At 40.0% G+C, this 288,358-nt stretch overlaps 4 protein-coding genes across 5 annotated transcripts; 1 reads left to right on the top strand and 3 right to left on the bottom strand.

The window, feature by feature from the left end:
* Nucleotides 1-69,868: 69,868 nt before the first annotated feature.
* igsf11 (immunoglobulin superfamily member 11) lies at nucleotides 69,869-240,239 on the bottom strand. Of its 2 annotated transcripts, none has more exons than XM_061720228.1 (8): nucleotides 239,683-240,239; nucleotides 194,784-194,813; nucleotides 94,354-94,517; nucleotides 81,138-81,345; nucleotides 78,741-78,947; nucleotides 76,431-76,553; nucleotides 73,783-73,930; nucleotides 69,869-71,837 (listed from the first exon to the last, which is right to left on the bottom strand). In XM_061720228.1, the coding sequence occupies exons 1-8, from the start codon at nucleotides 239,741-239,743 to the stop codon at nucleotides 71,219-71,221; spliced, it is 1,560 nt and encodes a 519-aa protein (XP_061576212.1). In that variant the 5' UTR covers nucleotides 239,744-240,239; the 3' UTR covers nucleotides 69,869-71,218. The 2 variants fall into 2 exon arrangements, with proteins under 2 accessions (XP_061576212.1, XP_061576213.1); XM_061720229.1 differs by having other exon boundaries at nucleotides 78,792-78,947.
* Nucleotides 240,240-256,162: 15,923 nt separating this feature from the next.
* On the bottom strand, nucleotides 256,163-258,247 carry si:ch1073-340i21.1 (uncharacterized). Its single transcript, XM_061720226.1, has 4 exons — nucleotides 258,137-258,247; nucleotides 257,858-257,940; nucleotides 257,370-257,570; nucleotides 256,163-256,518 (listed from the first exon to the last, which is right to left on the bottom strand). Exons 1-4 carry the CDS (start codon nucleotides 258,156-258,158, stop codon nucleotides 256,513-256,515), a joined length of 312 nt encoding a protein of 103 aa, XP_061576210.1. The 5' UTR covers nucleotides 258,159-258,247; the 3' UTR covers nucleotides 256,163-256,512.
* Nucleotides 258,248-259,387: 1,140 nt separating this feature from the next.
* LOC133442495 (cylicin-2) lies at nucleotides 259,388-273,395 on the bottom strand. The gene is made up of 23 exons (XM_061720504.1): nucleotides 273,363-273,395; nucleotides 272,668-272,763; nucleotides 272,362-272,457; nucleotides 268,656-268,743; nucleotides 267,467-267,519; nucleotides 266,981-267,067; nucleotides 263,748-263,796; nucleotides 263,583-263,611; nucleotides 263,443-263,494; nucleotides 263,251-263,366; nucleotides 263,050-263,139; nucleotides 262,864-262,968; nucleotides 262,132-262,221; nucleotides 261,965-262,045; nucleotides 261,805-261,876; nucleotides 261,633-261,692; nucleotides 261,427-261,477; nucleotides 261,296-261,349; nucleotides 260,944-261,054; nucleotides 260,352-260,417; nucleotides 260,201-260,257; nucleotides 260,075-260,119; nucleotides 259,388-259,943 (listed from the first exon to the last, which is right to left on the bottom strand). Exons 1-23 carry the CDS (start codon nucleotides 273,393-273,395, stop codon nucleotides 259,614-259,616), a joined length of 1,911 nt encoding a protein of 636 aa, XP_061576488.1. The 3' UTR covers nucleotides 259,388-259,613.
* Nucleotides 273,396-276,521: 3,126 nt separating this feature from the next.
* Nucleotides 276,522-287,484, top strand: tp53i13 (tumor protein p53 inducible protein 13). The gene is made up of 9 exons (XM_061720503.1): nucleotides 276,522-276,947; nucleotides 277,023-277,100; nucleotides 277,988-278,023; nucleotides 278,642-278,700; nucleotides 278,851-278,929; nucleotides 282,375-282,503; nucleotides 284,454-284,645; nucleotides 284,753-285,851; nucleotides 286,688-287,484. Exons 1-9 carry the CDS (start codon nucleotides 276,846-276,848, stop codon nucleotides 286,792-286,794), a joined length of 1,881 nt encoding a protein of 626 aa, XP_061576487.1. The 5' UTR covers nucleotides 276,522-276,845; the 3' UTR covers nucleotides 286,795-287,484.
* The last annotated feature ends 874 nt before the right edge of the window (nucleotides 287,485-288,358 follow it).

Here is a 288,358-nt window from a genome sequence, read left to right as displayed (position 1 = left end):
TGTATACGCATATACACACACACACATACATATGAAAAAGAAAAAAATACATTACAAGATATGGTGTAAGCTCAGAGTATCTGAGTATTTAAAGGAAGTTTTTCCAATAATATTGTTGTTAAAGTTAAAGACAGTTTTGTATGAATATAACACAAATGTCAAAATAAAGTGGCAGCACTGACCAACATTGGCTCGACCAGCTTCATCGATTCATCTCTTTGTTTTTCTATAGTCTTCAAGGTGTGTTTCTTTAAACTTGTTACATAAAGTAGAGCCAAATGAAAACACAAAAGTTTAACTCCCTAGCCCCAGTCATGTCGTCAGGTTGTTACACCCCTGTAGTGCCTTTTCTCCATCCCCTGCTGTGTGAATGACACAGGAAATAAAACAGTGCAACATTTCGTTTTGTGGATGTAGCTCTTTGGGACGTAGCAACAGAGGTGTAATGGGAGGGAAATTAGACCTGTGTGACAGGCATTGCAGGGGTGCCATGTTGGCAGCAAACTCCATGCAGATAATGAAATCAGGCTGTCACAGAAAAATGTGGGAAAATGTGAGTCTTAGAGCCTGCTGTTCGGGCGTAAAAAAAAACAAAAAAAACAATGACAAGATAACAAAATTCCCCGGATTGTCAACCGCAGAGACAAGGTGGACAGAAAAGCCTTTGAATTTTGCTTGGAGCAATAGGTACTACAACTACTTTTTATTAGAATTCTCTCTGCACTGTCTGAGTAAAGCAGTCCGTGACCAAATAAGAGTTGTATAACAAGTGTAACCTTGTTGAAGTACTTCCATTAAAATTTGAACGTGATTGGCCAGAGATCCATGCTAAGCTGTATAGCAAGTGAGCTTGTAGCACGATGACAGATTTTATCAAAAAGGAGGCGGAGAATAATAAGTGGAGAATCAGGAAGATTTGAGGTTACCATTCGCTCAGGAGTTGCGGTACAAAACGTCCACACCAGCGGAAAAGCATGATGTTTCTGCTTCTCCACATTAACCACACCCAAGTAAGATTTCTGACCAATCACAGCAGTGTTTGAACACCACATGGGAAAAAGGTTCTGCTGTGATAGACAGTCAAAAACAAACTGCGAGAAATCCCAAACCAGGGCTACAAGGAAGAAAGGGATCGTGGTTTTGTCTCGCAGCCCAGATAAATTGTGACTGTGTCTGAAGTGAAGGAAGGAAGGATTTACAGTGTTTTTTTATGAAGGCGATGGATTCTGTCTCTTTGCCCAGTCTCTTTATCTTTTAGCTCTCCAAACAAGCAGAGCAGTGTGTAACACTGTCTTTGGTGTAGCTTATATGGACTTTTTTTGAAGTGGCATTTTTTTAATGAACTCAGAGAAAAGACAAACAGCATCGGGAACAACAGTAAAACAGATTCCATTAATTTATACTATTCATCATTAACTGCACAGTGCAGCACAAGTCAATTACTTGCATAATGCCTGTGAGCTTCTGATTTTTAACTTTGTATTGTAGTTGGTAGTCAGTGGATGCATGTGAGCACAAGCGCCATATATTGCTACTGGATAAGTAAGGTTTATACTTCATTTTTATGAAAAAAAATAAAAAAGATGAATTCAAAAGAATTCAGTAAAGATGTCAAACTTTACTATCCTCAAGTCTTGATTAGGTTCACCGTGTTAACTATTTGTCGAGTTTAACACCACCTCATCAAGTAAGGACAGAATAATGTCTGTTGTGACTTTCTGGAAAGGTGAGAGTGAAGAAAAAAAGAAAAAAATCTGAAAGAGAATAAAGAAAAGAGAAATGGGAAATAATATTTTCTTTCTTTTTTAATCAAGTCCTAATCCTTTCTTTGTAATTTATTTCTTTTCTCATCTCTGATTGTTACTCCTTTTCCATTTTGCCTGTGACGGTTTAAAAATTAAAATGCGAGGGCAAGCTCCTGGCCTTGAAGCTACAATTTCCAAGTTTCCAATCTGTGTGGCTGACCACTGGACCATGACTAACACTCAATTAACCCATGAAAAGCTTTAAATCCCTGTAAACATGAAGCTCCCCCTTCCCCTGATATAAGCTTGGAAGCAGGGACAACTGGACACAAAACAGTCTTATGCATATAAAGTCTGATACTTGTACTGGAGGCAGAGGTTCCATATTTATGTGCATTCTCAGTATAATGAAGCCGGGGTGCGCTCAGGAGAGAAAACTTCCATTAAAACATCTGTCAGCGTCACAATTAGCATCTGCATCCTGTTGTCCATGTTACAAACTTCTTGCCAGAGGAACGAAATGGTAATAGAAGAATAGACTTTATAAAATGTGTTTTAAATTATGACTCAAAGGCATTATTAACAATAATAATAATAATAATACATTTTAATTGATTGGTGCCTTCCTCACCCAAGGTGACCTTACAAAGTTAAAACATTAAAATAGGTAAGACAAGACAACAATAAAACACATTAGGAACAGTTGCTTCGGCACATAACAACAAGTCAGGGTCATGGAGAAAAGGCCAGCTCCAAAATGTGAGTTTTGAGTTCAGATTTGAAGGATGTAATTGAGGTAATGTTTTGCAGCTCAAGTGGGAGTGCGTTCCAGAGTTGGGGAGCGAATCGACTGAACGCTCGGCTTCCCCTGGTGCCGAGATGGGCGGAGGGAATAGTAAGGTGTACGGAGGAGGAAGACCAGAGAGTGTGGGAGGGAATGGCAATGTGGAGCAAATCAGACAGGTAGGGACGGGCCACGTTATGAATACATTTGGAACTGAGAAGCAATATCTTGAAGGTGATCTATTGTTTTATTGTGACGTTGTTGTAGCACAGGGTTAATATGTTTGTTGTGCAACTCGGGTAGCTTGGCTGTCCAGTTATCGAAGGCTATTAATGAATATTATTAATAATTATTCATAATTAATAAAGTTGACTATTTATCAAATTGTATTATCAAAATGATAATAATTCTCGTAGGGGCACCACCCCCGATGCCTTACTCCGGGGGAAATTGATAACTAAACAGCAGAAAATCAGTCTCATATGATTTGAATTATCCTGCATAACAGCAGATCCTACTACCATTTACAGGATAACAGTTGAAGGCGTGATATCCGAACACTAGGCTCTGCTTAAACAAATCAATTTGTGACCAAATCTTGCATGAAATAACAACAACCACTCATTAAAAATCAATCAGGATTTATTTACATACAGGTGTCAAAAGATGATAAACGCAACACCCCAAATAAACCTGATGGCAGAACTTAAGTATTATAAAACAATTAATTAACTAGAAAAACAACAATCAATAAAAATGAAATGAAAGTTAAATGCATGGAATGAAAAAAAGAAATCAAAGCAATAATAAAAATGATATCACGAACATGTACGGTTTAAAATATTGCAGTGTTTAAAGGAGCCGGGCTCCTGTGGTATTTTAAAGATGGCGGAACTGTAACCACGCCACGTGCAATTAGAACGGATGGTGATCCCGGTGTTTAAACCGTGATCAACTGGCGAAACGGCGCTTTAAAACATGAATGACTAGCAGAAAGTGGTGACTACAAATTAATGACAACAGTCATGATGATAATGTAATCTCAGCTCTGAACACAGATTTAGCTCTGAAAACGTTCTTAAGTTACTGATAAACAGAGGTCACGACTTCACACAGCTCTGAACCGTTCTTAGTCCTACTGATCTGCCGTTCACGGGCTCACGTTTCCTCTGGGATCCGGATCGGGTGCCTGCGGGTTTTGTCGACTGGGCCGTCCCTTCCCCTGAAACGGATTAGACAGCGGCGGGGCCGCCTCGTGCCGGGCCGTGGTTCCGGACCAAAACGGAGGCTCACACGCATTCCTAGGCGCGGCGGGGGACCGGTCTCTCCTGCCGTGCTTCCCTGGTCGGCGACCGGCGCGCGGCCGTCCGGGCCCCGGGAGAGCTCACGCCGGGCGAGACGCCGGCCGTCCGTCCCGATCCCTGCGCGGTCAGCAGACAGGGGCTCGGAGCGGGGAGGGGGGGGCTTCAGTCTGAGCGTTCAGTCGCAGCTGTGTCCCGATCTGGTTGCTGGGAGCGCGTGGGCGTCGGAAGCTTGGATCTGTGAAACTTAAGTGGACAGAGTTTAGTGGAAGCCGGAGCCTTCCCCGGGACCGCGGCTTCAACGGCCGGACCCCGCAGGGCCCGGTCCGGTGCGGGCCTCCTGCCTCCCCCCAGCCCGGGGGGAGAGAGAGATGGGATCTTTGGCCCGGAGCCAAAAAGATCCAGCTGTTCCAGGACGAGATGTTGTTGGAAGAGAGAGGAAAAGGGAGCAGCTGCAGAGTTTTGATCCTACGCGCGCTGCGGTGACGTCATCGGTGCCTCGTTTGTGATTGGATGCGCGCCGCTTGTAGGCGCCGCCCCCCCCCCCCCCACGCAAGGCATGCTGGGGGATTGTAGTTCATGGAGGCCTGGCTTTTTGGGCTCCGCTGCGTCCGGCCCAGGTGTCGTAAATCCCCAAGGAAGTCTGTTCCCTTGCAGAAACTTTCCTTGCTTGCTTTGATCTGTTTTGACCCCCCCCCCTCTAGGGGTCATAAACTTACTATCTCGGGCCAGGCAGTGGGGGTCGTAAACGGACTATCAGGAAGAAAGGCCAAACTCTGGCTTTACTGGTCTTCATAATCACAAAATGTTCATACATTTATAAGTCCAGAGTTCACATGGGCATATGGGCGACCCCAACATGTTCAAAGGAAGAGGTACGAGTTATAAGCAGCAGAAGAGTTCTGAAGGAGCTGTAGTTTCTAGACTGACTTATGCAAAGTCAATTTGAGAGGTGACTAGGCTGTGGGTGAGGACAGCGGCAGCATGCAGAGTGAGAGAGGAACGCAGCCGATTATTGTTTTGCTAATGAAAATAGGCAGCGCCGGTAACGTTGCTGACGTGAGCATAGAATGAAAACTGCTGTCAAGGATGACAATATGCAAATAGATCATCCTTTTTCTCACAAAACTGTTCACAATGAATAATTTCATTTGTTTTTGTGACAAAGATATTTTGACTGCTTCCACAAAATAAAAAACAAACTGAATGTGTTTTTAATCCCTGCCATTCAAATCTGCAAGAAATGTCACCTGTACTTTAATTTGGTTGAAGTCTACTGTCATTTGCATAGAGCCATCACACAAAGATATGCTGTGAGTAAATTAGCTTTATTTTCACATGATAGCCTGTGAAATGAGTAGAGAAAAGAGAGAACAATGTCAGACACGGTAAGCTGACCACAGCTCCCGGTCAGTAACTTGGACAGAGGCAGTGCAACCCCACTGCTGAAAACACACAGCTCTGATGTCAGAACTGGACGGGCAGGTGGTTGCACAGGTGGGCTGACACAGAAACATCTTCCATTTTCTGTTCTGCCATGGGTGCAGACCGTGAAGCTCGTTCAGGCAACAAATCTGTCTCGTGAACCGTCTCGGATCTGGCTGAGTCTCAAATTGGCTTGGGTATAGGATTAAAAGTGGTGCTCCTTCATGGAGAAGGGCTTGGGGAGTATGGAGACAATGTTTTTGACCAGCCTAGTGATGAGAGAGGCCTCATTCAGCAACGGTAGGAGCAGGAAGGGTTAAGACTGGAGCACTGAGCAGCAGGGAGCAACAGTGTCTGGACAACCCTGCAGTAATGTGTACAACCTGACGAGCAGCTCCTCTACTGGAGCAAATCACTCCTTATGGGGGAAAAAGTTTACTTGCGTTTGAGTACCGTATTTTCCGGACTATAACTAGCGTTTTTTTTCATAGTTTGGCCGGGGGTGCGACTTATACTCTGGAGCAATTTATGTGTGAAATTATTAACACATTATTACCGATACATCATTTCACATGTTATTTTTACACTAAACCGCCAGAGGGAGAACTGCAACTGACGATGAGTCTGACGTAGCAACGTAGCGATGTAGAAGAGGAAGCATCTTCTACCTCCGGAGTTAGGAGTTGTTTAAAAGTGGCACAGAGGATGAAGATTACATTGAATTTTAGTCATTTGGAGTGACACGGATGGTTTGGTAAACTTCTTAGCATGTTATTTATGCTATAGTTATCTCCTAAATAACTCTTAATATGTTATGTTAACATACCAGGCACGTTCTCAGTTGTGTCATGTAACGTAAGCATACCGTACAATTATTCAGTCTGTTGTTGCTCCCTCAATTCTATTTTGAAATTTGAAATAAATTGCCTTTCAATTCAGTTCATGGTGTTGGATTTTATAAAATACATTTCCCCCAAAGATGCAACTTATACTCCGGTGCGACTTATATATGTTGTTTCTTTCTTTATTATGCATTTTTTGGCTGGTGCGACTTGTACTCCAGAGAGAATTATAGTCCGGAAAATACGGTAAAAATGAAAAAGAAAAAGAAAATCTCAACATTGAAGAAAATTGACCAAATAATATTTAGTCAGAAACAAATTATGAGAATCATGAGAAAATAGCTAGATAATGAAGGCAGAGATGATCATTCAAATGAATATTCAGAGACAAAGCCCTTATGTAACGTATAATGATTAAGTGGTGTTGTAGCACAACCACATCATATTATTAAGGCCAAAAACCGCAGGAAAACTAGATGTTGATGACTTTAGATTGACCGGCTACGTCACATCCAGCGCTGCCAGAGATGTGGAAATGCGCAAAAAGCATTTCCACTTTTGTGTTGAACTGGATTATGGAATCGCATTGACATTATGAGTCCACTCAGGTCAGACCGGTACTGCATCTGAGCAGTTTGGGTTTAGCCGTCTTACGCAGCTGCAAGCGTGTTATTTTGTTTAAAGAACCCCCAGCTCTGTTCTGTAAAGCTGCTTTCCTGCACTCCTGCATTGAAACTTTAAATGTACGTTTTGACTCCTTTGCATGCAAAAGATAAATAAATAATTCACTAAGTTGAGCCATATTGCCAAGTCTTTAGAGTGCTACTATATTATTTCAGTTGTACTCAGATACTGCAGTCACTGCAGTAGTGGTTGACATGTGTTTCTACAGATGTACAGATGTACGAGATCCGTTCTTCACAACAATAGGCTTTTCTTTTTAAGTATTGAATTAAATGTTGTCATCACCAATCATTAGCCGTCTTTGATGTTGTCCACTGTATAAAATCTGCAGTCCTGCTGTGTTACTGCAGTGTATTGTGAGGGATGATAATCAGGCTCCTCTCTGTGTGACTAAAAACTCACACATATCTAATAAGGTAGTCTGTGATTGGTTAGGGGTTCACAGTTAGATTGCTGAGGGACCAATTATTCCTCTCACTGTGACAGATGTACACCAACGTTTCAGCAGCCTGGAGCCTCACACACACACACACACACGCACACGCACACACACACACACAACTGACTATAACACATGCTGTAGACATTTGTTCCTGCTCTAAGGTAATAAATAAAAGCTAGTCTGTAGAATGAAAGAGTAAGTAAACCCTTCAATTATCTGTCCTCATGTGTATATATAGAGATAGAAAAACTCAAGGTTGAAATAATCCAAATTGCAGTTTGGCAACATTAAGTTATGTGATTTACAAGACTATTTTTGAGATGAACTTCATATCAGCTGTAAAGCATGGGGGTGGGAATGTCATAGTTTGTGTTTCCTGTGCTGATTCATGGACTGGCTTTCTTTCCTTCATTTATTTTCATTATTTATTGTAACCAGGGGCTAAATTGGGATGGACCATGGAGGGGGTGAAATTACTGTCAAAACAATTGAGTTACAGAAATCTGAAAAAGTTGGAAGTTGAAAGTTCTGGTCGTACAAAAACATTTGAATAGTGGGACCAGTTAAAAGCACAGAGAAATGGCCTTGTTTTGCCTTTTCATAAATAGACTACAGGCTTCACAAATAACAAACTTTTAGATATTATAAATTTGAGATATTTTTTACTATCTAAGAGTTAATGTAGTTCAAGTTTGAGCAGTCTAAGTAAGGTGGTTTTTGACCTGAGCCTGGTCTAAGGCTTCATTCCTCTAAAAAGCAGAGGGATGGTGGTGCAATCTCATTCAGAAACTAAAGATTCAAAGAAAGTCATTAACGATCTGATGCAATTACTTGTTTAAACACCTCTTTTCAACAAAATTACATTCCTTGCCATTATCTTATCAAAGAAAAAAAATCATTGGAACACTAGAATATTTATCGGACTTCTGACCAGAGCTGATATAGTTCTTAGTATCTGGTAATTCACCACAGGAAAGAATAAAGGAGTTTCATTTTCTTATTTGTTTTAATTCTTCAGACCTGAAAACCAGACAGACTATTGCTTTGTAATTGTCTCACGAAGCAGTCCCAGCCACTGTGCTACTGTGGGGCTCAGCTCCGGACAGATCCGGCCCAATGCAACTCTGATTATACACAAATGAGTTCTTGGAACCATCGCCAAGAGCAACCAGGCAAAGCTAAAGACCAACCAGGAAAAAGAACCTTTGAAAATGACGGTCCTCCTCATGTAACCACACCAGTGACTTGTGAGCGGTTTGACCAAATTACCATAACATACCATACCGTACCCACTTTACCGTATATATATAAAACAACCACCAACACACAACTCGCATGAGACATAAGGCTTACGACAGTTTGAAAGAATGATGTCTGACAAATATTTTCTTTCAGTATAGATCAAGCTCAGATAGACTCAGTTCAAAGCTGCCGAACAAGACGAGAGTGACAGCTGCTCACATGTACGGACTATTCCTCCTCGCCGGCCCAGCCTCGGCCAGGAGTTAAAATAGCAGCAATCCCATGGTAGGAGTTCAGTAAAAACGCTGAACTCGCCAACACACAACTAGGGGTGGGCAAAAATATTGATATGGCTATATATTGCGATACTTTTCCAGCCGATTCAATATCGATATTCAAAATTTGAATATCGATTTTATTTTTTTTATTTTTTATTTTTTTATCCCCGATTTTCTTCCCATTATATCACCCAGTACTCCTGCCTAAGTGACAGTCCTGGGCATTGCCACTCTCTACCAACCCTGGGAGGGCCCTGCACTGAGCTCCGGTTTTATTTCACGTTTTATTTCATTTTATAATTTATTTTTTATATAACACAATTGCCTGTCCTTAAAAAATGAAAAATAATGGACAGAGGTTTATTTATTTATGGATTTATATCTATACTGACTGATCACTGTGCCTGTCCTTGGTTTTAGTACCCATCTTTCTTGTGTTTATTATCATTTGCCACATAATTAAAGCAACCTCATACTAAATTTAATGTTAATTTCATATGATGTAAATAATATGAAAAACATATACAAATAAGTTGTAACTTTAGCTTGTATAGTTATAATAAAACATTGTTTTGACTCAGTTTGTCCCATGAATTGTCACTATAATCTGATGAATGTGCAACTCGGATTTTAAGATCCATCACTATCATCTGATGTACATATATACAAATTGGTTTTTAAGATGTGTAATGCATTTTAAAATTTTTCGGTGAACTATGTAGAATATAATAATCGGGATATCGCATAATCGGGATATCGCAATGTGTATCGTATCGTGGCTCAAGTATCGTGATGCGTATCGTATCGTGAGGTCCTTCCCAATACCCAACCCTACACACAACCATGTCTCATTCACACAGACAAAGTCCAATCCCTGGGACATGAAGACATTCTTGAGAATGAGAGCTTCGTTGATTGAAATGATGCGTGATAACGGGGGCTTTCTTTGACACGGTGCGGTATGTCAACTTTATCTTTTAGGTACGGTTTCAAAGAGATTTGAGTGTCTTCCTGTTCAATTATGATTAAAAAAAAGAGCATACATCAGACAACTAATAAATGCAGAGGTTACTAAAGGTGATACTTCAGTCTGTTAAGTCTTAGGTTTTCTTGATAAACAAGTGGAGCCTTCAGCAGTAAATATAAAGGAAAATATCTAGAAATACTCCAGGGAAACTAGCTCAAACTAACAAGAAACAAGATGGCATTAGTCAGAGGGCAATTATTTTGTTGCTTATCAGACAGCAACACTTCACCTGCACATAAGCCCTGTTCTGAAGCACAATAAAAGCAAGAATCTCAAGAAAAGAGAAGATAAATGTGATGGAAGGAAGCAGCCAGCTTTACGCAGCAGGAGGAAGCTGCTCTGAAGCCAATGACACATGACCTTTATTGTTTGCTTTCCCGAGGAGGATCATTAAAGTTTGAACTTATCTGTTTGACCGCACTAATAAGGCCAACACGGAGCCCAAGATGAAAGCAATGTATTTTCTGAATATAAATCATTAATTCTTCTTCAGTATTGTGTATTTACAATTCCACAACCCTTCTGATTTATTGAAAAAAACAAAGGTTTTCATCCCTGGCAAATTTGAGTTTGTGCTGGAACTGCTGTCAAACTGTCTGTCAAGTGTAAGGACTAATGAAAAAGTAGTGCCTTAGAATGCACTGAGGAGCAGTCATCAATCAGAAACTGCTACTCACGATGACAAACTGTCTTCCTGGTGTATTCACTCGAGCCCCACGGTGTCCATACATGGAAAAAAAATGTTTCACTCGACTGACTTACAACACATTAGTAAGTTTCTCGTTCTCCATGTGCCAAAAGGTGTATTGGCAGCACGAGGAGGAAGATTACAATACTTGGTTTTATTGTTTTTGGCTGACGGGCAGAATACAATTAACTTTTAGACATACATATTTAGGTTTTCTTGATGAAACATTAGTGACCGCACTTTATTTAAAAATAGATGTGTGTATATCAAGAGATATTTGTTTACATTCTGATAATTGGATACTAGGGGTGTAACGGTACACAAAAATCTCGGTTCGGTACGTACCTCGGTTTGGAGGTCACGGTTCGGTTCATTTTCGGTACAGTAAGAAAACAAAATGCAAAATATAAACGTGCTAGTTGTTTATTACACACACACAAAATAACATTGGCTCTACGTGTGCCGGCGCTAGGACCCCGAGGACGCATGGTGTGTCGTCGGGCTGTGTTTTCCTTCATGCTTCCCTGCAGCGTCACATGCAAACACAAACACACGTACCTGGCAGAAAGATTTCTTTATATAATGTTGTCAGTCGCCCGTGATATTTTTTCTTTTTTTGGCCGGCGCCATAGTTGGCTGGCTACAAACTCTATACATCCCATAATGTATAATAATATGCCCGCGCTCTCAGCAGCGGTACTCGCATCGTTAAGGCTGATTTATGGTTCCGCGTTACACCAACGCAGATCCTACGGCGTAGGGTACGCAGCAAGCGGCCGTACGGTGCACGTCGCTGCGTACCCTACGGCGTAGGTTCTACGTCGATTTAACACCGAACCATAATTCAGGCTTTACTAGGCAACGAAGCAGGTTGACTCCCGTTGCAGAACAGCGCTGCAGAGGCGCTCATAAACGTAAATGATGCCAGGCCTAAACAATGGTAGGGGAAACACTGGACTTGTCACAATTATGTGCTTAGCTCTTTAGTTCTTCATTAGTTAGTGCTTTTTTCTTTAATCTTAATACTTTCTCGCGCCTCCGTTCCGAACCGAACACGCTATACCGAACGGTTCAATACAAATACATGTACCGTTACACCCCTATTGGATACAAGATGATGCTGCTACGGCATTTCCTTGACAACTGAGAGAACCGAAGGGACTGAAGAGTGATGCCGTGGTGGCTGTGTTTCCGCTGGACGGGTAAACGTCCATTACTTCTTCACATATTACACATAGCTCGGGTGACAAACATGAGGAAGATCCTCTTCATCCATGGCTTGCAGTTTGCCTTTCTTTCTACACTGTACATTAAAGGGGACCTATTATGAAAAACACGTTTTCTCTTGCTTAAACATATATAAAGTGGTCTCCCCTCAGCCTGCCAACTCAGAGAAGGAGGAAAGCAACCAAATTCTGCAGTGTCTGTGCAGCCGCCCGGATGAGCCGTCCAGTGTGATGTGGCTTCTACGAGCCGTTCAGATTCTGCTTCCGTCGTTACGTAACGACGAGCGCGATTTACATAGGTTGGCCTCCGATGCGTGAAACAACGCCCACAACTAACTCCGCCGGCCGGAGCTTCCGCCATTTTTTGTAGCGGTGTAGCGCGTCATTCAGGCAGCCAATCAGCACAGTGCCTCATTATCATAGCCCCGCCCACTCAGAATCCTGCATAGATAATGAGGTTAGAGAATGGGAAGATAAAGACATGGCTCAGAGGCTGAATTTCTAATTTATTTAACAAAAACAATCAAAAGCTTGTTTTTAAGACATTCAAGGCCTGTTTAAAATAGGTATTAGATGCCATAATAGGTCCCCTTTAAGGTGGGCAAAATCATGATGATATCCATAATTTACAGCCACGTAGTTGGTGAACTTTCACGTGGTTGTGTGGTTCTGGAAGAAAAGGCTGAGCATTTCCTTAATCTCACTCTTGCAGAACCCACTCCAGCTCAACTCCACTTCAATTTACTGCGCTACATTAAAACAGAAACAATCGTTTCTTGGCCGTGTTGCTGTTCGCTGCTGTTCACATTTCCAAGCTTTGGTCAGAGGGAATAAAACCATCTAGAAACTGATTCGGACAAGTGCCAAATCATATTCAAGTTTGTCAAAATAGACCAAAATATTTTATAAATGCCAAAGATGTGAGAAACCAGGTCACATTCAAATAAGTAAATTAGGTGGTTAGAGTGGCTGCCAACCAGAGGACCGTTAATCAAACTCAACTTCTGCTGACAGTGTTCAGAGCCAGAGCTGTCATGCCGTGTTGTCTCAGTCTGGAACTGTCTGCAACATCCAAACTCAGATATTCTGCTGGAACAGTGATCTGCAGCCTCCACAACAAGGCCAACGCTGGAGACATGAGTTCATTGTTGAGGTAAGGAGGAGAGTACCAATGCTTGATCCAGAAAACATCCACCGTCGGAGAATCACAACCCTATATACACTATATTTGTGAAAGTGAAAGTGATTCATCATTATTATTATTATCATTCCTACATTCATTCATTATTAATATCCACGTATTTATTATTCAGGGCTATGTATATTTAATTTTTTTTTTTTATTGTTCCTTTTTTTTCTCTGAGGGATTATTATTAGTAAGATGATATTTATTGCTGTTGTTTGTAATTCAGAACATGCTGACATCTGCTGCTTCTCTTTTACATTGACTCTTTACGCTGCTGGGATACAGGGTGGCAAATATAATGTTACACAAGACTTTCATCGCTTTGCCTTGAAAGTATCAAGTAGTGATGCACCGAAATGAAAAGTTGTGGCCGAAACCGAAACCGAAAATAATAATAAACACTTGGCCGAATACCGAACATGGTTCTTCAGCAGTTTTTCATTTATTTTGCCAATTTTTTCACCATTGCATAAATTAAATACATTTGATTTAGGCATGCTTTTCAAAGAAAAAAATATTTTACAAAATTACAAGGTAGAAAATATTTATTGAACATAAAAAAATGAAATGTTTTAAATTTCCCAGCATTATGTTGTTTTGGTTCCACCTCCTGGTGAATGTTAGGTAAAATTTTTATGGGGTTAGTTTTTGGTTGGCCAACGATTTATTACGGGAGCGGCCAGTCTATTAGGTAAAATTCTTATGGGGTTAGTTTTTGGTTGGCCAACGATTTATGTAGTGCGCAACGTTACGGGACGGAGCGGCCAGTCTATTTCCTTATTTTACAACGCCGTTATTAATTGTTCGTTTTTTTCCCCCACTTATTCCACTGAACACCAAAAGTGTTTTTTTGCCATTTTCGGCCGAACAATTTCGGTTACCGAACAATCGGTGCATCACTAGTATCAAGCTGTCCCAAAGTGAAGAAAGACAGAAATCCTGTCCCAGGTAAAATGGAAAAATATTACATAAATGAACCGTCCGTAGTTGTCAACAAGACAAGGTCACGTCATGAACTTAGCTGTTTACTTTTTTATTTACCTCTTAATTCCTGCACGGTTTCAGATTTGGGATTTGAGCTGGAAACAGACGACTCCTCCAGAGAGCAGGTGGAGTATTCAGACTCCTTTGCTGATGTTGATGATTGCAGCAGATATAATGGGACAGAATGGGAGAATGGAGAAAAAGTCAAATGAGCCGAAGCAAATGTGACTGTTGAACTGTGGCTCTGCATGTGTAAAAGGTGGTACTAATACAGCTCAGAGAGGGAAGGTCACAGATCTGCAGGTCTGCTCTAATGAGCTCATTTCTTTCTAATCAAGGCTTCGGGGTGGCTTCACACCTCAAACCACATTCACAGATTACAGCACCCATGTCACACTGCCTGTGGATCTCATTTTACAAGGCGTTTTATAAGAGATCAATGTGAACTTAATCCAGCAGCAGAATGTGAATGTACATGTGTGAGGTTATTCCCTGCTTCACATCAGGACAAAGAAGACAGAACTATTCAGACACAATTTCATCCATCCAACTCAAGTGACCTAAGCGTGCTGTTCCTTCAACAAAGGATAGATGCGAACCCAATACCAAACCAACTGAGACCTAGGCTGGATCCCACGGGAGACTTATCTTTGGAGAGGAAGCAGAAAGCAGACTCACCACTGACACAGTCATGTTGCAACCCGTGTTGTTGGATTTCTGACTGTTTCCACTTCTCAGAAATCCAGTTACATCTCATAAACAACAGTAACCTCAAGTCCGTGCTTTTCTCTCATCTCTTATTGACTTCATTCAACTTGCATGCAATTGGAATGAATGAGTGGATGAATATATAAAAGGCCTTTATCCAATCAGAACAAAGCAAAGTGTGTATGTTTTGTGGTGCTGGCTTGGTATTGCTTACGTCTCATGTGGTAGCAGCCTCTTGCTTCGTAGCGGCTGGATAAGTGAAAAATCACATTATTGTTTTTTTGTTATGTGTTTATTTGATTGTTTGATGTTGGAATTGTGGTTTGTTTTGATGGAAATTATATTTATTGGCTTAAATCTATTTGCTGTGCCGTACTTTTATATTTCTCATGCTTTGTATAATGGCTTGAATTTATTCAATATCATCTGGCACCAAGCACACTGGTTTCATCTACGTAAAGCCCGGCTTTTAATTTTCTTAGATAGATTTTCTGACTGGATTGTAGTGATTAAAACTGCCAGTCATTAAAACCCATGTCACCCTGAGACCTGCAGTTTCACCTTTGACTCTCAGCAATCACAAGATTTACATTCAGTCCAAATAAATGACTTCCTGAGTGTAGAGAATTAACCAAGCTTAATAAAACGTCCTGGGGTATTTTGGACTCCAGTATGTATCAAGAACAATTTCATTGAGGATTTTACATTGATCAGAGGGATGCATTATAAATAATGAATCACTGCTAAAAAATTAAAAAAAAACATAATTATCAACTGTACTGTTGAATAATCATTGGACAGATTAATTATTTAATGCAATGCAAATGGCATTTACAGACACGGCCTGCCTTTAGTTATATATGAGAGTCACGTGTTTGATGACTGATGTGCATGCAACTGTCATTTTTTTGTGCAATTATCATAATTATTATTGCATCACATTAAATTACAGTATGTATTCAAGTGCACGTAATGCCACTATTACTATTCACATGGGAACTGCAGCAGAGTATGCTTGAAGCTAGCAGCTTGTTTATACCGTCACAATAGCTAGCTGATATTATAGTATGATAGGCCTGATTCTTTACTTCCTACATGTAGCTCAGACAGCAATGAAGCAAATAAAGCAGATTTTATTTGAGTTGGAGCAGATAAATGTTGAGCATCAGTAGCTGATGTAACTTAAGGAAATACTTTTTTATTCTTTGGTGAGTCTGTAGATGTGATCAGCCTCTCTCAGCTCAGTGAAATCAAAACATTTGTTAAGTCAGAGAATGAAAAAGAACATCAATACACTGATTTTCTCACAATTTCTCTCTTCCCCTGAAGATAGTCTGCTTTCACACTCCACACAAGTCATTTTAACCCTCACAACCAGCATGACAGGATCATTTGTGGGCCACAGTGCAGAACAGAGACAAGTCGAGCCTTCACTGATGATATTCTTCATAGAAAACAAATGACTGCCTTCATTAAATGGGAGAATAATTCAGGATCTCTTTCTCTGTGTCTCGTTCCATGCCTCTCTGAGGGACTGTCCTTGAACATTTTCAGACTATCTCAAACTTCTTCAGTTATTATGTATGCTCAGTGATGTAATTCTAATAATATGTGTTATAACTTCCCAGCAGGGAAGGAACACACAGCATATTCAACCCTTTGGTACAATTAGAAGCTATAAATTATCTGTTACAAGATAAAGGCTCAAGAAAAAATACATCTCCGAATATGAGAACAGAACAGAGAATCAACGCCTAACCCCAGCCGATGAGACAGCGAGCAATGAAGTGAGGTAATTGTAAGGCATAGAAAACTCACGAAGGAAGGGGGAGATGGCCATCCACGTATTCCTGTCTCCAGGTCATCAAAGCGCCACATACAAACACATTGACACCTACAAGCAAACCTGAATAAATGATGCTAAAATGCATTTTTGAGTACGTGGAGAAAAGGCACACAAGCACAGGAGGAGCATGCAAACAGAAAAGACCCCGCTCAAGTTTGAACTAGGAACCTTCTTGATGTTAGGCAACAGTATTACCCACAAAGCCACTGGGCTGGCTGGGAGAGAAGACGAAAAAAGTTGAAAAGATTGGCATTGAAGAAAAAGCAGCAGCATCTCAAAAAAATTAAGTAAAAATAAATAAAATCACACAGGAAGCTCGCACCATTTGTTGCATTTCAAGGTTTGCCCGTGGTTTTGTATAATGTTCCATGTCACTTCACTTGTGCTTTGTCAATTTACAGACCAGAAAAAACTCAAGGTTTCCCATTTCAGAAAGTGAGGTAACTTATAATCGGAGTCAGTTGCCATGGTAACTTAGTCTGTGAAACTACGATGGCCGAGAACAAGCTTTGTTCCGTAAACACTTCAGAGAGTTTTTCTCCGTCACCTCTCCTTCAAACTGCTGAAATGGGTTTTAATTTCATCAGTAAATTGATCTGAACTCAGTTCAGAAATGTTTGAACGACGACATGTCCTTCTACTCTTGAAGACGCTGGACTGGTTAGAGTGGAGCTGCATTTGTGTCCGGAAAGAATCTAACAGCTCCAAATAGACTGTTGGCACAATCCAATTATTTCTATGTTAGAATTGTTTTTGTTTTTCTTCACAGTTGCAGAAAGACATGACCCTATCAGCACAAAAACCGCACATCGTGGTCACACCCGCACTCCAAATAATCTGTTTTGTTCAGTTTCATCGCTCTCTTGTTAATTAATTTGGGGATTCTGAGAATATCAGCACGGGGTTGTTATGAAGAGGCGTGAGATCAGTGTCCCTGGCTCTCATGAGTTCAGAGATCTTGTTTACAAACGGATTTATTTAATACACACAAAGCCCTGCAATGTTACAACAGGTCCTGGAAGCAGATCTAGTGATTCATAAAAGAAATGAAGAGTTTCGCGGCAATCATGTGTTATTTAGACGCTGGATCGTCTGTGTCCGGCCGTGCCCTCATGCGCTACCGTTATATGGAGAAGCGGCTCGCAAAAAACTCCTAATATCTTCCGAAGGACTCCAAATGACACCAAACACCTCTGGGTGAGTAAACAACCATAAAAAATGCCAGAAATAAGGTCCAGGTTGTAAAAAACCGAACTTTCCCTTTAAGAGAAATGAAAGACTTTATACTGTCGTTCAAGTTATTCAGTTTATCAATCCCTTTTTTGTTTGTAGCAAACAAAAACCACTTACAATTCAAATAATACCTCTACAGTATTAACTTGTATGGTTGGCAAAAATACAACAGTGATCAAAATACATCATAATTGGAATACTTCAGCAAAATACTGAATAAACTTGTCACAAATAAATGTCTATATTCCCTTAGTTGTCATTCTTTTGATTTCCTGAATGTTAACCCGGAGTCTGCGATAACTATGGAGGTAGATTTGTGTCTTAATTATTCAATGCTGGTGACCATAACTTGCTTGTCATAAAGACGTTGTTGGTGTAGACACTTGTCACTCAAACATGTCTGTCAATGGGCTGACCAATGGGGAAGCATCCGCCCACTGCGGGATGTTTGTGTCAAAATGATTCAATAAAAAAAAAAGACTGTTCAAATGCAATTCTTTGGGTCTCAAATATTTTTTTGCATTCACACTTTTTTTCTTTGATTGAAAAAGTTTTTTTATTGAAGTGATTTTTTTTTTATTGAAAATGTTTTTTTCTTTTTGAAGCAACTTCTTTTTTGATTAAATGATAGACACAAATGTCCTACCCATAATATGGCCCAAACACAAAAAAACACTACTTCAATCAAAAAAGTTGCTTCAAACAAAAAAACGTCACTTCACTTCAAAGAAAACATTTCCAATCAAAGGAAAACAGTGTTCAAATGCATTTTTTTGAGTCTCAAATATTGTTTTGCATTCAAACACTTTTTCTTTGATTTAAATTTTTTTTTGATTGAAGTGATTTTTTTTTTAATTGAAAATATATTTTTTGATTGAAGCAATCTTTTTTTTTATTAAATAATTAAGACACAAATCTACCTGCATAGATAACCCGCTGCAGTTTAGCTGACGGATCAACCCTACCAGTCCTGCAGCACAGCTGCTCCGCCAGCAGAGGGCGCTGTTGTCCCCGGGACACTTCACGGACCCTGAGCGACTGAGCTCGCCGTCACGTGGTCCAACGATATCAGCTCAGTCCCGGTCCAAACCATGGTCCAAACCTCCAAACCCTAATGGCCTAACATAACAACCGAATCATGTGCATAAACAAATCAAATAATACATCCGGTAGCTTCAACAAACAAGAAAAGTCTCTTTACTCAGTGTAAGATGGCGCATTCGCCATCATGGCAGGCTGATAAATTATGCCGCGTTCCATTTGTCCTCGGAAGTCGGAATTTCCCAGTTCCCAGTCGCAATTTTCAACTGGAACGCCCCTCGAAGTGGGATTTCCTACTGGGAAAGTGGGAGAAGCTTCACCACCCCCGAGTTACCATTCCAAGATGGCTGCCATTCCCAGTTCCTAGTTCCGATTTCTCAGGTAAATGGAACGCGGCATTAGTACCACAGGGCGTTGAACTACACACACCCGTGTTTCACTGAAGCACCAAATCTACCGTTTATGTCCACCATTTAAATATAAAACAACATCAATGACTGATGCATTATTAGAAAACATTCCTTGCATGAAATAAAATACTTTTTTTTTTTTTACTCACCTAGTCCCGTTCAGCAACGTCAAGTAACGGACAGGTTGGAAGAATAAATGTAAGTTAATCAGAGTAATACATTGCTTTATATAGACTTCTTACTCCCCCCTCCTCCCAGTTTTCTCAGTTTTAAGCATCTGCAAAAACCTCTGCGTACCTCCTTTGTTCAGAGCAGGAAAAACAAAACAATAAAGGCTGATTTATGGTTCCGCGTTACAGCAACGCAGAAACTACGCTGTAGGTTACGTGATGGTGCGCGTCGCCGCGTGCCTACGCCATAGGCTACGCCGTACCCTACGGCGTAGGCTCTGCGTTGCTGTAACGCGGACCATAAATCAGCCTAACACGACCCGTGTCTGTGGTTTGTCACCTGGCTCACGCTGCAACGTGACTCTCCAAAATAAGAGTCTAGACAAATGTTTAGCCATTCTTACACAAAATTAAAAGTTACACATGAATTTAGAAGTCTTTTTAACCTTTTAACATGTTTTTGAACCCAAATTAAATATTATACCATGAAATATAGCATACAATTTTAATGTTTTTTTAACCATGTTGATGTATTTATCATCTATTCATCATTTATGTATTTCTTCATGGCTATTTCTTTATTTAATGAGGGTTTGTAAACCAGGGTTAAACATATTCCTTTCAAAAATTATTGAATGAGTTCTCTTTTGCTGGTCTAAAATGTCAATGAATTGATTGCCAACCAGCAGCCTGTTATGTTCAACTTACCTGTCCTAGTTATTTTTTGGCTTAGGCCATTTACACCCGGGTGCAAGTACTGCTGCGTAGGCTATTTACACCCTGCTACCAATATCAATGTATGCTATTTGCACCCATGTATTATTAGGAAAAAAAATGTAAAAAAATGATTTATATAAAAAAATAATTCCATCAGCTCAACAGTGATTGACAGGTATTCACACCACTTTTGATAAACTTCATTTAATCTCTTCAAAATATCTTACAATGACATAAAAGCAAAAATTGTTCATACAAAAGTGTGAGAGCAGACGTTTGCCTGGCTCTATTGTTTGACATGGTTCCAACTTTAGAGTGCTGCACATGCGCATGGGCAGGTGAAGAAGCGCCTTCTGTTGCAGACACGTTGGTGTGTCACTACCCGACGTGAGTCGCTACCCAATTTGAGTCACACATGCGCAGTCGCGTCCAACAACAGGGAATGTTATGCTATATAAGGGTATTGATGCAAAAAATCTTTATATTATTTTTAGCAAAAAATATTTATATTATTTTTAGCAAGCATAGCTAAGCATGATAGCCAAATTACCTTTCAAGATGTAATTACTCATAGAACGAGTAATCTTCCGTTTGTCAGCTTTTCCCAAACTGGGATGGAACTTTCCGGATTCCATGTAGGCATGGAGATGATGGAAAACATTAAAGTCGCTCATTTTAATCAATAATCGGGTAATAACAACACTACTTCTCCACTGAAATGCACATGCTGGACGCGACTGCGCATGCGTGACTCAAATCGGGTAGCGGACTCACATCAGGTAGTGACATGGTGCACATACGCATGGCCAACGCATTTGTTTTCATATGTCAACAGGGTGTGAATAGCTCAGCTGGTGGGGGCCTGCTATTTGTACCCTGGTGCAAATAGTCACTCCGTTATTTTTTTCAACGGCAGATCTTGTCACTTGTAAATAAAATAACAGTTATCGAATAACTAAATTACACATTCACTCAAAGTGACCCATTCGAACTATACTTCACTGCTACAGATGTCTCACTTTTCTAAAGACAGATGCTCCAGATGTAAGAAGTCTAATCCTACAAAGAAAAGAAAAAGGGAGGAGGATCTCTGGTTGACGTTACCATGGTGAATCACACTATTGGAGCTCCATTACTAATAGCTTTTTATAGTCGTACACTCGCTTCAGAGTAAACATAATTGGAGTTGTTTGAATTACCTTTAAACCCCCATTTGAAACTGGGTTTTTAATCTCAGAGTTTGTCAGCTCTTATGTTAGCAACACAGAGCTGACTAAACCACCCCCCTGAAATAAGTGTTCTGCTTGTTGCTGTTGAGTTTGTAAATCCCTGTGACTGATAATTTTCACAGTATGAACATCCCATCAATTTCACGACTTGTTTACAAGATTGCAGGTCTTATAGTCAAAACAACACAGCAGTTTGCAGACAGAAAGAAAATAGTATATAGTCTGACGACACCCTTAGAGAGGGGCCTGCTGATTGTGATGCAGCATCTGCATAGCATACTGAAGGGTTTAAGGTAATGACTGTCAGCTTGAAATCTAAATGTCGCATCTACTGTATGAGATGATGCCATCAAATTTAGGGATTTACTTTTCAATGAAACATTATAGTACGTTAAATCTTAACTACATTTGAATTTAAGCTCTACAAAGCTCCCTTGCCAGCAACGTAAGTGCTTTGTAGTCTTTGTAAACCCGATTTTGTCTCTGGGGACATTAGATGCACGAATGTAATGGAGTATTATCTAGTCCCGTGACTAATTTAATTCAACTGTCTTATCCACATTAATCAGAACGAGACCAGCTATTATAAAAATGTTTGCCAAACAGTTGCTGTAGAAATCATTCACACTCAATTTGTTTATAAAAATCCACTTCCAGCTGAAGTCCTTCAAGATATCAAATTCAAATCCAATAAACCACAACCTTTAGCAGACATTTTCTCTAAACCCTCTCAGTTTTTAGAAAATTGCATCAGTTTCTCACAGCTTAAAGTAGTAAAAGTGTCCCCGAGGACCAGGCCTGGGAAACACTGCTCTTACATAACTTAAAACCTAAAATCTTTTGCTTCCCTCCGCCTCCTTTCATCTCGCCTCATCTCAAGACTGTGCAGTTATCATGTTCTTTGTTTTCGTCTCCCTTAATGCAGCACAAGCTAAGCACTCTCCAGTTAAAAGTTACATTGATTATTTTAATTCTGCATTTTACCTGTTTCATCTCTTAAACCAACCAAATCCTTATTAAAAGTCAACCCAGTGAGTCTGTTGGCCATTGTTTCACCCTTGAAGGCTCAGAAAGGAAACTATGAAAGGGCAACAAACAATTTGGGGTCATAATACAGCAATACAATGTCTCATATCTGTCATATCTCTGAAGTATATTCAGAGAAGTACTTTCGTATAAATGAGCCAGCCCTGAATGCCTCCCACTAAACCAAAAGTAATTAAAAAAATCATTGTAAAAAACGCAGATCTCCACTTGTACATTTAGCCATTTCTTTGTGTCTTTTTTGCTTTATATTTTTCTTCTTTAAAGTTCAGAGCAGAAGAATTTAACTTCCCTGGGAGCGCTCTGAGTCCAAGGAAAACTCAGTTCTCTTGAGTTTTCAGGAAATGGACATTTTACATTTCTGCCCATTTAATGAGAACAATGTTTTTTTGGACCATTTTACATAATACAGTCCTTTTATATCCCTCTTTGAGCTGTAAAAGGGCAGCCAATCTCACAAAGCCCCACGGAAGCCATTTTCATCCACAGAAGACGGCACCTGAACCGCTTCACAACACTTTCTTAATGGGTTCATCAGTGAAGGAATGCAATAGTTCTTAAAAACACAGAAATATCTGCAGTCAGACATGCTTTGTGCTTCAAGGAGTGTTTGTCTTTCGGTGATGTATAAGTGTTTTCCCTTGTTACAAAAGGATTTAGGAGATACGGGCATTCTCAACGCGTGAGACCGACCTTGAATCTAAAAATATAGACATAAAGCCTGGGGGTTCACGTTTGACTGAATTCTAAATGATTTTGACACCAATAAATTGAGCCACCGCAATTAGCTCCATGCGGTGTGCCTGACTGCTACTGCTACTGCTACTGCAACTCATTCTAAAAGTGGGGTAAACTACAATAACCAGATATCTGTTGTTTTGCATGCATGTTACTCTCATGCGTAGTCGTTTGTATATATTTGCGTCCCTGTAATAGACTGGCAGTTGTCCAGATAGGCTCCGGCAGACCCCCGTGACCCTGCAAAGGTTTAAACGGTAGAAAACGGATGGATGGATGTTACTCAATCTTGTATGGCGTCGTAGCGTCTCCCTCTGCGCTCAGGAGTTTACATGAACTTCTGGTGGGTCAAAACCATCACAGAGATTTACAATGACAGCTTGAAGTCACTGCTCTCAGACAGAAAAAGGTTGGCTTTTTAAGAGAGCAGCTGATTACAGACTCTTTTTTTAATGCAGTTATTAGTTCTAGTCATGTAGATGACTGTGCCACGGTCACAGCCATCCCATCATTTTCCCTCAGGATCCAATGACCCTCTGACATCCAGTCTAGTGATGACAGATAATTCAGAAATATTCATGTTCTCTGAAGTCTCAGCTTAGCCTGAGCTACGTTTACTCTCTTAAAACTCTATAAAAGCACCGACTGTCTCAGGAGACAGTGAAAAGGTCATTACACCCATAAACTCCCACTGATGTACTTTATGTATAAGCCCTTAACGATTATTACATAATTGCCTAATCATAGATACATTAAATGAGCTTGCCTAAGTATTTTTGTATTTTTTGTTTATCTTTTGAAGGAAACTGATAAAAATGTAAATTTCCATTCGCTATTAATCTATTATATTTTAATGTTCCAGCCAGGGTTTTAATGGCACCAACTGTTTATCTTCAGACACATAAGTTTGACAAACTGCAGCTCAACTGGCTGCCATCAGCGGTATTATCTGGCTACGTTACACAGTTCCAAAATCATTCAGATTTTGTAAAAGATTTGATATAACGTTTCACATTTAACACTATTGTCTTGCATCAGACTTTCCTGTGAATGTGAAAGTCCTCTGAAACAGCACATGTTCATCAGATACTATTAGGCAGAAACATCATATTTATCTGACCGTACTGAAGTGAGAGTTGTCACGTCAGAACAGAAGCGACCATACCTATGCTGTTGGTGATGCTCCCCCCACTAACCACCAAAATTAAGGGTTTCCACCACACAGAAAAAAAACTGAATTAAATTATTAATTGAAAAGGTATGTGTCTGAGTGGAAAATACAAGTTTTACAGGTACTTTTTAATTACGTTCAACTGCCATAGTCACACAAATCACTGTTGGCGCCCAAGCTAGGTTAAGACTTAGCTGTCACACATCCAGTTAAGACTGGATGTGTGACACAATATCTGCATTAAAAGGCATGAACTCACTACCTATCGAGAGTTGTCAAGCAATTCAGACTTATGACCTTCAATTGTCAAAATAGCGTTGGCTTTCAAACTCCAGCATCATATTGAGCCTTGGTCACACAACAATTAACTATGAAGTGTCAGTAATAAAGCAATAAAACTGTGGCTGACCCCAAAATAAACACTGCAGCCACTGTTAGTTTGTTTCTTGGTCTTTTTGAGAACTGGAAAAGTCTTGTAGCGCCCTCACAACCCAACACACATTTCTTCCAAGACATTATGCGGACCAAAAAAAAAAATGTTTGTACACAGCAGAAGCTGATACCTTGGTCCGTGGTTGAAAACTTCTAATATGAATGCAGTGCCACTACATTTATATGTCAACACTGTACTGGCTATATTGCTGTTTCCCACCTGCTGGGCTGGTAACATCAAGATGCATAGCCAGAAGACGTACTTCTCACGAACGTGCACAGCCCTTTGAGACTACTGTAGAACGTGTTCCACAAGTATGTTTAGAGTTATTATCCATCTGCACTGTGATGCACAGTCTTATTAGATTTGTTGCATCTGGAGACTTAAAAGTTGCATCCTATACACTTCAGCATTCACCTTTCTACTTCTGTCAGCAGTCACATCATCAAATGTGCCGTAACACTGCCTCCAGCATGTCTGACACCATTACGTGCTCAAGTTGCATAAATTCCCTGCCTTTACATTTATAAAATTCAGAGGTACTTGTACTAATGAGACCAGCGAAGACATGGAAAAACATATTGCACATCAGACATGAATCTTAAAAAGCAGCACATTCCAAAACTATGTCCTTTTTTTTAGATGTTTAACAAATAATCCAATTCTGACTGACCCCTCCCCCCCAAAAAAGAATGATTTTTTTTAATTATATATAAAATTATAAAAAATGTATAAAATTACATATATTCATAGACACAAAGCATATACTGTATATATACTGGTATATATATATATATATATATATATATATATATATATATATATATATATATATATATATATATATATATATATATATATATATATGAATAAATTAATAAAATAATTAATCTAATAATCTCTTTTTTAATTGCACCTAAAAATTACTGCGAAAAGCCCAAAACTTGAGGTCTTTTCCTTTAAATTCATTACATTATTGTGGCAGATCGAAAGATTGATATATAACAACAAAAAAACAGCTTTATAAAGTAATTTATTTTTTTAACATTCTTGAACAGATTTACATCAACTTGGAGAGAACATTCCCCAGCCTCTCGGTCGCAGACGTGCGCATGCGTGCGCTGCTCTCCTCCAGTCTAGTTTGGGGGAGAGCGTTGCTGTGGTAACATTGTTGCTGTGGTAACATCGTTGCTGTGGCAACATCGTTGCTGCTAACGTTAGCTGTGGCTACACTCGTGACTGGGTGCTTTGTGTTTTTGTGGCTAAACTTCAGCTGCTTCGGTGGTGAGCAAAGTCCTTTCCACAAAGAACATATGACTCTACCTTTATCATTGGTGCGGTCGGGGCGTTTTAGAAATGTAAATTCCCCGTTCACTGGACCGACAACTTTCACATACTCCTACATTTCACCTCTCTTCTCCTCTACCACCCCCCACCTTTCCAGCTACAAATGGAGCCTAGCAACGGAGCTAACCACGCCCACACACAGTAACAGCCAATCAGTGTCCACTTCCAGGTGTGACAGACCATTGTTTTCCATCCACAACTCAAGCACAACAAGCCCACTGCATAAACAGATTTCACAATAAAGGCAACTCGCAAACAGAAAAAGAAAAGTTAGAGATTAAAAAATAGATTAAGCGATTAAAAAACATAACGCACTAAATAGGCCTGTTATTAATTAATCGCAATTAACACGCTAATTTGACACCCCTAATATACGGTAATCCCCTATTATATATATGTATGTATGTATGTATGTATGTATGTATGTATGTATGTATGTATGTATGTATGTATGTATGTATGTATGTATGTATGTATGTATGTATGTATGTATGTATGTATGTATGTATGTATGTATGTATGTATGTATGTATGTATGTATGTATGTATGTATGCATGTATGTATGCATGTATGTATATATAATAAAACAATAACATTCCACCAATCTTTTCATCTTATAATATTAAATATGAATACATTTTAGATTCATGCAACTTTTGAAAACCTTCTTCCCCTTATTATTCACTCCATAGCAGAAAATACTCCAGTCCCAAATGACAGTGTTTACTTGCAGAAATGATTTTAATGTTATCAGTTTTCCACACTGCCAAGTATAATTAGAATGACTGGTTTATAGACCAGAGGGATTTCACATTTCACTATTTACAGTTAATCAAATGATTTTTGTCCGATTTTGTATTTTACACACACTCACGTGAGACTCAGTGCAGTCTTGAAACTACAAAGCCCCCCAAAACCCCATTCAACAAATTCTAATTGAACCGTTGCTGGAAAGGTGGGGCAAAGGTTCAGGGAGCGGTGTCAGGTGACCCTGAATGACTGAATGATGGAGGTCATCATTCATCAGTCTGTCTTGGCTCCGCATCTCCTCTCTTTCCTATTTCCTGCAACATAGTGATGGCGGAGGCAGAAGGAGGAATTTCAATTCTAAATGGAGGTGAAAGAGTTTTTTGGAGAGACGAGATGTCACCTAAAAACCAGATCTGTCAGAGCAATCTAGGTTTATGTCCTTTTCCTTTGACGATACCAATGTAGCACACGGAAAGTCTTGCAAATTAAAAGCCATCAATATTCAAGCAGTTAATGAAAAATATTTAATCCAAAATAATCATGCAACTTTTTTTTTTCACTTATAACTATTGTTGGTTCAAATTGAGCTGAACTCACAAAACTACTGGATCACTCACATACAGATTAACATCCTTTGTTATTCGTTTGAATGGGAAAGTGTGTCCAAAGCTCTGACTGACTGGAAGTGTATATATATATATATATATATATATATATATATATATATATATATATATATATATATATATATATATATATATATATACATACACGCACACAGTAATAAGTCAATAATATAAGTCAGGAGTACATCCAAGTGGTTTATTGCAAAAAGGACAAATGTTCACATTGAAATGTTACAAGCAAATTACTTTTGCTTTTTAACAAAGCATGAACAAAAAGATTATTCTAAAATAAAAAATGAGGATTACAATACCAAAAGCAATAACTTGATTGGAAGTTCCAGGGAAGTCTTTACCAAAATATTGATAACCCATAGCCTATAGGCATGTAAAGGGCTATGATCCGTCTTTAAAATCAATTAACTTTCACTGACCAACTGATGATGCAGCTGCTGCCGTCAAGCATTTATGCTTAATTTACAAGTATAACTCTTCAGTCCTGACAAACGCTTCTGAAATGTGCACAAACTCCATGAAACGCAAGTCAAGTTGGCACTGGGAGACCTACCTGGTGTCTTTAAGGTCGTGCAAAGAGCTTTAAGACAGTATGAGTACGATGCACGGCAATGGTGCTGCTCTTCTTTTTTTCATGTGATAATATAGAAAAAACAGAGCAAAGTAGATGTCAGAAACAACAAAGTAGATGTCAGAAACAACATCAACATGAACAAAACATTTAACTTTCAAAGTGAAAAGTCTGTGTTTATACAGTATACAGTATTAACACTGAGCACTTTGAGCGATCAACACTAATTACAGTATTACCAAGTTGAAAAGCAAACTATTAAAATATATCTGCTCTGAGAAGACATATCACAATACCCTTTTAATACAGCAAGCTCTACACAAGCAGATATGAAGACAACACGTGGGCGAGAAAGAAAATAATCAAATCAAGACCTACAAAGTAGTCGTGAGGTGCAGACAGAAAACTTTTCATCATCAAAAAGCAAGTGGTTGCATTTAAAGCCATACTGAAAATATTCATAATTATCTTGAGTGTTTTTGTGAAACTCTGTTCAATGAAGTGAAACAATGCGCATTTTATGAAAAGCAGTAAAGTGTGTGCCAACTTGCAGAACAACTGATGGTCTCGGGAACGCATCGCCTACTGCTTTTATCTAATATTACTTGATGAAACAAAAGCAGGTGGGTATTTTGACTGCACTGATTTAATTTTAATCTTTTCCTAAATGTGGCTCTCCCTTCTTCTCTCTGTCTGCCCCAAATGTGGAACATCACACCACTCATGCTGCTAGCCAGCACCGGAGTAATATTGAAGTGAATTCAATATGCTCAGCCAGAGCGCCCACTCCTCTAGGTAATGGGATCCACTGGGAGACAAAAGAAGCTAATTGATTCAACTCCCAATTCCCTGAGAGGAGCTAAATCTGTTCTGTGAGAGGAGTCTTAGCTGAAGTGGGAAGAATCTATGATGTAAAGGAAGGAAGACAAGCTCAGTCTAGACAAGACAGACTGATTTAGAGAGGTAGTAAATTCTTTTCTAAGTTTCCTATTCAATTCCTATTACACATTTTACATAAATCCCATGGCAGCAGATAAAATAAGGACATGCTATTAGTACACTTCCAATGGTTTTATGGTACATTTCTGTACCCATTCCATTTTGGCCTGTATGGTGTTGGTCGTGTTCGCCCTTGTTCTTTCTTCCCTCCCCCTCTCCCTCTCCACTATCTTCTCCCTTCACCTGCTGGCGTGGTGCTGCTGCTACGGGACTGCACAGGCGGTGGTCTGTTGGGTCAGTTGTTCTTTGCAGCGTTGGTGCCGTGGACTGGAGCGCAGCAGTCTGTGGAGGCCAGGGATGGGGCCGCCTATGCCGTCGTAGGCCCTTGGGTTCTGGCGGGAGCCTCCTATCGATGGGGGTGCGAGTCCCCTTGTGGGGGTTGTGGCCCCGGGGCTACAGGTGCTTCTTGGCTGGGCTCCCTTTTGTGGTGAGGTTGCATGCCCATGGGGTATCCAGGACACATTTACATATGATATGGCACGAAAATCAATACTCAATGTCCTTGGTCCTTTGGACAAAAGACAAAGAAATATAGGCAAAAAGACGACAACGAAGCAATCAACAAATACTCCAGTTTAGTACACTTATGAAACACTTGTAAGCATAAATGCAATTAAAGCAAAAGAGGTAGTCCAATTTGCAAGTTGGAGCGAGGTGTTAAAAATGTCCTTTAGCACCTCAGTCAGCTGGTGAGCCTAGACCTTCAGTACCTGCCCAGGGATGATGTCTGGGCCTGCAGCTTTGCAGGATTCATCTTCTACAGGGTCTTTCTCATGTTTGCTGCGTTCATTCTGAAGGGTGTGTCATCAGGCAATAGTGAGAGTCTGGTGTTGGGGGAGATGTTGTTGGGGTCCTCAAAGTGGGCGTAGAACTGGTTCAGGGCATCTGGCAGGGAAGGATCTTTGGGCATTGTGCATCCCTGGTTCTGTAGTTCGTAATGCACTTAATGTCTTTCCACATGCTCCAAGGGTCATTTGAGGTAAAGTGACCCTGGATCCTTTGTGCAAAGGAGGCTTTAGCTCTGCTGATTGCAGCGGCTAGCTTTCTCCTCGCTGCCCTGAGTGCTGATACTTCCCCTACATTAAAAAACAGCATCCCTGGCTCTCAGAAGGGCTCTCAGTCTCACCTCCGCATTCATCCAGGGCTTCTGGTTCGGGAAGACAGTGATCATTTTGGTGTTTATATAATAAGTGCTCGGGAGTCATGTTCTGGGTCTCAGGAAAGCTTCTAGAGACAACTTGTATTGTAATAGATGCTATATAAATAAAACTGAATTGAACTGAATTGTTGGAGACATCATCAGTACATTTCTAGCTGAAGCCCAGGACAGATTAGGTATATTCCTCCAAGTCCACCTCTCCCTCCTGTGTGGCTGCGTTGTTGAACATCTGCCAGTTTGTGCATTGATAGCAGTCCTGGAGCACAGAGGCTGCATTACTGGGCCAGAGTGACAGACAGACTGTGGACTGGGACCCTTTCTCCAGAGCGTGATAGGCTTGTGCAGAAGAATGGAGATGTGCTCAATAAGATTGCTTGTTTGAACAATGAATGTTCTTAAATATGTCCTGGGCATCTTTGGATTAGAAATAAAGAAAATGACCACATTAAATAAAGAAATATGTTAAAATAGACGAAAAATATTCAGTTCAGTTAAAACAGTGAAAAACCACAATGCATAGAAATATTACTTCCTTGTTCAAAAGAAGGAACAGGGACACTGTGGGTTTTTTTTTTGCTTTGCTTTTTAAAAATGCATGAAGCAAGACAGAGAACAACATTTAGTACTAGCAAGAATTTAAAACTGCTTTCACCCCTGAAAATAACACCTTATGTTAACTAAATTATCTTAAGCAACCTACTGTGATGAAATGATGAATAAGCTGTGATAAATCTCTCCCGTTTCTCCTCTCTCTGCTGATTTCCTTCCCACATTTGCATTTTCTGATTTATGTCTGTCTTTGGCTCTCCTTCTTATTAAGTGTACTCACAGTGCAAATGATGGAACCATATATAATTTTTTGTCTGACTGTTTGTTTTTCTTGTGCAGGTGCCTCTGGATTTAATTATAGGGGATGATTTTTTAATTAATAGCTTGGGTTGCGTTACCAGGTGTCATTTTGGTATGAATTTTGCACGTTCAGAAATGATGTGGGTAGCCCCGATGAACTTGTCGGGGTAGAGCACATAAACATAGTGGAGGAAGAAATGGCGATGCGGGTGTGAGACGGTAAAAAAAAGGCCAGTTGCAGCTGTGTCACGGTCAGTGCATGAGCGTTGGCAACGCTGTGGTAGCCAAATAAGAAAAATAATCTGGACCGCTCTGATTCCTAAACCCTGGATATGGCCCTGCATGTCTTTGTCATCATTTTCATGTCTTTACACACCATGTTTTCAACAGGATAATGGTCTGGACTACTGGCAGGTCAGTTCAGCACCTAGCCTAACTTTTGTAATGATCGGTGTTTGCAGCTGAGAAAGACATCGTATGTATGGGATTATGTTGCTCTGAAACCTGTACACACCTTTCAACACTGACGTTTACTCTCCAGATGTGGAAACTGCCCATTCCATTGCATCAGACATCCGGGCTCTTGAACGAAGTGAATTTCTGTTCCACATCAGGTAAAACTATATAAAGCAATAATCTTTAGTGTAATTAGTGGCATGGAGTGTGCTGGCCGCCAATCAAAAGCCAATGATTAGCTGTCATCACCTTTGCTTTGAGCGAAAAGTGTATTGACATGTGAGCACAGCGTTGAGCTGTGAATGAAGACCTAACAGAGCAGAGTCCTTCATATTTGAAAGAGAAGATGTCTTGTGTTGCTGTTAATTGTACCAAGAAACTGCATTAACATCCTGTGGGTTTTCCTGTAAGGGTCCCAGCTGGTATTATAAAGCTTGTATCCATCTGTATAGTCTTTCTCCTCTTTAGCTCAGGGGACATGGCTTCCTTGGTTTTCCAAAAGAATTTCAAATTTTACTCTGTCTGACCACACAACCATTTTCAGTTTGCATCAATCCATTTTTTCTGGATCATGTTAGCCCATGGCTTCTTCTTTGTATGATAGAGATTGAAGCTGCATCTTTTGATGGTATTATGTCGTTTTAGATTTATAGTTTTAATCATTTTACATCAGGGAACATAAATGTTAATAGTGCATGCAGTTTCCTGACAGATTGGTACTTCTGAAAGACTCTTGTAATACCCATGTCACTGACTTGTTACCTCTTAACCTTAGTAGTAACAAGATGTTCCTCTGTGTATAGTTTTTTTTTTTTTGGTTTTGTTCTTTTAGAGAGAACTTTTGAAAAGTGCTGCTGCCATCACATTCAAAATTACCTCATATTTTTTTCTTAAGGTGCTACATTTTCCCATTTTAAATATCCCATATTTAATTCATAATAATGTAAATAAAATATGGGCTTATGAGACTTGCAGTGTAGAGCATTATAAAGTAGAAATCTGTTTTAATTTACATTTTACACATTATCATCTTGTTCCAAACATCCAAACATGAGCCTGCATTTAAATAGCTTTACCTGTTCTGGCTTGTTGACAATCTGTCTTTGTATACCTATATTTTAATGTCCTGTTATGTTTTTTCATTTTTTTTTTTAATTAAATAAATTAAAAAAGAAGAAAAGGCCCATCGGAGGACATGGTGGTGCTGGTGGGGGCTGATGCATAACCTTTGGTCTGGTCTCCTTTGTTAGCTAAAATGGTTGTGTGGTTTTTTTTAAAACAGAGAAGTCAGTAAAACTACTGTAGATGGGGCTGGTGTTTTGGTTTATCTGACCAAACTGATGTCACGACCTGACTAAAATGCACGGACCAAAGCAGAAGTTAGTTCCAGCCTATCACTGAAGTAAGGGAACAGGGCAGTGCATCATCACAGCCTGGCTGCCAACACCCCCAACTGTTTTATTCTGCTCTGCTCTCAACTTTGGAGAGCTTTGCTGAGCCAGCCACTGGGTGCGCTCTTACCTTTGCTCAGCACCTGCAATATAACACGTCAAATTCACATTTCAGGCACGTGGGAGCCACAGATTCAGTCACTGAGACGAGCCGACTCCAGCATTAACATGTGTCAATGCTGCACACATCCAGTCTCAATGACTCCAAAATGCCCTACACCACTTTTACTAAGTCTCTTTGTGTATGTCTACGTATAGGTATGTGTGTGAGTATAATTACAGTATATTATAATAATAATAATAATAATAATAATAATAATAATAATAATAATAATAATAATAATAATAATAATAATAATGTTATTTAGCAGTGTGAGTACAGTGTGTGAGTATTTATAAATACGGGTAAAATGATTAGTGAATGGGGGTAGGATTAAATAAGTTTACACTTCTTCCTACTCCTTTTTGCACTTGTAAATTAAGATATCAAGTGTTAAAATATGAAATTCTTTGTTTTGTTGTTTTGTTTTCTTATCTTCTCTTGAGTTGTTGTTTTTTACATGTACAAAATAAATCAAATCAAATCAAATCTTGTATGCTTCATTGGAAAGATGAATAAATAGATAGATAAATTAAATGAATAAATAAACACGTGTGGCATTATTATCTTGCCTTGAAATCCAAAGAGGACAGCGATGCAGGGCATCCACGCTAGATACATCCAGAAGTAGTGCATCTTCTGATCCTCAGCGCTCCTCCAGAACAAACTTGCTGTCTCGCCGAGGTCTGGTGTCCGCGGGAGGAAATCTTTTCCTTGGGGATAATGAGCTCTCAGGAAAACAATGTTCAAAGGGCAAGAGCTCAGCAGCAGCAGCGGGAGCAGAAGCGGCTCAAGCTGGAGGAACCAAGGGGAGCCGGACTCGCTGCTGCGGCTGTGTGGGCGGATGCCCTGGTCTCTGCTGCCATCTAGCGGTGGCAGGGGGAAGTAACGAGTAACGAGCTGCTGCTCGTTAGTGGAGGAGCTCAACAAGTTGCCAGTAAAATGTATGAATTTATCAGATCCCCATTAGCTGATGCAGTACATCAGCTACTCTTCCTGGGGTCCACACATAACAAACAGACATAACAATATACATTTACAAGTACAGAAACAATATGATCCATACTGATATTCAGGGGCGTCAATTGGGTATGCCAAGGTATGCCAGCCGCCACACCTTGGCTTCAAGGGAAAATGTAAATGTTTGTTTTTTAAATACATTTATGGAATTACTCTGTCTATTTGAATTGATTATTCTATTACTTAATACATATAAAATAACTACAAATGCAAATCAGAACAACATGATCGATTTGACTAGTTATTATACACTGCAAAAACTCAAAATCTTAACAAGAATATTTGTCTTATTTCTAGTTAAAATGTCTAATTTTTTGTCAGAAAAATCTCATAACATTTAAGACAAGACTCAAAAACTCAAAAAACAACAATTTTCATCTGTTTCAAGTAGATTTTCACTTAAAATAAGTAGAACACTTTTTTTGCTTGTAATGAGAAGATAAATCTTGTCCCACTGGCAGATTTTTCTACTTATTTCAATTGAAAATGTACTTGAAACAGGTGCAAATGGTCAAATAACTTATTTTTCTGGCGATGACTCTTGTTTTAAGTGTAATGAGACTAAAAATGACTAAAAATTTGACATTTTAACTAGAAATAAGACAAATATTCCTGGTAAGATTTTAAGTTTTTGCAGTGTGAGCGAGACTGCATTTGAAAAAGTTCCAGTTTTCTTGACCACACAGATACGCTCCATAGCAGACTTCTGTGATGAGTATTTGCTGGACGTGTTGATTGATACTCTAGTTAAGTTCTGTGACTCGTAACCTTGCCATACCTTAGCTTCCACTGAATTGACGCCGCTGCTGATATTCCCTGCTTAAGTACACTTAACAGTCAAATAAAACAACCTTAACAGTAATAGTAATAATGCAAGATAACCTCAATAACAAAATGAGATTAAAAAGTAATAATGATAATAAAATATAAAATAAACGTGTGATAGTATCCTATGTGTATGTCTACATGCAAAACCTTTATGACAGACATTGCTGAGTTTCTGTAGGTAAAACATCACGGGCAGAAGGCGTGAATAGGTCAGTGTTGTACGTGACCATGAACGTGTTCAGTGTTGGGGTAGTTACTGAAAAAAAGTAATCCATTACATATTACTAGTTACTTTTAAAAAAAGTAATCCCTTACACTACTTAGTTACTGGTTGCTGAAAGTAACTAGTTACATTACTAGTTACATTACTTTTGGATTACTCGGCAATATCACCTGAGCTGCACCATAACTCGATTGCCAATGAACAACATATACAGGACTGTCTCAGAAAATTAGAATATTGTGATTTTCTGTAATGCAATTAAAAAAACAAAAATGTCATACATTCTGGATTCATTACAAATCAACTGAAATATTGCAAGCCTTTTATTATTTTAATATTGCTGATCATGGTTTACAACTTAAGAAAACTAAAATATCCTATCTAAAAAAAATAGAATATTCTGGGAATCTTAATCTTAAACTGTAAGCCAAAATCAGCAATATTAAAATAATAAAAAGCTTGCAATATTTCAGTTGATTTGTAATGAATCCAGAATTTATGACATTTTTGTTTTTTTCAATTGCATAACAGAAAATAAAGAACTTTATCACAATATTCTAATTTTCTGAGACAGTCCTGTAGTTGGAACTTCAGATCAGCACCAGAAGTCCCGTAAAATCCCGTAAAATCACGTAAAATCACGTTAAAGGGTGATTTATGGTTCTGCGTTACACCAACGCAGAACTTACGGCGTAGGTTATGCGGCAACGCGCCCCGTACGGTGTGTGTCGCCACTGCGTCGATTTAACGCGGAACCATAAATCAGCCTCAAGTCAGACAAGTGTTGCAGCGCAACGCGTGAAGACCGTGAAGACCTAATAGATCCATGGTGAAGACGCATGAAAGGCAAGTTTGATTTTCTTTTCTGTTCTCCCGTTCTACATGTAGTTGAAAAGCTTAAAGTAACTAAAGTAACGTATTTTTTCTTGTCTTAGAGTAACTATAACGGGATTACCCAAATTACAACTGTAACACGTTACATTTGCGTTACTGGCGAATATAATCTCGTTACAACACTGAACGTGTTGCATGAACAGCTTCCATGAACAAAACCGTGTGACTCTTCAGGACTTTAGGAAATCCAAAGACATTTGAATTTGGGGTCAATTTAATGGAAAATTCCAACTTTTCAGATTTGCTGAATTACAATGTGTGTTGTTCTGGTCACAAACCTTTTCAATGTGACCTTTGATTTTCCTGTAGGATAGTGTGGCTGTCAATGTCAGTGACAGGATGGGGACCTGAAGTATTTGCGCAACAAACAACTGCATATATTATGTGGATCTCTAAAGAATAACACAGGTGGACGTATTGCCTCAGACACATTATGACTGCTAAACCATTTCTACCGCAAAAGACATTGCTTTTCCAGGAATACAGTATTTGATAGTGTCAAACATCTACATTTAAATAGTTTTTAGATGGCTGAGATCTGTAGTCATGAATCATTGAAGGCAGATGAGTGTTTTTCAGCTGAGGGAAAGTACAAGAGGTCTGCTCTGAAAGAGACATGCTGTATTACTCTCTTTATGTCAAAATTTGACACAGTTTTCTGAGCCATTAAAGAAAAAAACTGACATGCTTTGGTCAAAATAGTGCAGAGATAGAGCAAAGATAGAGCACAGCAGGCACCGATTTAGCTGTGTCTTAACGCCACACGATGAGCCACACGGATCCTCTCCACCTCCCACCTCCATGTGTGCCTCTTTTGAAAATGATGCTACGGCTTTGCTCTACCAACTTCCAGACGTCAGGGGAAGGTAGGTGGAGGTAAAGATGAGGGGCTGGGTGGATGTACCCTGGTGCTGGGGATGTCCCAGAAGCCTGAACTATAAGTCTCACTGAATGAGAGTCTCTCTGACAGGGACCCCAATTACTAGTCACTTCAAGAAGGATTTCTTTTCATATCATGCCCCCTTTAATAACTGCTAAGATGCATCCAATTAGTTGCCTTGCTTTGAGGCTGATGAATGATTTTTAAATATCATTTTAAACTGTGTATTTTCATCAGAGCTTTTTGCACCAGCCCTGAAAAAGGTTGAAAACATGCCATTGTTTCAGACGAAAGGCAGTCCATCAAACAACGCACTGACTTTTCAAGTGTTCAAACAAAAATATGAAAATAACTGTGGAATAGCAGATAACAACCAAACTGGAGAGGAGACGGATCAAAATGTGGAGGAAAGACATCAATGAGAATATTACAATCTCACAAGCCGGTGATGTGAGATGGAGCCGTGAAGTCAGACTGCATGTTTTCATGTTTTATTCGTGACACTGAAACTTTTTTTCTTTGCATTTTGTGTACGTTTGCGGGTGTGTGTTCTGTACTATTGTGTACATGTATTATATAGATGCAGTCTAGCCTAGCAAAGGTCTCATGTACAATTTAATCGCTTACTTTTCACTTCTTCATTAAAATAAAAACTTGACTGTTAACAAGTGGATTCAAGACAGTTGTTGAACTTACCAGGAGTGGTTGCTCCTGCATAATCCCCCCAAGGTCTGACCATGCAGACTATTGTAACCGGAATACAGATAATTCAATAAGATTCCAAAATACTTAAATGAACCCCAAAGGGCAGATAACTGTTGCAGCAGGCATGATTTGAGTCTGATTTAAGTCTTTTCAGAGGTTTGTTGTAGCCGTGTGTCGCTGTGGGCAGGAAGGATCTCCTGCAGCAGTCTGTGTTGCAGCAGATCTGAAGGAGCCTCTGGCTGCTGAATCACTGAGTTGTGAAGAGGATGCTCAGGGTTGTCCATAACCTTCTCCTGTGTTATATCATTGCTCAATCAGCTCCAGAAGCTCCAGGAGAGTCCCCAGACCAGAGCCAGCCTTTTTTATCACTCTGTTCAGTTCCTTACTCTGATGCTGCCCCCTGATCAGCTCGGGCTGAGGTGAAAGAGGTGCTGCAGAATCCCACGTAGCTGGTCTGAACAAGCTCTCAGGACTCTGGACCTGCAGCCTTGTTCCTGTTCAGGCTCTCCGGCAAAGATCCTCTATACACAAGATAGCGCATTGCCGTTACTGCCAATGGTATGGAATGGTATACACTTCCGGTCTCCTAAGTGGGCGTGGCCGCCCCGCTCCCCACATCGTTCAGGAACATACAACACTAGATACAGTACAACTTTCTTCCAAAAATTCTTAAATAATAAAAATAACAGTATTATTAAGCAAAGAAGCAAGTTTTATTTTAGTTTTCAATTTCATTTTATCCAATGGGAAAACGATGAGAGCCAAATCTCGCGAGAGTGTGTTGCTCAGACAGAGACAGGCCTCAAACAAAGTTCATTTCCTCCTAATCTGTCGGTCTAAAAATTGCCATTTTGGTGTCAGAATGTTCAGAAGGTTTGTGGCTTTTGAAAAATGGGTCCCATATTTACTTAGGTTACTATGGGGCGAAGGAATTGGTAATAATCTGTGCTCACGTTCACTTTTCCCATAGGACTCAATAGACTCAGGACCTACTTCCGGTCTCATAAAGGGGCGTGGCAGTCACGTGACACAGATACAAGAACTCGAACCTTAGTGGGCTGTCTCGGTTTATAGAACGTCTCTGCCTCCGGTTACATCTTCACCTGACAGCTAGAGACAGACAGGGGGGACAGGGAGGGGGGGGCTCTACAATAACAGTGGTGAACTCTCTCAGTAAATAAGAAGGATGGAAACTCGCAGCTAAGAGTTCAATATCCGGGCTGCAGAAACAATGTTTCACCGTAGCCTGTCCTGGATTACACCATCTGTTGTTGACAAGCCCTGCAGTCCCGACGCCCTTGCTTTCTCCCTCTTCACGTCTCTGTCTGCCTGTGACGTCTAAACTGGGCAAAGAGAAAACACACGATACTGCATTGTTGAAACATCCAGATTTGACCTTGTCAGCGCTTCAAGCGCGTCCGTTTTATTTGCAAGAGACCAGACGTTACTGATGACCACATTTGGACACGCTGGTTTAAACGTCCTCTTTTTCTCTCTCTGCGTTGCTCCTTCTCTCCAAACACAATGTCTCCTCTTCAACCTATGAGGGATTACGGCTCTCAGTCTGGGCACACATTTGGATTCTTGACATTTCAATCAGCTTATGCTTGTGAACAACTTGCCCGTTGCTATGGTTACTCATCATAACAGGTGGTGAAAAGATGTAGCGAATGAAATCCCTCAAGTAGCACAGCATCCAAACTGGAGTGAAAAATGATTCAAGAACTAATGGTATCCATGAAGACACTACTTTGGAAAAGTGAGCTGAATATAAATGCAGAAAAACCTTGATGAGCAGAACGTTTTTTGTTTGGTTGGTTTTTTTTTTTTTAAGAATGAATTTGAATTTCTTCTCAGCAATGTAACAGCCTGATGAATTCCTTCAGGAGATGACTGCTTCAATTAATTACTGCTAAACGTGGATCTCCAACCTACTATTATAGTATAACCCACAATCCATTTTTTTGTTTTAGCAAACAGCCCAGCAACATTCTCAAACAAACAAAATCATAAAACATTTGTTTTCTCATTCAAATTCATTCAGTTTAATATTCCAGAATATGTATTTTTTAATTTAAAAAAATCTAATCTGTCCGTCCGTCCATCCATCCATCCATCCATCCATCCATCCATCCATCCATCCATCCATCCATCCATCCATCCATCCATCCATCCATCCATCCATCCATCCATCCATCCATCCATCCATCCATCCATCCATCCATCCATCCATCCATCTATCCATCTATCCATCTATCTATCTATCTATATATCTATCTATGACACATCGGTGTATGAAATTGCCTCGTGTTCTTCTCCTACAAGACTTAAGAAAGTTTTTTTCTTTTCCTTTCTGTCATCCCAAATAAAGAAAATGATCATTTCCAAAAAGGTTAATAGAGCTCAGCTCCACTGAGATGAATTGATCTAATTCTGGATCATGTATCAGGAAATCAAAGTCATTTTGCAGAAGAACATTAGAGACAGTGCGCTGATCTGAAATGCTGTAGACCCTCATTAAACATCACCATCCTTTAGTGACTGCATGCTCTGCTGCACACCTGGACCACTTTCCCCAGAGAGCTGAGCACAGAACTCACCTCGCAGGTAAGACATGACTACTCCATTCACACTAATATCTTTTGAAATCAATTTCATCTTTTCATCTGTTCTTTTTTCCCCTTTTAGTCATTCCCATCAGCAGCATATTCAACCAAGCCCCCAGGATATGCCTTTTTATTTGAAATGAAATGTGACTTCCAAGAGCAATGGGATTTCAGCCGAGACAAATTACAGCCATTTGGATGCCTTTTTTTGCCATTTCCCTCCTTTTCCCTCTGCTTTTACCAGACACCGCTTTTACTAGACTCAGCTTTTACCCTACACTCTCGCACTCATCAAAAGCCGCCTTTATTCCATGAAGAAAAACCCCCCAAACAAAACATAAAATGGGTGCTGCAGATGCTGAAGCTGATTCCGAAAATCTGTAGCGAGACCTCTTCAAAGCTTCCCAGCTTTGAAGAGCTCAGTTTTTGCCTCAGCTGCACCAAGGATGTGTATGTCCAGAGTGGAAAATTCAGCACAACAATTAAAGTGAATAGAGTCATTAAAATAACGCAGTACATGATCACGAAAGGATGGGTGAAACCTTTCAGTTATTAACCATGCTCAACGTTAAAAACAGCTGCAGTTGCCACATCACTGTTGATAATCGGCTCGCTTTGCTGCTTCAACTACTGAACTGACACACCTAAGTATTCTTCAGCTTACAGTCCAGCAGCATACGGGGGGAGCCAACATCCTGCATCATATCAAACTCTGGCTGAACTCTTAACCAAAGTCCTTCCATTTAATTGCTGTCTGAATTTCAACCACATCTAGGGTTGCCACCCGTCCCGTAAAATACGGAATTATCCTTTATTTGAGAAAAAAATGTTGCGTCCTCCGGTATTGAACTAATACGGGACGCGATTTGTCCCGTATTTTCATTAAAACCCCATACACACGTCTGTCACACACACATCAACACTAAATTTAACAGTAATTAACAAAATAAAATACAGATTAGAGAATATTTTATGAAATCAATAAACATTTCCATCATCAAAATTATAACAAATAAAGGTTTAACATATCTTGCTTTGCATGTAATAAGACTAGGTAATATATTAGTTTCACCTTTTAAGTAGAATTATTGAAATAAATTAACTTTTACACCATATTCTAGTTGAATTATTGAAATAAATTAACTTTTACACCATATTCTAGTTGAATTATTGAAATAAGTTAACTTTTACACCATATTCTAGTTGAATTATTGAATTAAATTAACTTTTACACCATATTCTAGTTGAATTATTGAAATAAATTAACTTTTACACCATATTCTAGTTGAATTATTGAAATAAATGAACTTTTACACCATATTCTAGTTGAATTATTGAAATAAGTTAACTTTTACACCATATTCTAGTTGAATTATTGAAATAAATTAACTTTTACACCATATTCTAGTTGAATTATTGAAATAAATTAACTTTTACACCATATTCTAGTTGAATTATTGAAATAAATTAACTTTTACACCATATTCTAGTTGAATTATTGAAATAAATTAACTTTTACACCATATTCTAGTTGAATTATTGAAATAAATTAACTTTTACACCATATTCTAGTTGAATTATTTAAATAAATTAACTTTTAAACCATATTCTACTTGAATTATTGAAATAAATTAACTTTTACACCATATTCTTCACCTGTAGGATATATTATACATCTGGGTTGATGTGGACATACGTAGCATAGGAGGCTATTTCAGTTGCTAGTATGGTTGGCTGTCTCTACAGTCATGATGAAAGTTCAATGCTATTAAAGCACTTTAAACTTTAAATCAAAGCATTTTGTTTTTTCATATAAAATAAACACATTTTTATTCAGTTTAGAGGTTTTGGGGCTTTTTTTTTTGGCTTCTGCGCTGCTGAAATCAGGGTGTCCCTTATTTCTATTTCTGAAAGGTGGCAACCCTAACCACATCCTTAGTCAAGAAGCTGGACTGTTTTTTGTCAGGCCTGCCCGAACAGCTGATTGGTGCCAACTACACCCACTGAAATTAGGCTCATAGTCTCAAAAGAAAGGAAGGGCAAAGTAAAGCCGATGCAGACTGTGCTCACTCAGGCAACACCCACAAAGCCGCTTGCAGGGTTGAGAACCGTTGCATTAATGTCACAACAACGCCTGCAAAATACCCCTCCTCCCTCCGCTTCAGCCTCTGGCTCTCACTCATAATTGTCTTGTTGTATTTACTCACCAAAATGGTTCATTCCAGAGAGCTCCCCGTTTCTCCTCATTACCTGATTGACTGTGTCACATACCATCTGCCAGTATGGCTACTCAGCCATTTCGTTTTTTAAACGATTCTGTCCTCAAATCCCTGAGAGGCTTTTGTGACACCTTGATTGTCTGCCTGCGCCGGGCGGTCTACTCTGCTTTTTGCTCATTTGACTTCTCCTCCCCCGGGTTCTTCCTTTGAGCTGCATGAAGCAGAGATCAGCTCAGAGTGGCTTTGTGGGATTGTGCTGAAAGAAAGAGGTAATCAATATGATATTAAAAGATTGGTAGGGATCAGGGGGGTCAAAACATCCAACTATCTTGTCTTTTTTGCAATGTCTTTACAGTCAAGAGCATGCTTACTAAGAGCGTCCTGGTGCTTTTTGACAACTGAATACTCGGAATTTATTTATATTCTGCAACCATCCTTTTAAATAAATGATCAAATTTTAGGTTTGTGACTTGTTTTGTCTATGAATGAAACAACAGATAGAAAAAAAGGGAGAAAGATTGTTTTCTTGACACCTGAAAAATTATTATTCTGACATAGGAACCAAAAAAAGATCCCGTTGAAGCATCTTCAGTCGACCATAATTCCTATGGAGAAAAGAAAAAAACAGCAGTAGAACTGTCTCTAGGATACGACGGAGTATTAGGGCCAAACAAAAAAAGGAAATTACGAGAATAAAGTCATAATGTAATGAGAATAAAGTCGTAAAATTACGAGAATAAAGTCATAATAAGACGAGAATAAAGTCGTAAAATTACGAGAATAAAGTCATAATATTACGAGAATAAAGTCGTAATATATTATAAATATATAAATATAACTTCACAAGATGCTCAATATTCCTCATTTTAACACAGGGAGAAGAAGCTCTTCCTGTTAGAGTTCTCATAAATTATATTCTCATAATATTACGACTTTATTCTCGCAACATTACGACTTTATTCTCGTAATTTTACGACTTTATTCTCGTAATTTTACGACTTTATTCTCGCAACATTACGACTTTATTCTCATAATATTACGACTTTATTCTATTACGACTTTATTCTCGCAACATTACGACTTTATTCTCGTAATTTTACGACTTTATTCTCATTATATTATGACTTTTTATCTCGTAATTTCCAATTTTTTTTGTCTTAGTTTGGCCCTAATACTCCGTCGTACTAGGAGGTAGGAGAACAATGGGGAAGTTCCTGCAGTTCAGAAATGCCCCAGGAGGACACTTGGGAGAAAATAAATATGTTTTGAAATACACTTTGGTAAATAAGAGTCACAATAAATCACGAATGAAAGAAGTAATTCATATTTTTTTATTACAGGTATGTGTTATTCTCTGTTTTCTCAGTCTTGTCCTTATCCAGCTCATATTGTGGAAGAAAAAAAGTGCATTTAAAACATTAAAGGCTGCTCATCTCATCTCTTGTTGGACCAACATAGCAGAGCTGAGCAGAGCGGAGGTGCAGCCCTCTTCCCACACCCAGGAATCTGATTATGTGGCAGGTGGCAAGGCCTTGACACAGGACTTAAATTTGATTTCCTCGTGCCAGTGCAATAACCTCTCTGATGCAGACTGCCTCTATTTCCCTCTCTCTCCCTCTCTTTTCTTTTGAACAGAGAAGTAATATAGAGTGAATGCGACTCCCAACGTGGAAGAAAAAAGGGAGCATGCTGGTGGAGACAATTGTCCCCCATTTCACTTCAAATGTCTCCCTGAAAGTGATGGATTGGCGGGATCTGACTGTACCAGGAGGGGATTTTCACTCACTCACCTCACAGAGGTACAAAGCGTGCTCGCAGGAATCATGTGTCGGAAACAATTTCCATTCTGACTTTTGAGAGAACAGATGTTTATGTGAAGCGTCAGGGAAGATCAGGCAATCTCTGTCTCAAATATCTGCTGTAGTAAGGTTTTAGATATATTTAAATAACTGAAATGAAAAACGTCTAAACTATTACGTCTTGACATCTCTGACAAAGCTGTAATGTGAATCTACTAATTCAATCTAGTAGACTAATTAAATAAAGCTTATGGTTATAGATAGTAATGATATATATTTATAATTAACCATTAACCATTTATTAAAGATGGAAAGGTCCCAGTAGCCAGTTTTAAACTGATGTCCAGTCAGTGACATTTGTTTCCATGAGGTCCTCTGGAGTCTTTGAGAGCTGGGTGACTTTGTGATGAATGGCCTTCAGCTCCTCAGCGACTCTGAGACGTGGAACATGACGCCCCCGACGCTCTGGAGACCTCCCAGTCAGAGGTTTCCCCGGCCAGGCAGAGAGCAGGGTCTCAAATCTGCCTTCAGTCCTGCTGCACAATTATTTATCGCTTCATTCCACATCTCAGACCAACACCTCCTGAATTCAACAAGGAAAATTGCTTTGTGATAGCAACTCGAATCATAAAAAGTATGCAACAAATAGTGATTATTCAGACTGAAATAAAGATTAAAGATGCTCGAACCGGTGGACTTAAAGATGAAAATGAATTCAAGTTGAATATGTAAAGCAGAAAATTAAGATTAAAATACATTACTGAGAGTGGAAACTAAAACATCGCGTGTAACAGAAAGAGACCTTCTATCTTTTTTATCTTTTATAATTGAAACTTTCTGGAAAGATATTTTATACGTTATTGATGTTGTAACAAACCCGTCACTGTGATGGACTGATGAACCATCTAGAGTTCAGTAAACCTCAGTAATCCTTAACATGACTGCTCAGATGTAGAAAATGAATGGAGAGATAGTTCATTTACACTTAACTGGAATCATTTTAATTGGTTTAATGTCTCTTTGTTTAGTTCTTTTGTTATTTGTTTTTTTTTTTCCACAGTGGGAACATAAGGGGCCAATTGAACTGTCACTCAGTGGAGATTTAAGGGTAAATCCACAAAAGGATTGCGCAGCTTTTGCGGCCGCTAAACCGGTGCAGATGACACAAAAAGAGAGCGTCTAATTCACAAAGCACCCGCAAAGGGCGAATAGCACCACAAACTGCGCTGCCAAGCAAATAGTAGCATTGTGCGCCTGTGCCATTTGCATGCATGCAAATTAGGTAATATTCATACATTCATACATGTAAGGGACTCAGAAAATGTGTTTTAATATAAAACAGTTGCCCCCCCCCCCATTTTTGTTTTTCGGTTGTTTTGTTGAGAGCTGAACTGGCTGGACGGACTCGCATACAGCGGGAAGTTACCCTTCCAAGTCAGTAGATGGCGCTCGAGCGCTTCTGTGGGTCATACCGAGAGAAGAATTCCACAAGCCAATGGAGCGCCAGAAATAAAATGGCGTTGGCTTTGTGAAGACGTTAACCAGCCCCCCAGTCTCGCGCTCAGAAGGTGTGCCGATTTTTTCCGGTGGCCAGCCGCGGTACTGCAACAAAAATCCCATGGGGCCATGGGGGTGACGTCACGGCCATGTCGGTGCCATTGATGTGCCCCAGAGCATCATGGGAGGTGACTCAACTGCGCATCCTCTATGGGCCCGTGTACCAGGAAGTAAACCAGGAAGTCAGAATTATTTTCGGCACATGCGCTGGCTGAGCAGAATGCATTGAAATGAATGGGCGGCCATTTTTGGTACTGTATCCAGTTATATAATAGATCCATGACGTTAACCCGTCGTTTCTCTCATTATTAATCCACAGGTACGTAAAGTTACAGTTTAGTTGGTTATCTTTCACATTGAATGGTTTACCATTTGGAAACGTGAGCTTATATTGTTTAAATGTGAGCTTATATTCTTTAAATGTGAGTTTATATTGAAACGTGAGCTTATATTGTTTAAATGTGAGCTTATATTGTTTAAATGTGAGTTTATATTCTTTAAATGTGAGTTTATATTCTTTAAATGTGAGTTTATATTGTGTAAATGTGAGTTTATATTGTTTAAATGTGAGTTTATATTGTTTAAATATGTGTTTTAGTCATGGGACAAAGCCAGTTTATTACTTTTTGTGAATTATTTATTTTATTTTGCACATTTTCATTTAATTTACTTTTGATGAACATTATTTACTGATTGAATAACAGAAATAAAATGGCGTTGGCTTTGTGAAGACGTTAACCCGTCGTTTCTCTCATTATTAATCCACAGTGATCTCCATCCTGTGAATTACATGAACCGGTCCAGATACCCCTAGATCTGGAGCCGGTTACATTATCATGTATTCAAACTGGTAATTAAAGGGTTAAAATTCTGAAAATAATTCCACATTTGATAGCTTTAAGAAAGGCTGAAGTGGCTTGAGAGATTAATGAAGGAAAAATATGTATGTACTGTATGATGATTTTAGCAGCTTTATTTGCAGGTGCATTTTTGGCTAGATGGTCCCCAGTTGTTAGTAAATGAGAGATCTAAACAAAATGTTTTATGTATGCATATTATTTTCTTCATTTGGTGCCATTTTAGTTGTAAAGAAAATACAAAAACCTTCCAACTAGAAAGGTTTTGAGATAGGCAAGCGGATTGATGAATACCCTTTTCAAGATAAAATTATCAATAAATTATCATTAAAAACAGCAATAAACCTTGGACCCTCAAAAACTAATTCAAAGAAATACTTACTGTATTTAAATGCCACATTTCAAGCTAAATTAGAAGTTTACAAGGATGTTTTTGAAGTGCTCCATTTTGTCTCCCGTGTTTTTACGGACCTCGTCCTTCATTCTACTCCACGTCCACTACTCCAAATGCTGCTGCACATTTTTATAGTACACCAAACTGGAACACTTCACTGGCCTTATGCTCGATACTCCACCTTTGGTGGAGACTTACTACTCTTTAACTCTCTCATTTAAGCTACAAAACATATTAAAGATATGGAAAAAAGAGCCCCAAAACATAAGGGTCTGTATATGGCACCCACCATATCTGGGTTATATATAATGACACAGCACAGCTCTGCAGTGAATTAAGCCGTGACCTTTCATAAACAGTTTCTCTAACCTAGCAAGGAAAAATAATCTATGAAATATTCATCTTAAGTCCTTGTAGAGCGACTTTGTCCTGCTGAGGATCACAGAGCTGGGGCGGGTGCTTGTTGCTGATAGCTCTGGGGAGGGTTTTATCGTGAGCAGGTTAACAGCCCATCACAGCTCCAAAGTAGTAATAACATGGAAACAGCATGAAACACACACACACACACACACACACACACACACACACACACCCACACACACACACACACACACACAGACACACACACACACACACACACACACAGACAGATGCATGTGTTTGGTCAGATGTGGGAAATGAGAACACTTAGAGAGCCAACTATGGCTCATACGTTCATACTAATGGTTCTGTAAAATCCTGATCTTAATAAACAGTTGATTAGAAACGTAACAGAAAGCAGCGTTTGTCCCCTTTATGCCAGTGTCCTCGTCCTGTCCCCCAAAAGAAAAGAAGAGCTTTTCAGAAGTCGTAGCCATCCCAGACTAACTCTACCAGAAAATTAAATGTCAGGGCTCATAAATTTACCGCTTTAAAGTCTGTCCTTTGAGTGCATCTGAACATAATTTACACCTTCCTCAGCCAATATTGTATACGGGTATCATGTCGGATACACAATCTCTCGCACTGGCTCGGCTGTTTGTACTCCCGACTCTTGAGAAGTTTTTTTTCCTCTTAATCTACTTTCACCAAATAAAGTTCAAGGGTTCGTTGGACTCTTGATCAAAGTCTAAATTGTTTTTTGAAGGCATTCTTCTCCTCTAAACTCCAAACCTGTCCATCACCGAGCTGAATCTGTCTTGATCGCCTCTTGCCTCTCTTTCCCATTCTCCAGCGATTCTCCTGAGATGGACCGCTCTGACCTCAGACTCAGAGGGTTAACAACATCTATTGAACTTCTGCAATGAGACCACCCAACAAAACTGTGGTCAAACAAACAGCTGCTTTATTTTAGTTTTTTTTTTCTTCTCTGTTGCCTTTTGCCCTCCTATGTTTCATCACATTAATGCACGATTAGTTCTGTGTTTACAATTTAATTATTTTACTTTGTGCTTTGATAATGTGTCTGGCATGGATATTTATATTTACTCCTTCTTTCCCATTTAATTTGATTAACACTTGAATACTAAGTGTTGTGAAAAATCACCAGAACAATATGGTTTTAGTGCTTAAAAGTGAATATGACGTCTATTTCAGTGTGTACATGGGCATTCAAGAGCGGCCTTGTGAGTAACAAGAAGAATTGTGCATTAAAATGAAGATCTTTGCTGGGATTAAAAAGCATAAAATAAAAGAAAAGGAAGGTTGCCAATGCCAGGGCTCCAACATTGAGCCAAACTCCAGGATTCAATCTTAAAATGTACAAATTTACAGCAGAAATACAGCATGTTTACAGACTTTTTTACAGACCAAAGATAGACTTGGTCTTTAAAGCTACATTTGTATTCATGAGAATTGTACAGGGGGTGGATTTTCATGGACCTAGATAGAATAAGGCCACAAATAAAAGGTTTTTGCAACGTGTCTGATGGCCAGCTGTCATCACTCTCAGTATGGACTGAGGTGGGCGTGTGCCACCTGACTGCTAGGTTTGTTCCTTCTTTTTTTTTTTTTTCAATATCTTTTTATTTCACAAAAGAAAGGCAATCATAAACATCCTAAATAACAGTAGGTCTTACAATTTTCTTTTGTGCACACAAGCCAAATCTCACCTACAACCCACCCCTCCCCACCACCCCCCCAAAAAAACACAAAAACATACACACAAAATAAAAAAAAAAAAAAAGTAACAGTAGGGGCATCAAAACTCAAATACCTACAGATACATAGGTTACATAAAGTAAATGACAACAATAAAACAGCAATCAGCGTACGATGAAGTTTACAATGAATGAAGCTCTAAGCCAGAAAATAATGGGAACCAAAATTCTTGAAAAAGATGGCCACGGTTATATTTTTCCAATGTTAGCTTTTCTAATGGTAGAAATGCTGTGATTTGGTCAATGAAAGTCTTAAAAGATGGAGGGGAATCGTTCTTCCAAAATAAAAGTATACATTTCTTTGCAAAGTAAGTTATCAAAATTAATATCCTGCATTTTTTGTTATGTAGTTGTAAATTATATGTGTCATTTAATAAATATAAACTGCTGCTTAAATCAAATGTTTTGTCCAGGATTATTTGTGTTAGGGAGTGGATTGATTTCCAATAATTTTTTAAGCGGTCACATTCCCAGAACATATTCATGAATGTCCCCTCCATCTTTTTACATCTTGGACACTTTGATGAAATATCCTTTGATATTTTATGCATTTTTATTGGAGTTAAGTAGAATTTGTGGATGAATTTAAAGTTAGCTTCCTTAATTTTATTGCTTGTAAATGGGAAATGTACTCTTTCACAGATATTTAGCCAGGCTTTTTGTTGTAAGGTTTGTTCCTTCTGCTCATTTTCCCGTTTTTGAAATAATCTGGGTTTGGTAGATCAGCTCCTTCAGTCATTTCATCCCCAACAGGTCTAAATGAAAAAGACTTTTAAAGACTTTAAAATCAGGGAGTGACATCACACAGGGTTTCCAGATGCATTCTTTGCTCAACTTGATGAATGCTTTGATTTCACCCAACAAGGGGTATCTTGTTAATCTCATATTGTTTTTTCTTATTGAAATGTATGTGATATTTATTGGGTTGCTATTCTGAAGTTTGTATTGAAGCTGTGACATACTGACACTGACACAAGAGCAGGAGCTCAGGAATATCATAGAGTGTTTCATGAACAACACATACGGAGACAATCATTTGGAAGGAGCCTTGTTCTGTTAGGAAAAGGATTCAGGCTCAGAAAGTAAAAGGCTCTGAGTGACAGTGTTCAACCACACATTTGGGCACCTTTCAGCCCTCTGTCACATCAATGTCGCTTCCCTCGCTTTCCCCAGGTCTGTGCATTCACATTAACCTCCACAAATGAACCGGACCACAAATTCAGGATCCTTTTGGACTCAATGAATGTTAACAACTTGTTTTCTCTAGTTTATTGTTAAAAGTTAATGATAAGTCTGTCTAGTTTATGGGATGTTGTTGCGCTGCATTATTAGGGTCCTGCATTTGATGCAGTAAAGACAAGGAATTCTGGGCAATATCCCGACTCTCTTGTTTATGTCTTTTCATACTTGAAACCTAATAGTTCCCCCAGCAACTGGAGGGTCCAATCCTTTTTGTTAAATTGGTTTTCCCACAAAGAAGTGCAAAGTTTCACCACTATCTCATGGATGCAATTTAAAAATCGAATTATCTCAACCAATGAGAGGGGGAAAAGGAGCCAAAGAGTATATGTCAATCATTTGGTCACTTCTGCTGAAAATGTTGGCAGTTGTAAACAAGTAAAGGGGAATCATTTCAGAGTTGAAGGGGGGATTTTAGAGATATGAGCTGTCCACCAAGTTTCACTGATGTACAGTGTCATTATTATCCTGATCGAGCATCTTGATAGAATATGCTGTGTGGACTGATAGATACTACAACCAACTTTATTGCTGCAAAGAATAAATATGAATAAAAACTGTGGAGAATTTCTAGAAAACAAGGCTACTGCAGCTGATAAGCAGAAGGCGGTCAGGGATGATTTCACTGGTAGAGGCAGGAAGGGATTCAACTAATTAGCTGCAGATGAAAAGGAGCTTGACTTCTTCTGCAGGATAATCCTCCTTAACACATCCCCCAAAACCACCTAGAGACTACCTTAAGAGGTATAAGCTGCAGGCTTTGTCAAAGTCCTCACCGTTCCTTGACTCAGGCATCAGAAAAAACCTTTGGACAAACCTCAGGAGAGCATCACACACAAGACAGTCAAAGAATTTGAAAAAAGAATAAAAAGCTTTTTGGCAGCAATTTTCAAACACTGGCCTTGGATCTGGCCAGATATTGTGGCAAATCACCGACTGTGACAGCAGTCCACACAGTAACTCCTGATCCTACTTCTTTGTTTTAAATTTAAGTTATGCAAGGGCTTTGCATAAAATGAAAAGAAATGTTTAATCTTCTACATTATGTCTTTTGGAAATCAGGCCGTCTCTACCTTTTCTTGATATTCACAGTGATGGAAAAGTCACAGTAGATGATTTCTGTACTGAATAAGTTTCTTCAGCATTTTGTGGTTATAATTAATCATGGCAGCATTCTAATACTAATTCAGTAATTCTCTATTGCTCTCAGCCTTGGCAGTCATGTTCTGACTTCCAAAATAAATGAAACAGGCGGAAAAACAAACTGCAGTCATGTGCAAAATTTGGTACATCTTCTTTTAATCATTTTTTTTTGTTTGTGTCCTTGTATGTGTAAAAAAAGATTATAATAATCAATTGATTTTAATATAAGGCAAATATATTCTCAGATGAACACTTTTTTTAACATGACATTATTTATTGGATAAATAATTAAGCCAAAAGAATTGGTCAATAGTAAGTACACCCATGTTTCAACTGCTAATTGAACCACCTTCATCATGAAAATGCGTACATGACATAATTAGTCTTTCCCCTTTGAAAGACTAATTATGACCCTCCAGAATACCCCTCAGAATACATTTAAATACAATACAATAGTTTTCTGGACTACCATAAGAAAACCCACAGGAAGAGCAGGCAAACTCCACACAGAAAGGCCCCTGTTTGAATTTGAACAAAGAACCTTATTCCTGTGAAGCCGTGGTGCGAGCCACCCAGCCACCCCCGGGGTCAAGTCGTACATTTGAAACAAAAATGTAAAAAAAAAAGAAAAACGTATGAAGAGGGAAGGTAATTTAAAGAGAGAAGACATGAAAACCTCTCACACATCGCTACAATAGTTATATCTACTGTTTTGAAGTTAAATGCAGAGGCAATTATGTATATACATTTAAGTGCCCTTTGACACTAATCATGATGCCGATGTAGCCTGGGATCAATCAATCAATCAATTCAGTTTATTTGGGAAGGGACAGTGTACATTCATATACATTTAGAATTAAAAATGCAAATGCACCCAATTTTAGCTACAGAGCTAGTTTCCATTGGCAGTCCCCCGGCTAAAAATATAAAATAAAGACTAGTTAAACAACAACTTAGAACAAATACAAATAAAGCGTGCAAAAAGTTTCTGTTCTTGTTATGGATGAAAAACAAACTGACAAATCCTCTGCTTGTATAGAGTTCTGCACACCTGCAGTCGCTCAACCAATACCATCAATCAATTCTTACCGCTATCGTTACACACACACACACACACACACACACACACACACACACACACACACACACACACACACACACACACACACACACACACACACACACACACACACACACACACACACACACACACACACACACACACACACACAACCAAAAGTTAATACAGTTGAATTAAAGTGTCCAATAATCAGAAGCTGCTACCTACTGGACACACTGCTGCACAACAAGTATGCAGTGTAACTTTTACGTGGGGGTTTTATGGTAACTGCAGAGAAAAAGTTGGCCCAACTTGTATTTACAGTTTTTGCCCGTTGCTTGAACACATTTTGCAAAATTTAGCTCATTGTGCCAAAACTCTACACACAAGTAAGCATGACACAACACTGGGAAATATACCATTCACATCTGTGTCAAATTGAAACTCTACTATCACTGCCTAAACTCTGCTATCAAAACCTAAAAATACTTGGTCAAAATGTAACTCTGATGACAAAATGACACACACTTGTATCATATGCATACACTTTCAGATCAGGGAGAACACACTGGTCTACTTTATATAAAACACTGCAGTCTTTGATTTTGTTTTTTTATTTTTGTTTATTCAGCAGGCACATTTTCAAGCAACCAAAAAAACCAAACCAAATAGGCCTACTCAATGTTGTACATAGTAACGTGAACTAAAAAAAATAAATAGAAAAAACACTATACTGTAAACACATAATTGTGCATACTGCACGTTGGCTCATGTTGTGTGCTGTTGTGTGAACAGGCGTTAGCATCTTCCCCCAGAAGGTTTTCTAGTCATTCTAGAGAAATACAACCACAAATTGTCATCAGTTTGATTCTTTTTCTTACAGTACATCACTGTATATACTGTATCATCCACTGTACTGAACTCTGCAATACCCTGTACATGTGATGTGGTAATGTGATATACTGTAGAGTGCTGTAAATACCATCTGAGTAAAAGGTAGAGAGGGGAAGACATACCTGTTTTCCAGTCTGAATGTTCTTATAGTATTATAGATGCCACTGTGTGAGGTGCGGGTGGACTCTCTGCCCAGCTTCTCTCATTGTCAGGCCATGATCTACAACATGATCCACCAAACTTGCTCTTATATCGTCAGATATGGAGGTCCGTGCATTGCCTCTTCGACCTTGTCCTTGCCCTCCTTGTCGTCCTCTTCCTCGTCCTCTTGCTCCCCCTCTGCCTCTTGCTATCCCTCCTTCCATGCTTGCAAAATTCTTGAAATGGCAAAACTGAGGCCTTTTTGAGCTGGCTGATTGGTGTTACATTTAGCAAGCTAGTGCCTTCAGGTGTGTATTTGAATGGTTGCAATTAACCGATGTGTTTTGTATTTTGGAAACATGTGTTTTCCAAATGGCACCCTGAGATTTCATTTGTGAACGAAGTGTCTTATGTATGAAATAGAGTCTAGTATGCAGGACCAAGTGTGTTGCATAAAGGAATAAGTGTGTTGCAGAATTGCAACTAGAGTGTAAAGCAGCGCTTTGGTTTAAGGTATGGGTACATGTGTTTGAGGTATGGTAACAAAAGTTTCAAGTTGTGTTACTTTAGTTTAAGCATGGGTCTATAGTGTTCAAGCAACGGGCAAAAACTGTAATAAAGAAACTGAGAAATCCTTGCTATTTTATCTGCCTCCAGCGGACGTGGATGTGATCTTTAAATGTACGCATGCAAACTCAGATACTTGAGACAGAAAAGCTTAGCAGTGCATCTTTTTACAACTTTTTGTCCAAGTCCACATCCAAGTGGGGAGAAGGCTGCACGAGTCTTCTTTTTTTCACAATTCTGTACACAATGTAAATAGATTAAATTACATTTTATTATATGCATTTTTTATACAATTCACCTTTGGTTTGGAGCAAATAGCGCCAGTGGAAAACACAAACCACAGAGAAAGCAAATCACAGCTGTTCGAGTGTTTGCTTTTAGACAATTTGATTCAAGTGTGTCCAACTTTTAACTGCTGCTCTTCCTGATGCTGGTGGTTTTTCTTAATTTTGCGAAGGCGCAGATGTGCTGGAGTGATGTTTTGTTTTTAATTGCCTCCACGCTGAAGGTGCAGCTGGTCTCGTCTGTTCTGGTACTGGGAACTTTGTTGGTTTGGACAATTGTCCTTTGATGGTTATGTCTTCTGGTGAAAGATGTCCAGGGCTTTCTGCAGTGACTTAAGACTTTGAAATATGTCTGCCAAGTTTATACTGGCGGAGATGCGCTGGTGTGATGGATTTTTTGAACTGCCTCCACAGGGGCTGGACTACTCCCAGCTCCTGTTTTACATCTTCTAGCTCCTTGATGCTTGATACGTATGCTTCGACAAACCCAGAAACGGATTTATGTAAATCCTCAACAGTTCTATTACGCTGGTTCAGCTCCTCTTCAGAGGCGAGAAGAAGCATATGTTCATCTTTCAAAACCTTCTTCGCCTTGTTGAGTGTCTCCTTTTTTTAAGATCCTTTCTCTCTCAGCTGCAAGTCTCTTCTCTTGTTCCTGAGAGAGAATGATATCATTTAGCTGCAGCTGCTTTCTCAAATCTTCAACCTCATGTCTCAGGTAGACCCTGTCATTCTCTGCGGTTTCCTTCTCCCTTTCTTCAGAGAGAAAGCTATTACTTTTCAGCAGCTTGTCTCTGAAATCAAACTTCTTCTCTTGAAAAGCTGAAGTTGTCCAGTTTTACAGAGAGATAAAGCTTTTCTTATTCTGCAGGTTGCCTCTCCAATAGACCTTCTCTCCGTGATACATCCGTCTTGGCCTCTTTCATAGTCCTGGTACCTGGAATTCCTCTCGCTGTGCTCAATAAGTCTTCTAGTGTGTTTATTCTTTCTGGACGGGCCCTGTAGGCATAAGAGTGTTGGGGGCAATTGTACTTCCTCTGAATGTACCCCGAGCAGGGTTTGTCCTCTCCTTGAGACGTGTTCTGGACGAGGAGCTGTATGGGCAGCAGAGGCCAGGGCTCCATCATTTTCAAAGTAAACTTTTTCTGAGCTGGGTCTTTCAGGCCCCGTTTACACATAGCCGGGTATTTACAAAAACGGATATTTCCCCCTCTACGTTTTGAAAAATTCCATCGTTTACACAAGATCGTTTTCAAAATCTCTTCATTTACACGAACCCGCATACATACGCTGTTAAGGGGTGCTATGAGCAGCCAAACCTGCAGGGGGCAGTGTAACGAGAAGCATAAAGTCATGCTAGCCAATCAGAATCCTGGAAAAAAACGTCAACAAATGACACGTGTGAAGCCTGATTTATGGTTCTGCCTTAAATCGACGGCGTAGCCTACGGTGTAGGGTACGCGTCCGCCGCGTACCCTACGCCGTAGGCTCTGCGTTGGTGTAACGCGGAACCATAAATCAGCTTTGACTGCCAGTTACTTCCAAGACGGAACGAGAGTCTTTCGTTTGGAGTGACAGAAAAGTGGAGTTACTTTTAAGTGTGACTTTAGAATATGAAACAGGTAAAATACAAGAAAATATTGACGGTGGCAAAACAAATTGTAAACACAGGTGTCAAGGCTGAAATATGCTTCTGCGTCAAACCAACGCAGAGCACACGCCGCAGCCGTGGCGCCGTGCTGAACCCTTCGGACCTCTCCGTCACTCCATTTGGTCGCGGTGCAGTACCTCCCGCGGCCACTAGTTAGCGATCTTTTTCTGAATGGTTTATCCGACTTTTTCCGGTCACAGTAAATCAAAGAAATAAGGACAACTATTGTGCAAAAAACCAAAACAAAAAAAATCACATATAAACGAAGAAAAGAGCCCTGGAAGTTCACTACTGCTTCAAACCGGAAACCGGAAATGCTTCGCTTTCAAACGAACCAATCACAGCCCTCTCTGTTTGCGTGTGGTCTGCGTCTCCTCGACGCGTAGTTACAATTTTCAGGAGGTGCACGTCATTGACGGCGCAGGTGACGGCGTGTCCTCTGCGTCAATCCAAACCACACGCCGTAGGCACGGCGCCATTTTGACGCAGAAGCATAACTCAGCCTTCACTCATGACGCTGGTGACATTTCTGTCTCATAATGTGACGTTCTGAAGCCTAAATGTCCGTTTCCCTCCGTTTACAAGCAAACGTGATAACAGAGTTTTTGAAAATCTCCACTTTGGCCGGAGTTTTCAGAAATCATCGTTTTTGGAGACTTTAAGCTTCGTTTTCGTGTAAACGAACGGCCAAAACGCATGAAAACGCCACAGTTTTTGCTACGTGTAAACGGGGCATCAGTTTCTCCATCCATGGAGATGTTGCCAGTACTTTCTTGGTTGGTGCCGCCATTAGCTTGGTGAGGGCAGACAACGATCCCGTCAGACTCGTTTTTCGTCTGCTTCAATCATGTCACTCCACAGAGGTTTTCCTGGAGAAGTTTCACTTGGACTCATGGTGGTTGTTATATCGGTACTTGTTGCAGAAAATGTTCAAACTCTGTGTTTCTGGCAATGTGCAAAAAGTTTCTATACGCTAGATGCTCTTGAGCTGTGTACCGCAGGAACTCTCAAACATCTGCTGTACAGGAGCTGGGCAAGTTATAAGATAGAGCGGATGGATGTCCCGTCCCTTATGACGGATTATTTTATGACATCACAGAAAACTGGAGTAAGGTGGACTGTATGGATGTCTTCCTGTCTTCTAAATCAGCATTCGGTTTGTACTGTTTTCAATCTTCAGACTTTCTTAATGTTTGTTATCTGCATGCACCAAATAGGTTTCATATGTGTTGAAATGACAAAGACTGAGACTGTGCTGGGACACTTTTATGCAGAATGTCATGTCATAAATGACTTTTTCTCTCAATTATCAGTACCAAAGTCATTATTTGCCATCACAATAATCCTTGTAACTGTAAATGAACATTCTAATCGCCACCATTTCCTAAAACAAAATCTGCTGGTTTGAAAGCTTCTTAGGATTTTTATAGCCTCAACTTCACCACACAAATGAACCCTTTAACATTTCTGGACCACTTTAAGTTGATGTCTCATGTCATTGTCCTGTTGGAGCATCTAAAGCTGCCTCTGGCCTCATGTTTCCTTCAGCAGTGATTTCTACCACAAAGTCATGCGCGTTTTACTGATATATTGATTCACACAGGACGGAATCAGATGATTGGTTGTCAGTATATAATAAGAAATGTTATAGATTAGCTTATTAATGAGCATTTTTACTTATTTTAAATGTCAGCTTTTGCATTCGACACCACACCTTTTAGTGCCACACCTGTTCCAGGTTTCTATACAATCACCTACACTTACCTTTGAGACGGATGTGACTCTATAGTTATTTCTTCCTGATTACCAGTTGATTGTTATTGATTACCCCTCACGTCAGTGGTTAGACCATGCTTTCATGCAGTCTAGCATCTCTTCCACGCCTCATTTCAGCACTTAGATTAATTTCACATATAACCTGAAGATATTTACTCGACTACTTTAGATGCCTTTGATTCAGATGTTTGTTCTGCAGAATAAACGTTCCTTTCATTTTTCATTTCATTTTGATTTGGGAAACAAACACCAGGCTATATAGCTTTGAGATATGGAGGGAGAGGAGTGCTACAGTCCAGCAGCACAGGTAGAGCAGGTGCTGTTGACTGGAGAAACTGATTCATTTACCTTGTGTATAAATAAGACTGTTGATTTTGTAAAGAAGCCTGTGTTACTGTATTCACAGAGAGCAGTGCTTAATTAAATGATGAACACTTTAACACGTTTCCCTGCTGGCAGTGACTTTCACCTAGATCACTGCGTCCTGATTAACTGTGTCAGGATTTTGCAGGCATGCCAAACAGAAGAGGCATATGAGAGGACTATTTTAGCGCAGTGGGTCTTTGTTGAACTTGTATGGAAGCAAAACCAAAGCATGCTTAGTCTTCCCCACAGACAGCACAGAGGGGTCTGAAGACACGCTGTTTCTGAATCACTGTGTTGTGAAGAGGATGCTCAGGGTGGTCCATAATCTTCATTTTATGAAGTCTCCTCCTTCGCACATTGGGCTCCAGGAGTGTCCAACAGATGACTGCAGATGTGATTGCACTCTCCACAAGTCTGCTCTGTCCTTTTCTGTCCTTTCTAACAGCATCAGTGTCCAGGTGAACACCAAGATATTTATACTCCTCCACCACCTCCACTTCTTGTCCTATGATGGAAAAACTATATGACTTTAATCCCGGCTCTCCTACGATCCACATTACTTGTTTACATTTAAGATCCATCTTATTTGCAAGAGACCGAATGTTACTGATGATCACATTTGGAAGCATTGGTTTAGGTAAGGCTCGTCAAGGCAAGTTTATTTGTAGCGTAATTCAACCAAGGTGGTTCGAAGTACTTTACAGAGACATTTAAACATCACATAGGATAAATAAAAAGCATGGTTTCAAATTTAAACAAAAGAAAGAAAATAACAGGTAAAAATAGAAGTAAAAATATTATCCAATATATTAAAGTAAAACAGTGCAGATTTGGATCTTTATTCAAATGCAGCTGAGAACAGGCTTGTCTTCAACCTGGATGTAGATAAGCTGAGTGGTTTAGACCTCCTCTATCTCTCTCGCCACTTTGCTGCTACTCTAACAACCCGTCCAAATAACAAATCTCAGAAAGACAACATAATAACTTGGAATTGGAAGGAAAATTGACATTAAATTGGTGGTGCACGTTGGGGTGAAGAGAGGGTATGGGTGAATGATCATGATGACGCAGGCTGTGTTTAGTCTGTGGTTTCAAAAATACAGGTTACCAACAACAAAACTACAAATAAGTATAAGATAAGGGACCTAATCTATACCTGTGGTTGGTAAAGATTTGTTTTTTTCTCATCTGGGAAATTACATAATGTGTTAAAGCAATAAAGAAAAAGAAACAAGTCTAGGTGACTTTCAAAGTGTAGGATATTCTGTTTGGCTAACATGGATGCAAAAGGCAGAATTTTGTGTTGCAGACAAGTTGGGATGGGAATCGAGAACCAGTTTTCAAAGAGAACCAGCTTTCAAATACCATTTTTGCACCAAACCGGTTCCAGGGCTGGTTCTGGGGCAGTGCTGGTTCACAAATTGTTCAACTTGCGAACCAGCTGAAAACCAGTTTGTTTTTTCATAGCTCGGGTGCTAAGGGGAGCCACGTCATTACGTTACTGTAAACGTCAGTTACGTCGCTGAAAACGTCAGTTACATCGCTGCGTTTGCGTTGGCGCCAAAGTTGAAGCAACAGCAATGTATTTGCTCTAATATGGACTTGGTCCGCGTTGCACCCTCCGTGGAACATATCGCTAAAAGACAGGTTGTCTCCTCCACAGACCGCTGCTGCTTTGCTGTATCCATATTAATTTGTCCCTTATTAGAAAATGTCGCCGTCTTGCTATTGCCATTGGTCTTAACAACTCCGCCCCCTCTCTTACGTAAGCGGTTCTTTCCTCTAGTGCAGCAAAGAGTTGGTGCTGCCTTGGAACCAGCTTTTCTGGCTTTTCAGAAAGCCCAGTTCCAAACTCAGCACTGGCCCAGAACCAGCCCTGGAACCGGTTTGGTGGAAAAGGGTTAAAAGAGAACCAGCTCCCAGTAGTTCAAATCGTGAAAATGTTAACCTGCCTCCCTAACGATTCCGTTTATAGGTTCTGCCAACGTCTGACACATCTGGTGATGACGTCATGTAGCTACATGCTTTGTATTTTGGCTCAGAATGTTTCCAACATGTTTCCAACATTCCAACATAAAGGTTGACTGTATATACCAATGGACGAAGCATTCAGTCACGTGACCCATTGGTTTCTAAGGACTGGTTTTGAAGCCTGTTGTCCTTCGTACAGAGTGCAGTCATGTCACTCAGCAAGCCCTCAGAACATCAATCATAGTTAGCTTTGCTCCCAGCTCCTTCAGCCGAACCCTGCTGAAATATCTGCAGAGCTGTCGTCAGACTTTTACATAGATAGACTGTTTAATATATTGACTCAATGATGAAACCAAAAATGACCGTCCCGCTTATCCAAAGCTGGGTTTGTATAAATGGATAGTTGCTCAGCGAAGCGGGGTCGACAATTACAGATAACGGAGATGGTTGGTGCTTGGTTGCAACAGGTTCAGAGCTTTGATCACAGCAAAGGGGGAAATACCTCCAACACCTGATTTTCCACATAAAAACTGTTCAAGTCCAAAAGTTGATCATTGCGATCATTGTATTTATGTCACAATGTCCCCCCCCCCCCCCCCCCCCCACACACACACACACACGCAAGCACACAAGTTTATGGCTGAGCACTGAGGATCCAGGTGAGGAAACGGTATCAGGGAGAACATCCGCGCCAGGAGGTCTCATAGCCCGCAGCTACATGGGGGGGGTTCCTCCACAGAGACGGATAGAGGAGTCCACACCACAGCGGTGAAGCCGTGGTGCAGAGCTCCACAACCATCCAGGCCAGAACCACCCCCAGGACGACCCCCCTGCAGGCCAGAGTCACTCCCAGCATGGAGGCTCCCCATGAGGAAACACTGGAGCTAAAAGCTGCAAGAAAGCAGGATAAAATAGGCTATGAGGTTAAAATACACACTAAAAGAGTTTAAAAGTATAACATAAAATCCTAAAAGTAGGTCTAGAAAGCAAGACCTGCTAAAACAAGCATGAGAACAACATAAAACCATAGGACCATAAGACCTGGGTTAAAACAACAAGAACAGCTAGTTTAAAACAAGGGCATACAAGAAAGAATAAAAGGAGTCAGCTAAAAGCCCATTTAAAAAGGTGAGTCTTGAGCCTGCTTTTAAAAGCATCAACAGTCTCTGCGGCACTGAGGTTCTCCGGCAGGCTGTTCCACAGACGTGGTGGGCCGTTGTGATGAAATGATGCCTCACTGTGGGAAGCAGATCAGATCAGGTTCCTATTTTTCAGCTTAAGCCCGTTTTGATTTAGTTGAAGTTGAGTGCAAAATATTGGTGCTTACAATTAAAATATTAATGCAACCAAAGTCATTAATAGCCTACTATATTTTTACTGTATATAAGTGGATGAGAATCAATAAGAGAATCGATAAGGAGCTAAATCGGTAAGCAATATAATGGAATGGGTATGGGTAAATTCTTAGCCATTCCCATCTCTACAGAGAAGTAATGTAAAGGGGAACACGTCTGAACTCTGAAAATTACAATAAAAGGGTCCATATTTATCTGTAGCTCTAAAACCTTCATCATTGAGGAGAGTCCAAAAAGTGTGAGGTTTAAGCCAAGAATAAAACAGATTGCAAGAGGTGGTACAGTATGACATCTGTCGCAGTGTCCATTATGTTGGGATACATTTTTGATACCAGGGACTTTGAGAAATGAACTCTGTTTAGTATCTTAAACTATACGAGGTGCAATCTGGTACAGGGTACCTGAATGTCCACTAAGGACAACTTTTTTAAAACATTTGTCTTTCAGCTCAAATCCAACCCCAGAAACCTTATCTGTTCAGCACAGCAAAGACACGAAGACATTTATTGAAGTGCTGCATTCACAGCCTCACCGTGGTGTATAACAGAAACGTAGCTTCAGTTGAAGTAGCGGCACGTCACCTCAGAGCTGTGAATTAATACCTAACGGAGAATAAACATTCTTATGTGAAAGATAATCTGGCTTGTTGTGCTGAGGACAAGAGGTCCTCTTTGTTTTGCAAGATAAACAATGTATAGTCTATTGTTTATGCTGGTGGTGTTCACTCTGTGTCTTCCAGCTCTGCGGATGCCATTGTTAGCACGTCTGTCTGAGATTGCTGGTGGGTGTTCGGGTATTAGTGGCTTCGGTGCTAGCAGTAGTTTCAAAAAGAGAGTTTAGTGGATCAGGTCGGTCTGACCTGCAAAAAGAGCTGACTAGCAAAGCAGGGGGGCAGCTGATGAGACCAGCTAACTCATTATGTCCTTACATACTAGCTTCTATTTGCAGAACACCTTTTCCGGAAGGTGTGAAAATCTGATACCTTCTTCTTTCCACCTCCCGGGGCAGACAAAAAGACGTGAAAAAGGAGAGACCACTTGTGTATGTAAGGACCTTCCCCCTATTCTGTTACCAAGTGAGAAGTGTGAGGATTTCCAATAACTTGATTGGCTCTGATTGGCTCAGCTGTATGACAACTCTGATCACTTTATAGGCGTGTTGTTTATAGTGAGAAACAGAAAATGAAATCTTTTTAGTTTTTGAGGAGGAGCTGAAAATAGGCGCTACGTTATGGTCCGATTTTAGGCACTGGGTCCAGAACTGTGGTCCTCAGGTCCCGGGCTTCACAGGGAGACCCCGGCCCTGTGCAGTTATGGCCACAATTCATCTGGTCCTGCTAGGTAGTGCAGTCATGCAGCTCAGACGAGATACTCCTACTCCTGTTGAAAACATCTGAAGCTGACCTGACTGTCCAGTCTCTCCTGTCCAGTTCGGCCCTTAAAGCCTGGATGAACCTAACTGAAGATTACACAGACTCTCTACTCAAGAGTAGGACTCTGATTTACAGTGACTTCTGCTCGATGTGCTCAGGTGTTCTGGGCTGATGAAGTTTAGAAGTTGCTTTCTGTACCATTGAACGTTTTGCTCTCGTTGACCTCTGGAATGACGATAATGAGTTTTAAGGGTTTATGGATCTTTTTCAATGATATGTAAGAGATGTTGTGTCAAAGCTCTTTTTGAGGAGTAGTCCTGTTGCTGAGAGTTCATGCAAGTTTATACTTTAATATTTACCAATAAGCTGAAACATTGAAATCAGCACTAGACAAAGTAACACTGCTCATTTTGTTTCAGTGTTCTGGGAAAAGCTTGGCATTCACATGATATCGTGCACAATACCACCTCTATCTTACCGTAGCAGTCTCTTTCAGCAGAAAGGAAGATGGTCCTGTAAAAAAAAGAAAAGACACAAAGAGCCTGTGGTGTTCACCTGGCTTCCAGCAGCCCAGATATCACTCATCTGTGGAGAGTCAGCGAATCGGCAGAGATCCCAATCCATGACCCACGAGCTACGAAGATTTACTGGAAACAGACGCTCCACTGCACCCTTAGATGCTCTCTGTTCATGTTCTAACCGTTCAGAGCTTTTCTGGTGGCATGAGGAGGACTAGTATAATATAAAAAAGGTCATAGTAATGTCAGTGATGTCTGGTGTATCATCTTTCTTTTTGTTGTAACGGGACAAATCCACACAAACACATACTTAATTACATTTCTGCTTAAATTTAATTTAGATTTTTTCCAATTTGTGAAAACACATACGAAATCCAGATTTCAAAGAGGGGGTACTGACATGACTGATGTAAAAATGAGGGTGTAAATGTTCAGTATGCCTGTAGGAATCTGCTCGTTGAAGCGTAACACTTATCAGCAGCACGCAGCGAGGACCATCCGGTCAGATGAGGGGGGTTTACAAGGAAAACACTTGAGTGACTTTAATATCATAGATGGGGTGGTTTTTTTCTTTCTTTCTGTTGGTAGGAAAAAAATAGAATCTCACATGAAGTGAAATATGTTTAATAAATGCAAGAGAATGAGGAGTGAGATGATGTTAAATAATTGATGAAACACAGCTGTGGTGCAGGGAAGAAGAACGAAAAAAGGGAATAAAACAGGGAGGATTTCTTTGATTCATCATAATTCAGATCTCAGAGAGAATATAACCCCTGCTCTCCCAATCATATGAGTTCATGCACACGCACACGCACACGCACACACGTTCACGTTTAAACTCACAGTGAACCTGAAAAGAAGAACAAAGAAAAACCGAGGGGATTTTAAATTAGATTAGTTCAAATACTGTCATTAAGACTGCAGATGATTCTTTGTGTTTGTTTTTTTTTCTATTTAACTGCATTCCAACAAAACAATCCATTTCAGACAGATATAATTTGACTTCAAAATGAATGGTTCAGAATTTCCCATCTTGAATGGATATAAGATGTGAGAATGAATTGGCCATGACATTTCTGAAGGTAGAGGCTCAAAGCATGTACAAATGCTGCCCCCTAGTGGTGATGCAAAGCACTTCAGTTCCACGTTGATACACTTCAGATACTTCAAATTACTTTTCAATATTACACAAAATGCTGAGCTGGTAACAATGATCATGACTGTCTATAAATCAGCTCCATTCACACTGGAAGCATGAAAAAACCCTAACTTTTAGCAGTCATCCATACACAGGAGCAGGTAAGAGTTCTGTATGAGGGCTGGATGTTTAGTAGATGGCCATGTCACAGTGGTTGGATTACATCATTTGTCTTGGAAATATAAATCCCAAATGCTGGGGGAAACTACGAAGCTTGCATGTTTTTCATTCAGTTATTCTGCACAGCTGCCTCTCTTTGTGGTTTTCTTAAGAGCGCCAAGTGGCGCCAAGAGCTCCGTGTAGGAGCCAGAATACATTTACGACAAAGATGAGAAACGTTTGGCTCCTCCTAAAGCCAATATCTGCAGCAGCATGCATGAAATAATTTCAATCTTTATGCAGAATGCGCAGCTGTCAGGCATTTTTAAAATAATAGTGGAGCATTACAGTTTCCCAATGATGATGATCTTTTTCGAAAGCTTATTTCCCCACTGACATTATTGCTTTCCTCTTAAAAGGCAGCAAGCATAACGATATCGCGCACACAGAAAAACACACAACAAATGAGTATGATGCCAACAGGAATGTATTAACAATATTTATTCACTACAAGTCCAGTGTTATTTTTCTTATTTCCACCAAATGGTAAGAACAAGATATTTTGTTTCTTTGCATTTGACTTTTTTACATATTTACAGCTTGGTTTTTACTATTGGCAATATCTCCCATTTGTCTATATACACAACCCATACACCACCTGACACGCCACAGGCCAAGCTGCTGGCCGGTTCATCTGAAGCCTCAGTAGACTCCTACTGATTGTGCTCTTGTTCCTCCGTTTCTCTGCGAACAGAGGGCAGACTCAGAGCAAAATAATCTCAGTTTAGCTTTTCTAACCTGACATCCTATCTGGGCAAAAAAAAAAAAAAACAACGCAAAAACCACCAGAGGCCTCGGGAGAAATAGCGCCTTTTAAATGCTGTAGGCCAGTGTTGAGGTCTGGGACACTGAGCGAGATGGAGAGTGAAGCCTGAGCAGACAGAAGCTTTTCCTCTAAACGGCTGTCAGAACCAAAAGGAAGGGATGTGACTACTTATCTTTTGACGTCTTTCGGGCTCTCTGCACTTGTGAAGTGATATCTGCCAGCGTGGCAGCTCTCCATCACAGAGCACAGCGTGGAGAAAGAAGACATGTTCATCACAGCAGCGAACAGGTGCGTTGCTGCAGGCAGTCCTCGGTAGAACAGTTGGATGAACAAACATGACTGCGTGTCACCTGGCTAGGGCAAGACTGTTGGTAAATAATTACTGCAATGGAGTAATGGTTACATACAATAACAAACATTGTGGCATAAGTCCTTTAAACATGACTTTAAAAGAAAAAAATCATGTTTCATGTTTGAAGATCTGTGCAAACTGTAGGATTACGTAATGAAAAATTAACTGGGCCTGAAAACAACAGTGTTTACTGATATCCATCGGGGTTATACTTCAGATTCAGTGCAAAACTCTAAATTAGCTGTGACATTTGTATAAGATAATGTTAAATCTGTGGTTGAATGAATTATCTGTTTATTAATGTTAAACGCTTGAAGTTAACGTGCACTTTAGGCGAAATGCTGATAGCAACATTTTGTAATGACAGTCAACTGAATATAAGATCAACTGAATAATCCTCAGAACCTTCAGTGCTGGAAGTGTAATGATACTGCAAATAAAAGAAAGTTCAATTTACTTTACTTTCATTTAACTGCAGATAGTATGAACCTAAGATATTTAATCTGTTAATATGAATCCATTCCTGCATTTTAGCCTTCTAATAATTTTCTAAACATGTTAGGCCAATTCAATTTCACAACCCTGTACTGCTGTCAATCCTTCTTACGACACTTAACGTTTTCTGGCTTTGAGAATAAGCAGTGGAACGTTTCAGCTCTTATTTTCCAATTTTTCCTACAAACAAGTTTCAAGACACACACAGGAGTTGTCTGGCGGGGACAGTTCAACACCTTTACCTTTAACTTCCTCAGCTATACCTTTGCAATGTGTGAAGAATGTATTTTCTTGCTGAAAAAAAAAACAAATGTCCACTGAAAAGAAGTCATACACATGTTCCATCATGAACCTGCTCTGGTCTGGTTCAGGTTGCAGAGTCAGCGGACTAAGCGGAGGCCCAGACGCTCCTCTCCCCCTCCACCTCTTCCAGGATACTCCCAGTCCAGCTGAGAGAAATACTCCAACTGGGCATCCTCCTACTCTGATTGGATGGATGGGAAATTTAAAGGGGACCTATTATGGCATCTAATACCTATTTTAAACAGGCCTTGAATGTCTTAAAAACAAGCTTTTGATTGTTTTTGCTAAAGAAATGAGAAATTCAGCGTCTGAGCCATGTCTTTATCTTTACCGTTTCTAACCTCCGTCTCTATGTTAGATTCTGAGTGGGCGGGGCTATGATAATGAGGCACTGTGCTGATTGGCTGGCTGAATAATGCGAAACACTGCTATGAAAAAATGGCGGAAGCTCCGGCTGGCGGAGTTACACCGTGTCATAACTGCATGCGATGCGAGCGAGCGTCAGCGACAGAATCAATTCCATTTCTTTATTTTCTATTGGACTGTCCTAACTGGCCACAGCGACACGGCGCGCCGTTTTGAGCTGAAAATTTGTTGGACGCCCTGCTTCTATTTTCTTCCTGTCGCTCGCGTTGAAAGCCGGTTCAAAGCGCTGTAGGAAACAGTCATGGATGAGGAACGGCTGTTAGTTGAAATGAGGAGTTATCTCTATGATACATCCTCATTTCCAAACAAAAACCTCAATAAAGTGGCAGCTGGCTGGAGGGAGATGGACAGAAAGCGTCCGATGTCACGCAGTGCGACGCGATAGTCGGACGCTCGCATGCAGTTACACGGTTTTATAGTTGTGGGCGTGGTTTGCATTTTGGTTACGTAATGAAAATCAGCAGACGGCTTGTAGAAGTCACATGACACTGGACGGCTCATCCAGGCGGCTGTACAGACACTGCAGAATTTGGTTGCTTTCCTCCTTCTCTGAGTTGGCAGGCTGAGGGGAGACCACTTTATATATGTTAAAGCAAGAAAAAACGTGTTTTTCATAATAGGTCCCCTTTAAATGTACTGAAGTTTGCCAAGGGTAATACTGGTCCAGGTGGTCGTTTCTGTCTTTGTTCTGGAGCACGTTGTCCTCGGTTCTTCCTCAAAGAATCAAACATTACTTATCATTTAATATAAGTGGAAACAAAATCTAAGTTGATACAAATATATCAGGTTTCATACTTTCTGCAATTAGAGCTTGGGGGGGGGGGGGGGTCTTGGGAGCGTTCAGAACAGGGTCTGTTTTTCAAGTGGGGGAACTGAAGGGAGGGGGCTCTCTGTGTTTTATTTCAAATGCAAATGCGATATTATCCAGAAATCCCTTATCCTGCCTTTAACCAAAGGTTCGAAAAATTGTCAAAACTACTGGGTTGTTGTTTCAATGATTCTCTGTTTCATGCCCACTTTTTCTAATCAGTCGGGGTTGTTATTTAGAGTTGACTCTCTTTTTGTTAGGTTTAGTATTACATCAGTTTGAGTTCAAAGTAGGAAGTCTCACTAACACATTTTCAGTACATACACCAACAACAAAATGAATGTAAACAGTTTTCAATGTGCATGTAACAGAAATGATTGCTGTCTCATATTGTCTCATAGCTAAGAAAACATGTAAGAATTTATTGTGCATTTAGGCACAAAAACAAATGAATTTTTTTTTTAAGTTAGGAACACTAACAGTCAAGACTGTTCTTCCACTGGTGAGAGTTGGTTAAAATATAAATACAGTGGGTCAGACAAAGTTGTACAACATACAGCTTAGGTGTCAGTTATTGATAGTAAAACATATGGCCATCAATGTAAAACCACATTGTATTTACATCAGACATTTTAATTAATGACGATACTCAGTAGAAATGAAAATATTACCTATTAAACCCATTTTGTTGTCTAATGTGACACAAAGAGCTGTTAAAATTTAAGACACAATTTGTAAAATGTGTTATCGGACATGTTATTTCCTTTGATTCACAAACTAGCCTACTGTTACAATATGTACAGTATAAAACAGTAGGTGTTAGCTTTTGTAGAGGGAAAAATATATAATTCTGTGTTTTTATAAAGCATTTATGAAATAAGACATCTTCTTATCTTCATCTTCTCAAAGCAGCACTAATGTGACATGAGCCAGATAGAAAGAAACACAGAGAGCAGAGACAGTAAAGACAAGATCCATCAGTACAGTAGGTTCAAATTTAGGTCCGGGAGGTGGACAGTAGCTGTTCTGTTTGAGGGTTGTTGTTTTTTTGTCTTTGCAAATACAGCATTTGCACCATCTTAATATCACTTTATGTAGTAACATTATTTCTGACCACATGGGAGCATTTGGTTCTGCTGTGTTGGCAAAAGAGCCACGAGTCACGTTTCCATTAAAAAAGACATTCTGTAATGGAAACAACATTAATTTGAAAACCTCCCAAATATCGAATAAACCTTGTTACACTTCCAGGAGGTGGCTTTTAAGGGGATTCGATTATCCACTTATTTGCAAAAACGTAATGGAAACGCTTTTCATGAATTACATGAGGGCTTTGACTGATCATCTGCTTCCTTCATCATTTGACAGCGGAAACAACAATCGGAAACATTTATCAAGGACTAAATATTTTTAAGTCAATTTTCTTCAATGTGGAGTCTCACAGGATGAGATACGGAGAGTTACGAGACTTTCAATACTGTACAAATGAGTGGGAAAGGGCCAGAATGTGTTGTAATACCGATTTGTCCCACTAGAGGTGCACTTTGTTGTGTTTTCTTCAAACGCCGACCATTTAACTTCCAGGTTGAGTAGCTAGTCATTATCACTTCCTCGTCCATAATCTGTTGCTGTATGAATAGAGGGAAGTGCAATAATGAGTATGCTGCTATATGTGTAGAGGGATGTGCAATAATGATTATGCTGCTGTATGTGTAGAGGGATGTGCAATAATGATTATGCTGCTATACTGTATGTGTAGAGGGAAGTGCAATAATGCTGCTGTAGCAAGGTATTTTTTTTGTGTAGAGGTGTTTTTTTCAGGACATTGGGAGGGGGCATGCAAAGAGCGGGGGGATATGACGATGTGTTTTTGCTTATTGTGATTTTATATGTTTTTTGTTATATATGTGGTGCCTGGAGTCTCTAGTTTGTCCAAGACAAATTTCTCTCAAGAGAGACAATAAAGATTATCCTTATCCTTATTAATCGTCATACTACCACGCTTAGCGAAGCAACCACCCGTGTGTATTAACCCTGCCTTGGTCAAAAGCAACGGTCATTTTTGATTTTGCAGTCTAGTCAACATGTTAAATGGTATATCGTGCTGTTTACTTCTGACGGCAGCTCTGTAGGTGTTTTGGCAGGGATTCGGTTAAAGGAGCTGGGAGCAAAGCTAACTTTGATTGACGTACGGTGGACACGTTCCCATCAGCTTCTCGAGTAACACGGCTGGGCCCAGTACAAAGAAAAACTGCTCTTCATAAACCAGTGGGTCATGTGACCTAATGGTTCGTCCATTGTTTATTGTTTTAGTCCAAGGGCTGACACATTAACCTTCTTGTGATATCCGGCCCCCATGTGGTCAGAACTGGTATTGCTACACAGAGTGGCTTCAAACTCGCAGTGTTTTGTATTTTAAAGGTGTAATTGTTTGATTTATGTTTTCTTTTTGAACCATGTGATTAGTAAGACTTTTGCCAAATAAGACAGTAGCTTTGATATCAGTTTGCTTTGAAAAGTGCAAAAACATAAACAAAATGCTTGCATTCAGTTAAGCATATTAAGCAATGTAAAGCACCCAATAACCCCCTCCCACTCTGAGCTTCTAAGGCCATTTGAACCGTTGTCCTTTCATTCTTGCACTTTCATGCGTTTGGTTACTGCAAGCCCACATTTCAACATTCACTTTTTCATTACATAAGCCTTCTTGTTTTTGTTTACCATTGCTGTCAATCCAAAACAGAAAAATACTGAGAAGAAATCATTAGAAGTAAATCCGACTTCTTTTGTTATCCTGAATTAAAGGACACATGCATTAATGTGGGAAAGCACGCTTGCTTCTGTCTGACCATGCAAATGGACACGCCGAGATGACAATACTTGCTTTGAGTCCAGAGAAAAAAAAGGAGAAAAAAAAAACAGTCTCTCTTTCACACACGCACACACACTCACACACACATACACACACAAACAATCATCGCAAAGATCCAGCCCTGAATAAAATCAGCAATTTTGAGCGGTGCAACTCCAAGTATTTGGAAACTTGTTCCCACTGCATCCACCCGAATAAAATCCATCAGTAAAGGGATACCATGTAGCTCCTGTCTTTAGAAATCAGCATCCTGTCCATCAAGGAATTGGCATTAAATGAACTCTGCACTGTAAAATCCCAGTATGTTTTAAGATAAAAAGGTAGAAACATGGAGAAAGACACAACTGTAAAGGGCAACGGGCTGCTTCGGCCCATATGCAGTATGTTTTCAATATTGGATTTCAAACTTCAAAACCAAACACTCATTTAGTCTTGTTATCAAAGCGGTTGATTCGTCAAATCAGATCTCAAACCAGCGAGCCTGCTCTGCTCTGTGCCGGCACCATGACGGGCACCGCCCCCATCCGCTCCAGCGTCGCCTGGCTCACGGCGTACGAGTGTGTGTGTTGCCCGTGCGCCGACGTCACCACTGGCTTGAGGCTCACAGAGCCGTTGCTGCGCACCATGGCGGGAGGGGAGGGGGCAGAGTTTGTGGTGACTACCAGAGTCTTGGGCGGTGGGAGCGTGTGGCTGCCGTTGGCAAACGCTGTGGCCGTTATGGGCGGCGCATGTCGGGGCAGCGGGGTGGAGCCTGGCGCTGTGACCGCCGGGCCGTGGCTATGCGGAGCGTTCTGGGTTTGTCCGTGACCATGAGCTCCGTGCGCTCCGTGCGCTCCATGCGCTCCGTGCGCTCCGTGTGCTCCGTGCGCTCCGTGTGCTCCATGTGGGGCAGTCGCAGCGGAGAAGGTCTGGCGAGTGTCTCCGTTGTAGCGCGTGTAGGAGTTGGTGTCATAGTTGGTCTTGGGGTTGTGCCAGTAGCGACTGTTGTAAGTGTTGGTGGAGGTCAGCGTGTCATTCTCCGAAGATGAGGCATCTGCATGGAAAGCCTTCACTGATGATGACCTCTTTGGAGGAAGGTCATCCTCTCTGTTGGAAAGAGAAGTCAAAGGGAGTCACTTTAGTTAAAAGCTAACCCTAACCCACTTTTTTGCCTTCATTCCGACTCCTACGCTCCAAACCCTATAAATAGCTGGACCAGACTTACCCAGACAAATTTAAAGTGGACATGTTATAAAATGAAAATAAATCACATTTTTTGAAGTTGAGAGAATATATTTGGTTTTCTGAAGTGATTAAACATCAAAAGCTCACTTTGGTTGGTGCCCCCTTGGTTTTTAAAATATGTCACTCAGCAATCTGTTCAGATTTGGAGGGTACTGTGACACCACTGACCCTGGTCAGAAAAGATATATCCAGCTTCTCCAAATGTATGTCCAACACACTTTGCTGCATTTACTGCATCTCAGAAGTGGGAAGCACCAAGCTGTGACACTTATTTCAATAGATGCTCACTGGAGAGGGGTGGAGTCTAGTTAGCTTGGTGACTACCCCCCTAAAAGCAGCCATTATGAGAACTGTAGGGGAGTGGTTGAAAAGAACAACTCTGCTACTGAATTCATATAAATATGAAATGAAGCAAAATGTGAGCAAAGTATGTTGAACATATTCCATAAATAGCCCAGATAGCAAAAGATGTTAAATCAATGTTGAATTATTGTCAAAAAGGTTGATTTTTGGTTAAGGTCGACGATTGATGGTGGATCAACCATCGATCAATCAACCAATTCTAATGCCAACGTGTAATCAATGTGGAATCAACATACTCGGTCGCCGACTAGGCTTCAACATGGATTAGATGTTTCTGCCTAACCATATGTCAACGTTGATTTTCTCAGTTATACAATTGTGTCAACTTGTGGAATAAAGACCTAACAACATATGTCCTTTTATCAATAAGCGGGTATGTAAGATTAATATTTTCTAGACCTCATCAGATGGTTTGAATGCACAGCAAAAAAATAAATCTGAGCTAATAGGAGGTTTGAAGCCAGTATGTCCATCTTTGAGCATTTAGCATAAATATACAGTAATAACTCAATCTCCTCTGTTATGTTCTGCTGAGAGTATAAATCATGATTCTTTCTTCATCTTATACACAGATTTTTCTGTACTGTAACTGACTGCAATCATTTTAAATTACTCAATTCAATATTTTACTGTTTACAACAATGTAATTATGCTTCCTAGAAACACAAGATATATACATTTTGGATCAATTTCAGTAAACTTGAAGTATGCTGACATGACCTAAGATATGATTTATCTTAGCTGAGTGCTCCAAACTTTAAATCTACTTGCCGTGGAGTGCAGGCTTTGTTATGGCGCTCAAAATACACTTTATATTCCCCTACATGACCACGAAGGCACGACTAAATCCTGATGATATTTAAAATACTGCAGGGATAACACATATCATCCCTTTACTGTATGAAATAATACAAATGGAGTTGTCTGAGTAAACAACAGCTGACTGCCACAGATACACTAAACTAAGTACTTTAACTTTCATGAAGAAACGGCTGCTTTATTTCTAAGAAAAAAACATAAAACACTTCCAGCTTGTTGGCAAAATCTATATTTTTTGCAGTTTGTAGATAAGCAGGAAGCCTCAACCTATTTAAGATGACAGAACAACACCTTTTCTGGTGAAATGACAAAAAGAGAAGCACATCTCTGACATAATGACACTAACATGAGTAAAAGAGGATCCTGGTAAATGAAGAACTTATAGGGTCGTCAACATAATTCACATGGCCCAGCTTTCACCACTTCCTGCAAGCTTTAACTGTTCAACACACACAGTTCAGTGATATAAAATCTGATTAAAGAAAAAAATGCATTTTCTGAAAATCTGTGAATATTTAAGCAGATGATTATAAATAGATGATCAAAATATGAATAAATGACAAGTTAGAAGCTTGCTACTAACCTACCACCATTCACATTGTGTCCCAAGATAATGAAGACCAACCTGATCTCGTTGGGGATCTCCTCCTCCTCGTACTTGTTCTTGTTCTTCCAGTAGAAAAGTGTGACCACCACCAACAGGGCACAGATAATGACGGCCAGGACTCCCGTAGCGATGGTCCCTGCGATCAGACCCACACTCTGAGGCTGAGCTGCACGGAGCACAAACAGGAGAGTTTGACACATCAGCCAAATAGCAAGACAATCTTTAGATATCTGGGATCCGAAGCCAAAACTAGAAGTGCTGCAGAAAAGATATAAATGCAACTCCAAATCAGAGACAAACGCAGATTAAAAGAAAAATACAAGTGGACATTAGATATAGCAGTGGATTTGTGGATACATTTAGGCTTTCATTTCTTTGTGGACGGCATGAACCCAAAATATTTTGTGTTTCATTTGTTAATATACATTCATTTTTGTTCTTCAGGCTAGTGACTCAGTCCAAAACTAGTTAGTACATAGGCTGTTCATGAATACCACTTACAGTATAACTTATGTTATAAGTTATATAAGCTCATCCTATGTAATTTTGTGCTTGTGTTGTCCTCTCAGATGTAAGTCGCTTGGGATAAAAGTGTCTGCTAAATGACAGTGATAACCCTGTCCAGAGTTGGTGTTGACATCTTTGGGCTTGGAGGCTTTTTTTTTCTTCTTTTGAAAACAGCTGTGTGCGCCAGACCAAAGACAAAGATGGACCGTCTGGACTTATCAGCAATGAGGTTCAAAGCCAGCCTCTGTGGTTGTATGTGAATAAATCAGAGTCCTTGACAAGGAGCTTTTACACTTCCATTGTGACGGCATTAATGCAGAAAAGTAGGTTTGAGACCAGTTCAGAGCATTCAAGGCATCTGGACAAGCCTGGCCTGCCTGTTGTCCTGAACCATCACCAGCACAGAATGTGTGAAGAATTTTAAGAATAAAAAAAAAGAGACAATGATGACTTTGTACTGATGCTCGTCTGAAGACGTGTTTGCAGGAAGACTGGGACAAGATAACAACTCAAATGCTTCAAAGCACGGTGTCCTCAATGCTAGAATGTATTTTAAGTGTAAGGAGGAATAGTAAGGTTACAAAGTCATAAAAACTTTACTGTTTCAACCTTTTTGAACTGCGTTGCCAGTCTGAAATGCAAAGATGGAAGCATATAAACAGATAAAATGAAGTTGACAAAGAAAAAAAAGAAAAATCTCGGCTTCACACTGTCTGCACGGATGCTATAAATAATGATGTGACTTCAGTCACGGATTCAAAATCATGCACACTTTATTCTGTTTAGATGTTGTTGCACATAGAACAGAGCGGTGAGTCAGCCTGTCCAAGAGCTAGGAAATGTTAAAAACTTAATGATAAAGTAATATGATTTATCATGTCAGAGGATTACTCAAAACAGATGAATTCACTCCAAAAAATGGATTCAAGATTAGTTCAGAACAACAAACAGCAGAGAAGTAGGGCACCTGGTCCAGCGACCAGTTCACGCCCATGTGCAGGAGCAAAACAAACTAATACACGAGCTGCAAAAATTAAAATGTTGTCACTTTTAACAGAAGAATTTCCCGCCAAAATGCATGTACTGTACGTTTGAGGGAAATGAGGAAGTTCTTCCACAGGCAGACACTTCTTCTTAACCCAAGATTGTGACATGATGGTAAATGCATGAAACATGTATTTAAAAAAAAGCTCTAGAGGCCTATATGTGCTGTGAATTGTTTGCTTTTTTCTTTCCAATGCTTTTCAGATCACAGAAAGACAGAACAGCTGCCTGCAGGTCCCAGTTTTCAAAGATTGAAAACAAAGACGTGTCTGACAGACGTTCATATTTCTGTTACTGAGGGATCCTGTGGCTTGCTGTAAAATGCCAAAAAAGCAAGTTACAGTCATTCCTGTCAAGCTTCCCGAACTGTCTGACCCAGTGTGACCCAAGTCAACCCATGTGTCTTCTACTTGTCGTCAGATGTGACGAGTGCTGCTCTCTGCACGATGTTCAGGTCTTTTTCTCTGCGTGGTTGCACTGGTATCGCCTAAGACTATTTCTGACAAGTGTCACTCCGGATGACATCCGACTCGATCCCCACACGCCTGTCTGGGTTTTAGTGTTGGGATGACGCTGCTCTCGCATCCACGTACACAAGCACAGCTGTGTCAGCAGCTGGGTTCGACAGTTTTGGTGCAACACATGAAGTGATATTTTGAAATGTAGCATCAATGAAATGACGGAGTTTCCTTATCCTGGAAAAAGGTTTTCACATTAAGTCTTTCCATATTGATGTATGAAACAAACTGTTGAAAGACAATCTGAGAGGTCATTGTCTGTCTTTCAAGAGAGAGAGCAGTGATTTACAAACTTTCAGATGACTTAGACAACCATTATTGACTTCATGTAAAAACTCTTCTTTTGTGCCCGCTGGATAGCGTTCAGTGGAGACAATGCCTGCGGAACAACAAGACATTTTCTGCTAAATATAAATGTTTCTAACTGCCAGTAAAAACCTGTTCATGTGTGCAAAAAACCCCAACATTGTTTACAATATAAGGAGATTCATTGTTGAATCGATGTATACTCATCAGTCACAGTAATATGAGTCTAGGGTTTCAGGTTGATGGAAACGCAGCTCGAGTCCTTGCTGCAGAGTGTTTCAATTTACTTACGTGGTACAACCTGCACGTTGAGTACACATGTGCTTTTGCCAATGGCGTTGCTGGAAGTGCACTGGTAGCGTCCTGAGGTGCTGGTGCTGATATTTCTCAGAGTGACAGTGCCCTGCATCTGGTCTGGAGCACACAAACATACACCCCACGTGATTCAAGTGAAATAAACTCATTTCAATAGAATCAATACTGAAGCAGACAATTATATATACACAGCTAAGTGTATTATATTCTATTTTGTGTAAAGAGTACTATATTATTATCTCTCATCCATCCATCATAAGGGTGGGGTGCAACCTGTACATGTCGCCAGTCCATCACAGAGCCACACAGAGGCAAACGATCATTCACACTCACAACTAACATGCATGTTTTTGGACTCTGGGATGAAGCTGTAAAAAACTACTTGCAAGCACAGGGAGAGCATGCAAAATGCCTTAATCATAGGTCATATCAACAGAAATACAGGACAAAACTTGTAATGCACATGCAAACTTTAGAAATCCTCTACTGAACACCAATAGAGGGTGCTGTGTGACAGCTAACAGAAGACTTAAAGGGTGCTGATCAGTAAAATAAAAAAAAGGATGAATGGGTTGAGTTGTGACATTGAAATCATATTTTTGTACACTACTGGAGGTAGGTAGTTCAGATATATCTTCTCCGCTCGGTAATGACATGGCAGATGTAATTTTGCAACACTCCGATTGAAATGCAGGATCACATTACTTCAAGGATCAAATGCAAACAGCAGCTGAACACCAACAATATATTATATAGATTAAAACAACAACAAACAATTTATAGAGGGTGAAATCAATGTAAACTGCTTATAATATATTTCATTGTTGGTTTATTTGTTACATGCGCATACGACAATATTTTATTTTAACATTTTTGTTGCGCTTACTGTCTACTGTTTGTTTTATTTCAATGACACTTCAGTTTTAGCGAGACACACTTTGGACTCTTTGAAGCTCCTTAGCTGTTATCATTTCAAAGAACTGGTTACCAAATATGCAAATCAGTACCCAACAAAAGCTAATAATTCACATGTATTCAACAAAGCACGATCCACCTTTGTAGCCAGATTTGCAAGTCTAATTTACTTCTGTACGTCAAATTTCCATTTATTTCTTTGAGGGCGCTTCAATTTACTTTGCTTCATAGCTGTAGGAAAAATATACAAGTTGTCGGGTAATAGTGACTTGCTGTTTGCAGTTGATGTGATTGCTCCACAAAAGCCTTCTGCCGACCAGTAGTGTACAGAGTGGTGATGGAGATTACTTCACTGTGCAGTGGACACGGCTGGGAAAGAAAGGTCAGTCCACTAGACTGGGTGCTTTTCTGATGCTGAAAACCAAACACACCTTTAAATACACCTAGTTTTTTTTCTGGGATGACAAGCGAACACAAATTGTGTTCTTATTAGGTGGGTTTCCATCAGGGTACAACCTAAGAGGCTGATATTTTAGCGGGGGCGGACGTCCACCATGGACATCGTGTCTCCATTACAGTGAGGAACCCCAGTAGGATCTAGAAACTACCACTTGGTGGTGATAATGCACCACTTTTACTGTTGGCCTTCCGCTAATAAGTATGATAAAAAGGAAAGAAAAGAAAAAAAAGAGGACCAAAAAAATCAAATATGGATAAGGAGTTTAACAGATGGAAGAAAATGGTTCCTATTTTTCTTTGCTGTGTTGCACAGACAAGGACAATATTGATGAATGAAACTTGAGGTGGCTTTAAGAAGGCTCAACATCATCTCCTGCCCACAGAGTACCAAATCAGTAGCACAGGTCTTCAGGGCTGACACCTAAACCTGGGGAGTGCCTGGTTTTCACTCTTGCACAATTTGATTACTGAGTTGTTCTTGGTAATGGAGACCTCAAAAAACTGAAATAGAAACCCCCAAAGTGATTACAACTGTTCAACTTCTCACAGGATAAAATTAAGATTTGGAAATTTGGTATTCAGCATGAGGAAATAATGAAGAATTAAAACTACACAAAGACCACGTCTTTTCTTACTGACAAACATGAACTCGTTCATTCCATCCATCCATCCATCCATCCATCCATCCATCCATCCATCCATCCATCCATCCATCCATCCATCCATCCATCCATCCATCCATCCATCCATCCATCCATCCATCCATCCATCCATCCATCCATCCATCCATCCATCCATCCATCCATCCTCCGTCACTAGGATCAGTGGAGGGAAACCTTCGGGTCTGGCACATGGTGGGTGGCGGTGATGGAGGAACTGGGGTCTGAGCGCTGCTCTGAGTGTGAGATTTACCAGCAAAGGTGGGGCAAAAGGGAACTCCGACGGCCAGCTTGTTTGTTATACCTTGCATGGCGTTGTGCGGCAGCCTGGGCAGCGCGTCCAGCTTCTCCCAGGAGTAGGACGGCGTGGGAATACCTTCCTCCGAGCTGCAGAACAGCATGATGTCGCTGCCGACATCCAGCGTGCCCTGGATGCGACATGCCGGCACCGAGGGGGGCACTGGCAGATGGGAAGAGTGGGTGGTGTCGCGTTAACCACTTCATGAAGCAAAAAGTAATGTTTACCTCATTTGCAGCGACAATTACATGAAGAGCTGAAATATCTTTATAAAGAACACAAGCAGGTTGATGCTGGTTTGAGAACTGGCTGTTCTCATACACCTCAGTCGGGACAGTGTGTAAAATGGAAATAAAAATGGGATGCATGGATATGCAGATATTAAAAATCCACATTTTATTCACAATGGAACATAGATAACATCAAATATTTAAAGTGAGGAGATGTACCATTTTAAGAAAAACAAAGTAAAACATGAACTTGATTGCAGCAAAAACGTTTCAAAGACATTGGACACAGCAATGTTTATCAAAGTGTGTATCTTTTAACAGCAGTGCATGTGCCAGTGGAAACTCAAGAAAGCAGCAGCTGGAGTTTTGGGAGAGGAAGGTTGCCCCATTCCTGCCTGATAGAGGATCAAGCTTCTCTACAAACCTTTTTGTCTTTTTTTTTGTTTCATGACGTTTCCAGTTGGTGAAGGGCCTGGACTGCAGGCGGTTTAGTACATGGACTCTCCCACTGCTAAGCAATTTATTTCTATTGGATATAGTATTCTGTAAAGATATTATCTGGATGGGAAATTATGTTGTTGTAAACCCTGTATATACTTTTCAGCATTGATGTTTTCCTTTCCAAATGTGGTTGCATTCCATAGACACTAATGAATTCCTATACCGTCAGAGAATTAGAGTCATTTAACTTCTCTTTTCCACAGTGAACAGTGTTCTCAGTGAACGGTGATTTCAGGGAGTGCTCCTGAGTCTTTTTTCATGACAGAAAATCACCCAGTATTGATTTTTGACCTGACCTTGGGCTTAGAGATTTCTTCAGATCTTCTGCGTGTTCTGATGACTATTATGATGATGAGTTATTAAAAGCAGTCACAACTTCACACTTAGGAACATTATTCTGAAACTGTTTCACAATCTATAGATGCAGTATTTCACAGACTGACTCATCTTCTGAAACACTGACTGTCTAAGATCCTCTTTTGATCACTGACCTGCTGCTAATGAGCCTAATTAGTAGTGAGATGTTCGTCCAGGTTTTTCTATTTCCAGCCTTTTGTTTCCCATATCCAAACGTTTTTTGAGCTCTATTACTGCCATCGCTTTCAAATATAATATTTTCAGAAACGTCACTTTCCGTTTACAACATCTTATCAGGGGAAGGTCGATCCACTTTTCAGTAAAAAATATTTGGGAGAAGGAATTAGGCACAACCTTACAACAAAAAGCCTGGCTAAATATCTGTGAAAGAGTACATTTCCCATTTACAAGCAATAAAATTAAGGAAGCTAACTTTAAATTCATCCACAAATTCTACTTAACTCCAATAAAAATGCATAAAATATCAAAGGATATTTCATCAAAGTGTCCAAGATGTAAAAAGATGGAGGGGACATTCATGCATATGTTCTGGGAATGTGACCGCTTACAAAATTATTGGAAATCAATTCACTCCCTAACACAACTAATCCTAGACAAAACATTTGATTTAAGCAGCAGTTTATATTTATTAAATGACACATATAATTTACAACTACATAACAAAAAATGCAGGATATGAATTTTGATAACTTACTTTGCAAAAAAATGTATACTTTTATTTTGGAAGAACGATTCCCCTCCATCTTTTAAGACTTTCATTGACCAAATCACAGCATTTCTACCATTAGAAAAGCTAACATTGGAAAAATATAACCGTGGCCATCTTTTTCAAGAATTTTGGTTCCCATTATTTTCTGGCTTAGAGCTTCATTCATTGTAAACTTCATCGTACGCTGATTGCTGTTTTATTGTTGTCATTTACTTTATGTAACCTATGTATCTGTAGGTATTTGAGTTTTGATGCCCCTACTGGTACTTTTTTTTTTTTTTTACAGTTTATTTATTTTTTATTTATTTTGTGTGTATGTTTTTGTGTTTTTTTGGGAAAAAAAAAAAGAAAACAAAAAAAAAAGAAACGTCACTTTCCACATGTAATACGTTTTCTGTACTCCATTGGAAAACAAAAAAATGGGTAATAACGAGATCAGCAAATCAGTTAACTCTTATTTTCTATTCACTGTTTACAGTGTCCCTACATGTTTGTGGATGTTGTGGTATTTTGCGGTGATGTGAGGTTACTCACCCAAGACCGTGAGCCCAATGACACCAATGTTCCGCCCCCCTCTGTCCGGGAAGTTGTTGACCAGGCACTGGTACGTCCCAGTGTCGGACAACTGGGTGTTGTTGATAAAGATGGAGGCACTTGTGCTTGGCATGGTGGCCACGAAGCCCACACGACCATGGAGTTGGTTGGTGAAGCTGAACACCTGGCCACCTTGGTAAATTATCACCTGGGTTGCGACGGCACAAGAAGTGAATGAAAGACAGACAGAATAGGCGAGAGATTTTTGTTTTGTTTTAAAGTACAGAGTGAAAGCAGCAAAGTAAACAGGACAGGGCGGAAAGAAGAGAGAAACATTGGTATAAATGTCAGAGAAAAATGAATAAAAGTTGAAATTGAAGAAATTCAATAATTCATCCATTTTTGCCCAGAAAAAAAAAGTATCCAGAAATTGATGAACAAATGTTAGTTCCATATTAGTTCAAGAAGATTTGCTATTTGGTTTGTTGGTAATTTCTTTGCTGGTCTATTACAGCTTTCTTTCACTAGAGGGAGACCCACTTCTACTGCAAGGGGAAAATAGGAAAGGGGAAGTCTAACTAATGGAGTGAAATGATTTGTATTACCCAAAAAGAAAGAAAGAAAGAAACAAACAAACAGACAGACAAACTAAAAAACGAGTGGTCTTTCCTTAGTTGAGTAGGGTGATTTTTGGGGAAAGGGTACACAAAGTAAAGTAAAAGTATGCACTTTTGGTGGTACTGTAAGGCTCTTACGATAAAAGCATCCACTAAATGGAATGCATAATTGAAAACATTTCCACTTGGAAATATATAAACTACAAATCTGATGAGTTCAAGAGCAGGAAAGCAGGCGGTCGTCTCGAAGGGGATCAAATCCGGCGAGAAATCAAAGCAAATCCTAATCCTTTCCTACTACATCGGTGACCTTTATGAATAATCACAGCCCCGGCACACTGGAGGGGATAAAGTCACACCTTCAGGTAAATTTGTTCCAGGCCCAAATGAAAGAGCAGCGGAGGATCGGCTTGTTTAAAAACCTTCAAGGTTTGAGACGGGGCTGAACGGTTTGTTTGTGAGGCTGGGCCACATGCAAAACAGCTCTCACCCCTCAGCTGGGCCCACACAAAAGACCAAGGACCCACGCAGACACATGTCATGTGCACACTGCTGCACACAGCGACTCGCACAAAGGCGAGGCCTAGCATGGAGGGGAATCAGAGGGGCTTTTCACGTCGCTGAAAAGAGTCCTCATTGAACTGTTCAAAGACTCAGGCGGGGAAACAACCAGCACCAGTGTGTTCTTGTGTGCTTGTATATGTGTCTGAATATGTGTGTGTGTGTGTGTTAGGGTTGGAGTGACGGTTCTGATGAAAGTACAGAAGTGTGTATGCGAACGTGTCCTCAACCAACTGCCTAACGGTTGTAAATTGCACGGCTGCAATTTCCTGAGTGCAGTACGCTCGCTTTGTCCTCTTATGTGCAGATGAATAGACATTTCCTCAGCTGTGATGAGAGTCTGCAACTGCATCCTTTCTGCATGTGTGTCCCAGTATAGATTCATTTACTAACAAGGAGCACATCCCTTTTGAGATGTGTGAGAGTCAATGTGTGTGTGATAGATCCGCCATGGTAACTGCTCCTCCGTCTAATAATTGCATGGTGTCACTCGGTCCACTCCTTCCCCTTCATACCTTTGTGGAGGCCTGTTTCTTTGTTCCCCTCCATAACAGACGGCACCTGTTGCGACTCGGCTCTCTCGCAACATAATCTACTTGCTCGCTGAAACTGATCCAATCAATCGACCTCGCATGCAACATTCTGAGCTGAGGATTGGGCTCCACAGACACCATGTTCCACCCAGTCCCCTACCTTTTTTCCCACCACCTCCTGCATAGATCCATCCATATCTAAGCGTATGTATAAGCCACTTCATCCGCTCGCGTGACCCGGTTGGCTTTGTGGCCATGCCCAGGCAGAAAAGAGGCCATGGCTGGGGATCAGATGGCAGACGGCCCTAAGAACTCTAGCTGGACTAGCTGGACGCCCCACTGTTGGCCCAGCGGTAAACCTCTGCTTCATCCTTTCTCTCCTAAAATCCTACACGCAGAACAGATACAGAACAAGCGTCTACACAGTGACCCACATCCAGAGTTTTTGCCTTGCTCTACGATCTACGATGTACAAGTCAGTTTCTCTCCATCACTGTACCAGTTCTCTTATCGTATCCTGCGTCTAGTTCAGCCCGATAGGAACCCTTTGGCAGTAGACATGAGGGATACTGCCATCTTCATGGCTAAGCCCAAATAAATCTTTAACCCCTCCCCATAGCTCTCTTCAATTTACTGACTGAATACTGTCTCGTTCTATCCTTTGAGACATGTCTGAACAATATAGACCCATGTTTATCACTGCACCTCCGCTTTTACAGTTTATCCTGCTACAAACATGTGCTCTTTACAATATTGCCAACCACTTTACAAATAACTAATTAAATGTTGAGACTGCTCAGCCCGTTGTGTTTTCCTCTGTGGTGCATTCAAGGACATTAACAATGCACTCATTTGAAATCCGTGTTTGAATTTAGGTTTCCCTAATTAAAGTATTGGTCACATCGATATTTTTATCTAACAAAGGCGCAGATGGTTAATTTCAGGGACACCGTGCTTTGCGGAAAAATAAGATCAAATGAACACAGTAACAGCTCTGATCCATAATAGAAAAACATGCATTTTATTTGAATGCATAAGGAAGAACAGAAGAAGCCTTGAAAGGGGAAAGACGAGGAAAAAGTCCAGTTTTAGGAGAAATAAAACATAAGGACAAAGTTGGAGATGATTAAAGCATACTTTTAAGCAATAGTGCAGCTGCCCTTAATTAGGTAACACATGCTGGTTTAAGATGATTCTTGACTTACTATGGCTAAGTACTGTGCTAACGGTGCTAATCAGAGTTACATGTGACCTCTGAGGTGAAGCAGACACTTCAAGACAGACGGAGCAGTTGATAAAGTGGGAATGATCAGATTTTTCTCTTTCCGTAAAGCAGATGTGATGTGATGAACTTCTGCTTAGATTTTTCAGGTGATTCACTCGACTATACTTGGAACTTAAGCTGCGTAAAATCAAAGCTACTTTTGATCTTAAACCCTTTTCTTTAATTGGTACAATCCCACCAAATGAGCAAGTGATCTGGGGCTGGAGTAGTTTCAGTCTGGAGAACTAATCAGAGCTGTTAAACTGGGGGTTGTGGGCTCCAGTCCTCATGAAAAGCAGGATTTTGCCGGCTAAACTGACCATAAGAAATACTCTTGATACCCCGGCGGTTAAAATCCATACAAGCTGTTGCTGACCTGGCTCAGCAATATCCCTGCTGCGGCCCACCAGATGAAAAAATATTTCATCTGTGCTCATAAGTATGAAGTATCAGATTATTGAGGGAGTGTGTCAAAGCTCAGCATGTGAGTCATGGCAGCATGAAATCACAACCTGCCAGTCTTTTAACCGGGAGAACAGGGAGTCTCAGATAAACAACATGCCACGTTTGACTGAAAGAGTTCTGCATTTTTTCTGATGTAAACAGAAAAGAATGTTGATATTTTGAGAGTAAATGAATGCAGCATGTATTTGAGCCCCCCTAGCAGAGCGAGATCAATCTGATCATCTAAAATACCACGACAGATGCTCTTAGTTGCAGATTAACACACTTTCTCCACAACAGATTCAATATGACCTCAAATTCAACAAAGGTTAATTTTATGCATTTCTTACTACACTATATGCTTTTACTGTACACACATGTGAAAATGGCATTTTAAACATATGGAAATTAAGCATCAGGGCTAAAAAAATACAGGTTGTAGAGCAGGGGTGTCAAACTCATTTCACATCGGGGGCCACATACGGCCTCGGTAGATGTCAAGTGGGCCGGACCATTAAAATTATACCATACATGCTATATTATACCATGTATGGAAGTCACACTCAAAATATCATGTCTTTCCTTTGTTTTAGTTTAAAAAAGCGCAAGAACATTAGGAAAATGTGGAAATTCAATGAACATTCCTTTTACAAAACATTTCATGGAACACCTCATATTTCCTTATACAATTGTGCAATTTACTTTTATCATTCACATATATGCATTGCAACTGATCCCACTGATTGTGCAAAGGCACAAAACTTTAACAATTAATTGGTATTGAAAAATATAGTAATGCACTTTAAGATTAAATGAGATTTATAAAGAAGCAGATGGCGCATTGATACCACTGTTGTCTTCTACTCTGATCAAAACAGTGCGCCCCCTAGCGGATAATACATGAATTGCATCTTATTAAAAATTTGAATTCCATGTCTTTTATGCATTTTTTCACTTTTAAATGATCCGCGGGCCTGATCGAACCTCCTTGGGGGCCGGTTCCGGCCCGCGGGCCGTATGTTTGACACCCCTGTTGTAGAGTAACATTTGCTTCCATCAAGACAATGATTTTACAGTGGGGGTCTTGCATCTTTCAGCAAGACAATAGTTGAATGTGAAATGAAGAATATTTTCAAATACAAAAGAGAACCAAGGACGGTTGATCAGCTTGGATTCTACATCTGACAAAAATGAATACATCATTCTCCTACTAAAGGTCCAGCTACTGGTCTCCTCAGCTCCCAGATATACATGCACTGTTGCTGAAGGATGAGGGGATGCTGCAAACTGCTAAACGTCACCCGGACACAACGTTCTTGAGACATCAAAATGACCTTATATCTCCTTAAGTCCAGTCTGAGGAACATTCTCAGTCCAAGCTCAGTGACCTGTTGCCAATTACCCTAATTAGTCACATGATGTCTCTTTTTTCTACCATTTCATCCTCTAACCTTTTAATGCTCATGTTTGATCTTTTCTTGAATTGGGGTTAAATAAAAGACTGAATAATCATCTCCTTTTTTCCCTGGGAGAAAGTAGTTTAAAAAAGGACAAAACTTTCATCAGCACCTGAATGAAATTGAACATTTCTTCACAGCTTTCTGAAAACTTGATGACAGAGAAAAACAAATTCAATATCTGGTAATGTAGTTAAATCTGTTGGCTCTCTACACTAAATGCAAGGACATACACTTTAGATATATAAACTATTTTGATGATTGCAACTACAAAATGGGCTGCCGGAATTACTTTCACATGTGGTGGGAATGAATGAATGGATGAATGAATGAATGAATGAATTGTATTTTTGTGTCATGTCCGAAGACTCATCCCTTTACGGGATTATAAGACACCAGAAACAGAAAATCATCAAATACACAATATCACACACACTTAATTGGGAGCTGCACAATGTACACCGGAAAAAATAAATAAAAATAAATAAATCAATCAAAAACCAGAATGTATATTCTTACATATATGTTACTTTTCTTCGCCTATCCCACGCTTTCTCCAAATAGTCAGCAAGTGCAAATATTTTATGATCAAAAATCCATTTGAGTCTCTCAAATGGGAGTGGAGAGGAAACCTTGAGCTTTGATTGATGATTTATATCCAACAAACTGTTTAAAGAGCTCTAGCACACAAAGGTCTCATCTGAAGGTGCATATATGAGTTTGTGCGTGTGTGTCTATCTGGATTATGTCACATCTAGTGGGCTGGAAGAATGAGATCTGGACATTTGAACACAACAAAAGCATTATGGAGAGATTACTTTTAGAAATACATGAACACCCACGAACATCCAAACACAGGTACACACTGCTGAGCTTCACGCCAACATGCTGTAATCTCAACTACAGCGCTGAATCAGAGGAAACACAACCAAAGCAAATCTGAAATTTACACAGATATTTGGGGTTCGATGTTAATGGTTTCAACACTTCATAACTCAAATTAAAATATTCTTTACTGATTTTGAATGTGGTTTTAGCCGTGTGGGTTCAGCTTCATAAAAAGCTGTTGTAGACAGCTAGTTTTCAGAAAGTAACACTAGATGGAGAGGAGCTGTGACAATGGGCAGATCTCTGAACTGGTATAGATTGGTTACAAGGACCTGGTCCTATTTCAGAGATGTATAATTTGTCCAAGAAAGAGACCACTTAGAAGTGATAACGAGTTAAAATGAACATAATGAACAACGAAATAATGAGAACAAAGAGCCAGCAGCCCCAAAACTAAACAAAACCATTTGTTCAAAAATGCAAAAAAGAACCGATAAAAACATCAACAATTAAAGACAAACATTAAATTCATGACAAATAAAAGGGAGTAACAACAAACAAAACATTTGAGACAACAGACTTAATCCAACTCTTAAAACAGCATCACCGTGGTCACTGTGCTGAGGCTCCAAAGAGTTTACAGACAAAAACAGTAGAGCACACAGTCTGCAGCTTTCGCCATCTTTAAGCACTTTTAGATTGGATCCCGCCAATATTGCTGGATGACGAACACGTGTTTAACACGCGTTGGGTAATGTAAACACAAGGTGTGTTATTTGTCACCTCGTGCCTGAAGGCGAGTCAGGAGGTGTTATCTGCGTAACATAACGTACGCTGGGTGGGCGTGTGGAATGACGCATTCCTACGGGTTTTGCTTCTTGCAAAGCCCCTGTTTGTCATTTTTGTGACCAGTTTTTCGAATAATGGCTCATCCTTTGTGGTTCCGGACATATGAATGTTTATGGCGTCCTCGGCTTCTCGGCTGAGCAGCTTGCGTATTTTATAACATAATAAGAATACTCAATTTTAAAAAAAAACCTCCGCTGGTGGGTTGTACCAGAGACGTTCTATAAACGAGACAGCCCACTAAAGTTCGGTTTCCTGTATCTGTGTCACGTGACTGCCACGCCCCTTTAGGAGACCGGAAGTAGGTCCTGAGTCTATTGAGTCCTATGGGAAAAGTGAACGTGAGCACAGATTATTACCAATTCCTTCGCCCTATAGTAACCTAAGTAAATATGGGACCCATTTTTCAAAAGCCACAAACCTTCTGAACATTCTGACACCAAAATGGAAATTTTCAGACCGACAGATTAGGAGAAAATGAACTTTGTTTGAGACCTGTCTCTGTCTGAGCAACACACTCTCGCGAGATTTGGCTCTCATAGTTTTCCCATAGGATAAAATGAAGTTTAAAACTAAAATAAAACTTGCTTCTTTGCTTAATAATACTGTTATTCTTATTATTTAAGTATTTTTGGAATAAAGTTGTACTGTATCTAGTGTTGTATGTTCCAAAACGATGTGGGGAGAAGGGCGGCCACGCCCACTTAGGAGACCGGCAGTATACCATTTCAAACCATTACCAGTAACGGTAATGCGCTATCTTGTGTATAGAGGATCTTTGGCTCAGGTCAGGTGATCAACAAATCCCTCCCACGACCACCCTGCCTTAGTTCTGTTTACATTATTAGTTATTCGCAGGGCAGCTCAACAATGCGTTGGTCAATGTAAAAAGGACAGTTAAACGTGAGGGATCCACCGATGTAAAAGGGGGATTTTGATTGTCGATTCTGTTTATGGTGCTGTTGATTACAGGTGGAATTGGCCAAAATCAGTGTTGGCAGGTAGGACCTTTTAAATAAAATTGGATTTTGACCATGCTGATGTCCTTCTGTGTGCGCCTATGACTTGTGGAAATTTAAAAATATCAAAACTGTTTTCCAGCAAGAGCTACAGATGGTACCTCCTTAAGTAGACAGTTTCCTTTGCTTTAAAAAAAAAAAAAAAAAAAATCATGTTCCTTTTACAAATCTCTTGGTTTTCCTTACACTAATTACTTCAGAGACCTAGAATCTATACACACAGGAAAAGTGCGTGACTATCTCATAGACAGTCATTAAGTCTTGTACTTTGAAATGTGGAGTGAACCGTGGTGGCTAAAGGCTGTTAACCATAAGGTGAGGCCTTACACAACATGGCGTAACAGCATTAAAGAAACATATGATGGGATTAATAACAGAAAACAAACAGCCACATTTGCACTGCAGAGAGCCTGTCGCTCTCCTGCTTTTACCTTTTACTGTAACAATGCAGCATTTCTGAGCTCGGCTTTCATATCTGAGCACGGAGAGATGTAAGTGGCCAGCGTGAGCTCGCTAAAGTGCTAATGCAGGCTGTGCAAGTGTTCTGTTCAGTAATTGTTAATGGCTTTCAGCATCAACTATAATCACTTATGACACTCTATCCTCGAAAATGACCTGTACTTGTTCTGCCGCCCCTCACGGCACTTTGTTTCATCGTAGTCTTTTCAAACGACTCGCCCGTTCCATATACACAACCTGGTGGCAGATCTGCAGTTTGCACTTTATTTGTTTTGTTTCGCGTGCATCGATTTAGCTGTTATTCTTTAAGAGTTGTGTGGCTGCAGGAGTTACGCTTAGTTCTTAAGTATATATAGATTTATGTATGAGCTTACCACATATTTTAGGTCTCGACATCATTTGCTGACGTGCATTCATTCGTTAGAGTATATGCTTTTGTGTTCACTGTTCTTTTTAGCTCCTTTTATGTGTACGTATAAGCCTTGATCCACAGGTGTGCACACGAGGGCACGACTGTGCAAAGGGTGCATTTTTATATATATTAGGGGTGTAACGATACACTAATCTCACGATACGGTACAATACACGATATTGAGGTCACGATAACGATACGATACGATATTATAGCAGTATTTTTTAACAACCTTGATAGAGGAACATATGACTGGAAAAAATTGTCTTTTATTTGAAAGACACATAATACAAAACAATGCTGTGCGTTTGCCCTATTGTTTCAGTTTGTAATTAAAACTGTTTAAGTTTTAAAGAGAAAGCCAGGCCAACCATTTTCCACAAACTGAACTAAAAGTAAATCTCAGGTTTGCATTATGATCTTCAGTTTCATACAAGTAACTGAATAGTTTCTCTCATGTATGATTTGACTTTTTTCTTTTCCAGAAATGTAACAACTAAAATTGAATAAATAAATACAAGTAAATAAATACATACAATTTTACATCATAAAAAAGATTGATTAATGCTCACCTTATAAGTGTAAGAGGAGATTTATTTTTGTTAAGAAGGTTATTTTGGTAATTCAGGGTTCATTATTTTATAAATATATTCTTTATATTCTGTAAATCAGGAACTATAATTACACTAGTCAGTTTATCTGTAGTTGTTACTATGTTTTAGATTGGGCGGAGTGATACAGCACTAGGTGTTGTGTTGATGTTCTGAAATCCTACGCTGTTGAGCGGACATTGAAGTACACGCAAACTCACGCAGAAGTTGTCCCCGTGTTTATCCTACTCACGACCCCAAAAAGGTTTAATTTAATAAGGTAAGGCTTAACTCTACACCAGACTTAAATAAGTAAAGGTTCAGAGCTCAAAACAGGACCGCAAAACGGGACTACTTTCTTCTGAGCGGAGGAAGATTTTGGTCCGCGCGGTCGCGGCTGCAGCCGCGGTCGCGGTCGGATGCGCGTTACTAGTCAACACAATAGATTAATATTAATAACCCAATATCGCGATACAGGTTGTCACCTCCACGACACGTATCGTGACGTTTTTGTACCGCGAAATTTCGTGGCACGATATATTGTTACACCCCTAATATATAGAAAGATGCATTTGGTGTATTTACACTTTCACTGTGCACTATGCATGTAAGCAGGAACTCCATGAACATGGAGCGCGAGCCCTGCATGTATGTGAATCTGCTATGCTTTTGGACCAGCAGTCTGTTCAAGGCCGGTTTGTGTGCCTGTTTTTGTGTACGCCATTATTTTCGTGTGTGTGGCGAGAACAGCTGCCACGCAGAGCCTGTCGTGGGCTTGAGTTAATTAGTGCAGAAGATGATTGTGTTATTTGGACGGCCGACCAGCACTGGGGTTCAAAGTGAAGGGAGGCAGGTGAGCTTGTACGGCCTGCAGCTGCATGTTAAACAACTCACACGGAATAACAGAAGGCCCGCAAGGGGGAGGAGAAACGAGTAAAAGTGGGGAAGGCAAGGTGAGAAAAGTGTAAGAGTGGAGGCTTATCAGGAGGGGAGTAACTAAACTAATGATTGAACATCGGTTAAGTTCATTATCTTTATTCATTTAACTACTGCTTAGGACTCAAAACAAACACACCTCAACACACGGAGCATTAAGATGGTTTTGTCTGAACAACTGATGCATTGTTTTCAAGGGAGAACACTGTCACATGACATAGCTGTCCTGCAGGCCACACAAACGTATTATGTGACCCCATTATTTGGACTACGAGCACAGATTTAAGTTTGCTACTACAACAGTGCTTTAAAGTTTTTTTCTATTTCAGCATAAATATGGCCAAAAACCTTCTCTGAAACCTACACTCTTTAAAATTAAAAATAAGGCAAATATATTACTTATGTTCATCTATTTATTGGAAAAAAATGACGATGATCCACCATATAGCAAACGTCTGTGCTTAGCAGCTGCTGCAACTCTGTTGTGCAGCAATAAGAGCAGCTTAACATTTGTAGTAACTGTTTATTAGTCTCCACACAGAACAGCTTCAGCTCTGGCATGTTGGTGGGTTTCCTCACACGAGCTGCTAACGTCACGTCCCTCCATCAGTTGCGTGTCAGGACTCTGACTTGGTTATACAAGAACCTTACTCTTCTTTAACCAGCATTTCGTAGAGTGACAGTGATTAGGTTTGTCTTCTGCAGGGTCTACTTTTTTCAGATTCAGTTAAAAAAAGAAGCCATTGTGGTTTTTTACACGGTGTGGTACAGAATATATAGTAGGTTTTTCAGTGGAGGTCATGCAACTTATTCTACCTGACGGAGAGAATAATGATATTGTCATTGAAATCACTGTTTTTAACTGATGCTTTCGCCAAATCATGAAGTTCACAATTATGTATGTAGCTGTAAACAGATTATTTTGGAGTATTTTGCTACTCCATGAGGAAACAGTGCACGTGTGACAACATCTGGAAGAGCCCCATAAATAACAGTGCTATGCATATAGACCAGAAGAAGTGCTGGTCTTGTAACAGTTCAGCATTTTTTTTATCAGCATCAAATAGTAAATAATAAATTGGAGTTTGATTTTCTAATCAATAATGTAGCATCTTAGACTAAAGATGTTGTTTCTTCTCTATTAATAATGTTATTGTATGGATCTAAGTGTGTTGGTGTTGGTATGTGTGTGTTGTGGTGGTCAAAGTTGGGAGGTTCTGTAAAAATAATTTAAAAAAAGAGCAAAGCTCCCAGCAGCTGCTGTGTCAATGTAAACAGAAGCTCAAAAATCTGTGGTCAGTCCAGGACGTAGCAGCTTTTCAATGATGATCAATCAGTAAAATATTTCCCCTAAAGGTTAAAGTGATTACTAGCAATACTGGAAAAATAAATGGCTATGATTAGCCATGCTGTTTGGCTTGGTTATAGCGAACTGCAAACGGTTCACGTTGGGGAGTCATGGTCGTCTCCTCCAGCCCTGCCACGTTCACCATCGACGGAGCATCATGCTGCAGTCTCTTCCTGAATTAGTGGGTAAATCCTGTTTTTCATCAAATACTCCTGGGGAGTCTGATCTTGAATTTGAATTTCTGTTTATGTTTTAGATCATATTTACGTGTATACGGACTATTTTACAACTTTCAAGCACTGCTGTACATCTATTTACCTCTATGAGAACCCCTACGATGCACATCACTAATTCTAAAGGTGCTGTCAGATGCACCGAAAAGAGAAATGCGGTTTCCGTTTATGCTCAGATTATATTTTTCTTTTTAACTTTACATATGTGGAATGTATATCTTTTTTGCAGAAATGTGTGGTTCCGGTTTGATTTGTTATGCCTGTCCAACCTGTGTTACTGACCCTGTGGTAGATTTGTGTGATTCTCTTTGCGCTGTATCTGAGCACACCTTGAAACAGATGGAGTTTCATGTACCTGCTTCGACTGTATCGGTGGAAGGGAAGCCGCGTGACCGTCCACGTGGTCCAAACGTGGAATTATTGCATTAGAAAACAAGTTAGGAGCATCTCAGAAGTATCTTTTCACAGCTGCGGCACTCATGTGCACCAGTTTACCTTCCACACATCTACAGTGGTGTACGACCGCTGGCAAAAACATGGGACTACCACTCACGGCAGATGTTCAGTCAGCTGTTTTATTTTGAAGGAGAAAAAAAATTGCAGATGTGGCAGAAAAATATTTCTTTGAACAGCTGAACATTTTGGATTTGTAAAACACACCATTAATAAAACTGTTGTGATTAATACCTTTTTAACGAAATAATTATGGACTCATTCAATCATGAGTAAAGTTGTTATTGTTATTTGCATTTTTAAAACAAGTCTAAATGTACAAATTAGTCTGCAGTCAGAAGATTGAGCTTGAGCGCTTAAAACAAGCTATTTCACATGGATGATTGTCATTTAAAATAAAGGAAACGATCATAAAACTCCATTAAGAGTCTAAAACGTGACGCAAGTACAAACAAAATATGGCTGTAGCGGTGAAACACACTGTGAAGACATAAAGGTGTCAGCACCTTGAAAATGCTTCAGCCAATCGAATGACATAAAAGTCAGTGTTTTTGAGTGAACTGAAAGAAATCGGCTAAAGAACGTCGGACAGAAACTGAGTGATGAATTGTGAATCTTCATTGGGCTGGTTGAGGATGTGTGGGTTCAGTAACACGCATAGAAATTGGCTGCCTGAAGAAAACCAGCACATTTCCACAGCTACACATGAAGCTGAACGTCAGATGAAGGACCAGGGGAGTTGGCAGGTATTACCTACGGTCAGTCCATCGGTGTACATTGACATTTTTGCATTATTTTCTTACTGTAGTCTCTTTCCTGGTTTAGTCAGCTGCTATCAATATTGTTTTTCGTTAGTGAAATCCACGTGTCAAAGAGCAAGGCCTGAATGGTCCCTTGCTAAATGAAACAGTTTTGTGTCATATCTGCCGTTTTGTGTTCTGTTTTTTTTCTTTCTTTTCTTAACAAATTGAGAAAGCTGAATGAACATCCTTCAAGAGTAGAGTTGTTTTCTTTTTGTAATTACACTCATGACAATCAATAAATACATGCATTTCTATTATGGAAAAAGGATTGAACAACTCCATCCAAAGTATCAAGACTATGTTTTCTAACATCCCTTTGATTCTGGGCTATAAAGATAAAAAAAAAAAAAAAGAAAAAGAGAAAGGTGACTTTTTATCCCCACTTTCAGAGAATGCGTGCGACTGATTGGTACCTGTTCTGGCCGGTTTGCGTTGGACAGCGGTATCACCATCCAGATGATGTTGAGGTTGTTGAGGGCAGCGCTGGTGGTGAAGGAGCAGGGAAGGACGGCCGCTTGGCCCCGGGCCACCTGGATGCTGGTCTGGGACACCGTCACGTCCAGCGCCCGTACGTACACTGCAGAAGGAAGAAAGGCAGTGATCAGTGTTCTGTTTTGCAAAAAGAAAGAAGGAATAAAATAGACAGTTTTAAGCAGAAATCCTGAACAGATGTGTGCTGAGATTGGCACATCCTGGCAGAAAAGCCACATTTTCCGGGTGTTTCTGTTGGCTTTTTGATCACCTCTTGTTCACGCTGAACCCAAACCTCCACTTTGTACTTTGTGCACACCAATCCATTCTCTACACCCGCTTCACCCCCTTCAGGGTGGTGGGTGGCGAGAACCTCCACCAGCTCCCGTAGGGGGACGAGGGGACCAACAGCCGGGCAGATATGCGCATACATATTTTAAAAAGCAAAAAATCCAGTTTAATGTCAGTGCATATCTTTCCTTAGCTGTCGTTTAATCTTTACAGCACAACAAACACCATGTCTGAAAACTAAGCTCCTTCCTTTGAAATGACGAGCAGCTAAACAGACATCAAGACCACACTTCCGAGTATCACATGAAATATGTAACAGTTAAATGGGGAAACGTGATAGGCTGCCTCCTAAGTTATTCATGTTATTCATCTCTTGAAAAAACTCGATATTCTTAGCAAATGAACATGACAAGTGGGGATGTTTTTTTCTAAATCCTGTGGGCATACAGCTCACCAAACATGATGAGAACTAGCCTTCTTGAGCAAAAAGAGTTGTGTCCCCTCACACTGAGAAACTCGGGAGCTGCCATCCTCATCTGGACTCGGTGGTCAGCCGCAGCTGACGCCGGGAGACAAATATGTGCATGCTGCATCTATTTCCAGACCAGCTAAAGACATTAGGACCTAAATCAAGTTAGATCACCCCCGCAAGCATGTATCCATGTCTAAAAACCCCAATGGGAAGTAATCTTATCTAAACACGGTGAGGAGGATGATGCACTGATTTAATTATGGATAATTGATCATGTCCTGTGAATTGTCCCTGTTACTGATAATGTAAGATGATGATCCTGCAATAAGTTGATAGTGGAAACCACCAGGATTTCATAGTTTGTGGTCAGGATTCATGCTTGATATAATGGAATTTAAAAGCGCCCAGGATTCGAGACACATATTAGATAAATTAAGGTTTTAAATGTCATTGTAATATTCTAAATCACTTTCCCCCCCCTTTATGCTGGCAGATACTGCAGGCCCTGCAGACTCACTGATTGGCCAATAGGAGAGAGGCAGCACTGCTGCTCTGCTCAGTTTTGGTTCATATGGGACATACTCACATACTCAAAAAGATTTCCTATAAATTATGCAGGAAATTTCACTTAGGGGAATCATCTTTTCCTGTAATGTCAATATGTATCATTTACAGCAGCGTGCTTCTTCTCCATAACTCCCTTCCTTAAATAATAACAATGTTCATTCGGCAGTGCCGGGTCTGCAGTGCCTATGTCACCTCACAGCTAATGACCCCCTCTCCCCCCAGCCATTCATCCATCCATTCATCCATCCATTCATCCATCCATCCATCCATTCATCCATCCATCCATCCATCCACCCGCCTCTTATGAAATCTACATTGTGAGACTGTCATTATGAATACAATAAATGACAAAAGTCTTAGGTCACTCCTCTAATCTGATCTTCTGTCCTCTGTGTACACACTGTTCACTTCCTGCAGTCAATCCCTGTTCTTATGGGAGATTAACAGTAATGAAAAAGTAGTTTCTAGAAAGCGTTACGACCTCAAAACACTGCGTTTGCAGCATCACTGAGACTGGTTCTCAGTGGTGACGTGCTACAGGTGTCAGGTGTAGTCAGGTAGTGGACTCCTGTAAGAGGGGAAGGATCGCCGGGAAATGAAAGGTACAGAAATAAGAAAGAATAGAAATAAAAAAAAGACTAAGAAAAAGGAAGAGAGAGGTAAGGGAAGAGGGAAAGAAGAGTTTTACCCCTGTTGGGAGGGATGGATTTATGTAAGAAGAAGAAAGTACAGAAAGATTAAAGGGGCTGAAGGAAGGAGCGGAAGAAGAAAAGAAATAGGGAGGAGAGGAAGGAAAGAAAGAAAGGGGAAGGTAAAGTAAGGGAGGGGGGATGAAAGAAACTGAAAGAAAGAAGGAAAAAGGAAAAAGCAAAAAAGCATGAAGGGAGATAAAAGAAAAACATGAAAGGAAAGAGAGAAAAGGGAAGGGAAGATGAAAATGAAGGAAAGAGGTAAGAAAGTAAAGAGAAAATAAAGAAGGATGAAAGGAAACAAAAGTAGAAAAAGGAAAGGACGAAAGGATCAATGGAGGGAAGGAAAGATGGCATGAAAAAAGGGAGGGAGGAAAAAGGAAAAGAGGAAAGAAAGAAGGAAAGGAAGGAAGGAAAAAGAAAAAGGAGGAAGTGCTTAAGGAATGAATGAAAAACGGAAGGATGGGAGAAAGAAGAATGGAAGGCGGGAAAAGAAAAAGGGAGGGAGTAAGAATGAAGGGAAAGAAAGAGAGATCCTAGAGGAATGAAGATGGGATCCTCTCATCATCTCTAAGCCTCCTCTAAGGCTGCAGTCTCCCAAGCTACAACAGCTGGAGGGCTCATTTCAAACCGCTGGATTAGAGAACCTCTGTGCTCCCAGCCGTAAGCTCCCGCTACCAAGCACAACACACACACACACACACACACACACACACACACACACACACACACACACACACATTTACCATACACTGAACTAGGGATGGGCGGTATGGACTAAAAAATGTATCACGATAATTTCTGGCTTTTATCCCGATAACGATAAAAATGACGATAAGAATGACTCTCAGATCCGCCACTTTCTTTCTTTCTTTCTTTCTTTCTTTCTTTCTTTCTTTCTTTCTTTCTTTCTTTCTTTCTTTCTTTCTTTCTTTCTTTCTTTCTTTCTTTCTTTCTTTCTTTCCTTCCTTCCTTCCTTCCTTCCTTCCTTCCTTCCTTCCTTCCTTCCTTCCTTCCTTCCTTCTTTCCTCCTGCTCTCTCCTTCCTTCTTCCCGTCATCTTTTCTCCCTTCCTTCCTTCCTTCCTTCCTTCCTTCCTTCCTTCCTTCCTTCCTTCCTTCCTTCCTTCCTTCCTTCCTTCCTCCTGCTCTCTCCTTCCTTCTTCCCGTCATCTTTTCTCCCTTCCTTCCTTCCTTCCTTCCTTCCTTCCTTCCTTCCTTCCTTCCTTCCTTCCTTCCTTCCTTCCTTCCTTCCTTCCTTCCTTCCTTCCTTCCTTCCTCCTGCTCTCTCCTTCCTTCTTCCCGTCATCTTTTCTCCCTTCCTTCCTTCCTTCCTTCCTTCCTTCCTTCCTTCCTTCCTTCCTTCCTTCCTTCCTTCCTTCCTTCCTTCCTTCCTTCCTTCCTTCCTTCCTCCTGCTCTCTCCTTCCTTCTTCCCGTCATCTTTTCTCCCTTCCTTCCTTCCTTCCTTCCTTCCTTCCTTCCTTCCTTCCTTCCTTCCTTCCTTCCTTCCTTCCTTCCTTCCTCCTGCTCTCTCCTTCCTTCTTCCCGTCATCTTTTCTCCCTTCCTTCCTTCCTTCCTTCCTTCCTTCCTTCCTTCCTTCCTTCCTTCCTTCCTTCCTTCCTTCCTTCCTTCCTTCCTTCCTTCCTTCCTCCTGCTCTCTCCTTCCTTCTTCCCGTCATCTTTTCTCCCTTCCTTCCTTCCTTCCTTCCTTCCTTCCTTCCTTCCTTCCTTCCTTCCTTCCTTCCTTCCTTCCTTCCTTCCTTCCTTCCTTCCTCCTGCTCTCTCCTTCCTTCTTCCCGTCATCTTTCCTTCCTTCCTTCCTTCCTTCCTTCCTTCCTTCCTTCCTTCCTTCCTTCCTTCCTTCCTTCCTTCCTTCCTTCCTTCCTTCCTTCCTTCTTTCCTCCTGCTCTCTCCTTCCTTCTTCCCGTCATCTTTTCTCCCTTCCTTCCTTCCTTCCTTCCTTCCTTCCTTCCTTCCTTCCTTCCTTCCTTCCTTCCTTCCTTCCTTCCTTCCTTCCTCCTGCTCTCTCCTTCCTTCTTCCCGTCATCTTTTCTCCCTTCCTTCCTTCCTTCCTTCCTTCCTTCCTTCCTTCCTTCCTTCCTTCCTTCCTTCCTCCTGCTCTCTCCTTCCTTCTTCCCGTCATCTTTTCTCCCTTCCTTCCTTCCTTCCTTCCTTCCTTCCTTCCTTCCTTCCTTCCTTCCTTCCTTCCTTCCTTCCTTCCTTCCTTCCTTCCTTCCTTCCTTCCTTCCTTCCTCCTGCTCTCTCCTTCCTTCTTCCCGTCATCTTTTCTCCCTTCCTTCCTTCCTTCCTTCCTTCCTTCCTTCCTTCCTTCCTTCCTTCCTTCCTTCCTTCCTTCCTTCCTTCCTTCCTCCTGCTCTCTCCTTCCTTCTTCCCGTCATCTTTTCTCCCTTCCTTCCTTCCTTCCTTCCTTCCTTCCTTCCTTCCTTCCTTCCTTCCTTCCTTCCTTCCTTCCTTCCTTCCTTCCTCCTGCTCTCTCCTTCCTTCTTCCCGTCATCTTTTCTCCCTTCCTTCCTTCCTTCCTTCCTTCCTTCCTTCCTTCCTTCCTTCCTTCCTTCCTTCCTTCCTTCCTTCCTTCCTCCTGCTCTCTCCTTCCTTCTTCCCGTCATCTTTCCTTCCTTCCTTCCTTCCTTCCTTCCTTCCTTCCTTCCTTCCTTCCTTCCTTCCTTCCTTCCTTCTTTCCTCCTGCTCTCTCCTTCCTTCTTCCCGTCATCTTTTCTCCCTTCCTTCCTTCCTTCCTTCCTTCCTTCCTTCCTTCCTTCCTTCCTTCCTTCCTTCCTTCCTTCCTTCCTTCCTTCCTTCCTCCTGCTCTCTCCTTCCTTCTTCCCGTCATCTTTTCTCCCTTCCTTCCTTCCTTCCTTCCTTCCTTCCTTCCTTCCTTCCTTCCTTCCTTCCTTCCTTCCTTCCTTCCTTCCTTCCTTCCTTCCTCCTGCTCTCTCCTTCCTTCTTCCCGTCATCTTTTCTCCCTTCCTTCCTTCCTTCCTTCCTTCCTTCCTTCCTTCCTTCCTTCCTTCCTTCCTTCCTTCCTTCCTCCTGCTCTCTCCTTCCTTCTTCCCGTCATCTTTCCTTCCTTCCTTCCTTCCTTCCTTCCTTCCTTCCTTCCTTCCTTCCTTCCTTCCTTCCTTCCTTCCTTCCTTCCTTCTTTCCTCCTGCTCTCTCCTTCCTTCTTCCCGTCATCTTTTCTCCCTTCCTTCCTTCCTTCCTTCCTTCCTTCCTTCCTTCCTTCCTTCCTTCCTTCCTTCCTTCCTTCCTTCCTTCCTTCCTTCCTTCCTTCCTTCCTTCCTTCCTCCTGCTCTCTCCTTCCTTCTTCCCGTCATCTTTTCTCCCTTCCTTCCTTCCTTCCTTCCTTCCTTCCTTCCTTCCTTCCTTCCTTCCTTCCTTCCTTCCTTCCTCCTGCTCTCTCCTTCCTTCTTCCCGTCATCTTTTCTCCCTTCCTTCCTTCCTTCCTTCCTTCCTTCCTTCCTTCCTTCCTTCCTTCCTTCCTTCCTTCCTTCCTTCCTTCCTTCCTTCCTTCCTCCTGCTCTCTCCTTCCTTCTTCCCGTCATCTTTTCTCCCTTCCTTCCTTCCTTCCTTCCTTCCTTCCTTCCTTCCTTCCTTCCTTCCTTCCTTCCTTCCTTCCTTCCTTCCTTCCTTCCTCCTGCTCTCTCCTTCCTTCTTCCCGTCATCTTTTCTCCCTTCCTTCCTTCCTTCCTTCCTTCCTTCCTTCCTTCCTTCCTTCCTTCCTTCCTTCCTTCCTTCCTTCCTTCCTTCCTTCCTCCTGCTCTCTCCTTCCTTCTTCCCGTCATCTTTCCTTCCTTCCTTCCTTCCTTCCTTCCTTCCTTCCTTCCTTCCTTCCTTCCTTCCTTCCTTCCTTCCTTCCTTCCTTCTTTCCTCCTGCTCTCTCCTTCCTTCTTCCCGTCATCTTTTCTCCCTTCCTTCCTTCCTTCCTTCCTTCCTTCCTTCCTTCCTTCCTTCCTTCCTTCCTTCCTTCCTTCCTTCCTCCTGCTCTCTCCTTCCTTCTTCCCGTCATCTTTTCTCCCTTCCTTCCTTCCTTCCTTCCTTCCTTCCTTCCTTCCTTCCTTCCTTCCTTCCTTCCTTCCTTCCTTCTTCCCGTCATCTTTTCTCCCTTCCTTCCTTCCTTCCTTCCTTCCTTCCTTCCTTCCTTCCTTCCTTCCTTCCTTCCTTCCTTCCTTCCTTCCTTCCTTCCTTCCTTCCTTCCTTCCTTCCTTCCTTCCTTCCTTCCTCCTGCTCTCTCCTTCCTTCTTCCCGTCATCTTTCCTTCCTTCCTTCCTTCCTTCCTTCCTTCCTTCCTTCCTTCCTTCCTTCCTTCCTTCCTTCCTTCCTTCCTTCCTTCCTTCCTTCCTTCCTTCCTTCCTTCCTTCCTTCCTTCCTTCCTTCCTTCCTTCCTTCCAAAAATCAGCTTTACACAAAAACGTCATCAAGGGGAATTTATCATTTTTACCGTGAGATGACAAATTCTTATCGTGAGGAATTTTTTTGACGGTTTATCGTGAACAGTAAAATATCACCCATTCCTACACTGAACACACTATACGTATACACACTTCTCATCATGCCATCTCCACTCAGACACACACATGTGCAGCACTCTGGCGCACATGTAGCCTCGTCGGTGCATGTCAGCGGTGACATGTACGGTGGCCCTTCGGGGACACGTCTAAAGAGACGGGAGCACTGCCTCATTATTGCAGACACTTCTGCCAAAGTTCCACGCCGGCCACTCAGGAGAACGTCTGGTGGACAGCTGCTCCTCACAAATACGCCCTCTAAGAGGTTTGACAGGCAGCGGGTGACAGGGAGACGGTCTCTGTCAAATGAAAACGAACAGTAACAACAAACTGAATGGTGCAGTAACTTCACACACTGAAAGGAGGCCACAAAGTAGGGCTGTTCGATTAATCAATTTTAAATCGTAATCGCGATTATGTAATTAGAACGATGTTAAAACGTGAAAATCGTAAAATCGATTTTTCACTTTTTATTTATTTTTTTTACACCTTGTCTGCACACATATTAATGATTGATACCATATTAATGATTGGTGGAAATACCTCTCAATACCTGCGACAAGTGCCCCATGGGAGAGGCTCTTTAGTGTAGGAGGGGGCGTTGTAACATGCCACCGGGCATCCCTCAAGCCAGATGCGGTACACCGGCTCGTGTTCCTTGCAAAAAACTTGCAAATGTGAATAGCAAATGTAATGACTGACATTACACACCTCTACCTCCTTCATGGGTTGCATTATTATTTAGCATGCAAAGACCCAGTTTAGTTTAATTAGAAAATGTCTTGTTTTATATAATTGGAAATATAACTTACTGTATGTTTGCAAGTGCTGATTTTTTTTGTCAGAGATAAAACTTTATATTTTATTATATTTTTTTAAACTTTTTTTTAAAGTTTTTTAAATGAGTTTTGCACTTTATTAATTCATTTTTGGTTTAATAAGAGCAAAGTTTGCACTTAAAGCCCAATGGGGCAAATGTTCAATAAAAAAAAACCAGCATATTTGAAATCATTTCTTTGCCTTTTGTCAATTCACAAAATAATCGTAATCGTAATCGAAAATCGGATTTTGAGAGAAAAAAATCGAGATTTTATTTTTGGGCAAAATCGAACAGCCCTACCACAAAGCTGTTTATATCATATTTGTCATTGTTTTTAATCATCTGAGTTCAACAACAATCTGATGTGATGAACTTGACGGTAAAACAGCAGTGGGGATTCCACAATTTCCTTTTCTATTATTCATACAAGAGGCTGGGTTTTTACAGCCTTTGTCGTGTCCTCAGACTAATGTGCATTCAAGTACTGAGTTGTTAATCTGAATAGTTCTGCCGTCCAAAGCAGAGCTTACACCGTCTATATTCTATCAGCAAACATCTTCACTCTCACATGTCGCCTCAAACTGCCCCCAGGATTCGCTCAGCTGGACCCGTTTAGGACTAACTGACACAAGAAAAGTCAGGCACTGACCATCCACCGTATCTGCAGCGGCTGGTACACACGCAGAGCCGCACGGCAGACCGCTGTGGACTCTTACATCTTTCATATCCTCTTCTGAATAATTCATTCAAGTCGTCTTGATTCAGTTTTGTCAGCTGCCCTCTGACTAGAATGACATTATAGTCAATGAAAATACTGCATGTCAACTACGGCTTTTCTTTAAATATAAAGTAGATCAGCATGTGGAATATGTGCTAAGTCAGAGAAGGTTTGATGTTTAATAAGATTTAAGTGGAATGCATTCACAATGCGAGGCAGGGAGCTAAACGGATGAAGATGCACAGGAACAGGCGCAGGTAAACGGGGAGCACAGAGAGAAAGGTGGAGGGAAAATAAATTAGGAGAAAGAATAAGAGACGGAAAAGAGAGGTGTGAAAAGTGGAAGGGCGGGAGAAAGCGGAGACGGTGCTGCTGTTTCCAGAGAGGCCTAATTGATCGAGTCACCCGAGGCGGCGCTTGAGGAGCGAAGAGGAGAACCACCACAACAACTTGGCTAAAACAGCTATTCCTCAACTTTCAGTATCCAAGTGTCAAAACTGCTGTTGATTAATGCATGAGGAAACCATCCACCTCAGAGAGCAGTGTGTGTGTGTGTGTGTGTGTGTGTGTGTGTGTGTGTGTGTGTGTGTGTGTGTGTGTGTGTGTGTGTGTGTGTGTGTGTGTGTGTGCTCGCTCTGTCAGTTGAGCTAAGGTGATTGGAGAACAAATGCAGGGTGAATTTAGCACTTCCGCTCCCTCTCATTCACACACAAATACACACACGCACTCACTCACACACACACACACACACACACACACACACACACACACACACACACTGCTCTGCAAGTCATTTGCATTCTGTGTTTTTATTCATGTGGCTCTTTTATTCATAAGCTTTACTTTTATTTCTGTTTCAAACAGATGCCCCTGATGCTGTGATGTGATGAGCCTCTGGCACAGCTTCACCGTGTGGGCTGGGACACACACACACACACACACACACACACACACACACACACACACACACACACACACACACACACACACACACACACACGCACACACACACACACACACACTTACAGTGGAGTGATTGATGATGGTGTGAAGAAAAATGACTGAAAAAACACAATTTAATACACATGTAAAAGCGAAAAAGAAGCAGCACTTTATGTCTAAATTGTTCATCTTGGACCTCAGGTTTCAATCCAATCACCCCAACTTTGAGGGTATTTAAACTTCACAGTGTCAATAACGGTCACAATTCAAAACCCGTAACAGAAAAAGCACTGAGCATAAAGCCATGCAGGTCCGTCTCCCGGCTCGGTCTGAACGGATGGCACATCTGACGACATTTTATGTTCCATCTGCATCTTTGGACAGAAACTGCTATTTTGATCGTTCCAGTTCTGTAACGTCCAGATAAATAAATGGATAAATACATTTCGACGGAGCCGTAAACAGATCTACATGCATTCATGTGCACTGACACCTGTGCCCTCGCACAAGCGGCGCTTTGTGTGCCGTTCCATGGTGAAGACCCGGGGGCTTTGGGATGAGTTCTGTGCGTGTAGGAAGCGGACCTCGCGCCGTTGCGGCTGCCCGCCGGGCACCAGGGCCGACCGACGAGCCAGCAAAGACATTCCTGTGAAACTCAGGTGGTGTAACTGTGTACCCAGCTGCTCTACGAATCAGGTACTGGGCTCAAAGCGCTGCCGGGGTACACATGTACTCTCACAGAACCGACCGACAAATGTTTCAGCAGAGCTGTCTCATTGGTGCCTTTTGCTTTAACGCTTTGTTGACTGATGTCGGAGATGTCACTGAGAGCTGGAGTTAGCTGAGTTTGTCAAAACAGATGGTTTTGATTAACTTTTGTCATGCCAGGAGCCATCTAAAAGTCCTGAAACCACTTTTTCATTTATTTGTTGAATGCATTTATTCAAGGAATAAGAAAATTGTCTTGTCACATCTGTGTCTTGTGACTCACTTACTTACTTACTTACTTGTGTCTTAATCGGAATTTATGATTTAGACACCCTCCTTTATCCTAATGAACATTAAATTACATTTTGTTCATTTTGCAAATGTGCAATTCTAAATGTATAAAACCTCAATACTAGGGCTGGGTGATATATCGAGATTTTAATATATATCAATATATTTTTCAAACGCGATATGGTACGAGACAATATCGTTTATATCGATTTAAAAAAAAAAAAATGTTTTTTTTTTATTTTGATATAGCTTATTTTGTGACAAATTGACTTGAATGTTTTATTTGAGATTGTCACAAATGTTTTGTTATTTGCACAACTGTCAACCTCAGTGGAAAAGTCTGCCTGTTACTGTCTACATTGTATTAATTGTACAGTGTATTTTAATTTAATTGTTATGCAGGAAAGGGATATTTGTTTTATTTTATTCAAGAAGCATTTTTATTCTATATATGCAGGCAGTTTATTTTTATTTCATTTGTTTTATACATTTTGATATTGTGCAGATCTCTGTTAACAAAGGAACCTGTGTGACATTTGGCACGAGGCTTTGTATTAAAACTGATTGTTTTTTTAAGGGTTTGCCTCAGAAAAAAATGAAGCTAACAGAGATGCTATGCTATAATGCTTTGGGGGAAACCCCAATTAAGGCACAGAAAAAATATCGAGATATATATCGAGTATCGCCATTCAGCTAGAAAATATCGAGATATGACTTTTGGTCCATATCGCCCAGCCCTACTCAATACAGTAAAGCCCTTACACATCACCCGTGATAGTTAATGTCATTTGTGGGGATGTGTTGATGCCATAAAAGTTATATTCCCTAGCCAAGGCTCACAGATGATGTTACACCACAAAGTAAACAAACTGAACATTTACAATGCACTCGTATAGGAATGATCCAGAGGGGCCGTGTTACAAAAGGTCAATATTGTACAAAAATGTAAACGTTGAACCCGTCTGAAGTGTCCGGAGCACACAAGCCTCTGATTCCAGCACAATACCACTGACTAAAGCCGACGTTAGGCTTGTTTTGCTGCTACTAATTTAAACATTTCAGAAATCATTTAGAACTGCTAAATTGAAGTGAATGCAATAAATATAACCTTTCCTTTCCTTTCCCGCTCTCTTCAGCCGGTCCAACAAATGAAAGCCCAGTGAAGCACTTTAAAACCTCTTGCTCATCCTCATCCTCATCCCCTGCCCCACCCTTCCCATCTGACCTATTAGCCAGAAAAACCAACCCATGAACAGCGTCCAGTCACTAGCCTACATAGCTTAATACTCTTCTCTTAACAGGACTGTGTCTCAGTAGCACAGATTATTGTGCAGCCTAATGCACTGCTACCATAAACACGTCACACAAGCATCAACATGTAGCATTGATCACACCAAGTGCCCTGAACCGTGTTCTGCACATTTCACAATCTGGATTCTGTACCATTCATATCCCAGTGAAATGGAGTATATGAGATAATTTAGAGTGACAAAAGTGAAGAGAATATATTTCTGTTAACGCCAGAACTGTCTTAATTAACCTGCTCCAATCACAACACATGGTCGAAAGATCACCTGTCTAGAGCAACAAGCTTTGAAAGGGGAAACTTTTCGCCAACATCGCGGTGGCTGATCAACCAGAGCTCGTGTGTGCTTATTTGTGCGCTCCGATTGAGCAGAAGGTTAAAGTAGGCCACCGCCCTCGTGCACAGATAAGCCCGGGCACTGGAAGACGACTGCTAAAGCAGCACACAGATGGCTCTGCACATGCATCCCTGGACGTGGCCACAGACAAATGAACCAAAACGTCAAGTGCCAACTTCAACGGGGTCCGCCGACAACAAACATACAACTTTAATCTGAAATATTCCTCACACTCTCGCCTGCCGCTTCTGGGAAAACAAATCACGGTTATGTAAATTGCAAGCGCGAGCACATATGTATGTTGTCTTAAATGACAGCTGAGGAACCAGACCTGGATTCCCCCCCGCATAGAGCAAGTTGTTTCCTGTCAGCCGCCAGCCACTTCCCACCTTTTATACCATCTCCGTGTGCAGTAAGTGCGTTAGCGTGGCAAACCTGTCACTGTGTCTGCATGTAAATCTAATATCCTGGCAGGTGTGCCAATCTGCCAGTAAGGTGATACGAATGGCAAGCGGCTTCTGTTACGCATATTTTTTTATTTGGCGGCCGTCATCCTCGAGTTCCTTTCAACTAGTTTTCCAGGCTGTGGAAAAAATATCATTTTATGAGGTGGTAAGTCCATGATTTATTTCTTGTGCCCAGGTGTAGATTGTGTAGAGATAAGAGCAACAAAAGCCCCTGGAGGAGCTTAAATTTACTTGGATAAATGACATTATTTAGATAGATTCCACACAATTACACTGAAGAATGTGTTCAAGGGGGGGTGTTCAACCCCTTCATAGTTCTTTTTTCAAATGAAACGCTAAACCTGGTGTGCTGTAGACAGGTAGGATAGCATGCCTTCCTTCCCGCCTGTCAGGTAAGGCCAGAGTCCCGTCTGCACAACACAGGTTAAGACAGCCGTCTGAGCTTCTCCATCATCCAACTCGAGCCAACACTGGGATAACACTGGTGAACTATTCCTGGAAGTAGCATTTAGCCCGAGGTAACCCCGTCTGATGCTGCGCAGCTACAGTATTAATTGGCTTGCAGGCAGAAATTACTCCTTCTCTAACTTCTCCAGCTCTCCTTTGTTCTTCCCTTTGTTGCCTTTCCCACTAATTCTGCCTGGTTTGATCTTTACTTAGCTGTAGCTCTCTTTCAGTAGCTCTCCAAATGAAGATTGTGGTTTTAAAGCCGCCAACACTGGCGGAGCCGCCCCGGGAGAAGTAGCGCTCCCCCCAGTGATTTGGTCGGTACGGGGCTCTAGCGATAAAGGCTTTCAGTGATTTATCTTCTGCTGGGGTCCATGTGTGGCTCACCTCCATTGTGAACTAGGGATGGCCGGTATGGACTAAAAAATGTATCACAATAATTTCTGGCATTTATCCCGATAAAGATAAAAATGACGATAAAAAAAATACCAATTCAACTCCATCTTTTTAACTATAAATCTATCTCGCTCTCAGATCCACCATGTTTGTTACACAAAAACATCATCAACGGGAATCAATCTATCTTTCTTTCTTTCTTTCTTTCTTTCTTTCTTTCTTTCTTTCTTTCTTTCTTTCTTTCTTTCTTTCTTTCTTTCTTTCTTTCTTTCTTTCTTTCTTTCTTTCTTTCTTTCTTTCTTTCTTTCTCTCTCCCTCCCTCCCTCCCTCCCTCCCTCCCTCCCTCCCTTCCTTCCTTCCTTCCTTCCTTATTTTTTCCCTTCCTTCCTTCTTTCCTCCTTCCTTCTTTCCTCCTGCTCTCTCCTTCTTTCTTCCCATCCTCTTTTCTCCCTTCCTTCCTCCTTTCCTTTTTTCTCCCTTCCTTCTCCCCTTTCCTTCCTTCCTTCCTTCCTTCCTTCCTTCCTTCCTTCCTTCCTTCCTTCCTTCCTTCCTTCCTTCCTTCCTTCCTTCCTTCCTTCCTTCCTTCCTTCCTTCCTTCCTTCCTTCCTTCCTTCCAAAAATCAGCTTTACACAAAAACATAATCAACGGGAATTTATCGTTTTTACCGCGAGATGACAAATTCTTATCGCGAGGAATTTTTTGGACGGTTTATCGTGAACGGTAAAATATCGTCCATTCCTACTGTGAACCCTCCTTTAACTCAATGCTTCTCATGCATTATTACAGGAAAGGGCAGTGCTGCTGAAGCGCACCGTTATGACTGCGGTTCGGCAAAACTTGTATTGTGTTTGATGCTGGTTTAAATTTTACTGGTTGCAGTAATTGTTTCAAATGGAGAGAAGGGCATGTAGCAAAGAAAACGAGTGAGATCCCTGACTAAACACAAGAATAGTGACTGTAGTTATACTTTCACCTCTCTTTAACACAAGTACATCCATCTCAACACAGTTTCATTGCTTAATAGCGTTTCAGATACATTAAAGCCAAGAGGTCTTGATGCTTCTGTCAGGGAACCACTCCGTACATCACAGAGCGATGTTTAAAAGTTACGTTTACGGTTAAAACAGTGACCCATCAAGAACCAAAGTTAGCTGAAGGAATACTTTCAAAGCTTTTCACAAAAACCATTGACTGCACTTGAGTGGCTGTGACACCAACTTACAAGCCAAATGACAGATGCTACAGTTTGGAGAAGAATTGATTACCGGTACCTTTCAAATTAAACATAATTCTAATCAGATTTAAAGATCTTGTTTTGTTGCATTCACTGCCACCATTTACATTCCGGGTGGGTCATGCCATGATTAATACAGCAACAAGTCTCTGTCAATACGGTTACTTGAAAACACGGATTTTTCCTTTGCTATTGTTGGAAAAATCAGTCCCAAAGAAGAAGAGTGTGCCGAGGTGTGTTGTTTGGCATTCAGCAGTTGCAAATCTCTACATAAGGGTCAGCTCATATGAGAATTCAGATGATATTACATTATGTCATTCTGTGACTGGCTGGACATAAGCATTTCTAATAATAGCAAGGCTTACCATCCTCATGTTCAGTTTTTTCCCATCAAAACACAGTCGTGCACGTAAAGATGTGATCATTTTACCCTTCAGAATTCATAACCTTTGCCACTGAAAGATAATATTGTGTATTACGTTATGTTCAAACGTCAGTTCAGTAATATAACATGTTGAAGATACAACTTCCTTGTTTCTTTCGGTCTCCAACCAATGATTGACCATGACCAATGATTCTGATGTACTTATGGAAATTATAAACTAAGGCACAGTTAATGTGATCATTAGGAAAAAGTCAAAGCTCTGTGTGTGGAGATTTTCAAACTTTTTTCATCCAACCTCTTTGATGCGTGCTTGTGCCAAGGTGTTGACCAGCATGGTAATGCTTCCTCACTTATCCCTCTTTTGGATGTTTGATGTAGGTCAAATGCTGGCTCAGCACAGCCTGGGAACCAGCCTGCGTTCTCATTCTGCACACTGGTCAAATTTACATCCCATTACATTCAGGGGAAACTTTTTTCTGCACTAAAACACATGCATGCACACACAGAGATGCACAGACCTCCATCGCTCTTCTACGATTCAGCAAGAAAAAGGGGGGTTCTGAGAGAAAAAAAAATCTGCACAAACACGCTGAGTGAGCAGTCTTCAGCCACTGAAGGCTTTTCCTCAGACAGCAGAAGAAGCCTGGAAGTCAAAAGCAACAAACTCTGACGAGTGAAAGGAACATTTCAGACGATCTGATTGGCTGACATGGACTTGTCGAGCCTCAAACAAGCTTATGGACTCAAATCATAAAAAACTATGGTGATATGAAAAATGCAAAGCCAGATCAAAACAAAGGCATTCAGACTTTTATTTATGTGTGTATTTATGTATAAAAACAAAAGTATTTCATTTTGATTTATATTTTATTGCATTTCAGACCTGCAACACTTTCCATGAAAAAGCTGAAAAAGTAAAGCTTTTACCACTTTGTAATGATACCATCCCTCCTCAACACACCTGTGGTTTTACGCCGATATGCTGAAAGATCCAGAGACGTCTCTGGAAAAGATCATCTTAGAGGCAGCTTATGTTGCTCTAACATCCCAGTATACCTTTCAGCATTAATGTTGCCACCACAGAAGTATAAATTAATTTTTTCCAAAAGCACAGATAAGAACCCATAGCAGACTTGTCATTTACCAGTCTTTATGGTCCTTTTTGTTTTGAGTCCAGAGCACATTGTACCATTTTCTACCATAAAGAAGCATTGTGAATACAGATTTGTCTGAACAATGTACTGTACTGTGCTGTACAGAGCCCAAAGCCACAACTGGAAATGTTGATATTAGGCTTCATTTTTACACAGTAAAGTTTTAACTTGCATTTGTGACTGCAGGCCTGTATTATAATACTTGACAATAGTTACATCCTCCGATGCTGACTGATGCAGTAACGTGAGTTGGAGTGAGTTAATTTATGCACCGAGATGTCCGCAGATTGAATCATTAGGTAATATTACGCACTGCAGAAAGAGAAATCTGCAAACCCCTTCGTTCTTACTTTGAGGAATGCTGTTTTTAAAAATGTAAATACTTTCCTCCCTCAAGACTCATCGTTTGATAGACACAGTTTGTGTAACAAATCATCACTATAAATCACCTGCTAACATCTAATTGAAATATCATCTTTACTTTTCTTTCACCTGCTAACAAGCACTGACTCTCTCCCCGGCCAGCTTTCATCCATAATGTGTTCGAGGCCTGAAATTATATATATATATATATATATATATATATATATATATATATATATATATATATATATATATATATATATATATATATATATATGTATATATATATATATATATATATATAAAAGTGCAACCTTTGTCACCCCTTCATCCAACAAGATTGGAGTTTGGAGTTTGATAAGACTTCTGTCAGTCAGTGACCTCCTCCGTAGCAGGCCCTTCATAAACCTTTGTGTGTGTGTGTGTGTGTGTGTGTGTGTGTGTGTGTGTGTGTGTGTGTGTGTGTGTGTGTGTGTGTGTGTGTGTGTGTGTGTGTGTGTGTGTGTGCATGTGCTTGATAGAGCAGAGCCCCAGTGCTAAGCACATCTGCTCCGGACGCCTCTGGCATTGCCATATGGCTAGCAAAAAAAAAACCCAGAAAAAAAATAAAAATAAAACCCCTCAGACTCCTCCTCCACAAAGAGAGTTTTAAATGACAAGAGAAAATCAGGGAAAACGAGTGTGCGCCTATTATGGAGAGAAAAGACGTGTGCGAGAGCGCGCAGGGGAGCGGCGGCGGGAGAGTAAGAGCTGATGAGGGAGGACCTGCACGTGCTGAGCGGACGGATACTCTCCTCTGCGAAACACTAATGCTTTAAACACCCTGACACGGCGACGCTCCTCCATTCACAACAAGCCCAGGTCAAACACTGATTACATAACAGCCCAGCTATTATTAGCTGCAGTCTTTGTTTTGAGTGGAGAGGTAAATGACAGGATTTTGATGTTTTTGCTTTTCACAGTGATTTTCCACAAACTGTCACCGCTGACGATTACAACAGTAACGTAGCCCTGACTATGATACGTACCGGAGGACTGACGCTAGGGCTGGGCGATATGGACCAAAAGTCATATCTCGATATTTTCTAGCTAAATGGCGATACTTGATATATATCTCGATATTTTTTCTGTGCCTTAATTGGGGTTTCCCCCAAAGCATTATAGCATAGCATCTCTGTTAGCATCTCTGTTAGCTTCATTTTTTTCTGAGGCAAACCCTTAAAAAAACAGTCAGTTTTAATACAAAGCCTCATGCCAAATGTCACACGGGTTCCTTTATTAACAGAGGTCTGCACAATATCAAAATGTATAAAACAAATGAAATAAAAATAAACTGCCTGCATATATAGAATAAAAATGCTTCTTGAATAAAATAAAACAAATATCCCTTTCCTGCATAACAATTAAATTAAAATAGACTGTGCAATTAATACAATGTAGACAGTAACAGGCAGACTTTTCCACTGAGGTTGACAGTTGTGCAAATAACAAAAACATTTGTGCAAATCTCAAATAAAACATTCAAGTCACAAAATAAGCTATATCAAAATCATTAAAAAAAAAAAAATGTAAAAAAAATTTTTTTTTTTTAAAATCGATATAAACGATAGTGTGTCGTACCATATTGTGTTTGAAAATATATCGATATATATTAAAATCTCGATATATCGCCCAGCCCTAACTGACGCAAACAAATAAACTGCTGTGCATCTGTTGAAACGGCATCCTTGAGTGCAGTGAAAACTGGCGATTTCAATCACACAAGACTCACAAAATTATAATTACAGAAATGGCCACACATGCACACTGCACTGAAGCTGAATATTTGAATACAGTTCACTAAGCGACTTCTGCGTTTTAACATTTCAAAGGCCGGCGCGTGCACTGGGGTTTCTATCTGGCTTACATCTGACATGTGCATCTTTGTGAGTGTGATGTACAGTATCAGAGACATCAAACGCTGCTGTACAAGTCATTACTCCTCCTGTCCTCCTCCCCCTCTTCTATATCTCCACTTGTCTTTGAACATTTGAAACTTAGTTGGAAAAATTCAAAGTGTCTGGTTGGGAAGTTTCTCGTACTGACAAAGTGGATGTTTTTAATGTTTTTCCTTATGCTTATTTTTATTCTATTGTCCTTTCCTGCTTTTTTAACATGACCGTTGCCCGTACATCACCAGCAGCGAATGAAAATGAGCTTTTAGCTATATGAAGTTGTCCAGGTTTGGTTGTTTAGTTCCTGTTTTATTTTGAAACCTTTTTGTCTTTGTGTTTCAGTTCTGTCTTGACTTCCCTTGTTCCCATCTGATCGTGTGCACCTGTGTCCCGTCAACCCTTCTGTGTGTATCTTGTCTCATCTTCCCCTCGCTTCCTGCTGGTCCGTACTGTTTCATCCCTCCATGTTTCAGGTCTGCTGTTTGGCTAAAGCTCTTGAGTTTTTGTCAACCCTGCTCTGAAGCGCTTTAGGTTTTGTTTAATTCAATAAATCACATTTTTTGGAACTCCTGCGTAGGGATGGGGGGTATGGACTAAAAAATGTATCACAATAATTTCTGGCATTTATCCTGATAACGATAAAAATGACGATAATAAAAAAAAAGGACTGAAAATGTCTTTCTTTCTTTCTTTCTTTCTTTCTTTCTTTCTTTCTTTCTTTCTTTCTTTCTTTCTTTCTTTCTTTCTTTCTTTCTTTCTTTCTTTCTTTCTTTCTTTCTTTCTTTCTTTCTTTCTTTCTTTCAGGCTCATTTCCTTCCTTCCTTCCTTCCTTCTTTTTCCCTTCCTTCCTTCTTTCCTCCTGCGCTCTCCTTCCTTCTTCCCTTCCTCTTTTCTCCCTTCCTTCTTCCTTTCCTTGTTTTCTCCCTTCCTTCTCCCCTTTCCTTCCTTCCTTCTTTCCTCCTCCTCTCTCCTTTCTTCTTCCCTTCCTCTTTTTTCCCTTCCTTCCTTCCTTCCTTCCTTCCTTCCTTCCTTCCTTCCTTCCTTCCTTCCTTCCTTCACGTACGTTGTACGTTGTACGTACGGATTTAAAGCAGAACCATAATTCAGGCTTTACACAAAAACATCATCAACGGGAATTTATCGTTTTTACCGCGAGATGACAAATTCTTATTGTGAGGAATTTTTTTGACGGTTTATCGTGAACGGTAAAATATCGCCCATTCCTACTCCTGCCTCCTGTGTCTCCCCTGCACTTGGGTCCTCATCTACCCACTCGTGACAGAAGTTGGATACATGATCTGTGCATTGTCCAGCTGCTCCAGCCTCCCGTCTCCCTCCTCATCTAATCTTCTTTAGTCCTCCTCCTCTGCTGCACGGGGCTTTTCACAGAAGCTGCATTGATATAAGGAAATCAATACGTCCATGTCGGCTGTCGAGAGGCAGGTCACAAGCATGGTGGTTGAAATGGAGATTACTGTGTGCTTGAGCCGCGCGCGCGTGTGTGTGTGTGTGGGAAGGACTGAGGGGCATGTTGCTCGATAAGCGCAAGCATATTGACATTTTTTTCTCTTTTTTTTGCCAAGTCTTCTTGAGTGTGAAGGCCTGCTGAGACTCCTCAAGGCCTGACTGACAGGTGGTGAACTGCCATTTAGACAAGCCGAGTGTGCACGTGCCCTTAACAGCAGTCATGCTTGTCCTGTTTACACGCCGCCTGAGACACCTTATCAGACCAGTGCATTTAGAGGAAAAATGTAAATGTATCACCATTTCCTAAGCAGGCTTTTATTTATTTTTCGCTACATCAACGTAGTTTACGTGAACTGTCTGACTACCCATGGACGCAGCGCGAACTACCAGGGCTGTGATCGACCGGCTGCACTGCATCATTTCCAGCACTTTGCTTCTCCACTTTGCCTCTTCTGCTAGACTTGTTCAAAAGGCGTACAGACCACCTCCTTGCACGACTTCTCTTTAATTCTCTGTTCCACATCGCTCAGCTCCAACTCCAAAATCCTCCTCTGTCATAGAAAAGCAAAGCCCAACGAGTTTCCCATGATTTTATGACAGATCATTCTGAAACTTGACACCCTCCAGCCTTTTGAAGGTGAAATGCTTCGCAGCACTTGGCGACGCTTAGACCGCAACGCAGAACTTTGGAAGGAACACGAAGCTATCGAGTGGACGGGGAAGCAGAAATTTGGCTTAACTCTATCAGCACAGAGGCAGACTCCCTATAAGGGAGGAGTCGAGGCTGAACCTAAAAGCAATGCCACTAGTTAGACCCTCCAGAAAAACGCAGGCTAAAATCCTTGATTTTGCAATTAAATGTGCAGGTTTTTTATGTTCTTTTATGCAGTGAAATTGCGGAATATGCTGGAAGTTGTGGAATATGCGGGAAGTCGTGGAATATGCGGAAAGAGGAGAGGAGAGGAGAGGGTCGGTGGCGGCTCGGAGGCCGGACGTCTCTCTCCCTCCAGCACGCGGCTCAGTGCTCGGGTGATTGCCGGGCGCGCCGGCGCGGCAAGGGGACGCCGGAGCTTCGTCACCCCATGCGTCCGCCGCCAAGATCCCCAAGTGGATGGGAGCGTGTGTCCTTCGCAGGCGCAGTGGTACGCGGTCAGCGCGGATCCTGAGTCCACCAGCAGCCACGACCACCACACAAGCGGGGGGCTCGGCGGAGACGGCACTCCCTTTTTCCTCTCAACCCCGCGGGTGAGAGCTGCTGTTTGGGGGGTGGCGGCTTCTGTGAGGGGTGCGGAGGTCCCCGGGCGGGTCCCGCACTTCGCGACCGGGCGTCCCGACATGTCACTCACAACACTTCCCCATTTTTCCAAACTTTATGCGAAAATGTGCATGGTGAAATCAAGCGAGCCCCGCATAATTTGCATATTCACCGTGGAAATATGCGCCCTTTCAGGAATAAATGTATCCCCGCGTAATCTGCGCCATTTGGCTGATTATGCAATGAATTATGCGATCACGTAATCACGTTTTTCTGGAGGGCCTAACTAGTGGTAGCCCGGCCCACCATTTAACACTCTATACATCTATACACTATAGATGTTCCAGCTGCAGAGCGAGGTCTGAGCCAACAACTGAAGCATGCTATCTACTCTCTTGTCTCTCTCTTTAAATATAAGGGGGCTGGATGCTACTGTATGTAGATCCAAACATGGGACTGGTGGTAAATGACCCTTACCTAGTGGCTCCTTTCTCTCCAGTGCTCTCTCTCTGGCACTCTCTGACTCTTATATGATATTTTAGCTTTGAAAGAAAAAAATCCATATGAGCTGGACAGAAAAAGTGAGGTATTATTAATGACGCTTAACATCCAGTTGATGGGGATTTAAAATGCTGACGGCTGCTCCAACTTTTTACTGCAAACACAGAGAAAAAGTCTCATCATGGACACTATGGCAGCTATGACAGGACAGAATACCAGTTCATAAGATCAAGCCCTTCAGTAAAAGCACTTTAGAGCTTATCATTATTCTCTCATGTTATATATTATCAACTATATAACAGATTATATGCGAAAGCACCCATACAACTATATCAATAAAAATAGATGCACTTATACCAAATAAAACCAGCTAAACAACACAGCACGGCTACTGTCCTGCACAACACACAGGACATAGCCATGCATAGCGCTGCAGAAGCATGTCAGCTATGACGGCCTTTGCACACCAGACGCTTTCTCTTTTTTTTCTGTTTATTTTCTATGCAATTGAGTTGTATTCTAATTAGGGCTGTTCGATTAATCGATTTTAAATCGTAATCGCGATTATGTAATTAGAACGATGTTAAAACGTGAAAATCGTAAAATCGATTTTTCACTTTTTAAAATTTTTTTTTTTTTTATTTATTTATTTATTTTTTATATACCTTGTCTGCACACATATTAATGATTGATACCGTATTAATGATTGATGGAAATACCTCTCAATACCTGCAACAAGTGCCCCATCGGAGAGGCTCTTTAGTGTAGGAGGGGGCGTTGTAACCATGGTGATATACTAACATGCCACCGGGCATCCCTCAAGCCAGATGCGGTAGACCGGCTCGTGTTCCTTGCAAAAAACTTGCAAATGTGAATAGCAAATGTAATGACTGACATTACACACCTCTACCTCCTTCATGGGTTGCATTATTATTTAGAATGCAAAGACCCATAGTTTAATTAGAAAATGTCTTGTTTTATTTAATTGGAAATATAACTTACTGTATGTTTGCAAGTGCTGATTTTTTTTTTCAGAGATAAAACTTTATATTTTATTATATTTTTTAAAACTTTTTTTCAACTTATTTTACAGAGTTTTGCACTTTATTCATTCATTTTTGGTTTAATAAGAGCAACGTTTGCACTTAAAGCCCAATGGGGCAAATGTTCAATAAAAAAACAGCATATTGGAAATCATTTCTTTGCCTTTTGTCAATTCACAAAATAATCGTAATCGTAATCGAAAATCGGATTTTGAGAGAAAAAAATCGAGATTTTATTTTTGGGCAAAATCGAACAGCCCTAATTCTAATTATTAGGGCCCGAGCACTGAAAGTGCGAGGACCCTATTGTATCTGTGATGTTTATTATTATTATTATTATTAGGGCCCGAGCACTGAAAGTGCGAGGACCCTATTGTATCTGTGATGTTTATTATTAGGGCCCGAGCACTGAAAGTGCGAGGACCCTATTGTATCTGTGATGTTTATTATTATTATTATTATTATTATTCTCGCCGTAAATAAATTGCCTTTTTGGAGGCCTTAAAATGCTCGAAAACTCACCAAATTTTGCACACGCTTCCAGAGTCGCGTAAAATTACGTATCTTATGGGCGACAGGCATGGGTCCACAAGAATGGGCTCTATAGCGCCACCTATTTTATGTTTTTTGACGAGCCCCACAATATGGTTTGACTTACAGCAATGACCTTTATGTGAGTATTATATTAGACAAAGAGCTACAAAAAAGTCTTTTGGACCCATGGTCTAAGTTACACAGGAAGTCCGGCATTTTGAACAGAAAATGTCATTTTTCATGAATTCTGATCATTTCTAGGCCTCGTACTTTAACGAACTCCTCCTAGAGATTTTATCGAATTGGCTCACAACTTGGTTTGTACAATCTAGACACATGGCCGACGCTAAATTGCGAAGCTTTTAAGTTTCTGCCAGAGGGCGTGATTGTAGTGATCCGGCGAAGTTTGAGGTCATTTTTAAGCTTCGCCATCAAACATCAATTGGCTGTAACTCAGCAATACATGATTTGATGTGGTCGAAAACGTATGTGCATGATTGTAGACTGAGCCTGAACCCATCTATGGTGGAATATTCAGGATCGGTTGTAGCGCCACCTGTTGGCACCAGGAATTGTCATGTCTTCTAGTTTGCATCTGTGCTCCAAACGAGATCAGTTTCTTGATCTCAAAGTTGGTGAGATAATAGGTAAGGCATTGACGATGAGTGACAGAGAAAACTGTAAGTTTGTGTCAAAGGGCGTCGCTGTCAGAGGTTGTCAAATTTCGGGGTCTCGCCATGAACATAAAAGTTGTTGTAACTTAAACATAATTGGTCAGAATTAACCCAAAATCAATTCATGTAATCAGGCTTCCATTCTGAACAAGTGGATATGACAATCTTGGATGAACTCCATAGCGCCACCTTTTGGTCAGGTATACATTTTTCATCAAATTATGTGCTGTAATGGCTGTTTCGTTCATCCAATCTTAATCCAATCGACACATATGATTGTCAGTAGGTCCCTTGTTGACCGTGTCGCGTATCGTGGTCGTAATTTGAAAGGAATTGGCATTTTTATGTCACTCTGTATTTCTGGTAAAATATTAATTAAAAATCAGAGATTTTGTGTAAGGAAAATTAAATGGCAGTTTCAGATAGCTTACAACAGGACTAAAAAATCATACACTGGAACATATTATTTTTGAAGAACTCCGTCACTCTAAAAATTAAAAAAATGAACTAATAACATAAAAAGCTATGTCTTTGTCACAAAATGTCAAAATTGACATCCGACTTCATAGATATGTTGTTTACTATAATGAGAAAAAATATCATGTTAATTCCATAAGTCAAAGATACATGAGTGATTTTTAAATAATATTTATGTGTGATCAGGCTGCCTGACATGTTGATCTCTCAGTCTCTCAGCTCCAGCAGCTCCAGCAGAGTGGAGAGGGGAGGGGCTGAGCTCCCGCCGGGCGAAGGTGTTTGGAATGCGTGCGCAGCTCCCCCGGGGGCGGGGGGGTTGGGGGGGGTGGAGTTTGGAATGCGCGCGCAGCTCCCACGGGGGGAGGGGCTAGTGTTCAGCGCGGCCGCCATCTTGGTCAAGGCGCCGCATTGACTGCCTGAGAACATCGGGCGTGGCCGCCATCTTGGATCGGTTTTTTTTTTTTTTTTTTTTTTTACTTTATTTAAAAGAATTATCACAAAACAGTATACACGAACAGTATACAAATAAAAAACAGAACATGTGCCAGGGGTGATGTTTGTTATTCAAGAAGATTAAACGTAACACAAGTCTACGGTTTTAAAAGCCTTTTCATTTGTTGATTTTAGGATTAATTTCAAGTAAAGTTCCATTTCTTTCTGGAAAACAAAAAAACAAGGGGTTTTCTTTGAAAATTTACTCTTATGAATATGGAATTTGGCAAGAAATAAAAACAGATTTATCAAAAAGTAACATTTTCCTTCTTTTTTAGAGAAACAATGGAAACCAAAAACAACATTTTCCCAATATAAATTAAAATCTATACCAAAGGAGTCAATAATAAATTTGCTAATATCTGCCCATAGTTTTTTCGAATGAGAGCAAAGCCAAAATAAATGGACAACTGTTTCTGGATGTAAATTACAGAAGGAACAATTTGTATTAATGTCCTTTTTAAATTTCTGCATGTAATGGTTAGCAGGATCATATTTATGTATGATTTTGTAAGAGACCTCCTTAACCTTATTTGTGATTAAAAACTTGTTAGGAAGCATCCAAGTTTTTTTCCAATCAATATGATCTGTGAAACGATTCCAATAAACAGTAATATTAGGGGTAGCAACAATATCTTTTTGAAATAAGGCACGTACCCTTTTATTATTATTCTTTTGGGTCAGTGAAAAACATATTTTACCTATTGGGGAGTCAGTTGAGAATGGGACAGACACATTTCTAGACGAGGAAGTACAACTGTTTTTAAAAAGCATTAAGGTGCCTGATGGAATAGCATTGGCGACAACTGAGAATTCTTCAGGAGTTATTTGAAGACTATGTCGTGATGAAAAGTCTCTGTAAGACAGCACAACTCCTTCCTCATTTAGCAGCGGACTCACCAGCCAGATCCGGTTCTGAAACCAGGTTTAAAAAAAAAGGATTTATTTCTAACTAGGATATCTCTATTGTTCCAAATTAATAAAATTAAAGGATTTCTTATTCTTATTATTCTTATAATAATATAACGGTGGGGTGAAAAGTTATGCTTATAGATAAGAGTCCATGCAAGGAGGACCTGTTTATGAAATACAGATAACTTAACTGGAATTTTTTCTACATTATAATTACAAGACAGTATGAAATGAAGGCCTCCAAAACGAGAGAAAATATGGTGGGGAATAAAATTCCAGATTGAGGTGGGATTCTTCATAAAATTTTTCGCCCAATTAATTTTAAATGTATTGTTTAAAGTTTTAAAATCCAGGAAATTAAGCCCTCCAGATTCATAAGTATTCATGACTATACTTTTTCTAATGTAATGTATACGATTTTTCCATAGGAAATTAAAAAGCATCTGGTTAACAGTTTTACTAATTTTATTATCTAAATGTAGTGAGATAGCAGCATAAGTTAGTCGAGAAATTCCTTGGATCGGTATCGCTTTGACTCCAGTGCGTTCACTTCTATTGTGGAAGGAGGTGTCTGCATAAGTAAAATAACTATAACTTGCTTAATTTTTAACCGATTTTCACGCAGTTTTCTTTGTTACAAACGGCAGACATGTAGCTACGATACAGGATGCTTGATGTACGTTAAATATGCAGGCTTTCATGCTAAACTACGTTCTGCAGGTAGTCACACTACTGGTTATGCTATTCAGGTATACACACACACGCACACACACGCACACACACACACACACACACACACACACACACACACACACACACACACACACACACACATATATATATATATATATATATATATATATATATATATATATATATATATGTATATATATGTATATATATATACATACACAAACACACACACAATATACACAAAACAAAATACAGTATAGCATATTAATGAATGTATTAATATATTTGAATAACAGACATAACAAACTTAAAAACAAAAAACATAATGGATGACATTATACAATTGTCATAATGGAGCAAAAAAAAGAAACATTTGGAAGGAGTGTGTGTGTGAGGAATTGTATTTTAGTGTTATAAATGAAATTATATAATAATGCAATCGCTATGATATATAATTTTACAATATAATACAGTCAAAAATATATGAAATGAAGCAACATACAATATAATAATACAATATGCTATATTACTGGGTACGCTAATATGATATAACAACATGTAATATAATATGGTATAATAGATTAATATAATATCATACATTCTGGACCATGAGATACAGCTGTACTGTATGATCGTCGTTCATTTGAGTGATCTGTTTTTAACTACTATCCTCTCATCTGTACCGCCATGATTTTCTCTGTATGTGTGTCTTTCTTTCTTTCTTTCTTTCTTTCTTTCTTTCTTTCTTTCTTTCTTTCTTTCTTTCTTTCTTTCTTTCTTTCTTTCTTTCTTTCTTTCTTTCTTTCTTTCTTTCTTTCTTTCTTTCTTTCTTTCTTTCTTTCTTTCTTTCTTTCTTTCTTTCTTTCTTTTTATTCTTCTGACGAAAGGAGGTCCTTTTTTGCCCCCCTAAACGGCCCAAAAAGTCATCAAATTTTGCACCAGGCCTGGCGATAAATTTGATTTTTATGGTTTGCATTAATGGGCGTGGCCTAACGGCTCAACAGCGCCCCCTAGAAAACCTTTCTCTGCCATAACTTTTGAAAGGTTTGACATAAAGAGTTGTGGGTGGTGTCATGGGACTCGGCATTGAGTCCTTGACCATAATTGGTGAAAATTAGCCCCGCCCCTTCTTCTGATTGGTTGTCCCTATTTCCTGCTATAACTTTTGAATGTTTTGACATAGAGTCGTGGGTGGTGTCATGGGGCTCTGTAATGAGTCCTTGAGCTTCTTTGGCCTTAATTAGCCCCTCCCCTTCTTCTGATTGGTTGTCCCTTTTTACTGCTATAACTTTTGAATGGTTTGACATAGGAAGTCGTAAGTGTCATTTCTTATATGCTTATGGGGGGTGGTGGCCGTGAGTGCGAGGGCCCGTTCATCGCTGCTTGCAGCTTTAATTATTATTATTATTATTATTATTATTATTATTATTCTCGCCGTAAATGAATTGCCTTTTTGGAGGCCTTAAAATGCTCAAAAACTCACCAAATTTTGCACACGCTTCCAGAGTCGCGTAAAATTACGTATTTTATGGGCGACAGGCATGGGTCCACAAGAATGGGCTCTATAGCGCCACCTATTTTATGTTTTTCGACGAGCCCCATAATATGGTTTGACTTACAACAATGTCCTTTATGTGTCTATTATATCAGACAAAGCCCTACAAAAAAGTCTCTTGGACCCATGCTCTAAGTTACACAGGAAGTCCGTCATTTTGAATAGAAAATGTCATTTTTGATGAATTCTGATCATTTCTAGGCCTCGTACTTTAACGAACTCCTCCTAGAGATTTTATCAGATTGGCTCACAACTTGGTTTGTACAATCTAGACACATGGCCGACGCTAAATTGCGAAGCTTTTAAGTTTTTAGCAGAGGGCTTGACCGTAGTGATTCGGCGAAGTTTGAGGTCATTTTTAAGCCTCGCCATCAAACATCAATTGGCTGTAATTCAGCAATACATGATTTGATGTGGTTGAAAACGTATGTGTATGATTGTAGGCTGAGCCTGAAGACATCTATGGTGGAATATTCAGGATCGGTTGTAGCGCCACCTGTTGGCACCAGGAATTGTCATGTCTTCTAGTTTGCATCTGTGCTCCAAGCGAGATGAGATTAATGATCTCAAAGTTGGTCAGATAATAGGTAAGACATTGACGATGACTGACAGAGAAAACTGTACGTTCTTATCGAAGGGCGTGGCCGTTAGAGGTAGTAAAATTTCTGTGTCTCGCCATGAACATAAAAGTTGTTGTAACTTAAACATACTTGGTCCAAATTGACCCAAAATCAATACATGTAATCAGGCTTCCATTCTGAACAAGTGGATATGACAATCTTGGATTGAAATCCATAGCGCCACCTTTTGGTCAGGTATACATTTTTCATCAAATGATGTGCTGTCATTGCTGTTTCATTCATCCAATTACAATGAAATCGACACATATTATTGTCATAAGCGTCCTTATTAACTGTGTTGAGTATCGTGGTCATAACTTGAAGGGAACTGCCATTTTACGTCACTCTGAATTTTTTGGTAAAATAATAATTTAAAATCATAGGCTTGGTCTTAAGACAATAAAATGTCAGATTTAGATACATTTCGACATGACTAAAAAATCATACGCTGGTACATATCGCTTTTGAAGAACTTTGTAACTCTCTTTTTCCAAAAATGTATTCATATACAATTAAATCATATTTTTGTCATGCCATGTCCAATTAACTTCGTAAACTTCGTAAAAATATTGTTTACTGTGATGTGAAAATATATTTTTGGCATTAAGGTGCGTAAAACGCACGATTGGTAATGAATATTTATTTAAATCCATTGGATTTAAAGCAAGCTGGCTCTGTGTGCCGGCCAGCTGCAGCGGAGCGGAGGCCGAGGGGGAGGGAGGAGGGGGGGAGCGGGGGGACGTTGCGTGCGCACCGTATTGACGTTCCTCACACGACATGAATCCTCCAGTGTTTTCACACGAGTCCCAACCTAATCTGTAAGTATTTTTTTTATTGTGTGCATAATTGTAGAGTCGTTTTAAGACATCTATGGTGAAATATTCCTGTGGAATAGTTTTCACCGATGTATTTCGGCGGCGCATGTCTGTAATGCAGCTCGATTTTTTCACGTCTTTCATGTCTCTGTCTTCTACCGAGACAGAGACCACTTAAATAAAACCACACTGATTTTGAGTCAAACCCGTCTTTTTACATTCAATTTTTATACAGAAAATAATTACAGTGCATGTATTACACCTTATTTCACAGCAGCTTTGCAATTTTATTATATTATTATCGGCCCTCAGCCGAGATCTGTTCGGGACCGCGCCGCGCCGCGGAGGAGGTGCATTCAGGGACCGGTCGGAATTCTAAAAAGCCGATTATCCTCCTGGTGCGTTCAGGGACAACTGGAATTTACTGTATTTGGCGAGAATTTACCGTTGCTTCATTTGCTTAAAAATTATTTAAAGGTGACCTATTATGGCATTTAATGTATATTTTAAACAGGCATTGAATGTCTTAAAAACAAGCTTTTGAAGGTTTTTTCTACATAAATGAGAAATTCAGCCTCTGGGCTTTTTTTTACCGTTTCTAACCTTGTCTATGAGGGATTCTGAGGGGAGGGGGGCTATGTTAATGAGGCTCTGTGCTGATTGGCTGCCTGAATGACGTGTAGCAGGGGAGCTTTAAGAATCACAATTGTGGGTCAATGATGTATAAGGCCTTTGAGAGGCCTATTTTTAAAATACTTAAAATAAAGATGTATTTGGCCATTTTCCAAACATTTGGAATGTAGTGTGCATATATGTGAAAACCTAAAACAAAGGTATTTTAGTGTTTTTAAACCTACATTAATAGGGCAACGACCTTAAAAAAGTAATTGGGGGCGACCGTTATTTATCTCAAAATTAATAGATTTCCTTAACAAAATGTATATTTTAATAAGTATCAGTAATTAAATTAACTTTTCAAGAAAGATAGACTCATGTGTCCTTTCATTTTTGAAAACCATTTTGAAATACATTTTATCTATAATGGAAGTGTCACCCTCATAAAGCCATTTATGCATACTATACCAATGATTTATATTTGAACCAAAACTCATAGACATTAAATTTTGAATTTGCGGATTTCCTAAGTTCTATAGTAAACCATGGTTTGTTAAGTTTTTCAGAGCTTCCTTTATCGGTACACACCTGTATCATAGCACAACTTAAAGAAAAGTCTCCTGGCGCCATGGCCGAAACCCAACAGGAAGTCGGCCAGTTTGAATTAATCATGTAATTTTGGCGCAATTTATGCCAGTCCTTCAGCCGCTTCTTCGCCAGAACCGTAACGTGCACCCAGGTGTGTTATACATGAAAATGTGCGTCTCCATCCTGCAATAACGTGCATAACTTTTCTCAGTCAAAAGCGTTACCGTGGCGATGATAGACGCCAAAAAGCGCGCCCCCAATTCATCTGATTGGTCCATACAGATAAAACTTTGTGCCTCAAGCCCCACAATACGGTTTGACGTACATGCACAAAAATCGGTACACACCTGTATCATGTCGCAACTTAAAGGAAAGTCTCTTGGCGCCATGGCCAAAACCGAACAGGAAGTCAGCCATTTTGAACATTTTGAATTAATCGTGTAATTTTGGCGCAATTTATGCCCTTTCTTCGGTCATTAATTCAGCCCGAACCGTAACGTGCACCCAGGTGTGTTATACATCAAAACGTGCGTCTCCATCCTCCGACACCACGCATTACTTTTCTCTTTCAAAAGCGTTACCCTGGCGACGCTAGACAGCAAAAAGCGCGCCCACCCTTCATCTGATTGGTTCAGACAGAAAAAACTTTGCGCCTCAAGCCCCATAATACGGTTTGACGTACATGAACGAAAATCGGTACACACCTGTATCATGTCGCAACTTAAAGAAAAGCCAGGCCTGTCGATACATTTGATATTTCATGGTTTGCATTAATGGGCGTTGCCTAACGGCTCAACAGCGCCCACTAGAATACCTTTCTCTCCCATAACTTTTGAAAGGTTTGACATAAAGAGTCGTGGGTGGTGTCATCGGACTCAGTATTGAGTCCTTGACCATAATTGGCGAAAATTAGCCCCGCCCCTTCTTCTGATTGGTTGTCCCTATTTCCTGCTATAACATTTGAATGTTTTGACATAAAGAGTCGTGGGTGGTGTCATGGGATTCTGTAATGAGTCCTTGAGCTTCATTGGCCTGAATTAGCCCCGCCCCTTCTTCTGATTGGTTGTCCCTTTTTTCTGCTATAACTTTTGAATGGTTTGACATAGGAAGTCGTGGGTGGTGTCATTTCTGATATGCTTATGGTGGGCGGTGGCCGTGAGTGCGAGGGCCCGTTCATCGCTGCTTGCAGCTTTAATTATTATTATTATTATTATTATTATTATTCTCGCCGTAAATGAATTGCCTTTTTGGAGGCCTTAAAATGCTCAAAAACTCACCAAATTTTGCACACGCTTCCAGAGTCGCGTAAAATTACGTATTTTATGGGCGACAGGCATGGGTCCACAAGAATGGGCTCTATAGCGCCACCTATTTTATGTTTTTCGACGAGCCCCATAATATGGTTTGACTTACAGCAATGTCCTTTATGTGTCTATTATATCAGACAAAGCCCTACAAAAAAGTCTCTTGGACCCATGCTCTAAGTTACACAGGAAGTCCGTCATTTTGAATAGAAAATGTCATTTTTGATGAATTCTGATCATTTCTAGGCCTCGTACTTTAACGAACTCCTCCTAGAGATTTTATCAGATTGGCTCACAACTTGGTTTGTACAATCTAGACACATGGCCGACGCTAAATTGCGAAGCTTTTAAGTTTTTAGCAGAGGGCTTGACCGTAGTGATTCGGCGAAGTTTGAGGTCATTTTTAAGCCTCGCCATCAAACATCAATTGGCTGTAATTCAGCAATACATGATTTGATGTGGTTGAAAACGTATGTGCATGATTGTAGGCTGAGCCTGAAGACATATGTGGTGGAATATTCAGGATCGGTTGTAGCGCCACCTGTTGGCACCAGGAATTGTCATGTCTTCTAGTTTGCATCTGTGCTCCAAACGAGATCAGTTTAATGATCTCAAAGTTGGTCAGATAATAGGTAAGACATTGACGATGAGTGACAGAGAAAACTGTACGTTTTTCTCAAAGGGCGTGGCCGTTAGAGGTAGTAAAATTTCTGTGTCTCGCCATGAACATAAAAGTTGTTGTAACTTAAACATACTTGGTCCAAATTGACCCAAAATCAATACATGTAATCAGGCTTCCATTCTGAACAAGTGGATATGACAATCTTGGATTGAAATCCATAGCGCCACCTTTTGGTCAGGTATACATTTTTCATCAAATTATGTGCTGTCATTGCTGTTTCATTCATCCAATCACAATGAAATCGACACATATTATTGTCATAAGCGTCCTTATTAACTGTGTTGAGTATCGTGGTCATAACTTGAAGGGAACTGCCATTTTACGTCACTCTGAATTTTTTGGTAAAATAATAATTTAAAATCATAGGCTTGGTCTTAAGACAATAAAATGTCAGATTTAGATACATTTCGACATGACTAAAAAATCATACGCTGGTACATATCGCTTTTGAGAACTTTGTAACTCTCTTTTTCCAAAAATGTATTCATATACAATTAAATCATATTTTTGTCATGCCATGTCCAATTAACTTCGTAAACTTCGTAAAAATATTGTTTACTGTGATGTGAAAATATATTTTTGGCATTAAGGTGCGTAAAACGCACGATTGGTAATGAATATTTATTTAAATCCATTGGATTTAAAGCAAGCTGGCTCTGTGTGCCGGCCAGCTGCAGCGGAGCGGAGGCCGAGGGGGAGGGAGGAGGGGGGGAGCGGGGGAACGTTGCGTGCGCACCGTATTGACGTTCCTCACACGACATGAATCCTCCAGTGTTTTCACACGAGTCCCAACCTAATCTGTAAGTATTTTTTTATTGTGTGCATAATTGTAGAGTCGTCTTAAGACATCTATGGTGAAATATTCCTGTGGAATAGTTTTCACCGATGTATTTCGGCGGCGCATGTCTGTAATGCAGCTCGATTTTTTCACGTCTTTCATGTCTCTGTCTTCTACCGAGACAGAGACCACTTAAATAAAACCACACTGATTTTGAGTCAAACCCGTCTTTTTACATTCAATTTTTATACAGAAAATAATTACAGTGCATGTATTACACCTTATTTCACAGCAGCTTTGCAATTTTATTATATTATTATCGGCTTTCAGCCGAGATCTGGTCGGGACCGCGCCGCGCCGCGGAGGAGGTGCATTCAGGGACCGGTCGGAATTCTAAAAAGCCGATTATCCTCCTGGTGCGTTCAGGGACAACTGGAGTTTACTGTATTTGGCGAGAATTTACCGTTGCTTCATTTGCTTAAAAATTATTTAAAGGTGACCTATTATGGCATTTAATGTATATTTTAAACAGGCATTGAATGTCTTAAAAACAAGCTTTTGAAGGTTTTTTCTACATAAATGAGAAATTCAGCCTCTGGGCCATGTCTTTATTTTTACCGTTTCTAACCTTGTCTATGAGGGATTCTGAGGGGAGGGGGGGCTATGTTAATGAGGCTCTGTGCTGATTGGCTGCCTGAATGACGTGTAGCAGGGGAGCTTTAAGCCTGAATCACAATTGTGGGTCAATGATGTATAAGGCCTTTGAGAGGCCTATTTTTAAAATACTTAAAATAAAGATGTATTTGGCCATTTTCCAAACATTTGGAATGTAGTGTGCATATATGTGAAAACTTAAAACAAAGGTATTTTAGTGTTTTTAAACCTACATTAATAGGGCAACGACCTTAAAAAAGTAATTGGGGGCGACCGTTATTTATCTCAAAATTAATAGATTTCCTTAACAAAATGTATATTTTAATAAGTATCAGTAATTAAATTAACTTTTCAAGAAAGATAGACTCATGTGTCCTTTCATTTTTGAAAACCATTTTGAAATACATTTTATCTATAATGGAAGTGTCACCCTCATAAAGCCATTTATGCATACTATACCAATGATTTATATTTGAACCAAAACTCATAGACATTAAATTTTGAATTTGCGGATTTCCTAAGTTCTATAGTAAACCATGGTTTGTTAAGGTTTTCAGAGCTTCCTTTATCGGTACACACCTGTATCATAGCACAACTTAAAGAAAAGTCTCCTGGCGCCATGGCCGAAACCCAACAGGAAGTCGGCCAGTTTGAATTAATCATGTAATTTTGGCGCAATTTATGCCATTCCTTCAGCCGCTTCTTCGCCAGAACCGTAACGTGCACCCAGGTGTGTTATACATCAAAATGTGCGTCTCCATCCTGCAATAACGTGCATAACTTTTCTCAGTCAAAAGCGTTACCTTGGCGATGATAGACGCCAAAAAGCGCGCCCCCAATTCATCTGATTGGTCCATACAGATAAAACTTTGTGCCTCAAGCCCCACAATACGGTTTGACGTACATGCACAAAAATCGGTACACACCTGTATCATGTCGCAACTTAAAGGAAAGTCTCTTGGCGCCATGGCCGAAACCGAACAGGAAGTCAGCCATTTTGAACATTTTGAATTAATCGTGTAATTTTGGCGCAATTTATGCCCTTTCTTCGGTCATTAATTCAGCCCGAACCGTAACGTGCACCCAGGTGTGTTATACATCAAAACGTGCGTCTCCATCCTCCGACACCACGCATTACTTTTCTCTTTCAAAAGCGTTACCGTGGCGACGCTAGACGGCAAAAAGCGCACCCACCCTTCATCTGATTGGTTCAGACAGAAAAAACTTTGCGCCTCAAGCCCCATAATACGGTTTGACGTACATGAACGAAAATCGGTACACACCTGTATCATGTCGCAACTTAAAGAAAAGCCAGGCCTGTCGATACATTTGATATTTCATGGTTTGCATTAATGAGCGTGGCCTAATGGCTCAACAGCGCCCACTAGAATACCTTTCTCTCCCATAACTTTTGAAAGGTTTGACATAAAGAGTCGTGGGTGGTGTCATCGGACTCGGTATTGAGTCCTTGACCATAATTGGCGAAAATTAGCCCCGCCCCTTCTTCTGATTGGTTGTCCCTATTTCCTGCTATAACATTTGAATGTTTTGACATAAAGAGTCGTGGGTGGTGTCATGGGATTCTGTAATGAGTCCTTGAGCTTCATTGGCCTGAATTAGCCCCGCCCCTTCTTCTGATTGGTTGTCCCTTTTTTCTGCTATAACTTTTGAATGGTTTGACATAGGAAGTCGTGGGTGGTGTCATTTCTGATATGCTTATGGTGGGCGGTGGCCTGAGTGCGAGGGCCCGTTCATCGCTGCTTGCAGCTTTAATTTGTTTTGTACCTATGTCAAAACCATGTGGGCTTTTTATTTCCCTGGGCAATAATGTGGTTCTCGAAGTTTCCAACAGAAACACATCTGACCAATCACCATCTTGGACGATATAAATAACACGGCGGATTGCTTGAATACATAAATGAACCAAAGATGCACTGCACGCAGGCCTTTCCAAGCAGATAGGGCTTTTCAACAGGGAGGGGAACACTATGATTTTACCTCAGACATGCGACTAGCCACCGCTCCGGCTCAATCTGCTCTGTGAAAATGATCCTGTGCTTCTTCAGGCTTGAAACTAGCCGTTGCCACAGTTCTTCAAACTGAAATGTGTCTTGATGCGAGTGAGGCAGAACGGTACAATCTGAGCTCCTCAACCAAGCAGTGGAACGAATGCCATCACTTTTATTGTCAGTACAAACAAATCAAGATCATTGCTGCTTTATGTTGCCTCCATCTTTTTTTATATGTGCAGTATTTTTTTTCCAGAAACTTAATTTATTTACAAATTCTTGTCATGCTTGATGCAAATAGCCAATAACATTGTTACTGTTCCTCCTAACTGCAATTTCATGCCGTTTATTTTTTTTGCTTTAGTGTGCGACCGTTTACCCCGTTCCACGTTAAGCCAACGGGAGTGTAGTGTATGTCATATGTCATGTTAATGAGTGTTCAATGCCACTGTTTATGTAGCAGCTACATTGATTGTGCAGCCAGTTGCTTGTTTGTGCCGCCACAGCTGACGATGGCGGCCTAAGTAGAGATTTTTCATGGCTTTTCTGCCGCCGTGTTCGGCCAGATTGCAACTACATATTGGCAGACTGTGTTTGTTCTTTCATTGCTCAGTTTATAGTACTTCCACACAGCTGAGGTCTTTAAAATGATGTTTTAAAGAAAGTTAACTCATGCATTACTCTGGGTGACGTTCAGGGCCATTGGTGGGTAAAAGCCATGTCTGCTTAGTAGATTATTTCCACATTTTAAGAGGGCAGTAAAAGTTATAACTCATAACAAATGTTATTTGAAGTTCGGCTGTTTGCGAAAGCAATTTAAAACATGCAGAAAACCATTAATAAAATTAAAAGAATGTCCAAATACTTGAACGTGTGAGTCCAGCGGTAGTAGCAGCTAGGGATGGGCGGTGGGCTCATTTCTTTCTTTCTTTCTTTCAGGCTCATTTCTTTCTTTCTTTCTTTCTTTCTTTCTTTCTTTCTTTCTTTCTTTCTTTCTTTCTTTCTTTCTTTCTTTCTTTCTTTCTTTCTTTCTTTCTTTCTTTCTTTCTTTCTTTCAGGCTCATTTCTTTCTTTCTTTCTTTCTTTCAGGCTCATTTCTTTCTTTCTTTCTTTCTTTCTTTCTTTCTTTCTTTCTTTCTTTCTTTCTTTCTTTCTTTCTTTCTTTCTTTCTTTCTTTCTTTCTTTCTTTCTTTCAGGCTCATTTCTTTCTTTCTTTCTTTCTTTCTTTCAGGCTCATTTCTTTCTTTCTTTCTGGCTCATTTCTTTCTTTCTTTCTTTCTTTCTTTCTTTCTTTCTTTCTTTCTTTCTTTCTTTCTTTCTTTCTTTCTTTCTTTCAGGCTCATTTCTTTCTTTTTTTCTTTCTTTCTTTCTTTCTTTCTTTCTTTCTTTCAGGCTCATTTCTTTCTTTCTTTCAGGCTCATTTCTTTCTTTCTTTCTTTCTTTCTTTCTTTCTTTCTTTCTTTCTTTCTTTCTTTCTTTCAGGCTCATTTCCTTAATGTATCGTTTTTACCGTGAGATGACACCCTGGGGGGGCATTGGCTTTTAACCCAGTATGAGACCTCGCTCTGTTTTTAGTGGTTTTATGTAATTTTATTTGTTTATTTAATTGTTTTTATTGTCTTTTATCGTTGATTGTGTGTCCTCTCATGTACAGCACTTTGTTTCAGCTGTGGTTGTTTTAAAGCGCTTTATAAATAAAGTTGAGTTGAGTTGAGTTGAGTTGGGGAATTTTTTTGACGGTTTATCATGAACGGTAAAATATCGCCCATTCCTAGTAGCAGCTGACTTTATATGTTACTGAACAACCACACAGTGCATGAGAGGTGAAACTGAAATGTTCTGTATCACAATGGAGTCATTGGTTTCACGAGCTCGCTAAAGTTAAGGAGAGGTACCAGGATACACGCTGCCTTCTTTCTTTGAGATTCTTTGTTTAATGCGCACACATAGAGAGAACACTCCCCTCAATAATCACTTGAGCTATTCACCGCTTGGGGCTACGCACACAGAATGAACGCATTCATCACGTAATTACTGTGGAGGCAGTCACACACTTCATCAGTCTATTCCTGTCTCAAAGAGCCCTGGAGAGAGAACAGCGAACACACAAGACATCCAAAAGATATTAGAAGACTCTTATACCTCCATCTAAGCAGTGTCAGAAGAGAGGAGCAGGGTTTCCAAAGCATCAAAGTGACATCTTGACTGACTCACAAATCTAAAGCCAGTTGAAAAAGGAGCATTCAAGAAAGACAGATGCTCAAGCGATATAAAATAACTGATGAATCTTCAAACGCCTCTACCACCCTATAAGAAATATATATATATATATAAAAGAATACAACATCCTTTTTTTTTACAGGGAAAGATAAGTGGTAATCCACACAGGCATCAGTCTGAGATCATAGCTGAGAGAGGCATAAAGGCAGAGGTGTCTGTGGGGGATATTATGATATAAGGGGGCCTTTATAAAAGGTGAAGCGTTAATGCAGCATGATGTATGATGTCTGGGATGAGCAGGCCAACGACTTACACTGGGAATATAGTGGAAATCAATGGTAATGTGAAAGCTGTGAGGCAGAGGATGGCATGTTGGACCTCTAAACATGAAGGACGGTGATGCTGCCTCATAAAATACGGTGATTAATTTCACTTCAGTTCAATCTATTTGTTTAGCACTGATTCACAACAAAAGTCAGCACAATAAACTTCAAACAGAAAGAACAAAAAAGTCATTCCTGTTTTCCTTGATTAATGTTGAACAATGAACAGTTCTAGTTTTGCAACAAGCTTCTTTATACATTATTAGTCTTAATCTTTCCAGACTGAGTGAGCACTCAGCACACAGTTCTGATGTAAAACAAAGAGCAATCCTTCTCAGATATTACCGAATGTTGCAGGCATGACGTCTTCAACATCATCAACAAGACAATCACCCAGTGCAATAATGTTGAGGTAGTTTCTTTCCATTGAGTTGCTGCACGGTATTAAGGAAAAACAACAAAAGAACTGTTTCCTTAGTTTTGTAGGATTTTCTAATAAACACCCACTGTTGTGAAAAATCCCTCCTATATTCTGTCAATTTAAATGGTAAGATTCATTTGAAGAGGGTGGAGTAAAGGTGTGCACATATATTCATGATGGATCAACTGTATATGACTTTTAATGGTCCTAAAAATAACCAAGAGATGTATAAATGAGTTGTTTCTGCCCATTGGATGAGCATATTTGTGGCATTTGAGTAAAGGATGCTCTGTGAATACCTATTTATCATCACAGTCTGTTTTTTAGCTTATTTTCAGATTCCTTCAAACTATTTATTGTTCAAACAGTCAAGTGTAAGACATATTGTTTATGATGTATGTGAACTGATGTGAATAGCAGCATTATTACTATGTAAAAAAGTAAACAATACCAGGGACATTTTTGAGTTTATCAATATTCCCTAAACAAGGTGAGTGTAAGAAAAAGAAAGATGACTTATGAATGGGTGAGGAGGGAAGCTGCAGAAGATGGCGCAGCAACATGACACAAGCAGTGGAGATGAGAGCATGAAGGGCCAAACATATCAGGGTGAGAACAGAGATATTTGTGGTTTCCCTGCATGGTTCCCCACTCTCAGTGATAAAAGTAGAACAACTCTATAATGCAAGAACAGAAGAAAACTGTAACGGAGACTTTCCGTGAGGTTCAGGATATTCTGCTAAAACCAAGTGCATATCCACACTTGCACTGCATCCATCTGCAGTCCATCATCTTTTGTTTTTTTCCTAAACTACATTTGTTTTCACAAACCAGAGATCAAAATATGATCATAGCGATTATTCTAACTTTTGTTTTTGTATATTTGTGCAGATGGCATTTGGGGAATGAGGACATGCTTTCATAATCTAAGCGGCATCTCCACCCGTGACATCATTTATTCAGACCTGACCTCCACTGGCACTCCAGCCTCTGAGGAATCATATTTACGTTACACTTCATGTGCAATAGCAAATATGTTTAAGAGGGAAAAGGTTAATTTGGCAAAATAATCATCAATTCAATAAAATATACTGTCTAGAAGTCAAATGTTTTGGATAGAAATGCCTGATCCTTGATTGGCTTTAATGACAACAACATTGAGATATTTCATTGGTTAAGTGTAGAGAGGGAACCTGTTTCTGGTTGTATGTTTGTTTTCTCAACATGACTGAGGGGACGTTAACACAGCCACAGTGTGACCCCCTGATTCGCTCTGACAAACCTCAGATAACTGCAGCACAATAGATCCTCAGCTCCTCAGTCATGAGAACATAACCTAACCAGTATTTATATTCTGCATGACCATGTAAGTGTTAGTAAAGCTTTCCAAAACAACTTATTTATAAGGAGACATGGCCATGGACATTAGTGATGCACCGATTGTTCGGTAACCGAAATTGTTCGGCCGAAAATGGCAAAAACACACTTTCGGTTTTCGGTGGAATAAGTGGGGAAAAAAAAACGAACAATTAATAACGGCGTTGTAAAATAAGGAAATAGACTGGCCGCTCCGTCCCGTAAATCGTTGGCCAACCAAAAACTAACCCCATAAGAATTTTACCTAACATTCACCAGGAGGTGGAACCAAAACAACATAATGCTGGGAAATTAAAATGTTTAATTTTTTTATGTTCAATAAATATTTTCTACCTTGTAATTTTGTAAAAGATTTTTTTCTTTGAAAAGCATGCCTAAATCAAATGTATTTGATTTATGCAATGGTGAAAAAATTGGCAAAATAAATGAAAAACTGCTGAAGAACCATGTTCGGTATTGTTCAGTATTCGGTCAAGTGTTTATTATTATTTTCGGTTTCCGTTTCGGCGACAAATTTTCATTTCGGTGCATCACTAATGGACATGGTAATCAATGTCCACACATTGATTACAAACTATTACAGCACATTTATACAGTAAGACCGTAAAGACAGCAGATCAAATCTGTAAGACAAATGACATTTTTGCAGTGTACTCTTTTACATGATTATTTTAATTTATTTATGTTTAGTTTTTTTTTATTTACTCGTCACAATGCTAAAACTCAACCCAGAGCTAACTACCTTGAGGAGTTCTAGCCAACATTGCTGATGCTTTAGATTACACTTGCCTGGTGTTGTAACAGGTAAAGTGCTCACTCTAAAAACACCCGGGTCCCTGGGAGGGTCATACTGTACACCGGTTTTTGTGAAGCATATTCTGTATAATTAACTTTAAATGTAGTGTTGTTCTTTTGGTAACCACCCTGATCCAGTAAATGTTATGGTATTTCTACATGCACCTCAACATACGTGTAAATATATCCATAGCTGACAATAAAGTTGAGGCTTAGAAATAGACTTGGAATTAATGTCCTTCCTCTTACTATTAAGAGCTTAGTATCGATCTACCGTTAAAACAAAGTCACTTCTCACAATTAATTAACTTCTCACTTCTCACTTAGCTGTTTGTCATCATAATGGCACCAATTCCACACAAAAGCAGCCTTTTATTGTTGTTATTGGTATTATTCTTTTGAATTTAATATCTACGGCTGCAGTTAACTTCTCTCTTTCATTTGGAAAATTGTTCATACACTTGTGTATAAAAAGTAAATGTGTTTTAAAAGATCCCTTGGAGGATTATTATTAATAATGTATTATTGAATTGAGCTGAACTGAATGTTTTACTCTTGTTTTTTTCTTTAATCAACCGATCCTTTTGTACAGCATTGCGGAAAACGTGCATCACTGCGCATCAATCTCCCTGGAGACCCACAATTCATGAGCAACTGGTCCTACTGGTGTAGAGTACTAATTGCAAAAAAAGAATTAAGACACATATTGATGAAATCATTGACTTAATCCAGTGAGCATTAGTGTCATCTCTCTCTCTGTTTCCACATGTTTCAAATGTCCTCAGAGAAAAGAATAGCTCCCTATTGTTGTTTCTCCCTCCGCCCCGACGTGGACGGGCTCAGACATCGGGGGGGTTGCGCGGGGTTCACAGTATCATTTACATTCTAATTAATTCCATCAAAAGCCAAGTGGAATATTCAGCGAGTCAGAAGTGGGGCTAGCTGTCACCCCCTCATCTCTGATGGAGAGGAACGGCGAAGGAGGGAAAATAATTATTCACTGAAAGTGCAGCAAAGTGAGGTGAGTTATAGGTTCAAATTGCATCGGATTTCGAATAAACCAAGTTAATGATTGATAAAGACTGGTTATTTTGGACTTGTTTGCTGCTAAAATGAAATTTGCACACAGCTGAAAAAATGTGTAACCCATCCGTCATTTAATGATGACTGTCATTACTGTTCTGCCAGAGCAATCAGCACTATTGATCCAATGTAATCAATATCACAGCTTTGAAGTCAACCAGAGCCACACATGCATACAAAGCTTGAGGGCAGGTCAGAGAGCCGTCCAGAACGCTTCTTGCAGTGGGATAATGGCGCTGAATATCAGAAACACGAATAAATGAATCCGTTATTCCTTCCCATTGTGACGTGCTGCTGCTTCATTGATGAATATTCATATCAAGGCCTTGTCACAGCTTGATGATTTAGCCAGCGTATTTCACGAATGCGCTGGTGTACCTGGAATAAGTTATGGGTAGGTTTAGCATAAATTTAGAGCACGGGGCGGCATATGTTGTAGTACAGCGAGGTCGCTGAAAACCTCCGTGTGTGCACACACTTCTGGGATTTTTGCCAGCTTGTGGCTCATACGTCCCACATATGCAGGTTGTAAGTTATGCTATTGTTGACACACGTTCACACACCTTACTCATCAGCTGAGATTTGTCATGATAATCTCTAACGTACCTGAGCTTCTTTTTGAGCTATGAGGAACGTGCTTTGAACTAGGGCTGGGGATCGATTCAAATCGATTCGATTCCGATTCTTAAGATTCAGAATCGATTATCAAGATTTGATTCGATTCGTTTCGATTCCGATATTGATTTGGGTTAGTGTTATTAAAACTGTTTTTTGAGCTGTTGCATGAATTATATGACTGTAGTTATGCAAAATATTACTACTAGTATTATATTGAGATTAAACAGCAAGTATTGCAGCTAATGATGCTGTAAGGACCAATCAGCTCCCAGAATGCTGATAGAACTGCTTTCAGAAACATCATGTGGGTCAGAATTACCAAACAGATCCAGGGCAGCAAACAGAGATGGATGAAATCGGTTTTATTTTTTCCCACATTCCGTTTTTTTATTTGTTCCATTTTCGGTCTATTTTGGTTTTTAATTTTTGAGCATTTGGTTTTTAGCATTTTTTGCAAATGTAACCCAAAGACAGTATATAAAGTAATGAAATATAGACAATTTATGCAATTCTAACCTAACACTTTAATGTTTTCATACCTTTAAACATATTTAAAGGCAAAAACATGGCACCAGTTATTCTCGTGTCCAACAAAACATTCCTTTTTTGGGGATAAACAAAAAAATAACCAAAAGTTGTAATGTAATGAGGAAAAAAAAAAAGATCTTTAGACATATGAATCGATTTTTAGGAATTAATATGAGAATCGATTTAGAATTGGGAAATCGATTTTTTCAACACAGGCCTACTTTGAACATATATGTAATTGTATTTGACATGTTACAGGCGACCACATAACTTATTGAACGTGTTTCCAAGTTGCAGCTATCATATAATGGCATATTGGCAACATTTAGGGAGAATTGGTATATAAAAATATGGTTCACAGGAGGATCCCGTCAGTACGCACCTCTGGACTATATGGTGAGCAGATGTTCGTCTGAGAAATGGAGGAGGAGAGAAAAAATATACAAATGTGCTTATGCATCATAAAGGTTCATGTTATAAAACCTCTCAACATCCTCTTAATAGACGAATATTAATGTTGCTTTTTTGACCCCTTGTGATCAATTTTGTATAAAAATTCCTTGCTGATCACTGAGCACTAGTGATTCTTCATCCCCCAAGGTAGACATCTTCATAGCAGCACATATGCGGTGTAATTTCCCACTCCACTGTTTCTGAAACGTCTCATTAGGGCCGGGACACAAAATGATACCAGCTTTCCGATATGCTCATCTCTTTTGTCTGTCCCTCAGCTGCTGATACACCTCCTGCTCAGCTCCCCACACTCTCTGTGTCTTTTCTAATATCACAACGGCATGTGAAGGTTCGCCACAACTCCTCTGTTCGTTCTCACTTTCATCCACTAACCCTGAACAGGAGGAGGGAGGTATAGAAACTGGATGGACGGACATTCTCTGACGTCAGCATTTGTGCACCAGCATTTGACTGAGTGTCGTACATTTAATGTATCAAACTCGGACAAACACACATGCACACACACACACACACACACACACACACACACACACACACCATTGATGGCAACTTAGCCCGCATGATTACTGTGACTCTAAGCTGCTTAGGGGTTCTGTCCCATCTGGCTCTGGTGTTTGCAGCATCATTCACCTCCCACCTCACCCCACACGCCTCACCCCCCCGTCATCATGCTTCTTTCCCCCTCATCTACTTTTCCTGTGCTCTGACACACACATGTACACACACAGAGCTGCAGAGAGGCAGAATAGAGGCGGAGCAAGGGAAATGATAATCCTGCGTAATCTGGGTTTACCAACTATTAGGGATCTGCTGTGTTTTCTTACGTAATCTAATCATCCGTAGAAACGTGCAGTCATCCGGTGGAGAAAGCTTTGGAGTGCACACACGTTTGCGGTGGAAGCCAGAAGGGATGCCTCCTTGCACCACCTGGACCATGCGGAAGGGAAATACACACACGGACGGGCCAAAGTTCCCCACGACGACATACATACAGGAATGTAGTGAGTGTAAAAGCACACATACGGAAGTTCATGCTCAATCCACGTGCATTTTGTGTTGACTCTTCTCAACCTTCCCCCTTGGCTACCAAAACACACACAACCACTCATGTGACAAAGATGAGGTTTTACAAAGCAGAGAAAAAAAAACTATCCTTTAGTCCTTAGAAGATATTAAAAATAAAACCCCAGATGAAGATCAACAAAGGGCATTAATCACAATCCCATTATTTAAGTAACAAAAAGTTAAAATGCAGCAATGTGTGTGAAAAACTAAAAACACCCCATGATTCAATGACTGGTAAAACAACTTTTCTAATTGTTTTCTGTATTATGTTTTCAAACTTTCATATTTTTGTGGAGAATTCTCTTATTTCAGTGTGTACCTTCATTCAGTGTTTGCGTTGACATTGCTCCATCTCTTACTCTTATAACTTTAGTCCAGCTTGAGTTTTATTTCATGTAAAACTATGAACGATTGGGTACTGACTTTAATGCCTTTCACTAATAAAGGTTTCTGTTTTTTTTCCTGGAAATGGCCCTACAAATCTTAGTGGATTTGGAGGCAAAACATTTGCTTCTCTACAAACATTGCTGATGTCCATTCTTCTTGCTATTACGTTACACATTTAAAGGGACCAGTCTATGAACAGCGGCAAAAACTCCGCTTTTATGCAGGTAGTTTTCTTACTGCTGATCAATTAAACTAGTGTATTTTATCAATAACACCTAACTACAATTGAACATCCTAAATCCTATGGAAACAATAACAATTTGTGAAACTTTTTTACACATTGTTTCTGAAGCTCAGGTTTTGTTAAATAATGACATAGTGTAATGCAACATGCTGCTGTTCTTCATCTGTGATTGCATTTACTGTATTCTGCAGACCTTAAGGCCACTGCATTATAAGGTGCAATATCAATGAACGGGTCTATTTTCATACATAAGGCGCACTGAGTTTTAAGGCGCATGATAAAACATATTGGCTGTTTGAATTATAACAGTTGCACAGTTTCACTGCATGTAACCAGGATGCTACCGTATGTGATGTCATGTTCTTTACTCTTTGCAGGATTTTATATGTTCTGACAAAATTAGCTATTAACCTTTGCTTCGCTCCTGATTTTGTTGATAATATCCATACAACACATACATTTGTGAATTCAACATTTATTCAAATCAACATGTAAAATCATGGATATATTATTCATTAAAGTGTGTTTTAATTTTTCACTACCAGGATTCCAAAACTTAAAGACAACTTAAACACTTAAAGGTTTTTACTAAAACCTCTCTTCCACTGTACATTTAACAGTGACATGTGGAATATGTACAGTATAAAATAACAGTTGTTTTCAGAGACACAGCTGTACAAAAATGTTTAGATTTTAATTCCTTTTTGTTCATTTACAATAGACAGATTTCTTGAATTTAATAATGGGAGAAAACCGGAGCACCCAGAGAAAACCCAAAATCTGTAACTTTTACTGAACGTGAATATAAACCTCTGTGATATTCTTCATCTTGTTATTGTCGTTTACTTTGTGACAGCCCGTTTGTTCTTGCACTCACTCCTGATCTTGGACTGTCATCTTGTGCTTATACTGGCGCAGACATGCCGGGTGAGGAATTTCTTAAATCGTCCCCACAGAGAAGGGTTATATACCATGTTGTAGTTTGAATCTGAATCAGAGTCCCTTTTTATAACAGTATCCTGCGGTTCAGGGAGTTCTTCAATTACTTCCAATTGTTTCATATCGTCTGTAAATACTGACCCGTTCTTCCTTCTACATCTCTGTTTCTTTTCTTTTTGTTCAGCAACCCCATCCTGTTCAGAGACCAATGCTGTTTCACTGGTTGGTACCAGTTTGGGCAACTCTTCTGGCTCAGGGTCTCACACTTTTGCAGCACCGACCTCAGACTGGTCACTTTTGTCAGTGAGCTCTACCATCTTACACTTCTCGGGTCCAGGCTCCGTTGGTGATGCTTTCTCTGTTTCTTGTGGAGAGACGTCTTCTGGTTTGGAGACCAATTCCCTTTGATGAAGCAGCTTGGCCCCTGCAGGGGCCGGTTGCCCAGTCCTACCTCCTGCAGGGCTTTGAACTAGGACCCAACACCTTTGGGGTTCCTACCCCCGTGCAGATCCCGACACCTCGGAAGTTGGTTCAAACAGACTTGAATCACGAAAGCACCCTATGGGGTGATTTGGAGGTCTGTGACAGTCATGCCAAATGTCTGATAATGACATTTGGCCCGATTCACATCCGACTGTAAATTACTTTTTGTCTGTTGCCTGATTCGTGTATTCCTGCATCTTGTTGTATAAGAATCTGATTACAACTTCACTCGAGGTCAGCATTTCTACCAGACCTCTGGCCTGTGTAGAAGTGCTCACCGCCGGCTCAATAAAACCTCATAAAAACCACAAAGCGGACTTCTGAACTGGTTTGATAAATTCCACAACAATTTGGTGCCCGTGACCCGGATAACAATAGACTTTCGATGGGAACTCCTTTTTTCCAGACCAACGACACAACCAGCGACTTCTATCTAAATTTAATCAGAGGTAAGGGGTCCATTTTTTCAAAATCCCAAATTATTGTTTCTGGGCTGTTGTCGAAAGTCTGTGAACTGGAGTGCCAGAGAAAGTTGACGTTATCTTGAAATTTAGGTAAGTCCGCTGTGTGGTTGTGAAGGTTATATTTTATTATTATTTTGTGTTATTGGGAAGGTTATTGTAGAGATGTTTTTTAGGAATGCTGGCAATTTCATAACACTTGAATTTGATTGTGTTGTGAGAATGTTCTGCTTCTCCTGCCTTAAGAATCTGACTCGCTCTTCTAAAAAAAGGTTTAATATCTCGGGTAACATTAAAGAGGGAAATGGCGCCATGGTTGGTCTGAGTACCAATAAAAAGATAGTCCAGGGGGACTATTCTTATGCATGCAGGACGTGGGGTCCGTAAGTGTTGGAACACTGATATATTTGTGAGAAATAGACATACTGTAGGTAGAGGAACTGTTTTATTTTATAAGTCGGGATGACACGCTCTCCCAAATGAGGTATATTTCATTTCTGCAAGAATCGACTTGCTCTTCTTGCACCAACAGGAATGATTTGTATGCTCTGTCAAGTGAAGTTTTTCAGTTCTTTAAATACATGTATGGTAATCACGGTACCGATAGTTTTTATTTGTTAGTTTCGTTTGTTACTTAGTTAGTATTAAATTGTTAAAATAACTAAAAAGCACTTTAAACTCCCTCAGATTTTTGGAGGGATGAAAGTAGACGCCGTAATGCAGAATCCCAAATAGCTTCGCTTACTGATCTAAATAAAAAGCTGATGGCTCTACTACAAGGATTTAAAAACACAACGCAGACGAAAAAGAAATTAGAGAACCAGTTAAATGATAAAATCAAAACCTTTATCCGGTGAAACTGATTAAAGAATCAAATGACGATGACACTTCTGATGACGACTGGATTTTACAAAAATCCAAGATCTGTTGCCTACAAAATATGGAGCCAAATAATGGTAAGAGATTTTAAATTAATAAACAAAATGGCTAGAGGAAACAGCGGTTAAACTAACTTTGCCACATGATTTGAAAAGTAAAGTACTTGATGCGCAAAGTACTTGATGCTTGTAGAATTCCCTTTAATCCCACAGCTGTTGCCAAAATCACACCAGAGCAAGCTCAGACCTTTTTTTCACAGTATTTATTGCCTTAACAGTTCAAAGGGAAAATTGATAATCCCAGGGAACTTTATGCTAAAACAATTTTGACAGCAAAAGAGAATTGTGGTCTGTCACGAGATCAGATTGATGGATTCCCTCCAGGGTACATGCAAAATATATATTTGCTAATTGCCCTCCACAAAGGGTAGGCCTGGATAACGCAAAAAAAGAATCTGAAATGTATGAAAATACTAATGTCTTTTTCAAAAGTGTTTCCTACACAGGTTGAGCGCTGAGAGGAGGCGCAGAGGAAACAGCCAATGATCGGCTCCCATTGGGGTGAGCCAAATCAGAGCATCCCAATTTACATAATCGTATCCTGCCTATGGTAACTTCATCATGGAAGTGCATGGAAATCTGTCTGTGGCCTACTATAACGTCTCTGAATGCATGTATAACTAATCTCTAACTAGAGGTGTCAAGTAACGAAGTACAAATACCTCATTACCTTACTTAAGTAGAACTTTTGGTTGTGTATGCTTCACAGGAGTAATTATTTTTTAGACGGTTTTTACTTTTACTCCTTACATTTTCACGCAATTATCTTTACTTTTTACTCCTTACGTTTTAAAAACAGCCTCGTTACTCTATTTCATTTCGGCCTTTTAAAAAAAACTATCCAGTTAAATTGTGCCATCCGGATAGAGTGAATTTGGTTGTGGTTGGATGAGAAGTATAAACATATTTGGTTTGTACGTGTCTGGTCTCTGAAACACATGTTAATGCTCAATAATGCACATATATGGTTCTTTAATATATTTGCATTATACTAAGATGCATTCATTTTCAATGGCTTTTAGCCTTAATGGTTTTTCCCCGCTTATATTACTTTTACTTTTATACTTTAAGTACTTTTGAAACCAGTACTTTATACTTTTACTTGAGAAAAATAAAAATAAATAAATTTTGAGTTGATACTTCAACTTCTACAGGAGTATTTTTGAACTCTAATATCTATACTTCTACCTGAGTAATGAATGAGAATACTTTTGACACCTCTGTCTTTAACACTCGTCCTGACTTTTCCTGTTTTCCTTACTGACGGCTCTGCTTATAAAAATGGAATACCATACGCAGGTTATACAATTTGTGATAATTCTTAATTGTTGAAAGCGCCCTCCCTCTCCAGCTCCACCCAAGTAGATGAAACTATATACTGATCAAAAGGTAAAACTGTTACAATCTATACAGATTCCAGATATGCTTTTGGTTGTGTATATTGTATTTTATAGATTTTATATATTGTGGGCGAACCAAGGATTTATTTCATCCTCGGAGATAAATGTGGTTAATTGATTGGTGAACTGTTACAAGCCTGTCAACTACCTTCATCTATTGCTTTGTTAAATGTGAAGCCCACACCCAGTCCAACCCTGTTTTCACTAGGCAATGCTTCAGCTGACCATGCAGCAAAAGAAACTGCCAAATTTGGCTTACCTGTCTATGTAAAACTTTGCCCTTCTATACCCGCTAACGACCTGGTTTCTCCTAATGATGTAGCTCTCCTACAAGAAGACTACTGAGGTGAAGAAAAAACGGATTGTAGCATTCCCATGGTTGTAAAAATGTAAATAATTTGTGGGTCAGCAACGACGGCCACGTTGTGAAACCCACATCCTTTTACGCGTAAATAGCATGCATGTCGCATAGCTGATCACAGTTAGCAATCACAGATGAGAAAAAGGGGGAATGTGTCAGATAGTGTTGAAAGACTGATAAGCTCCAAGATTTGCATCCTATAAAAATATTGCAAACATTATCAACACTTCCCCCCACCGTGACTTTTTTTGAAGCTCTGCAAATAGACATTATGTGAGGGATATGAAATTATTCTTGTATGAAAATGTTCATGTATGAAAATGTTTTTGTATGTGCAGAGAATTTTAAACTGGACTTAAATGGACAATGTTGACACCTGTTAACACCCATTAGGAAGCACAAAACTCACGCCCCATGAAAGGATTATGGGTAGACCTATGACCATACAAAGCAATTCAGTTCTGTATATATGAAGAAGATGGACTTCCATGCCATGGATGAATCCATGATATCATTCTGTTGTACTCTAAACTTCTGCTGTTCAGTCAATCCACAGAAAAGTAAAAGCTGTCCAGTCTCTTCTTAGTGGCAAACCATGCCACAACCCGGAGACTGGGTTTGTGTCGGAGAGGGCCTCGGTGGTCCAGGGCTCAGCACGTCCTGCACCACCGACACTCAAGGGTGGGGGTGCTGGCCTGGTTCCACGCGTCCCACTGCGGGAGCATAGCTCCTCGACCATGCACCGGAGACCGGCCGATTCCTTCTTCTTTCTGTGGTAAAGAGAAAGCCCAGCTCCAACACCCAGGACCTCCACGACTGGTGGAGGAGCGGAGGAGCGGAGGAGCAGAGGAGCAGCACAGGCCCCGCAGACCCCCACAAGCGAGACAATTATGGTGTAGCATCGAGATGTGACTCCACATACTCTCCTTCTGAAGAACCGCTTGTTAAGCCTAAAACAAGCCAAAAACCACTGCCCGATTCCATTGAGGATTCGGCAAAGACCGCAACAGGGGGCATGCCGATGCTCTCACGGGAGATGGCTGCTCTAGGGATGATGGCCTTGCGGAATCGTGCTACATTGGACTACTTACTAGCTTCTCAAGGGGAACTTGTACTGTCATTAAAACTGAATGTTGTACATTTATACCCGCAATGCCACAGTCCAAGAAATAACGCATCACTTGAAAGACATTGCTAAAACGTTACATACAACTGTCGCAACTAGTTTTTTGATTGCTTTAAAGAACAGTTAGGACATGTTGGTTACTCGATATTTGAATTTGTTTTGTTGGCCTGTTGTTATTTGACTTCTGATCACATGTTTAAGGTTCACTTGCAAAATATGTATCACTACTCCACTGTAATTCAACAAAAAAAAAAAAAAAAAAAATTGTGAATTGATGAAGCAGCTTGGCCCCTGCAGGGGCCGGTTGCCCAGTCCTACCTCCTGCAGGGCTTTGAACTAGGACCCAACACCTTTGGGGTTCCTACCCCCGTGCAGATCCCGACACCTCGGAAGTTGGTTCAAACAGACTTGAATCACGAAAGCACCCTATGGGGTGATTTGGAGGTCTGTGACAGTCATGCCAAATGTCTGATAATGACATTTGGCCCGATTCACATCCGACTGTAAATTACTTTTTGTCTGTTGCCTGATTCGTGTATTCCTGCATCTTGTTGTATAAGAATCTGATTACAACTTCACTCGAGGTCAGCATTTCTACCAGACCTCTGGCCTGTGTAGAAGTGCTCACCGCCGGCTCAATAAAACCTCATAAAAACCACAAAGCGGACTTCTGAACTGGTTTGATAAATTCCACAACACCTTTCATTGGCCCCGACCAGCTCAGAGACCCGCTCTGGTTCTGAAACTCCTACTTTTGTTGCCAACTCCTGTGAAACCATCAAGTCTGGTGTTGGTATAACATCTTCTGGTTGAGGGAGGTGTTCAATGACGTGATTAGCATCCGATTTTCCTGACTTTTTCTTCTTTCTGCGTCTTCGCTTCTTTGCTTTTTGCTCAGAAACCCCATCTTGTTTGGAAACCGATTGCGTGTCAGTGGTCTGTTTCAGCTCAGAGAACCCCTCTGGTTCTGAAGTTTCTGTTTGTTCATTCAACTTTTCTGTGACCACATGGTTCCTGTTTGGAAGAAAATCCTCTGATTTAGGGACGTCATCGTGGACTTCTACAGGGAGAATTGAGAGCTCCTTTTCTTCTGAGACATTTTCAAAAGCAGAAGCTTCAGTTTGACATGAGACGCTTATTATTTCTGAGATGTTTTCTGCTGCAGAAGACTCAGAGGTTTCCAGGGCAGACTTAAGTTGCTCCGTGAGCTCTGCAAACTTGAACTCTACACTTTGTTTTACTGTTTCTTGAGCCTCCAGTTTAGAGATCAGATCAAGATTAGATCTCGTCTCTTCTTCCAGTTGCTTTTTTAATTTTTCTATTTCCTCAAGGACTGAATTATGGGCCTCTGCATTTTTGGACTTAACCTCACCGTCCTCTTCTTCAAGCGTTTTGGAGGACTGAAGTAGATCCAGTGTGAGCTGACGTTCAGCCTCCAAACGAGTTTCAGCTTCTTTTATTTTTTTCAAATATGCAAGCGAATCTTTCTCTGCTGCTTCCTTAAAGTGCTTTTCCCGATCGAGAAATAAATCATTTTTCTCCAGCTTGCCCTTAAACATCTCCAGCTCATCTAATGGTGCATCCATATTATCAAGGTCTCCTCTTGGACGCCTTTCAGAATCGTGGATGTTGAAATTTCCCTTGTTCTTGTGAGTGGTAGATGTCTGGAAGGACATACAGTCCTCTTCTTCACAAACCCTGGAGCAGTCCTTTGTGGATCAAACACCTGTTTGCGATTTGACTTTGTCTCAAGATAATTCCTGTATTGTGTTTTCTGTATTTTGACGTATTCTAAGCAGGGTTTCTCATTGGTGGGTAAACCTTTACAGTGCTGCTTCTGAGCACCAGATGCCACCACATCGCTCCACAGAAGTTTAGTTGAAGATGCTTCAGTACGACTCATTGCTATGGTTGTTTTTTTTTTCCAATAAGAGGAAATGTTAGAAATTAGTTTGGTAAGGCTCTTGAAGTTATTGTAAAACTGTGATTTGTCTCGTAGGAAGTCTAAAAGGCTTGTGAAGCTCTATGTTTAGTGATGTCATCAAGCTCTGCGATGTCATCAGGCTCTGTGATGTCATCAGACTCTGTGATGTCATCAGGCTCTGTGATGTCATCAAGCTCTGTGATGTCATCAGGCTCTGTGATGTCATCAAGCTCTGTGATGTCATCAGGCTCTGTGATGTCATTCTAGAGTGGTAGGGCGGAGCTAAGAAGGGGAGGGAACAGGCCTCAGGTGTTCCAAATCACTGTTATGGTATCTACAGTTAATACATACATACACACACACACACACACACATATATATATATATATATATATATATATATATATATATATATATATATATATATAAAATACATTTTACTGCTGCAAAAGAAGTTTGCTCACTAATTAGCACAGCAAAGAAACAACTATACTATCATGATCACAACACTGTCCAAAGATATCACTTGTATTTTTAACGGATCTTATACGTACATTATTTCACAATTTTCCTGTGATCTTTTCACACAATGCATCATTCACAATAATAGATTAAAATTTCACAATATGACCTGACATCAGGGAGATAATTGCTGCTTACATAAACTGAAATGGCAGAGTTGATTCCACTAACACACAAATTATTCAAGTTGGGATATCACGCAACTGTACCCTAAAGTAAAATAGTGTCAGAGATAAAAAAGTAATAATGTCGAAATATGGAGAGATGCAATAAATAATGCAGGTTTAATCTAATTTATTTCTGTGTCAATGTTACTTTACACTGCATTTAACACTGGGAGTATATGAGGGGAAAGAGACTGTGAGGATGATATATGTTTTTTTGCTTTAGCCTTATAACATATGGATAAAAAGAGATTAAAACTGCAATATTTTTACATCACGCAACACTGATCTGGCACAGTGAGTGCACACATAAGATCCAGGGATGAGCGGATGGAAAAATCCTTAAAATAAGTTCTGTGTATTGCAAAAGATGTCTTAATATAATTCACAAATACGATTTCCTTTTTTTCTGTTCACCATCGCCACTGTAGGACGAAAGAAAAAAAAAGGTCTCAGTAAGTTCTGGTCCCTCTTGAAAAGTGAGACTAGCATCTGCAGATGTGTGCATGAACTCGTCCTCATACAGAACTGCTAGGAAACTAGAACAAAGCTGTCCATCTTGGGCTGAAGCTTATGTGCGCTTACTCCAAATTCCTCTAGAGGATTTTAAGACCTATTAAAAATGAGTCTCCTTTTTTTTTTCTTTTTCATGGATATTTATGTCTGACTCAGTAGCTGGACTGACTTGTCTATTACACTCCATCTCTCTAACATGTGCTTGCACAGTAGGTGCATGTGGATTTTTACGATAAAGTAATACCAGAGCATTACTGCATTTTATACCAGTTAATGTTTTGGATTATGGGGTGTACAGAGGTCTCAGCCTTATTGGGTTAATTAGGAAGAAACTGCTGTCAATAAACACAATTTCATCATACAATGTATGATATTCATGATGGAATATATCCAACTGCCTGATCTATATGAAGGTTGAGACATTGAGGACATTTAAAATTATTATGTGCCAACTGGGTGGTGCCACATTTACTAACCTAATTTCCTTAATGCATGTTTAGACATTTCAGTCGGGAAGAAGGCAAAACATTTAGAGAACAACAGGGAAATACATGAAAAACTCTCACTAATTTATATGATTTATTCTATCATCTGGGGTCACAGCACCGTTCAATCTGTCTGCTACTTTTTATGCAATACTGTGAAAGTACATTTTGAAAAAGATGGTCACATACTAGTGTGTATGTGTTTTTTTTTGCAAACTTAAGAAAATGAGGCAGAGAAAATGTGGAAGCTAAAAGAGAGTTAATTAGTGGCCGAAAGCGAGTGACAGTGAGACGAGGTACCAGCAAAGGTCAGAGAGGATGAATTAATGTGTTCATCTTTAACGATATTCAAAGAACTTTTGATTTTTCAAATGCATCACTTCACACACACCCCATTTCTGCAGAACCAAAAATCTCAGTTTGATATTATTTTATGAGGGAAGTGAGAAATGCATGCATTTTAAATCACAGCCACATATGTTTCATTCACATAATTATTTTTCTAGACGTACATTGTGTAGCCCTGGGACCTCTGAAAGCTAATTCAATAGCTAACCTTTCGTTCAGTGATGGAAAATATTTCCACCGTCTCATAAATATGATCATTAGATTACTAGGGACTGAAGATGGATGATGGTGAGAAATTGCTGAATGAGTTCTCACAGCAGTGACAATATACAGTAGTCAAACAAAGAACAGGATTCATTGTTGGAGAGGACACAGGCTGGGAAAGGCACAGTCTGCGCTGACTATTGTGCAGTTCATTATGGGAATACAACCAGGACAGTATGCAATTTGATGGCCAACATTATCACCATTCAGCACTCTGAAGAGAGGAAGAATAACGATATCTTGGCTGAAATGTTAAACTCTGCATGAATCTGTCCAATGGGAACCATCAGTACAATAGATTAAGTGCACACAAAACCTATTGTACTATATCATGTGCTGTTAATGGTAAAGTCGATCTATGCGTCGATGTTCTAGCAGTCCTTTGAACATTAGTCCCATGTGGGGACACACCTAATGAAGTCATGATTGTTCAGCCATCTGTGTGCTAAACAATTGAATCATTAGAAAAACAGTCAGTTAGTAGGACATGTCCATACCTGTGAAATACAGACTTGAGGGACCAACAGTGACAAAGATGAAATCTACTTGCATACTTGCATGCTGTCACTCCTGCAGCCATCACAATCAATGTAATGGGCTTCCATATGGCACTGCAGAATCCATGAAAGATCATTCCAGTTTTATCTCGCTGCATAATATTGGCAAAGAGCGCAAGACTCTAATATTACACTGGAATTCCACTGAGGCGTCTCAAAAGAAATAGAGCCCATATATGTAAAATAACTATACCACCCCCACCCCTTTCCTTTCTCTCCTATAGCCCTTAGCAGTGGGTCATTTAGTAAAACAATTCGGCAACACCCTAAGAGCTTTGACCCACATCTGTACCACAGAACTGTCATAGCCTGGAAAATTAATGAGTGACCTTGGTTGAAACTCGTAGCAACATCTTGGGGATAGTCCTAGAAAGACAGCTTTAGCTTTGGACCTGCTCGAAGAGGTGCAGGAATGAAAAGGGGAGGGACAATGTTTAAGGACAACTGCATTTACATGCCACCTTGGTTTGTTACATGCTTAGCTGATGGCATACAGCAAGGCTGGTTGAGCTCAATTACTCTGCAAGCTACATACTGAGGCTGTAGCCATTTTAATGCATGTGTTGACCATCATTATAACATCTGTTCCTTCCGACAAAATGGCATGGAGTTAGTGGAAAACATTATGAACGCTGAAGGAAAAAAAATAAAAAAAAAGGGTTGAAGTGAGAAAAAATAAGTTTTGTGTCCTGAAGATGCCCTGGGTTCCCAAAACACAGCTTTAGTTTTAGTCAGCCACGCACATGCTGTTTATCATAGCAAATGCCTGTTTTCCTGTGAGAAAGAGCCTGGTTCGCACGGGATTTTGGTCCCGTGGGAGCCGAAACTTAGCGTGAGAACTGGCAGGCGGGGTTTGAAGGGGCAACCCCTTCCGCGAGAAAGGTATAAAGACGGGGTAAAACCGGAAGTCCAGCGAGAGTCTGCCGTGGGTCGAAGTGCAGGACGCCCGGCGGGTTGATGATTGCAACTGTGATGATTGCTGCTGTTTTGCGGGGGATAGCTTGTAGCGTAATCCTAGCAAACGAGTGATATTGTGTGTACTGCCGAGTTGTGGGGGGTAATTCGACACTTATCCTAGCAAACGGGTAGTTTTGTGGATGTCTTCTATGTACTGCTTGCTTCTTGCTAATAAATGTATTCATATTTCATAGCAAAGAAGAGGTGTGTGTGTGATTCATTTTGGTACAGCCGACCACTCCTAGAACCTAATTAAGATTTCTCCCAAAACAAGGGTCCATGCAGCTTGTATGCAATTCTACATATAACAAGACAACAGAAACCCAAAAGGTCCAACCATTTAGGAAAGTATGGGGTTTTGAGTACGGTCTCCTGATGAATTACTTCTCATATGGAAAAAGAATGAAAAGAAAGACGACAATACATTTTCCCCTCTTCTCAGCATGTCCTCTAGGAACTCCCCACTCCATGGTGATGTGCACTAAACATTTTGCTTAGATCGGCAAGAAATGAAGCATTGCTGGTTATCCTGTATTGTTTAATGGAGATGGGGTTGCCTCCGGGGCGGACAGGCAAGTTTAGAATATCAATGAGAATCAACCAATTCTCTGAAATCCTGCTCTGGGTGATGCAGTTTATGTTTTTTTTCATGGAAAGAACAAGCCAAGCTGAGGATAAAAGGCAGCAGTGGGGGGTTTGGAATCACAGAGAGATACAACGTTGTAATTTGGTTCCTAAACTTTGGTTCACATCTAAAAAGGTGTCACAGAACAAAGGGGTCTTTATTTTTATACAAAAAGTTAGTGACAAGATCCATATCTTTGTACTTTACACTGAAGAATTGCTGTTTTTATTTTCCTTCATCATGACAAAGTGATGGAAATATGGGGTTGCAAAGGAGCAGAACATTTCTAGAAATTCTTCTAGAAACATCCCAAGGAAGTTTAGCTGTGAACTGTTGAACTCTGAAATGAATTGTTATATTTTGCTTTTTTTTTGCATTTTTCTCCTCTCCAGAAGAAGGCGAATACTGCCGATAGTTGAACCTCGGATTCAGGAGGAACAATGCGGTTTTCGTCCCAGTCATGGAACACTGGACCAGCTCTACACCCTCCGCAGGGTGCTTGAAGGTTCACAGGAATTTGCCCAACCAGTCTACATGTGTTTTGTGGATCTGGAGAAGGCATTTGACCGTGACCCTCATGCCATTCTGTGGGGGATGCTCAGTGAGTATGGAGTCGGGGACCCTCTATTAAGGGCTGTCCGGTCTCTGTATGATCGGAGCAGGAGTTGGTTCGCATTGCCGGCAGTAAGTCAGACTTGTTCCCGGTGCATGTTGAAATCCGGCAGGGCTGCCCTTTGTCACCGGTCCTGTTCATAATTTTTATGGACAGGATTTTTAGGCATAGCCAGGGGCTAGAGGGGATCCGGTTTGGGGACCTCAGGATTTCATCTCTGCTTTTTGCGGATGATGTTGTCCTGTTGGCTTCATCGGACCGGGACCTCCAGCATGTGCTGGGGTGGTTTGAGGCCGAGTGCGACGCGGCAGGGATGAGAATCAGCACCTCCAAAACCGAGGCCATGGTTCTCCCCCGGGAAAGGGTGGCGTGCCTTCTCCGGGTGGGTGGAGAAGTCCTGCCTCAGGTGGAGGAGTTCAAGTATCTCAGGGTCTTGTTCACGAGTGAGGGAAAGATGGAGCGGGAGATTGACAGACGGATTGGTGCAGCGTCCGCAGTTATGCGGTCGATGTACTGGACCGTCATGGTGAAGAAGGAGCTGAATCGAAAGGCGAAGCTCTTGATTTACCGGTCAATCTACGCACCTACCCTCACCTATGGTCATGAACTTTGGGTAGTGACCGAAAGGATAAGATCGCGGATACAAGCGGCTGAGATGAGTTTCCTCCGCAAGGTGGCAGGACCCCCCTTTAGAGATAGGGTGAGGACTTTGGTTTGAGTTTGGTCACCAAACTCGGAGTCGAGCTGCTGCTCCTTCATATTGAGAGGAGTCAGCTAAGGTGGCTTGGGCATCTGTACCGGATGCCTCCTGGACGCCTCCCTAGGGAGCTGCTCCAGGCATGTCCCTCCAGGAGGAGACCCCGGGGAAGACCCAGGACACGCTGGAGAGATTATGTCTCTCGGCTGGCCTGGGAACGCCTCGGACTCCCCTCGGAAGAGCTGGAGCAATTGACTGGGGTGAAGGAAGTCTGGGCATCTCTGCTGAGACTGCTGCTCCCGCAACCCGGGAACGGATAATCGGCGGACGATGGATATTTTAGTACCTCATAATTCTTAAAGCTACTGAGAAATATTAATATTTTCATTTGTGCAACAGTAGTGACATTATATTGTTGGTACCGCAACTTTTTTCGTTAATGAAAATGCATTTTGTTGGACTGTACCATTTGAATTATAAACACCACATTTTGAAAGTTTCCCAGTGACAGACTCGAGGAAGCAATGGGAACTTTGGGAAGTTGCAATGGGAAGGGAGGGTTTTTTTGCTGCCGAGTCACCCAAGCTCTGTCGTGAGCACTTCAAGCCAGATGAGTTTGACAGGACAGGTCAGATTGTCAGGTTTAGAGATGGTACGACCTCATCTTCAACTTCCCAACTCATCTCCAAGGAGTAGGTGTATTTTTACACTACATGCCATCAGAGATGTCTATGAAACAAAAGTTAATGTCACACTTTACTAAATGCGTTTTTTACCATTAGTTCTTCTGCATGTTTAGGAATAAGTGATGTTTTGTGTTTTACTATACACTGTGGGATACTAAGACCTTTTCAAGTTGTTTTTAATTAAGTTATTTTTAAGTATTATGTTTCTTATATATTTATTACGTTTCCTATATTTTAGCCTGTAGCAACAAAGAACTTCAAGGAAAGCTAAAGAGAGCCTACCAAAATTAATAGAAGTCAATGCAAAGTCCTAATAAGCAAAGCTGCGCAAACTTGTGTATGTGTGTATGGGAGAGAGAGAGAGAGAGAGGGAGAGAGAGCGAGAGAGAGAGAGGGAGAGAGAGAGAGAGCGAGAGCGAGAGTGTGAGAGAGAGAGAGAGAAATAAATTCAAATGAACAAACGTGTTTCTTTGTTAAAATACAAAATTAATTCATATATAAATGTATCAATATTCTGTACCATATGTCTGTATTTGTTAAAGAGCATAATACAAAGTATGTCAGCATGAAAGCACATATTTTGAATGTGTGACAGCATCCTGTATCAAAACCAAACAGTGTGAAAATCGGGTAAACATTTGGAGAGTTATCATTGTAGTTGGCCCTTTACATTCTTCAAGAGAAAGAAATGCATTCGGGGTGCCCATTCAAGGCGTGCTGATACGTCAGGTTCAATAGGCAGCGTCAGTCAGACAGACAACACAAGAACACATCTGAGGATATTATTGGTGCTTGGCAAGATGCAGTCTTTGGATTGAAACAAGATTTTGTACAGTAAAGCATTCTGAGAAACGCCTAGTGACATTTCGCTGGCTGCTAACTCTTTGCATAACTTTACAGTTTAACTTTAATACTATAAATCAAATATATTTACTAATATCAACAAACCTTAATAAAATCAAGAGAGTCATTGGACTCAAATATCATTGTCTGTGCATGTGATCAAGGAATCCGAAGCTTAGAACTAAATTTGCATAAAATCTGATTGTTTAAAAGCAAAAACAGTAAGATAATAAAAAATAATACCCCCCCCCCCCCCCCCCCAAAAAAAATAAAAAATAAACAAAACAAATACATTATTACCTGTTATAGGCTATAGTGCAGTTTTGCAATTTCGTATATATATATTTCCATTAAACCCACTTTTGGAAAATCAAAATCTCTGAGACTTTCCTCTCATGAAACAATCATCAATCCCTCACATAACCTGTGCACCATGGACAGTATTTAATTCACCTCCCTAATGTATAACCTTACAGCTATTGCCTCAGCAGGAAATGATTTCAAACTGTAAAAGTCTTACGGAGTTCAGAGATCCAAAAAGACAGCTAACCAAACCGGATTAACAGTGAAGACAGAGAGGCTTTATAAAGTGTGGAAGAGAGGCAACATTTGTTCCAGGGACAGGCGGGGGGAGGGACTGGGGATGATCAGCACATGATGCAGCCCCATTTGACAGAGTTGTGCACTGTAGAATCAGAAACACACACAATAATCATGGAAACTCAGAGATACACATATGGAGAAGCAAACTTGTGTGTAAACAGGAATATAAAGACACACATTTCTGAGTCTACAGACACAGCTGGGTAAAATCTGATGTCTAGACAACAACTCTGTAGCCAAGTTAAAATGTACAGCTTCCAGAAATGTGTGATTATTTAAACACTGCAACATAACACTGCTCTCAACATGGATGAAAATAGGGCTACAACTAATGACTATTCTGTCGATTAGTCATCAACTAGTGAAATGATTAGTCGGCTAATGGGATAATGAATTTCATAATCATTAAATTGCTCTTATTGAGCTTTCAGCTTTTATTGTGCATGAAAGATTGACACTTTATTAAAAAATAAATCTTTTGGTGAACTTTACTGCCAGTTGTCATGGTGTTGCATCGGCCAGCACCATATTGTTTACTTGATACTGTAGAGTTGCACATGTGCATCTCTCAGCAAAGATAGAAAGGGAGGAAATTACTCGCTTTGTTGAAAATCACACTAGGGGACAATAGTGGCTGAAGATGAAGATGCCTCACTCTGTTCCTTTTTTGTTTCGCTGACAATAGTCAACAATTAAAATTGTCTGCAACTATATTCATTATCAATTTTTGTCGGCAACGTCAACCAATCGTTGCAACCCTAGATGAAAATAATGCTGATACATTTTTACCTTCTCGTTAAAAAAAGTAAAAGCTTCATTCTGATTCAAGCTGCTTGGGACTTTCCCAGCTTGTTTGGAGTTACTGTGGCAGAAGTAAAAAATACAAGTCCATTCATCTATTTGTTATCTGATGTCTCTGGCGGGACATTAAGTCTGCAAACCAGAGAAACAAGATATCAGAGAGTGAGAGACAGTGGGGAGATTGTTAACAAATTTACCATCTAAAAATATAAACTGACAGTAAGCTCCACTTTGCAGTTATCCTTTCATCAGACAGTCAGTTTCACACTTGAATCCCAGGGAGGCAGTGACTCAGCCGTAAGCCTATCCAAAGATGGTTTTCAACCCAGTGGGCATTAAAATCTTACACAGCTTCAAACACATCCCTCAATGGCTCCCAGGAGGAATTATAAACACCTACACTTGATAACATTGGGTCAGATTAAAGGCCAAATATGTAGACAGGAGAAGTCTGCCCAGATACATGCACTTATTAGTTGGGATGTACAGGATCAGGCAACAGTCGCGGCTACTAATATAGATCAGGGAAAAATACCTAAATACTAGTGCATATATGCAGATATCTCCTTTTTAATACAGGGAAGCCTGTTTTAAAAATGTAATTGACTTTATTCTAATCGCCATTAGATATGTTTTTATCAATGGACCTATTTTGCCTTTTTCTTTCTTTTTGTAAAACACCAAAAAATAAAAATAAGTGATATTCACAAACTCAAGCAGTACATATAATCAGACAAAACAAAAATGTCTGAAGACAGGCAGAAAAAAACAGGAGCGGATAAGAACTACATATACCGTAAATACCCAGAAAGCACTTCTTTAAGAAAAAATGAAAAGTTGGTAAAAACTCAAGAATCCCTATCCTCAGAAAAGAGTGATCAACCACTGAAAGACAAGTAAGGAACAACTATCTAAAAGATTACAGGTGTGGATGAAACATTGGGAGCAAGACAGGCAGAGGAGCATAGATTTGAATCTTGCAAAAAGTCAACATGTGATGTCCCTGATAGCAAAATATGAGGGAATCAACATTGAAATATGGTTAAGCAGAAACAATGAATCAATGTTGAAGTCTGGTCTTTGAACAGAATACGTTGATTCAACATTGATTACCATCAATCGTCAACCGTAACTAAAAATCAACCTTTTTGACCATATTTCAACATTGATTTAACATATTTAAAGGAGCTGTATGTAAGAGCAATAATAAAACGAATCATAAAATGACCCCGATATGTCAACAGACATTTAAAAATCATGTTTATTTCAAATACTTATGTCACTGACAACAGCACTCAAGCCAGGATATTCCAGTTTAAAAAGAGGAGTTGCAGCCCTCAACTGATGTTTATGTTGTCATTTTCTGTTTTGGCCTGAAGCTCCACCCTCCACCTATCTCCCAATCACCAAGTCAGTATTGTTTCGGCATCCGGGTTGCCAGCTCAGCTCTAATGATCGCAGCCATGGCAGCCTACGTTCCTGCTGCATTCTGCAGCCTACCTGGCAACCTCTGGTCGGGGGGAGGAGGGGGAGGGTACACGCCGCTCAACAATATTTTGAAAGTGACTGCAGTACCAGTTTTGGCCATTTCTTACAGACGGCTCCTTTAACCTTGTTACTACACCAGAAAATGTTTTCACCACTGATGATCTGGGCTGACACCAATAAATACTAGTGATTGACGTGGTTATACCCTTTTACAACCCCAAATTAAAAAGGCAACGATAGAATTTAAATATTTTAAAAAGCAGCCATAATAACACTTACTATCCTTTTTATTTATTTATTTTGCAGACAAAATGAACCCAAGATATGTTATGTTTTATTTTGTCATTATCAAGTGAACCCTGCTGGGTCACCTGAGTACGATGTTGAATGACCCAAAACCCCCTACGACCTCAGGAACATCACTCAAACGTGTCCCAGCGCATCGGAGGATGTATCATTGACATTTCTGAGAAATATTTGAAGGGATTTACATATATTTCTTTTTACAGAGCACAATAAAGGATATATAATTTAAAGAGGGCAGAAAAGTCTCAGCGCATGCGGGGCAACGGTGCAAGGCAAGCCTGGATATACATAATCTATGCAAGCTGACAGTTTTTTAAAGCTCTACAATACAGAAGTACATTTAAAATGCCACTTAAAAATTGCCAATGCAAAGTAAGAAGCCAGCAAAAGTCTTTTACACTTCCATCATGGCAGTAGGTTTGGCCCAAATGCCATTTTATGAGCTTTGGCAGAAGATTTGAAAGAAAATTAGAAGCTTTTGACTCATTTTAGAGCAAAATGATGAGACAGGTACTCCTTCCCAACAGGAGCTACATGGTATGACACGTGTACAGGTGTGCGTGATCAATCAAGCGAGGCCCATGTGCTCAAGACTCAGAGAGGTGCGAGAGAGCAGATGAGTTATATCTGCCAGGAGTGTCCCTGAAAAAAAAATCTTCCTTTTACAGGTATAAATGTGATGGGAAAGAGTGTAACATTTGCCAACTTCTAATCACTTCTTTTGAATTGTTCCAGACAGCTGAGGCCTTTGGCATGCCGTCATCTGCTCAACTGCTAAAATGAAATTGAGCATGAGGACATGAGAGCACTGAATTTATGAATTTTGCTAAAAAAAAATAAATCGGGACAAGCAAATGGAAGTCTGGATGTCCAATTAATAAACAAATACTTGCAATAAGACTTTATTTATGAATCTTTATTTCGGCTTGTACAGAACAAGATGAAAAGGAAGAAAAAAAACAACATTTCTTTTGCCGAAAAGGTGTAGGCTGACGCCGTAGCTTATAGTGCCTACCCTTTTTTCTTATGATCAGCAAAAATATGAGACATTAGCTTTTGCTCAGTGAAAACAAACAATACATAGAGAAGAAAAAAATAAGTAAGACAAAATATAAAATTGACATTTCACATCCTAGAATGTTTTTGATAGTATACTTTATAATTATAGTGTTTTATATTTATTTACAATATTTTCTTTAAACAATTTCTTAAACTTGACGATAGAGCGACACATTTTTAGGTTGTTATTACAACTATTCCAAATTTCTCTAGCCTTAACTGATGTACATCTCTTTTTAATATTAGTTCTTGCTGTCGTCATCTCAAACATGAGTTTCCCCCTCAGGTCATAGCGGGTTTCTTTTATCTGGAACAGGTCCTGAATGCAGTTTGGAAGCAGTTTCTGCTGGGCTTTAAAGGCAAATAAAACAGTTTTCTGCTCTACTATATCATGGAATGTTAAGGTATTATATTTAATAAAAAGATTATTTGTTGGTTCATAATAGTCGGTTTTATTAATTATCCTTAAAGCTCTTTTCTGTAATAGAAAAATAGGGTTTGTATTTGTTTTATAGGTGTTACCCCATATCTCCACACAATAAGTCATGTATGGAACAATGAGTGAGTTATACATTAAAAACTGTGCTCTTTGACAGAAAAAATAATTTGTTTTATTTACTATTGCTAGGGTTTTAGACATTCTTGATTTTACACTATTTATGTGTGATTTCCAGCTAAGTTTATCATCGATTATTACCCCCAGGAACTTATTTTCATATACTCTTTCTATTTCCATACCACTTATTTTAATTGTTATATGATTTTTTTTTTTTTCTAGTGCCAAAAATTATGACCCACCATCGCAAACCATCGCAAACATTGATGAAGGTGGAGAAGGTACTGGATTGACTGACTGCAGCTCTGATTGTCTTCAGAATCTAAAAAATGGACAAGTTCATTTTTTTTAGTTGTTTCATACATACTGTATGTAATCAGATCCCATGTTCTGATTTTGGGTAACGATGACAAGAGCCACAAGTAATTGAGGTAAAAGAACATGGCTCGATGGATTCCTAATGATCCAACCTTTTGAGTCTCAGAGAATTTTCCATGTGTTTAATGCCAGGTGTGAATAGATTTATGTCTGCTTTGATTCATTTTCATTTTGATCGTTATTTGGTCCCATGTGAGTGCTTCTCTTGGCTTAAGGATGACGTTGGAGGGTTCATTGGTCCAACTTTCATCCAAACCTTGAGATTTCACACTCGCTCTTGTGAAAAATCACACTTCAAGGGGCTCCAGCAAGCAAGGGCTTAATTGGCTGAAATGTGACTTGCATAACATCGACTAACTCCATTTCAACTACATCCACACGCACACACAGGTAACAAAACACCCAAAATACACTGCATGCATGCACACATGTGACAAGATCACATCTCAGCTTTGCATCAATATGCAGCGAGAAAAGCAGTGACAAAGTACGAGCATGTCATGCAAAAAACATTAGCTCACACCTATCGCAGCCAGGGAGTGGGAGAGAAATGGAGAGGATGGGTCTTGTGTGTGTTAACTCGATTGTAACAGAACAGTAATGAGCAAGTCAAATTCTATCATGAATCACCTTGAACAACTGTGATATATTATGAACATTATTGTCCCTTTCAGTCTTGAACTTCAGTAGATTAATTGACATGTATAGATGCTTAACTTTCAACATTTACACACCAAAAAGTACAGGCTTCAACACTTTTCATTATTTCCTTACCTGCTTTTTAAACTATCCAGAGCTAAACTGTCTTTGATTTAATGCATTTCCCGTTAACTGATTGTATTTAAGCCTACTTATGCTTTGGCACAAGGTCTGCATGACTGCTATAGAGAAGGATTGTGCCTTACAGTGTGTTAGCAATGACTAAACACTTACATATTTGCTGTAATCCATCTGGCAATTACATACTTGTAATGTTCTGTGGATTTAGGACTACTCTGAAAGCTATTTATGCATTCACGGTTGACTCTAAGCTGATTAACGAGCATGGTGATCGCTGGTGAAGACTAATTATTTTGGCCCGTTAGTTCCCTCAGCTTGTTTGCCATGCTCGTGAGGAATGTGTCCTCTGGTGTTGGTGTCTTGCATATTAAAAGAGCTTTATAAAACATGTTTGCTTCATTACTGAAAAAAAAGGGAGGTCCTTGAATTGTGTTTGGTTTTATTTGATCATTTTTAGTATATATCTGCAAAAACCTGCCTTTACAGAAAAGAAGCCTCGGGCATTCAATTAGTAAATCATGCAGGATGGTAGGGGAAATGCTGTTCAAAGGAACGATAAGACGGCAGTGATAAGAGACTGTGCGTGGGGCCCTGTGATGCATTAAATCTTGGAAGATATTAGGTAATGGACATGGCTTCTGCTATGTTGATTAAACTTGGACCAGAAGAGCTGCTGGTCATATAACTTTGGGGATCGTAATACAAATGCTGTTTCCTGGTGAAGGAGATCTCTGTCACTCAGTATGACAAACACCCACTTTCGGTGTCCTCCTACACCTCTGCCATGACGCCTACTGAGACTTCTCGACACACGAGTCTTGTGGTATGTAGAGGCGTCTGGAAGACAGTTCAGAATTAGCCCAGAGTCTTTGAAAGACTAACAGACCGAGCCCAGGATTGGCATTTCGACATGACAAAGACGAAACTGTAAACCATTTCTGGAAATAGCCGCCTCACTTAGTAAAGCGGGGCAACCTGAGCTCCCCTCACTTTCACTGGGGTCAAAGGAGCCCTGGATTGCTTTTTTCCCCTCCTTTCTCATGAGTCTCTGTTCTTGCACTACACAAATAAGTCGGTTTATATGGTCTTGCCTGGTGTGTAAACTCTCTAAATAACCACTCACACAATTTCCTCCTCCATTTAAATGCCACAGCTGCCGTCATGTAAAAATAGCACCATCATCTTGAGGTGTCTTGTAAGAAATCATTGAGTCAGACGAGAGGTGCTGATAGGTGATAAGACCAGATGTCATGGGAAAATGTACGGTGAATTAGACACTGCTGACTAGCAAAGACGTGCAATTTGGGGATAAAATCCTTACTAAGCTTGTGCCATGTGGAACTTTTTAACTAAATGTCAAGTAGAGATTATTTTTAACCCTATGAATGTCCATCTTTCACATTCCTTCATATCTGTTCTTGTGATGTCACATGCTCTAAAGGACAAAAAAAAAGTCCCTGGATGTAATTTTACACTTTCTTTCACAAAGATATAACTAATTTAAACAAAGAAGCTACTGTTAAGGCTCTATGCACAGTCTGAAGGGGCCTCAGTGTTTGCATGTGACAGAGGAAGGTGTGTGTGTGTGCCTAACACTTGGATTAAATTGTACATGTACCACTAGTCGAATACACTTTTTACATCAAAAGTAAGTCTTCAAAGGGCTTTTGAAACTTTTGAAAGCACTAAAACAAATTGCTTAAATTCTTTCCCATTGGTAGCAGCGGTGTGCTCGCCCTCATTACTCAGAGGGCTTCAGTCACAGAACTACCTCCCAGGGATAAGCCTGGAAGATGTGGCAACATGAAGGAAATTAGTTACACTCTACCCTGCTGCAGGCTGTGGTGGACAACAATTTCTGATAATCACAAATCTCTGATATACCGTAGTTAATCTTGTTGATGACTGCAGACATCGTTCCCACACAGCGGGACTAAACGCGAGCTGCCAGAAGTCTATACAATCAATCAGTTTCATCTCTCTTTCAGAGTTTGCGACAGTGCACTCAAGTGAAAATGCACATACTTTTGTGAAATGTACTGAATGTCAAGGTAAAGAGTGACAATTGAAAGAGATTAGGGAGGAAAAAAAATACATTTTCAATGTTTAATTGCAAATATTTAGTTGTTTGAAGAGAGTTTCATGGCAAAATATTCTAACATGCTTACATTTGAAAACATCTCAATGAGTATGGAGCCAAATCAGGGCCAAAAGTTTTGCTAATTTGAAAATAAAATTTGAACCTGAAATTTTTTTTTTACAGTTTCAGTTTTATTTTTTTCAGTATCAGATCTTTTTTTCAGTTTCAAATCTTTTTATTTCAGTTTCAAATCTTTTTTTCAGTTTCAAATCTTTTTTTTTCAGTTTCACGTCTTTTTTTTTCAGTTTCACTTCTTTTTTTTTCAGTTACAATTTTTTTTTTCAGGTTCAGACTTTTGGCCCGGATCTGGCGTGGGGGGCGTGGCATCAACTGAGAGGGGCGTGGCATCATGAGTGACAGCAGAACAGAGAAGGCGGGGGACGTTCCTCACTCATGTTGCCTTCAGGAAACGTAGGTTGCAGAAGTTATCAGTAGAAGAATGAATCAACACTGTATATGCACCGTATTCACGTGATTTGCAGTGGAAAAAACGGATACTAGTGACACATTTCTGTTTAAAAAGCTGTTTTAGACCGTACTTGGTAGTATGTAGAAGTGGGAAATGTCAAACTTTAAAGTGTGGCTGTTGAACTGTACAGTCTGGCATAGTTTATTGCTTTTATACTGCGATTGGTGCCAAGTACGGTCTAAAACAGCCTTTCAAACAGAAATGTGTCACTAATATCAGTTTTTTCCACTGCCAATCACGTGAATATGGTGTATATACCGTGTTGAATCATACTTCTACTGATAACTTCTGCAACCTACGTTTCCTGAAGGCAACATGAGTGAGGAACGTCCCCAACCTTCTCTGTTCTGCTGTCACTCATGATGCCACGCCCCTCTCAGTTGATGCCACGCCCCCCACGCCAGATCCGGGCCAAAAGTCTGAACCTGAAAAAAAAATTTGTAACTGGAAAAAAAAAGAAGTGAAACTGAAAAAAAAAGATGTGAAACTGAAAAAAAAAGACGTGAAACTGAAAAAAAAAGATTTGAAACTGAAAAAAAGATTTGAAACTGAAATAAAAAGATTTGAAACTGAAAAAAAGATCTGATACTGAAAAAAATAAAACTGAAACTGTAAAAAAAAAGATTTCAGGTTCAAATTTTATTTTCAAATTAGCAAAACTTTTGGCCCTGATTTGGCTCCATAAATGAGGGAGCTGCTGTGGCCTCACAGACACACTGCTGCCTTGAACATACGTGTCCTGTATTGTATTTTGTAAAGTTGTTACTAAAGCATAGGGCTGGGCGATATGGACCAAAAGTCATATCTCGATATTTTCTAGCTAAATGGCGATACTCGATATATATCTCGATATTTTTTCTGTGCCATAATTGGGGTTTCCCCCAAGGCATTATAGCATAGCATCTCTGTTAGCTTCATGTTTTCTGAGGCAAACCCTTAAAAAAACAGTCAGTTTTAATACAAAGCCTCGTGCCAAATGTCACACAGGTACCTTTATTAACAGAGGTCTGCACAATATCAAAATGTATAACACAAATGAAATAAAAATAAACTGCCTGCATATATAGAATAAAAATGCTTCTTGAATAAAATTAAACAAATAACCCTTTCCTGCATTACAATTAAATTAAAATACACTGTGCAATTAATACAATGTAGACAGTAACAGGCAGACTTTTCCACTGAGGTTGACAGTTGTGCAAATAACAAAACATTTGTGCAAATCTCAAATAAAACATTCAAGTCAATTTGTCACATAAGCTATATCAAAATCATTAAAAAAAAAAAAAAAAAAAAAAAATTTCAAATCGATATAAACGATATTGTCTCGTACCATATCGTGTTTGAAAATATATCGATATATATTAAAATCTCGATATATCGCCCAGCCCTACTAAAGCATGTCACAAAGATTTCAGAAAGACATAAGGAAACTGTCATTTAAAAAAAAGCCTCTTTTAAAAGGACAATTACACGATTTGTTTAAGTGCAAAACTAACTGACCCTCGCGTGATAATACGTTTTAAAGAATATTAATCCTTTTTCATAAAAAGAGTAATATCATGGAAATAATGATAAAACACATTGTCCAGGAACCTTCAACAGCTTCAAACACCGGACTAACACAAGGCCATGGAGGAGGAGTAACAAGCTGCTTTGAATCTGCTCCATCAGGAGTTTCGTCAGGTTCACTTTCATCTGTGTTGCCTCTAACTGGCTTTTCTGGTCAGGAGCATGTCAGTCTCCCTCCAGTATATTCAATTATGACACATTGTTGTGTCTGGTTACGCAGTGTTGCTCAAAACCCCTGTAGAGTTTCAGGTAATCAATCCTACTAAAAAAAAATTAAAAATAATAGTATACCATATAGGTGTAAAATTGCACAACACAGACTGCAGCTAAAAAATTGATGCTATATATGTATATCAAACTATATACTGTACGTGATAGTAACTTGTGTAAAACAGGCCTTTTTAGTTGTGGCATTATTTACAATTAATTATTCACAGTCAAGCATTGATTGAAGAGTATAGGAAAGACGCGCCACATCGTTCCTCGCCAGTGGACAGGGATCAAGGAGCTGAACTAGATCTTGATGTTGGAAAAGCAGAGTTATACAGAATAAAGAGAATAATCAATTTACATGAAAAATATTAAACCTAAAATATTGAGCCTTATTTCAGAGAAAGGAAAGGAGAAATAAAGTATAGTAATTTGAGTCATAACTTGTTGGAAAACTACTTATGTACAGTAACACAACATATTAGTCCTTAACTACTTCAGCTGCTCTTTTTGAACAGAATCTGTCACTTTAAGAGAATTCATTAGATTAAACACTGTAAGGTGTGTTTATATAGTTGTTTCATTACTTTGTGTGTTTATATATATATATTAGGGCTGTGCGATTAATCGATTTTAAATCTAAATCGGATTTATTAATCAAGACGATGTTAAAAAAAGGAAAAAAGGAAAATCGGAAAATCGATTTTCCTTTTTTGCAGCTGGCTGCATTACAGATCTTCTCATCTTTGTTTGGTCAAGAAAATTGTAAATGTTGTCACTTTACTAAACTCAAGGAGGATTTACAGTATCTTTCAATTGCACTTCATTCCCAATAGGGAAATTTGTTTGCTATTTTTCTTTAAAAATAAAGATAAAATATTTGAAACTATTTATTCCATTGTCTTTTGTAGTTTTACCAAAAAAATCTAAATCGAAATTGACGATCGGGTTTTCAGAGAAAAAAATCTGGATTTTATTTTTGTCCAAAATCGCCCAGCCCTAATATATATATATATATATATATATATATATATATATATATATATGAAAGGAAGGAAAATCTAATCTCCCCTTTGCAACCTACTCCACCTTGTAACACATAGTATAGTGCTCTTGTCCAAAAACAATGTCACATTGATAGTGTATCCATATCGTTGTTGGAGAAAACATTGTTTTTATTTTGTTCTATCAAGAGAGTGTATTCATCAGATAGGCGGTCTTGCGTTTCGGCCATGGCCACGCTCAACAAAGCTAATGAAGACCAGCAACAACAGTGTAGTTATGAATTGCTGGACTGCATTCAAAAGTCAGGTTTTAGGAGGTGTCTGTGGGTTAACAGTGTAAAAAGGGCTTAAGAAGCCTACATGAAAACAGAAGTATCTAGCTTTTCTAATCATCAGCCACCAACACTTTGTTGGACCACCGTCCATATGGTTATGAATTCATGACATTTATGATTGGGTGAACATTTATTTTGGACCAGTAAAGGGCCGAAGCCAAAGCTAAAGTCTCATGATCCCTGCCTCATGGTGAGTTTACGACACCTCCAGCGTGGTCTGGAGAACGACCCCATGGACACCAGGATTTGCATATGTGACCCTCTTGGTGATAAGGCACCACACTTTGATTGGACAAGGACCCCGAGCTGCAGGAAGGGGTATCAACTTCCTGTATGCAGCTATAAAAGAGAAGACCGCCCTCTCTCCGGCCTCTTCTCTCTTTTCTGCTTCTTCCTTCTCACCCACAGGTCTCTGTAACACCAGGGAGCCAGCCAAGGGCCGGCTTTCTCCTTCGTGAACGAAGGAGCGTCCGTTTTGCAGCGCTGCACGAGCGACCCACGCAGTTCCGAGCCCAGAAAGCCGAACTAGGGACCCTGCATTGCCTCGACGTGAACGCGACGCCGATCCGAAGTTGAAGGAAGCCAAGTGCTGTGCCCAGCTGCCATCCCCTCATCTGCAGCAAGGACACAGGAGGGAGTGATAACCGCTTTATCAGGATCCCCTGCTGAGCGTAAACACCCAGCTGTTCCCCGAGGAACGCTGACCGACCACCCTTTTTTCCTTCAACTGCAAAGATTCACGTGAGAGGCTGTTTTTGGTGTCTGGGCAGAGAAAACTTTAAGAGTTAGTTTACGCTGTGAGCTGGACTGCTGATCCCGTCATAGTTGTGTTTATTAACTTAAGTGTTTTTGTTTATCTTCTTATTGGTCTACTGCTGCATCCACATTGCTGGATCGTTATGACATGCTTCTCGACAACCGAGAACAAGGCCCTTCTAAATTTCCCGGTTGAATGACCAGAGCGCACGTGTGAAGTTTAGTTTCACCGTGGGGCATTTCTGTGTGGGAAAGATCAGAAGGTCTTGGGTTTCTGGTAGTGAGAAATTATTTAAGAGTGTCTATTATTTTACTTTTCTTCTGCATCTCTCCCTCTCTTCCTCTCGTACTAACCCCCCCCCCTCCACACACACACACACAGACGCTCCCCTCGGTCGTAAATTCCCGAGCCATTCTGAGATCACACACACACACACACACACACACACACACACACACACACACACACACACACACACACATGCAGACACGCACACACACACACACACACGCACACGCACACACACACTAGTCACACCCCACACGGATGACTGGAACTTTTGCATTGTATAATTTCTGTCCCTGTTTACGTAGTGTGCCATCAGAATTATTTGGGGTGTTGCGTTTATCATCTTTTGACACCTGTATGTAAATAAATTCTGATTGATTTCTGAGTGGTTTCTGTTATTTCATGCAAGATTTGGTCACAAATTGATTTGTTTAAGCAGAGCCTAGTGCTCGAATTTCACCCTTCAATTACTGTATTAGGCATAAACCTTAAAATCATATGAGACTGATTTTCTGCTGTTTAAGTTATCATTTCTCCGGATTAAGGCCCGGAGTGGTGCCCCGAGGAGTTTACTTATCATATTGGTCATTCAATTTGATAAATAGTCGACTTTATTAATTATTAATAATTCTTGAATAAAATTATTAATAAGCCTTTGATAACTGGACAGCCAAGCTACCCGAGACGCACAACAACTTGAACAGGCTAGTTCCTGCTTCATTTCTCTCCATCCATCAGTTCTTGAGCTTCATCAAAATGATGACATTTTAGTCACGTCGCTGAATATTGTTCAGCAAAGAGGAAGCTGCTCCTGTGTAAATATTATAGACCAACTCTGTCAGAGTGGAAGTGCAGCACTGCAGCATTACATTCTCCAGATGTCCTGAAATGAGATTTTTGCAAGTACAAATGCAAAATATAAAATGATAAAAAATACAAAGTTCAAATTCTACTTTTTTTCGTGATGCAACTCAGTGTCATCTTTTTTCAACTGTCCCTTTCTGGGAACACCCATGTTTTCAAGCTACATGCACAGGGTTGAAATATAGCCTTCTTTAAAAAAAATAGAATAATAAAGTAATAATAATGAAACTATAAATAAAATGATATTTGCACAAGCTCAGCATCATAACATAAAATCTGGACCATATTTTACATGCTTCATCGTTGGCTACAGGACACATAAACAAGCAAGATGAAGATAGAATCCACCAACACACACATGTAGCCATGACCCTCGGCGGTGATGAGGAGTCGGCAGGTGGTTGGTGAGACATGAAATTACTCTAGTGAGGAGGTTCTGTCCAAGCTGAGGCCATTGATCAGGTAAAGAACCCATTACTGGTTCACCGTCACACTGAGCACGACAGAAGGCAGAGAAGAAGACTCCCCAAACACACACACACACACACACACACACACACACACACACACACACACACACACAAGTCAGGTTAGGTTACAACCTGTGGAGCCACACTGTCCACCCAACATCAAAGGAGAAATACGTCAGGCTGCAGGATGACCAGCTACAGTAACAGGCAACGGGGACTGAGTGGAACATCTTATAGTATCAGATTATATGATGCAGGATAAGGTTAAAAAAAAAAAGCATTTAAAAAAAAAAAGGAAAATTTGACCTCTCTTTCAACTTATTTGCTGTCATACATAATTCATGGAACAAAATTACAGAGCTTAGTATAAGTTTATTCAGAATTCAAAATCAGATTCATGCATAATTTTGAAACCGACATTTAGAGAATAAAACCCTTGATTGGGAAAAAAAGCTGCACAAAGTCTCTGTCTGCAAACCTCAAGAGAGGCCAAGCATGTGTCGATACTCAGCGATACAATTCCCTCTCCTCTTCTCCCTCTTATGCAAAACAGGTCTAAAATATTCTATAGATGTCCCCTAAATGTAAAATTCTACCAAAAGTATTGTTGATTAGTTAACCAATTACTCCAGCAGCTCCCGGTCAACTGAGTCCCCACCAACACATGAAAAGCTGCCCGTTCCCTGCCATTTATTTAAAGCCCTGCAGCCTCTCGTCACAAACCAAACTTAAATAACAGCAGCAGTGTCCGTGAACGCGCCGAGATGATTCTATTTCTGTTCATTGTCCTATCGAACACGAGAGGCCTGCTCTTTGAAGTTGATGTTTTATCATAATTTGGCCTATGCTGTCTGTGTGCGTGTGAGCAACACTTTCCACTGAAGTTCAGTTGAAAGCAGCATTTCATGAATCAAGTCTGCTGTGCTGGGACACCAAAGAAGACACTGGCTACAAATAGGACCCAGTATCTGCTAGCTGTGGGACTAAATCTAAGCACATACAAAAGGGACAACGATTTGCAGCTTAAAGTGCAAACTTCTAATTCCACCGCTGGGTATTACACAGTCTGTGATCAGGATATATGGATTCAATATAAACCCGCGAATATTCAGCATAAGCCCCAGATGTACGCTCTACTGCTGAAGAAATATTTAGCTTTGATATAAAAGGGCTCTTTTTTTAATATACTCTAAAACAAGTTTGGTAATATCCAGTCATATCCTGGTCAAAAGCAGTAAATGTGAAAATAATTACAGTACATATCTGTGACGGGGAAGGTGCAACATCTGTGAAACTAAGTCCAGAGATATTATGCAAATATTATTCCCTTGTCAAAATGAAATATAATAAAAAAAATGCTTATGACAATACAACTGTGGGGTAGGAATGGGCGATATTTTACCGTTCACGATATACCGTCAAAAAAATTCCTCACGATAAGAATTTGTCATGTCGCGGTAAAAACGATAAATTCCCGTTGATAATGTTTTTATGTAAAGCTGATTTTTGGAAGGAAGGAAGGAAAGAAGGAAGGAAGGAAGGAAGGAAGGAAGGAAGGAAGGAAGGAAGGAAGGAAGGAAGGAAGGAAGGAAGGAAGGAAGGAAGGATGAAGGGAAGAAGGAAGGAGAGAGCAGGAGGAAAGAAGGAAGGAAAGGGAAAAAAGAAGGAAGAAAGGAAGGAAGGAAGGAAGGAAGGAAGGAAGGAAGGAAAGAAGGAAGGAAGGAAGGAAGGAAGGAAGGAAGGAAGGAAGGAAGGAAGGAAGGAAGGAAGGAAGGAAGGAAGGAAGGAAGGATGAAGGGAAGAAGGAAGGAGAGAGCAGGAGGAAAGAAGGAAGGAAAGGGAAAAAAGAAGGAAGAAAGGAAGGAAGGAAGGAAGGAAGGAAGGAAGGAAGGAAGGAAGGAAGGAAGGAAGGAAGGAAGGAAGGAAGGAAGGAAAGGGGAGAAGGAAGGGAGAAAACAAGGAAAGGAGGAAGGAAGGGAGAAAAGAGGAAGGGAAGAAGGAAGGAAAGAGCAGGAGGAAAGGAGGAAGGAAGGGAAAAAAGAAGGAAGGAAGGAAAGAAAGAAAGAAAGAAAGAAAGAAAGAAAGAAAGAAAGAAAGAAAGAAAGAAAGAAAGAAAGAAAGAAAGAAAGAAAGAAAGAAAGAAAGAAAGAAAGAAAGAAAGATAAATTCCCTTGATGACAAACATGGCGGATCTGAGAGCGAGATAGATTTATAGTTAAAAAGGTGGAGTTGAATTGGTATTTTTTTTATCGTCATTTTTATCGTTATCAGGATAAATGCCAGAAATAATCGTGATACATTTTTTAGTCCATATCGCCCATCCCTACTGTGGGGACGGTTCAGCGTTGCTATCATATCATGAAGTGCAGAGGATATTTAGAGTCAGTTAACAACAGGACAAGCACTGCAAACCAAGCAGAAGAAAAAGTGCCTTGAGCAAAGGACAAGTCTCTCTCTTTCTCTCTCTAGTGTAGAGCAAGAGAGTGAAGGTGTCACGAAAAGTCGGAAGAGCAACAAGCTGAATTCAAATAAATCTAATTCAAGGAAACATGGATGGAATAATTAACTATTTAAAAAACAAATATAACTCAAAATAAAAATCATTGAACAAGCACTTGGACGATGGAAGTGCGGCAGAGAGAAATGTTTGATGTGTTGGCTTGTAGCTTAGCAGCAACTGAACTGGTGAGATCACATGCAGCGTCAGCAGGTAGCACCTGTGAACCGCAGGCGTGCAGTTCAACATCGCCGTTCGGTGTCAATTTATTCCTTCACAGAAATCTGTCCAGGATTACACCATCTGTTCCCAGCAAGCTGCAGTTCCTCCTGCTGCCTCTGCTGACGCCGGCTGCCCAAATGGGCCGAAAGCTGGATAAAGAGACCCTGTAATCTCGAGGCTGTGTTCCCGCCGCCATGTCTTGGTGAAAAACACGATACTTGAATCTCAATATTCCTGCCGTGTCCCCGGCATCACTGGAAGATCATCCATTTCATTTGTCAGTGATCATCCGTTGACCGTGAGGATGGAGGGAATAAGTACTTTTCTCCTCCTTGACCTTTGATTTGCTCCTGTTTCCTAATTGTCTCTTTTTCAACTTGTTTAGATCTGAAGTAGGGCTGGGCGATATGGATCAAAAGTCATATCTCGATATTTTCTAGCTAAATGGCGATACTCGATATATATCTCGATATTTTTTATGTGCCTTAATTGGGGTTTCCCCCAAAGCATTATAGCATAGCATCTCTGTTAGCATCTCTGTTAGCATCTCTGTTAGCTTCATTTCTTTCTGAGGCAAACCCTTAAAAAAACAGTCAGTTTTAATACAAAGCCTCGTGCCAAATGTCACACAGGTTCCTTTATTAACAGAGGTCTGCACAATATCAAAATGTATAAAACAAATGAAATAAAAATAAACTGCCTGCATATATAGAATAAAAATGCTTCTTGAAGAAAATAAAACAAATATCCCTTTCCTGCATAACAATTAAATTAAAATACACTGTACAATTAATACAATGTAGACAGTAACAGGCAGACTTTTCCACTGAGGTTGACAGTTGTGCAAATAACAAAACATTTGTGCAAATCTCAAATAAAACATTCAAGTCAATTTGTCACAAAATAAGCTATATCAAAATCATAAAAAAAGAAATGTAAAAAAAAAAATTATTATTTTTTTTTTTTTTTTTTTTAAATTGATATAAACGATATTGTCTGGTACCATATCGTGTTTGAAAATATATCGATATATATTAAAATCTCTATATATCGCCCAGCCCTAATCTGAAGTGTTATTGCGGGTACAACCTGCAAAATTCAATCAGCTGCTCCCACATTTAAAAGCTCTCCCACTGGCATTGATGCTCATCATAGGGAGCCAGAATTACCAGCAAAAATCCCTGCTGATCATATTAACTACTTCAACCATTAATTGAAATGTTGACAATTTTCTTCCGAACACATTTTAAATGAAGGCACTAAATCAACTAAATCAGTGGTTTGAATGTGTGGGACTGGTTGGCAACGTTTAGAAACCTAAAAAACGGGCTGGAGAGGAAATTTACAACGACAAAAAACACACATATTCAAACACATCCACTCATCCATCCATCCATCTAGCATGTCTGTTGTTTTGGTTTCAGTGACTCTGCTTTTTTTTTCCCGCCCTCCCAGTATCACCATTAATCCGGCATGGCACAGGCCATCTGTAACCGACATCAGGAAGTCACTGCTCACACGCCGTCTGTACGTCTGTGTTAGTCTGTGTCACAGAACTGCTGCAGGGTGGCGGAGAGGGCAGCAGCAGTCCCTCAATGTCTTTCCTCTGTTGATGGAAAAGCAAGATAAATAAATAAATAAATAAAGCCGGAAAAACAGACTCATTCATATTTGAGCTGCAGAAGCACTGGCAGATACTGTAAGAGTATTAAAAAGACAAAAAGCTAACATGAAAAGAGATTCTGCATTCTTTATTAAGGAAAATGAACAACAGGATGGCACGAGTTATCAATTTAAAGTGAAGCACCACCTACTGAAAATAATGACAAAATAAAACAGTGTAGATGGTTGTTCTATGATTAGAATTATGACACTAATGCTTTTATAAATTGTAATGATGTTTTTCTTATATACTGATCATTACCACCATGTAATAAACTGCTGCAACAACACATTGTCAATGTATTGATATGTGAAGAGGAAGACACTATATTGACATTCTGCTCTAATTCAGTGTTGCTATAGTGTATAAAGACCTCTTAAAAGCTGAGACCCGATGACCCTGCACAATTCACACCCCATTACCGCTGTAAATGAAACAAGCAACAGCAATGGGAGCACCGCTTGTGCCGCCGTTCTTTTGTCTCTCCTACTGCGCCTCTCCTAACACTAGGGGTGGGCAAAAATATCGATATGGCAATATATCGCGATAATTTTCCAGCTGATTCAATATTGATATTCAAAATTTGAATATCGATTTTTTTTTTTTTTTTTATCCCTGCTTTTTTTCCCATTATATCACCCAGTGCTCCTACCTAAGTGACAGTCCTGGGCATTGCCACTCTCTACCAACCCTGGGAGGGCCCTGCACTGAGCTCAGGTTTTATTTCACGTTTTATTTCATTTTATAATTTATTTTTTATATAACACAATTGCCTGTCCTTAAAAAATGAAAAATAATGGACAGAGGTTTATTTATTTATGGATTTATATCTATACTGACTGATCACTGTGCCTGTCCTTGGTTTTAGTACCCATCTTTCTTGTGTTTATTATCATTTGCCCCATAATTAAAGCAACCTCATACTAAATTTAATGTTAATTTCATATGATGTAAATAATATAAAAAACATATACAAATATGTTGTAACTTTAGCTTGTATTGTTATAATAAAACATTGTTTTGACTCAGTTTGTCCCATGAATTGTCACTATAATCTGATGAACGTGCAACTCGGATTTTAAGATCCATCACTATCATCTGATGTACATATATACAACTTGGATTTTAAGATGTGTAATGCATTTTTAAATTTTTCGGTGAACTATGTAGAATATAATAATCGGGATATCGCATAATCGGGATATCGCAATGTGTATCGTATCGTGGCTCAAGTATCGTGATGCGTATCGTATCGTGAGGTCCTTCCCAATACCCACCCCTACCTAACACTGAACAACAGCAGCATCCATCGGCTGATAAGTGCCTGACCTCACCATCCTCTGCTTCTTAAAACTATGCATGTACCAAACCTTCCAACAACCCGCTGGCTCCGTCTTTGCATCCAGCCAAGATTTTCACCGCAGATGAGAAACAATAAAAGTTGAGATTGTAATATTTGTTTGGTTGAGACAACGTGATGCAACACAACTGGACTGGCCACGTAGAGCGGCATCCGTGGTTTCTCTACTGCAAACACACACAAGTGTTGTTATACCACAGATTTGACTGATTAAACAAAATTAGATTTCTGGGTGTATGATGCATGAAATAAGAGCCACTGCAGTCCATGCTAAGTGAGTCAACTCGCTTTTAAGCTGCTATCACAAGCTTGTCTCACATTTGGATGAGCTCATTATACAGTATCGGAGAGATGACTAATGAAGACGGTATAAATTATTGGTATTGTGAAAGGCAAATAAAAGCTACTCACAAGAGAGTATCACGCAAATCTAATCAAATCTGCCCTATGAAACTATTACAAATTACAACTTCATGCCCTGGAGTAACAGAACAAACTGTAATACTGTACTGCAGGTAGAAGAAAAATGAAGTACTCTTGCCACACTAATGTTTTATGTATACGGTAGTTATAATATCTACTTTACAATGTACACAAATTATACTGTAAACAAATTATTATAATAAAATTAGTTTAGTGCAACCTCAGATGAGTAACATATGCATATTTATTAAAGGAAAGCAGCCCAAATGCATAAAGAGTGTGTGACAAACCAAGCATCCTCACTGTTTCCATGGGAATGAAAACATGAGAAGCACTGACGTGATGCTAATCAAGTACAAGTGTTATCTCCTCAATTAAAGCAGATGTTTGGACAGTTTCCTGGTATTGATCATGTAGTCACAATGCCATAGTGGCAGGACGTCACCAATGATCTTAGAGCATACAATGGTTTTGCATATCCCTCTGGTAGGAATTTAATTTAACTTGGAAATGGGCCTTTGTGTTATTTTACAGTGGGAGGGAATATTCAAGAGTGGAAAACATTAAAGACAATTGACAATTTTCCAAGGAGTGAACATCACATCAAACTCACAGACCTCAGATGTTAAATGACAAAACTTTTGAAAGAATGTTCTTTGCAAGTACACACAGCTCCATGACTGAATAAATAAATTAAAAAACAAACAGAGGACGTCAGTACATTTACGTCATACTGACTGTTAAGTATGGTGGTGGTAGCATGATGATTTGGGCTTGCTGGCCAGCCATTGAGGTTGCATGTTGGACCTGTTGACCTGGTATTTGTCTTCCTGACCTCTAAAAGCCACTAATACTGCCCTTCTACCTCCCCCCAGATCACAGGGGCTTTTTCCATCTCCACCCTATAGGACTCTTTACCTGCTGTACTGACGCACACATCACTAGGTACTTTTAGATCTCTTTTTAAAACTGTATTTTTTCAGAAGTCCTTTAGTACTTCTGATAAATCTATCCTTTGGAGTCTTTCTCTTCAACTTTATTTATAACATTCTTGTTATTAACCTGTGTTCTCTCTTCCCAGGCGGTGTTGATGATCTATTACTGTTGTTGTTTCTGTTCTCGCCTCCTTCCTGTCGTCTCAACGCCCAACTGGTGGAGGTTTATGGCCACCCGTCCTGAGTCTGGTTCTGCCAGAGGTTTCTTCCTGTTACAGGGGAGTTTTTCTGTTCCACAGTCGCCCAGTGCTTGCTCAGGAGGGGGGATCGTATCAAAGAAAAGTTTTGAATCTGGTGGTTTCCTTAGCTAAAAAATTACTATTATTCTTATTTTACCGGCTTCTAATTAATTTGCCTAATTTGGAATTTAAATGTGCTGTTAAAGTTTCTTTAAAGCCGTCATTGCCGTTTGAAATGGGTCCTTTGTTGCAGTCATGCCATATTTTAAATATCTTCATTAAATCTTTCACTGATAATTTTGTTTTTGTTACAATTACTTTACTGAAGAATAATTTGGGATGAAAATCCACACCGCCCACAGTGATCCAAATATTTGCACTTAGCCAAAGATACAACATGGTTGTGAGTCTTATATTTGCTTTGTGCATGGATTTTTCGGAGCCGAGTCTGAGCTGTGTCACGACATGTCAGATACTAATAGAGTTCACATCAAAGATCTCCCTCCTGCAATGAGAGTAGAGGAGATGGACACACTCGCTCACTCGCCCCATCTTGCTGCTCTTTTCTGAAATGATTGCCCTTCTCCCTTCTTCCCCGCTAGTCCGCTCCATACTTCCCACCTCCTGTAGTGTTATCGCCGTGTGGAGTGTCACCTTGCTCTGCGCCTGGTGGCCTGTAGCTAGATTATGATTTATAGCACAGGAAAATGGGAGCTTGGTAAATGAAGCTGGTGGACAGCCAGGTTCAAAATCACTTGTGGCGCCATATGAAACCGTAGCATGATAAATGAATGTGGTCTACGCACGACAATCAAGATGAAGTAAATAACTTTCAGATTCATCCATTTGCTGTGGGGCAGTTTTGTTGGTCTAACTTGTCTTTCTCTGTCCTCCATCCATGAATCCTGGTATATGATGCAAGACAGATAATCCTTTAGGATACTCTCATAAATGCGGTACAGAAAAAAAGCTAAGCGATGAGCTGTAAAATTTTTATTAGTTCGTATTGTGTATGTTTAGAAAAAACTGAGCCCTTTCTGCAATTTTAAGCTACATAGTCAGTGGGCCTCCCGGGATATAGCTTGTCTGATGACACCACATGCCCTCTGTGCAAAAACCATTAAGTAAAGGCAGAGTGATAAAAACTAGGTCTTAAAGAGGGGTTGCTCTGAATAAAAAGGCATTTGTTTCTCTTGTTCTTTGTTTGTGTGTATGTTACATCAGTGTAGGTATTCCACCCGGGCTGTGATGTGTCCTGCTGCTCTGGCTCAAAACATGCCATGTTTTTGAGCCAGAGCTTCTTTTAAAAGGTACGTTTTCACCGATGCCCTTCAGAAGCAGGCTCTGGTTTAATGTGGTAATACAATTTACAATAACATTCTGCTGATTTGAACTCGGGAACTCCTGAAATCTGTGGCTCATTTTAGAATTGCATGAACAGAAATAGTTGGGATAATATTAACTTTGTGTGATCATGTCATATCTGATACTGCCCCTTTGAATGTTTCCTTTGCACATATAATCTTTTTTGATGTATCGCCATTGAAGATAGAATCCATTTTTGGACCAGCATCAGAATTATTGAGTGAGCAACTTCATCAGCCAAAACCAAAGAATGACTAACTGTCTGCACCATATGCGTACGCCATGAGTCATGGAGACAGATTGGGCTGTGCTTTCCATCTGAGTCCATTCACATGTCACTAATATCATCGCTGCATATTGTTACTCGGTTCTGTCAGTGAACATATTGCCTGTCACGCAAAACGGGAAATCTGTCAAGTCCGAAACTCAAAAAAAGAAAAAAGATGAATCAATTGTTTCAGACATGGCCCAGAACATTCATCAGGTGAGTGAAGGATTCAGCTCATTTTTCCTGTTTGTGATAAGAGAGTCACTCCATCTATATTGTCACATCTTAAAGCTTGATCTGCCAAGAATAGTCAAGTCAAGAATATGACATTTGTAATATCCTGCTAAAACGCTTCCACTAGCTACTATATGAAATCCAGCTGCTCACTACTGTTTGTGCTGCGACTCTAATGGCTTTAGCCTACCGGGGAACAAGAATGAGCAATAGTGGGACCTCACCGGAAAAATTAGGTATTTGGAGGCATGGTCAATACCTGCTAGCCCTAATTCCTGGGGTGGAACCATTAACATCCTCCTGCTGGGAGAAGTTGCCTCTTAGTGATGCAAAGCTGTGTAGTGTGTTAAGGTACCACTCAAGAGATACCAGGACCCAAGGATTTCCACCGGTGTATGTCTGTATGTACATAATCATTTGTATTCCCTCCTTCTGTCAGTTCTTTTACAGTTGTTACTAGGGCTGTTCGATTTTGCCCAAAAATAAAATCTCGATTCTTTTCTCTCAAAATCCGATTTTCAATTACTATTACGATTATTTTGTGAATTGACAAAAGGCAAAGAAATTATTTCAAATATGCTGTTTTTTTATTGAACATTTGCCCCATTGGGCTTTAAGTGCAAACTTTGCCCTTATTAAACCAAAAATGAATGAATAAAGTGCAAAACTCTGTAAAATAAGTTGAAAAAAAGTTTTTAAAAATATAATAAAATATAAAGTTTTATCTCTGAAAAAAAAAATCAGCAAATCAGCACTTGCAAACATACAGTAAGTTATATTTCCAATTAAATAAAACAAGAAATTTTCTAATTAAACTAAACTGGGTCTTTGCATGCTAAATAATAATGCAACCCATGAAGGAGGTAGAGGTGTGTAATGTCAGTCATTACATTTGCTGTTCACATTTGCAAGTTTTTTGCAAGGAACACGAGCCGGTCTACCGCATCTGGCTTGAGGGATGCCCGGTGGCATGTTACAACGCCCCCTCCTAAAAGTGAAAAATCGATTTTACGATTTTCACGTTTTAACATCGTTCTAATTACATAATCGCGATTACGATTTAAAATCGATTAATCGAACAGCCCTAGTTGTTACTAGTTTGATCAGTTTGAATAGCGAGCTGGATCAAACACATATTCTGACACACTCCACTGCCAACAGTTTCCTTTTGTTTCTATGCAAAAGATATGATAACAAGCAGAAAAATGAATTACCTGTGCAGCTGAACTCAAAGATATTGACAACTATAGGTCAAGTAGAGCAGAAACTTCCGTAGAATATTAAGTCTAAATGTTTTAGTGTCCTCAGACACAACTTTAATCAAAATGTGAATGATAATGTTAAATAAAAAAAGCACCATAAGGAAGGGTGAGCATGGCTCTTGTGCAAAGCAGTTGGAGTGAAAACTAATTAAATAGTGTCCATTTCCAATTAAAAGCAGGATTTTAAAGGTAGAAGCCATGCTCTTTTAAAGGGGCACCACGCCATGTTGGACTGTAAAAAAATACTACACTGGTTTCTCTCAGATCATTTTGTGTGAAAGCTTTCAACTCGACTCTGATAGCAATGAAATGCTACTAACAATTTGTTTTGACAATTTGAACTCACCATTGCTTCACAAATATGGTGAGAAATTGCGGGAAAAAGCAATCTGCAGTTCAGACCGGGTCTGGAAACAGCCACTCGTCCTGGGCTTGATTCCCACTTTATCACGCTGTTGGTTGAACTGTCCTCTATCAGGATATTTCAAAGCTCCACGACTGGCCCAGTTCCTTGCATGTGGCGACAAAAGCGCCACCACGCAGTAATGAATCAAATTAAGTGGAATGTCAGCAAGGCTAACAGAGCTCTCCTTCTCCCCTCAGCATGAAAAGAAATAGTTTCATGGCTCCAATTTGTCTCTCCCTGCCCTCACTGGCACGTACTTTTGCGTTTCATCTAAAGGAGATGAAAAAAATTATGCTACTGGCAAAGACATGAGAAGAAGAAAAGAACAAAATCAATTGAAATTGAAGACTATACATTCATTTTCACAGAGTCACAGTTAGATCGGTTGACTATAGAGCGAGGCCTTGGCGTTGGGTTTGATGTAAATATAAGTGAAAACAGGAATTATACCCCAAGGAGGTTCAGCGCACCTGTACTTCTGTCTTCCTATCCCCGGCTCCTGGATAAGATTAAAGTAAAGGTGATACTTAAAGAAGAAAAGCAACGCAGCATTATGCTGATGACTTGGCGATGAGGAAGACGTATGTGAGTAAAACAGAAGAACAGGCTTGTTTATTAGCAAGTTTTAATGCTATGGACCATTCGTACTTCCACTATAACATCCATCCAACCATGTTGGACCAGTTATCCAGCAGGCATCCTCACCAGACGCCCATCTGGCTCCTTGTCATATGAAGGAGCAGTGACTTCTTTCTGAGCACCTTCCTTTGACTGAACTCCCTCGCCTCAAAGAAAGCTCAGTGAGGTTGTATTCACAGTCCCATTGTTCTGGTGACTACCAACACTTCATGACCACCGTTGAGGGTTGTTACAGAGACTGACTGCTAAATCAACAGCTCAGGGGCCTCATTTAAAATGGAGTGCATAGGATTCATACTAAAAGTGCACGTACACCCAAAAGCCGAAAATGGCAGGCGCAAAAAAAGATCCGGATCTATAAAACCGCGTGCACGCACATTTGTTCGCAATGTTCGCACAGTCCAGCTGGAAGGTTGCGCAGGTGAATCCGCCTCATATCACGCCCTCTACACGCCCATAAATGCATATGTATGAGCCTACTGAGCATGCACAGTGGCTTCCTGCAGCCTGTTAAGCGTCAGGATGAATGAGAGGGTGTCCAGCACGTGACACTGACTTTCACGGAGACCTAGATGTTGTAGATGATGTGGAGGACAGGAAAACCACATTATTTGGTGGTCACAGTAAAAGTTAGAATAAGTAGCCTATATAAATAGTATACAATAAAATAAAGCGAGTGAGTGGCAGCACGTTGTTGCTGCGCTAAACGCCGTGAGTTCCCCGGTGCAACAGGGGGACACACGTCCCCCCGTCTTTTCAAAATCATGTTTTTTGACATGAATCTGGCTTCATTTCACCACCTCACAGCCTGCGTCGCCAGTTCCCCGTGTCTTAAGTAAATTCTTACGGGAGGGTCCGAGTTTCCGTAAAGATAAGCAGATTTTTCGGTTAGTTTTTTCTTTTTAGATCCGAGGCTTTGCGTAGAAGGCAGCTTCCGCAACTTTCAGGCGCTTTTTCTGCGCAAGCAAGCTTTATAGATGAGGCCCCAGGTGTTCAGACGATGGATTAGTGCAGCATCTGCAACCGGCTCCACAGCTGGGTCTGGATTTTTCACAAAAAAGTGAACTTAATAGAAAAAAAAAAAAAGTCCGTCTTTGAGAACTTATCATTGATAAATATTTAGGGCTTTATTTGGATAACTTATACATTAATTGAATGTATTGCAATTGACAGTCAAACAAAAAAGTTTTGTACCATGATATCATGGAAAGGGTCTGAGTATTTTCATTATTTGATTTTCACTTTACACAGAATTATAATTAATTCTTTAATAATCATTATGTAATTAAAATTTTACAAAAAGGGCATTTGGGGACCTGAATCTCATAGAGCCCTCCTTCTGTGTATTCTTCAATAACTTAGATCAACGTCTTTAGGTCTTTTTTTTATGTAAAACCCCACCGATATCTGCATGTACACTCAAGCTCAAAAACAAACTGAAAACAACTGCAATACAATCTAAGAAAAAAAAAAAGACCAAAGCTTGACAAATATGAATAAATTAGTACAGTGAAAAGCAAAAACAGAAGAAGTAATTACATCCGTTTCCCAATACAAATGTGTTCATGCAACCTGCAGAGAAAAATCCCATCGGTTTACAACATGAAGAACGATAAAGAGGCATCAGAGCACAAAAGACTTAAACTTACAAACCCTAAGCAAGGCTGTGAGATTATTTGTGGCCTTTCAGTGTTGCACTAATCCATATTTTACAATGGCCAAGAGATCCTCAGTCTGCTGTGTGACAGCCCACCGCTAAGACAAATGGACACTATAGAGCAGAGTATTACTCTCTGTGTAATGGTAATCTGCCTCTTTCATGCTATAAGTATATTAGGTGAGCAGGAGCCTTTTGGTGACTTCACGTATGTGACATTATCCAGACCGTTTTCATCGTTATACCATCACAAAGGACAACTCACACTCACGTAGAGGCAACCTAAACACTGTGACAGAGAATGTGTTACATGCTGAATTCGCCGCTAACATGTTTACCCCATGGTGCCCGGCTCCACTCGCAAAAAATGATGCGACTGGAACCGCTGGATTTTGCAAACGGTGTGTTGGAGGAGAGAGAGCCTATTTGCATTGCTAGATGGAAACCAAAAGGTGTCTCCAGTGTCTTCAGGGCCCAAGGAGAAGATGAATAGGGGGAACGGAGCAGGACCGGCTCTATATATAGCACCTAATCTGTCATCTCGTTTTTTTGTCATCTCCATTCCCTCTTGTTTTTGCTTTGAGGGATGAGGGATTGATGTTCAAAAGATCAGAGAAAGTAAAGGGGGAATCATGAAGGCTTGGTGAGGGGAGAATAAGTGAGGCGTGTGTGTGTGCGCGTGTGTGTGTGTGTGTGTGTGTGTGTGGAGATAGGAAGGAGCCTTAGCTGAGCGATCAATGACTGCTGTTTTTGGAGAACCGGCTGCAGCGAGCCCCCGTCCAAACTGACTAGTTCAACTCCTTTAAGTACAAGAAGAAAAAAAATCTGACAGTTTAGTTTCAAAACATTTCTGCTGAATTTCATCCTGTGCTCAAACAAAACTCGGTCTTCCCATTCTGCAACACTGCTGATGCCACGAGTCAGACTTTTTTTTAAAGTGGATATTGTTTGAACGTCCTGTCATCCGTGACAGGTCAGACTCCCTGGCCAACAGATTTCTGCCAGTTCCAGGCAAATGTGGCTTGTTCACGAGTGATCAAACACAAGTACACACACACACCAAACACTCAACAACACACACCTGGGGGAAACTCTGGGGCCTTATGGGGGATCTCTTCCAAAAAGGTTCACCGTGTGGTCACTTCAAAGCAAAGATGAAGAACTGAATTGAGCAGGAGCAACAAAAGATGGGAGTAAGGAGACGAGGGGGTAGAGAGAGGAAGGAATGAAAGAATTAAACAAAAAAAACAGCAAACAACAGTAGTAAGAAACAGGATGAAGCACAGTTTAGATGAAAGAAATGCAGGAAGAGAAAGAGGCGAGCAAATATGCATAAAGAATATACCGGTAGGTGGTCTCACACAGAGTTGTACAGCCCCCCCCCACCTGCAGAGCTGAATGAGCAGCCTCAGCAAACAGTTTCAGAGGCCAAGTCCACCCCTTTGCATTAGTCCAGGCTAAAGCAGCGACTTTTTGCACACTTTAAGAGAAAGCGATGGGGATTCACCGGAGCTGTGGTGCAGCCTGCAGGCGAGCACTAATACAAGCGGGAACGAGTGGGTCTTTAGACCAACTCAACCATTCATCGACCATACAGTTAGCTGGCTAACTCCGTCCAGAAACAGTTTCTGTGAATAATTCAGAAAGGTGTAAATAAAATATGTCCAGTGGCCTTCACCTGGGAAAAAAAAGAGAAAGAAAAAAGAAGCAAGATAGCTGCCATGCTGAGTAATGACTTCTTCTGCAGCAAATACGTTCAGAGGGAGTATAACAGGCCTGCAGATGTGCACATAAAAACACTCTTATCGCAAATTTCTCTCATTCAGTCTGATAAGAAAGAAGTCAGGAGTGCCAGTTTACTTAAAGATGAATATTTTATGTGTATATGGACTTTGGTAATGACACAGCAGTAACTGCTGTTGTGAGAGTTATAAAGTGTCGTTATGGAAAAAAAACAATAACTGTGAAATAAAGTTATCCATCAAGCAAGTGCATTATGGTTCTTTAATTCACCCAGAATGACAGACGATCAACTTTTATTGCTTTTTCTCCTCGCGAAGAGTGCAATATTTTCTGCATAATGCATGAGAGCTGCAAAATGGCTACAACATGGCCAAAATCATCCCCCTGACAAATGGCCTCATTACCAGTGACATGCAGATATCAGGCATAAATATCAGTGCAAGGAAACACTGTCACCGAGGCAGACTGAGGCAAGGACATGAAATCAGAGCACTCGTAACGAGTCAGGACAAGATGAATGAGGCACATGGCTTTTCTGCACGTCCCGCAGGAGCTGCGGTGTTAACACACTGCGGTGATGTAGCTGTCACCCTGCGTGCCAAAACCACAATTGAGACTGAGCAGAAATCAATAAGTGCCCCAGTCAATCCCTCATTGAGGCGCCTGTGATTACAAAGAACGCTCCAGGTGGCGAGAGAGTGGATCGCACTGCTTCTCTCACACAACTTTCTAAAAGGTCAGTCGATAAAACAATAAAAAAAATGACATAAAAAAAGTGTCTCATCTCTTCTGGTCACCTTTGTGTTTCTCTAATTATGTGGTGATCGGTTTTAAACGTGTCCCGAGAGACGTGGATCTCCTTCTGCACAGTTATCAGGCCAAGTCATTATGCAATTTGAAACTCATTTAAAAATGCTGAGTGTGAAACCTGCACATCCAAACATACATTTGATTTAACCCTCCTGTTATGTTCCGGGTCAAATTGACCCGTTTTAAAGTTTGAAGATCTGGGAAAAATAGTTAAAAGTATTTTTTCAGTATGAAACTTCTTCTGCTTGCCTTAATTAGTGTAATCTACATATAATATGAAAATGGTTCATCTCACATATTTGCAACCCCCCCTGCATGTTTATATAACATAGATACTGTTCGGGTCAGTTTGACCCGGCAGTCAATTTGGAGGTAAAAGGGTGTCGGCATTGCTGTACCTGAGAAACGAACATAACAGGAGGGTTAAATATTTATCCAGAATGAGACCTACGTGGGAGAACATTATCCATACTAATGTCCATGCGCTTTTATTTCTGGATGCGATTTTCAGATCTTTCAACTCCTCTTGGTGCCCAAATGCCAAGGTTGAGAAACTTGAAAGTTGTTTCCTTGTTGAGCCCTCGGAGACGGACATCTGAGGACAGCTGCACTTCCTCCTGCCTTTCTCTCCCTCTCCCAAGACTCCTTCCCTTCCTCTCTCCGTCAATCACAGGCCAAACTTTTTATTTTTTTAACTCCTTCCCCCAGCTCCACCTCTCCATCTGCTGACTGTCCTTAGAAAGCACGTCTTCCTCTCGTCCTCACACGACCATCTTTCATTGATGCATAATGAGTTACTGCTTCATGGAAAAAGAAATAAATGTTAGGTGGCCAGTATCGGTTGGTCGGAGAGGCAGGAAGGCTGTCTCTCAGTCTGTGATCGGTTTCTGGATATTTCTCTCAGCTCCTTTTTCTCTGACACAACACTTTCTAAATTGGCCGCCCGACGCTAACCACAGCCCGGGCCCCGCTTCATGACCTCATGCTCACCAGGAAAGCTTTCCACACTCGTAGACCCCTGACTTTCAACATAAACCTCTGAAAAATATGATACAATAAAGTCATCAAAACCAAAACTTGTGGGAAGTGAGTAAAATACTTCACACAAACGTGGATATCTGCTGCTGGAACAATATTGATTGTAAAGCTTTAGCAGACACTAGAGTTGCTTGTTAGTCCATGGCAAACTGCTGCTACTCTTTGAACCCAACTCACTATGCCCTGCAGATGCGATGGTTCATGTTGGTGGTGTTGCAGTTAATGAGCATTGTCCTCCTTCTCCTGTTCCTGTGGCTGGCATCTGCCGGCTTCACACAACCAGAGAGAAAGCAGTCCTGATCCTGTCCGGAGGGCAGAGTGGAGGGAGCTTACACAGAGTAATGGGAATAGCTGCTACTAATAGCTCCAGCCAACCTCTCCAGCTGTGTTTTTTATGGAAATACCTGACACGTAGTCACAACAGGTAGTCAAGGTGATTGATGTGATGCATAAAAAACAGTCAAACGTTCCCCTGGTTCCATTCATTTCCATTTAGTTCATTTCCCTTCAATCTAACTAGTTGATGTCAGCACTTCCGCATGCTTGTCAATATATTTTACCGTACAAAATCGAAAGAAAATAAAAATTCAGAGTTGAACCCAGCAGTATGTCGTCTCTTATCTTTGTGCAAAGCTCCTAAATCCACATACTGATTGTCAAAAATGAGAACTGTATCGATTTTGTCCAACTCTCAAGTCCCCTTTATTTCCCCAAATGTCAAACTAAATCTTATAGCGCTCTACCTGCAGTCTTATTAACGCCCTATTCACACGGGATTAAAATTATCCGGGCGCCTGCGGTTATTTGTGATAATCATGGAGAAGGTCTGTGATTTTAATCCCGTCTGAATGCGTCATGTCTGTGATTTGTAAAGTATAAAATTCCACAGCAAATAACCTTCCCTATTTCACCAAACACTGAGGTCACAAGATCACTTTAATCCCATCAGAATGCACGTCAGTAATTTGGTGATATGCGGGCTGGAATCTTTATTCCTAAAAATTCCTCTCGTTGCCTTTTCTGCCTCTTTCCTGTGTAGTTTTGGCAATTGTGATACATAGTGTGAATGTGATATCATATTACAACTACCGTACACTACAACATGATAATTGTACAGAAAGGAATCAACATTAAGCTTCACACAAAGAAGAAGATGAGAAGACGACACATGAGGCTGCAACACGCATTAGGAAACTTTTCATCTTCAAGCTCAAACCCTTTCTGACGGTGCAAAACCTTACAAAAGCTTCCAACCACGTTACATTTGCCGTTAACTGTTACCATGGCAACCTAAAACATTTTCCGATTATTTTTCTTATCATAATGTGACATGTAATCACAGAAATCTAACTCTTGAGTGTCTGATCGGATGCTTTTATCTCAATATTCACATTTAATGTTAAACAAAAGGTAATTGTTTACTAAAATGTAAGGCCTTAAGGTCACTTCCGGGATTAATGATAAAACAGACTTCGCTCATCCAGCGCAAATGAGCAGAACTATATACAGATTAGAGATGGGCAGTATGGACTAAAAAATGTATCACGATAATTTCTGGCATTTATCCCAATAACGATAAAAATGACGATAAAAAAAATACCAATTCAACTCCACCTTTTCAACTATAAATCTATCTCGCTCTCAGATCCGCCATGTTTGTTACACAAAAACGTCATCAACGGGAATTTATCCTTTTTTCTTTCTTTCTTTCTTTCTTTCTTTCTTTCTTTCTTTCTTTCTTTCTTTCTTTCTTTCTTTCTTTCTTTCTTTCTTTCTTTCTTTCTTTCTTTCTTTCTTTCTTTCTTTCTTTCTTTCTTTCTTTCTTTCTTTCTTTCTTTCTTTCAGGCTCATTTCCTTCCTTCCTTCCTTCTTTCCTCCTGATCTCTCCTTCCTTCTTCCCTTCCTCTTTTCTCCCTTCCTTCCTCCTTTCCTTGTTTTCTCCCTTCCTTCTCCCCTTTCCTTCCTTCCTTCCTTCCTTCCTTCCTTCCTTCCTTCCTTCCTTCCTTCCTTCCTTCCTTCCTTCCTTCCTTCCTTCCTTCCTTCCTTCCTTCCTTCCTTCCTTCCTTCCTTCCTTCCTCCTGCTCTCCCCTTCCTCTTTTCTTCCTTCCTTCCTTCCTTCCTTCCTTCCTTCCTTCCTTCCTTCCTTCCTTCCTTCCTTCCTTCCTTCCTTCCTTCCTTCCTTCCTTCCTTCCTTCCTTCCTTCCTTCCTTCACGTACGTTGTGCGTGGATTTAACGCAGAACCATAAATCATCTTTACACAAAAACGTCATCAACGGGAATTTATCGTTTTTACCGCGAGATGACAAATTCTTATCGTGAGGAATTTTTTTGACGGTTTATCGTGAACGGTAAAATATCACCCATTCCTAATACAGATGTGGGGCTGTTTCGGAATTACTGCTGGTCCAGCGGTCATTTTCATCCAGTGTGAATAGTCCATTAGTGTCACATTTCAGGATTCGCAATTGATGACAGTTTATAACCACAGCAACACGTCAAGTGTATAGAAACACAACCTTGGAGGCTTCCATGTGGCACCAGCATGACACGATGCAAGGGCAGGTTCATTTGCAGGGGACGGCTGATCACAGGGACCCCTCAATAACAGAGGCATGGGCTGTGTTTGTTTCAGCTTTAATAGGATTATAAAATGTTCTTTGGGATGGTCCAATAAAAGGTAGGAGAGGTCAAGGTTATTTGCGACTAAGGTGTAGATTTCAAGTCTCCCTGCGGTTAGCCTTATTTTAGTACAGATGCTTGTAAAGGTGACAATGCACCATGTGTCGTTTCACTCATAACGCACATCCCTGACCTGTGTCTGCCTCATAAACACAGGATGTGCACACATTTTGTATGTGTGTGGTCTGCATATGTGCTGGGCTGGAGGGTCGGACAAACATGCTGAGAGTAAATGAAAGTGAGAAGCAGATGAATAACAGACAGTTTGCAGAAGGTTGTGGCATTTTGCAGCATACCACAGTGTGCTGCCATGGTGAAGGCGATCAGCGTGGAACTAATCCCCCTGAACAGGTCACATCAGAAACAAGGTGCAATCATCTGCTTCACAAATTAGCAAGTCAATACTTAGACTATATTTAGTCTTTGTCCTATAGGGCAGACTGACATGGGCTGAATATATATTAAGTAATTTTGCAAAGTAATTCAAATTTCTATATTATTATTATGATTATTCTCATAATTTCTACAACTGCTTCACCTTGAGAACCATCCCATAATGCTGCTAAGCAATTTCTTTGAACTCTGAACCCAGTTTAATTGACAAAACTGTCAAAATAAATCTTTTAACTCTATACCTGCAATCATATAAAGTCTCACATTTTAGGATTAGGAGCCAGGCAGCAGGTTTTAAACTCTGGCCAAATGCTGCATTTCCGCGTGATTGTTTTATGTGCATTGTTCAGTGATTTAGCATAAAACGTACCAGAAACTTCTCCTAAACCTAAGTGTTTGGTTCCTTAACCTAACCAAGCAGTTTAATTGCCTAGACCAAGCCATAAAACTGTGATGCCTAAAAATAACAAACTTTAATAGGAAACTGAGAACAAATAGAAAGCAGAAAAAGAAGAAAAAAAAGATCCTCCTTCTTAAACTGGAATTATTATGAGACATTTTGCCTCAAATATGAGATGTTGCAGCATCACATGTAATATTCCCTTGGCTTGCATGGCCAAGTAGGTTTAGTTATTTACTTGACTATAAATTAACAATTAAACGTTTATATTATTGAACATTCATATGTTCTGTGATCATGCTAGTAATTTTTTACAGAAATACAACAGCATTGATGTGTTGCTTACAGATGTTAAAACTTACAATATTTATTTTATCCCATTTTTTTCTTTGAAAGACAGTGGTGTCATGACCTGCCATGACCTGACATCTTGGTTATGTTCTGCTGCGCTCACATGTGGGGAACATTGTAGAATGGTCCATTTTAAGTAGCTTTGGGATCCAAACTCAACCAATACAACTGAGCTGCCTAAACCTTAAAAATCGCTGAAAATAATTCAACAAATACACATTAAAAAACATTTAAAACCTGGCCGTCCCACAAAGGACTGGGACCCATGTTTCTTGGTCGACTGATATGGGATGTAAACCCCTGTTTGTTGATTTATTTACAGTACTTACTGTAAAGACAGCCTAAAACATCTAACCTACAGGATGCTGTTCATGTAAACACTGACAGTTGTTTGGGGCATAACAGGTAATAACCTTAATTTGTTCTTTACACAGATTTTTCATTACATATTAATTAACGGAGGTCCAACGTTCCTTGCCATTTAACCTTGATTTGGTTTCAGTTAGAGCTGCAACGATGTAAATACACAACACCATGACAATAGCAAGCCACAGTAGCATACATTAATCAAATTAAACTTTTACCTGTCGAGCATTACGTCTGTGACTTTTTCAAAGAGAAACCCAACAAAATGTTGCTCTCTACGCTCAGTAAAATCAAAATAGCGTATGAAAGCAGCACAACCTCCAAAGAAAACATCCTGTGGTTCTCAAACCTCAAAGTGACGACACTTTAACAATATAAGTATTTACCTCATTATTAAGTGGCAGTAAACGCATTAATGTAGTTGTTATTTTATAGTTTTCAGGTGTAAGTCGTGGCTTCATCATTTTCTGGTGTAAAAAATAAAACGATATTGCTAACAGTTTACCTGCTTCAAGGTGTTGCAGCCTATTGGGTCTTTTTTGAGCACTCAAAACTAAACAACATTGATTTCTATTAATGTCATGTTTGTGCTGTCTGTCAATATAACGGTTGGTAAACATACACCCCTCTTTCTGGTATCACCTGGTAAAAGATTTAAGTTTAATATAAAACATACTCATACTAATATAAAACATACTCATCCTGAATTGTGCAGCGATTAACGCCTGTGGTGGAAAACCATTCAGGACTTACAACATTGGGCAGAATTTATGTTACAAACATGGACTTTTACACAAAGTGATGTCTTAAACAGTGCTACACTTTTTGGTTATTTTAGATTCATGGAAATTGTTCTGAATAAACCAAATGATGCCCTAAGACACTTTTGCTTTAGTTAATGTATGAAATGAATTACATTTTTTGAAAAACTCAAAAATTGTGAAAATGGTAAAATGTATTATTTGTTGGCATTTCACAGAAAGAAGTATCAGAAAGTGGGGGAAAAAATAATTTAGATTAATCATAAGATTAATCTAAAATAATAAAGATTCATTGACAAGAAAATAACCGTTGCCAAGTCGTGGCAAGTCTAGTTTTAACCAAGAGAATTGTTTGTCCAGCATTTGTTGCTGAAAACCTAGTGAAAACTTAGTGAAAGCAGCTGAGAACTGAGAACTGAACTGACACTTGCTGAAGCGCTGCAAACATGAAGAGAGCAAAGTGATCATCCCGTGTAGTCTCATTACTGTGAAAGAGCCTCGCTGTTTTTATGTTGTAATTTCGTAATCGCGAACTCTGACTTCTCCCAGCCTCACAAATCTTTTTCCAGACTTCTTTGTCCCTGTATTGTTCCCACGTGGTGTTATATGAACTCTCATTGCAAGGGTGGTAATGCACTCCTCAGCCCTAAGATCCTCTTTATTATCTGTCAACTGTGAACTACATCTCTAAGCTGATTAGCCTGAGCTCTCTTTTCAGCGTTTCAATTAGGACCACTTTGAGTAGTCAAGCAGATTGCATGCTTCATATTCATTTGTCACATTCTTAGAGCGCTACGCAGTGCAAAAACACAGTAATCCAAGAAGCAAATTATGGCAGTATGGATAAGAGAGCAGAGAAGAATGAGATCATGGTAAATTTGAATACTTGTCTGACAGAAAAATGGCTGAAGTAGCTATTAACATCAATTCAAAGCAATTTACAGCCGCAAAGAAACATGCTGTTTGAGCATAAATGGCCTCACAACACATAAAACACACTCACACATGTTTCTTGAGCTCCAAAAGAAATGAGGAAGAAGAATAATTTTGCTCCAAAAGCATCATATCTTTAGCTCGGTAAACTCTTAAATAACAAGAATTGCGAAAGGTTTTAGTCTTAGTCTGTTTTAGTCTGAGTGGCATGAAAAGAGGATCATCAGACTGCTTTATTTATATATATATATATATATATATATATATATATATATATATATATATATATATATATATATATATATATATATATATATATATATATATATATATATATGTATATATATATATGTATATATAAATTAAAAAGATAAAGCTAACAAAAAGAAGCAACAGGATTTTAAATATAATTTGATCAGCTGTCACCAGAAACAAATGGAAGACAGTTGAGGGAGAAAAGTAGGAGGAAGAGGTTGTGGCACCGAGTGATAATGAATTGAGGTCAAATGATAATATGCTCGTGTCTGTGCGTGTCCGAAAGTGTGAAAGTGGGAGCTTGCATATAGATAATACAGCATTTTGTCATCAGCATCAGAGCTGAAATGTGATGATCTGCAGGTATTATGAGAATCTGTTTAAGGTATCCGGCTTTACCAAATACCCACTTGATTCAGGCGTTACCACTGTGTTCTGTCATTCAGTCTCTGCGTGACTCCATCATTTTCACCCACACACACTTTCCCACTAATCCATTCAGTCATTGTTAATCCAGCTGTATGCTGATGCAGAGATGTGCTGAGCACGACTGACGGCCACTGGTCCTGATGTCACACCTGTCTGTATTTTCATTGTTGTTGCAAACTCTAAATCTGAATCTATTGATAACGTGAGCGTGTGTATATAACACGTTACATTCACCTCTGCGGGGATCAGATGGTATATTAATGTGGCTCTGTGTGCTCTGAGTATCGTGTTGTCCTCTTCTCAGTCACATACATTCAGACATCAAACAGGGATGTCACACATGAGAAGTAAAGGGAGCAGTAAAGTCTTGTAATCACATACTAGGTGTTTGAAAAAGATCAAAATTACGCTGAAAACAGTGAACGACAGTAAATGCTGCAGCTAATTTGCTACATTCATAAAAGAGGAAAATTTAGACAGATCTTCTAAATGACTGGTCAGAAAAACATAATGCGACTGCTGAAAGTCACACGCATCTCCACTTCAATAAACCATATTTCCAACACCAGGCGGCTAAGAACACATGCTCCACTCAACAAACACAAGCCGAAGAAAATATACATTTATGAATCCAGTTATATACCCTCTAAAAGTTTTATTTATTTATTTTATTTTATGCTGTGTTACATGTTCATTTATTCTTGTACGTTAATACGTATACTTAAAATTGCAATTATGCAGTAATCTTGCATGTGTCACCTTTACTTTGATATAGGGCTGGGCGATATATCGAGATTTTAATATATATCGATATATTTTCAAACACGATATGGTACGAGACAATATCGTTTATATCGATTACATTTTTTTTTTTTTTTTTTTTTAATTTTTTTTTTTAATGATTTTGATATAGCTTATTTTGTGACAAATTGACTTGAATGTTTTATTTGAGATTTGCACAAATGTTTTGATGCACAACTGTCAACCTCAGTGGAAAAGTCTGCCTGTTACTGTCTACATTGTATTAATTGCACAGTGTATTTTAATTTAATTGTTATGCAGGAAAGGGATATTTGTTTTATTTTATTCAAGAAGCATTTTTATTCTATATATGCAGGCAGTTTATTTTTATTTCATTTGTTTTATACATTTTGATATTGTGCAGACCTCTGTTAATAAAGGTACCTGTGTGACATTTGGCACGAGGCTTTGTATTAAAACTGACTGTTTTTTTAAGGGTTTGCCTCAGAAAAAAATGAAGCTAACAGAGATGCTATGCTATAATGCTTTGGGGGAAACCCCAATTATGGCACAGAAAAAATATCGAGATATATATCGAGTATCGCCATTCAGCTAGAAAATATTGAGATATGACTTTTGGTCCATATCGCCCAGCCCTATATTATATTTATTCAAATTTATGTTATATTTGGTTAAATATTCTCAGAAATTAAACAAATATATATCCTTTTCAAGCTAAAATGCCAAAAAAAAGGCCTCATTAGGGGGAGTTTGAATGTCATGGTTACTATTTTTTCAGCAATTTACACACAGCTGGCGCAACATCGTGAAAAAATACATTGTTAGGTCTTTCCCGTTTGAAAGCAGATGGTGTGGTCTGTGATCATGGAAACCCAGATTAGGAATCCACCGCCTGTTGAAAGTGGTCGGGTGGGGGGGCGGGGACGAGAAGGGGAGAGGGGAGGATAAATTGGGGAATGTTAACGAGTGTTCAGGGTGATCCAGAGATTTAGACAGATAGAGAGGGAACACTAAGAGCGAGCACGAGGAGGATCTCTCAGAAAATAGGATGGAAAGAAAGAGGAACGACAGAGAAAATTAAACCCATGAGAGAAGAAGCGGTGAGATTAGGACTGAGTGGAGTGAGGAGGAACATGGTACAAATTGAAACCCTGAGTTGGTACAGATAATAGCAAAAAAAAAGTTAAATAAAAGAAAGAAAAATTCAAATGAAAATAAAAAAGAATGATAAATAAATCTGGAGAGATGCGAAGTGCTAAAATAAATTGGAGGAGACAGCAGATGGTGGAGATTATTCTAAACTGAAATGCTCTGGGATCTACAGAGACGGCCACAGACGACCGTTACAGACTCCATCTGGCAGAAATAGACCTAAAAGAGATGTAAGCAAACCATCGGCACGGTGATCAAACGCTGGCCGGACAGCTCGACTTAAAACAGCAGTAAACGTTGACGTAAACAACACAACACATCTCTGATGAAGCCCTGGTGTTTGAAATCAGCTGGGAAAATGATTCTATTGTACCAATAGTTGCACATGCACGGCCGCACACACTGCACACATCCTCCTGCCACACACACTGCACACATCCTCCTGCCACACACACTGCACACATCCTCCTGCCACACACACTGCTGGAAACTCAGAATATGTTTGTGTGCGATTATGACAGATACCATAAGACGCCACTAATCCACATTTTCTGTTTACTGTGATTAGGACAAATGCCTGCTACACGAACTGTGTGTGTGTGTGTGTGTGTGTGTGTGTGTGTGTGTGTGTGTGTGTGTGTGTGTGTGTGTGTGTGTGTGTGTGTGTGTGTGTGTGTGTGTGTGTGTGTGTGTGTGTGTGTGTGTGTGTGTGTGTGTGTGTGTGTGTGTGGTCAAAAATGATCCAAAAGTCTCCACAACAAGGTTATTACATCCGTCCAAACACCAAAAAACAAGCTAATCACAGCCATTGAAAGGAAGACAGGAAGAAGACAGCAGAGAAAGAGATCTGGAAGTGAGTCAAAGAAGCTTTTGGTTTTTCTTGTTTTACCTTTCCCTGTCTGCAGATCAAACCTCGAACCTGCAAAGAAAAGAAGAGGAAAATAGGGTTTTTAATTTATGATCCTGTGCAGATCACACAGAGCAACATCACACGGATGAAGCAATTTATATAAATTCATCAACATTTGCTTTTCTCAGCAGGCAGAAATAACACACACCATGTTCTCCTGCTGTGTGCAGCATCTCTCAATAATCCTCTGTAATTTCACATTGAGCCACTCAAGACTTGTACGTTACATCTCTGCAACAGCAAGTCTGTCTCCACAGTGTACTCTCAGCAAGTGTTACATATTGACTTATTCTATCTGTGCATATCACAGTGTGTGAATGTGTGTTATTGACTAATTATCTGCCCTGGCAGGGGATGGTTAATTAAATCCTTCCCTGGCGATAGGCATACAGTAATTATTGTGCATGGCTGCATGTCTAAAAAAAAAAAAGTTATAAAACACGTGTTAAATATACTGCATGTCACGTGTGCATTGCCAAACACGCATCACAAAGAGCCTCCTGAACAAGCGTGTATATCCACCTGCAAAACAATTTATTAATATATATATATATACACACTATATACAGTATACACACACACACACACACACACACACCACGTACATACACACTCTTGTGAGCATTTATACATAAATAAATAAACAAATAAATAAATATATCAGGCATCTTTCCATCAGCAAGAGTTACTCTTGGCCTGCACGTGCACCCAAATTAACTTTTTTAGTTCAGTGTCTTCCAGGCAAAAGAAAAACAGATGGCAACTGAATGTGACTGCATTGACTGGCATGTGACAAGCTGCCGATATCAACTTCACTGCTGTCGTCATTGCACTTGGCTGCAATCAACCTATCCAGCTTCCCTTCAAAGCTGAATGCACTGGCACTGAAGCAGAAAACAATACTTTGTCTGAATAGTTAAACCAAATACTGTCTGTGGGACAGATCTGAGGGCACAGGATATAAGATAAGATTAAATAAACGATAAAGATAAATTATAAGTATGAAAAATAAAAAAAATACAGTAAAAACAGAAACTGAAACTGAACAAGTGTACTATAAACATAGTAAGTACAATATAATAAATAGTGTGTTATACTAATATAGTACAAAGGAATAGTATGCAGTTGCAGTCTAAGGCCACGTTTACACATAGCCTGGTATTTACAAAAACGGATATTTCCCCCTCTACGTTTTGAAAAATACCATAATTTACACAAACCTGCATAAATACTCTGTCAAGGTGCTATGAGCAGCCAAACCTACAGGGGGCAGTGTAACGAGAAGCATAAAGTCATGCTAGCCAATCAGAATCCTGGAAAAAAAACGACACGAGTAACTTCCAGTTACTTCCAAGATGAACGAGAGTCTTTCGTTTGGAGTGACAGAGAGGTGGAGTTACTTTTAAGTGTGACTTTAGAATATAAAACAGGTAAAATACAAGAGAATATTGACGGTGGCCAAACTAATTGTAAACACAGGTGGCACACATGACGCTGGTGACATTTCTGTCGCATAGTGTGATGTTCTGAAGCCTAAATCTCCGTTTCCCTCCGTTTACAAGCAAACGTGAAGACGGAGGTTTTGCAAATCTACACTTTGGCCGGAGTTTTCAGAAATGATGGTTTTTGGTGACTTTGAGCTTCATTTTCGTGTAAACGAACGGCCAAAACGCATGAAAACACCACCGTTTTTGCTACGTGTAAATGGGGCCTTATTATAAATACAATCGAGTCCAAATCCAGCAGAGACAATGAAAAACGGAGGGGTGGGGGAGAGCAATGTGAGTGTTGGGGGGGGGTAGGGGGGGCTCAGTGTGGTGACTGTTTGTGGTCCCCCCTGCTGTCGTGCAGTCTGATGGCAGCAGGTACAAACGATATACTAAAATATGACTGACGGTTTCCAGCTATGGAGCAGTTTGTTAATACCCACTAGAAGACAGAATACTTTGAAGTTGCAGTAGCGTGTTCATTAAAGAACATCATAAATAAGGAAATGTAAATTCATTTGGCACTGGAAGACGTTGCCAGTGCCAAATCGTGCCGTCAGAACATGCAAGCAAAGCAGCATTTTCTCTACAATTCCCTAATTCACTGCATCCTAAGTTATTGGTTTCCAGTCTGAAGCTGCTGTGCTGGAACAAGCTGGCCCATGTCCGCCGGATGGAAGACTGGTCTGGTTGGTTTGAGCGTGTGCAAACAGATGCTCGCTGCATCTGCTGTCTGATACCTGGAACTGGGTTCAGCACTGAATTCACCTCTGACATTTTCCTAACTGTTCAGCAAGTTGTTGAAACACTTCACCTCAGCTGAAGACGCTTCGCAAGTACAACATCAGTCATAAAAGCTTTCTACTGGGAAGGAGACCACATGAGTGGACATTTTCCAGGAGAAAAATAAAATTTAGCCAAGCATTTCTGCTTGATGACAATACTTTCAAGACTGATGATGTGTATAACTTTGAAAGATTCCTTCTCATTTCTGTTCATGCAAAACGCTCCTTCATTGTCCAAAACTGTAGCACCATTCACTGTATTTTCAAAAGAGGAGGCCCTGAGAGTCACAGTCTTCACTTTGCTGGAGACCTTTGAAACTTTCTGGCTGAACAGAGACCTACCACCCGAGCTAAAGGAGGCCTGGAAACACAGGCTCTTCTGTGGCATACAAATAAGTCTTTATTTCCTGCTGAAACACACAGTTGACCATCGGGCATCAACTCCTCACATGCACATTTATGTCCTGAAGAACATTCCTACAGGATCATATTTACTGTCTTTGTGTTCTGTGTGTGAGCTAATTCGGTTTTTGTTGTTGTAAATTGCAAATTATATCTTGCAAGAAAAACAGAGGCCTTAAAATCTTGCAAATTACCAGGAATTGCTCAGTAAGGAACACTAATTTCACTCCCATTATGCGTGACTATATGAAGAGAATAAAACTGACTAAAAACAAGCTGACAGTAATGATCTTGTCTGTTTTCTGTTGGTGGTTCGGGTATTTCGGGTCTCTTCAGCTGCTGCTGTTCTTTAGACCATCAACAGGAACTCTTCCCACTAACAACCACCACAAACGGCTAAAATGCTCTGCACATGGAGACACAGAGGGGCGATCACTTCACCGCTCGTTACGCTGCTGTGCCTGACTTCTCTTGTTAAAATGGAGCAATGGCTCATGGGGAGCACAGAGGAGGGGGGTGCAGCAGAACATGAGTGAGTAAAAGGTGTCGCATATGCTCTTTTTTGGTTTCCTTTCTTTTGTAACAGTTCATATAGTTCACATAATAAAAACATCCCTTACTGTGCCTGGGTGGGAAAGAAGCAGAAGATGGAAAAACAAGAACGTCACCATGGCTTGTCAAGGATATAACAGAAAAAATACACCCGTTGGTGCAAAAAGTGTTTTTTAAATTAATGAAAAGAAACATTAATCATCAACCATGCAGGAATTTAAAAAAATAAAAGCATATTTAATTGAAACTGGTGGACGTGAGCAGATGGCTATACCGTGTTTCTCCCCTGTCAGAATGCCATTAAGTGCTGTTAAACTGGGTGATTAGTCGCTGCCCGAGTCCACCTCGACCTGGCTGGGTTTTATTTCAACCTCTGAGGCACTTTTCACAATTTCAAACCATTACCCAAGCTCAACAATCGGCTGCCAAGCACCTTCACAGGAATGTCAGTTTCCATGGAGACCTCAGCACCCCCAGCTGTGGACCCCTCCACCCTCCTCAACGCCAGTTAAAAAAGAAAAAGTAATAAATACTTTTTTTTTTTTTTTAAACCTTTGATGGCCACACATCGCCAACCATTAATGTTCATCCAAGCGCCGCCGCTGCTTCTGTGTTCAGCCGTGTACATGAACGCAAGTGTTAACTGAATGCTACGAAGATCACAAAGACATATTAGATGTAAAAAAAAGAAAAAGATTTATCTGAGAGAGGGAGACTCTAAAATGCTCTGACAATGTCTGACGTTATTGTTTACAGCTGCTTTGATCAATGCTTTCACGTTAACAGTATTAGGAATGACTGCAGGTAACAACCCCCAAAATAAGTGTTGATCAAACTCAGCTCTCTTGAGTATTCTGGTAACTTAAGATGAAATTCTTTAGACTTTCAGCGGGGCGATTTGAGCTTTTTCATCTGCTCGTTTTCATCTCCTCTGACGTTCATCAGTTCTGAGGTTCACACTTGAAAGTCTTCTGTATATTCATCAGCAGTGGAACGCAAACATGTACATCTTCTTATGTTGTATCTTTATATCAAATATTGATGAATTATGATGTCAAACTGTGTACTACTTAAACAATGTTTTGCTACTTTAAACTCTCAATTCACAACATGTAAGATTTAAATGACAGTAAAGGCCCATCATGTAATATTACCACCCTGGGCCAAATGAGGACAGCATATCATGAGAAAGTTCAAGTGTCAGCCTCCGACCTTGAGACACGACAAAGTACACACTAACCATCCTCCACCCCCTCCACACTAGGAATGGGCGATATTTTACCGTTCACGATATGCCGTCAAAAGAATTCCTCACGATAAGAATTTGTCATTAAAAACGATAAATTCCCGTTGATGATGTTTTTGTGTAAAGCTGATTTTTGGAAGGAAGGAAGGAAGGAAGGAAGGAAGGAAGGAAGGAAGGAAGGAAGGAAGGAAGGAAGGAAGGAAGGAAGGAAGGAAGGAAGGAAGGAAGGAAGGAAGGAAGGAAGGAAGGAAGGAAGGAAAGAAGGAAGGAAGGAAGGAAGGGAGAAAAGAGGAAGGGAAGAAGGAAGGAAAGAGCAGGAGGAAAGAAGGAAGGAAGGGGAAAAAGGAAGGAAGAAAGGAAGGAAGGAAGGAAGGAAGGAAGGAAGGAAGGAAGGAAGGAAGGAAGGAAGGAAGGAAGGAAGGAAGGAAGGAAGGAAGGAAGGAAGGAAGGAAGGAAGGAAGGAAGGAAGGAAGGAAGGAAGGAAGGAAGGAAGGAAGGAAGGAAGGAAGGGAGAAAACAAGGAAAGGAGGAAGGAAGGGAGAAAAGAGGAAGGGAAGAAGGAAGGAAAGAGCAGGAGGAAAGGAGGAAGGAAGGGAAAAAAGAAGGAAGGAAAGAAAGAAAGAAAGAAAGAAAGAAAGAAAGAAAGAAAGAAAGAAAGAAAGAAAGAAAGAAAGAAAGAAAGAAAGAAAGAAAGAAAGAAAGAAAGAAAGAAAGAAAGAAAGAAAGAAAGAAAGAAAGAAAGAAAGAAAAATTCCCGTTGATGACAAACATGGCGGATCTGAGAGCGAGATAGATTCATAGTTAAAAAGGTGGAGTTGAATTGGTATTTTTTTATCGTCATTTTTATCGTTATCGGGATAAATGCCAGAAATAATCGTGATACATTTTTTAGTCCATACCGCCCATCCCTACTCCACACCACACTTGGCATCTTCCATGTTCCCAACAGGGCAGGTACAAACACAACACATCATAGTCCAACAGCTAGCATCTATAGGCTGGTTTAAACATGACCTCGCATCAGCAATAGTTTAGCCAACTTACTGTTCCAATATGCAAGAAATGTTTTGCATAATATTTCATTCCTTCATTTAGTAATCTGCAGTGCTACACCAGGGGGGGGGGGGGGGGGCTTGTTTTACCCCTTTTTCTCAATTGTTCCACCTTTTCTTCTTGACTCAGGGTTTCTTGAGAGAAGAGGGTGCCAGTGGCGACCAGGCCGTCTGTTTGCTTTGACCACCCGTGGCTCATCCAGCTTGCAACATCACTCACACTGACGTCATCAGCAGCGGCTCCAGACAGCTTAATTGGTTACTTTGAACATGAAGACTTTACACCATGGATAATTTAACACTGTTAAGTAACAATTCTGTGGATTCAAGACCTTGTTCGTCTGCTGCAAGATATCTCATTAGACGACAAAAGAAAAACAAACTTCTTACATGGTTTCATTTCAGTAAACACTGAAGTAATTAGATCTCATCATGAGTCGAAGATCTAATTTCATCCAAGTAAAGGCCGACCTGCTTGGCGACCCTTCAGATTTATCTGGAAAACTTGTTAACCGTGTGAGCAAAAGTTCAGATTCGCTCCACCTCCAGTATCTCCAACATTAACCTACTGCTCACACAGCAATGCTCCGGCATTAATGATCCACTGATGTCGGATGTTTTGAAACATCATATACAGGGACCACAACATTACTTTTACCTTGCCACTTTATACATACACACATTATATATATATATATATATATATATATATATATATATATATATATATATATATATATATATATATATATATATATATATATATATATATATATATATATATATATATATATATACGGTATATATATATATATATATATATATATATATATATATATATATATATATATATATATACGGTATATATATATATATATATATATATATATATATATATATATATATATATACCGTATTTTCTGGACTATAAGCCGCACCTGTATATAAGCCGCATCCGCTCTATTTAAAAAAAAAAAAGATATTTCAGCCGCAGATATTTCTGTTGTTAGATTAGATATTTACTACAGGTACAGAAGGATTCTGAACTGTAAATGATGTACATGTTTGTACCTAAATAGATCTTTCCTGACAGTGTCTTTTAACACGGCAGCAACCGTTTGAAATCTGCTTCTACTTTTATCTGCTAAAGAAGAAGTAGCGTATTCTTCTTTGCATTTATTTTGTCTTAGTTTTTATTCTAATTCTAATTATATATATATATATATATATATATATATATATATATATGTATATATATATATATATATATATATATATATATATATATATATATATATATATATATATATATATATATATTATATTATATTATATTATATACACATACAAAAATCCACTGATAGAATAACCTGCTCATTCAGTATATGCAGGTAGTCAGCTGACCTCATATTTTGGGTTGATACTGTTGCTGAACTTAGACCTGCAGCCCCCCCAGATTAGAGCACTGCCCCAACAGCTTGTGGTTAGGCACTAGCATGATGGGTGCATCATTTCAGCCACCTCTTCTCGTACCCCGATGTGCCCATCGCTCTGGAAGAGGGTAAATCATCAGACCACATGAACTTCTTGCGTTGCTGCAGAGTTGAATGTTTGTGCTTCAGAGAAAATGTAAGCCTTTTTCCCCAATTAGTATTACTGATAAGAAAACCACAGTGCTTAGTTAAAAAATAAGTGGTGACTTCATGTTTGTATGCTATAACAGCAGATAGTTGACTTTTCCACTTGACCAAGTTTGATATGACACATCTCAACTTCATCCACAACAAAAGATTGTTCTTACTTATAACGTATTGTGAAGCCTTGCTGACATTTTGACTGTTGTTTGCTGTTGTTTTTACTACTAAAAAGATTATTTTTCATCGCTGCATCTTATATTTTTCATTGTCCTGCGTGCCTTAAATCCAGACTAGAAAAAGATTAACTAGAGAAAGATATTAAATATAAAGACTTTAACCACGCAGAAGCATTTAAATATCCGTTACACATGGTGTTTATGATAATTGCTACCTTTACAATTTACTAAATCCCTTATTTAGGAGGCATTATTTCAAATTGTGACTTTGATTTTAAATTAATTGTTCAGCTTGATCTGGTTGATTAAATTCACTCAACTATTTACTGAAACTGAAAGAAGAAAGCAAAACCGAGAAAACATGTCACTCTATGACCTGCAATGGTTTGAGGGGCAGGAATTATATCGGATTATTATAGGAATTGCCCTCATCCTTGCTCAAATACAGCACAGACTGGCTTGGGAAAGAGAGCACAGAAAAATGTCTTCTCTCTCTAAGCTGTACGGACATGCGTCTCCCTCACCCACCCTCGTGTCTCCTGTTTGTGTGTAACGCTGCCAGGGGACGATCACCAGGTAGTCAGGAAAAGCATTACAACTTCCAAGATGAAATAAATAAATAACTAATCCCGCAGGGGGTGGAGTGCTTCTTTAAACCCTACAAAGCGCTCTTTTAAAGACACATCCCTGGCATCTGTTCACACATAATTTCATGACCCACAGTGTTCACACCTCATTTTCTCTGTTCCCCCTCCTGGGCCCTAATCAAGTTGTTTGTTTCAGAAAGACTTTATTAGTTTGTTTCTTTGGTGGTGTAGGTGTGAATGCCTCTGAGTGAGTGTGTGTGCCCACTCATGTGCACTCTTATGTAGGAAATAAACACAACAAAAGTCCTTGAGACACCCGCGAACACATTCAAGCACGAAAGGAAAAGAAAAGCCCCCGTGTCTTCCTCGCACTGATCATTTCTCATCCTCGGCTCTCTTTGTTAGCAGGAATACAGGTCATTACAAAGCCAGCTGCAGAGGAGGAGGTGTTAAACATGTTTTCCTTTATGGACGATGATTTGTTTGTTTTATGTTCCAGCTCGCCAGCCTCCCGGGTCCTAACCTACATTACAGCACCACTTCTATTAATCATTGATGATGAGACCTTTTAATATTGCTCATTTAAAATTAATCTGCAAGTGAATAAATCAAATGAAGTATTCAGCTTGGAAACACTGGATTTTTTAGATTTTTTTTTTGGGGGGTGGGGGTACCTGAGTATTCCTAAATATGAGATCTGTCCTTGTTTTAGTCAGCAGAGTTTCTCCATGTGCAGTGATTTGGTTAATGGTGATCGCAGGTGACAGGAAGAAGATATTAAGATCAACTTCTCATTGCTAAAATCGGGTTGGCCTAGGGCTGGGCGATATGGACCAAAAGTCATATCTCGATATTTTCTAGCTAAATGGCGATACTCGATATATATCTCGATATTTTTTCTGTGCCATAATTGGGGTTTCCCCCAAAGCATTATAGCATAGCATCTCTGTTAGCTTCATTTTTTTCTGAGGCAAACCCTTAAAAAAACAGTCAGTTTTAATACAAAGCCTCGTGCCAAATGTCACACAGGTTACTTTATTAACAGAGGTCTGCACAATATCAAAATGTATAAAACAAATGAAATAAAAATAAACTGCCTGCATATATAGAATAAAAATGCTTCTTGAATAAAATAAAACAAATATCCCTTTCCTGCATAACAATTAAATTAAAATACACTGTACAATTAATACAATGTAGACAGTAACAGGCAGACTTTTCCACTGAGGTTGACAGTTGTGCAAATAACAAAACATTTGTGCAAATCTCAAATAAAACATTCAAGTCAATTTGTCACAAAATAAGCTATATCAAAATCTTTAAAAAAAAAAATGTAAAAAAAAATATATATATATATATATTTTTTTTTAAATCGATATAAACGATATTGTCTCGTACCATATCGTGTTTGAAAATATATCGATATATATTAAAATCTCGATATATCGCCCAGCCCTAGGTTGGTCTAATTTTTATTTGGTGGTGCATCCAAATGTTTCATGTAAAGAAAAGAAAAAAATAACCATCACAAAACTCAAAGCCTTTACAAACCCCACATCTAAGGCAGAATAATCATTTAATCCAAACATTCATTATAATTTGAGAGAGAGAGAGAGAGACGTCTCTAGAGGTCAATTAACCCTCCGTGTGAACTGCCTCTTAGAGCAGCCGTCCAATAAGCCGAGATAACGGCGATGCTGAGAAACACGCATGTGCATGTGCGTAAGAAGGCGCGGTAAAGCAAAGATAATCTACACATCCACTCCGGCAGGCCAACGACGATAAAGACGGAGAAAAAACAATTGTCTAAATCCCACTCTCACACATTCAGTCTGTCTCTGATGAACTCACTCTACGGTACATATTAGCGAGCAGACTGGCGTCCTTTAATCACAAGTCTTGTTGTAATTGGAGTAAGTGTGAGGGAACTAGCAGCCGTCAGGGCTACCCAATCTGGAGAAAATACATTACAGAATGAAACTCTCTGAGGCTTTTTTGTGGATTCACGTATGCCATCATCACAGCAGTGGATAGTGGGGGTGCCAGATTAGTCTTGCGTTCTCTCTCAATCAGGCATCCGTGTCAGGAACCAAAGTGATTTAGCTCCTAAAAAAAGGAAATCAACAATCAAAGCAACAAAACTGATGCGATTGTTCCCTGAAGCAACCTAATTCTCTGAGAAAATATTTTAGGATGCTTCTGGTGACCTGAACATTGTGTCCTTTAAATCACGCTAAAATAATCTGATGTCAGGAAGCAGGGAGATAATATTTTTACATTTGTCCCCATGCGTTTCTATCGTCACTTGTTATCATCTGTCAGGGAAATACGAGCACTCGAATGGATGAAAAGAATTTCACCTCAACAGATCAAAGTTCTGAGTCAAGGCTCATATGTTGTTTTATTTATTCTTCCTTCCTTGAGGAGTCTATCGCCTAAATGCTCATTTCCTACACATGGTTCACCTCCACCTGAGTTCAGACCCATGACTGTTCTAGAACGCTTCATGTAATCTTCATAATACATGAAGCCTAAGCCTCACTGGAGCAATTTTCAGCCAAATGCATCTGTCAAAAATATCGCTCGTTCACACATTCTTCTTCGGTGCGACCCAACAAGCCGTCTATACATGATAAGTATGTGAGAGCAGTTGCTCACACGGGTATGTCAGAGTGGCATCCACAACACAGAATGCATGAAGAAGCATGCAACACCCACGACTATACCTGCTGCACGTATCCAAACCCTGCAGAAATAGCGCAGGGAGGGGGTGGTCACGCTGTTAAGACCTTCAGCCAGCCCACCTTTAAATTGGTCCCAGTGAGACGTGAGATCTCAGGCCACAGGGCTGACCTCTACCTCTACACATGTGTATCGCTAAATTAGACTGTGGGAGCTCCAGCGAGAGCCTGCCTGCAGCCAGAGGTGCAGCTCAAGTGTAGGAGACTGTTTTAGAGTACTAAGGTGCTGATGGTGGTAATGGCAAAACTCCAAGCACTGGTAGGAGTTAACCAAAGCCTTCCTGGTGGCTATTTATTCTTCTTAGAAATCACGAGAATTAGAGAAGAAATCAACCAGCCGGTTGTGGGCGTTTCTTCAGATTTAGCGACTTCCCTAGGCTCTGACTTGTCTCTAGACTGTTTTGATCCTATAGACCTCCCTGAGCTGACTTCACTCGTTAATAGAGCTAAGTCAACCACATGTATGTTAGACCCCATCCCGACTCGACTATTCAAAAATGTTTTTTCTCTTATTGGTGCGACAATACTGGACCAAATCAACCTATCCCTAAGCTTAGGATATGTACCACAGGCTTTCAAAGTGGCAGTAATTAAACCTTTACTTAAAAAAACCTTCTCTTGACCCAGACACCTTAGCTAATTATAGGCCAATTTCTAACCTTCCATTTGTATCTAAAATTCTGGAAAAGGCAGTTTCAAGCCAGTTATGTGACTATTTGTATAGAAATGATCTGTTTGAAGTCTTTCAGTCAGGGTTTAGAATGCATCATAGCACAGAGACAGCACTGGTTCGAGTCACGAATGACCTCCTTATGGCCTCAGATAAGGGATTAGTGTCCATACTGGTTCTACTGGACCTCAGTGCTGCTTTTGACACTGTAGATCATGGCATTTTACTGCACAGGTTAGAGCATGTTGTTGGGATTAAAGGGACAGCTCTACGTTGGTTTAAATCATATCTATCTGACAGGTTCCAGTTTGTTCATGTACATGAGGTTTCTTCAGAACAGTCGAGGGTCTGTTATGGTGTTCCGCAGGGTTCAGTGCTAGGGCCAATCTTGTTCAGTTTATACATGCAGCCATTGGGAAGTATAATCCAGAATCACAGCATACACTTTCATTGTTATGCTGATGATACGCAGCTCTACTTGTCTATGAAGCCGGATGAGACAGAACCGTTGGTTAAACTTCAGGCATGTCTTAGGGACATCAAGGACTGGATGTCCGGAAATTTCTTGCTGTTGTGTGCTGCTGACGCCCCCCCCACCTCTGGTCATCCCGCTGCTGCTTCCACCTGCCTGCTGTGTGCTGTTGCCGTCCCTGACCCCCCCAGTCTGGCCTTCGGCAGGAGGGTCCCCCCTTATGAGCCTGGTCCTGCTCAAGGTTTCTTCCCTCCTAAAGGGGAGTTTTTCTTGCCACTGTTTGGCTTAAGGCTTTTCTCCCACTATGGGAGTTTTTACCTGCCATTGTTTATATAATAATTGCTCTGGGGTTTATGTTTATGTTTATGTTTATGTTCATGTTCTGGATCTCTGGAAAGTGTCTAGAGACAACATCTGTTGTATTAGACGCTATATAAATAAAATTGAATTGAATTGAATTGAAAATTGAATTAGAAACTGACTAAGAAATGCACACTTTGGTTTGGTGAATAATGATTATAGCTCTCCAACAGTTTTGTTTTGGAAAGTCATTACATCATTTACGCTATTGTAATAGCGATATTGATCATTACAAAAGTTACGCATGAACACTGATAGCAAAGACATTTAATATGCATTACAGTGTTTGGGGGGTTTACGGAGGCCTGTACTGCTGCAGAGGGCTTCTGTTTGGACAACTTTGATGCCAGAGAACGGACGGTGGGCTCCTATTGTCTCCACGGGCATCTGTCCAGCTTCCACACGTCACTGTCGTACGTACAGAAAGATGTCACGAGTTCCCAGAAAAGATAAGCTCCTGCCAATCAACCGAGGCGGCTGATTCTCTCCCAGACGGATGAGTGATGCTGCGCTGAATGTCACCTCACATACCCCTTTTCAGCCAGGTTGGAGCTGCTGCTGGTCCTGATGCTGGTTCAACTTCGGAACATTTGAAGAACTGGTTTGCATTTCCCGTTCACACGGAGCCACTACACAGCCCTGTGATTTTGCCCCTTTCAGTATGGTTTGAGCCCCTGTAACTGCAGTCTGACCTTCTGTAGAGGACCATGCTGCACAGAGGACACAGATCCAAGTGTTTATCTCATTTTCCCTGAAAACCAATGTCATCTTTCTGTGTTTATAAAGGTTGTCATAAACAACAGTTGGCATCTGTGAACCCTCTTTGCTATGCTGACCAGCGTTTCCAAATGTTGACCGAGATTTATGAATGTTGGCTACAAACAGGATTTATAGCCACTGTTTTGAGCGGGACCAATAAACGGCGGTGGGTGATAATAAAGCACCCAACAATGCTCATGAATGATGATGATTATAATTTCTTTCTATCCATCAAATTTCACCATCAAATTAGTTTTGAACGCCAGTCAACGGCCACAGTGCAGCAAGACAGCTGGTCTCCTCAACCAACCACCGCTGCTGCTGGATTTTAATGTCCAGTCTTTGTTAATTCCTCGTCATTCGTCACTTCTCTATGGGCTTGACAAGACTCACCAAAGACAATCACAGTGCTTTGGCTGGACATGACGATCCCACCACCGGCCCCTGGCCACGTTGAATTGAGCACAGCAGAGTTTTTAGGTCAGCGTGACACCAGTTTCCCACTGCTTTCCTGGGAAACACCCAATATGTGCTCTGGACAACTGAGCAAGGTTATGATCGTTCTTACCCTTGACCATCACTCCAAATTGCTGAGTTTTTGGGGGGTTCATAACCCATAATAATTATTGTTTTCATTTAAACAAAATATAGCTCAAAAAACAGCTTTTAATCATGCACAAGCACCCTCACCATGCCAAAGCAATTATATAAACCAGTTTAAAATAACCCCCCCTGGGGTTTAATAACATCAAAACATGGAGCTAATCACTGCAAAGAAGATAAAATAATGTAAAGATGAAATTTAAAATGGATATTAAACATCTTAAAAGCCAGTCCATGAAGGCCTGGATCATGTCTCTGAAAGGTGTCCTCCCATCTCACTGCAGACCGATGCCTCGCCGGCTGCCGAGATGCCAGTACAGATGGACAGAATGGAGATCAGGCCAACAGCAATGTCTGTGGAGCTAAACTCCCGGTAACTTGTGCCAGAGAAGCACCGCACCACGTTGAGGTCGGGCCCATGTGGCACTCGAGCCCTGGCAGCGAGAACAGGGGGCCCCTTGTTCGGCAGAGGCATGTTGACAGGAAACATAATGCATTCACATGATAACAAGGAAGAGAATGCATCACACTCATACTGCCCTGCTTTTTTCTCCCTTACATACTGTATGCATCTTTACATAGACGAGGGCCAAGGCACGGACGCACACTAATCTACCTTACATGGACACAAACACACACGCTTTTTCACACAAACATGCACGCTCCATCACAAACCACTCGGTGTCTGGTGCAGAACGGCCTGATTGCTGGTCTCATCACCAAGGAGACCAGCATTAAGCGGGCGCCTGGCAGAGAGACTGGCATTTAGCATTGAGGACCCCATAAAGCTTTCAGGCAGAGTCTACAGGCCTTTTCAATGAACACAGAGAGGGAGAGAGAGTCGCATGGGTAACAGGACGAAAAACAGAGGAAGGAGGGAGAATGAAATAGTGCTCGACAATGACATTAAAGGCAGAATGATTTAGGGAAAGACGAGAGCAGAGAGCGGGTTGGAAACAGTTAGAGGAGAAACAAACACTATTCCTGCAGGGAAAACAAAAGGAGGGGCAAAAAGAGCTAGAAAATGAATATGCTGTTGGGGAGAAGAGGGAAACGGGAATGCAGCAGCAGCTTGAAAAGTGTTCTTATTTTACACTGACAAGTGTTTTACAGCGCTGACTGAATAACCACAGAGTGATGTTTCTAACTAACATAAAACACCATCTGAGTGTTAAGAGGCGCATGTGTGAATTTGACTGACGTCACCAATGAGGCAAGCTATTAATACTCAAGCCCACCTGAGTCTCCTCCAGGCAAAAGGAGAGAAATGCAGTGTAAATTAACTATGAAAATAGAGATCTTTTTTTACATATATTTTCATTAAAAACTCCCAAGGCTGTGGCGGAAGAAACGAAATTAAAAAAGGGAAAAATCAAGCATTTGCGCCTGAATCCTTTGCCTTCGGCTCAGAAAATAGATGATTAAGGGATAAAACGGAAGCAAACAAGTGTTAAAAGGTTAAAGAGAGAGGGATTTGAGCCGTCATGAATGCCAAATGATTTCTGAGCTGAGGAGAATAAGCTGTAGAATAGGTAATAAGAGGAGAGATGGGAAGAGAAGAGTGTTGATATTTACACCCTCCTCACCCCTATCAAACGTCACGTTTGCCACACCGGAGAAAAAAAAGAAAAAGTAAAAAACAATTATTCATGTATTTTTGCTTTATTGAACATAGCCGTCCCTTGAAATACAGTACAAACTGTATATGCACATTAGTCAATTTTAGTGTTAAAGATCTAGTTTAAAACAAAACCAAGCCATTTCAGTCCTGGAGAGATCTCTGTCCAGTGGGATGGGCGGTATAGACTAAAAAATGTATCACGATAATTTCTGGCATTTATCCCGATAACGATAAAAAAAAATACCAATTCAACTCCACCTTTTCAACTATAAATCTATCTCACTCTCAGATCCGCCATGTTTGTTACACAAAAACTTCATCAACGGGAATTTATTCTTTCTTTCTTTCTTTCTTTCTTTCTTTCTTTCTTTCTTTCTTTCTTTCTTTCTTTCTTTCTTTCTTTCTTTCTTTCTTTCTTTCTTTCTTTCTTTCTTTCTTTCTTTCTTTCTTTCTTTCTTTCCTTCCTTCCTTCCTTCCTTCCTCCCTCCCTCCCTCCCTCCCTCCCTCCCTCCCTCCCTCCCTTCCTTCTTTCCTCCTGCTCTCACCTTCCTTCTTCCCGTCATCTTTTCTCCCTTCGTTCCTTCGTTCCTTCCTTCCTTCCTTCCTTCCTTCCAAAAATCAGTTTTACACAAAAACGTCATCAAGGGGAATTTATCGTTTTTATCGCGAGATGACAAATTCTTATCGTGAGGAATTTTTTTGACGGTATATCGTGAACGGTAAAATATCACCCATTCCTACTGTCCAGACGACACTGCTTTAAAAGCACGTCAGACGGCCGTCCGTGCTCACTGGGCTACTGAATCCAAACAGGGTCTGCAGTGGATCAAGATCATTTTTTTCAACAATCAAATTGTAAACCCCAATTGATTATTTTCTTGTCTTCCTTCAGATGAACCAGATACACATTTTTTGCATTCTAGAAAAACAGTCAGACACAGGTGCTTCCACACCGCTCCATCTGGGACATCCGACCCTTCTAACCACCATCTTAGTAAAATACAGGAGCCAGGACCGCCGAGGTGAGTTCGGCCTCGCAGAACCAGCAGTGACTCCTTGTTCTTTGATCTACAGTATATGGTCTGTTCATAATCATGACCCTCGATATGATTACCCTCTAAAACCTACCAGTGTTTCTCTCTGGTTGCTTTTAGAGCGTCTTCCACCCGCCTCTGAGATGGGGAGTCTGGTGGAAATGTGACAAAACCACCCCAACTTTGATAAAAACATAACGTCTGAATACGACAACTTAGTCCATGCTATTTTCTAATAGCAAACACTTTAGGAGTCTTAAATAGAGATGGAGGAGAGGTACTGTACCATGTTACTCTCTGATATCCTGTACAACCAACAGGAGCTAGTGATAACTTAATTAATTAGTTGTTGAACTTTTGCCAAGTTTATTCTTGCCAAACCTGACTGTCTACATTGTCCATTGTTCTTTCAATCAACATTCAGCAACTGTCAGGTCAAAATTCCTGCATGGAAGAGTGAGGCCCTTCTCAGCCACCACACTAGACAGAAGTGAAGCTGAAAATAGATGGGTTTCATCTGCATTTGTGTCCTTTTGAATTAACGGTACAGTTATAAATATAACCGAGTCACTGTTTTAGTTTGTTATTTAACATAATGAAGAAATGTATGAATATGAAGGGTAATTCTCTGACAGAGACCCGCACAACCTGGATTCTGTTTTCCTGCACTTTACAATTAGAAATATCCATTGGGCTAAGATACTGAGAGACAACAATAGACACACCTGCACTAGTTTGTTATGCCATGACTTAAAACCAGATTTCCTCTTTATTTAATCTCTAGACTTTCAACCAAATGTCATATATATTATTTTATAACATGCCTATAACCGGCTTAAAGGTGACCTATTATGGCATTTCATGTATATTTTAAACAGGCCTTGAATGTCTTAAAAACAATCTAAAGCTTGTTTTTTCTACATAAATCATAAATCCAGCCTGTGGGCCCTGTCACTAGTTTTACCGCTTCTAACCTCTTTTTCTGTGCCTCATTTTTAGGGAAGGGGGGGCTATGATAATGAGGCTCTGTGCTGATTGGCTCCCTGAATGACATGTAGCAGGGGAGGAGAATAAACCCTCGCTCCGCCAGAGCAGCCCGAGCCTGTAAATAAATCCCAACACTGAATTGTCACAAATGGCAACTTTATTGTTAAAAAAATAAAATATGAGTTGTATATAAATAACATTTATGCACTATTTCAGCTGGATCTACCCGACGGATGCTGAACGCTGGCCCCGGAGCCACGCCGGGCGCCCGGGAGCAGCGCGCATCACCGCGGCTTTAACGGGGGAATCTGAACGGTTCCGACCGGCCGGGACCGCAGGAACCGGCCTGGACTGGTAGCAGGGACTCCCGGGGACCGACCAGCGGAATTTCAGCCGGATCTGCCCGGCGGATGCTGCGCGACGGGCGCCGCAACGCCACGGCGGGCGCACAGATCGGCTCCGCGGCGCATCCCCGGCGCATCGCCCGTTACCGGTGATCAAACCGACAGATTTGCCTGAAAATCTCGGAGGGTGAAGCTGGTCCGACCTGGGACAGACCCCCGAGGACCCAGCTCCCAAACCACCCGGGAACCTGGATGATTTAACCCGGATCCGCTCCGCCGCGGCGCCGCGTCCGACTGGCTGAAGGAAGGACCGCTCCAGCAGCGGATAGAGCTGGTTGTGGGCGTGGTTTCAGCAGCGGAGGCTGAACCTATGGAAATCTGCTCCTGTCGTTACGTAACGACGGGAGCAGATTCTAATCGGCTCAAAAAAAACCACGTGACACTGGGGGACTCTGTCCGGCGGGGGTCAGAGAGCTTGCAGAAATTCATGGTATTTTGTCTCCCCTGTGCTGGCAGGGTGAGGGGAGACCACTTTATATATGTTAAAACAAGAAAAAACGTGTTTTTCATAATAGGTCCCCTTTAAGGATGCATTCTCCACAGCCTGTCCGATTATCTTAAAGATTTTTAATTTGTCTCTGACATCTGGATCTTTTGCAGATGGCTTTAAGCATGCAGTTGTGCACCCACAGCTAAAGAAATCCAATTTGGAAACTACATCTCTAGTGAACTATAGACCTATATCTGAGCTCTCCTTTCTATCTGAGGCCTTGGAGAAAGTGATCTCTACACATTTGATATCATTTATAATAGGAAAGGGTATTTTCAGCAGCTTTCAGTATGGTGTGACTAATTACCGCTAAGTTTGATTTTGATTTTATTAGACTTAAATGCTGCCTTTGATACTGTTGACCATAGCATCCTGCATCGTTTGGGGTCATGTGTTGGGATTTTAGATTCAGCCCTTAGCTTGTTACATTCACTAACAAAAATGTTTCAGTCATTCTGAATAAATTTACCCCCTCAGTTACTCAGCTCAGTTGTGGCGTACCACATGGCTTAGTACATGGTCTTCTCCCTTTCTCTATTTAAATGCTACCTCTTGGCAAGCTTATTCAGGACCGGGCTGTAAATTACCATTTTTATGCTGATGACAGTCAACTGTACATGCCCATAGAAACCTCAGATTCCAGCAGCCTTGCAAATCTCACAGCTCGTATCTCTGACATTCAATCCTGGATGGTTGTTTTTGGTCCCCCAGATGTTCTATTGTTTTTAGTGATTTCCCAGATAATATCAAACAAACTTTGTTTTAATACTCATTTCAAACGTAGTTCAGTCTCGTTTCTTCCAGCTTAAGGCAATAGCTAAAATCATGTCATTTCTCTCAACAGTTGTTTTACAAAAGGTTATGCATGCCGTTTTCTACTCTTGCCTGGACTACTGTAATTCACTATATTCATATATATATATATGTTCCCTCCATCGCCTCTAATTAATTCAAAATAATCCGGCAAGACTCATTACTGGTAAAAAAGTATGAGCACATCTCCCCTGTACTTCCTTCCCTTCACTCGCTTCCTGTTGGATTATGTATTGACCTCAAAATCCTATTGATCCCCTTCAAAACTTCAAATGTTCTTCTTACCCCAATTTACATGTCGGACCTGCTGACCTTGTATGTGCCTTCCCGACCTGTGAGATCCATAAATAGCTCCTATCTAACTATTCCCATATCACAGTTTGTCACAAAGGGAGATGGGCCTTTTTCTATTAGAGCCTCAGCCTCATTGAACTCTTTTACCTGCTGCACTCAACATTACTTGATACTTAATATTCTTAATATTAGCATTCTCACATGATTATTTTATATTTACTCTCAGACCCAATGTCCATTGCATCCCTATTCATTTTTTGTGGAACCTGACCATTGCCTGCACAACGAATCTTGGGAAGGGACGGTGTTCCGGCAGTGCGTCAGAAAGTTGAGCCAAATGAGGCCGTTGCCAAACGAGAGTGTTGACCGCGAGGCAGTAATCCAATCAATGTTGGCATCACTGTCTGCATCATTGCAATGAGAAGACTTTTTCTTATTGCACGTAGGAAAAAAAGAAGAAAAAGTTCATTGCTGCTTTTGCAGATTACAACAGTACATCAAACTGCCATGTTGACATTCTTAAATACTGATAGAAAAGCGGGTGGATTTCCCCATCCTGCTACCGTAACACTGGATTCACCCAGTTCCTTCAGCTGAGTTTTCTCCACAGGTTTAACAGCGCAACAGCAACAATCTTCTTCTGCTTACTCAACATCCTCGAAATCTGAACCAGGTAGTTGTATTTCATACTTAAGTTGTCCTGAAAAAACTCAAAGTCCAAGCAGGTATGTTTGTGATTGGTTACAGTATGGTACACATAACAGTATTGCAAGTATCTCAAACTATTTTATCAGTTAAGTGTTTGATTAATCCCGGGCCACACCTAACATCTATGCCTCCAACCAACCATCAGGCCTTACACTCCAATTTTATTTATGAAATTATTATTATTATTAAGCTGTGTTCCTTTTTCCCAGCAGGTGCCCCTGTTCTGTTATTGCTGTTTTCGGTTCTTTTCTGTCCTCTCAACCCCCAACCAGTCAAGGCAGATGGCCGTCCTTCCTGAATCAGGATCTGCCAGATGTTTCTCCTTGTTAAAAGGGGAGCTTTTCCTTTCCACAGTTGCCTGGTGCTTTCTCAGGATGAGGAGTTCTGTAAAAGCAAAGTTTTGATGCAATCTGTTGATTTTCTTAGCTAGGCGAATATTATTATTGTTATCTTTATTGGTTTAATATCAATTGGACACATTTGGAGTTGAATTCTATCTTTGAATCACCTTCAAAGCTGAATTGAATTGAGTTCAACTGAACAGAATTCTGTGCTGCTACTTTAGGCACTTTGTAACATTGAACATTGTTTAGAAAAGTGCTATGAAAATAAAATTCTATTGTAAATAGTCTAAAGCCTTTGACACAGTTTGAACTGTGAACTGTGGTCTCGAGCATGCTGTTGGTTGGTTCTCCAACTACTTGTCTGGATACTGGTTACCTAAACCGGACCAATCTTTTGGAGAAAATGTGAAATGGGAAAGAAGAAGATTTTTCATCTATTCTATAGAGGAATAACAGCTTTTTCTTCTCAGGAATGCAGAAAGGAAGAATAATATTTCATATTAGTCATGAGGGGATGAATTACTTAGTTTTTTTCTAGATGCACTTAGTATGTCGATTTTTGCTGTACAGTTTCATATTTTAATTTGAGTGTTAATGGCAATTGATAACATTTTGGTGCCATCACCAGCAGTCGTTTAAAGAAGTGCATATGCTGGAACCAATTTTTAAAAACCAGAGGTCACCCGTTGATTCTACCTCATTCTCAGTTTCAGACTTCAGGGTGTCAAACCAGGTCTTTTCTTGAGTATTTCCTCTCACCTTCCATTTCTATTTTTCCATGTTTTTCCATTGTACTGATTCCGTTATTCTCTTAGCATCAGAATGTAGCTCTCAGCTCACTATCCCCAGCCTCCTAGTGCATGTGATGCTTTGATTACTAATCATTAAACACTTACTATTAAACATGTGCGCCTCATCTCATCTTGAAAACCAACTCACAAAATACATTTTTCATCTTAATGGAAAGAAGGAGCAATTAAAGTTGGAGTCATTTTTCCTCCCTGCTGTGGATGGCAGAGGTTCAGTCTCTTTCTGTCTTGGCTCTGCCATGCAACCTGTATTCATGAGCTTTTATCAAAGCACTATTTTGTTATAACAATAGTGAATAGGACCGTGTGTGGTTGTGCAGGCACAATGATGGCTGTCTCAATGGGTCCTGCTATTCTACACTATCCTCAGTTAAACAAAGAGTATTTTTTCCCCTATTGTACTACATCTTTCTCATCACCCTGTTACAGTCATAAGGACAAGCTACATTTTTCCCTGCTTCTGCCATAATCTTTCTCAGGCTCGCTCCCCATACAGCTCTATTCTGTTGGTTTACGCAGCAGAAAAGCAGCAGAAAAGAGGACTCAACCCCCAACACCGGCTAATGGAGCCTCAAATTCCAAAGGGAAAATTATCCTCTAAATATTAAAAAAAAAAAAAACACGCCTTGAAATAGAACAGTGCTCCTGGTTATTACAGCACCCAAGGGCCGAACACAAAGGCTTCATTGATCATCTCATGTCATTGTTAAAATCCCGCGTTTCATCTCACAGCTTTAATAAAGGGAAAATGTCAACCGTTTACAGGCCAGAGAAGATGGATCATTTGATATTCTGCTATTGATTATGAGATATGTTTATGAGGAGTTAGACTGCAGCCTGCAGATCCCTGTGAGGACACTCTCTGTCCTGCTCCCTCACACTGCCATTTCTCTCTGCAGCAATATCATGCAGAGCCACTTTTGATCATCTCAACACTCGCACTGTTGTCCTTACGAACGCTGCATCACTACAGAGCAATGGCAGTGAGCTGTAATCGCACATCATTGTTGCTTCACTGTAATTACAGCTGTGATAGTGCACAGAGAGAAAACGACTTAATAGTCTTTGGGTAATTACCCCAATTGGCTAGATGGTGGCTAATTGGATTGTTTGACATTGTGTGGATGTGTACATATTATAATGTATGTGTTTGTGTGGGAGGCACTTGACAATGAAAAGATAAACACAGTAAACTACATTAGCGACAGCAGCGCAACATGAGGACAGAGTTTGCAACCAATTTTTCTATTTTTAAAGCATACATTTATTATGTTCCCACTAGACTTTACTAAAGGAATCCAGATCAAATAGTTTTTACTTTTTATACTTTTTAGTTGTCAGTTCTTGCTTTGTCCAATAATAAAAAGCTGATTATTGGACGGAATGGCTACTTTTTAAGACTCTTCATCAAGGCCAGGCAAGTTTATTTGCACAGCACATTTCATATACAAGACAATTCAAAGAGCTTTACATAAAAACATTTTGAAAAATGCATGAAGTAAAGGAGTTTAAAAGCAGAATTAAAAACAAACAGACATAAGTGGAAAAGAATAAAACAAATGAGATGCAAGAAATCAGGGTTGTAGTGCATTTTGGGAGATTACTGAAATGCAGCAGTAAATAAAAAGGTTTTCAGCCTTCACTTAAAGCAACTGAGAGATCATGAAACGTCATGATGTATTCTGGTCCTAGACCATTCAGAAATGTATAAATCAACAGCAGGATTTTAACATCTATTCTGTGATAGACAAGAAGCCAGTATAAATATCTAAGAGATGGAGTTATAGTCCACTCTCTTGGTCTTAGTGAGGACTCGGGCCGCAGCGTTCTGAACTAACTGCAGCTGTTCGATGGATTTTTTTAGGGAGACCCCTGAGAACCGCGTTACTTTAGTCCAGACTACTGAAGATAAAAGTATGGACAAGTTTTTTCTAAGTCCTGCTGAGTCATCAGTCCTTTAATCTTCAATATATTCTTTAGGTGATAATAGACTTCACTACTTTACTTAATATGGCTGTTAAAATTCAGGTCTGAGTCCAGAACCCCTCCCAGATTTCTGGCTTGGTTATTTGTTTTTAACGTTACTGTTTGAAGCTGAGTTCTGACTAATAATCTTTCTTCCTTGGCTCCAAACACTGTTATTCTGACACATCCACTCTTTAATTTGATCAATGGATCTGATCAATGTTTGAATTGGATTATAGTCTCCTGGTGAGACAGTTATATAGATTTGTGTATCATCTGCATAATTATGGTAACACATTTTGTTATTTTTTTTCTTAATTTGAGCAAGTGGCAGCATATAGAAGTTAAACAACAGAGACCCCAGAGTTGAACCTTGGGGAACTTCACATGTTGTTTTTGTTATCTCAGATCTGTTGTTACCTAAATACACAAAAAAGTCCCTGTATTTTAGATAGGACTCTAACGAGGCAAGTGCTCTGCCAGAAAGTCCCACCCAGTTCTTCAACCAGTCTATCAAGATGTTATGGTCGGCCGTGTCGAATGCACTGAGATCCAGTAAGACCAAGCCTGAAATGTTGCTGGATAGCTCAGTGTAGGGCTGGGCGATATATCGAGATTTTAATATATATCGATATATTTTCAAACGCGATATGGTACAAGACAATATCGTTTATATCGATTTATAAAAAAAAAAAAAATTATTATTTTTTTTTTTTTTTATGATTTTGATATAGCTTATTTTGTGACAAATTGACTTGAATGTTTTATTTGAGATTTGCACAAATGTTTTGTTATTTGCACAACTGTCAACCTCAGTGGAAAAGTCTGCCTGTTACTGTCTACATTGTATTAATTGTACAGTGTATTTTAATTTAATTGTTATGCAGGAAAGGGATATTTGTTTTATTTGATTCAAGAAGCATTTTATTCTATATATGCAGGCAGTTTATTTTTATTTCATTTGTTTTATACATTTTGATATTGTGCAGACCTCTGTTAATAAAGGTACCTGTGTGACATTTGGCACGAGGCATTGTATTAAAAATGACTGTTTTTTTTAAGGGTTTGCCTCAGAAAAAATTGAAGCTAACAGAGATGCTCTGCTATAATGCTTTGGGGGAAACCCCAATTATGGCACAGAAAAAATATCGAGATATATATCGAGTATCGCCATTTAGCTAGAAAATATCGAGATATGACTTTTGGTCCATATCGCCCAGCCCTAGCTCAGTGGGTTAAGCGCATGCCATTTACAGAGACTATAGTCCTCATGCAGGTAGTGGAGTGCAGGTTCAAATCCCAGCCTGTCGCTCTGTACTGCAAGTCTTCCACCATCTCCCTACCCATTTCCTGTTACCCTGTCAACAGTAATGAACAGAGTGCGTGCATTACTGTTGTTTTTGGCAATGATATCAGAAAAATATGATTGCTTTGCATTCCTCAGCTCCATATTATACACGCCATATTATAAATAGTATCAAGGCCGTAACAATTTTTTTCACAATTTAAGATTACGGAGTGTCTTCAGTTTTTTTATTTTTTTGTAATTTCCCAGCTGATAAGAGCAAACCTCATTCATCATGCAGCTGGAAAAAACAATGACAGAGGATTTTTTTTCTGCTCATGTTTTCCATTTCTACTAAAATTGAATCATTCTGAAATAATTATCTCAGCTGAAACAATCTCGGCTTCTGTTTTCCACTGAGAGGGTTTTTAAAAAGGCCAAATGAAAGCTCTCTTTTTAACTAAAGAGCTTTTACTTTGAGGTTTAGGACCATATATGCGCTTCACTTTAATCCATCTGAATATATTAAATATATCTCAACTTCCTCAAGAAATCAATTATTGATCCAGGCGTCTTGCCTACACCGATGATGCCTGAATGGATTAGACCCATTACAAGAAAAAGGAAGTATACCTACACAGCTAGAGGAGGAGAACCAAGACTTTTAGAGATTTAAAAAAAATCATGTATTTTTCAAGATAATTCCTCTCTGAGATTATATTCATACTGAAATTCTCTGTGATTGAAGTTATAAATTCATAAGGAAAGACTTTCTGTGGGCCAAGGAACCATATGGCCTCACTGAATGGTTGGATCGTCCTATCTGCATCCATCCATGCCACTAAACAGGCTTACATTCATCCTTACATTAATGCAGTGATCCTGGGATAAAAAAAACAACTAAATCCAGTTTCAATGTTAAATACGACTGCCTGCAGCAGCTGTATAATACATGGAAAGGGGAATCTTTGGTTCAATGACAATGATACTATACGACTGAAAAAAGTGATATAGCATAGTTCTTAATTGAAGAAAATGTATGTAAATTTTTTAAATAAAGATGTGATTTCTCATTTGGGATTTTTCACATCTTGACATCAACCCAAACCCTCAGCTCTTTATAGTTTGTACCTACAAAAGGTAAAAAAAAAAAAACTGTCCTGATTCATAGTCCCGCTAACAAGCTCTTCTGTATGAAATGTGCTTCTCTTTTATTTATTTATTTATTTTTCCTGAAGTAAGAAATATTAAACTAAAAATGTGATCTCAGGATTACATTTTCTGTTTTTTCCAGAAGATGTAGTTTTTTGCAGATGATGCAGTGCAGCATGTCCAAATCTTAGACCATGATTCTCAGTTGGGAAAGATTGGAATACCTTTATTTAATGTTAAGGGACGCTGTAACGCCAGGTAAAATTTCCGTGCCAATAAAGAGATTCTGATTCTGATAAGCTATCCAGGATGGGAGTGGGGAGTGGAGGTGCTGCCCGAAATGGTGGAGTTCACGCATCTTGGGATTTTGTTCATAAGAGAGAAGAATGGAGTCCGATATCACCAGGCAGATCAGTGCAGCATTATTGCATGATGTAGTTACGTGGACTGATCTGCTGTGGTGGTGAGAAGGCTGAGCTGAAAGGCCAGGTTCTCCGTTTATCAGTCAATCCATGTTCCTGCCCTCACCTACTGTGGCTCGTAACCAGAGCTGGGTAGAGTAGCCAAAAATTGTACTCAAGTAAAAGTACTGTTACTTCAGAATATTAACGTCTGATTTATTTTTTTACACAACCATTCAAACAGACAAAAGTACAAAATAATCATCTTCAGGCAAATTAAATCAATAAAATAATAAAATAAATTAAAATTAATACAAAATAAAAAAATTGCTTAAATTAAAATAATCTTAACGTAAATTCAAGTACTATAATAAATAATAAAATAAATAAAATAACAGAATAAAAAAATAAATTAAGCACAAGTAGCACAAAATTTCAAGCCTTTGTACTTTTCTTTTTTAACCAGAACTAGAACAAGCCCATGAACTCATAGAAACTCTGTGTGTGTTTGAGTCTGTGTAAATGTGACAAAACATGCAAAAATAAACATTTTTTCCAAAGAATCACTCAGTGATGTCATTAGATACGCGGATAAAAGGGATAAAAGAAAAGTAACGAACCCAACGTAGCCTAATGTAGCGGAGTAAGAGTAACAGTTTCTCCTTCACAAATCTACTCAAGTAAAAGTAAAAAGTATAGTGATTCAAAACTACTCCTAAAAGTACAAAATTTCCCAAACCTTACTCAAGTAAATGTAACGGAGTAAATGTAACTCGTTACTACCCTCCTCTGCTCGTAACTGCACGGTGGGTGGACTCTCTCTTAACGATAGGGTGACATCATGGTTCATGCACCTGGTGCCTCCTGAGTGACCCCCTTGAGAGATGTTTCAGGCATGTTCACCTGGGAGAAGGCCCCGAGGCGGCTGAGGACACGCTAGAGGAGCCGGCTGGGGAGGAAGAGGTCTGGCCGTTTCTGCTTAGGCAGTTGCCTCTGCCACCCCAACCCAGATAACCAAAAGTGGGATGGATGGATGGATGGATGGATGGATGGATGGATGGATGGATGGATGGATGGATGGATGGATGGATGGATGGATGGATGGATGGATGGATGGATGGATGGATGGATGGATGGATGGATGGATGGATGGATGGATGGATGGATGGATGGATGGATGGACACCGTACACACTTGGGACACCAACAAATGCCCCCTAGGGATGGGCGGTATGGACTAAAAAATGTATCACGATAATTTCTGGCATTTATCCCGATAACGATAAAAAAATACCAATACAAAAACGTCATCAACGGGAATTTATCTTTCTTTCTTTCTTTCTTTCTTTCTTTCTTTCTTTCTTTCTTTCTTTCTTTCTTTCTTTCTTTCTTTCTTTCTTTCTTTCTTTCTTTATTTCTTTCATTCTTTCTTTCTTTCTTTCTTTCAGGCTCATTTCTTACTTTCTTTCTTTCTTTCTTTTAGGCTCATTTCTTTCTTTCTTTCTTTCTTTCCGGCTCATATCCTTCCTTCCTTCCTTCCTTCCTTCCTTCCTTCCTTCCTTCCTTCCTTCCTTCCTTCCTTCCTTCCTTCCTTCCTTCCTTCCTTCCTTCCTTCCTTCACGTACATTGTGCGTGGATTTAACACAGAACTATAAATCAGTTTTACACAAAAACGTCATCAACGGGAATTTATCTTTCTTTCTTTCTTTCAGGCTCATTTCTTTCTTTCTTTCTTTCTTTCTTTTAGGCTCATTTCTTTCTTTCTTTCTTTCCGGCTCATATCCTTCCTTCCTTCCTTCCTTCCTTCCTTCCTTCCTTCCTTCCTTCCTTCCTTCCTTCACGTACGTTGTGCGTGGATTTAACACAGAACTATAAATCAGTTTTACACAAAAACGTCATCAACGGGAATTTATCTTTCTTTCTTTTAGGCTCATATCTTTCTTTCTTTCTTTCTTTCTTTCTTTTAGGCTCATATCTTTCTTTCTTTCTTTCTTTCAGGCTCATTTCTTTCTTTCTTTCTTTCTTTCTTTCAGGCTCATTTCTTTCTTTCTTTCTTTCTTTCTTTTAGGCTAATTTCTTCCTTCCTTCCTTCCTTCCTTCCTTCCTTCCTTCCTTCCTTCCTTCCTTCCTTCCTTCCTTCCTTCCTTCCTTCCTTCCTTCCTTCCTTCCTTCCTTCCTTCCTTCCTTCCTTCCTTCCTTCCTTCCTTCCTTCCGTCCTTCACGTACGTTGTGCGTGGATTTAACGCAGAACTATAAATCAGTTTTTATACAAAAACATCATCAACGGGAATTTATCGTTTTTACCGCGAGATGACAAATTCTTACCGTGGGGAATTTTTTTGGCGGTTTATCGTGAACTGTAAAATATCGCCCATTCCTAATGCCCCCCCAAAAAGCTTTATCAGTATTTGTATGCTTTCATGGCATGATCATCAGGCCACAATCTCCCAGTTAGTTGTTCACTCTACAATCATCCTGAGCCCTTCACTGGCTTCCAGGTTGCACTAGATCTGATTTCCAGCCTCCTCTGCAAGCACAGAAATAGTAAACAAGCTTGCACAATCATATTTATATGATCTCATCATCCTTTAAGCATCCTTTTATGATTTACAATCACAGGGAGCTGGCCGGCAGACTGTCACCAACAATCAAGAGGAAATTAGCAGGCACCACAGCCCACTGGTCTTTTAAGCGCCGGAGTGGAAAACTAGTGATTTCTAGAAATCCAATATACTGTATATTACACAACCATCTTCTTTTAGTTTATTATAAAGAGCGCTGCCAGATAGACTGATATAAAGAGCAGTCTTTTTGTTGCTTCAATACTAAATTCACTTCCTGCTGTCTGTGATGAAACATTTTTGTCTTAATGCTCTTTTAGACCCCATCAAACACTGTGATTTCATCTGGAGTTGGTTTTAAAATTTACAGAGGCACTGAGGTGAAGGGCTGTTCAAATACTTAGGAGGCGCTTCAGAAATATGCATTTTTATATCTGAAAATGTCTTGACAAAGCTTCAGCATGCAGCCATAAAATTAAGATGAATGAAGCAGCAAGTCATGATAAAATGAGCCATTACTGTTCTAAAACTGTGTCACTATAAATGCATGTGTGTTCATGTGAGGTCGAACTCATCTGCTACTGAACTGATCAAGTAAAGCCAAAGCTATCTATAATCTATAAAGCAGGCTCACACAGCAATTGACAAATGTAATCTGTAGCAATGCCCATTTTCGCAGAGGATCTGGGCCTCTGCTCAATAGCTTACACATTGTTCCATATTCACAAAATCACTTCTTGGTAGCCACGCTGGCTGTGGATCAGTAGCCGCTGCTCATCAGGAGAGGCCAGAGAGTTGAAGCTTCTTCAGTCATGTAAAAGAAGCGTGAAGGCTTTATTTTAGTGCTACAGCTACGGGAAAGTACGACGGAGTATTAGGGCCAAACAAAAAAAACAAAAAAAAAGAAATTACGAGAATAAAGTCATAATGTAATGAGAATAAAGTCGTAAAATTACGAGAATAAAGTCATAATATTACGAGAATAAAGTCGTAAAATTACGAGAATAAAGTCATAATATATTATAAATATATAAATATAACTTCACAAGATGCTCAATATTCCTCATTTTAACACAGGGAGAAGAAGCTCTTCCTGTTAGAGTTCTCATAAATTATATTCTCATAATATTACGACTTTATTCTCGCAACATTACGACTTTATTCTCGTAATGTTACGACTTTATTCTCGTAATGTTACGACTTTATTCTTGTAATTTTACGACTTTATTCTCGTAATATTACCACTTTATTCTCATAATATTACGACTTTATTCTATTACGACTTTATTCTCGCAACATTACGACTTTATTCTCGTAATTTTACGACTTTATTCTCATTATATTATGACTTTATTCTCATAATTTCCAATATTTTTTGTCTTAGTTTGGCCCTAATACTCCGTCGTAGGAAAGAAACAAAAAAAAGAAACATGAAAATAAAAAGGTATGAAATGTGAAAATGTGAATGCAACACATCAAGTGTAGCCTCAGATTACAGAAGGTGGGCAACACGAATAGTTAAAATTGTATTTGCTTGTTTACTAAATCTGCTCTTATCTTTGTGAGACTACATCAGATATGCAAGCAAAGTGCAGTAGTTTGACAATCTAAACCAAAGACAAAATAAGGGTTTACCTTTTAGACACCTTTGACAGCAAACTTTATTCACTAATCATTTAATGAGACCCATGATTTTCCTTCAGGTAAGAAAAAGTCTTTTGCGAGGAAATTTGGGTCGATTCGGTCCTGGCCTCAACCGCCTTTAGATCCGCTGCACAAGTGGTAGATAACAGCAAACAGTCTATCCTGGTCACTGCCTCTTCACATGTTTGCTCATTAGAACGATTGCCTTTAATCGCAGGGCTATTATCCCTTTTTAAGGGTCTCATAATATAATCGGTATCTTGGTGTTTTTCTCCATAGCTCTTAGGCTTTTGTGTTTCCACCCACTCCACAGCCAAAGTCTGTTTGGGGCAACATTCCATTATTGTTTTATGCTTATTTAAAGCTCCTCCAATAGCTGGGATCTATTTAAAAGGCTTTTAGTGGACAAATAGGGCACAACACACACACACACACATAGTGTGTTAGTGGGCTCTGTGACAATACTACTATCTGGCATTATCAGTTAAGTCTGCTCAAAACCCTGGAGATATAAATGCTTGAGGGAGGGTGGCTTGACAATCTTTGTGTGTCATTTAGCGTGATCGGATGTCTGTGTTTTTGTGTTTCCTTCTGTGAGCGATGCTCACTTTGGTCTTTCATGTTCTGGCAGTGCAACAAAGCAGGTGCTGAGTGGATATTTCCTTTGAGTATAGCAAACAGTACAATATAAGGTTGCAAAATTCAGTGAATGAAAACTTTCAATGGAAATTAGTGGGAACAAACAAAACTGCAGGCTGGGGTATAGTGAACTTAAATCTAATAAAAGGAAACATCTTCCAACATAATCTTGGTTTAAATCAATCAGGCTTAATGCTAAGGAAGATGAATTTCTACCCCGTGCTTCCCTTCATCACATGCGTGGATAATGAACTTGACACCAGACTGCTGAAGCCATGCGGCTCCAGACAACATCCACTTCAAACAACACCACATAACTTTAGCAGCTTCAAAGTATGTTTCAGAATCGTTCTGACATTTCATCAATTCATAGCAGGGCAAGTGACTGAAACAATGCCGACTTTTTTAAAGAAACCTTGAGGCTCTCCAGCTCATGATGGTGTCTGGTTGCAAGCAAAAATCAGTAATCTTCAGTGTTGAATCAGGTAACACTTCCTTTTGACATCAAAAAGATTTACACTTTGGAAAAACGAAGCAGCAACCATTGATCTGCTCTTCAGAGTGCGTAGTAGGAATGGGCGATATTTTACCGTTCACGATAAACCGTCAAAAAAATTCCCCACGGTAAGAATTTGTCATCTCACGGTAAAAACGATAAATTCCCGTTGATGATGTTTTTGTGTAAAGTCGAATTTATGGTTCTGCGTTACGTACGTGAAGGAAGGAAGGAAGGAAGGAAGGAAGGAAGGAAGGAAGGAAGGAAGGAAGGAAGGAAGGAAGGAAGGAAGGAAGGAAGGAAGGAAGGAAGGAAGGAAGGAAGGAAGGAAGGAGCCAGAAAGAAAGAAAGAAAGAAAGAAAGAAAGAAAGAAAGAAAGAAAGAAAGGAGCCAGAAAGAAAGAAAGAAAGAAAGAAAGAAAGAAAGAAAGAAAGAAAGAAAGAAAGAAAGAAAAGAAAGAAAGAAAGAAAGAAAGAAAGAAAGAAAGAAAGAAAGAAAGAAGAAAGAAAGAAAGAAAGAAAAAAGGATAAATTCCCGTTGATGACGTTTTTGTGTAACAAACATGGCGGATCTGAGAGCGAGATAGATTTATAGTTGAAAAGATGGAGTTGAATTGGTATTTTTTTTAATCGTCATTCTTATCGTTATCGGGATAAATGCCAGAAATTATCGTGATACATTTTTTAGTCCATACCGCCCATCCCTAGTGCGTAGATGGATTTCTCCAGACCATGGGAAAAACAGAGTTGCTTCTGAAATCAGATTTTTAGGACACAGAGTCTACATAATGATGTGTGAGAGACGGGTGCATGGGTTGCTGTGGTAACCGCGAGGACATTTGTAATTACACCCTTGTATGAAGGCCCACCTTCCACCAAAAGGACAGTAATCAGACCAATGAATGCAAAACATCATACTTTTTAATGGTCTGATTTTGAATCTTGTGTATTTTCCACATGCAGCTTTCCACTGCTGTCTTTTCCCTGAACACATGACAAGAGTGTGATGTGAAAAAAATTTTGTTTTAGTTGTTTTAGGCCTCAGGTGTCTCTCTGTGGCCATGAGCACGGCCACGCTTGCATGCACACATATTAGCAACTAACAGTGTTTCTGTATGTTTGTGGAAGCGCTGCCAACGTATGTCAAGTGCAAGTTTATCTGAGTGTGTGTGTGTGTGTGCCGCTTTGTTACAGTCCCACCTGGTGCCCCCCTCATGTTCCTCCGGATGCTGCGGAGACAATCCTAAGGTGAAGTCTGCTGTAATGCCGCGCAGATGGGGTCCCCCCTCGCCTTCGCTCTTATTGTGTGCCTACTGTGATGCGCCATTCTTTCTTGGCTGTTCACATGCATCAGATCTGACGCGTTCATTCGCTGTCCTGCAAAGGACGGAACAACCGAGGAGCACTTTTCAGTCTCATCCTCATCCCTGGAAAGTCATTTGTGCGTCCGCAGAGCGTGTGGGAGGACGGAGGAGTAGAAGCAGGGAGAGGTATTTTGACTACGGGAAAGAGAGGCAATGGAGTGAAATCGAGGGTGAAAAAGGGAGACAGTGGAATTGGAAAACAGGGTGATGTAAAGTAAAAGAGCAAAGATAAATGCATGAGCCCCAGGAGGATAGAGAGAGATACGTGGAGGGCTAATGATTAAAGACAAAAAGAGAAGTGGGGCCTGTACAGTGGGATAATGCCTTCTAAGAAAAAGATATAGAAACAGATCAGATTGTGACGCTCCAAAGAACCATACAGACTTCTAATGAAGGTACAGATAAGTGCTGCAGACCTTTCCTGCACGGGGTGACTCAAGATCTAGGTGCGATTTCTCTGAATCAAACGATTGGATCCAGAGATCCATATTTCATTGACATGTCCTCAGTTAACAGACAATAACACTTAGGGGTGGGTATTGGGAAGGACCTCACGATACGATACGCATCACGATACTTGAGCCACGATACGATACACATTGCGATATCCCGATTATGCGATATCCCGATTATTATATTCTCCATAGTTCACCGAAAAATTTAAAAATGCATTACACATCTTAAAATCCAAGTTGTATATATGTACATCAGATGATAGTGATGGATCTTAAAATCCGAGTTGCACGTTCATCAGATTATAGTGACAATTCATGGGACAAACTGAGTCAAAAAATGTTTTATTATAACTATACAAGCTAAAGTTACAACATATTTGTATATGTTTTTCATATTATTTACATCATATGAAATTAACATTAAATTTAGTATGAGGTTGCTTTAATTATGTGGCAAATGATAATAAACACAAGAAAGATGGGTACTAAAACCAAGGACAGGCACAGTGATCAGTCAGTATAGATATAAATCCATAAATAAATAAACCTCTGTCCATTATTTTTCATTTTTTAAGGACAGGCAATTGTGTTATATAAAAAATAAATTATAAAATCAAATAAAACGTGAAATAAAACCTGAGCTCAGTGCAGGGCCCTCCCAGGGTTGGTAGAGAGTGGCAATGCCCAGGACTGTCACTTAGGTAGGAGCACTGGGTGATATAATGGGAAAAAGATCGGGGATAAAAAAAATAAATAAATAAATACAAACATAAAAAAAAATTTAAAAAATAAAAATCGATATTCAAATTTTGAATATCGATATTGAATCGGCTGGAAAAGTATCGCGATATATTGCCATATCGATATTTTTGCCCACCCCTAATAACACTGCAGTAGTCTTTACTGTGATGCTGCCCCAGAATTCAGAGGAAGGAGCTGTGTGAAGTTAGACACGGACACAACGAACTGGGAATTTCTTTTGTTTCCTTCCAGTCTGGATGTATCTGCTTTCATTTTGACGGTTTTTTATCATCATTTAAAAGTCCCAGTTTACCCATAAAGTACTTATTGAAATCTGCAAACAGTGAGTGTTGGCACATGAAATAAGATGGAACCAAACCCACAAGTTAAGACCGCTGCTGTTATCTGTTATGACGTGAAGGCACAGTTACACAATGCCGATTATGCATCAGACAGTCATTTTGCTCGCTGATTCTTGGGCCATTATGCAGAAGAGGCACAATGTGACTTCTGAATGAGGAAAAAAGACAACGAGGTGTGGATGAATGCTGATATGGAGTCTGGACTGTCCAGCTGGTCTTGAACGGCGGTGATCAGACAGCATTTGCTGCTCCCAGCGTGTGGCGGCTGGGGCTCGGCAGGTGGAGCGGCTCCGCCACACATAGGGTTAGTGATTCAATCTAAAGCACACTCCGTCCAAAGCTGAAGCGTCCTTGGTGGAGACAATAAAGCACAAATGGCTCCAGAGAGTCACCGTAATACACTTTGGATAAAAGCACCATATAAATGCAGGCACTGGTCAATTTCCTCTAGGAGATGCTGGGAGCTGAAGAAATCCGTGTGAAGACTGTGATTTATGTCTGATTTAGACGTACTGTAAGTCTCACTTGCCAAACTCACTACTCAAGCAATTCTTTTAAAAATTGCCATCCTCTTTGCCATCAATAAGCATCATTTTATCCGGCAATACGTTTTGTTTTTCCCCTAAAACCATTCTATTGAAAGTGTAAACATATTTACGTGGGAGTGACTAATAAAGTGGCATTTTCCCAAACTTAGCAATTAATTACCAAAGCATATGAAACGGAAAAACTGCTTTTGGCACCCTGCTGCTGTTGGAAGTGTTTTAATTATTGTGGTTCACACTAATACAGAGCGTAGAGTCACTGAACTAGAGAAGTAGATGAAGTAATAAAGCCACATTTTACCCCGACTGCCACTTTATGAATTACCAACGGCAGTGAACAGCTCTGAGCATCTTTAATGCAGGAGAATCTGTCCCTTTTTCACTTTGTTCCCCTCTGTTCTCGTTCTCTTTGTAGTATTCAGCATTTTAACTTCATTAGTAGCTCAACAGCTCTGCGTGTCAAGGTTTCAAGTTAAGGACATGTGTAGTAAGACCCCCCCCCCCCCAGTTTCTAAAGAGAGGGATCACTTCAGATTGAAAAACGCAGCAAAAAATCTCTCAAATGTGTGATGTCGTGAATAAAAACGGGATTCGGGGAAATGCTCTACACAATGTACACACTGCAGCAAGAGGCTTTCAAATGCTCATTTCAGCTGCGAGCCCTCTGACCCTCGGAGGCTTTTAAAACCTCAAAGGAGAGTTCACCTCTGTCAGCGCTCTCAAATGAGCGCCTGACAGTAATTACACATGAGCACGAACCCGAACATGCAGCTCTGGAGCCCGCACAAATTTCCGGTCAAGAGACCGGACGGCTGGACGGACGCACTCGGAGCCGGTCACAGGATCTGTTTATCGCTCAGTGACACCAGTTCAGCTCCTGGGTTCATCCAGCACTGTGAGGTCATTTAGTCGCCATGTGGGTCAATTAGCGATCAATTTCAAATTAGTGGTCCAAAGCCACTGTACTCCAGAGCAGGCTGAAAAGACAAATATAGTCCCCGCTTCAGGACACGCTTGTGTCAGACACGGTTGTCCTGAAAGCCCCCGACCAGGAATCCAGATAGCAACGTAGCCGTCTGTCATTGTGAACCGGGAGGAGGACGCTAGCTGCACACCGAACGGCCGTCGCTGCACTTGTCGTTGAGCTGCACCAATAACTTGCGTGTCTTCATTTAAAGGGCACATGTGATGTTAATAGAAGTAACAACAATTTCCTGACGACTTTTGGTAATGTCTATGACAGGGGTCGGCAACCCGCGGCTCTAGAGCCGCATGCGGCTCTTTAGCGCCGCCCTAGTGGCTCCCTGGAGATTTGAAAAAGAATGTTTGATCTTTTTTTTCTTTTTTTTCTCCCTTTTTTTATTTTTCTTTTTTCCTTTTTCTCTTTTTTTCTTCCTCTTTCATTTCCTTTTTAATCTCGACATTTCGACTTTTTTCTCAACATTTCAACTTTTTTCTCGAAATTGTACTTAAACATTAATCTCAAAATTTTGACTTTTTTCTCGACATTTCGACTTTTTTCTCGACATTTCGACTTTTTTCTCAACATTTCGACTTTTTTCTCAACATTTTGACTTTTTTCTCGACATTTCGACTTTTTTCTCAACATTTTGACTTTTTTCTCGACATTTCGAGTTTTTTCTCGACATTTCGACTTTTTTCTCGACATTTCGAGTTTTTTCTCAACATTTTGACTTTTTTCTCGACATTTCGACTTTTTTTCTCAACGTTTTGACTTTTTTCTCGAGATTTAACTTCAACATTAATCTCAAAATTTCGACTTTTTTCTCGCCATTTGCCTTCATTCTAAGGCTTATACAAGACTTTTCATTTTTTGTGGCTCCAGACATATTTGTTTTTTGTGTTTTTGGTCCAATATGGCTCTTTCAACATTTTAGGTTGCCGACCCCTGGTCTATGAGATATTTTGGTCAATAAACCCCAGGGATGCATTAACAAAACAAATAAACAAATAGGGAAGCTGGGTAAATCTGATCTGGAGCAGAGAGCGACTTCATTCACTGATGGAATATCGGCATGACAACACTGATAAAGTTTGACTTGAAACAGCCCTTCTTGATTTATCCATTTCAGATGAATAAACTGCTTTTGATTCAGTTAAGTGTGTTTGTTTATTTTTACTTCAGTTTTTCCCTTTTTTTTTTGGCATTTCAATTCAACAACAACAAAAACAACAAACCTTTGCTATCAGCAGATATGCGTCATAATCGCATCAGAAAACAGTGACTGGGTTCATCTTGATATGTTGTCCATGTCAGCCTCTTTGCATTTCCTAATCTCATCTACGAGAAGTCTAGATCCGACTCTGTCCAGGAAGGGAAAAGGTTCCCAGAACAACACGTTTATGAGCCTATAAAAAATATCTCGGATAACAAAATGAGCATTTAAATGCCTGAACTCCTCATTTTATTTCAGCCAGACCCCAAGATTAAAGACTAAAGAGCAGAGAGACTCAAACCCAAGCCTCGGTGTGTTTTCACGTACAGGCCATTGAACTAAAAGGGAACCAACAGAAAAATGGTATTCACCTCTTTGTTTTCTCACTTTCCGTAACTTGAAAAATGATCCAGTCCTCTTTCTGTTTAGACTAGTTACTTTAGAACATTTACAACATTTAATGCTTTAGTTGTCAAGAGTAAGGACCAGAACACGACACACAACCATGAAGTGAGTTGCTCCCGCAGCCTGAGAGCAAACCCAACTGAAATCACCTCTGGAGGTGCTCAGGGTGCACGACATGTGAGTTTATTTCACGACAGGTGAAAGGAACAAAGTGTCACCACCTGTGTGAGAAGGACGTGGAACTGCAGATTGAGCATAAAGATGAAGGACATGTCGTCACTCCGCTCCGCTTGTGCAAAAGTAAGTCCCGGTCACTTTTCTGTCAGTCCGTACAGGCAGAGTACACCCTGGATCCATCCATCTAGGGCTGGGCGATTTTGGACAAAATAAAATCCTGATTTTTTTCTCTGAAAACCCGATTTTCGATTTCGATTTTTTTGGTAAAACTACAAAAGACAATGGAATAAATTGTTTAAAATATTTTATCTTTATTTTTAAAGAAAAATAGCAAAACAAATGTCCCTATTGGGAATTAAGTGCAATTGAAAGATACTGTTAATCCTCTTTGAGTTTAGTAAAGTGACAACATTTACAATTTTCTTGACCAAACAAAGATGACTAGACGAGCTCTGTCTGCAACCAGCTGCAAAAAAGGAAAATCGATTTTCCGATTTTCCTTTTTTAACATCGATTTTGATTAATAAATCCGATTTAGATTTAAAATCGATTAATCGCACAGCCCTACATCCATCACACACTTTATCATCAGTTCCTTTAAACTAGCTTTTTCCTTTTCTTCCTTCAAATCTCTTGGTGTCATTTGTTTTTCTAAATGACTAAATTTTTACCTTAAAACCCACAAGATTTTAGCCCAGCTTTGTATTTGACTGAGGCGCACTAATATACTTCAAATATAGCTCTGAGCTGTGATGTTGTGTTTATATTGGTATCACTTTTGCTTTTCTGAGGCATTGTTTAGACTGCCTCACTACAATAAATGATTTACACTGAATGGGAGGGTGCATTAAGACATTTGATGGTTGAATAAGAAAGTTAAGCTGCTGGCATCTTCAGTTCTTTTCAATATTTAAAATACAACTTTTTTGTTTTACTTTATTATAAAAATGTGAAACTCAACATTTCATAGGTTCTATTTCTAATTTGATTTAATACAGAAAAAAATCACCAGCATCTGAACGGGTGAAAGTGAGCAGTGCCAACTGAAGCTGTGATTGGTGGATCAACCATCATCACCATCCAGGGGAAACCTGGACCCTTTGGGATGGAGTACTTTTTTTTCTTCTTTTTTATATTTCTTTGCCTCGGGAGTAAGAGACCTCCAGCACAAACCCCAACTGTTCAGCGCGCACCTGTGGGAATAAGGTACGAGCAGGAGCGTTCGCTCCTCCATTGATCTGTGCTCAAACAGGCTCACAATGATAAACACAGAAACTATTCTTGGTAACACCGCAGAGCGACTTAACGACCCTCCGGCTCTCACCGGCTGAGAGCCGCGATTTATCACACACTCAGGAAAGTGAGTGGTGTAGGAGGGCTTTTAGTGAATTATAAGTCAATTAACGTGGTTTGTCAGGGACATGAAGGTTTGAGCAGCTGCCCTGGAGAAAAAAAGGTTTATGAGTAAAAAAAAAGGCCCAGAAAGATGTTCATTCAAGTGCAGTGTTTTCCATGCCGCGACTGCAACTACTTGGCAATAACTGCTTTCTGAGAGACAGTTTAAAGGGACTAAGATGAGTTTTTATCTGTATTTTGGTGAAACCGACGCCACAGAGAGACAACACTTCCTCTGGTTGTTTACAGTCAGAGTGACTGCAGCTTAGAGTGCTGATTCAAAGATGCGACGGTGCTCAGATTTACGAGACTATCCACTTTCTTTGCTCATGCAAAAGCTTTGTAGAAAACAAAACTCTTCAACTTAACTTCAAACTGTTGAAACTGACAGATGCGGCGAACAAAAAGCTTCAGCGTGCCAAGTGAGAGGACAGTGTACCATCTCAAAACCTTCAAAACTCGTGGCTTCTGTGAAAGGAAGGATGATCATGTCGCGTCTGCATGATGCAAAACTCTCCTGCTGACACCAGGAGCTCTATCAAATCACGAGTCATCAAAGCAAAACTGCTCATTTCCAGGGTAGCATTTCCAGGTTGCCATGACACAAGGAAAACATCCACTTTCAATATTAAGGAGCGCCACACACACACTATTGACAGGCTGCTGTAAACGAGGATCAAGCTTAACATTGCTCTCATTTAAAATCTACAACCTGCTGCAGCACGTCACAGATAAAGATGCTATTAAATAAGAAATGATAAAGTATATGTAAATTGCTCCCGTCCCTGAGTTAGGCCGGAGTGGCCTATTGCTGATTTTCAACTACCATGAGCTCGCACATTTGCTCCAGTATCACATTTAATCCACAGAGAAACTTATCTTGCTGCTGAGAGCGGGGATCTTGGGGTGTAAGCAAACTGAGATAAAACTTGCAGTATGTGTTTTCACTGCAGCTTTTATTCACTGATTAACCGTCTTTAATATCCCATGTGTTAAACAATAAGAGTTAATTGACGCACACTGTTCTGATCCTAATCTGAAATGAAAGAACTTGCACCAGAAGGCAAAAGGATTTTCGACTGAACACCTCAGTCTGAAGCTAGTTTGCCAGGAGCGCGGGGGAGCCTGTACTTTTCATGAGCCACAGCCCATGCCCCCAGCTTTCTGTTTCATCATCTGACGTAGAGGCAGTTGAGAGCACAGCTGATAACGCCGCTGCGCCGGCATCAGCCGGCTCCCAACACGCCTCTGATTAAACATACAACCAACCCCAAAACCTCAAAGCCCCCAACCTCCAGCCCGCCTAAACCTCTGAACTGGCCACATCAGATGTTTGGCCCAGATGCCTGGCCGAGTGCCGTGCAGCAGAGCAGCCTCGTGCACTCTTTGGAGCCGAGTTTAATGTGTGCTTAAGAGACCGCGGGACCATGCAAATGCATGCACGCTCTTGCTCTCTCTCTCTCTCTCTCTCCTCCAAATATCTGCCCATCATTTATTCATCCACTCCCAGGATGGTCGCTGCTGCCATCAGCTGAGGGACCGCGTCGTCTGAAGTTCTCTGCGCCTCTGTCGCTCAGACACGCACACCCATGCGCATGCACTTTGCGAGCGGTCCCAGAGGTCTTTTAATTTTTTGAAAGGCTATTTTTTAGAGGGAAAAATAATCGAGGTGGAAAGTTCCATCTGTCCAACACTCTTGTTCCAGCTGCTCCTTTTTAGTCACAGGCGGAAAGATGAAGAGAAAAATTAAAATTACACTGAATGGATTTTTTTTTTAATCATATTCTGCATTTGCAGGAAGAGAGAATGAATTAAGTTAGAAAGAAATTCATTACATTTCTCTCAATCTGCCTTAACTTTTCTTTAACCACAAGGAGTATATACCTGAACTAGTTAAATAAAATATGTATTAAGAAGCAAGACATCCCAGTAAAGCAGGTTCAGTGTGTGCAGTTCTTTATTGGATCTCATACCTCCTGTAGTGAGCTGTAATTAACAACTACAAGCATGGTTGAGTGTGGTTTGTCAATGGCTGTCGATGACGATGTACATCGCAACAATTTAATATCTGCTGGCCATCAAATCACCAAAAGCTCTTATAACTGCTCGAGTAAAACCAAAATGCAGTAAATCACATTTAAAGCCCCACCGACTTAGAAATTCAATCTGAAAACAGAACAAGATTGTAAATAACAGACAATCCAGGCTAGCTATGTAATTTTATGCCAAGACTTTAAGCAGAGCCTCAAAGGTTAACAAGCTTACAGTGGGAGTGGAGATCTGCCCTAAGTTCACCTTTCATTGAACACAAACGCCCTGAATGTAAATGAGCTTGAGAAGAAAAAAAAACCTCCATGTTGCCGTTTCTTTGTACTCCTTGTTCTCACTGGGCTCCTCGGTCCAAACTTGTGAAGAGCAGGATTTAAGTCCAGAGGCTACTGTCAGCATTCCTGCGAATGCAAATTGGAAATATTCTACATGATGCATTATTCGCACGGCCTGAACAAAGAAATTAAGTTGAAAAGTTCAGACACACAGTGCATACTTTAGATTTAATTTGCTGAATTGATTGAACCTCTAAAATCGGTCCCTGCCACACCCTTGAGGGCTGTTCTGGGTGGATCGTAAAATCGAGGCATCATTAACGCAGCGGCACCATGCTGGGATCGCCGGAGGTTTTTGTTGTGACAGCAGCTGAACCAATCACTCTATTAGCATAGAGCCTCTGCTGTTTATGTTTTCTGGACTTCTAAAAACTTCCCTCTGATGTCTTGAGCACTGAAGATCTGAAAAATCAAAGTTTCCTTCAGCATAAGTAACTCGCGAGGTGAAGATACAATATTTATGTGCAACTGGGGAGCTTTTGATGGGTGACAAGGATGTGAGACGTCCTTAAACTAAAGCCGAGAGCCTGAAAAGGACCTGCCACGAACGAGGCCAATACCGACGCCTGTCCAAGACACTTGCAACTTTCTTCCATTCATCAAAGACGTTGGTTTTTCAAAACTTTCTTTTTCTTTTGAAGAACATCCGTCTCATAGACGATTGCTGAAGACTAATCTGAGAAAGAAAAAAAGAAAACACACACACACTGGCCCATAAATGAAATCATCTAAATGGAAGTGAACCATCTCCGGTCTCACCGTAGCCCCCAAACATACTGCCAACATTGATCCAAGCTAATCAAATCATTCAAGTGTCAATGCCTGACGTGAAAAAGGTGGAGAGCAGTAAACACTAACTACAATCAATACGGGATCTGCTGCATCAGAACTTATTTATAGCAACACCGGCAGCTCCCGGACGGCAGCGGGAGGAGGGAAGAAGTGGAAACCACCAGATGCAGTCGTCATGAGTGAGTTGGCCTTTTCACAGAGCTGCTGAACTCACGCAGGTCTGGAAGTCATGAGGTCTCAGTGCGCTGCGTCTTCTGAATAAACACAACTGTGGATGCTGATCTCTTCAGGGGGGTTAAGAAAAAAGAGGGAACAGCCAAAATGCATTGCTTTGTTTTTTCAAACTATTTCACAATTCAAAGGGTACGAAGTATGTCCGTGTAACTCTGTGTGAATCTGAAAAGACCTAATACGTGCACCGACTGCAGAGGTGTGCAGTTAAATAAGCAGCACAGATAAACACCTCGCCAATCGGGACTAAATTCAATCTCACACTATTGGCGTGTTTCAAATAGATGTTTCAGGCTGGTGAAAGAGTGTGTGTGTGTGTGTGTGTGTGTGTGTGTGTGTGTGTGTGTGTGTGTGTGTGTGTGTGTGTGTGTGTGTGTGTGTGTGTGTGTGTGTGTGTGTGTGTGTGTGTGTGTGTGTGTGTGTGTGTGTGTGTGTGTGTGTGTGTGTACAAAAGGACATATTTTGGTCCTGACAAGACTTTGAGGGGTCTTGGATTTCTTTCAAGCATCTCCTGACTTTGCTCCGATGTTTCTAATACAGATTTGTAAATTTTAAAGTAAAGCTGAAGATTTTTGTTTATCGTTCCATTTCAAAATAAAAGTACCATCAACTCATACGATTATGTGCAAAAAAGGTACACAAACTATCAGTTACAGGAGTGACATATCAGAACTTTGGTCCTACAACAGGTCTTATAATTTTGTAAATAAAATATTTAATGTGGCATATTACACCATTTCTACATATTTATACCAAAAACCATGTTGAATTGGTGGTTGTTTAATATGCTCGAGGCTGCAGCTGACGTTCAGCTGTCCCCGAGCATGACTCGTCTCTTCTCATTCATCGCTGCCACTGAAATGCATGCAAACACTTTTTGTCTTCTTCTACTTTTATTTATTGAGGGCTGAAGACAGTGAAAGTTTGGTTAAAAGGTGGTATGCAGTGGTAGTTCTCCAAGTCTGTGGGTCCCACCAGCTCTGTTCGTGTCAATGGAGACCCAACAGTCGAAAGAGACGAGGTCCGCCCCGTTACAGCTCCAACTTACTAGGTTTTACTAAAGGACCCACGCTAATTGAAATGCAGTTAATAACTGCAACTTGTCTCGTCTGGTCTCGTAGCTGCAAAACAAGCCCAAATCATCACACCTCCGACCCCATGCTTCCATATTGAGTGTGTGCGCTAATATGATGTTTTATTTTTACGATTTTTTCAAAATAAAATCGGGCTGTGTGTTGTGAACAAATATTTCCACTTAAGTCTTGTTTGTTCACGAGGTAAGAGGCAACTTTGTGAACCTAAGTTGTACTACCATGTTCTTTAAAACACAGAAGATGATCCAAACAAGCCTTACTTGATCAGTCTCTTCCTAGCGTTATTTCTAAATTATCCTAACTACTTGAATACACTTTTAATAATTAAAATGCTAACTGAAGCTTACCATGTCCATGTTTGTGTCACATTTGTCTAAACTTTGCACAGTCTGACCTTGGGGTGAAACACCTCAATTTCCAGTAGGAGTCTTGAACATTTTCCACTTATGAATGATTTTTTTCCACTTAAGAGTGATGGACTCCTGGATTAGCAGCAGCAATTGCTTGTGTGTAAAATCGTTAATAACTTTTCTGAATGGTGTTATCACACACCATAATGCTTCAGACCAGCAAACTACCAAAACCTCTTTTTACAGGAGGTGGCTGCACTTGCTGGTGATCAGTTGATAAAGTGCATTTCATCAGCAGCAAGTGCTTTCATGCTTAACCTCTTAGTTGAGTTTGTAAATTAAGATACCAAGTGATTTAAGGTGTTCTGATATATGCAATGGAAATAATGCAGTGTACATTTTGTTGCATGCACTTTTCAATAACTTGCACACACTTTCGAGTATTGTTGCAAGGAATCAGCAGCACCGAGCAAACATGTGAGGTACGAGGTGTGGAAACGTGCTCACGGTGCTCGGTTTCTCGCAGGACAACTGTCGGAGTAGCTGCACAGTGATTTTCCTCTGCTTGCTGCGCTCTCCATAGCCGACTTAATCGGACGGATTACCAGCGCAGCCCTCCGCCGTCTGCTGCGCTTCTATTTCTACACACGCCCCGCTACTGTACCACGTTTTTATGTGGATCAGTGGCAGTAGAGGTGCTTTGGAAAATAAATACATAAATAAATTACAATAATTTTAAACCTCCGGTATTATAAGACGGACAAAAGAGGTGTAAGGCAGGGCAGAGCGCATTATGGATACGACGTGCGCATTCAAAAGTGCTTTGGAGAGAGTCGACATGGCGACTAGATAGGGAGAGGGGGGGGGGGGAAAGTCACTGGAAATGTGTGTTTTAGTTTTTTCTCCAACTGCCGGGGATTTGCCAGCCTGATCCCACAACACTGTATAAAGGCAGGGTGGGATCAAATGTCCGTGGCACGCGCTCTTGGCACAATTTAATTCCAGATGCATCTGTTTTCGCAATACAGACGCAAATGCGACGTTAATAATGACTTGATCTGTTCTCTTTAACATCTGGAACCCATCTGAAATAGTGGTCTATAGTTTTCCATATCATCATCATTATTATTATTATTAGTAGGCCTATTAGTATTATTATTATTATTATTATCCTGGGAATATACGAGGCGCACTGTGCTTCTTGTACAAGGGAGAAAAAGAAATAAACTTACCTTCCATGCAGAAAATAACCATCCAGGCTATCCATAGATCTGAGTTCTGAAACTTCACCATGGTTAAGTGTTAACTAGAAGGGTCTCACTTGAAGTCCAGTGCTTCTTTCTTTGTAGAAATCTCAGCTCCACTATTCCTCACAGAAAAGTAACTGTTCCTTGCAATGACATATGATGTGTGAGATATCGGAGATTTTACGCAGCGCGGAACAGCAACCTTTTTCCAGAAACTACATGCAATGTCCCGATGCGAGGGGAAAAAATGACACAGAGCATGTCTCGTCACCACTTTTTCCCCCCCTTCCTCACTCTTCTCTCGCTCTTTGGTCACCGATGGTAACTCCAAGACTGCTTTCTTCCCCGGACCTCTCCAGGTAAATTACGCACGGCTGGACACAAGCTCGACGCCCACCTGCCGGGGGAACCGGAATGCACCCACTGTCACCAAAAGCAGACCTAGAGACAGATGTGAAACTGGCACTCTCCCAGTCCGCTCGGCGAGGCTCTCCGACGGGTCTTGTTGCGCTCCATGGTGCCTCCTCTGCTCCGCCGCGGCTCACAGACGCCGAGGGCAAGTCGGCTAGTGTGGCACCACGCCGCCGATTCCGACTGAGCCTTTTCAAAATAAAACAGACGTTTTTGGACCTTTCTCTTTCCTAAACTGTAAACTGCGCGTCCAGTGCTGGAGTTGAGGGGGGATGAGGGGGGATGGCATCCCCCCTGAAATAAAAACGGTCAAAATCATCCCACCTGTAAAACTGCCATCCCCCTTTCCATCCCTTATGTCATTTCATCAATGAATGTGGTTTTACTGCTATATCAACATTTAGAGTCATCACCAGAAAAATAACACCAGAAAAATAACTTATTTGACAATTTTCTCCTGTTTAGAGTAGATTTTCACTTGAAATAAGTAGAAAATCTGCCAGTGGGACAAGATTTATCTTCTTATTACAAGCAAAAAAATCTTGTTCCACTGGCAGATTTTTCTACTTATTTTAAGTGAAAATCTACTTGAAACAGGTGAAAATTGTTGTTTTTTCCAGTGATGAGTCTTCTTTGAGATTTTTTTTACTAAAATGAGACATTTGAACAAGAAATAAGACAAATATTCTTGTTAAGATTTTGAGTTTTTGCAGTGATCCATGTTACTTATCCTGTGAAGGACAGAGGCATATTGATAAGTTCAGAAAACGGTTTTTTATTTTTGTGTTTTGATGTAGGCTATTTGATTTAAAGTTTACAGAAGGATGCATTTAACTGCTGCTATGTCATTCCTGCAGTATTTCTGCAGGTGTTTTGGTCAGTGCTATTATTTGTAATATATTATATTATTTGTAATCAGCACAAATTATCTGTCCCCATATGATAAAATCCACCATCCCCCCTGATTGTTTTTTACAACTCGAGTAGCTACTGTGCGCGTCTGCCCTAAAGCTTGCTTCACATTGATCTGCACGTCTTAAAACAACTTACTTATCCGTATACTTTATCGAGTTACAGTTATAACACAAGATATGCGTCTGCTCTCTTGGAACAAATGCAGCACAGTCAGGCAGCCTGGTTGAGTCGAAGCAGGACTTTTATTTTTCATTGCAAAGCTCCACGCGGCCGCGTCGGTGCGCGCGGCTTGATTGCGCTCAGCTGCGGGTGAAGGCTGATTTATGGTTGCGCGTTACACCGACGCAGAACCTACGGCGTAGTGCGCGTCGCCGCGTACCCTACGCCGTAGACTCTGCGTCGATTTGAAGCGGAACCATAATTTAGGCTTAATTGGATGAGCGGCTGTTGCTAGGAGACCGGTGACGCTAGACCTGGTACTGGAGATTCCTGCCCTCCTGCGGCGCGTCCGCAGACTGACCAACATAGAAAACAATAGAGAATAGAATATAACAGAATATAATAGATGTAAGGATGTCTTCAGGGGATTCTCTAAATTTATTATAAACCTGCCTGCCAGTATGGCACATGGAGTTGATGGTTGCTATAAATAATCATGATTAAAAATAAACGCTTATACATCACAAGGCTATATTTCTGCACCACTTTCTTTTCAGCTATAATGCCAGGACTCTTCTTTCGTCGTCATTTTCTACAGGAGGCCCTTCAGTGCCCTTCCATACATGACTTATTGTGTGGAGATATGGGGTAACACCTATAAAACAAATACAAACCCTATTTTTCTATTACAGAAAAGAGCTTTAAGGATAATTAATAAAACCGACTATTATGAACCAACAAATAATCTTTTTATTAAATATAATACCTTAAAATTCCATGATATAGTAGAGCAGAAAACTGTTTTATTTGCCTTTAAAGCCCAGCAGAAACTGCTTCCAAACTGCATTCAGGACCTGTTCCAGATAAAAGAAACCCGCTATGACCTGAGGGGGAAACTCATGTTTGAGATGACGACAGCAAGAACTAATATTAAAAAGAGATGTACATCAGTTAAGGCTAGAGAAATTTGGAATAGTTGTAATAACAACCTAAAAATGTGTCGCTCTATCGTCAAGTTTAAGAAATTGTTTAAAGAAAATATTGTAAATAAATATAAAACACTATAATTATAAAGTATACTATCAAAAACATTCTACGATGTGAAATGTCAATTTTATATTTTGTCTTACTTATTTTTTTCTTCTTTATGTATTGTTTGTTTTCACTGAGTAAAAGCTAATGTCTCATATTTTTGCTGATCATAAGAAAAAAGGGTAGGCACTATAAGCTACGGCTTCAGCCTACACCTTTTCGGCAAAAGAAATGTTGTTTTTTTTCTTCCTTTTCATCTTGTTCTGTACAAGCCGAAATAAAGATTCATAACATAACATAACAGTCTGATTTCCTAATTTAAAATGTAAATATCAGTGCAGTGTCACCGCTACCCACAGTCTTCACTGAGTCTCAAACAGGTGAGCTACTTACTGATTTTAAGTTACATCAGACAGTGACGAACACAGCCGCAACCTGAAAAGGTGCTGGAGGGGTAATATTGCATATGATTGGTAACAAGACATCACGTCAGAGAGTGAAAGATTAGCCTAAAAAAAGTATAAGAGGAAAAAAACAGTCTGATGAAAAGAAGCCCTGAGTTTTTGAAATACTGTAAGCTACCATGAAAAGTGTATGAAAGGTCTTACGTTCACACTTCTAATCACTCTGATCCGCTGATGACATTTGGCTCACCTCAGCACTAATTGACAGCTTTTTGTCTTCACGGGGTGTCTGGTTTCAGCACCTTGTACATCAACATCAAAAGCGAGAGTTTAAACCTCAAGCAGTTTTCTTTTTTCACCCACAAATCACATATTTTTTTATAATGCAAGTCAGAGCAAAAACAAAAGGAGTAACAGGACTAGGGCATCAGCATCCATCCGTCAAGTACGCTCAGTGAGCTTTGAGCTTTTACGCTCAAAGTTGTCGACAGGGATTCACAGACATTTTAGCTGGTGCTGCAGACGAAGAAGGCGCAGGCGAGAGCATCATCAGAACGCCCTGAGGCCCTCACATCGCTCTCTGTCCCTTTTACATTGCCTTTCTCTTTCCGCTTGACTGTTGAATCTTACTCACATGCAGCCTCAGCTTCTTTTAGGAACTGGTCCTGCAACTTTTGAGAGATTGAGGTAGAATCACCTTATGCTGCATACAGCTTAATTTATATGTAACCTTTATTTACTAGAGTGGAGCTCTTAATGTAAGCACATGAAACAGAGGGGAAAAAAATGGAGGGGGTGTTCTGATGAGACACACTTCTAGAGTTTGCTTGCAAACATCATCTGGTTGGATCGTTTCCTTGTTTGTAAAAATGTTCTTTTAACTGATCCACTGATTTCTGCCTCCAACACTGCAGGACCCCGCAGATTAAAATAGAATCCAGGTTTCAAGATGACAGATGGGTTAAATTGGGCTGCTTCAGCAGTCCCACAAAGATGCATACTTGATATATTATTGATTCCGCTCTGAAACTGCTCCATTTTTCTTTTTTCCACACCTCCATAAAAAATTCAGAAGACCGGAAGGAGATCCACAATGCTAAATGTTGTAAGTCTGTCAGTCCAGAGGTTCACCCTAACTGGAATATTAATGTTGAGTAAACGAGTGAGCCTTTGCTTTAATGCAGCATCACGTCCTCCTTCAGCTGCTGGCCCTCTGTTGGCACTCATCTTCTTTACTGCTAAATGATTGGACTTAAAGATGTCTGAGTTTTTCAGTTATGCCACATTTTATATTTAAAGTTCCTAGAACATTAAACTAATCAAACAACCCACTTGAAGCCACTTTGCAAAATGTTCTTTTTTCTTCTTTCAGATCAAGTTATGTCCAGTTTTGCTGCATAACAGACCTTCTGCACGGATGGAAATCGGCATGAACGAGGCTTCAGCATTGACATTCATAGATTAGAGTATACACCAGTGTCTTGAAATAAGTGCAAATAAAAACCTGCATGTAAAAGTTTGCCTACCCCCGGCCAAAATGCCATCCAGTGTGAACAACCTCAAGTACATTAGAAAACACCAGATAGCATAATGTTAAATATGACATTTAAAAAAAAAAGAAAGAGGAATCGATAATCAGGCAATTACATCGCTAATAAATACTTTGTTCATAGATACAGTCTGGACTACAGAAACACCAAACTACTGTTTAATTCCAACAGAACAGACTAATATGGAGGGAGGAATATAGTGGTGGTGAAATCACATCTTTTGTCTGGAATCCTGCCATACAGAAAAAAGATCAAATTAAAGGGTTTTTAATTACTGTATTTACCCATAAAATATAATGAAATATAGCATGCCCTGAAAGCATTTGCACTAATTGCAGAGACTAAGTTTTATACATTTTGAAATGTTGATCCCTCCTTCTAACTTTCTTCATGTCACTATCCTTCTTGCTCCTAATGTGTCATTCAATGAACGTCTGTCGTAGGACATTGTACATGTAAATTACAACATTTTTGTGTGGAAAATAACATGGCTTTCTCAATCTTTGCTGTGAACAACTTAAATGATCTTAAAGACATTTGTTTCATGTTTTATGAGATCAAGAACATCAAATGAAATGTACAAATGAGATACGGTAGCAGCTGTCAGTCATTTGTCAGAGGTGTCTGAGCATCCCCAGGGTTTGGAATCATATCATTAGACCATCATACTCTCTTGGTTCTGCACATCAGTGGCACAGAGCAGCTACATGTCTTTGTTTTCGACAAAGTTTGGGGATACAGATCAGATCAGATCTTTTCAGTAAACTTGACGTTAAGTTCAGACTTAAAATAAGATAAAAAACTTTCCTTCATGTTAACATATCAAGGTTCAGGTGATTGCAGCAGCAGCAAGTTAACCAGTTGTCATCACTGAACATAGCATCTAATTAAACAGTGACATCAGAGGGAGGCCTGATGACCACAGGACACAGCAAACGGTGTTCGACTCTTAAAAGAGCACAACTAACAACAATAAAACCTCACAGTGCAGCTGGTTGTGTACGAGGACTGGTGCTGGGTCAACCTGCAGGGATGTAACAGGGCTAACGGTTAGGCCTGTTATTTAATACAGTTAGGCAACTTTAACTGTAATTGTGGGTGTATTGACAAAAGGTGGTCTGAGAAGGATTCTTTTCATTAAATAGTGTTAAAAAATTGATTTAGGCTCAGTGTTGGCAGAGCTTTTCAATAATATATATGCACTCAGCGGCCACTTTATTAGCTACACCGGGTTTACTTAATAAAGTGGTGAGTCCATGCAAACACACGTACTGACTGAAAAGAACTTAACTGGACAGGTGTACTCCATTCCCTCATTTCTTTGAGAAAAATGAAACAATTGCAATGTCAGGAGCTGATGTCAATTCAAAAATGTATCCAAACCCTTCCGGACCTGAGTGTATGCTTGAGCTATCAGGCTAGAAGGAAAAAATCTGTCCATAGAAAATCCTGGTAATTTCTTTTGTTCAAGGAGCCATCTGACCTAATTTTTTTTTTAATTATTATGTTGCCAAACTTACCAAATGTACAATAGATCGCAATATTTTGCTTTTACCACCTCTATTTGTGTGAAAATAACCCATCAAATATGTCTGGCAGTCAATACAACTTTTTGAATTGTTGACAATATTTTTTTCAGACTTTGTACGTTTTTTTTTCTTGCATTAGCGCTTACAGTAAGGTCCATCACATTTGACTTCTGAGTCCCAGACTGTTTTTACAATGTATCGACGAAACGGTAACCACAAACGTATATGCGCCTACAGCGCTTCTTTTCACCCCAAGGAGCCATGGTTATCCCAGCAGAGATGTGACATATTTCTGTTTCTGAAGTATTGATCCAGATTCCCATCTTAACGCTCTCCAGAAAACTGAAGGTGAAAAATTTGCCCCTCTGATAAGTGTTGGCTGATCATTGGTCTGTTCAGATTACAGGATCCGCTCCTTTCTATTTCCCAGTTCACATTATATGATTGATCACCAAAGGAAAGTCACTCACTACAGGATCTGACAGTGACTTGGTCATGTAGTTTGTCTCTAAAACCACATTTTATCAACAAAAAAACACAAGCAAAATAAGGCTGAAAGATTAAATTTAGCATCAAAACAGCTTTTTTTATTCTTTCATTTTTTTTAATTTATGCAGCTCAAAGATGATCATTTTGAAGTATTTTGCAACTTTCTGAGCCAACACAATGAAACATGTGGCAACATTTATGAAAGCACCAAAGGCAACATTACAGTACAATGAATGTGCACCAATATAGGAACAGAAGCAGTGCCAGTCCTGCTCAAGATATAATATTTCAGTCCCATTTAAAAGCTTTGTTAAAGCATTATATAGTGATTCATGAACTGAAGCTTGACTTTTAAACATTACATTATAATTCAAATTGTAATATCGGAAACATACATTTTTCCCAAATTGTTGTTTGAAAATGATTTGAGGATGGAAAAAAATGTTGTTTTATGACTTATTTAGAACATAAATATCAAAATGAAAGACGAAGAATACATAAAACGATGGATTAGCAACAAACACCAACAATAACTTCCAAATTAAAGCCAATGGGGGTGAAATCATATCACAAATGTTTGTATAATAAGGGGTTTGGGCTTTTGACTTGGGGCCAACATAACCAGCAGTTAGCTGTGATCATGTTTACTACTTAGTGCTCAACACTGTTGACTTCTGAGCGGTTCAGAAAGACCTTGCAGAGCGAAGTCATTCATATTTTACAAAGAATATGTTTTCTTTGTGCTGTTCATTTTACTAAGAGGATGCTTTGCATGGCTGCGGGTTGGCCTGAAGGGGCTAACCCTTCAAAAGCACTCTTCAGAAAACCTGTGGGCGACGTCACAGAGGGATCCACTTCTTCTATGATTAGCACACAAAAGTAGCAGAGATTGTGTGTAATGAGGATGAGTGTTGATTTTTTTTTTTTAATGAAGAAGCAACTGGCTGCAGATTTGTGTTATGGTGCATTGTCTGTATCACCCACTGGCCTCATTAATTTTCCAGGATCCCCATCCTCCTGCTTATCTCATCCAATGCTTTGCTCTCATTGTCTGTAGCTGGAATAGAAATTTCCCAACAGCTCCAGATATTTAGCCTTTTTAACATATGTCGGCTATTAACAATGGCTTGTGCCTTGTCGAGCATTGTTGACTAGTCTTTGAGCTTGTCAGACATGAGGATCAAGTGCCAACAATGACCATCTTACCACCAACAGATTTAGTTTAATTCCAAGACTTGTAAAAAAAAAAAAAAAAAAACGTTTATACATGAAAGACTTATCAAATACAACAACAGCATAACATTTGAATTATGCAGGACTGTTGAACTGCAGTACATCTGCCTGCAGCACGAGAGGCAGAAGAGACTGAAGAGACTGAAATCACAGCAAAGGTCAGAGATCCACCACGTTATAAAGACAAACATTCACTGCCTCCATCGATCACTTTTCATCTTTTTGGGGACAAAAAAGGAGATGAAGCGAACATGTGACTCCCAGAAAACACACAGTGCAGCTTTTAGGAGGTTGCAGATGTAATTTGTCAGTATGCGAGTGAAAATAGTCAAAGCTATCCATCTAAATTACATCGCTAATAAATACTTTGTTCATAGATACAGTCTGGACTACGGAAACACCAAACTACTGTTTAATTCCAACAGAACAGACTAATATGGAGGGAGGAATATAGTGGTGGTGAAATCACATCTTTTGTCTGGAATCCTGCCATACAGAAAAAAAGATCAAATTAAAGGGTTTTTAATTACTGTATTTACCCATAAAATATAATGAAATATAGCATGCCCTGAAAGCATTTGTACTAATTGCAGAGACTAAGTTTTATACATTTTGAAATGTTGATCCCTCCTTCTAATTTTCTTCATGTCACTATCCTTCTTGCTCCTAATGTGTCATTCAATGAACGTCTGTCGTGGGACATTGTACATGTAAATTACAACATTTTTGTGTGGAAATAACATGGCTTTCTCAATCTTTGCTGTGAACAACTTAAATGATCTTAAAGAAATTTGTTTCATGTTTTATGAGATCAAGAACATCAAATGAAACAAATGTACAAGTGTACAAATGAGATACGGTAGCAGCTGTCAGTCATTTGTCAGAGGTGTCTGGGCATCCCCAGGGTTTGGAATCATATCATTAGACCATCATACTCTCTTGGTTCTGCACATCCGTGGCACAGAGCAGCTACATGTCTTTGTTTTCGACTCATTTTATTTTCTTATATAAAATGGTGAATATGTGAGTGTGGATATTTTTTGGTAGTGAGGGCAAAAGTGCAGCTGTTGCATGTTAATATAAACATGTAAGAGAACTGAAATATAGTGATTTAAACTTCTGAGTTGTCGTGATTTTTGGTACAATTATTTTCTCCCTCTGCGCTTTAGTCAATGTAGTTATCAGATGCTAAATTCATACGCAAATGCACTTGTTTGGTACCAGACCCTTTGAACTTGTGACCACATTAGAAGAGCTTGGCTGATTAAAAGGTATTTAGGTCCTGTATCCATTCATAAACTGCAACATGCCACTCAAGAGCCGTGTTACTCCCGAGGTGCTCGAATGTGTGGGAAGTCACGCTCCAAAGAAGAAATGAACACGCGTCGGCTGTGTCAGCAGAGGTACCCGTGGGTCGGTACTGTGGTCTCTGGGATCTCATAAACAATTAAAAAGCTCCATGTTATGTACATAACGTTACCTCACTTGGGTTTATGACTAAACCAGCTTTTTATTTTGTGTGCTTCTTTTATTTCTTTTTCTTTTTCTTTGTTGTAGCCTATTCTTGAGAATTCTCTCAACCTCCACAGCTACCAACATCTCCCACAATGCAACCGACATTCCCTAGTCCTGTTGTAGCTCTTTACAGACATGATGCTTTGTATATTTCATAGACATGTCAGTTGAAGTTCCTTATGAATTTTTTTCCTGATATGACGGTTGAGCAACATCTAAAAGATAAACATCAGTTATCTGACTGCAGGTTTTTTTTTCTTGACCGTATTTTTCATGATTTTGTCTTTTGGGTCCTGTTGTGAACAGTACTCGAGTTGAGGGGGGATGAGGGGGGATGAGGGGGGATGGCATCCCCCCTGAAATAAAAACGGTCATAATCATCCTCCCTGTAAAACTACCATCCCCCCTTTCCATCCCTTATGTCATTTCATCAATGAATGTGGTTTTACTGCTATTTCAACATTTAGAGTCATCACCAGAAAAATAACACCAGAAAAATAACTTATTTGATAATTTTCACCTGTTTCAAGTACATTTTCACTTGAAATAAGTAGATCTTATCTTCTTATTACAAGCAAAAAAATCTTGTTCCACTGGCAGATTTTTCTATTATTTCAAGTGAAAATCTACTTGAAACAGGTGAAAATTGTTGTTTTTTTTTCCAGTGATGAGTCTTGTTTTAAGTGTAATGAATTCTTTTTTACTTAAATGAGACATTTTAACTAGAAATAAGACAAATATTCTTGTTAAGATTTTGAGTTTTTGCAGTGATCCATTTTACTCATCCTGTGAAGGACAGAGTCATATTGATAAGTTCAGAAAAATGTTTTTGATTGTTGTGTTTTGATGTATTTGATGTAAGCCCAGTGTATATTTAAAGCTTACAGAAGGCTGCATTTAACTGCTGCTATGTCATTCCTGCAGTATTTCTGCAGGTGTTTTGGTCAGTGCTATTATTTGTAATATATTATATTATTTGTAATCAGCACAAATTATCTGTCCCCATATAATAAAATCCACCATCCCCCCTGATTTTTTTTTACAACTTGAGTACTGGTTGTGAAATATAAACCTGGTGAAATGATCAGTAATGTGGATTAACCAGCCTCTTACCCTGGTCAGACTGTTGTTATTTCTGCTGATTGTCCACAAGATGTCAGTGTACTACTTCCCCGGGTCCATGACGTCACGGACCGTCTTCGTTAGAGTACCTTTCAAACTGTTAACATGGGAAAAAAATCTAAAGTTTTATATGCAGTACTGTGCAAAGATCGTAAGCATCCTAGTCTTCTTGTTTTATCAAAATCTTGATGACACTGATATTTATTTTCCAGTTTTTTTAAGACATAAGCAGAAATCAGAGGAACCTTATAAGCCTGGCAGTCACAGCTGTTGAGGTTTTACTTCACATATGTCATCAAATGTATGCTCACCATGGTCAATTTTATGCTTTTTTAAAACTTTTTCAAGCACAATCTATCATATAGGTCGTTGTGGTTAGTTTCTACAATTTACATACTGTTTGTTGCAAAATGTACCATAAAAAGACAACAACAAACAAACACAACACAAAACCCAAGAACCAAATTAAAAAATGAACCTTTTTTACTACAGAACATGTGAACCTACATAATGAAGGTTGCTGAAGAATGGACTTGTGAGTTTAGATCCATGTGTAAATTTATGATATTCAATTAAATTAATTAAACATAAAAACCTTTTTTTTTTCTTTAAAAAAACGACTTTTATAATGAGTCAGTTGTTTATGTCATTATTCAAATACACATTTAAATATGGCCTGCAACGTGCGTAACTAATCGTTGGGTTTGATCACGCCAGAGAGATGCTGAAACTAATTTGGTAACCGTGGTTACCATGGTTACCATGGCTACCAGGACAGAGAGGACACGGGGTAATCACCTGAGTGGCTGCACCTCCACCCTGCCACACCTTCTAAATTACCATGCATGGTCATTTAGGATTGACCTGACCAGGCCAGAAACCTGGGTGTAGTGATGGACTCAAAATCACATTAAGGCAACAACAAAGTCAGCTTACTACCACCTTAAGAATATTTCTTTATCTCTTGTTCTTATTTCTTTCTTTCTCTTATCTACATTTTAAATCATGGTTTTATTTACGTGATGTTTTCATGTGTCTGTAAGAACTTGAAACAACATGAGTACATGAACATTTTCTTTTCACAGTTTTAATTAGGTTTTACTTTTCTATTAGATGGAGGAAACGTTGCTTTAGATACTTCACATCTTAAATCCTCCCACCCAAGGGCGAAACTTTAGTTTCAGAGGTGGGGGGGACACAAGTAGGAATGGCAAATTTGTGCGTGTAGCTGTAGCGTGGATGTGCAGTGTGACTTTGTAAGACTATGTGTGTGTGAATGCGAACAATCAAACAATTTGAATATGCATTTACTTTTTTAGACACTTTTTAACTTTTTTTTTGCCCGTTTTGGGAAAATGCTGGATCTGCATTCTTGGCCAGGCTTGATTTTTCATTTTCAAAAGCTTGGGCACAGAAAAAACATAGGATTCCATTGACTCCTCCTTGATTATAATGGAGCCAAGGAAATTCACAGTATGACTTCTCTTGAAATCTTAAGGTTTTGTTGCTGAGATTCTGTTCTACAATCACTTTTGGGCTAACATGGTTGGGTTCCTGCCTGCACTTCTTCTCTTGCGCCTGTCTCCACATATTTCTCCTATGAAATATGAAAATAGATCATGTTCATTCCTTCCTTTCCTTATAAACAAAGGGCCGTCAGTACCTTCGCAAAGTGTGTCTTGATGATTAGCAATTACAGGCTGAGCCTACCGTTAGTTTTTAAATTGTAAAAAGTGGGGGGGACAAAAACATGATTTTGAAAAGTGGGGGGGACATGTCCCCCCTGTCCCCAGTGGAAATTGCGCCCATGCTCCCACCTGTTCAATTTCTTTTAGTCTTGAGATACAATTTATGTTTGTCTTGTCATGTTGCCATGTTTGTAGTTGTAGAAAAACATCCTGGATAAACCATTTTACTCTCAGACCCTTCGTAGCGGCTACAGAATGTCACTTCATGTCTGTATACAGAAACCACACGGATAATAAGTACAACGGTCCTAACATCTGCACAGTGGCTGTGAGTCAGGAAGCAATAACTCCCACTTAGGCTAACATTAGCCACCAAAAGCCGTGTCAGATCGGATCAAGTTGATCCGTAGCAGCAAAACCTCAAAGTTTAATAACTTGAGCATGAGCGTAGAGTACCGTTGATGCTCCAGCTTGTACTGCTTTATTTCTCCACTCAAACGAAGAGGTCTTGTGGTCTCGCTACCCAACTACCCTCATTGTGTATTAACCTACTCAGACTTGTGACACATGGAGCTGTGGTTCTTGCACGGAAGCTGCAATTCAAGTCGATTTAGCCCGTTTTGGTAAACCAAAAAGACATCTGGGTCAATGTTTGTGTTGATTTGAGCTACCAAATGTCAGGTTACATGAGAGGCAGCATAAGTATAAGAAGGTTTAAAACACAGCAGGGGTCTTTCTGTGTGTAGTTTGTGTGTCCTTCATGCACGTGTTCCTCCAACAGTCTAACGCAGGGGTCGGCAACCCAAAATGTTGAAAGAGCCATATTGGACCAAAAACACAAAAACGAATATGTCTGGAGCCGCAAAAAATGAAAGGAATGAAGACAAATGGTGAAAGGAGAAATGTCAAAAAAAAAGTCAAAATGTGGAGAAAAAAGTCAAAATTTAGAGAAAAAAGTCAAAATGTTGAGATTAATGTTGAAGTACAATCTCGAGAAAAAAGTTCAAATGTTGAGAAAAAAGTCGAAATGTTGAGAAAAAAGTCGAAATGTTGAGAAAAAAGTCAAAATGTCGAGAAAAAAGCCGAAATGTCGAGATTAAAAAGGAAAGGAAAAAGGAAGAAAAAAAAGAGGAAAAAAAGGAAAGAAAGAAGAAAAAAGAAAAAAAACAAGAAAAGAAAGAAAAAAAGGAAAAAAAGAGAAAAAAGAGAAAATAAAAGGCAAAGAAAGAGAAAAAAAGGAAGAAAAAAAGAAGAAAAAAGGGAAAAAAAGAAAAAAAAGAAGAAAAAAGCAAAAAAAACAAGAAAAGAAAGAAAAAAAGGGAAAAAAAGAGAAAAAAAGAGAAAAGAAAGAGAAAGAAAGAAAAGGTGAAACATTTTTGAAAAAGCTCCAGGAGCCACTAGGGTGGCGCTAAAGAGCCGCATGCGGCCCTAGAGCCGCGGGTTGCCGACCCCTGGTCTAACGTGTTCATCCTGATGGATGGATGGATGGATGGATGGATGGATAATATAATAGGATTAAGCCACATCTTCTGAAATACTTTTGAGCGTTATTGATTACTTTTCCATTTTGTGTTTCCTCGAAGAAATCTGTTTTCAACTCTGTTGTGTTTTGCAAAACGTTGACTTACTTACTCATGTACTTTTTGAAACTTAATACATTTTGAATAGATTTGATCAGTCTCACTAACAAAATTTTAGTGACTTGTTTTACACTAAATTGACTTATACATCATTTAATTTGCAATCAGCTGTCACTTTTAGGGCCTGATTTACTAAAGGTTTGCGTGCGTAAAAACGTGTGCAAACTTGACATCACCCGCAAACCAAAGTGCCAGCTGATCTACTAACAGCGTGCAAAGAGGACTGCGTCTCTCAAATGAGCAAAATAGCACACGCTGTTCATTTAGTACTTTTGCCCTGATGAATAATCAATATGGGGCGTACCGCCAGAAAGCGCTAAATACTGGGAGGGGAAAATGCAAATAGGTTCATTTACCACACGCAATGAGATTTACCAAGCCCGAAAGTAATTGCGGGGATTGTGATTGCATCTGTATTTAATACATTCGAAAGGAAGGTGCTTATCTGCCCAGCATTACGCACCGATGGCTGCTGTTATTGTGGCAAGGAGGAGACATCCAAAATCAAAGAATACGCAGAGAGGGAGTCTTTATTCTGCTGCATGCTATTTTAAAAATGGTTGCACAAGTTTTATTAAAGGCCACTTTTTCTTTAGTTCTTCGCCTTATATCTTGCCACCTTCTTTTAACCTCATCTGCCGTTCTTTTTGTCTTACCAACTGCATTTATTCTATCGCAGATTTTCTCCCATATTGCGTTTCTTTTGGTAATGTTTACATTTTTTTGCTGTAGTTCATGAATGTGTTTATTTGCCTCTTCCACTAATATCTCTAACTCCAACTCGTCAAATTTCATTTTGCGCTTGCAACTATCCTGCTTTCCATCCAGACTCTCCATGGCGCAAACCGTAAGACACGCAACACCTCATTTAAATACTGCGGTTTGCACCCGTTATCAACTGCGCACGCATTCTTAGTTGATCACCCGCAAAACACACAACAACAGCACGTGCAAACTTTTTCAGTGCACACGCAATTTAGTACTCTTTATTTAGGATCTTAGTAAATCAGGCCCTTAGATGTTAATGCATTTGCCATGATGCTAGGAAAGAACACCACGTACACATACATTATACAACTATTGTACAACTTGATTATAAGATCAGTTTGATAGATAAAACACATGAAGAAGATCCTCCTTGTGTCCAAGTAGAAAGGACTTTAACACAGGTGGAAAAAAGGACTATATAGACATAATCTTTTCTGAAGAGTTAGTGAACATGTCACACAGCAGGCCGATGACAGATATCCTGCTCATTCCCAGATAAGGTTTCTTAATGAGCTGATAGCGTTGAAGCTTGTTTGTAGGCTGATCACGCCTGGATCACATATTTTCACGGTCAGGGCACACGCAGCTGGTCTCTAGTGAGGTGAGGCCTGACCAGGAAACAGGGTTGCTTCCCCTTTTATGCTCCCTCTTGTCCAGGTTAGATTATTCTAGATGAAAACTGGTTTTAAATGGACCCACCTGGTTAAATAAAGGTTATTTTTATTACTGTATATTCTTATACAGCATTTCTGGCTCATTTGCACTCTGTTTTATTTTTATTTTATTTATTCTCACATGTCTTAAGTGCTTAGTTTTCTGCACTACTGTAACTGTGGCATCTGAGATACGCTATACTGTGAAAATACAGAACAATAAACCTTGAAACTTAACCAAAACCACAAAGGTACGTGAGCTTTGCTCTGACTCTTAAAGACACTTGGAAACCACAATGAAGCTTTAACTGCGCTATGACGTCTTGCTAAAACATGATTCCAGTAATTAGTTTTTTGATTTTTTTCCCCATCCGTCCTATGCATAAACTTTTTTTTGGGACATTTTGTTCTAATCCCATCACACATGTATAAAATTGCTGCAGGAAATGGCTGCTCATGAGACACTGCCATCCAGTGGGTAGATGCTTGCATGGCACAGGTAGCATGGTGCCTTACATCTTCAACTCTGTGCAGTATCGTATATAGTTCTTTGCATGCTCTCATGGGCCAGACAAGACCGAGTTGGTGACCTGGATGTGACACCATGGAGGTCCTATGTGGTATTTCAAAAAGGCCTCATTCCTAAATTCAGCATCAAGTTGCTCTACGTCTTGTGTGTTACTCTCCAATGATATGTAGCATCCTTCTTAAGTTATTTTGCTAAAAATATGTGAATAGATGCCTCATTTGTCCATTATTTTCATTCTTGGTAACATGTTCTGGGCACATTTCCAAAACTTTCACCCTTAAAAGAATGTAATACATATACTTTAGACGTTTTTCAGACATCATTTCTCAATTTGAAAGGGTTTTTAGAAAAGTAATGTTCTAAAATGTGCACACATATACATATATAGATAGAAAAGTATACCCTCTTCGTGGCTTTTCAACACACAATTATACATTATCCATAGCAGGAATTACAGGAATTTCCATGGTGGGGACCAGCACCTGTATCCATGGCAACGTTTGGCTTGTTAACCACAATTTGCAAATTCTTTTAAACCATGACGAACAGAGATGCACTGAAAAATGGTGTTTTGGAGACATGCTGCCACACTTTTGTAAGGGAGGTGGGGGTGTTTGGCACGGCCCAACCCCCCCCCCCCCCCCACACACACACACACACACACTCACTTATAAAATTGTAACACTATTTTTATTTCAATGATTAATCTGAGCTTCTGTTGCTCCTCATGGTGACTGTGCCACAAGTACAACTCTAGATAGATATTAGTTTTTTGATGATAATGCCGTCGATTGGCCAAAGTAATAATAATAATAATAATAATAATAATAGAGACTAATAACAATTTTATTTAATCCTTGCCATAAAAATAAACACGATTCTTCATGAAAACTTTACAATTCACATGTGGATTTCAATCTGTCACAAAGAAAAATGCAGCACGTCTCAATCACGGGTGGCACTGCCATCTGGTGGTGATGGACAGTATTGCTCCACTCGTGGGACAGACTGGTCTCAACATGCACTTCCAGCTTGGCTTACAGACCAGTGGATTTCTGGGAAACCAGTGAATGAATTGGGGAAAAAAAAGCTGACACAACTAGACCACGAAGACAGGCATCCCTTCATCATTAGGCAAGATTAGAGGGATGAAGAGCAACTGGATCCACTGGGAGCCATCAGTTCTGAAATGACAGGGAGGACAATGCTGTTACTGCAGAGAAGATGCATGATTTATTCAAGAACATCTCAAAAAAGGTGCCACGGCTTCCATCTTTTATGTATGAATCCTGCTGGCAGCAACACCACATCATTTTTGGAGCAGGGATGTGACAGTCTAGACAGCCTACAACAGGCCCGAGTTCAGCAGATGCCTAAAGTCAGATGGGAGTGCATGTAAATTCAAATTGATCCGTGCATATAAACAAGGCAGCCTACTGGTGACAATCACATCCATAAATGCCCAGCAAGCATGTGTTGGATACAACTAGAAGTAGCTGAAGTACAGTCTTCCTCTCCTCCCCACCCATGTCTCACTAGGTACTGCTCTCTCCCTCTGAGTGACTCATTTGCACGGAAAACCATTCAACTAATGTTCTGCTTTGTCAAACAATTTATTTAAAAAAATTATGCAACACAGAACAAAAAAAAAAAGAGCACAAAGCTGATGTGACTAAATTTAATTATGGCAGCAAAAATTACTGTGCACATCAACCGCAATGGTGGTTTGAGTTATAAATAAACATAGAATATGTAAAGATGGTGTAAACATGGTGTAAACATGGACGCCCACACTGTTAAAGCTGGAAGTGCGGGTCAGACCTGTTGTGGACGTTTCATACGCAGCGAGCAGATAATACAGTATTCAACCTTTGAACTGAGGTGTGACAGGTGTGTCACCTGTTCACCTGCATTCCCTAAGATATTCTAGCGATTACAAAACACATGAAAGCTTCTAAAGTGTGGGATCAACATTGATATTTTTTTGGGAAAGAATGAGCTCCTAAAAGTCGGACGGAAGAGGGGCCTACTATACCTCATCACTGCTGGAGGACGATGATGAGGATGAGGAGGAGGATGAGGAGGAACAGCCACCATCCCCTCCCTGTTCCTTGTTCTTCTTCTTCTTCTTCTTCTCCTTGTCATCATGGCCATCCTTGTCTTTTGACTTATCTTTGCAGTCAGACTTTTTCTTCTTTTCAGACTTGTCTTTACAGTCAGACTTGTGTTTGTCATCCTCCAAAATGTGACAAAAACTGCAATCAGTCACTTGAAATATGTCTTTTCTGCCAGTTTATCAACAATAAAGGGAAATTCAAAGCAGTTGCAGTGCAATAAAGAAAAAGGGAAAAAAAAAATCTGAAAGCTTAATTTTACAGAAGAGTCCAAATGGACATAAGAAAATACATTTCCAAAGAGGAACACACCAGAAGGCAGGACTGACTGACCTTTGGTACACTGCAGATATTTTTACAGTTGTATCGTAAGTAAATGGTTAAAAGGATTCACATGAAAATCTCCTACCTTCTTGTCTTTGTTTTTGCCCCAGGGAAAGCTAAATTCATCCTTCTGTGCATCCTCTTTCTTCACCGACTCATCGTCTACAGCTGTGAATGAGACACAAGTGGAGACATGAAATGCAAATCCAATTTTTACTGATAAAATAAAATAAAAAGACAGGGAAACTCCTCTTTTAAACATTGCTAGAACTGTTCTTTTCACTTTTATCTCTGGCACACCTGCCTAATGAGACCCAACCCACCGACAAAATAAAAGCAAAACCTGGAAGTGGTTTTAACTTACCCGCAGACAGATTGAAATCCATCTTGATCCTGCTCTTGTGCTTCTCTAAACACAACTGCACCTGACAAATCCGTTTCCTCAACTCTCAGGAAACCTGTGTGACCACACCTAAACATGTGACCAGGTAACCCCCGCCCCGGGAACCGCCCGTTTCTACCTGACCTGCAGTCTGAACCTGTAATCATGTCAGCTGGCTGCTGCCTTCAGGTGCAGCCGGAAACCTCAGCGCTCATGCGCTCCCGCTACAATATTTGACTATGGTAGAACAATGTTTTTAGTTTCGAAATTCTATTATATTTTTAATAACATCTCTAACTTCAAAGATTTGCAAATCAATGAAACCTCTTCGCCTTTAGATCTAGCCTGCAATTAAAATGGTGATGTATTATATTTATAAGCATCTCATTTGCAGTTGCATTATTAGGGCCCGAGCACTGACAGTGCGAAGGCCCTATTGTATCTGTAGGAATTTTTCTCGTTTTTTTTTCCTTCTTCCGACGAAATGAGGGCCTTTTTACCCCCCTAAACGTGCCCCAAAAGTCACCAAATTTTGCACCCTAGAAAACTTTGTGTCTCAAGCCCCACTATACGGTTTGACGTACATGCACGAAAATTGGTACACACCTGTACCATGTTGCAACTTAAAGAAAAGTCTCTTGGCGCCATGGCCGAAACTGAACAGGAAGTCGGCCATTTTGAATTAATCATGTAATTTTGGCGCAATTTATGCCATTTCTTCGGCCGCTTCTTCACCCGAACCGTAACGTGCACCCAGGTGTGTTATACATCAAAATGTGCGTCTCCATCCTGCGACGATGCACATTACTTTTCTCAGTCAAAAGTGTTACCGTGGCGACGATAGACACCAAAAAGCGTGCCCCCCCTTCATCTGATTGGTCCATATTTGATAGTTCCTATTTTCTGCAATAACCTTTGAATGGTTTGATATAAAGTTTTTAGTTAGTTAGTTTTGAGTCCTTGACCTTTATTGATGAAAATTGCACGCGCGAGGGTCCGTTCATCGCTGCTTGCAGCTTTAATTATTATTATTTTTATTATTATTAATTATTATTATTCAAACAGTGTTTGGATTATAAAAATGCAGTGTTATAAACAGGCTACAATATTTTAATTTCAAATGTGGTGTTTAGTGTACAAAGCTTCAAAAGGTTATCAGAGTCCTTATAGCAGTACATTTTCATTTAAAGCTTCATAAACCTGCTGGTAAAAATGACAATAACCACAGCAAAATGGATAAACATGATATCATAGTTTTATTCCGCAAAGCAGACATCAGGAATGCTTGAGTGTGTTGAAAAATTGCTTTTATATTATATTCTTCAAAAAAGATATCAAATTTTCTTTCTTTTTTTGATCCACCACTGAAACCTGACACCCTCCTATGACGACATCTTATTCTAACATTTAGCTGAGGTTAATTTTCTTTAAACCAGGAGCTATTTCCGTCCCTGGCACCTCATGGCTTGTAAGGCTTGGGGCCACTCAGGAAATCACTGGAGCTGAGTTTGGAGCGGCTGGCGCCGTCCCCGAGCTTCCTGGGCGTCCCCATCAAAGTCTCCATGGGACTGATGGGCCTGCGAACCGGGGCCCGGTCCCCGTAGCTCAGCGCGGAGGTGAAGGCAGGCGGCTTGGAGGCAGCTGAAGGATTGGGGGGATCCAGCTTCAGGACGGGTTTGGATGGAAGCGACGCATAGGAGACGGCGGGACCGCAGCTTGGTTTGGAGCTGCCGCCGCATTTTGACAAGTCCATTTTTGGCTCGCCACTGGGGCCACCGTCAGAGCTTTCCTGGAATACAACCATAAAGGAGAGGTGCACGGTCACAGAGTCGGTAGGGAGTTTGGTAATCAGTCCAACCCCCTATAAAGATTAAAATTGTAAGATAAACGACTATCTTTTACATGTTGAAACATGCTTACAGGTCTCTTCTCCTCATCAGCTTTACATCCGGATGAGTCGAAGCTCTGTAGTGGAAAGCAGGTCAGAAACTAGAATCAGCCTCCTAAACATGTGATGTGAGGACAAGTCTGTTCTGAGTCATTTACCTTGTCTTTCTCCTTTGGGTCGTCCTTGTCGCTCCCACTACGAGACGAGCAGGAATCCTGCTCACATTCAGAGCAAGCAACAATTCATCAACTATGTCTCATGAACCAAAACAACACCTTCATCGTGCTTCGCTTCACCACTCCAAGCTACCTTCTTTTTGTCCTTCTTCTTCTTTTTCTTCTTCTTGTCATCATCGCTCCCAGAAGAATCCGAGTCCTTGGATGAAAACATGGAATAACTTTACTACCCTTCTCTTTTTAAAGGGAACACATTGTGGGGAAAAGCCATGACACTTTTTTGAGCTTGAGAGGATATTTCCGGGTGACGAAAGTGACCGAAACCAAAAACACCAACATGCAGAAGTCCTTTCAGTTTTGGGAAGCCTGACCTTGGACGTATATAATTCATTGAGCGGTTCATATCTGCAGGGAACTGTGACATCACAGATGAGGTCAGGGTGGGATTATTCCGTCTCCTTATCTCTAACTCCACACAACTTCACACCGTGCACTATTTGCTATTTCTTAGAAGTGGGTTACAACAAATCTTTAAAGGTAGGGTAAGCAATTCTACAATCGCTTTGGTCCCACATACATGGGAATAAATTCTGGCTATGCATGATCCACCCATTACACAAGTACACACTGTGCAAACAAGCAAGTCCTGATACACAAACACGGCTCTGGAAACTGGAAACACACACAGTTGCCCCCTCAGGACAACCACATCCACACTATTCTACCTTTTTCTTGTCTTTCTTTTTCTTCTTCTTCTTATCCTTTTTCTTCTTCTTCTTTTTCTTTTTCTCATCCTCACTACAAGAATCACTGGAAGGTGACGAAGAACAAGAATCCTGCACAGACAAAGACACAGGTTCATTTGATCCGCAGCGGTGAAGTAGACGCAGGACTTCCTGTTCTTGTTACCAGGGAGATGTTTTATTTTCACCTTTTATAGCATTTCAGAGCTTGTTTTTTAAACGTTCTGAAATGATTTATTATTTCAGAGATATTTATTTATTACAGAAATAATTATCCTCAAAAAAAGACAGAAAATCCACCAAAAACCTGTAATTAAGAATGAAACATCCCTACCTTCTTCTTGTCCTTCTTCTTCTTCTTTTTCTTGTCTTTCTTCTTCTTCTTTTTCTACAATGAGACGATATGTAGCTCACATCATTCATGTCCAACTTAGATGAGATGTAGATGATGTTTGCATGTCTCACCCCATCATCACTATCGGAGGAAGGAGAGCTGCCCTCGTCAGAGCTGGAGCACTAGAAAGATATCAGTCCGTCAGTCACAAGTGTGGAGCACTCTAAGTTTTTAGTTTCACTCGCTGAACAAAACAAAAAACTGAGCTTTTTCTCAAGCCGAGAGGAAAAAAGAGGAAAACAAATGAAAATGCAACATTTCCACACGATCATATTACCTTCTTTTTCTTTTTCTTCTTCTTTTTCTTCTTGTCATCCTCACTGTCAGAGCAGGAGTCCTGTAGAGGTGGAGAGGAAGAAAGGTTTAATATCTGATGCAATGCAGTGGAAACTACTCAAGAACACTATAAAATAAAACACAATAAAAAAGAGGGTTGTGAAGAATCAAACCTTATCCTTCTTCTTCTTCACCTTCTTCTTCTTTTTCTTCTTCTTGTCATCCTCACTATCAGAGCTTGAATCCTACAAGAGACAAATGTCAAAAGTGGTTCAATATCAGTTTAATATAGAATACCTAAAAAGAATTTAACATTTTAGGCTTTTGTTGAACCTTATCCTTCTTCTTCTTTGCTTTCTTCTTCTTCTTTTTCTTTTTCTCATCCTCACTATCAGAACAGGACGAGCCTGAATCCTGCAAGAGACAAACGTCAAAAGTGGTTCAATATCAGTGCAATATAGAATACCTAAAAAATTTAACATTTTTGGCTTTTGTTAAACCTTATCCTTCTTCTTCTTTGCTTTCTTCTTCTTCTTCTTTTTCTTTTTCTTCTTCTTCTCATCTTCACTATCAGAGGAGCAGCTTGAATCCTGCAAAAAAGAAGCATGAATAAAAACAACCAACAGATCAGATCAAAATGACAACAAAACAAATCACATATCTGTTATTTCGTCCAAGCGCCAACCGTCTTTATCGCGGCCAAGTTTTATCGCGGTTCTTTAACTGACCACTAGAGGCTGGCCCCAAAAGCGAGTCAATCTCTGTTGACTCACATATTAAAATGTCCGACTTTAGAGGATAAATAAACAGATTTACAGCCTGGTTCCAAAAACTGTTTAATTTCACACCCGTTAAAACTCTGAGGGGGTGAATTATTTTAGTACCACAGCAGGAGAGTTTATATAAAGAACTACATATTTTTCTAATATGATTGATTGACAGTCGGCTCAGCCAATGGCTAGCCATGATCACTCCATCATTGGTGGTCGCCATGCTACCCTGCTTAGCGAGGCAACCGCCCGTTAGTAATGACCCAGCGTCGGCTAAATGTGACTGTCATTTTTTATTTTGCTGTTAGGTTGTCGTGCTAAACGGTATATCCTGCAGTAAACCTATGACTGCAGTTATGCAGATATTACGGAGGGGTTCGGCTGAAGGAGCTGGGAGCAAAGCTAACTTCCCATCGGCTTCTCGAATTGATGCGTCCTCCATAGTTTTATACAGTCACAAACCTTATCTTTCTTCTTCTTTGCTTTGGTTTTCTTCTTCTTTTTCTTCTTCTTTTTCTTCTTCTCATCCTCACTATCAGAGGAGGAAGGTGAACAGGATTTTGAATCCTGTAAGAGAACAGAATTGTGAAAAAACAATACAATGTGATAGAAAAAAAGAGGGGATAAGAAATGAACCAAGTCACAAACCTTATCTTTCTTCTTCTTCTTCTTTTTCTTCTTCTTCTCATCATCTTCACTGTCTGAACAAGAGCTGTCAGATGCAGAAGAGCACGAATCCTATGGACCAGATCAAAGAGTAACACTTGAAGACTGTGGATCAGTTTTAAATCCTGCTCAAAGAAAAGCCTTTTCCTCAACATCATGTCGGGCTGTTAAATGCAACATTACCTTCTTCTGCTTTTTCTTCTTCAGCTTCTTTTCCCTCTCTTTCTCCTCCTCTCCGTCTCCCTCATCATCACTCAGGTGACCCTCCTCGACATGATCAGGAAATGGCGCTACTCCTCCTGTTGAGCAGGAAACGTCATTACAACCCAAACACTTGTTGCACCTTTATTAGCTGTGGAAGTGGGTGACATTTACCAGCCAGCGAGGGGCAGAGCTTCCCCTCTTCTCTTTCTTTAAGGTCTTTGGCCTGTCGGGACATAAGACAGCAGTGATTGTCTGTGTATGTGTATTCAAAGTATGCATCGTGTGCAACTAACTGTGCGTAAGAATTTCACCTTGCAATCTTTCTTCTCATCTTCATCAGCTGCAGGAAAGAAAGAAGAACACACTTCATAAACATAGTGATCATCATTAACTAACGGGCAAACAATATATTTGTAATCATATTTTATTCTGATTATTTGGCTTTTTCTAGTAAAATAAAGGCAGCGAACGCTCACATTCAGCTGAGGGAGCAGTGCAACTGTTGGGGTCTTTCTGCTCCTCATCCTGTAGAAGAAAACATACCATCAGGCCAGATAACGCTAGTTAAACCATGCATGAAGGGTAAAAAGTCATTAAAAAAATATGTTCTTTTATGCTCAGCAACATTTTGACTTGTATGCAACGCGACTACCAACTCACAAGCCCGGAGGCTGCATTCGCTGCACCAAGAAGTCGGAAACCCAAAACTAACACACATTTCAAATGAAACACTGCCCTTTGAGGAAGGGGTGGGGTTAAGATGCTGCTTCCACCCCCTTTAAACTAACCACTATACAATACAGCTGGAAACACATGGTTGAAAACTGTCCTGATGTGTTTTATCTCTGTGGTATTTTGACCAAAACATGTCAGATGGATTTTATTATAGTTCAGTAAATTGAATCTCTTTAAAGTGGGGCCTTATCTACGACGGAGTATTAAGGCCAAACTAAGACAAAAAAAAAGAAGGAAATTACGAGAATAAAGTCGTAAAATTACGAGAATAAAGTCGTAATATTTTGAGAATAAAGTCGTAATATTACGAGAATAAAGTCATAATATTATATATATTATAAATATATAAATATAACTTCAGAAATGCTCAATATTCCTCATTTTTACACAGGGAGAAGAGTTCTCATAAATTATATTCTCATAATATTACGACTTTATTCTCATAATGTTACAGCTTTATTCTCGTAATGTTACTACTTTATTCTCGCAATGTTACGACTTTATTCTCGTAGTTTTACGACTTTATTCTCGTAATATTACGACTTTAATCTCATAATATAACGACTTGATTCTCATAATACGACTTTATTCTATTACGACTTTATTCTCGTAATTTTACGACTTTATTCTCGTAATATTACGACTTTAATCTCATAATATAACGACTTCATTCTCATAATACGACTTTATTCTCACAACATTACGACTTTATTCTCGTAATTTTACGACTTTATTCTCATTATATTATGACTTTATTCTCGTAATTTCCAATTTTTTTTGTCTTAGTTTGGCCCTAATACTCCGTCGTACTTATCCCCCCACCCATTGTTGTTGTTTTTTGTCTGTTTGTTTGTTGGTTGTTGTTTGTTTTTTTTACTCCGACAGATGTGAATCTTACATCGAAATACAGTAATTACTGAGAGGTACATTGGACATGTTTCATGCAGTTGATTTAACACCTGCAGGAATGGCTCCCGAGTCCCATCCGCTGTTTACTCGGGTGACCCAGCAGCAACGTTTGTACGCGTTTATGCTTCATTTAAGAGATTTCTCTTCTCACACATTGTCTGGGGGAAAAGAAAGACACCAATGTATCTTTATCCACGGTAGTGTAACAGGCCCTGGAAGCCACAGAAGAACTCATTTTCTCAGGCAGCGAGGGCACAGTTGAACAATTCAGCGGTTCATTTGCTACAAAGTGAGCGTGAACCTTTCTCCCAAGCCACAGCTTTTTTTTCTTTGTTTTCACCTTTTTCTTATCCTTCTTTTTCTTATCCTTCTTTTTCTTGTCCTTCTTTTTCTTCTTGTCCGTCTCACTGTCAGAACATGAGGATGAGGAGGACGAGCTGGAATCCTGCATCAGTTAAGAAGAAATAAAATCACCAATAAGCCCCAGGATTGAAGACATAGACGATCTGTGATGCGTAACAGTGTCACTGAGATGTTCTGTAAGGCCAAACTGAGCAGATGCTCTTTCTTTCTACCTGTGTATCTGTCCATAAATAACGTTTTAAACTAAACTTGAGGTTTTGTTGCATTTTTAAAACTTTCCATCAATGGTTGATACCTTTTTCTTGTCTTTCTTTTTCTTCTTCTTCTTGTCCTTTTTCTTTTTCTTCTTTTTCTTGTCATCCTCACTGTCAGAAGATGAAGAGGATGAGGATGATGATGATGATGATGAGGAGGAGGAGGAGCAGCTATCTGATGAAGAGGAGCTGGAGTCCTATCAAAAGGGGAGGAATACATTTTTAAAAATGACATAAAAGTTATAAAAATACAGACTCGTAATAATGGAAACATCAAACAGCCTTGCATGCTATACCTTTTTCTTCTTCTTCTTCTTGTCCTTTTTCTTCTTCTTTTTCTTCTTCTTATCATCCTCACTATCAGAAGAAGAGGAGGAGGAGGAGCAGCTATCTGAGGAAGAGGAGCTGGAGTCCTGTGAACACATAAACCATGTCAGTGATGACTGTTTTTGCACACAAGCAGTACTCGAGTTGAGGGGGGATGAGGGGGGATGGCATCCCCCTGAAATAAAAACGGTCAAAATCATCCCCCCTTTCCATCCCTTATGTCATTTCATCAATGAATGTGGTTTTACTGCTATTTCAACATTTAGAGTCATCACCAGAAAAATAAACCCAGAAAAATTATTTGACAATTTTCACCTGTTTCAAGTAAATTTTCACTTGGAAAAATCTGCCAATGGGACAAGATTTATCTTCTCATTATAAGCAATAAAATCTTGTTCCACGTGCAGATTTTCTACTTTTTTTAAATGAAAATCTACTTGAAACAGGAGAAAATTGTTGTTTTTTCCAGTGATGAGTCTTGTTTTAAGTGTAATGACATTTTTTTTACTAAAATGACATTTTAACTAGAAATAAGACAAATATTCTTGTTAAGATTTTGAGTTTTTGCAGTGATCCATTTTACTTATCCTGTGAAGGACAGAGTCATATTGATAAGTTCAGAAAAGTGTTTTTTATTGTTGTGTTTTGATGTATTTGATGTAAGCCCAGTGGATATTTAAAGCTTACAGAAGGCTGCATTTAACTGCTGCTATGTCATTCCTGCAGTATTTCTGCAGGTGTTTTGGTCAGTGCTATTATTTGTAATATATTATATTATTTGTAATCAGCACAAATTATCTGTCCCCATATGATAAAATCCACCACCCCCCCTGATTTTTTTTTACAACTCGAGTACTGCACACAAGCAACAAAACAGAAAACAACCACGATAGAGACGTGGAAGCCACACCTTCTTCTTCTTCTTCTTCTTCTTCTTGTCCTTTTTCTTCTTCTTTTTCTTCTTCTTTTCATCCTCACTATCAGAAGAGGAGGATGATGAGGAGCTGTCTGAGGAGGAGGAGCTGGAGTCCTGTGAACACATAAACCATATCGATGAGGACGTTTTTCGCACACAAGCAACAAAACAGAAAACAACCACGATAGAGATGTGGAAACCACACCTTCTTTTTCTTCTTCTTCTTTTTTTTCTTCTTCTTTTCATCTTCACTGTCAGACGATGAACTGTCAGATGAGGAGCAAGAGGAGTCCTGGGATAGAAGACGTGAAAACGTAAGGAGTCAGTAACAAAAATGCATCATTATTCTGTTGTTATTATGCAATAAAACACAAGTTTAACTGTGTTTACTCGACTTGAACTAAACACTTCAGAAAATACCTTCTTCTTCTTTTCCTTTTTCTTCTTCTTCTTTTCTTTTTTCTTGTCCTCTTCCTCATCTGACGACGTTAAGTCCTGAAGCATGAAAAATATCAGCGATGTATAATAGTAGAATAGTAACGGCTTCTTAAAATGGCTGGTCATGGGCCGCTCGGTGGCGCAGTGGGTTAAGCAAGCGGCTCATATACTGTCTGCAACTTGAATGAAGGGCCACTAGAACCCCAAAAAATCTTTAAAAAATAAAATGGGTGGTCATTCCATTGCGTCTTACCGAACAGAGCTCCCCAGCTGTCACTGGTATCTTCTCCATCTGGCCGTCAGGACCTGGAAACAGGCAAGACAGGGGCTGCTATTGTGTCCATAGCTGTGTCTTAAGTCAGGGGCCGGCATATAGATGTTCTTGTAATATGCTGCCCCCACGTGGTCTGGAGTGGTAATGTCACATAGTGTGCCTTTAATGCATTTGTTAAAGGGGACCTATTATGAAAAACACGTTTTCTCTTGCTTTAACATATATAAAGTGGTCTCCCCTCAGCCTGCCAACTCAGAGAAGGAGGAAAGCAACCAAATTCTGCAGTGTCTGTACAGCCGCCCGGATGAGCCATCCAGTGTCATGTGGATCTACGAGCCGTTCAGATTCTGCTCCCTTTCGCTACGTAACGACGGGAGCGATTTACATAGGTTGTCCTCCAACACGCCCACAACTAACTCCGCTGGCCGGAGTTTCCGCCATTTTTTCGTAGCGGTGTATCGCGTCATTCCGGCAGCCAATCAGCACAGAGCCTCATTATCATAGCCCCGCCCACTCAGAATCCTGCATAGATAATGAGGTTAGAGTATGGGATGATAAAGATTTTGGCTCAGAGGCTGAATTTTTTATTTATTTAGCAAAAACTATCAATTTTTAAGACATTCAAGGCCTGTTTAAAGTAGGTATTAGATGCCATAATAGGTCCCCTTTAAGTAAACGAAATAAAAAAGGTTACACAAATCATGAGCTCTCAGTACTTATATATAATATTTGTTTTTATATTTGGTTTTAATCAACTGTGAACACACAAATGAAATGGACAATGATTATGACTGAAGAATGTAAATGTGTCCACTGTATTCACAAAAGTTGCAATTTAAAGTTTAAGACCAATGAAATCATTCTAAATCTAAAGGTTTTTTGAGCTCTGATAAAAGAGCAACAAGAGGCCTCTTCTCCCTGTGTCATTGCACTAGCATGAAAGAGCATAAATCGTGGTGCTGCAGGCTGACTTGGTGGACAGTGATGTGAATAACAGACCCGGTGTTGTCCACATTCATATGACACTGTGAAACCACCCTGTTTCTTAGGCGAGGAGAGTTGTAAAACACCTTCCTGGGTGTATTTCGTGAAGGGACAAAGAAATAATGGCAGCACTGAAGCGATTAATCAAAGGAGAAGCTGCACACGAGAAATATTCTGCACTCACCTATCTGAGATATGACCACACTGTCCCAGATGTATTCTTTAGCCTCATCCTTCTTCTTCTTCTTTTTCTTCTTTTTCTTCTTGTCATCCTGCAAGGAAATGTTGAATATGCGCTCTTACTGGTGTGTTTTTTTTCGTAGTTAAATGTGTTCACGCACAAAGCTTTCTTTTCCAAGTGAGCCTTGCAGTTGCTTACTAATAGCAGTAGAAAACTGATAAATCAGGATGAAACAAAACTCTGGGTCCAGATGTGCATCTGGATCTTTGGGCCTTAACCCACCTCTGGTGACACTTTCATGCAAAATTGAATTGCAAATATTTGAGAAATTGTGCTGACAAACAGACATCCTTGGCAAATATAATATACTGTACATTAGGAATACAGATCATGTTGGGATCATGTCGGGATCATGTCTGGATCATGACTCGGTGGCGCCTTCTGGTTATACATTAATATGTGTCTGGCTTAAATACAATCTGACAAGAAATATGCATGCAAGTATTTTCTACACCTAAGCATACACACATACTTTTATGATGTGGGGCTTGTGCTCATTCTGAAATAAACATAAAATATATGTTTTTATAATCCTGACTCCAACCAGTGTTTGTCCCTGGGTGTGTTCCGCTCCGGTCTGATACTGTGTGCTATCAGCTCCGTGACACACGAGCCTGCGCCTGTTGCCCGGGGTCAAACACATTCCAGTCTTTTCTACACCTTCTTTTCAACTGTTCAGCTTTACAGCCACTTTACAACCAGTGAGTTTTGTCACAAGAGAACTGGAGGTGAAAATGATTTCCCTACCCTAACTGGAGTTTTTTGGGATGTTTTCCATTGTGATTTGTCCTAAAAAAGCTTGTAAGAGTTGTTGGCTTTTCCTGAGCGTCCTCATTAGTCACCCACACCCTCAGAAAACATCACGTTATCATATATGACTGCTGTTGATTGTAGATGTTACCACCGCAGGCACAACTGTAATACTGCAGGTAGCAGTTTGTTTTTTTTGGTTTACTGTAATTTCCAAAGCAGGCCTGGAGAGATCTGCTCTGAGCCTAAACCCAAAACTGCCGGGGAAACATAGTGAAAAATGCCGTTTTTACATTGTTTAATTCAGTTTTACAGCAGCTCCAGTCTAAATATTCTAATGTTTACCTTAAACAGTGTCAACTTGACTTAGAAGGAACAAGCTACAGCCTGAGTAAAACATGAGCCGATGCACATATTTCCTGTAACCAAGAAGGATTAGTGGGATGGTCTGATGGATGAATCTACATGAACAAAGTCTGTATTATTCATGTGAAGGACATCATTGTTCCAGATTTTAAAAAAAAACAACCATCCTGAAAGAGCTGTACATTTCCCAGTGAAGAACTGACACTTCTTCAAACAGTCAATGAAAGCAGTTCTGCACTATATGTACTGTACTGGAAGGAATGTGACGTGATGTGATGACAGCAGGGACGTATGGCATGTCAGAGCAAGACGGGAGTTTCAGGAGTGTCATTTTTTCTCCTAAACATATGAACATTGTACATAGTTTGGCAATGAGGTGGACACGTTGAGGACTTTTTTAAAAACACCCACACACAAAAAAAAAACGGGGAAAACTGAGCACACCTTCAGAGATTCACGCCACTGATTAGACCTTTTTAGAGAAAGACGGGTGGAACCTGTTTTTACTTATTTACTTTAACTTTTTTTATTTGCACCATAAAAGAGAAAAACAAAAATAACAATTAACAGACAAAAGTAATATGTGCCGGAGAGGTTAAAAAACCCTGTACGGGCTTATAAAAAGCACCTCCCCAAGTCTTCTTGAAACCTCCCCCATCATGTTGGACCTGATGGTGTTTCAGAGTCTGCTGTGTCATCGTGCTGCAGGAACTAAAGCGCTCTCAAAGCCGTTCACAATCCAGGGAATGGATGCGTTCAACACAGGATTGTTGAAGGTCTCCGATTTACTTAATAACAACACAAAGGAGCTTTTGCTAGTTTAGCTCTGAGAGTCTCTCTATGGGGGTGGAGGTTGTTTTTACAAGGCTGTCCAAAATGTCCTCTTGTTTGGTTTCTGTTCCACTATCACCTTCGTGGTTCTCTCCCTCGCCATCATGTCCAAGTGCATTTCATGGCATATACAATCCACAGTCATCCAGTATTCCGTCCAATGAATTTGAAGCTCATATTTTAAAATGAAAACACCCCTTTGTGTTACTTTAAATAAATAATTCCACTGATTTTCTACAAGGGGGCTCAAATAAAGCATCTACCAGCTCAAACGCGCAAAAAAATCCAAGAACCCCAAAAATAATAATGGTAGGATCTGCAGGTAACTTCTGTTTACAGAGTTGGTGTTTTTAATCAGAAAAGACTCATTGATAGAAAGTCTCTAATGTCCAAAAGCAAAACTATAGTTTTCTTGTGACATCACACTCAGAATTGGGGCGTTTTGGAAGGAAATGTGGACTGATTTGACAGCAGGGGCGCTGAAATGATGTGGCGGTGATTTGAAATGAGTGGCGAGCAGAAAGCACCTTGAAACTGTGGACCTGATCATGTGGTGTGATCACAAACAGACTCAAAAACAGTTTTTTCCCCAAAGCCATAATCGCCCTGAACAATATGTGAATCATCCTCGTTACTGTCTCTTTAAACTGTGCAATACTTCTCCCGGACTCTGTGCAATATTCTACAATATTCTACACATGTATATACTGTCATCTGTAAAAAAAAAAAAAACAAAAAAAAAACGATTCAAATGCACCTGAACATTTTTTATATTTTTTATATTACTTATATTTCTTGTATTTCTTATTGTTTGCACTACTGCTATTTATCTTGCACTGGAGAGGTGATGCTACCTCTAATCTCACAGTACCCAGGTACATTGATAATAAAGTATTCTGATTCTGATTCTGATTCTGATTCTGATTCTGGTCAAAAACAGGTAAGAGGTGATGTCAGACCAATTGAACGATTATCTGAGAGTTTTCTTTTCATTTTCTTTTTCATTTTTATTTCTTAAAAAGAACTTGGTCTTGTTCAAGCCCGTCAACTTTGTGCCACTTTTTTTCCCCCAAGCTTGTTCAACTCAGTGTTTTACACATGACTTTATAGAGCAAGCGTGCCCGTCTGAAACTCACCTCACTGTCGCTGTCGGAGGAGCTACTGGATGAGGAGGAGGAGGAAGAAGAAGAGGAAGAGGAAGAAGAGGAAGAGCTGCAGTCCTGTTGAGAGAGGTGTAGAAGTCATTTTGTGTTGAGCCTGAGCAGGTGAAGTTACTCACCACTTTTCTAGTGCAAGTCACCGATGACATTCGAAGCACATGAGTCACTAAACAATAAACTATTACTTTGTGACAGGCCTGGAGAAACAGCGGGGGTGGAACGCACAAGATAAACACACACACCTACTGCAACTATGCTTTAAACCAATTGTGCAAGATTGACAGTTGCTCCACTTTATAGACACGTTCCCTTCGTCTTCTCCTGGATGAACACGTGTCACTCGGAGGAAGCTGCGCTGTTACGGTTGCAGTTGAAACATGATTTCCTCATAAATGTCCAGGTTCCGATCAGGACAACACCTCTGAGGACCCGCAGGTTCAGCAGCGTATCGTGTAGTGGCAGGATTTATCTATTTCTTTACACAAACACGGTGCTGATTGCGAGTGTATTCAGTGTTAACCTGGGGTGTGTGCATCACCTACTTTCTTCTTCTTCTTTTTCTTCACCTTCTTCTTCTTGTCTTTCCCGCATATATCCTCATCATCACTGTCCGGAGAGCTGTCCAATGAGTACGCTTCCTGATAAAAACCAAAAACACACAGCCGTGAAGCCACTTTTCGTTCTTTAAAAGGAGCCTGCCAGATGCAGATAATACTGTAGTTGTCACGGCAACACCGTGTATTCTGCACTTCATGTCATGAAACTGGAACTAATGGATGGCGTATGTGTGTGTACACTCACCGGTGGAGTTCCTGCTCCAGGCCCAGGGGGACATTCCCCCTTCGTACCCGGGTCTGCAGGCTCTGCTGCCTCAGGACGCGGCCGGCACTCGCCTGCAGAAAGCCCTGCAGGTTTGACTCCTGCAGGACATGCTCCGTCTGGAGCTTTAAAGGTCAGGGCAGAAGCATCAGAGACGTTGTCCAACAGACACCAGTGACTACAAGGCCTCTCCGTCTTTTATCCTTAACAAACTACTAGGTTGGTAGACCAAGTGATTGTACAAAATATACAATAACGTTGATCCAAGCTGTTGTAGAAAGCTAATATTGTCATTGTTTTTGAATAGCAGCGACAAAGAGCTCTCTGTGACAGCACGTCCTTGTCACTTCCTTAAACTAGTATCCAGGTTTAAAAATAGGAATGAATACTAAACACAAAGTGAGAGTCAATCAAACAGTGCTTGCAGACTGATATCTTTTAACCCGAGCCATAAATCTAGGTGATTACTTGATAATTACAGCGATTCAGAAAAGAGCTTCAGCTCTCCTAACTGACATAAATATATCAGTCTTCACTTTTCTTGGTACACGAGTCACAGCCAGCCTTCTTTTAACAGCAATGAATGACCCATTTGCGTTATTTCTGATATTGGTTTCTCTTGATTTAAAAAAAAAAAAACATGCAGAATTTACAACTCAGATTCAGATCAAGCCCATTATCTAACAAGAGCTTAAAACAAACAAAACGAGACAAAAAAAGGCACAGATTGCAGACCTTTGGGGGGGATGGACGCCATTTAGGTCCACACTTCTCCTCTGTCCAGGAGGGCCTGGTCTCCTCTGACTACCCCACCTGAATGGCAAGGTGTGTCTGTACAGATCCTTTGGGTGGGGAAATGAGGTAGGAGTGATCTGTCAAACACATTTCCCTGAACACGTTTCAAAATAAAGCCCAACTCCAAAGAAGATGTTTATATTAGATAAGAATGTTCATTCTAAAGGTTTGCTCTATTATATTTGATATAATTTCATATGCCTCTTCGTGCAGCATATGAAGTCGTGATTTGATTGTATCTACAGTTTCTATGCAGTTGTTTTTATTCTGAAAGCAGCTGGCCTGTTGACAGTCTCTGTGCTCAGCAACGCCTACCTGGGCTGAGCCAACAGGTACAGCTGGTTTTACTGCTCACAGTGACAGCATTGATAACCTGCTGCAGGAGTGAGCCCAGAGGTTAAGGTTACTTATGTCACATGGTTTGGTTCCTCTGCAAAATCTGCCGCATTACTCGGAATAATAAATCAAAATAAAACAAAATCACAAATCCAGAGAAGCAAATGTTTTTTAGCTTTAAAATATACTTCATAAATCAGAGGGAGGAAATTTCGTATTTTTTGGATGGATCAAATATAAAAGAGGAAAAAAAGAGGAAATTGCAGTCAGTTTCACATGTGCCGCTCCCGTGTCGCCTCCCTGTGGATACTGAGGTTCCTCCGTTTATCCTCATTATTTTGTTCTCACTGCGGCTTCCTTAGTTAAGACTCTGGTGGTAAATTAGACTCCCGGAAGTCATTTTTAAGCTCCAAAATAAAAGTAACTTCTATTCAATTATTTAAAGGGGACCTATTATGGCATCTAATGCCTATTTTAAACAGGCCTTGAATGTCTTAAAAACAAGCTTTTGATTGTTTTTGCTAAATAAATTAGAAATTCAGCCTCTGAGCCATGTCTTTATCATCCCATTCTCTAACCTCATTATCTATGCGGGATTCTGAGTGGGCGGGGCTATGATAATGAGGCTCTGTGCTGATTGGCTGCCAGAATGACGCGTAGCAGGGGAGGGCACAAAGCATCGCTTGTGTTGGTTTTTACAACCAACCACAGAGCAATTTGCATGTCTAGCTCGAACAGACGCCATCACGATACACCGCTACGAAAAAATGGCGGAAGCTCCGGCCGGCGGAGTTAGTTGTTGTTCCGGCCAGAGTTAGTTGTGGCCGTGGTTTCACGCATCGCTCTGTCGTTACGTAACAACAGGAGCAGAATCTGAACGGCTCGTAGATCCACATCACACTGGATGGCTCATCCGGGCGGCTGTACAGACACTGCAGAATTTGGTTGCTTTCCTCCTTCTCTGAGTTGGCAGGCTGAGGGGAGACCAATCTATATACGTTAAAGCAAAATAATAGGTCCCCTTTAAAAATGTCAAAACAAATATACTGATAAGGACACAATAACATCTGACATTATTAAATAATGTTAAAATAATTCTGTCAAAATCATTCTGTTGATGGATGGCTGCCTCTATGGATGGATGGATGGATATTTATTTCTCCAGAAAATAATCACTTGCAATGCAAAATGTTATTGTCAAAGATGCCCTGGTTAAGATATGCAGCGGTTTGGCTCAGCAGAAATATGTTGAAACTTTGCTTGAATTTACTCAGGAAGATGGGTTCTTGACAATTCTGACGAGGACTAGAGGAATCAGTATATTTTCACCAGCTCCCTCCAATTTAGGATGGGTATTGAATATAAATAAAGGGAATATTTTTATCGGATCAAAGGCAATAACTTCATGTGCTTTTAGGAATGTGGATCTGTGGAAAAATTTGGAGCAAACTAAGAACAGGTTTATGACATTTAAGTCTATGGAAAAGCAAAGTGAACCAATGCATTTAGGGTTTATTTTATGAACACAAATTATTCATAGCAGATAATTTAGAGTCTGAATAATTTGGGATTCTGACTGTCTTGTAATAACAAAATGTGGTTTTGTATTTGAGAACACGTGTCGATGTAAAATGCATCACATTCGGGGCAAGTGTTAAATTGAACAAAGAATAATGGACGATATTCAACATTTGCAATACATGTCAGAGTCTGAAAATGATTAGCTGGAGACAAAGAGCAGCAGTGTAACATAGCACCGTAATGAATAGTTGAATTTGGCATTTGAAAAATGTGATCAAATGAATTAAATGTGTTGATCCACTTCAAATGACTTCTGTATATTATCTGTGTGTTGACCTCTTTATATCCCCCCATGTATAGTTGCAATAAACAAGATGTCAGGTTTTAAATGAAGACTGAAGCAGGCTGTAGTTCAGAAGGAAGTTATGATCTCTCCGAGGTATATATTGTGATTATAGTGCAAATTGTATGTATATTATAAATTAATAGTAAATATATTCTAAATCTCTGTAGGCGATGAGTGTATATATGGTTTAGAAGTATGAGTATATTATAATGTATGAGTATATTATGATATGTAATATATATTTATACTTCTATATATATATATACTTCTATGATGTGGATGGTTGGTTACTTAATCTTTTATTTTGGTTAAATTTATTATTTCAGGAATTATAGTGAAGATTTTTCACCCTTTTTGAGTTGGATTATTGTCATCTTTATTGTTATGTTATTATATTATTAATATATTATCATCTTTTATATTATCTTTTGTATGTCTATGGGTGGACCCCAGGAAGAATAGTCTTCCCATGGCGAAGACTAATGGGGATCCTTTTTAAATAAACAAAATAAACAAAATGAACCAGTGTGGTTCTAAGATTGATCCCTGAGGAACACACTGAGGCAGCTGGTATCCTATTTTATTCACTAGCATTTAACTCACCATGATTGTTTTATTTTATTTATGTGTCTTATGTTTCATGGTGTTTTGTTTTCCATTCGTCTGTCCAGCACTTTGTACCATGTTGTTGTTTTTAAAGTGCTTTATAAATAAACTTGACTTGATTTGACTTAATATTTAGTAAGCTAAGACAGTTCTGTACACGTGTCAAAGTGAAATGCGAGAAGGTGAGATGCTTAAAAAGTCTGGTCTAAATCATCTAAAGGCTTTTATTTTGAAATGTAAAGGGAAAAGGTGTTTTCAATTATGCGGTGTAACTTAACTGTTATGTACCATCACTCGTACGAGGCACAATGGCTCTGAAAGTGTCGAAACCTCATTGTTATGCAGGTTTTTATTTATTTATTTTTCTAATCTAGTTTTCTACCGCTTTTAATGTTTAGTTCAACTTTACGTTGAAGATGAATTAAGTAGTAAACTTTCAGATAAAGGACGCCGGGGTCAGAGACGCGTGTTACGGTGCTTTGTTTAGGAAATGCTGTTATCTGGGCAGAACGAGAGGCCGTGGCTTTGTGTGGACAGAGTGTGGCTATGACCAGCAGCTGATCGGAGGCTGTTTTCCTCTTGGATGAGGTTCCGGGTGTGGGGATGTCGGGGCGGGTGGCGGTGACCCTGCTGGCCGCGCTCTGGCTCTCCTCGGCCGGCCGCGCCGCTCCGCAGTCTCCCGCTGACAGATGCGACGATGGAAAGGTGCGTATAACCCCACTTTTTAACCTGCATATAGTCGCCACGGGTGTTTACGTGTGTGTGTTTTTGTTGCTGTAGCTCAATGTGGACGCAGACCTGCCGGCGGAGGCGGTTTACGGCCAGTGCGCTGTCCCTGCTCGGCCAGAGTCTACTCAGGTAACCATGGTTACGGCCAGACGCATCCTCACCAGTGTCACATTATCTCCCAAAAAAAAGCCCCAAAACTTCTAAATTGCATAAAAAAGTGTTTATTTTATATGAAAAAACTTTGATGCTTTGATTTAAAGTTTAAAGTGCTTTAATAGCATTGAACTTGCATGACTGTACAGACAGCCAACCATACTAGTAACTGAAATATCCTCCTATTCTATGTATGTCCACATCAGCCCAGATGTATAATATATACAGGTGAAGAATATGGTGTAAAAATTAATTTATTTCAATAATTCAACTAGCAAATAGTGTAAAAGTTAATTTATTTCAATAACTCAACTAGAATATGGTGTAAAAGTTAATTTATTTCAATAATTCAACTAGCAAATAGTGTAAAAGTTAATTTATTTCAATAACTCAACTAGAATATGGTGTAAAAGTTAATTTATTTCAATAATTCACAAAGATTTTGCTGGCCTTAATGTTTCCTGTGTTTTTATTTTGTTCAGTATTGGTAAATTTAGTGTTGATGTGTGTGTGACAGACGTGTGTATGGGGCGTTAATGAAAATACAGGACAAATCGCGTCCCGTATTAGTTCAATACGGGACGCAACATTTTTTTCTCAAATAAAGGACAATTCCGTATTTTACCGGACGGGTGGCAACCCTAGTTTCAGTCCACCTCGAGCCAGGAAGTGTAAAACAATTATGGGAAAGTCATTCTGATAAACTCTGCCCATTTGGCACGACTCATAAAACAAATCAGCCTTTATAACTACTTCCTTATCATCCAGTTCACAGTCCGCAATCTGCTCTCTTGTCTGCGTATAACGTTGTTGAATTTCTTCTCCCGTTCAATTAATACATCATTTCTTATCCTTATCTACAGAGACTTCCAAGTATTGACACAGTGCACGATCCCGAGGTGAGTAAACACATGTCCTGTGCTCTCTGCATGGAATCTGTTCAGTTGAGAAGCTGTATCTGGATATTTAAGCAAAACACTCAATGATGACACCAAATTCACAGTTTACGCATGAAGTAAAATGAAATTTCATCTTCTCTGTAGCAGCTTTAGTCTGGTTATTTCACTCACTGTCCTTGTTAAGTAAATAAAAACTGTGTGCACTGGGAAAAAGAAAGCTAAGAACTGATTTGACTTCTTTGTCGGTGATTTCAGGCAGCACCAAGTCTTTAGTAGGACAGGATTCATTTCGGGAAACCTCATTACTCAGTTGGAAAGATAAAAACAAACAGATCAGTTGCTAAACCCGTTAACACGGCGTCCATAACTCACAGCAACCGCAAAAGATAGTGGAGTCCAAATCAATAAATCCCAGTCTCCTTTCCTGCAGTTTATCAAGAGCTGAGTCCTCTTTGTGCCTTCTTGAAACTTTTCAACCCACCGTCTGCTTGTCATGATAGCGCGCTCATGTCTTGTTGTTGATCTGCCTTTTTCCTGTTTACATGTCTCTCTTGCTTTTCCTGTAAACAAATGAGAAAAACATTTTAAAAAATACTTTTTTTTTTTTCTTAACTACAGCCAGCCGTGAAGATATGCATGAATAAACCTATTTCCTACAACCACGCCATTCCCAACAGGTAAGCCTTCAGACCTTGCTGGTACCTGGGTCTCCTGGGTATCACAAAATTGGCCCGTTGTCTCAGTTGTTTTATGTTTTTAACACTGCAACAAATGGATTTATGTAAGATTATGTGAACAGGCTGCGTCTGCATTTGTGTTTGTTGCAGTGGAGCGTTCAGGCCGGTGAGGGCAGAGAGCGGAGAGTACCTGTATTGCCCTCCTCAACGGTGGCTCAACAACTTGCACGTAGGTCATGAAATCCTACATGTTTTAGTTCTACTTCCATCTCTGTGTTTTTACTCAGATCCCAGTAGTTGGTCTCTGGGACGGCGGTGTGAGGTGTGAGCGCAGCACCCTTGTGTTTGTTGGCCGGGCCTTTCCTCAGTCATACGTTTAGATACGGTGCGGCTGCTGCACATCTCATCAGATTTTCATCTAAGATCCAACAATAAACAAACAATGTGTTTAACTTGATAACACCCAAAAATATATTTGATATAAGACCCCAGTGGTAGAGCAAAATGCAAGTTGTGGGTATTATTTTAGATGACAAGCTGACATGGAAAAACCATATAGCATATGTAAAAGCCAAGGTGGTGAAGAGTATATATATTTTGAATAAGGTTAAGTTTATTTTGAATACTAACACACTAAGAACTCTGTATTGTACATTTATTTTGCCATATCTAAATTATTGTGTGGAAGTGTGGGGTAATAACTATGTAAGTAACATCTCTCCTCTGTTTGTGCTACAGAAAAGAGCAGTGAGAGTCATTCACAGGGTAGGCATCAGAGAACCATCAAACAGATTATTTATTTCGGCAGGTTTGTTGAAAATGGTGGATATAGTTGAACTTCAAACTTTAAAAATAATGTTTAAAGCAAAAAAAGATCATTACCAGAACAGTTACAAAATTTGTTCAGATTGGAGGATGAGGATAACAGACTTAAATTTGATTTCAAACATACTTTTGCAAGGCTAAACATAAAACAAATGTGTATTTCTGTTACAGGTGTAAAATTATGGCATGGACAAAGCAAGGAACTGAAAAGTTGCACAAGTTTGTATCAGCTTAATAAAATGTTTAAAAAAGGAAAGATAAGTGCCTACAAAAAAGAAGAAGGAGAAAGAGAAAAAAAATAGATAGTAGAGTGGTATTTTTGTTTGTTTTCTTGTTTATAAATATATGTATAGATAGATTGGTGTTCAGCAAGTCAATGTAATTGTATTAACAGAGAGGGGCAGGTATCATAAGTTTTCTTCTTCCTGCTCCTTTTCTTTCATGGTGATAATGTGTACTTCTTGGAATTTTGTACAACATTGTTAAGAAGATATACCATGAATGGAATAAATGAAATGAAATGAAAAAAAAAAAGTTACTTACTTTGACAAAAGTTTATTGGAGTCAGTAGTTTGTAGTGTAGTTCAATTAATGAAATGAGTTTGGAAGTGTGCTTTAGAGCTACTTTAAGAAAAAACACTCAAATATTTGAAGCTTGCTGTTGGACATCTGAGATGCATCTGCTAGTACGAACCATTCAACCATGAAAGGTGAAGTACGGTGGAGGAAACATCATGGTTTGGGTTGGCTTCACTGACTCAGGGCCTTGACTGCTTGCCATCTTCAAAGGGAAAAGGAACGATGAAAATATCCATCGTGCTGATGTCAGGATGGCTGTCTGGCAGCTGCAGCGTAGTAGAAGTTGGGTGATACAGCAAGTTTTAATAGAAATACGGTGGATCATCCTTAAACAGGCTGTGTGTAAAAGGCTGTTTCACCCCAGACCTTCTACAGAAGTGTCTGAGCTGCAGAAAACCTGCTGAACGCTGAGCCGGTTGGATTCAGGGTCCACAATGTAAACAGAAAAATGGAAAATCTCATTCTTGAGGAGCACATTTGTTGCAGAACCTCCTGTATTAATAACCCGGCAGCGTTGCCAGGGGAACGGCTCCTCAAACATGGTTCGTGTGCTTTTTCAGGGTTTAAATTCAGAGTATTACCTTCCACCCAGTTGGACCTTTGTTTGCAAAGCTGCTGCCCACACTCAACATGTATTTCCTTGGAAATGGGTTTTAATAAACAGTAATAGGCTTTATACTACCCGGACCAGCCAAAGCAAAACAAAAAGCAGCATTAAACATTTCTGTTTTCAGACTCAGCCTACTGAGATTGCTGTCATGATGCCTGTTTCTTGTTTTAAGGAAACAGAGCGCACAGACGGGATGAATGCCTCTATTACTTACCTCATCAGTAGGTGTATAACTACTCAGGTATATGGACTGCAGTCATAAGTTTCAGCCTCTCTTTTTTTTAACGTTTTTAATATTTTAAAACACTTTATGACTTGGCCATCACAAAAACCGTCTGTGCTCCAAATCATTTCAACGACATATTGTGAGGCAGTCTTGTGAACACACGCTGGAACTATTGTGCGTGCAAGGATTTGTTATGTTTAGTACCTATAAGGTAATAACATTATCCCTAAATGAAAACTATTCGACTACTTGAGTAGTTAAAGCTGAAAAAGAACAAAGAAAACGCAGAAATGGCTACCGGTACGTAGAAATTAGGGGTGGGTATTGGGAAGGACCTCACGATACGATACGCATCACGATACTTGAGCCACGATACGATACACATTGCGATATCCCGATTATGCGATATCCCGATTATTATATTCTACATAGTTCACCGAAAAATTTAAAAATGCATTACACATCTTAAAATCCAAGTTGTATATATGTACATCAGATGATAGTGATGGATCTTAAAATCCGAGTTGCACGTTCATCAGATTATAGTGACAATTCATGGGACAAACTGAGTCAAAACTATGTTTTATTATAACTATACAAGCTAAAGTTACAACATATTTGTATATGTTTTTCATATTATTTACATCATATGAAATTAACATTAAATTTAGTATGAGGTTGCTTTAATTATGTGGCAAATGATAATAAACACAAGAAAGATGGTACTAAAACCAAGGACAGGCACAGTGATCAGTCAGTATAGATATAAATCCATAAATAAATAAACCTCTGTCCATTATTTTTCATTTTTTAAGGAAAAAAACCTGAGCTCAGTGCAGGGCCCTCCCTTGGTAGAGAGTGGCAATGCCCAGGACTGTCACTTAGGTAGGAGCACTGGGTGATATAATGGGAAAAAAATCGGGGATAAAAAATATAAAAAAAAAAAAAAAAAAATTGATATTCAAATTTTTAATATCAATATTGAATCGGCTGGAAAAGTATTGCGATATTTTTTGCCCACCCCTAGTAGAAATACGACTGATGCTGACACACGACCTACTTTCCACAAGGACAAAGTGAGCTGCGGAAAGAGCTCTGCGTAGCGCTGCACCTAATCCTTATAGACCCCACTCTTCTCCTCGACTCGTCCTCACATCCGAGTCTCTCCCCCGGAGACGAGAGCAGAGGAGTCGGGAGGAGAGAGGGAGGGAAGGGGGGCTCAATCCAAAAGCCACATATCAACCTGAAATATGACCCTGGACAGAACAGGATCATCTAATCTCTGTTTTCTCTGAGGAAATAAGGTTCGGAAGGGTCGTTTTTTTCCCCCTAGTCTCCGAGTTGGTTATCCCTTCAGACGCCTAAACATACTGTTTGCAGTTAAGCACAGATAAGATGTTGCTATTACATTTTTCTTCCCGATGTGTTTTCCAGCTCGGAGCTGCTGTTCTGCTGCACCATCCTTGTGCTCCCCTGCAGGAGCGTCTCCTGCTGTCGGCCGTGGCTCGCTCCTGCCTGCCAGACTACATCATCACCCCACATCCACAACTGGACATACGCCTGGTCAGACAGCTTCCTATCTTTGAGGATTTTCAGCGAACTCTAGTTGGAGGAGTTTTTGTCGATTTTTTTTTTTTTCATAATAATATTTTATTGATTTTCAGTATTAACATAAAAGGTATAAATCAAAAACAGAATACAATACAAACAAAAACAAAAGAGAAAAAAAAAGGAAAAAGAAAAGGGCAATCGACACATCTATAGATACAACACAGTTACTATGTAAATTAAAAAAAGTTATATTGTGTAGTTACTTGCTTACTTACTTGCTTATGGCAGTCCATCGTTGTCGATGATGACTGTAATGAATAGTTGAATTTGGCATTTGAAAAATGTGATCAAATGAATTAAATGTGTTGATCCACTTCAAATGACTTCTGTATATTATCTGTGTGTTGACCTCTTTATATTAAATGAACCAGTGTGGTTCTGGGATTGATCCCTGAGGAACACCCTGAGGCAGCTGGTATCCTATTTTATTCACTAGCATTTAACTCACCATGATTGTTTTATTTTATTTATGTGTCTTATGTTTTACGGTGTTTTGTTTTCCATCGGCCTGTGCAGCACTTTGTACCATGTTGTTGTTTTTTTTTTTTTCATAATAATATTTTATTGATTTTCAGTATTAACACAAAAGGTATAAATCAAAAACAGAATACAATACAAACAAAAAGAAAAGAAAAGGAAAAAGAAAAGGGCAATCGACACATCTATAGATACAACACAGTTACTATGTAAATATAAAAGAGTTATATTGTGTAGTACACACAGCACACACCGAGCACATCAGAAGGTAAACTGCAAGAGTACAGCTGGGGGTCTAACATCCAAAGAATCACTTCCTTTATAAATCAAGGCAGATAGATCCCTGGGCAAATGGTCTATGAGAGGCCACCAAATTTTAATGAAGTTATCTCTATTTTTTAATTTGGCACTGAGTCTTTCCATCGGAAGAACTCTGTAGATTTCTCTATACCTTTGGGTTACTGATGAAGGTTTCTCATGAATCCAATAGAACAGAATGCATTTTCTAGCTACGCAGAGAAGCTTACTAAGTAGCTTGGCTCTACCAGGATCCAATACTCCACATTTTGACAGCAGCCCTAATAGAAACTGTCCAGGATCTTTACAGATAGTAGACTTCATAATTGAACTCAATTCTTTAGCCACATAGGACCAAAATCTAGCAATCTTGCGACATTCCCAGAAACAGTGTATGTAGGTACCAATCTCCTTTTTGCATTTAATGCATAATGGGGACCTGCTGGGATCGAATTTGTTTAAGATTTCAGGTGTTCTATGTTGCCTATGAAGAATCCTATACTGCATCTCTTTGTATCTATTACGTATGAAAATAGAGTGGGAGTTTTGAATGCTTTGAGACCAACATTCTTGTTCATACTCTGTTTGGAAGTCCCTTTCCCATCGCCTTGCAACACTGTCCACGTTGTGTTTTTCATGACTCAGAAAAGTGTCATAAAAGTATGAAATCAAGCCTTTTTTCTTAGTAAAATGCATAATAGTCTTTTCCAAATGCCCAAGACGAGATCCATCTTGAGGAAACCTAATGTCATTGTTTATAAAGTGGCGAGCCTGTAGATATGCAAAGAAATCTGTTTGTGGGATTCCAAATGAATTCTTAACCATTTCGAATGACATTAAAACACCATTGGCATCAATTTTTTGTCGATCTTAACATTAACAGAAGCTGAAAACCTGAACCAGTGCAGCACTAGTTCCTTTCAAGCAGCTTTTATGTTTTGCAGATAATTGTAGACATCTGTTTCAAAATACGTTTGGCTTATTGTTGATCTTACACATTCTGCAGATAGAGAAGGAAATGACTTTTCCGAGGCTCCATCACAGTGTGATAGCAGTTGTTGGATTATGACATGAGATTTGAAGCTCTGCCAGAACTGATGTTGTGTTTGCTCTCTGCTCCGAGTTCAGCCGGTAGCCTTGGTGTCCTGGGGTCGCACCTTGCAGCTGACCACCGCGGCCTCTGCAGAAATCTGCGCTTGGCTTCAGGCCACACAAGCCAGAGGAAATGCGTTTGCTGGTACGACCCAGACGAGGAAATACAACCTCCTGTTGATCAGATCGGCCGGGCTGCACCCGCTGGAACCGTCGATGGAAACCGAGGTTGGGGAGATTGAGCTGGTTTTTGTTGAGTCACATGAACATACATGTAAAACCAGTGTTCTGAGAGATATGGGTACATGTCGGTAACTTTTATTGTAAATCCCTAGGGCTCTCTGAGGCGGTGCTGTGAGGAGACCCTCTCCTCTCTACTGGGAGGAAGCAGAGAGGCCGAGGCCGGCATGAAGAAGAAGCCCTCCATACGGATTAAAGAGGAGATGAAAAGCAGAGAGATAAGAGCTGCCCTGAGACAAACAGAGAATAACAAGACACGTGGTTCCATGACAGATATCTCCAACGTTGTTTGGAGTGATAAGACTAACGGAACCATCCTTCAGCGGACAGCAGACGTCCAGCAGGACAACAGCACACTTGGAGCGTCAGTGGTTTCACTTTCAGGAAAAACCCTCACAGATCCTTCTGTTCTCAAGCAGGCGCCTCAGTCCGAGGTCCAAGATAAAGACCACGCCTTTACTTTGAGGCCAGCAACTCACTCGGTGTCAGTCCCCTCTAAGAGTGATTCCAGTTCCTCAGGATCGGGGGCTTTTCAGTCGCAGAAGAGCAGAGCGATGCAACCCACAGCGGCGGTGCAGGCGGCTGCTCGTGCAGACGCCGACCTCACACCCCAGAACGCTTCTGCAGCCACGCAGGCTTTTTCAGATGGCTGGAACCGTGAACAGAACCGCACCGCCGGGCCTGACGCCCCGGATGTAAGGTCCAAACACAGAGGTGCGTGGTCTGTCAAGCGCAAAGATGAGAACCCCGCTAAAAAGAAGGTGAAAGGAGAAAATGTAGCAGAAGGAAACATGAAGGCTGATGAAGTCATTGATTTAAAAGAGAGAGAGCTAGAGCATAACATAAAGCACGGACAACACCAAGCTGAAAACAGAGGGGTTGATTCGGCCTCCAAATCCCAAGCAGACCCACAGCCGGACATCCACAGCCAGGCTAACGCTAACGAGTGTGGGAGCTGCGACGCAGGGCAACGCTGCGACTGCAGCAGCGCCGCAGGGGCGGAGCTCCGCGCCGTGAGCCCGGGCCTGCCCCGCACCCCCAGGACAGACGAGGCGGTGTGGGCGGCAGCGGCCCTGGGCTTCCTGCTGGTTCTCCTCACCCTCTCCATCCTCCACACCCGCCTGTACCGCCACTGGAGGACCACGCCCAGCCTCTACTGGCACGACCCCCGGCAGGACTACGACAGCGTCGCAGGTGGGGGGAGCATCACACACACTAAGGCTGTTCGATTTTAAATCGTAATCGCAATTATGTAATTAGAACGATGTTAAAACGTGAAAATCGTAAAATCGATTTTTCACTTTTTTTTTTTTTTACCTTGTCTGCACACATATTAATGATTGATGGAAATACCTCTCAATACCTGCGACAAGTGCCCCATTGGAGAGGCTCTTTAGTGTAGGAGGGGGCGTTGTAACATGCCCCCGGGCATCCCTCAAGCCAAAACTTGCAAATGTGAATAGCAAATGTAATGACTGACATTACACACCTCTACCTCCTTCATGGGTTGCATTATTATTTAGCATGCAAACACCCAGTTTAGTTTAATTAGAAAATGTCTTGTTTTATTTAATTGGAAATATAACTTACTGTATGTTTGCAAGTGCTGATTTGCTGATTTTTTTTTCAGAGATAGAACTTTATATTTTATGATATTTTTTAAAACTTTTTTTCAACTTATTTTACAGAGTTTTGCACTTTATTCATTCATTTTTGGTTTAATAAGAGCAAAGTTTGCACTTAAAGCCCAATGGGGCAAATGTTCAATAAAAAAACAGCATATTTGAAATCATTTCTTTGCCTTTTGTCAATTCACAAAATAATCGTAATCGAAAATCGGATTTTGAGAGAAAAAAATCGAGATTTTATTTTTGGGCAAAATCGAACAGCCCTAACACACTGATTTGGATTGTCCGTGTCTTTCAAGGAAATAGAACAAGCATAACTCTAAGCTGAAGTTACAGAAGCTGCCTTAACTCGTGTTCACAAACGGTTTGATTAAATATTTCATCTGTTTTCATGTCTTCCAGATGTGATCCGTAGGAGGTTGCGAATTGCAAACAGGAGACGGAAAAGGGGGAGAAGGCAGGAGTGTGTTCTCCTGCCGAGCTCCTCCAGCTCAGAGGAGGATCCTTAGAGGAATAAAGGAAACTTCTCCAGGACTGTCCAGACAGAGCTTAAGCTTCGGACATGTAGAGGAGGAGAAGACGGAAACCAGCAGAGTAAAAGAAGCAGGTCCTGCTTTCACTGGACTGTAAACATCTTTCCTTACTGACTTAACTGGTCTGAACCAGCTTCATCAAGAAGACAGAAGGGTTGCTACGTGAAAACTAATGGTACAAGGGACTCATACAGGGGATCGTAAGTTCAAATTGCTTGGACGCAGAGCGCCTGTATCACCAGTGCTTTATAAGAATGGGACCATCGTTCTACTGGAAGGACCAAAAAAAAAAAAATCTGTTTTTATGAGCATCTGAAAATAGTGCTGGATTTTGAGCAAAAACATTCAACGAATGCTTGAAAAAGGCTCAAATCTTTTTATTTTGGTAGTTTTATAGTGATATCATCGTAATGTTACCTGTAAAGGTTTAGAATGAAGAAGTTGCTGTTGTAAGCAACACTTAGTCCTGTATTTTGCTGGAAAACGAACATGTAAATAGTTGCATTTTGACAAGACAATGGCTGGTGTTTGTTAAACTGTTGCATCTAAACTGGGGACTTCATGTAGCGTCTGCTGTGTAAACTGGACCATGATACACTTCGTAGTCTGACAACATCTTTCTTCTGTAACTTAGATTTTTAATAAAATATTGCAAAATTGCTGTTGGAGAGATCCATGTTGTCCTGTTTGAGCTTCGCGCTGTGTATAAATGGTCATGGTGAAGGGTTGGGGGGGGGTAAAGTTACCTTACTTGCACCATTTGTTTTAAATTTCTGACATCAAGGCTGCGTTTCTATCCAGTGTCACATATTTCATTTTCTGGATTAATCTTGCAGATGTGACACATTTGTTGGTACCTTTCTGTTAAAAAAGTCACAGAAATAACTTGAAATTGACAAAAGTAATGACAAATAATAACTTTACAAAGTTGACTCTTGAAAGTCTGACATTGCTTTTGAATTGTGCTTGAACAGAATCATTGAACAACAAGCTAATGACACTGGCCTTGACTAGCTAGAACAGATTGAACATAGCGTGGCCTTCAAGTGTGTTCAGTAATTACTGTCACAGACGTCTTCAGTCCTGCAGAAGAGCCAGCAAAGGTTCCAAGATGCTCCTTAATGTTCCTGAGTGTGAAGTTTGGGTCCACAGAGCTGTAACCAAGCTCCCTGGAAGTGAGACTGTTAATACACATGGTAAACCAGGAGCCCAGAACCACCTCCAGATAGGGCTGTTCGATTAATCGATTTTAAATCGTAATCGCGATTATGTAATTAGAACGATGTTAAAACGTGAAAATCGTAAAATCGATTTTTCACTTTTTTTTTTTTTTTATTTATTTATTTTTTTTACCTTGTCTGCACACATATTAATGATTGATACCATATTAATGATTGATGGAAATACCTCTCAATACCTGCGACAAGTGCCCCATCGGAGAGGCTCTTTAGTGTAGGAGGGGGCGTTGTAACATGCCACCGGGCATCCCTCAAGCCAGATGCGGTAGACCGGCTCGTGTTCCTTGCAAAAAACTTGCAAA

Source organism: Cololabis saira, chromosome 4 (assembly GCF_033807715.1).
Source record: "Cololabis saira isolate AMF1-May2022 chromosome 4, fColSai1.1, whole genome shotgun sequence".
NCBI classification, from domain to species: Eukaryota; Metazoa; Chordata; class Actinopteri; order Beloniformes; family Belonidae; genus Cololabis; species Cololabis saira.
Note: the sequence above shows the minus strand (reverse complement) of the source record. Positions and strands in the feature narration are given on the sequence as shown.

Bases quoted from the DNA above. Each gene is read 5' to 3' on its own strand.
- igsf11 (XM_061720228.1), bottom strand. From the start codon at position 239,743: ATGGTGAAGTTTCAGAACTCAGATCTATGGATAGCCTGGATGGTTATT. The intron at 94,518-194,783 runs GTAAAACAAGAA...TTCCTTCTGCAG, and splicing joins TGATCTGCAGACAGGGAAAG to TGTACGTACGGGCGCTGGAC. The intron at 76,554-78,740 runs GTAAATCTCACA...TGTGTGCTCCAG, and splicing joins CTTTTGCCCCACCTTTGCTG to ACCAGATGCAGGGCACTGTC.
- si:ch1073-340i21.1 (XM_061720226.1), bottom strand. From the start codon at position 258,158: ATGGATTTCAATCTGTCTGCGG. The intron at 257,941-258,136 runs GTAAGTTAAAAC...TCTCATTCACAG, and splicing joins GGATTTCAATCTGTCTGCGG to CTGTAGACGATGAGTCGGTG. The intron at 257,571-257,857 runs GTAGGAGATTTT...CACATTTTGGAG, and splicing joins GCAAAAACAAAGACAAGAAG to GATGACAAACACAAGTCTGA.
- LOC133442495 (XM_061720504.1), bottom strand. From the start codon at position 273,395: ATGGCGTCCATCCCCCCCAAAGGTCTGCAATCT. The intron at 263,797-266,980 runs GTGTGGTTTCCA...TTTCTTCTACAG, and splicing joins AGAAGAAGAAGAAAAAGAAG to GATGAGGAGCAGAAAGACCC. The intron at 261,350-261,426 runs GTGAGACATGCA...GTCTCATTGTAG, and splicing joins CCTCCGATAGTGATGATGGG to AAAAAGAAGAAGAAGAAAGA.
- tp53i13 (XM_061720503.1), top strand. From the start codon at position 276,846: ATGTCGGGGCGGGTGGCGGTGACCCTGCTGGCCGCGCTCTGGCTCTCC. The intron at 282,504-284,453 runs GTCAGACAGCTT...CTCCGAGTTCAG, and splicing joins CACAACTGGACATACGCCTG to CCGGTAGCCTTGGTGTCCTG. The intron at 285,852-286,687 runs GTGGGGGGAGCA...CATGTCTTCCAG, and splicing joins GGACTACGACAGCGTCGCAG to ATGTGATCCGTAGGAGGTTG.